This window comes from Pleurodeles waltl, chromosome 7 (assembly GCF_031143425.1).
Source record: "Pleurodeles waltl isolate 20211129_DDA chromosome 7, aPleWal1.hap1.20221129, whole genome shotgun sequence".
Lineage (NCBI taxonomy): Eukaryota > Metazoa > Chordata > Amphibia > Caudata > Salamandridae > Pleurodeles > Pleurodeles waltl.
Genome location: NC_090446.1, coordinates 455,781,014 through 456,041,692, shown reverse-complemented (window position 1 = coordinate 456,041,692; position 260,679 = coordinate 455,781,014). Strand labels below are relative to the sequence as shown.

Here is a 260,679-nt window from a genome sequence, read left to right as displayed (position 1 = left end):
CCTATTCATTTTTTAAACTCCAGACCTCCTACCATATGCTCTATCCTGTTCTCAGGAAACAGGTGAGCCAGACAGGTCAGGGTGAAGGCGAGCTAGTACAGAAGACCTAGGGAGAGCTCATCCATGTTAAATGCACCTTATGCTCCCCCCAAGGACTGGAAACCAATGTTGGCGCTCCATGTCACAAAGTGGACAGCCAACTACTGCAAGAAAAGTAAGTGTGATCATCGGGGAAGATTCTCCTTCCCTTACTCCATGGGGTGTGTACCGGTCGGGCTCTCTTAAACGCCTTCTAAATCAATGACAAGAGCAGTAGGTGTTCACAGAACTATTACATGCATACTTACATCATCAAGCATGTCTGTGATCTGGAGCTCCAGGTAAAGGGCATTGTTACTGCTTGGAAGTGTGGCATGGGGGGGGAGTGGCGAGCATTTCCAGCTAGGAATATTAATGCTCCATGAGTGTGAGTCTGACATCAACCTGAGCCACATTGGATGGTTCCATCCAGACAGTCCCAACTATTCCTTCCTGGCACCGACTCTGTGTGATTATCCCATTTCACCTTCCATAGGAGGTGTATCACTGTAGTCATTGCTTAAGTTGTAATAAAAAGTCCAGGGGCCATATTACGGGAGTGCCCTGGGGGTGTAACGGGCATTTGCTTCCGCTTTGCGCGTCCCCACAGCACTTTGGTATTACAGAAGGGGCCGCAAACGCTTGTTGCATCCTCTTCAGTAATACTGATAGCACTGGGTCATCTAAAGCACCAGCGCTATCATCAGAGGGCCTTCCATCATTTGCCTCTGTGCCTGCTCCATATCATACACGTGGGCGCAGAGGCAAAAATCTGTCAGGAGGCACAATGATATTGCACCACCTAAAAGATGGCGCATTGTCAGTGCGTCCCCTGATAACAGCCCTCTGGAGGAGGGACCCAGACATCCCCTTGCAGGTGAGTGCAGTCCCTCACTACACCCTTCCCCCACAAGGGATCTTTAATCGCCCCTAAAAGTACAGGTTCCACCTGCACTGTGGAACACGGAGCAGCTTCAAAGCAGCCATTCCGTTTTTCACATGAATGCGCTGACCCCAGGACAGGGCGAATTCGCAGCTAGCCTGGGGGCAGCACATTTATACAAATACAGTGCATTTTCCTTGTTTGCGCCGGGCGCACCTACTAAAAGGTGTGCCCGGCGCAAAAAAGGAAAATGAGCTGTATGTGTGATTAGGCCCCAGGTATCCAAAACTTTTGCTTTCTGCTTTTCTCTGTCTTGTTCTGGGTCAGTCTGATAAAGAAAGCAGAAGTCTCAAATAATAAGTGCTCTTGCCCACCACCTGCACCCACCAGCAAAAATTAAACCTTCAGGCCAGTGGCCATAATACACAAGTAGGCCCATGCTACAAAAAAGTTGGGATGAAAGGCGCAATCTGCCTCTCGGATCCCGACAGTGGAAGCTCCTTTTCAGGCTTCATGGCGTAGCTCTGACACCTGTGACCCACCACATAATTCACGGAACCCCTGCTAAATAGAATACTTATTATTATTTATTTGATTATTACACTTGTAATAATTACGTTTATCAGTATTAATGCAAATACGTTTTTCATGTTTACAAGAACTCTGCAGTGTGTAGGTCGGCCCTCTTTGCCTCTCCACCTGACTTCTGATGACAGGAGGAGGAGGAGGAGGAGGAGGGTTCTGAGGGGCTGAGATACAGTCCAGCTCCAGAGTGTTGCTTAAGAACACAGCACTCTGTATTGCTGTCTGGATTGCACATGTGAGGGGTGTAACAAAGGCACAATCTTTTTTTATTTAGCATATATACTGCTCATATCTCAGCACAGCATATCTGCTAAAACTGGGCTACGGGGGCGCACATCAGTGTATCCCTGAGGCCAATGAGGAGCCACACAGAGCAGCAGAGGCAAGATGCCCTGGACTACCCTCGTTTCTGATACGAATGTGCTTCATCAATAAGCTAGGATAGGGCTTGAGGTGGGTCTTCCTCATTAACCCCTCTTTGCTGCTCTGTCTGGCTCCTCGTTGGGAATCATGGATTGCTGATTCCAACTTCCTTTCAAGATTCCTGCTGTTATGCTGCTGTTTGCCTCTGTGTTGTCAGCAAAGTAGCGGAGTAAGTAATTAAAATAATTAATTGTTGTTTCAGTGTGCCTGTGCCAGTGAAAGTGTGTTCGTGAGTGATTGGAAGTGACTGAAACTGAGTGACAGTGTGTTAGTTTAATTCAGAGTGTCAATGAGAGTGAAGAGTGAGAATCAATGAGCGAGTGAGTATGAATAAGTGAAAGCGAACGAGTGAGGAAAGCAGTGTAAGTTGGAATGAGTAAGTGAGTGAGTGAGGGGGGAGATTGTGAGAGGGAGTATCATGGTACAGCAGGTGCAGCAGCCCCAGGGAGGGGAGGCTCTGGAGCAACTGCACCTGCCTCACTATTCAAGCAGAACGCCTGTACCGCAGGAGTTCAAATCGGAGCCGCTGTACACCAGTAGTTGTGAGTGAGAGTCAGTGACTGAAAGTGTCAAACTGTACAAGTGTGTTTCTGAGAAACAGAGAATGTGCGTGTATAGGTACATTTGTGTGAGGGCACCCTCGGCAGATTTTGCAATCCATAAGGTGAACCTGTGGCAAGTGTTAAACCCCAAACCTTTCAGGGATCACCAACCACCACTAGATCCCGATGCTTCGGCAAATCTTCACACCTTCATTTTAGTCAGGGATTTCAATACGCTGCATATACACACCCGTCCAAACTTATCCTAAATTGCTATAACTGGTAATGCTCGCTCCTAGAATGCAGGCTACAATTACTAATATTCAGTGGTCGAAGTGCGTTAAGAAAAGTATGGGAAATTTTGAACCAGAGAACTTTAACAAAATCTATTTATATAGAGCGGAATACCTTTGAAGCAAAACTACAACGGTAGTGAGGCCAATTTCCAAGTGTAGGTGCGGTTAGGCCCAGCTTTCAAGAAAGCCCAGCACAGTGTAGTGTCCTGCTGGACACGTTCTAGTGTTTGGCCAGCCTCTCTGCTGAGGGCTGGCCTCCCACGTGCACCCCACACCCACCCAACACAGGCGTCACCGGTCAGGTGACCCTGGCAAATAAAAGGGGCCTGGCGCACGTGCCCAGGGCCAGTTTTACCCACTAAGAAACCGAGTACGTGTGTCTCATTTTAGTAGCATGGGGGCCTAGGGCCCCAACACTACATTGGCGACGAGGGAGACTGCCCCATTCGTGCACCGGCTGCTGCTGTATACAGAAATGGGCATCAAGCTGCTAAAAAAAAAAAAAAAGGGAAGGAAAGGAAAGAGGTGAAAATGTAGACACCTGCTGCCATCGGGAGTGTGAGCTGCACAGACGACGCAGAAAAAGTGAGTGCCGGAAGGCAGGCGAGTCTGCACTTAAAAGCGCACATATGCCCCCCCCCCCCTCGTGTCGATTGAAGCGCGCCACAGCGTGTGGGAAGGCTGCTGGGGCCACGCTTGAAATGCGCTCACTGTGCTGTCGCACACCGTGAATAAAAAGTAAATGCTGCCGTGCGGAGGGGTGATCCTCTGCACCCAAAACCAAATGAAAAGGAACATGCCTAGGGCCGCCCCCCCTCGAATAAAATGCCAAGTTATGGCTGGGGCCAGTAGCCCCCAAGATAAGCATGCGGTCCGCAGCGTGTGCCAGGCTGCGGCCGCGAGTGAAGGACGCGGTGCAATCGGGCACCGAGAATAAAGCAAATGACCGGGCCGTTTTCCCCTTTTCTTTTCACTCATGGTGCTCTCGCGCACCGAAGCAAATATGCCCAGGGCCGCCCCCACCCCAAAAATGCCAGCAAGACGGCCCGCAGCACAAAGGAAGGCTGCTGCGGCCAAAAACGAAACCGAAAGTACACCGGTGCACACACGCACCGAAAACTTGAAATACATGGTGCAGACACGCACCGAAAGAAGTCTGAAACACAAGGTGCAAACACGCACCAAGAGCAAGGTAAATTGCCAACGGCCACACTCCCCCCAAAAGGAAAATGCGTGCATAATAATTCGGAGGTGCAGACATGCACCGAAAACAATTTGAAATATAGAGGTGCACACACGCACCAAAAACAATTTGAAATATGCAGGTGCAGACACGCACCGAAAACAATTTGAAATAAAGAGGTGCAGACACGCACCAAAGTACTAAAATGCCCAGGGCCGCGCCCCCCTTTATGAAACAAACCAACAAGAATTTCGAGTAGTGAAGGATTGAGGTGCTGACACGCACCTGAAAAAAAACAGTGCAGGGAGCCCCCACCCCCTCACTAAAATCCGTGCCCTCTGCATGCCTCTTCAAACGAGGCTGTACACTGCTGAAGAAAAGAGAAGAGAAAAAGTAGAAAAGAAAGAAAAGACACTTACCTGCAGCCCTCTCCAGCCTGGTTCCTCTCCGGTGTCTGTCTCCAACAAACAAACAAACAAGAGGAAGAAAGAATGTCTTTCAAGCAGGGCAAAGTGCACTAGTGGCATCCAGTGGCCAAAGTTGGTACTGCACCCTAATCCTGTGTTAAAAGGAAAACAAGATTGGATGAAGGCAAGTCTACAGCAGCACTTTCAGAAAGTGACTGCTCCAAATCAAGAGTGCGCCCCTGGACGGAAATAGCGCAGAAGATGGAAACGGCAAGGAAGAAGGACGCGACGCAGACGACGCTGCACAGGGAAGGAGAAGACTACAGCTGCTCCAAGCAAGCTGCACCCATGAGAAATGAACGTAAGTGCCACGTAAGGCACGAAGAGTGCGCACATGGACAGCGCAGCCCCTGGCGGCCATCCAACACCATCGCCGAAAGAACGCCACGTCTCAGCAGTGAGGAACATCACCGCAGGACAAGAAAGGGACATGCCAGGCAATAACACAGGACGCCCAGAAAAGAAAACAGACTATGTCACATGTGCAGGGAGCTGCACCAGAGAACGTGACGACATGGAAAAGCGCCCGCAAAATTGGAGAGAGCACCCGAGAGCGTGATGTAACGCACGGGACAAGAGGCCGTGCCAGCCGGCCCTTCTGCAACGCAATATGGCCACCGTTGGCCCATCACACAGAAGGTCATCCGAAGCGACCAACCCTGCAAAGCACACTAAGACTTCAAGCAAGACCCAGTGCCAAGAAAGCACTGCCTTGAGGCACAAGCACTGCGCCCTCAAGTGAACAGGAAGCGGAAAAGAAAGTGATCCCATGTCACTGCCCTGCAACGGGCCAGAGACTCAGCAAGGAGAGTCCTCCCCCACACTGCCTCAAGACGGAGTCGGCAGAGACTCGCAACAGGCAAGAGAGTCACACCAGGAGTGTCCTCCCCCACACTGCCTCAAGACTGAGTCGGCAGTGACTCACAACAGGCAAGAGGAGAGTTGCACACCCCAAATGGCACGATGCCACCCAGCAACACTGAGAAACACCTAGTCCTTGGAGAGGACAGGACCTTCTAAAGGTCCACACAACAAAGGAGAAGAAAGCGTGGCGCAGCACCACGCTATGAAGAAGGAAGAAAGGAGAGTGTGTGACATCACCTGTCACACTGCAGCACCTGACGACCACAGAAGAACAAGAACGGAAGATCAACAGGGTGGAGAGATGGAGGACTCAAACAAAGGAAGAGTGCACCCACAGACAAGACAGCCACCGGTGTGCGATGACGTCACTGGAGACAGCTCGGTGGGAGTGCCAAATGTAAGACGCCATGCGCGAACCGCGTACTTACCCCACACGTCAAAGGTGACCATCCAAGCCACCTGTCATCGGCTGCTTGAAGCAGATGGCACCACTGCTAGCTAGCATCTGCACATGAGCAAAAGAAAGACTGCACTCGCTGTGACAAAGTTACTCCAATCACCCTTACTCCAGCAACATCACTTGTCGTCCAGGTCTCCCAACGGCAAACATCATCATTGCCATGTGCATCACGGTATCCATCAAAGGAGCAGTTAAACAACCAGACTGGAGTCCTACACCTCTGCTTTAATGCTCTGAAGAACCAGTCAACCAATGACCAACTGCTCGCCCTGTCTGTATCCTGCTCTCGGTGACAAGAGCAAGTCGTGACCTAGACCCATCTACCCCTGCAATTGCACGAGCGACTAGGCAGTGGCTCCTAGGAGGTCTTGCAGCTGCCCTATGTGGCACACAAGCAGCCCCAGCGCAGACCACAAGCAGTCCCGTGACAACCCAGACAAGGGGCCTCTCAAGCTTGAGAGAGGACTGGACATTGCCCCACCGATGAAGTAAAAGAGACAAACCGGGCTGTGCAATGGAGACTCCAACAGGTCACAGCACACCAAGACTGTCTTCAGTGAATTAACATGACACCAACTAGACACCCTCCTGGCAACGTGATAGACAATTGCCCTGAGACCGTCTGAGAGCCCGCATGCATCTGATCCATGTCGGCAAGCGCCCTGAGCACGGAACATCCACCCTTGTGGTTGCACGAATGATTTGACCATGGCTCCTGTCGGAGAGCCTGCAGCGGCCGGCAGCTGGCCCACACGCAGCCCAGCACAGTCCATGCCAATCCCGTGGCAAACCCATCGAAAAGGCCTCAAGGAAGTTCCATAGTGAAGAATCCAAAACCGAGAGGTGGTCTGGAAGCAGCTCTGCCATCAGAGGGTCAGAACATACAAAGGCTTCAGAGGAGGACCTCACGCCATCACAGATGTTATCCGTCTTCAAGGGATTTGCCTTCGTGAAGCCAGGATGTCTCGGCAAGCAGATTTCACAGTGGACTCCACCAACGCTCGTGATGCACCCAATTCGGGTGATGCACCCAATTCGAATGACACACCCAATTCGAATGATACGCCCGATTTGAACAAATTGAAATGTAAACACCACCAGCCTCGCCACGAGTGCCCACAGGACTGAAGCACGGTGCATCAGTGGACACTTGTCCAACCATCTGACTGTCAGAGTCCGGATTTATTCTACACTGTGTTCGTGCCCGGCTGTGACTGTTTAAATCATGGACTCGTGCAGAAGAATTCGGGTGCTCCCAGCTGCGCCTGCCCACGGCAATCCTACGGCCTGCCTTCTCGAGGCCGAGAGACTGATGGTGGTGTTTTTGTTACTGTGTTTTTCTCTTTCAGGTTGGACTTTGTTTTTGTTCCTTAAAGTTTTGGAGGAATGTAGTGTCCTGCTGGACACGTTCTAGTGTTTGGCCAGCCTCTCTGCTGAGGGCTGGCCTCCCACGTGCACCCCACACCCACCCAACACAGGCGTCACCGGTCAGGTGACCCTGGCAATAAAAGGGGCCTGGCGCACGTGCCCAGGGCCAGTTTTACCCACTAAGAAACCGAGTACGTGTGTCTCATTTTAGTAGCATGGGGGCCTAGGGCCCCAACACTACACACAGAGACCCTACCTACATTTTAGCAACAAAGTTGCTACTTTCTGAAATGACCTACAAGAAAACTCAAAAGTTTAGGAGCCTATTGCGCAGAGAGCAATTTATTTTCGGGACCAATGGCACATAGTTCAAATTGTTTATGAGCTAATGACGCAAAGACATAAATCGACACTGGCCCAACTGTTGGAGGGAACTGGCCAATGGCCCAACATTTTACTAGCAAATTGGGTGACTGGGCATTAACTAGCTGGGTGCCCAAAGGCCCAACCGGCAGAAGCAAACACTGCACCGACCGTACTGAGAGAACAGTGAAGGTAACTAACGTTTTTGGAGTGTCTTGCATTATGCCAAAAATATAAATTTTTAGGAGCGAATGCAAAGAGGTTAAAATATTTCGATTAAAACTGCGCCAGCGCCCACCTTTCAGGAGTCAGTAATGCAGAGTCCCAAATTTTTTGCGAATAGATTGAACCTATTGCCCAACACTAAGGCACAAAGTCTTAACATCACTAAGGCACAAAGTCTTAACATCCAAGTCATTTTTCAGCAACAAGTTGCGCAAAGAAACGGGCCTGGCTTTTGACAAGAAGAGATAACACAGAAGACGCTTCGCAGCTTTTTATCTCTGAGTTTCGAAGGCATCCACACATTTGAAAAGTGCTCTGAGAGACCGCACTCTCCTTATTCTGCTCCACGAAAAGTTAAACAAGCATTTGTAATACAATGGGTCTCGCGTTTGCGTGAGCTCGAGCAATTAGCGTTGTAAACTCCTAACCAGACTTTTCTTGCCACATAAATTGAAAATGAAAATAAAACAGTTTCACATAACTAACTGAACTTTTCTTACATCTAATATTCAGGGATAGTGATGTGTGTTTTCAGTACCGTAACACAGCACAAGCTCACTGATATTACTGCAAATAATGTTTGTGACACCCATTCTTTTATTATATGTGAGGTTCTGTTGTGATCTAAAAGAAAAGTTTTTAATGGATGGTGCATACAACATATACACAACATTTCTGTGCCACAGGTGAGCAAAATAATCGTGCACATCACCCACATTGAAAATAAATTAAAGGAAAATGATCTTTAAAACATTCTGTTTAAGAATAATGAAAGGCCATCACAGCAAGACTCCCTTCAGAATTGATCTAGCCCTATCAGAGGGCCCCCTGAACGACTGGATCCCTGAGCCAGAGCCCTCCTTACATTGCTTTAAAACGTCTCTTTCAGGTGACCATAGTTCTAGGGAGTTTGGTTCCCCTCCACGTCAGCAAGATTTCGTCCACTATAGGCGTGCCGTGCATTTTTGTTGAAAAACGCAGAGGAACATCATTCTCTCCTATCTTGTAAACAAGAGTTCTGTTCTACCTCCTGTACAGAACCAACAAATTATTCTTAGAAGCGTTCAGCCGCCTTTGGGCTTACCTTCTATAGAATCAAATAAAAATAAACAAGGTAGGCCTGACTGGAATTTTGATGGGATTTGTAATCGATGGGGTAATGTATGCTGGGCAAATGCGAGTAGGCAACGGGTGGTGGAGAAACAGTAGCCCCGGCGGTGCAGCACCCCCTCCCCTCTCCCACGCAAGGCCCCCTTCAGCCTGGTGTCTATGAAGGACTAAGGGACCCTCACCCATTCTGCTTGGGAGCCCTATCATAATGCATTACTTTGCTGAGTAAGGAAAGGAATGAAAGACTTAGTCAATTTTCAAATTTTCTGTTTCCTGCCTGCACCAGGCTTCGACATGGACGGGGATGCTGAACGCTAACGCTCCTCTTTTTTCACGGCTACGCCTCAATATTGAGGTTTATTGGCTGCACATTATACTGAAACACTGCGCTCGCCTATTTTTGCCTGACCTCTGGTGGCATGTTTGAAATTCAGACTCCAGCTTGATCAGTCCCTCACCCTTGACCCATATTAAATTAATCAAAAAACCGTAAAGACATCCGTTAATTAAATCAGTGCCGATGCGTGCTCTGCCAGCAAAGGAACCTTGAAACACAGTCTAAAAAATAACGAAACAAGAGTATTGTCATGCTTTTTTTTTGTCCTCATTGCAGGGTGTTGGAAACGGCTTGTCTGGAGAGTTTTGTGCTGAGTGTACCGTTCAGTTCTTTCGTGCGCCGATAAAATCTAAGCCTGGAGTTGACAGGATGCAAGGCAAGCTTTCTGCTTGCAGTTTGCCATATTTTCAGGCGCAGAGCAGCCAAGCTCATCAGGAGAAAAAAAGGAAAGAGCAAGGGGGGCAAAATTAAAAATAATTGAAAAACAAGTAATGAAATAAAAAAATGGAGGTGGGCAAGGCGTGCCGAATGAAATAAAGGCGCAGCAGGCGTATGTAAACAAAGCGCAGTGTGCCACGCTGTAACAATCAAAACAAGAGCTTAAACGTGTGCACTATTTGTGTGTTCAGTAAAATTTAAGCGCTCACACGTTGATTTTATTTTGCTGTCTTTCTGCTCCGGCGCTCGGAATGACCTAGATAACATACCCAGCTGCATACCATCTTCTAAATAAACAATGAAGTAATGAAATAAAAAAATGGAGGTGGGTGAGGCGTGCCGAATGAAATAAAGGCGCAGCTGGCGTACGTAAACAAAGTGCGGTGTGCCGCGCTGTAACAATTAAAAGAAGCATTTGGAATACAATAGTCTTGTGTTTGCTCGAGTTAGAGCTGATAGCGTTGTAAATGACTGACTGGACTTTTATTGCCACACAGACTCAAAATAAGAGGAAGAGAGCGAGAGCGGGAGTGAGCTGTCCCTGGAAAACCCCCCTCTGATGTTGGTTTATGTTTACAAAGGGAGCTGGTGGGGAGGAGGAACTGAACACACACCCACAGTGCAGTGAAACAGGCCAATACTGAAAGAAAAAGTCCCCTTCAGAAAAGATAAACAGGACATAGTGTAATTACACAGTATTTTGTGCTGCTCCCAAAGTGAAAAAAGGCAGGACAAAGAGGCAGAACAGACCACTAGCAAGCAAGGATTTTTGAAGGACACTGCAACTAACCAATCAAAACGCTGGAATGCACTCTATTGTATACTTTAGCATACAGCAGGCCGAACGCTAACGCTCGACCTAAAAAGAAGAGCGGCGGTCAGTAAACACACATGGTAAATTAAATAGGGATGCAATACAAAGCATTGGAGAAGGGTGTGGAAGAGGCATCCTCCCCAGTGCCACCCCCTGGGTTAGAGTGACTAGATGTCCCGGATTTCAACGACTTTGCTGGCGTCCCAGCGCCTTTTCTAATTTTAAGTACATGTTCCGGTTTTTGGGACAAAATGACCACTGGTACTACAAAGCATAATTGAAAGGTGTGCTTGGTGGCTCTAAATTCTTAAATAACTCATGTAATTTATCTGTTTGTTTCAGGCAGAACAGGAGGAGGTCGGCTGCTTGCCTTTAGCAGAGGGAAAAAAAAGAGTGGGAAGGAGCGCAGGGGCACAGGGTGGAGGTCCTGCCATAGCTAATGTTATGTAAATGTAGTCTTGCAAAGTGTGCATTCACTACATTACCTTTAAATCTGATCTTAAAGAAAAAGTTAAAATAAATATATCATTTCCAGACAATTCTGTATATATATATATATATATATATATATATATATATATATATATATAAAAAATACCTAAAACACTTCATTTCACTCAATTGGGGCATGGGTTCATGCTCCTAATCATACACATGGCCACACTTTGGATCCCATATTTGCCAATTCTCTTTGTGTAAGCGTGGCTCCCCCCAGCCTGTAGTGTGGTCGGACTATTTTGCTTTACCTTTCCAGGTCTCCATGTCTGCCACATTGCCCACATCAGCAGACCGACAATACAAATCGTGGAAATGGTCTAAGGTTACTCCTGCTGCCTTTACAGCGCCCTGACTGCCAATCGTCCTATGCTTAGAGACTGTGTTCATTTAGCAAACTTCCAGTTAGAAACATGGATTATTGATGCACTGGACTGTAGAACACCTATGAAGACTTGCATTGCCGCCCATTCCAAGCCTCCAGCAAAATGGTTTAGTGATGAACTATTGCTAATAAAGAAATCTTCTAAATGCCTTGAACATCTCTGGCGCAGGAACTAGAGCACATAAGATAAAGGTAATTAACACAAGGCCCTGAAGAAATACCATAAACCGATCAGGTTCACACGGAACCAGTATTATGCTCAAAAGATTGGGTATGGTCAGCATTCTTCACAGGAGCTTTTTCTTATAGTGAAATCTTTATTCTCCCTCAAACATGTTTGTCACTCTACCACCCCTTCAGTAGATAATTGCAATCGGACTGCCCAGTTCTTCTCAGACAAAATTGCGAAGATTTATGCTACCTTTCCACAGAAAGCTGGAGAGATCTTGGGTCATACAACATTGTATTTGCCATCTAACTTTGTGGGCGGCCTTCTTAGCATAAACACCTTGTCCTTGATAGAGCTATGTGCTTTTCTAACTAAAGTGAAATCTGTCAGACAGGCTGGCCCAGCAACATGATGCTGGAGCGTGGGATGGAGGCCATTCTACCTGTGTTATGTGAGCTGCTTAACCTATCTATTACGACAGGCCAGATCCCCCCAAGTTGAAACACACTTCGGTTGTTCCACTTTTGAAAAAACCCACACTGGATCTTGCTGGAGGTCTGAGATGCTTGGCATGTTTTCTTCAGGGTCTCACCTTCCAGGTGATCCAACAGCTGTGTTCATCTGAGGTCTTTTCACTGCAGCAGGGGATGCCGCAGAGCTCAGCCTTGAGCCAAACATTATTTAATCTGTAGATGCACACCCCTTGCTGATGTGATTGAGCGTCATGGTGTTAAAGTTGTGTCATTCACTGATGGCACACAACTAATTATCACCTTGACGCAGGATGAAGGAACCTTTACGTCCAGCTTTGGATCGTGTCTGCTTGTATCAGCAGAGTTGATGGACCAGAGCTACCTCAAGCTGAATGTTGAGAAAATTGAGGTCCTGGTTCTGGGGAAACAGTCATCAATCTGGTCCACTGCATGGTGACCAGATGCTCTAGGGCCAGTCAACTTCTAAGCAGAAAGATAAGAACCTCAGCATCTGGTGTGATAATACTCTTACAATCGACAGCCAGATAGCTAGTCTTGCCGGGGTCTGCTGGTATTTTTAAAATACTACGCAAGATTTGGGGTTTTCTCCCAGAAGCTGCCAGAAAGTCAGTAGTTCAGGCCCCACTGATTTCTAGACTAGGCTACTGTAACATACTATATCTTGAGGCCTCCCAAGGCGTGTGCTGCTGAACATTCCGGTGGGATCAGCCCTCGTTCAACTTCATTGGCTCTCAATTAGTAAGAGTTATGCCTTTTTCATAAAATCTTGAATATGAAAGTCCCTTGATATCTTCATCCCTTGATCAAGCCCTATAGACCTAGTAGATGTCTTAGATCTGTAGAAGCAGCACTTTCTGTTGTTCCAAAGGTGGGAAGACCACACATGGGAGGCTTATTCAGATTTTTGGCCACCAAACTACTGAACATGCTCCCTGTTGATCTGAGACAGGAACGCTCAGAACTGGTTTTTCTAAAGAAGCTTAAGACCTGGGGCCAGATGTATCATAGGGTTTTACCCATTCTGTGCCTACAGGGAAATGTGTTGGTAAATAAGAGCCCTGGTTGTTTAGACAATCTCAAATTGGGCCTTTGTTATTTTTTGTTGGTTTTGTATTTCTAGTGCAGGAATACTCCAAATGGAGTTATAATTATAATAATAATATTATTACTATTAACCACTTCACTGCCCGGCCTTTTCCCCCTAAGGTACCCAGTGCTAAAAAATGAGCTGCACCTTGCAATGGGTTTTCATTGTATACCGGGTATACAGCAATTCATTTGGTGAATTATAAAAAGTGAAAAATAGGTATAGAGGAAACCTTTGTATTTCCAAAATGGGCACAAGATAAGGTGTTGAGAAGCAGCGGTAATTTGCACATCTCTGAATTCTGGGGTCCCTATACTAGCATGTGAATTACAGGGAATTTCTCAAATAGACTTCATTTTTTACACAGTCTTACATGTGTAAGGAAAAAATGTAGAGGAAGACATGGGACAATAACACTTGTTCTTCTATTCTGTGTTCCCGATAAAAATGGTACCTCACTTGCGTGGGTAGGCCTAGTGCCCCGCAATAAGAAACGCAACATGGACACATCACATTTTTACACTGAAATCTGATGTGTTGTTTGGAAAGTGCCTCTAGCTCAGCCCGCACCTAGGGAAATGCAGCAAACCTGTGCATTTTTCAAACCTAGACACCTAGGGGAATCCAGGATGGGGTAACTTGTGGGGCTCTCACCAGATTCTGTTACTTAGAAACCTTTGCAAACTTCAAAATGTGGCAAAAAAACACTTTTTCCTCCCATTTCGGTAATACAAAGTTCTGAAATCTGAGGTGAACCACAAACTTCCTTCCACCCAGAATTCCCCAAGTCTCCCAATAAAAATGGTACCTAACTTGTGTGGGTAGGCCTAGTGCCCACAACAGAAAATGCCCCAAAACACAAAATGGACACATCACATTTTCCCAAAGATAACTGACCTGTTTTTTGCAAAGTGCCTACCTGTGGATTTTGGCCTCAAGCTCAGCCGGCATCTAGGGACACCTAGCACACCGATACATTTTTTAAAACTGACACCTAGGGAAATCCAAGATGGGGTGACTTGTGGGGCTCTGACCAGGTTCTGTTACCCAGAATCCTTTGCAAACCTCAAAATGGGCCCCAAAAACCCTTTTTCCTCTCATTTTGGTTACAGAAAGTTCTGGAATCTGAGAGGAGCCACAAATGTCCTTGCACTCGGCGTTCCCCCCAAGTCTCCCAGTAAAAATTGTACTTTTGTGAGTAGGCCTACTGCCTGCAAAAGAAAATGCCCCAAAACACTATCTGGACACATCAAAATTATCAAATACAAAACTACCTGTTTTTGCGGGGGTGTGGTTGTGGGTGGTGGGGGCACCTACGTTTCTGGTCCTGGGCTCAGCAGCCATCTAGGGAAACCTACCAAATCCAGACATTTCTGAAAACTAGACACCCGAGGGAGTCTAGGGAGGTGTGACTTGCGTGGATCCCCCAATGTTTTCTTACCCAGAATCCTCAGCAAATCTCAAATTTAGCTAAAAAAATCAAATTTTCCCACATTTCTGTGTGGGATCACTGCACCGGGACAAATTTCATACTACGCAATATTCCCCAGTCTCCCGGTTTTTAGGCTGACAAGTGCAGCAGAATTTTTATCGGTATGGATGAGACAATGCTGGGTGATAGGAACTTTGTGGATTCCTGCAGATTCTGGAAGGTTCCACCACAAAATGTGGGAAAAATGTGTGATTTCCAGCAAAGTTGCCGGTTTGCAGGGCATTATGGGTAAGAAAATGGTACGGGTGCATGTAAAAACACACCACCCTGGAATCACCCAGATGTTTAGTTTTCAGATGTGTCTAGATCTTGTGGATTTTTCTACATGGCAGCGTCCCAAAGTCCATAAAGTGCAGCCCTCACCATTCCAAGTGGGACAATTTTGAGAGTTAGCCAAGCTCTCATGGCCCAAATGTAAAACCGAAACCCAAAATAATCAAATGTCCTCTTGCTTGCCGTGGGATGAGATGTTTTGTTGGGTGGGGGAGAGCTGAAAGGCTGTTACCCCCCTTCAGTTGGTGTAGGGGCATAACCAGTCCCATACTGGTTGGAGGCACCACCCCACTATTTTTTTTTTATTCCCTGGCCTCTAGTAGACTTTATGCCTCCGAGGTGTGGATCAGGGGTAATTGCCCCATCTGCCCTCTGGTGGGCAGAACAACTTTGGCCCCATTTATTTGGGGTGGGTGTATGGCCATACCCCCACCCTCTTATTTTGGAAACAAAAATCTTCCCTAGTCTCTGGTGGGCTTTCTGCTCCCCCTTGGGAGAAGATGGGCATTCAAAAAATAGGCCAATCTGCCCCTAAGAGGGCAGATATGGCCAACAGTAATGTGCCCCCATGGGGAGCGACCCTTACCCAAGGGGCTGCCCTCCTAAAGAAAAAACACACATACACATACACCAATCCCTGGTGCCTAAGTGGTTTCTGCCCCCCACCAGGGCAGATCGGCCTAATAGAAATACGCAGATCTGCCCCCAAGTGGCTGGAAATGGCCTAAGGGGCTGCTCCCCGTGTGTGAAATTGACCCCCCAAAAAAAATCCCCGGTGCCTAGTGGTTTCTGCCTCCTTGAGGGCAGAGCAGCCTAATAAAAATAGGCCGATCTGCCCCCAAGAGGGGGGCAGAAATGGCCTAAAATAAATCCCCCCCCCCCAGTGGAACGACCCTTGCCTAAGGTGTCACTCCCCTTGCGTGAAATTGACGCAAAAAAATAAAAGATCCCTGGTGTCTAGTGGTTTCTGCCCTCCTTGGGGCCAGATTGGCCTAACAAAAATTGGACAATCTGCCCCCAAAGGGGGAAAGATCAGCTCTAAATACAACTTGCCCTCCAGGGTAGTGTCCCTAGCCTAAGAGGTCACTCCCCACCTCTAAAAAACAACAACAACAAAAAAAAAAAATATCCCTGGCGCCTAGAGGTTTCTGCCTCCCTGGGGGCAGATCGGCCTAATAACAATAGGCCGATATGCCCCTGGGGGGCAGAAATGGTCTAAAATTAATTTGCCCCCCCAACCCCGGGGACCGACCCTTGCCTAAGTGGTCGATCCCCTTGCATTAATTCGCCTTAAAAAAAGAAAAATCCCTGGTGTCTAGTGGTTTCTGCCCCCCTTGGGGGCAGATTGGCCTCATAAAAATAGGCTGATCTGTCCCCAATGGGGCAGAAATGGCCTAAATATAATTTGCCCCCTAGGGGAGTGACCCTTGCCTAAAGGGTTGCCCCCCACCTCTATTAAAAAAAAAATAAAAAAAATCCTGGTGCCTAGAGGTTTCTACCCCACCTGGGGACAGATCAGCCTAATAACAATCGGCTGATCTGCTCCCTGGGGGGCAGAAAAGGTCTTGAAAAAAGGCCCCCCCTGGGAGCGGACCCTTGTCCAAGGGGTCGCTCTCCTTATGCCAATTTCTGTTGATAAATAAATCCCTGGTGTCTGGTGGGGAGTTCAGCAGCCGGATCGCTTCACGATCCGGCTTCTGAAATGCTCTGAGAAACTTCTGAAATGCTCTGACAGACTTCAGGCCCCCATCACATGATTGGAAGAGAAATGCTGTGCATTTCTCTTCCAATCATAGGGCGGTGGCCTCTGATGAGGTCAGCGTGTGATTGCACGCTGGCATCATCAGACGTCACTGGGGGGTGGGGGGTCGGGGTGGAAGGGGAAAGGCTTCCCCTTCCATCCCTGCCAGGAGCACTGTGCCGGTGGACGTAACCATTACGTCCCCGGCACAGAAGGGGTTAAAGCGAAGTTCATTGTAAAAGCAGCCGTGACAAAGGCATGCTTGTGATAGAAAAGTTAATTATAAAAACAGTCGTCGTAAAGACTGTTTCATTGTAAAAGCTTTTGTGATTCCGCAGTTGTTCTTAATGTCGTTTCCCCAATCGTTCTGGGTGTAAGGTTTGTAAAACTACACCAAATTGCCAACTCTACTAGGTTTAACACATACATTTATCACCACTTGCAGCCTTTGTGTTGGTAGTCCAAACGAAGGGCCAGATGTAGCAAAGGTTTTTACCCATTCTGTGTCTATGGGAAAAAGTGTTCGTACATATGGCCCTAAATTCTGTGAAAGGAAGAATTGTATCCTCCCCCGACAGAAAAAAAAAATAAATCTGCATAGAAACAGGGCAAACACTCATGCAATTTTTTCAGGTAGAATCACAGCCTGGTAAAACGGAGTCCTTGTACCAACATGCCAGAAAACTGGGGTGGACCAGAATTTCATTCCATAATACCTCTCAACCGGGCCTATATGGTTAGGGAAGATTATGTCGATGAGACTTGTATTTTTGAGGAAGCAACATTCTGTCACTTTAAAGTAGTGGTCTTCAAACTTTTTAATGCTGCGCCCCCCCACCACCTCCCTCACAGTGGAGAAAAAAATCATCGGTCCCCCTCTGAATTCTTCACATTTATTCTATTAAATTAACAACATTTAAATAGGTCTACATTTATTTAAACATTACGGTAAAGATATGTTACTCTTTTATAAATACAATCAAATACATGATGCCAAACATACTATTCTGGTAAAGGCAGGCTTTGTAAAAGTATCCACAATGTGATTATTAAAAGCAAGTGAGGGGTTTTGAAGTGTATTTGGAATCCCTTTCCTTTTAACACATATTCCTGTTAGCCTATCTGACCTTAATAAGTAAACTTACAAGGGGACAGAAATAGGTTGATGAACCTTTTGACTCGCAATTAAGATGTTCTTACCATAACTCCAGTACATGCAAATCAATAATCAATAACCAACACACAATACCATTAATCAGTAATAATCAATAACAGTAATAATCAATAGAGTCAGTAATTTTCACGCACCATGACCTTTCAGTCACGAAAAACCACACCTTCTAGTGAAAGTTAGAGTATTTAGGCCCTCATTATGACATTGACGGTAAATGCCACCTACCACCACGGCAGCGGCTGTCAAAAGACTGTCGCCGTGGCTACTTACCATCCCCCATATTATGACCGTAGCTGGAATTCCGCCAGAAGGCAGGCAGAATTCCGGCTACGGTCATGGCGGCATACGGCGGTAAGGTGGCATTGCTGGCAGCAGCAGCGCCACGCCAGTAGACCGCTGCCGACCGTATCATGACACATGATACGGCCTGGCGGTGTTACGCTGGCGGACGCTGCTGCTGGCAGCACCGCTGTGTCTAGTCTCCTGCCGGAGGACCCCATGCAAGCAGGTAAGTCTGGTGCTCTGACAGGGGAGGGGGCTGGGGGGTGTTGTGTGTGTATGGGGGTGTGTGGGTGCATGTTTTTGTGTGTGTGCATGCGGGTGTGAGACTTTTGGAATGTGTGTGTGCATGAATGGGTGTGTGTGTGTGTATGGTGCGTTGTGTGAATGCATGTGTGTTAGGATGTATGTCAGGTATGTCAGTGTGTGTTGATGTGTGTGTGAATGGATGTATGCATGCGTGGGTGAATGTGTGTATGAGTGTATGTATGCATGTGTATGTTGGTGCGTGAATGTACGTGTATGTCGGGGGGGTTGGGTGGGGGAGGGTGGGGGAAGACTCTGAGGAGGAGAGGGGGGCAGGGGAGACCCCTATCAGTGTCAGGAAAGGAATTCCCTGGCACTGATAGTGCCTACCGCCAGGGTTTTCATGGCGGTAACATTGCCACGAAAACCATGGCGGTAGGTGGGGTCATAATCCCGAGGGTGGGACTGTGATGGGCGCCTGGCTGAAGACCGAAGTCTCCAGCCCAGCGGCTGTTACCGCCCTGGCGGATGGAGTGGTACATTGGTGGTTTGGGAAAGGTACCGCCAGCCTGTTGGCAGTACCTTTCTTCAAAACACTGCCATGTGCCAGGGTTGTATTGAGGGCCTGATTTCCTTATATTAACAATACTAAAGTCATGTAGATTAATTTCAAAATCAAATGAAACACATATAGAAACAATACAGGCTGTCCAAAGCAGCGGAAGAAACATAATCTAATCAAAGCTTGAACTACGATACATTCTAAGGTTATGGTGCAAATTAATAAAGTCAGCTGCGTCAGAGTGATTACATATATTCGAGTTCAGCAGAGAAATTCATCAAGCATTATTTCCTATTAGCAGAATTTCATTAGTGAGGATACTTATCTAGCATCAGATTAGCATCAGCACGTTGGGCTTCATGCAAAACAATTTAGTAACACAAATTTGGAAAAACATCTAACTATGGCCCTATCAAAACAGTGCAGTTGGTACCTAGAAAGAAAGCACAAGTATGCGTAATAATCAACAGTCTAATTCATAATTAGTCCTCAGTATGGATCAGCAGGCAGTCAGTCTTCGTCCTCAGGACATCAGTCGATCAGCAAGGCATCAGGATTCAGCATCAAAGTTCAGAAAACGCAAATTCTTTAAGCATTAAAGTTAAGCACGTCTCTTGTCAAGACGCAAAATGGGCAAGAATGAGCTATGGGCAAATACGGAATGCTTAAGGCAAAATGCAAAAGGCAGAATACTAAAGGCTAAATGCAGCTTCCTTTTCAGTGTAGTCCTGTTAAATTAAAACTAGTAAACTATGTCCTAAATCCCTATTGGTCAATTAATCGCATGTTCACACCCTGTCCAATAAAACAAAAACTCCAAATCTGTGAATTCTACTATTACTCCGTTCACATGTTGCTGATTTGTTGACCTGCAATGTCCTTATCATCTGGCTTGTCAGGTAACAATATTGTTGCAGCTTCTACTCCAGTCAGTATCTCCATTGTTCTCCTCCTGAGAAAGTGAGTCTCACACATTACACACAAAATGTTACATTAGCAAGAACAGCATCTTCTAGCAGTCGGTTCTCATGGGAAAACATCTCATCTATGAGCACATTTAAACAATGCAAATGGAAAATCACAGTTTAACACTCTAGGACAGCCATTTATTAAACGTTAAGAAATACAGCTTTGACATGAGGCCTGGCAAGTAGGCCAAGACCTTCACTAAATTAGGGCCTACAATTAATAAAGCTAATACATAATGCATTACCCTTAATATGACATATTACTAAATTAGTCAAATATATATTCAACATTTCACAGTATTAGAATATTAATAGGTACACTTTGTGAACATTGGCGGCCACTCATCGTAATCACATTTTCAAATGTGTGCATTATTTTTCCTACCTTATTGTATTTTCTACACAAACCCATTATTCAGAATACATGAACACTCATTAATACTTTTTATTAAAACACCTGCACTAGCAAACCCTCCTCTGATGACTAAATGTGTCATCACACTAACTACCACCCACAAATATTTGCATCAGCTAAAATTCTGTCAATTCAGTCCCTTCATACTTTTGTTCCCTTTCTGAGTTTTCCCTGTACAATTTTTCCCTTTTCTTTTCCTCCCTCCTCTGATTACTCATCGATCTTTTGAATTTAATCCTTTTGCATAATTTACACAATCCCCATATTCCAATGAGGCAAAACACAATAATTAATATCCCCTGCAAGATTTTCAATAGAATTCTATTCCAAATGTTGCTGAGCCAATTTCCCACTGAAGCAAAACCTTTGCCAATCTTTTCTCAAACACCTGGTTCTTTCAATTCTTTCGAATCAGCACCTTTATTAGTCAGATTAGTAATTAAGCCTTTAATTTCTTTACTATTATTAGGAATATACGAACAAAAATGCCTAGCATTAATCATTCTACAGACTACGCCATCCTTCGCTAAAAGAATGTCTAAAGCAAGACGATTCTGAAGAGTCATAGCTTTATCAGCAGCTAACTCAATATCCATCAGGAGTATGGCTTCTCAAAAAAAATTCAGCATGCTATCCACAATAGTAGACAACTTTTGAATCTTTATCGAATTCAAAATAACTCCCACCGAAGGAATCATTGCTGCAAATATATCTTCCACTATACCAGAAGAGGACTACCTCCTCTGTCTCATAGGATGTAATTCAGTCACTTTCGGAAACTTCTTCAAATCATCCATTTGATAAATCTTTGGGAGAACTATCCCCAAATAACACGTCCCATACCATCCTCTTGGAAGACAGTAATAACCATTAAGACCACAGATATAATATATCCCAGGAATCACCTGGTCCTGTCCATTCAACATAAACGTCTATTTACTCTGAAACAAAAACACATGCTTACATTCACTCGTTCCCACAAATAAATTGTCAGTGCGTGATTTAGGCCTATATATACAAAGTTTCCCTACGTGTTGTGCATCTAAAGCTAATTCCCCTTGCGTTTTAATTGCACTAAAGCATAATTATTCCTGTTAGTCCTTTTCTCTAAGCATTTTTCTAACTTTCCCTTCAATGCCTTTCTCCTGTCATCTGTGTGATCTACGAAGCATTTCTCTAAAGGTGTAAGCAAGCATGTCAGATTATTCATGTGTGCATTAGCTGTGCCAAACGTCAATGTAGGTTCGAACAAATCTCTATTACTGTGTCATTATCCCTAGCTACTCTACTTCAATACCTAATTACAGGGTCAAACGAAAACACCATATCATAATTTGAATAAAAGTACTGGATGTACTCCTGGTTATAAAATCTTGTTAGTAGCAGACTGCAACTTATTCCATATGTTAAAGGCAAGCTATGGTACGTAACTCCTTCCTCAACTGACAAAGGAATCTGCGTACACACATAACAATTCCTCACATCCATCGTCTCAACATACTCATTCAATAAGCGATAAAAGACATTAGAAGAAAGTTCTCCTTGTGCATTAGTATTCCTATGCAAGTACTTCTCGTCTAACCTAAACCTCTTTATTGCCGCTAGTGCAGTAGTTGTCGCAAAAGCAGAAGTATGGTTGGCTTCAATCTTATCAAGAACAGATATACCCACAATCAACACCACAAACAATATCCCACACATAATCGCCAAACCAAAACTCCATATTTACAGCACCTAGTATTCCTACCCTGCGGGCTACTGTAACTTATGATCTGTAAAGAACCAGAAAGCAGAAGGAAAAAACTGCAGCAAAAATCAAAAACAAACAACTCTTCTTTCAACAGTTATTTACAGCTTTCAGTCTCACTTCCAGGATCCCTTGTCAAAATCGGTAAGCAGCTTGTCAAAATCAGATATCAATGTCTCTTCTGATTACTTTCAACAGTCTGTTTAAAAAATAAATAAATCTCAAATTGTTTTAACAGTTCAGTTCATCGGCTTCCCTCAAGTGCCAAAATACTGACCCCGAATGCCTCTATCAAAACCAAAGACAAAAATTATTTCTGCCATTCACTTGTAGTTGCATACGCCCATTCAGGACCTGTGTATCTTTGACTTGTTGTTCTCTTTCTTTTCAACTTTCGATCTCCATTCAATTCTCCTTCACTCAGATCTTCTTGCCTTGTTGTATCAAGTTCTTCCTCGATTGTTGCTTCAATAACCACTTTCTTTTCTCTTTCTACGGACCTTTTGTCAGTGTTCGCTTCAGGGTCGAACTTGAACCTTCTCCTTGTTCGGCGGTATTTTCTCTTGATTGACCTACTATCGGTTCAGTAGGAGTCAGATCACAATTATTTTGAGCCACCTCAACTTCTTTTCCCTCTGGGTATGGCAATTGCTCTGTTTGTCTCTTAAGATTGTCTGCTTCTGGGAAAGCCCTCCTCCGACTAGGCTCTCCTGCTGCCTCAATTGAGATAGGCTCTCCGTCACACTCCCGGAGGCTTTCTCCTTTGTCTCTCACAGGAGTGACTGAACCGTCCTCAACAGGCTCAGATCCACTCTCAGTTCCTCTTTGTTCTCTTTCCGGCCCTGAGACTTGTTTCGTTCTTCGTCCTCATGATCCAGTGGACATGCTACTTTCTTTGTGTGACTGGCATGGATCCAATTCGGAATTCCAATGCACTTAACAGCTGTGGTAGTTGTCAGAACTACGTCGAAAGGTCCTTCCCAACGAGCCTCCAAACACGTTTTCCTCACATGTTTACGGACCACAACCCAGTCTACGGCTCTCAGGTTGAGCCCTGGGTAATGGATCGGTGACAGTGTGGTAGCTTCTACCTGCTGAGAGAAAGAGTGAACCACATCAGCCAGACCTTTGCAGTAGTCCAACACCATATCATCTGTAATGTTGACAAGTGCATTTGTAGGCACCGCTAGCGACCTATTGGCTCGGCCTATAAGGATCTCATGTGGCGACAATCCTGTTTTCCTGTCGGGTGTGTTTCTCATTGACATCAAAACTAAAGGCAATGCATCAGGTCATTTCAAATTAGTGGACGCACACATCTTTGCAACTCTTGACTTCAAGGTACCATTCATCTGTTCCACTAGTCCTGATGCTTCAGGGTGGTAACTACAATGCAGCTTCTGCTCAATGTTCTGCTCAATGTTCAATGTTCAATGCTGCGCACTTAATTTAATTACTTCATTGTTGAAGTGACTTCCCCTATCTGACTCTAAAGAGATCGGAAACCCAAAACGCAGTATCAGTTCCCTAATCAGTAGTTTCGCTACTGTGAGACTATCATTTCTTCGTGTAGGGTAAGCTTCAATCCAGTGACTAAAAATGCAAAGAATCACTAACACATATCTCAGAACTCCACACACAGGCATCTAAATAAAATCCATCTGCATTCTGCTGAATGGACCTCCTTCTCTTTCAATGTGGATCAAATTAACCACTGTTCCTTTTCTTGCGTTTAGTTGTTGGCAAATGACATAACAATGGCAAACTGCTTCAGCGACCTGTCTAAACTTTGGATTGCACCATTTCTCACTGGTGAACCAGAAGAGGTCATGAAACCTCTCTGTGACCACAACTGGCCAAAATCATGGACTATTCCAAATCCATACTGACTATTCGTATTGATTTGTAACTTTCAGCTGAGTAGAAACATGGCACACTCTAGTAAGGGCTACCAGTTCCGCTACTTGGGCAGAATACACTCCTCGAAGCCAAGAAGCTTCCAAAATCCCAATAATTGTGCACACAGCATATCCTTCTCTTAGTGTCCCTGCACTGTCTCTCAGACAAAGAACTATCAACAAAGACAATTTGGTCATTTTCTTCCAATCGGAATGTCAGGTCTTGGTTTTGTGCACAAGTCAGTTACTTCAAGACAATCATGCTCAACATCTTCCACTTTCTCAATTTTGACATTTTCATTTGGGAGTAAGGTTGCCGGGTTCAGCACTGTACATCTTTTCAATGACACATTTGGTGACCCTAGAATACTCGTTTCATATCTGGTCAACCTCGCACCAGTCAAATATTGGGTTTTTGTCCTTGTAAGTAGAATCTCAATAGAGTGAGGGACCATTATAGTCAGGGGATGTCCCATCACAATTCCTTCACACTGTGTAAGGCTTTGCCCAACCACTGCAACTGCACGCAAACAACCTAGTAAGGCTTCTGCAACTGGGTCCAAAGTAGCTGAAACATATGCTACTGGGCAGTGTACACCTCCATGGACCTGTGTCAAGACAGACAAAGAACATGCATCATGCTCATGACAAAACAATGTGAAAGGTTTTGTGTAGTCAGGCATACCCAAAGCTGGAGCCCTGGAGAAAGTCTCTCTGAATTCAGTGAACGCTTTCATTCCAGCCTGATCTAACAGTATAGCATCAGTAACTTCCTTATGAGTCAGCTTCTGCAGTGGTTTCAAAATGACTGAAAAATTTGGAATCCATTGACGACATTAGCCTACCATCCCTAAAAACATCCTGACATCAGTCTGTGTGGTCGGAGGACTTATCTGCAATATGGCTGTAATCCTTTCTCTGGATATTTTTCTTGATCCCTTCTCAATCTGGTGACCCAATCATTCCAGTACTTTTTGACTATATTGCAATTTAAGCGGAGACACTTTGTGACCATTCTTTCCCAAATGGTTCAATAGGGCAACTGTATCATACTTGCACTCATCCCTTATTTTGGATGCAATCAGCAAGTCATCAACGTATTGCACCAAGGTCGACTGGAATGGCAACTCCAAATTCTTTTTCAAGATCTGGTTGAATATGGAAGGTGACTCTGAAATCCCTTGAGGAATTATGCACCAACAATAAACTCGATCCAGAAATGTAAAACAAAAGAGAAATTGTCTATCCTCAATAAGAGGCACAGAAAAGAATGCTTGTGACAAATCAATGACAGTGAACCACTCAGCATCACATGGAATCTGAAACATTATCACAGATGGATTTGGCACCACGGAACAACATTTGACCACAATCTCATTTATTTTCCTCAAATCCTGGACAATTCAAACTTTCCCACAGGGCTTTTGCAAACCCATAATCAGTGAATTATACAGGCTGCTCAATACTTCCTTTAAAACCCCTTGCTTTACAAAGTCTGCAATTATCTAGGCAACTTTCATAAGGACATCTTGCAGCATGTGGTACTGCAGAAGTTGAGGAAAAACTGCATTCGGCTTAACAGTAACTTTAACTGGCTCAACTCCCCTTATCATACCTACTTCTTTTCCTGTCAAATCCCACACTTTCTCCTTAACTATTCCCTGCAAATCAGTATGAAGCTCTTTCACAGTGAACATAAGGAAAAATGTAATTAGAGGGTACTCCTCATTTTTATTTTCCCTTTCTAACTCTGGGGCTTGGTCAGCTTCATCCTCACTATTCCTCTGAATCTCAATTCCATCATTTGAACAAGTAATCAAACATTTTGTTTTAGACAGCAAGTCTCTTCCTAGTAGGGATACTGTACTTGAATCGCAGACTACGAATGTGTGCAGTCACTGAAAGTTGCCAATTTTAACCTGAATCGGCTCTGTAATAGGGTTGGTTAGATATTGGTTCGCATACTCATACAATCAGAACTGTTCTACCTGAAAGGGGCAAGTTTGGAATTTCTGCACTTCTCACTGTAGAGCGTGTAGCTCCTGTGTCAACCAAGAATTAAACTTTGTGACCCATAACCTTTCCCTTCACATAGGGAACTCTTTGATCTACTTCTAAGTAAGTTGCAAGCACACATGGCTCCTCACCTGAACTGTCGCTCATCCAATCATCATTTATTCCATTCTCACTGTGTAACGGGAATTGGTGCTCTGTGTTATTACTTTGGTTAGGCCTCTGACCTGTTGAGAAAGCATCATCTGTTGCTGTTCCATTGGGGCTTGCGGTATTTGAATTTGCTGTATAGGTACCATGGGAACCTGCTGTTGCATTGGCTGCAACTGTGTCAGTTGTACATGTGGCATTTGCACCTGCTGCATGGGCTGAAAATTCTTCACTTGATTCACATTATTTTGAAAATTTGGATTAGAACCTCTTACTCCCGGCCCTCTCATGTTCTAGAATGTATTGATGTCATTACCTTGATGAACGACACCTTCCTGCACCATCATTGGACGCTCCTGTTTCCAATGTCCAACTACTTCGCAAATGTGACATGGCATTCATTTCTTCATTCCCTGCACATCATTCTGAAACCCTGAAGTACCTAAATCTAGACCGCGATTCACATTTCCTCCACGACCTCTACCTCTCATCTGGGGCTGAAACATCATAATTCCCTGCTGCTACTGTGGTAACTGTTGCAGAGAATTTCCTTTTATTCCCGTCTGAGCTGTTTTAATCTGCATCACCATCTCTTTCAACTTTTTCTGCTTCAACTCAATCTCATCACTACAGTATTTTGCATACTGCAACACCTCATCAATCGGCTTTGCTTGCTAGCAAATCAAATGACTCTTTATCATCTGGCTAATTTCAGGTCTCAATCCTTCCACAAATCTGAACACAAAATGAATCATGTCTCTCGCCTCAATTGTCTCTGTACCACTGTAAGGGTTGAACGCCTGAAACTATCTCTCATAATACGCATGTATCGACTACTTGGCTTCCTGAGCTGCCCTGTCAATCCTCTGCCAATGTATATTCTTGGGCAAAATTCTCGTTTTCAAAAATTCAATCACCTAATAGTAATATCTCATTACCTCAGGAAAGGGTGCACCTGTACTCTTGTCTCTCTCTGGCTCACTTATTGACCAATCTACACTCCTCTTGCACTCTATCCACAGATCAGCTGGAACCACTGTCTCTAGTAATGTGTTCAAGTCCTCCCACAGGCACTTTGCAAGTTTCACAAACCTGTCTGTCTTCTGATACCACTTTACTGGCTTCTCTCTCAATCTTGGATAATCATTTGTAAACGACAGAATATCACTCCTGCTCCATGGGACATGAACAAAATGTCCCCCTTGAATCTCTCTCATTGGTAAAATCTTCACTGGATCTTTATCCTGCTGCACATTTGCAGTGAGCTCCACAGAACCCCTTTTTCTCTTCTCTTTTCTTCACCCATCTGCCTTCCCATTTGTCTAAAGCTCCCCAGGTATGGGCACTTTGAAGCAATTCCTTAAGGTGTGCCTTCATTCCGGCAGATCTCATGTGTTCAAAATCTTTAGCCTCAAAATCTAATCCGTAACTCCTTTTCAAATGCTTTGTTTTCTCTATTTCTATGCCATACTTCCCTGCCAGGTCTGCTAGTTTCTGATGCACATTGCTCACTTCCTTCGTAATCTTCCGGCACAAATATCTCAATACTGCCTCTGTGTAGGATTCTAACCTGTTCACCCCCATAGTTCCCTCAATGAGTTCACCCACTTCTATGCTTAGCCTGGCATTGTTCAAACACTCCTCTCCCTTAGGAGCACTCTGTGGGTTATTCAGCTTGTCTAACGATTCAGTCAGCTGCTGAGCTGTCAAACCTTGCAACAAAATGCTACTTGCTTGGACTGGTGGCACCTGCTCTGCAACTGCATTCGGGGTCTGCGGTGTTAATAATTTCAAACTCTGGCTAACATTTGACCCTACCATAGTGTCTGGAAGTGCTACAAATGGACTAAGGTCTAACAATGATCTTGACCTGTCAAAAGTCTGTCCCACAGGAGAGACTACTCAAGCATTTTCATGATGACCTCCCCTCATTATACTCTGGGTCATTGCTCCTTGTTCACCTACAGCAGTTTTCATCGGTGCAAATAAGGGGATGGCTGGACCAACAGTAATAGGTAGCAATATAGCTTCTGGGGCTGTTCTGGCACTTAGGCTATTTGGGAGAGTAACTCCCATATTCTGATTCATCATTGGTGACATATCCGACTGTGTCCCTGTTACTGGAGTAAATCTTGACATTACCTGCGGCTGCACTTGGGGCAGTAAAAGTGGAGCTGGTTCAGTCTGAACCAAAATCTGTCTTGGGTAAACCTGTTCCGTAGGCACCATTAAGTTCAAAGTTGTTTCCATAATGGGCACATCAGGGTAAATTCTCTGAACTTGTGGCGGTTGCATCTGATTTTGTACTACAGGAGTAGAAGGCACATTAAGACTACTCTGCATCACATTCTGTGTCAGGCTAGCATTAACCTGCATCAGGCTCATTATCCCATTAACCTGCATCAGAGCGGTCAGATCAGCACTGGTGCTCGAACCACTCTTATGTGCTGTATATGGTGGTGGGCGATTTCTCAATAACTGTGTAATAAACTCATCATCATCCGATTCCTCCTCCACCGTTGAAGACTTTCTAGTCTCCCTACTTTCGGATGGACTTCTGTTAGTCTTCCTAGTAGCTTTCCTTTGTTCCTTCTCATTGTCCTGCGTAATTGCCGGAAACAACTTAATTCCGTGCAAAGTCTCCATCCTCTAATCTCTCTGATCACTGTCCCACCTAACCTCTGCTAAAGTCTTTTCTGCCTTTCTCATCCTCCTCTCGAATTTCTGTTGCTGTTTCTGTCTGGCTACTAGCTCCCAAATCGCTAATGCCTCAAACTGTGCTGGTCTCGGAAGGGGCTTTGATGATTTCAAATGACAAGTGGGAAATGCACATAATGTCTTTTTTATAAATCAGTAATTAATGTCTTACTCGAACCTTCAACAAATTTTGTTTCATATCCTGCCATCACTAAGGAAGACATAGCAAAATTAATAAAAAGTTCTCGCCCTTCCAAAGCTGCTGGCCAAAACAGTATACCCATAGACCTGGTTAATCTAGATGTCCCCTTCCGGAGTTCATTATTAGAAAAGGTATTTTCTTATGTCACCATGACCGGACACGTTCAGACCTCATGGAAAGGAGCAGTAGCTCATCCTATCTATAAAAGAGGTCCCAAAAAACATCCAGCCAGCTATTGGCTAATAATCCTTCTAGACTTTGAAGGGAAGCTATTCGCCAAGCACTTATTAAACAAATTGGCTAACTGGCCTACAAAACAACGCTTAATACCATTAACATAAACTGGATTACGCTCCGGCTGTTCAACTGTTAACAACATTATGGCCTTGACACTTCAGGCAAAAAAATCATTAAAAAATAAAACAACATTGTATGCCTGTTTTGTGGATTGTTCACTGTGTTTGATAAAGTGAACCAGCAAAGACTAGGGGCTAAGCTCAAGAAATGGAAAATCAACCCTTGTTTATTATATTTCCTGGTTGAATTACACACTGACACATGGTTCCAGGTAAGTTTATACACCAACAATGCTTTGTCATCCAAGTTACGGACTGAGAACAGCCTCAAACAAGGGTGTATTCCTGCCACCCTACTATTTTCCTTTCATATTCTTGATTTAACTGAGTCTCTGGATTCAGATCTTGGGATTCCACCTAAGCTGGGAGGCACAAGAAGATGCCATTTGTCCTATGTAGATGACTTAGTGATATTGTGGCAAATTCCAAAAGGTCTACCCCACCATTAAATCACCTAAAAATAATAACTGGGAGAATGGACTAATTGCTAATCTGTCATGAATAAAAATTATGATCTTTGGAAAGAAACCTGTAGCAGCTTTTCCTGAATATTACAAGACTCTCTGTGCACCACAGCAACCATAGGAGGTACAGTCTTTCAATCATAATGCTCTGAAAGCTACTGAATGGAGCCAATCTAGACTAGACCCCTTTGAATTAGATCTTCCCCTGTTCCCAGAGGAAGTACTTGCAGTAATACATAGGATGCAATCTGGAAATAAACTCCGACGACTCAAATGGCTTTTCTTTCTAATTTTCCATGAAGAGGGCATGGCCAAGATGGGAGAGAGGAGAGGAGCATCTCACTGTTAAAGGGATGACTTTTCTAGCCTCATCCATGCCTTTTTCAATCAATCAAACCATTCAGGGTTCTTGTAGTCACTCGGCTGATCACCCGTTTGGGTCTCAAGGTGCTGGGGGGTTGGAGGTTTTGTGGCTTAGTCAAAGCACTGGATGGCCAGTTCAGTCAGAGAGCCAGGTCTTGAGGTCCTTCCTGAATTGAGGCGGGGAGGGTGATTGCCTGAGATGAAGAGGAAGAGAGTTCCAGGTTATAGCGGCAAGGTAGGAAAAGGGTCTTCCTCCTGCTGTGGTCTTGCGGATCCCTGGGATGGTGGCCAAGGCCAGGTGAGCGGAGTTGTCTTGTGGGCGTGTGAAAGGCGAGGCGGTGGCTGAGGTATGCAGGTCAGAAGTTGTGGAGGGCCTTGTAGGCATGCGTGAGGAGTGTGAAGGTGATTCTTTTGGTGACCAGGAGCCTGTGTAGGTGTTTCAGCTGCTTTGAGACGTAGCTGCGGCAAGGGATGTCCAGGATAAGTCTAGCGAAGGTGTTCTGGATTCTTTGCATCTTCTTTTGGAGTTTCTGGGTGGTGCCTGCGTAGAGTGCGTTGCCATAGTCAAGCTTGTTGCTGACGAGCTCCTGCGTAACTGTTCTTCTGGATTTGATGGGGATCTACTTGAAGATCATTTGAAGCAGGCAGAGCATGAGGAAGCATGAGGCAGGAGGACGAGGTGGTGTGGACTTGGTGGTTTGTAGAAAGCAAGGAGCCGAGGATGATGCGTGGTCGGTTGGTGTGGGGCTCCGAGCTCTGCGGGCCACCAGAAGTTGTCCCAGTCGGAGGGGGTGTTGCTCAAGATGAGGACTTCTGTCTTGTAGGAGTTGAGCTTGAGGCGACTGCCTTCATCCCATTGTGGAAGTTGGTCTTGCCTCGGGGCATCGTAGCAACCCCCAGTCAACTATTTCTGGGCACTAAGCAGAGCTAGCAAAGTGCAGCCTAAGGAGTTGGTCGGCGCTGACCCGATGACTAGGCCCTAGCAGGCTGTGTGTGACTACTTGCAACAAACAGAGGAGCCTACATTGATGAAGTGCCAGCCTCGGACAGATATTGGGGAGGGCACTGCCCCAGGAGAGAACCGCTGATCGGCTGCGGGGACAGTTTGCCGGTACTCATGAGATGAGAGATGCCAAATTTCAGGAATACTTTTGCACAGTCTATCAGGATGTCCCAGCTTACTCTGCACCACAGTGCAGAGTTTTGATCAATTACAAAGAAACTCGAGAGGATGGCATTCAGTACAGATGGACATAACACTTTGGTCTCTCCTTTGAAATTGGGGACAAATATCATGTTGACATGGTGGTCCGGGGAGCAGCGGCCCTGCTGGGGCTGCCCGCAGGGGGCGCAGTCACTGGCTATCTACAAGAGGGCTTAGGGTTATGGTCCCTGCTGCAAGGGGGGAGGGGCGGAACTGGAGCCACCCATGGAGACAGAATGAAAACCGCCGGACTGTAGGGGATCAAGACCAGCTCTAGGCATGATGTGTGAGCTTACTGCACGGGGTCATTGGGCTCGCCAGGCCCATATCTGGGCCCTCACATTATCTAAAGGACAGAATCAGAGGGCTGGAGCTACCTGGGAGGTCTAGATTGCCTACTGATGTATGCTGCCTTGGGCAGTGTTTCCCAAACTGGTGGATCGTGAGTAGATGTTTGGTGAGTCAGGAAAGTCTGAGCAATAAATAAAGATGCTTTTAAATTATGTTTATCTTGTCACACTTTCAGTGCTTCAGTGACAGAAGTCAAATGTCAGGCTATGGCCCTCATTATGAACATGGCGGTCCGTTGCGCTATGCCAGCTGTGGCGGTAGAAACCGCCAACAGAGGAGCGGTCCGGACCGCCAAATAATGATTCAAAAGAAACACACGCATCCCGCGAACCACCCACCGCCAGGAAAGGAGTCCCGCCGACGACGTCAGAGTCCACCCACAGGTCGTCGGAAAGGCCCAACCCGCCCATCAAATTATGAACCACCATTCCGCCGCCAGTTCCGGGGCGGGAACCACCGCCACACAAAGCCAGGCGGAAATGAACCAAATATAAGGAAACACTCACCAGAGTTCCACAGAACGTGCAGCGGCAGCCATGGACAGAGAGCTGCTGATCATGCCAGCCCTGCTCCTTCCCATATACCAACACGACCGAGACCGCCGACGAAGACGGTAAGTACCGCAACCTACGACACAAGGGAGGAAAGGGCACAGTTACATACCCACCCATCCCACCCACTCTGCAACGCCCCCCCCCACCCTTCCCAGCAGCACAAGTCAGACACCCCCCACCAAGAGGTACATATCCGACTGAAGGCCACTGCAACTTGACCATAGTACATGCAATAGCCCCACACCCATACAAAATTAAAACAAAAACCAGGGTATAACTGCGTGCAGCCCAAACACAGGCCACACAGAAACTTAAATTATTCGCTTACTGAGCCAAATAGTGCTAACAGGGCCAATGGCCAGCCCATAAAATGTACATTGTCCTGGGCCACAACTGGCCACACCGGACTCCCACAAGTACTGGGTACTCCACAGAACGGGGCACCATATGGGGATCCAGGCACCTCACGGAAGGGGGGTGGGGGTGGCGATTTTCAACAGGGGTGGGACTTTGACTTTCTTGTGGAGGGTGGAGGGGGGGTGGGCTTCTCCTTTGAAGAGGGTGGGGGCTGTTTGGCTCGGGTGGAGCTGGATGGCCTAGGCTCTGACCGGGCCTTCTTCTTCATCGGGGAAGGTGCATGGGAATGGTAAGGCTGGACCAGGGTGGGCTGTGATGTGGAAGGAGCGGAAAGGGCAAGGAGGTTGGCAGGTTTGGGGACAAGATGTGGTGGGCCAGTGGGTTGGAAGAGGTCAGCACGGGAGAGGTAACGTTTTTTGGGAGCAATTGGGGTGGGCGTGGATGAGGGCCTGGAGGAGGGAGTTGATGTATGGGGTGTAGGGGTGCTTGTAGTGGGTGCAGGTGACTGCTCAGTATGCTGTTGTGTGGTGGATGTCTGATGGGTGGGTGTCTTGGTGCGTTTGTGTGTTTTGGGAGGTGGGAGGTGGACCGAATTGGAGAAGACAGACAGCTAGTGTGGATGTATGTTAGGTGGGTGTCTGCAAGTCTGGCGAGTGTGCTGCATGTGTCAACTACAGTAGAGGTGATGAGTGCAGGTGTGGTGTATGGGGTGCATGTATGGCTGTCTGCTATTGTGGTGAGTGCAGGAAGAGGAGCAGTAACAGTGAGTGAAGGTGCAGTGCATGAGGATGTGGATGTAGAGGGGACAGACAAGGAGGCAGAAGAGGTGGGCACACTGGGGGAAGTGGACGTTGTTGTGTGTGCAGGTGTCTGTTGGCTGTGTTAATGCTTGTGGTGGGAGGTGTGGTGCTTGCGTTTTGAAGTGTGCTTCTTGTGTGTTGATGTACCTGTAAGCGGGTCCAGGGAAACTGGCTGCCGCCCGAGAGGAGGCCAGAGCCTGAAAAGATCTCTGTAGGGCAGACACAGCACCGTGAATCCCATCCCGATACGCATTGGTCTGCTGCACTTCTGATGCCAGACCCTGGATGGTACTGACGATGGTTGTCTGCCCTACAGAGATGGTTCTCAGGAGGTCAATAGCATCCTCTGTGAGGGCAGCAGGGCTGACTAGGGCAGGGGAGGAGGTGCCTGGGGCGAAGGAGACGCCCACCTTTCTGGGTGGGCGGGCATGGGCAACTCAGTGTGGAGCAGAAGGGAGGCGGTGATGGTATGGGTGGTGGCGGAAGATCTCACGGTAGTGGTGTGCACTAGGGTCCCCCACCGCCGGAGGACCCCCATCAGAGGAGGTCTCAGAGTCACTAGCTCCTGTGGTAGTAGCGTCCCCCGTGTAAGTCCCCTCGCCCTTCCACCCACTGGTCCCCTGGGCGTCTGTTGTCTCTACCTCGGAGGATCTGTGGGCTGCTGCCTCCTTACTTGCCGATGTCTCAGCTCCCTCACCTGATGTTGATGCTGTACCAAACCAACACAAGAGAACAGGGATGAGGAGACAAAACAGAAGAGATACCTGAAAATAGCTGAATGCTGATAGACAATGGCCAGACATACACCCACCCAGTAAACACACACAACAGGCAGCACCGTGCACTATGCCCATGGCCATGCCCCTGACTACTGACCAGAATACTGATCTACACCCATCCCTTGAAATACTTTGGGAGCTGAGGTAGGTGAAACCTGACATGGACACCCCTACACCCTTTGGGGAACATACAGTAGATGGACACCAGTCGAAATTCCCTGCTCTAAGCAGCATGAGCCCTATCGCACACACAGTCATCCTTCCAGACTGAAGTATGGTCAGTGAATACTCACCCCCTTGTGACTGCTGTGCAGCCTTCAAGCGCTCATCCAGATCTGGTTACGCCACTGCCAGGATTCCATGTTGGGAGGACTTCCACAGCTGGGCCTCAGTGATCTTTTGCGCCCAGCGCCGCAGGTCCTCCCACCTCTTTCGACAGTGGGTGCTCTGCCGGTTGTAGACCCCCAGGGTCCGTACCTCCTTGGCGATGGCATGCCAATGTGCCCTCTTCTGGTGGGCGCTGACCTAGAAAGGAGACACAGAAATGGAACACAGAGGTCAAGCACGCGCACAATAGGAACAGCTGGCAGATTGTCCAACATAGGGCTGACAGCACTCTCAGACATAGAGGACAGTGGCACGCAGCATTCCATGCACCATGGCCCATCCAGGCTCAGAGGAGCACACATATGTGCAATCCACACCATCCATTACTCACACAGTGCCCCTCAAACCCAGACTCACCTGTACCTCTGGCCGTCCGTAGAGTCTGCCGTACAGGGGCAGGACCCCTTCCACTAGCTTCTCCAGTTCTTTCTGGGTGAAGGTTGGGGCCCTTTCCCCTGCACCACGTAGAACATCCATAGCCAGAGGCAGGCCACAGCAGTACACAGAGTGGAGTACCTGTCTGCACGAGATCAGGGAGTCAAGTGATCAAACAATGACGAATGCGCGTATATTCCACGGTGGTATGCACTGTCACAGCCGGCGGCGATCATGATACGTCAGGATTCCCCATTGGCATCCATGTTAGCCAATGAGGGTGCGAACAGCGGTCAACGCCACCGTACGCTGTGACATCAACCGCTAGCGGTATGAGGTCACTTCCACAACGAAGGGGCAGATCTACAGTGGGCAGACATTTTGCCATCACCTACGCATCTTGAAATTCCTACTACTCACAATCCAGTGCCTACTAGCCACATGAAGGACATAGGCCTCTATCCATTCAGTATTGTAGCACACATGAATTACTCTGTTCCCTACTAGTGATGTACATGTACATCTGTCAGGTAGCAGTTATTGTACAGACACTACTATGAATAATGCAGTGCATGTATTTTGCCTATGTATGTTTGCACAGCACTCATTTTTGTAACCCCTCGTAGGTACCGATCTTTGTGGCGAGGAAGGGCACCATCGGTGTACAGACCACTTGTAGAAATGGGGACCATGGTGGAGAGTCAGATCATTATCACTTACAGACTCACACGTGCAACTATTCAGGACCTAAGTGTATTACTGGATGCTGCACTAACTCCGGGAAATCGTAATCAGCATGCCATTCCAACTTAAGTGCAGGTGCTCTCCGCACTCCATTTCCTGGCCACAGGCTCTTTTCAAGTGACAGTGGGCATGGGTGCTGGTTTCTCACAGCCAATGTTCAGCCAGGTACTGACAAGATTTCTGAATGCATTTGTACAACATCTGCAATCCCTTTGCGATTTCCCCAAAGTACTGACCTCCCTGCCATCAAGTCTGACTTCTATGCCTTTGCAAACATTCCCCATGTCATAGGTGCCATCAATGGCACACACATACCCATCATCCCCCCAAGAGTGAGGGAACAGGTGCACAGAAACAGGAAGAACTTTCACTCCATGAACATCCAATTGGTATGTACTGCAGACCAGGACATTTCACATGTGAATGCCATGTTTCCGGGTTCAGTCCATGATTCATTTGTGTTGAGGAACAGTAGTGTGCCACAGAAGATGGAGCAACTACAAGAGGACAGAGGGTGGATCATAAGTAGGTTTGCCTGTCGCTAACTGACACATTGCAGAAAACCAGCCTGTCAGACTAAGGGACATTACAATGACGACTCTGTATTGAACCATTTTCTAGGTGATTCTGGATATCCAAACTTGTGTTGGCTCCTGACACCAGTGAGGAATCCCAGGACGGATGCAGAGAGGAAATACAATGAGGCCCATGGACGTATTAGGAGGGTGATAGGGCGTACTATAGGTCTCCTGAAGGCTAGATTCCGGTGTCTACATATCTCTGGGGGTTCCCTGGCCTATGGGCCTGATAAGGTGTGTAGAATAGTGGTGGCCTACTGCATGCTGTACAACGTGGCAGTGAGACATTCTATCCCTCTTTTGGAGGTGGAGGGTGCTATAGGTCCTGATAAACTACCTCAGAGAGGTGAGGAGAGTGATGGTGAGGATGAGGAAGGGGAAGATGTCCATTCCAGGAACCAACTGATGCAACTCTACTTCCAATAACTGTGTGTGACTTAAGCTTGTCATTGGGGTTAGTGACTAATACTGTCAGTGTGCTCTGTCATATAGGGGAGATTGGTCATGATAGGCGATACATGGACCACTTCTGCATGGTACTGACAGAAAATATATGCATTCCCTCCTTGCCTAATTTTAAACACACAGTCCCACCATCAAGCACAAATTGACAAAGTTGTTCTCTGCCAGTTGCATCCATACTCCACTTTGTTCAACATTGAAGATGGGGACAGTGTTACAGGTGTGAAATGTCTTTTATTGGCAGAATAGAGTGAATTGTGCTATATACAGTGATGGGAGTCTTCAGGGTTGGGTGTCCTCCAAACCTACTTGGTGGCAGCCCTGTTGGATGTCTTAAATGGGTCCATTGTGTAGAATAGTACTTCAATTTGCCCTCAGCTAAGTGTTGTTGGTGAATGGGTAGGATGGTTGCTTTGCATTAGTAGCAGTGTCAATTGTTGGAGGGGGGCTTGTTCTTAGCTGGGTTTCCAGTGCCATATCTTGGCCTGAGACTACGTTTGGGTGCCTGCTGTGGAGCTTTTGGGGTGGCATGGTTGGCCCTTGTGATTCCTGGGAGGGTATTTCCTGTGCTGTTTCTGCTGCTTGGGTCATCTGTTGCTGGTTGTCCAGGGCTGTTGTGGGGGCCTCTTGTCCGGTGTGGGTGTCAGACAGTTTTTTTTTACCAACTGCAGCAGTGCTCCAGCAATGGTGGTCATTGTGGCATTGTGCTCTTTCCACTGCTCCATGGCCTGTTGGTGTTGTTCCAGGTGCATCCTCTGACTTTGCTCCAGGGTGGACACAATCTGTGCCAACCTGTCTTGGGCATGTTGGTAGGCCCCCAATACCTCTGCAATAACGTCCTGGGCTGCTGCATCCATCCCGTGCCCTACCCCCTGACCCACTGGGACACTTGAACTTGCCATAGCCCCCTGTGCCTGTGTCCCCTGCACAGGTCTTGATGTGCCACTTGTACTGGGGCCCTCGCCTTCTTGCATGTTGGGAGTGGGAGACTGTGGCCTGTGTAGCTGTGTTCCACCAGTCTGGGTACACTGGTGTGGGTACGCCTCACCTGGCCTGCTGGTCTTGACTGGGTGTTAGGGGTGACAGTGGTTTCCTGGGTGGGGCTGCTGCATGGTGAGAATCCAGGACTGTGTAAGGGGCCTGCCTGCTCATCAGTGTCCAGGGATCCTTCGCCAAGGTCTTGTGATGTGCCTATGTCTCCCTGGAGGGCAGTGGCACTCCTTGTCCCCTCCATTAGGGTTACATGGGTGGTGGTGCCTGTCGGGGGACATAGACATGTCTGTTACATATGCCTGAAAATTTGAGGTGTACAGAACTGGGCTATTTTGGGCTGGTGTTACTTTCCGTGGCCTTTCAGGGTGCCTTTGTGAGGTGGACATTGCATTTAGTGGCAGTGGCGGGGTTGCATTGTGGTGGGGGTTATTATTCTATTGTGGGTACGTGCAGGGGTGGGTGGCTGTGCATAGCAGGAGTGATGTGGGCCTGTTAGTGGGTTGTAGGTGATGCCGGGTGGTGGATGTGGTGAGTAATGGCTGGGTGGGGTGTAGGTCCAGGTAGGTGTGGGGTGGTGCATGCATTGCAGATGTGTTGTATATGGGGTTATTATCGATGACTTACCCGAGTCCATTCCTCCAGTGAGTCCCTTGGGGTGCCGGATGGCGAGTAACTTCTCCTCCCAGTCGGTGTAGTCGGGTGGTGGTCCTCCCCCAGTCTTCTGCACTGCGATGTGGTGCCGAGATGCCATGGCCATGACCTTCCCACGTAGGTCGTTCCATCTCTTCCAGATGTCGTCCCTGGTGCGTGGATGGTGTCCCACTGCATTCACCCTGTTGACAGTGGTCTGCCATAGCTCCAATTTCCACGCGATGGGTGTGTGCTGCTCCTCGGACCTGAATAATTGCGACTCCACCTTCAGGATCTCGTCCACCATGGTCCTTAGCTCCCTTTCGGTGAAGCATGGATTTTTGGGGGGGCCATGGTGAGTGTGGTGGATGGCATCAGAAGTGGGGACGGGGTATGGGTGCTCCTGTGTGGGTTGATATGCGTGACCTGTATGCTGGCGTTCCCTGTCTGGCTCTGGTGCTCTCTGTCTTCTGGTCCTGGTTTCGTTGCAAGGGATTGTGGGGTGTGTCTGGGGGTGTTTTATGGGGTTCTGGATGTGTGTCAGGTGTGTGGGAGATACGCCTATCCAATGTGTGCACTTGTTGCTGTTATGTCCACTTGGTGCCTGTGGCGGTCGCAGCCGCCAATGATCGTCTGGCCTCCACTGTCCGCCGAGGTGATTTGTGCATCATTATTTGGAGGGTGGGATGTGGGTGTGCTTGGCGGTGGCGGGGTGGGCCGGGATTCCCGCTGACAGAGTCCTGGCAGGGAGTGGTGGTCTGGGAATTTTTGTCGGGGTTGGGTTTATCAATCATTATATGGCGGGTTTCGCTACCCCACAGCGTTTGTGTTTTGCTTTGGGTTTCCATTCGCCGCCAATGGCGGGATTCTGTTCACTGCTGACACGGCGGTCAGCGGTCTTTCCTGCCATGTTCATAATGACCGCCTATGTCTTCTGACAAGTTGCGGCTTATTCTTTTAACATGGGTTTGGTGCTTACTTTTCTTTCTCTGACTGCAAAGTGAGAGGATTTTTTAGATTGAATTATGTTACCATTTTAGGATGTTGCTTTTGCAACACACAACAAAATGTAAATACCTGTAAATTAAATGGATGCATTCAGCAGTCAAGTGCAGTTTTTGTATTTCTGAAGTGTGATGGAAACAGAGATTTTAATAAGATCAAAACAAGGACAATTTAATTGGTTATGCACAAATGATAAATATTCACAGAAACCCTATTTCTACACATTATCATTTGAATACTGCTTGCTTTATAATTTTATTAGTAAAATTGTGTGTCTGTGCAAACTTAGTGGTCATCTCAATTGAAAATGTGCGGTCTGTAAATTACATTGTGCTACCACACAAAGCTTTAGTTACATTAAAAACCATCCATCCTCAAGTCCACAAGGTAGTTGGGTCGTGGCAATTGTTTGAAAAAGTGTTGTGGTTCTAAAAGGTTTGGGAACCAGTAGCCCAAGGGATCAAGTACAGCTCCATCTGTGCCCTACCTGTATTCTCCAAATATGCCAGCATGGCTACCAGCTCCAGATGCAAAAGTGCACCCCTGATCTTCTGACATACGAGCCAAGGGACAGATAAGGATAATCACCACTTGGATACAGGTGCCTCCCTGCCAGGATGCCTGTAGAGAAATCTGAAGGTTGGTGCTTGTGGCACCGTGGTGGGGAATGTGCCTCCTTTGCGGTGCTGACGGCTGCCTCCTTTGTCCTTTCTTGCTCTAATTAGCACATACGCATGGATGTTACACAACAGACATATATGCCCGACCGAGCAGGAATGGGAGCTGGGGCTTTGGGGGGGGCGACCCAGATTCCCTCGCAAGTGGGTTGGCTGTACCTGGAAGGGATGCACCTACTCCGGGGGTTGCTGGACCTGCCAGGGACAAGAGCCTTCTTGCCAGGTGTGGACCCGCCCTAACACACCAACCGTTTGAGGGATGATTGGGGGGTAGCTGCCCCCTCACTACTCTGAGTAACTAATGGTTTGTTTTTATTTGTTGTTCTCCGTTCATGTTTCTGTTTATGGGTGGTGTGCGTTGCAGGACGGGTTCAGCGCGCTAAAACGTCCACTCCGGGCCCAGCGATGTTCCAGATAGCCACCCTTAATGCACAGGGTCTAAACTCACCCAGCAAACAGTGGTGTTATGGTGGACCCTTTGGGAGTACTGCCTTGACATCATAGCTTCCAGGAAACTCATCTTGTACAAAACAACCAAGAGAAACTCAAATATAATGCGTACCCAATAGCCTAGTACTTTACTTCCCATATCAAGTAATGGAGGTAGTAATCTTCCTGAAACGTAATCTCACTTTCTTTATCTCCCACACTAACGTGGACAGGGATGGCTCTACTCCTCATTCTGGTTGGGTCACTAGAGGGGTGCCCCAACACTTTTGCCACAGTTTACACCCCCATTTTGGCACAGGACCCTTACCTTCTGCAGATCTTAGAAGAATTATCTGAAATGGCCCAAGTAGAGATCAGTCTTATTGGAGATTTCAACTTGTGATCCACACAAGGACAGGGAAGGGGCAGAACACATACTGGAGTCCTTTCTAATCATCTGAAGAAAGCGCTAGCAGAAATGGGCTTAAGGGCTGCTTGGCAGGAAATCCATGCAGCAACCGCTAGATATACATTTTATTCCTATGTCTATAGGACACATTCTAGTATTGATTATTATTCTTTATGGAGCAATGCCCTAACAGTAATGATCCACTTAATGCAGACCTAGCACAAAGCACTTTCCGACCATGCTTCAGTATTGATCTGGTTTGACCTGGGGACACTGAGAAGGCCCCACACTTGATACATCATCCTTCCTTGTTGAGGGACTCGATAATTAGGAGTGAAATAAGTCAACAAATTGATGACTAGTTTGAACTTAATGGGGGAAGAAGTAGTCAGTTCAGCTTTATTTTGATACAAAATATCATAAAAGCACAATTTACAAAACGATTTGATAACTATAAGAATAACAAACATTTGCAATGCAACGGGTCTCGCGTTTGCTCATGTTAGTGCTGATCCCGTTGTAAACTCTTAACCCGACATAACCCAAAAAAGTTAAATTAACTATGTAAAGCGCTCGACTTCTGCCAAGCAAGATCGCGCTCGTAAATTAGAGAAAAAGAAGTCCACGAGCCCGATGGAAAACAGCGAGCCTCGCATGTTTTCTGTACTTGGTCGCTGCGCTCAAGGAGGGCTAGCCACCGGAAAAGGCATGACGTATGCATGCCTTCGACTAATGAAAGCAAGCAGATTTTATTAGTCAAGCCCACGAACCAATAAAAAACACTGACGTGAAGTTGACAGGGCTCCGAGCCCTTTTCTAAATACTAAAGCGTCTTGCTGCGATACGCATGCGCGAGCGCATGCAACGCAGGCTCGAAACTAAAAAGGAACAAGAATAAATCGACCAAATAATAATACCAAACATTCAAACTGACACTATATACCATGGTCAGAATCTAAGATAAGGATAAAAATAAACATAAAGTACAATATATAAAAGTACAATTTAAAACCAATTATTAAAAACATAGCCTCATAAAAGGACGAATGTCTTATCATCAATTTGACACTTAACATTCAGATGTTTATCTAAAAAAGGCTATACTAATGAGCTGCAACTGCACAGTCAGTTCTCAACATTAATACAATACATTAAGAATTACCCCTCATGGCTCTAATATGCCAGATTGCCTCTAGAAATGTTGCCAATGCACAAGCCACAGGCCTGTGAGGGTTCGTTTTGCAAATCCTAAGGGCCTGAAGCAGGTTCCTAAGACCAATGGCTCTGCAAAGTGGTATAATCCAGCGATCCCTCTGCTTAGAATAGGCGGGACAGTGAAATAAAACATGGGCAGTACACTCAGCAATTTCACATCCCATTGGGCATAAGTCTGTGTGTCCTTTATATTGGGTCCATCTAAAAGTGAAAGTGTGTGGTGGTAGGGATCCTAATGTAAATCTGATGTAAAGTGCATGTGCTAGGGGAGATGTAATCAAATCTATGTAATACTCAAATTTTAAATGGCACATTAGTGATATAAAACTATCAGTTATACTAAAAGAAGGCACCTCTGCTAACTTTTCAACCTGCAGATTTATCCAATACGCATCCTTTACAATCGGCATGGCATTCTTTGGAAGGTGAAAGGGGTCTGACCAATAGGCACCTAACCCAAGTTTGGTGAAAGTATTTTTGACATAATTACACCATATAATTGTTTTGGTTGATGAAGCACTCAGCAAGGCCCTCAACCATGTTCTGTACGGGATTAGGATATCCGTAGACTAAATCCTGATCCAATATAGAAGTGGTCTTAAAGCAACTATATGTGAGATGGGGTGTAGATTTAAATCCATCCGAACAGGCAGTGTGGGGGAGCTTACAGGTACTTTTAATAAGGCTTTTATGAAAGCATTCTCTGCTTTCTCTAGATCTTTCAAATTGCTGCGACCCCATAACTCCGCACCATATAAAACCCCTCTCTGGCTTGGCTTTTGTATATTTCCAATGCAGGAGTGATGGAAAATCTATGAGATCTGGCAGCAAATCTCAAAATAACCCCTGACTTTTGTTTCAAGCTTATAGAGGACTTCAATAATTGAGCCAGCCATTTGTGTGAATCCTCTAGTCTGACTCACAAATAGTCAAAATCTGACTGTTTCCTCACTTTAGGTTTTGTGTCACCAAAGACCATGTATTTCGTTATGGAGGTATTTATTTTTAAGCCGTGGGCCCTACAAAAACCCATAACCTTCTCTAGTAAATTAGCAAGTCCAGCAAACAACAAACACAGGGTTTTTACCCCTCCTAAATTGGGCGCGTTATTAACACAATCAAATAGATAAGGGATACAGGCATTAATGAACAATAGAAAGAGTGCGGGAGCCAGCACACAGCCCTGTCTCACCCCCCCCCCATGAATTGGAATCTCTCTCGTCAATTCCCCATTTGTTCCCCATCGAATTCTGGCATAGCTCCCATAATGCAAGTCTTTAATCAAGCTTAATAGAGGCCCTGGAACTCCTGCTCTATCCAGGACCTCCCACATTTTACAATGCGGGACCAGATCAAAAGCAGCCTTCAAGTCCACAAAAGCAACAAAGAGGTTCCCTGCGTCTAAGTTCACTGTCTTCCATTTGATCGTTAGGAAGCAGAAGACCTGGTCAACTGTGCTTATCTTCTCCCTAAAGCCCGCCTGAAAATGACTGAGGGCTTCACTTTCCTCTATCCATTCCTTGAGCCTATTCAGGATCTGGTAAAATATTTTTTGGAGGTTGTCTAACAGACTGATTGGTCTGTAGTTAACCGGGACCGCCCTATCCCCTTTTTTATGGATGGGGACAATAATTGTTCCCTTCCAAGACTGAAGGTAGTTGCCACTTGCCAAGACGGCGTTTGACACCCTTTTGAGATAGGAACCCCAATAATTAAGATCAGATTTAAACAGGTCAAAAGGTATATCATCCAAAGCAGGTGCCTTACCTGATTTTTTAGCCTTAATGGCTATCTCAGTTTCCCTAAGAGTGGAAGGTGAAAATCTATCTCCACAGAAAGAGACATAGGTTAGTTAATTCTCTGTCATTATCAGTGAGAGAGAGGAACTCTTGGCTGTACAATTCAGTAAAGTGTGCAGTCTAGGTTCAGGGGGAACATGGCAGTCGGGTCTGGGATTCTCATTTCGTCCATTTTTGGCCACCAAAGACCAAAAGCGTTTCGGATTACTATCCTTTGCTGCTAGTAGTAGTTCCTGCCATGTTGTCTCTTCCCAGTGGTTTTTGCTAATCTTCAATACAGATGCATACTCACGCCTTGCAGAAATGATCATAGATCTGTCTTGATTTTATTGCTTTTAAAAGGTTGTTCTTAGCTACTGTGCATGCCTTACGAAACAACCTATGGTGCACTCCTAATTTCGGTTGTTTAGTCCCCCTAAGAGTTCTAAAAAAATAGTTATTTCAAAGAAGAAAATAGGCTTGCATGTAGGTGCATGACCTCATTCGACGTATATAAACAATGACCATCAGATAGTTCATGGGTAGATACTAGGACTCGCATTTTTGCCACTAGTTCATTTGAGCTTGTAAAGGACTCCCATTTTAAGCCACGCTTATTGGATGACACCACTAGGGGAGGGGTGTCTCTGTAATCCTACTGTAAGTCCATTTAAAGAACAAGGGTTTTGCTGGAGTGTCCGATGGAAAGCGCCCATTTCCTGGGCGTAGACCATGAGTTATCATAAGATCTATGACCTGAAGTGCCCAAATGCTAGGTTTAGGCGGTTTTCTCTGGGACGGAAAAGGAGGAATATTCCATATTGAATCCTCTATCTGCGTCATTTCAGAGAGGACAGAATTCAGCTCAAGGGACACATTAAAATCACCAGATACAATGATAAAAGGAGATGAAAGAAACTCCAACGCAAGGGCATTCAACAGCCAAATGGTTTTAGACGTTTGGATCAAGAGCCTGGTCTATTGTAAACATTAACACACAAGAACAGGGGACCCTGCTGTAACTGTACTGATAAAGCCAATATGTCAACAGAGTCCACATAAATTTCCTTAATTTTGCCCACCTCGGAGATTTTTATCCATGAAATAAGACCCCCAGCTGCTCTTCCAGCAGGGGACGGGTTAGCCTCCTTTCAAAAGGAGCTATACCCTTGTCTATAGACATTTGAAGTAGCACAGGTTTCCTGAAATAAAAAGATGTTAAACTTGTCAATATACTCCCCCAATCAACATCATCTAACTTGTTTTGAATTCCGGCTACATTACAAGTCATAAATTCTGGAGTTGGAGTCACATAACCCCTGGAGTTCTTCTGGAAAAGCTCCAAAGCACAAGTTCTTGTAGGATTCTTAAGTATTACCATATTTGGATTGTGGGCTGAATCCATATTCCTAGGGGGGAGATAATTCCAAATCTAATTCACTAATCGGAAGCAAATTGTCCACTGAGGGGGGTACAATGTTAGTCCTGGGGGCAAGAGAAAAAAAGCAGTCAATCGATATGTGAGACAGCGTCTATTTGCGCTGTCTACCGTGGATCAACCCTCTCGATCAAGCTCACATGCTCCTTGGAGGCCACGGGCCACAATTTCTGGTAGAGCTAAGACCCCAGGTACCTCATTTTGAGATCTATAATTTGAAATAGTGGAAATTCCCTCCATCAAGGTGCTGATCACAGGCCAGCTGCTTTTAAGGCAAATATTCTAACCATTTTGCAAGAGATTAGGAGCCTCCAGGGATAGCAAGCCCTTTACCAACCTAGGACTGGCTAACACCAGCTTAATAGTGTCCCAATGTCCCACCTTCTCAGTAAAACGTTCAGCAGATAATATATCTGAATGGATAATTGAACCACATTGTCTAGTGTACCGTATCCAATAGATAGCCTTGTTTATTAATGATGATCTATCTTCACTGTATTGGGAGGTAATAGAGGTACCTTGCACATATAAATTGGGTAGCCACTATTAGGGAGTTTGCTGGGAGTTTGCACAATGGTAAAGTCCCAGGCCAATTTTGTACAGAAACTAGGAGCAGTTAAGACACAAGACTGACCATTGTTTCCGGGTGGAATAGTGGAGCTAGCCTGGGATCCTCTGTCACCATGGGCCAACCTAACAAGAGGGCTAGAACAGCCCTCTTTCCTCACGATTCCTTGTTTGGAAGAGGTGGGGGAAATAGAAGTGGACTCTTGCTTATACATAGGTGCAATATCCCTCATCAAACTGGTGGAACGAAGATAGTTTAATACTTCCACCATTACTTGTTTCAGCTACTCACTTCTTTTAAGCCAATAATAAGGGTTACCACTTCCTCTTGGGGAAGGGCCACAATGGACTGTTGGCTTGGAGGTAGTGGTAATGATTTGTGCAGGGAATATCGTGAACAATCACGCTACTTAACGGGACAGTCTCTGCAATTAGATGTGAAGAACTGGTTCCCATAGCTTTTGGTTTTGAACCTTCCGCCTGTTCCGCCGGTGTCAACAAAGCAACACGATTTGGAGCAATGGTTTCCTTGCTAGGAAGTCCAGCCTTAAGGAAGGGGGAAAGGGAGCCACTTTTCAGCCCTTTCTGAGGATGCTTCTCCTTTTTCTTCAGTAAGGATTCTACCTCTTTAATCAAAGTGTCTATTTCATTTGTTACACAACTTGAGAGAGTATGCGGCGTTTGTTGGAGCCTAGGAATTTAGTTTGTACTAGGCCCACTGTTGGACCTCCTTTTGCCTTGCGCTTCCCCATTCTCGCTCAACAAAATGATCTGCAGCACAACAGTACCAATGCCAAACAAAAAATATGTAACTCAGGAACAAACCCTACCTCAGGGCCAAGAGAGGTGGCCCAGCCCGGCCTCACTCGGTCTCTGACGGGCACGGTGCAGCAGGAAACAAAGTTGCTATTTAGCGTGTCCTGTGGCGTTGGTTGCGCCGCCCCCTATGACCCTGGGGGCAGCGAGCAGAGTTCTGGCATCCTGCGCCGCGCGAAACAAAAGCACTGTTTAGCGCGTCCTGTGGTGTTGGTGGTGCCACCCCCTATGACCCTGAGGACAGCGAGCAGAGTTCTGGCGTCCCGTGCCGTGGGAAACAAAAGCACAATTTAGCGTGTCCTGTGGCAACGCCCCCTATGACCATGGGGACAGCGAGCAGAGTTCGGCATCCCACGCCACGGAAAACAAAAGAGCTATTCAGCGCATCATGTGGTGTTTGTAGCGCCGCCCCTTATTAACCTGGGGGCAGCAAGCAGAGTTCCAGTGTCCCCAGAAGGAAGAAGTATCTATTGTTGGTATCAGAGATGCCAGTAAGGCAGTAGTTAAGGGCCATTTTGTGATGACTGCAGTGGAGCACTCCTGACTCTGCTGGCTGGAGGTACAACAGTTAGAGTGGGACAATCAGCAGTTGTAAAGCGATCTACTGTAGAACCCTCTCCCACTGTGTCACCTGCATCATGATTACAGCCAGAGGCCAGCTCTGTATGCATTACAGCAATAAGGTGGAACTCTCTCTAATACACATAAAAAAATGTTCTTTTGTCACAAGCAATAAGATGGGCACCCAGCTTGCTGCGGCTCTGAGAGGAAGACGGAAAATGACTACATTAGAGAGATCCTTGGTGACTCTGGGGACACCATAGTTGATGATGTGCTGAGTTCTGATACTTTTAAAGAAATCTCTATTTTGGGGTCTTCCCCTCCCCTGCATGCCAGGGCAACTTTCTGGAGTGGGCACAACTAGCCATGTTCATGGAAATGCTGTCGGAATCACTGGAGACCCAAATACAAACCGAGGAGCTCAAACAAACAATTAAAACCCTGAAACGTGATAGAACTCCCAGCCCTGATTACCTCATGGCCCAGTTCTATAAAATGTACCCATCTTATTTGGGCCTGAAACGTGCTGCCCTCTTTACCCATTGTGCCGACACAGGCACCATCACTTGAATAATGGGGGAAGTTATTGCACTACTACCGAAGGCCAATAAGAATGTGAGGCACTGTAAGTCCTATTGTCCAAAAGCTCTCAAATATTGACACACGGCTTATTTTCAAAATTATGGTTACTCACCTCAGTGAGGTTCTTCCGTCTCTAGTGAACCCCAACCAGAGTGGATTTATCCAGGGATGCCAGACGCACAATAATATCCAGACGGCTAACCCCTTCATTGAGAATGTCTACCTCAACAACATACCTGTGATCCTTCTATCCATAGATATGGAGAAGGGTTTCAACAGGGTGAACTGGGCTTTCCTGCATGTTACGCTTCAGACGATTGGTTTGGGACCTACTTTTTTGAGGATGATTTTTTTGCACCTACACAGCCCCAAAAGCCAGGGTTGTTCTGAACGGGCGCCTAAGAAGTAGAACTGCTGGTCAGCTTTATCAGTCAGTCTGCAGTCGTGACATATTTAGTCCACGGGAATTCAAAATCTCACTGTACATCAGTGATGTACTTCTGACGCTAGGCTCCATGGGCACCTCACTTCCAGCTGTCGTAGAGTTACTAACGATCCTCAAACCGGTCTTGTGCTATAAGATTAACTATGATAAGTCAGAGATGCTGAACTTGGAGTTGGGAGCTGGGGAGGGGGTTAGATTGACTGCCCTATTCCTTTTCCGGTAGGCCAAAACTTCTATTAAGTGCCTGGGAGTTTGACTTATGAGGACCATTGGGGAACTCTTTCAAACGTACTAACCGCCAATAGTAGCAGCTATCACAAATGATCTGAATTCTTGCTGGAACTTGATGGTTTCCTTGCTAGGCAGGATTAACGTAATAAAAGTGAACGTCCTCCAATATCTTTTTTTCCTATTTCAAGCACTCCCAATAGGATTCAACTCTGCTCAACCGAAACTAATTCAATGGCGAGTAGGGATGGCCTTCATTTCGAGAGGAAAGCCTCAAAGGGTCTCTCAGAAATTACTGATTCAACCATGAGTGTTGGGGGAGGTCTGTCTGCTCCCAATGTTCCCCACTATTATGCAGCAGCTCAACTTCGGATGGTAGTGGAGTGGTCCATAACAGTTCTGGAAAGAACTGGCAACAGCTGGGCTACGCCTCTGTTAGACAATCTCTCTGAGACTCGGTTTGGGTAGACAAGAGCTACAGACACCCCCAGCACAAACATTAGCACGCCATTGTCTACTACTCTCAAGATATGGGATCTTTATGTAGTGCTGCTGGGTCTGGTGTCATATCTGTCCCCTATCCCTATTCATTACAATGCAGCTGTTACCACTACCCAGGAGGGCCAATCATGGAGACTGTAGAATGATCTCTGATATGAAAGACAATGCCATCCCCAAGACATTCTTGCAATATCATAAATTATTTGAACTTCCAAAGCCTAAATGACTTTGCTAAGCTCAGATCCGGCATTGGATAACGCATCTCTTGATTCATCTCTGGGCTACAAGGGCTAAGTTCCCCTTTGAGACCTTGTTCCCTAAACTGGTAGACGCCAGAGGCACGACCTCCAGCCTCTATAAAATGTTATTGGTGCATGACACTCAAGCAACATGGCACCATAAAACAGAGTGGCAACGCATTTTGGGAGCACAGATTACAAATAATAGTGTGGCTCTCCACAAAGCTTCATGCTGCTACCGTGTTTGCATGGACCTCCGGGCATCAAATTAACTTCACGTTGTGGTTACTGCTGCTAAGGCTTGTTGGTCATCAGTCTTGCAAATGACCCCAACACACATCGCTGCATGTAGAGGGCACTCCACCCAACCTGCATCCAACATCAGCAGTGGCTCCGTTGTGTTTTTGCATTGTGTTTCCCACAGCACTGTGTAACTGCTAAAAGCAGCTCTCCCACAGCTCCTTTTCAACACCAAGGACAGCAAGAACAACTCTGCAACCGGGCTTCACAGGCCAGGGAAAATTGAACTGACTGTCGTGGCTTAGTCCTGGGACTCGCCTCACCACTACCCTCCAAGGATTCTAAATAACTCAACCTGCTAGTGACCAACTGTCACAATCACCCTTTCCCATTGATCCCAATGCAAAACGTCTGTAGTTTTGAATTGCTGTCATTTAAGTTTTCTTCTAAAATCAATAACTCCAACTAAATGTATCTGATCAAGTTTGTTTGGGTGCCTAAATTAATATAAAAAGCTGCTTAATTTTTATAAATTAGTGTCAGATTTCCTTCGAGTCACGTCAATTACTTATCGTCCATGTTGGTACTCTGAAATGTTTAACACGTTTCTATGGTAAAGCCTGACTGTTCTTCACCACTCTACCAAGACTGAGCTAAGGGTTTACTAGTGTGAATCCAAGGACCATCTTTAGGGTTTGTGACAGTATTGCATGGTGAAGCCTAACTAGCATCACCACATAATACTTCACCTTCTTACAAACCCTACCCAACATTACAAGACATACTTGTCACATCATATGACATTGTCAGATGGCTGGTCAGCATATAGCTGCTTTCAGATTGGTGTCCTTGTATCTGAGATTTCATGTCTTCATCATGATCTGTCCACTTGTAAGCCTTAGGGACCCACCAATTATGACTCCATGACAGTGTCCCATGCCTGCCTCCGTGCCTGCATTTGCATGACTTGGTACTTGGTACTAGTGTATTCCACCCCATCAATGTTAGGCATGTCTCTAGCAACCAGTACTTGTGTCTCTGTCCTGGTCTCAATGTTCTTTTGTGGCTCCTTTTTTCTTTGTCCAGCCACCTTCTGCTCGACGGTCATGAGCAAGTGACCAGAAAGACTCCTACTCTAGGAATACATTTTGTTTCTACTCTATGCTGAAATTTAAAAGGGAAGGAGCAAGTTGACCAAACAACACACAAGGCCCTTTTTTCCACTACTCAGGCACAAATTGACTTCTTACAGTGAGCTTGAGTAAAAGGATTTTAAGTAGAGGAAGGAATTCATCCACAATACTTAAACCCATCTGAAGCAAAGGATGCAGGAGATGAGTCATACAGATAATTTGACTCCCTGGTAATAATTATCCTAAGCCATCATTGTCCTCATCTAAATCATTACCTATGAGGTGTTCTCCACCTCTAGACAGAAAAGAAAGGCTTGAACTATGCTGACACCAATCGCCCTCTTGGGTGCTATAAAGGACTAGCATTCCTAGGATTCTTCCTGATTGTAGCAAGCCTAATCAAAGTACAGCAATGAGGGGTGGATGGTGTGTGGTTATGGATGTGGCAAAGATGATAAGGACTAGAGATAATGAAGATTACTGACAAGTAATTAAGTCATTATCCCAACATTCACTGGCCTTGGCCCAGTCAATATTTAAGAGGAGTACCAAAGCCATTAGCCTTTGATAACATGAAACAAACTCAACATACAAAAGGCAGAATACAGCAAAGAATTATTAGTGGTTGAACTGAACAAAATATATGACAGAATGAAGAGAGATTATGGCAGAATATAATTCAAGACACCATGCCCAAATAAGCAACCTAGCATTTTGAATATGATAATGGTTGACAAAGGTGTGTGGATGCTCTACAAATCTCAGAAACAGACACTCTTTCCACCCAAGACGCTTCCGCCCTATAGATCTATCCTGGACAGATTTTGCAATGAACGTTCCATAGCTGGCCAAAGAAATGGAAGATTTGACTCAGCAGCTAAAGGAAAAAGAAGAAACCTTATAACCTTGATTTAGAGTTCCAAAAGGGTTATTAGAGCTGTGAATGGGTTTAGATCTTTCCAAATGGATCAATACTGGTCTCGTGATATCCACTGCATGAAGAAAAACATATTTTTGGCATGAAGGAAAGTGAAAAAGGTAGGCAGTATAATATACTGAACGCTATGGGAAAAGAAGAGAATTTGGTTTCAAAATAACAGTATCATCCAATATGTTGAGAAAAGAGCTCTAAATTCACCAATTCTAACGGCAGAAGTAATTGCCACAACAAACATTGTCACCAAGGGCAAAAACTTCACATCAACACAACTGAAAGGTCCAAAAAGAAATTTCTTAAGAGACCTGTAGCAAATCCTCCATTTCTGCATGGTCACACCAGATTTTCCACCTTTTTCTGCACCCAATTTTAGCTGGTTTTTGGAGTCAGTGGACTTTACCTCTGCTAAACAGGGGTAAGGTGTCAGTGTTTGCCCTTTAAACGTAGTTACATCGGCTTACCCCTGATTGGCATTTAACGTGCCTGTATGTCCCTAGTATGTGGTGTCAGAAACACACTGGGGCTGGAACTTAAACATAACCAGTGGACTGACACTCCTATAATGCCATCCACCGTGTTGGCCTGTAAAACATGTCTTGGGTCTACCATGTGTAACCTAGCTTCAGCACCATCAATACCTGATGCCAACCCTGCCAAAATAACCCTTTTTGCAGGTGGGAAACCCTGTGTTTAAATATTAATTAGAAATCTCTACATACACCGTGTCTCCCATAAGATAGAGCGCTTGAAATTTAAAAGTGGCACATGTGTCAAATTAAAGTTGGCATGTTCCTCCAGTGACTAGACCCCAAAAGCAATTGTCCCTGGTATGGAAGTATCTGGATCTTAGAAAATTAACCTTAGATTATCAACGTTATTACATAACTTTTGACAGGAAACTGCTAAAATAGACTAGTTTTTAGATTTATTAAGTCCAATTCACTGGTGGAGTTAGATTTTAAATAGTTAGGAACAGTAACTTTCAGAAATCCACCTTTTACCTGCCTAAAGCTCCTTGAGGCTAATTTGCATTAGGCTGCTATCTGCTACCCAGCAGGTGCTTTCCCTTAATGAGGTGTTAAATCTGATCTCTAAGCAGAACAACGGCTTAGCCTGGTGACAGGATGGACTGAGGGTAGGGCATTTGATACCTATCAGCTCACTAAGGACAGCTGGGGTGGACCAAATAACTTCATTAACTTGAAAGGGAAAAAGGTGAAGCCTGCTCTTTCATACTTTAATGTAAGAGACATTAATTGAAGAGACATTAATTAAGAATTTAAATCCTTTGTCCCCAAGACACAAACTTACCAGGCTGCTTGGAAGCCAGTGGGAAGGAAGCTGCCCACTGAACTGGATTAAAGTTGATACAGGGCAGTGGACTGCTCATTTCCCTGGTCACACCTTTGGTTGGACACAAGAGCTCTGCACAAGGGAGAAAAGAAGTTTCCTCAACCTGGATTTTACAGTGATGAGAACTGTTGGAAATGGCCCCTTTTGCAGGGTTATCCCCAACCTTTTTGCCTTCTTCCTGCTATTTTTTTAGGTCTGTTTTTGCTGGTTGTGTCTCTGTGCACTTTACCACTGCTAATCAGTGCTAAAGTGTAAGTGCTCCCTATATACATTGTACTGTGGATTGGTTTATCTATAATTGGCATATTTGATTTACTAATAAGTCCCTAGTAATGTGCCCTAGAGGTGCCCAGGGCCTGTGAATCAAATGCTACTAGTGGGCCTGCAGTACTGGTTGTGCCACCCACATTAGTAGCCCTGTAAACATGACTCAGACCTGCCATTGCAGTGTCTGTGTGTGCAGTTTTAAACTGCCAATTCGACTTGGCAAGTGTACTCAACCTTCCCTTTTACTACAGGCACCCCCTAAGTTAGGCCCTAGGTAGCCCCAGGGGCAGGGCACAGTGTATGTTTAAGGTAGAACATATACTAGTGTGTTTTATATGTCCTAACAGTGAAATACTGACAAATTTGGTTTTCACTGTGCAAGGCCTATCTCTCTCATAGGTTAACATGGGTCTGGTTTTAAATATCCTTAAAGCGCAGATTCCCTTTGAGAGTAAATACAAATGTGGAGTTTAGGGTCTCTGAACTCACAATTTAAAAATACACCTTTTAGTGAAGTTTGTTTTTAAATGGTCAGTTTGAAAATACCACTTTTAGAAAGGCATTTTCTTGTTTATACCATTCTGTGACTCGGCCTGTTTGTGGATTGTCTGTCTGGGTCAGTTTAACAGTTGGGCTGTTTGCACCTCTCTAAACAGTGACACAAAAGGGGGTGGGGTGTAGCCTGCATATCCCGATGAGCCATCTGAGCTAGAGAGGAGGGAGAAGTGGTTGTTCACACCTGAAAGGACTGTGCCTGCCCTCACACAATGCAGTCTCTGACCCCCTGTGTGTGTCTGGGGCCTGGCCTAGACAAGGAAGGATCTTGCAAACACTTGAGACTTTGCTTTGAAGTTTGCCAACTTCAAAGGCAGAACTGGGTATAAGAAGACGACCCAAAACCCCATACTTTTAGAATCTTTCTGGAATCAGGAGGAACCTCTGCTCAGAAGAAGAGCTGAAGGAGGAGTACTGTCCCTCTGCTGTGTTGCTTTGCTGGACTGACCTGCAGTTGATGCTTCTGCCTGAAAAGAGTGCAAAGGGTGAACTTTGCTGTGTCTCCTGCTTGAGAAAATTCTCCAAGGGCTTGGAGTAGAGCTTGCCTACTGTTGGAAGTCTCAGGGACACCAAAGACTTCAGTTTCCTCGACCTGCAGCACTGGGAACTGAGTGTTTTGTGCTGTTCAAGAGGAGAAACCACCACAACGCCACTAACGACACCGCTGGCCTGCACTGTGACCTGCTGAAGCCACACGGAGTCGCATTGCTACCCTGGTCTCACCGACACAGGGATTGGACGACTTCAGCGAGCCGCTGCTTGCACCGCGACCTGTGGGCCCCGCATTCCGGCATCGCCTGCTCACACCGCAGCCTGGGAATCCCGACGATGCCGCTCCTGCTGACACCGGTGCCGCTGCCTGCACCGTGGCCTGTGGACACTGCTCGTGAGGTACACGAAGCACTGTCCCATCCCGCACTGCAGCCCCGGTCCACAGACGCCAGCACCATCGACTCCTGTGTCGTCACCAGGCATCCTGCCTGCACCGTGGCCTGTGGACACCGCTCGTGAGGGTCACGAAGCACCGTCCCATCCTGCACCGCTGGCTTTGGCCTACCAATTACAGCGATTCATCAACGACGACACTGCCTCACACTGCAGACCTGGTCTCACCAACGCCACTGGATGCCGTCACCGAGCCGCTACCTGCACCGTGACCGGTGAGCACCACACGTCGCATCGTCCCGCTTCGCACCGCAGCCACCCACTCCGGCGCACCTGACTTCATCAGCCTGGAGTTGGATCTGCAACGTGTGTGACCTCAAGGGCACGACGACTCCTGCAATGACTCCGGAACCGACACCACGACGTCAGTAACGCCGCTCTCTGGAGCTCACCGCAAGGATCACGACGCCCTGAAAATCCAAGGTACTGTTTGCGGGTCTTACGGACACCATAGCTGGCCTGCAACGCCGCGGCCAGCCTGAACTGTTGGTTTTGTTGATCTCGACGCCATGATAGCCCCAGGTGGAGCTATCGACTTCAAGAAACTGTAGTTTTGAGTAAATCTTGCAAAATTCTAATTTTTATTACTGTATGTTGGATTTTTATCGTATTTGGTCTTGTTTTATATAGATAAATACTGGTTATTTTTCTAAAACTGGTGTGGTGTCCTTTTGTAGTGTTTTCACTTATTACTGTGTGTTGTATGCAAATGCGTTACACATTGCTTCTGAGATAAGCCTGACTGCTCGTGCCAAGCTACCAAGGGGGTGAGCAGGGGTTATCTGAGCGGGTATCTCCCTTATCCTGGCTAGAGTGTGGGTCCCTACTCGGACAGGGTGGAAACTGACTGCCAACTAGAGACCCCATTTCTAACAAGAACTATGGAATTATTTGTGGTAGGGCAATGAGGAACGGCTGACAAGGTGTGTAGGATTTGTTCCTGGGATGATTTGCCCCATCGGTTAAGCAGGAGCCAGCAGTAAACCCCAAACGCTAGATAGTACCAGCCAAAAATGTGGTATCCCTAAGGCACTCTCCTCATAACACTTCTTGGACCTTCAGAAGAGCAGAAGTGATCTGGACCTGCTGTCTATGACCTGAAAAGAGCCCTGAAGGGTTGGATCTGACTCGTACACAGGAGACAAACAAGTAGACTTCAAGGGTTAGCTAGTTGACTGCCTGTGTAGCTACAGGTACACAACTTGCTGGAAGAGTCCTTTTCATGAAGTGACAAGTTTCAACTGAAGCAGTTGCCTGGACTTTGCTAGTGACCTCTGCTGTGTGTACTGGCCCCTAAATGCTGTCTCCGAGGCCCTGAGCACCTTAGCGCTGACTCAGAGGAGCTGCTCCAGAAACCCTGAAAAGAAGGGAAAATGTTGGGACTCCCAGAGCAGTCGGGGGCCTCATAGCAAAGATGTCTGAATTTGATGCACCTTCCACAGATACAGCTTCAGTAATGCACTGCAGGAGGAATTAAATCTCCATAAAAAGACTAAGGGGGTCATTACAACATCGGCGGTAAAAGCCGCTTACCGACGTGCAGAAGACCGCCAATACACCGCCACGGCCGTGGAATTCCGCCACAGCTATTATGACACACATCACAGAATCCGCCGAAATTGAGACACCCACACAAGTCCGCCACACCAGATAAACTGGCGAAAACAAATCCTCCACCATCACGCCAACAGAAACATGCCCATGCTATTACGACGCACGAATCCACGCGGCGGTCTTTCAACCGCGGTATTCCATTGGCGGTACACACCGCTGCGCTCAAAATACACACACATCTCCAAAACACCGCCACATTGGACAATTCAAAATACACACACCTGATACACATACAAACACCACTCCCACACACCCAACACAATATAAAACACACACCCACAAACCCCTATGACTAAAAAATAGAGAGGAAGGCAAAAGAGAGAGCACAGCAATAGACAACCCCACCACACAGAGGCACACAACACCATCACCCACACAACATCCACGCACAAAACACCACACACCACTACACATCACCACACTCATCACCACATACACCACCCCACACATCACCTACACCACCCAATGGCGCGCCAAAGACACCCCAGGTTTTCGGAAGAGGAGCTCAGGGTCATGGTGGAGGAAATCGTACGGGTAGAGCCACAGCTATTTGGATCACAGGTGCAGCACACCTCTATAGCTAGGAAGATGGAGCTATGGCGAAGAATCGTGGACAGGGTCAACGCAGTGGGACAGCACCCAAGAAATAGGGAGGACATCAGGAAGAGGTGGGAAGGTGCGTTCCGTGGTCTCCAGGCACATCGCGGTTCAGAGGACTGGCGGCGGACCCCCACCTCCTCCCCCACAACTAACAACATGGGAGGAGCAGGTCTTGACCATTATGCATCCTGAGGGCCTCGGAGGAGTCGGTGGAGGAATGGACACTGGTAAGTCAAATCTTAACTATCATATCCCCCACCCTACCTGCATGCTATCACACACCCCCCACCCTCACCCCCTCCCCTATCACTCCAACTCCTCACTGATGTACTAATAACACAAACCACACATCCCAACACCAAGTCCTGCATGCAGCAACAAAGCATGGACACCCATCACTAAAGCATGCCCACTGCACATACCCATAACAACCCCTAACCATCATCACACAAGCCCCCACACAGGAATGCTAGCACTGGGGTACACGGTCACCCATCCATTGCACACCATGACACACACAGATGCAATAATCATGGTTTTATAACCCTGCAGGACCACTACCTAACGTCACCAGACAGGAGGGTCCAGACATCTCTACCCCACCCACAGAAGAGGCCCACAGTGATGATAGCAGCTCTGGCCAACTGGATCCAGATGACCAGCCCGGACCATCGTGGGCCTCGGGACAGTCGGTTCCCCTCACACAGGCACAGCCCAACACTGACCTTCCACCCTCTGGAAACACCAGTACAGCACCCACCCAGCGGGCCCATACCTCCGTCCCCAGGACACGTCAATCAGCTGTGTGTCCACCACTACAGGGAACCCAGGATAACCCACCACCCCAACAACAACAAGGACCTGGGGTCAGTGGCAGTGGGCACACGGTCCAGGGGACGGAGGCCCAGGAACACAGGGGAACTGGGAGGGCTGCTGTGCGACAGGGGGCGGACAGGCCAAGGGAACCCACTCTCCACGAGGCCCTCTCCTCCATCATGGGAGCATACCACCAGGAGACCCACCGCATGCAGGAGGAACAGTATTTGGGGTTCAGGGAGGAACTCCGAACCATCAGCTCTGCCCTGGGCACCATCGTAGGGGTGCTGAAGGACATACAGAACACCATGCGGGACACCGTGGCACTACAAGGGTCCCCTGACACTAGCATGGACGATTAACTGCCCACCACCTCCGCCAGCACTAGTGGACAGGACGCCCCGCCACAGGACCACCACACCAGCACCCCACCCCCTGCAGACGGAGACCCACCCCGCAAGCGGTCCCTGAGATCCAGGAACAGGACAGAGCACGATGGCAAGACCCCTGCCAAAAAATGAGACCACCCTGATTGTCATCCCACTGTCCCACTTTGTAACCCTGTCCATATTGGAACTGCCCCAGCTCCACTTCCTATGCCCATATGGGCAGTGCACCTGTGAGACTAATAGACTGGACTCTGCCATGGACATTCTTCCACCATCAGCCATCACCATTTTACCACCACCTCCAATAATTAGCACTTCAATAAACACCCTTGAACCACAAAACAATCTGGAGTCAGTCTGTGATTTTGAAAAAGTGTATTAGCTATGACAATGACAAAATCCGTTCTCAATAGTAATGTCAACATACCCATGTCACACATCACAAGTCCATGAAGGATGCAAGCAGATGACACACGTTGGTAACCACGCCTGTGAAACCGTAATGGAAATGTACAACTCAGTTACCAAATACTGCTTGAAATTGATAGACAGGATAGAGGTAGAAGTATGAAAGTAAATGTATTAGTAAAGAAAGTGTTCTCACCTGTGTGTCACTGGAAATATTGCTGTATGACTGAGTCCCTGTTGTCAATGTCTTCTTCCTCTGCTTCCTCATCACTGTCCACAGGCTCCACAGCTGCCACAACACCGTCATCTGGACCATCCTCCTGCAGAAAAGGCACCTGGCGTCACAAAGCAAGATTGTGAAGCATACAGCAGGCGATGATGATCTGGCACACCTTCCTTGGTGAGTAGAATAGGGAACCACCTGTCATATGGAGGCACCTGAACCTGGCCTTCAGGAGGCCGAAGGTGCATTCGATCACCCTCCTAGTCCGCCCATGGGCCTCATTGTAGCGTTCCTCTGCCCTGGTCCTGGGATTCCTCACTGGGGTCAATAGCCATGACAGGTTGGGTTAACCAGAGTCCCCTAATAGCCACACCCGGTGCCTGAGGAGTTGACCCATCACATAAGGGATGCTGCTATTCCGCAGGATGTAGGCGTCATGCACTGAGCCAGGGAACATAGCATTTACCTGCGAGATGTACTGGTCTGCCAAACATACCATCTGTACATTCATCGAATGATAACTCTTCCGGTTCCTGTACACCTGTTCACTCCTGTGGGGGGGGGGGGGGGACCAGAGCTACATGGGTTCCATCAATGGCACCTATGATGTTAGGGATATGTCCCAGGGCATAGAAGTCACCTTTAACTGTAGCCAAATCCTCCACCTGAAGGAAAACGATGTAGCTCCTCATGTGTTTCAGCAGGGAAGACAACACTCTGGACAACACGTTGGAAAACATAGGCTGGGACATCCCTGATGCCATGGCCACTGTTGTTTGAAATAACCCACTTGCTAGGAAATGGAGCATTGATAGCACCTGCACTTGAGGGGGGATTCCTGTGTGATGGCGGATTGCTGACATCAGGTCTGGCTCCAACTGGGCACACAGTTCCTGGATTGTGGCACGGTCAAACCTGTAGGTGATGATTAAATGTCGCTCCTCCATTGTCAACAGGTCCACCAGCGGTCGGTACACCAGAGGATTTCGCCATCTCCTCACATATCCCAGTTGACGGTGCCTAGGAAGGACAACAGCGACCACAGAGTCGAGCAATTCAGAGGTATGTACCCACATCTACACAGAACACGAAACAAACTCCAAAAGTTGTCTGTATGTGTGTTGAGTCCAGGCCTAGGTATGTGTGACGCAGTTGAAAATGAAGCCATGTGGGCCCCTGAAATGGCAGCTGTCTGACCTCTAAAGTGGGACAATGGGATGTGAGGTAACTGCGATGGCGTTGTACACCATCGCAGTAGGCGGTCGTAGACCGCTGAGCAATGCTGCATTGGTTAACATTGAACCCTATGGGTCCCAGGAGCCAATGACGCAGTGCGCCGGCGGTGATGATACGCACTGCCGCGGACGTCACCGCTGCGGACGTGACCGCCATTTTCTATATGTTCAATCACTCGATACCTGATCTTCGACAGGAGAGGACCTATACTGAAAGTGCTGGTGTGACCTCGGTCTGGAAGAGACAATGGCTCATGCGTCTCGGGAAAGGGCCCCTGCCTTCACTGCACAGGAGATGGAGAAGCTCGTGGACGGGGTCCTCCCCCAGTACACGCTACTCTACGGTCCTCCAGACCAACAGGTGAGTACATAGGGTGCAAGTTGTATGGGCTATGCCTGTGTGGAGAGGGCTGGATGTAAGAAGGAAGGGGGCTGAGTTCTGCGAGCATAAAGGAGTGTGAATGCATGTGCCACATGGCAAGGGCAGGGATGTGGGCCACTCACTTCGACATTGCAGTTGTTAATGACTTCTCTTCTTCCCCTGTACATGTCATGTAGGTCAGCGCCCACCAGAAGAAGGATATTTGGCGTGCCATCGCCAAGGACGTCCGGAACCTGGGGGTCCACCAGAGACGGAGCACCCACTGCCATAAAAGATGGGAGGACATTTGCCGCTGGAGCAAGATGACGGCGGAGGCTCAGCTGGGGATGGCCTCCCAAACTGGGAGGGGTGCCCGTCGCACCATGACCCCCCTGATGTTCCGAATCCTGGCGGTGGCCTACCCTGAGTTGGATGGGCGCATGAGGGCATCACAGCAGCCACAAGGGGGTGAGTACACTCTCATTCTGCTGACTTTGCGCGCAGTGGAGGGGTCTGGGTTGGGGAGGAGGGCTGTGGGTTTCCCTAGGCTAGGGCGAGTTCCGTAGGCTAGGCACCTCCGTAATGCAGGCCATATGCCACTCCACCCCGTGTCTGTAGAGTGCCAAGTACAGGTATACATGCCCCTGTGTCATCTATGTGTGCAGATGTCCACCATAGCCATGTAGGCCATATCCCAGGAACTGCATCTGTAGAGCCCAAGAGCGCAGCATAGTGAAGGGGGCTGCTGTGTCTGTATTGTCCGCCAACGGTAGCGGTAAGCCAACCTGTCTTTCTTCTGTTTCCCAACCCCTTTTTGTGCTCTCCCCGTTCTTTTGTGCATCAGCATCATCAGGCGGAGGTACAGTGACACCGGAGCACGAGGGGGCTGCATCCCACATGGCCATGGAGGGCCACACCACAGACTCCGAATACACCAGTGGGACTGAGGGCGAGGGGAGCTTCACGGCGGTCACCCGATCAGCAACCAGCGACACGGACTCGTCCTCTGATGGGAGCTCCCTTGTGGTGGCGGCACCATCTGTGCCCCCCACTTCTACAGGTACAGCCGACACCCCCCCTACCAGCACTGCCCTCCCAGCAGCCCCTCAGCCTTCGCCCCGTGCCCGCTCACCCAGGAGGGTGGGCATCACCTTCGCCCCAGGCACCTCAGCCCCTGCCCCTGTCACCCCTGCTGCCCTCAGTGAGGAGGCCATTGACCTCCTCAGGTCATTCACTGTTGGGCAGTCTACCATTGTGAATGCCATCCAGGGTGTAGAAAGGGAGTTGCAACACACTAATGCATTCCTGGAGGGCATTCATTCTGGTCAGGCTGCCCATCATCGAACCCTGCAATCTCTGGCCTCAGCACTGATGGCAGCCATTGTCCCTGTCTCTAGCCTCCCCCCTCCAACTTCCTCCACCCAGACCCAATCCCCTCTACCTCAGCCTACCCCAAGCACACCTACAGACCAGCCTGCACACACCTCAACACACAAGGGCAGCTCAGGCAAACATAGACACCACACATCCCACAGGCACTCACACAAGCATCACCCACATACAGACACAGCAACATCCACTGCCTCCACTGTGTCCCCCTCCTCGTCGTCTCCCTCCTCCCTCCCAGTGTCATCTACACTCTCACCTGCATGCACTACCACTACAGCCACTAGGACTCGCACCAGAACACCCAGCACCACACCCCCCTCACCTGCACTCACCACCCCCCACTACCATTTACACATCCCCTGTGTCCTCTCCCAGTGTGTCTGTGACACCCCCTCCCAAAGTACACAAACGCAGGCACACAAACACCCATCATCCATCCACCTCACGACAGCCTCCAGAACATGCACCTGCACCCAAATCATCTAAAGTTACACCTCCTACAACCACCTCCTGTTCCTCCACTCCCAGACCCCCCCAGCTACCCGTCCCAGTATTCGTCAGAAACTTTTCCTGAGCAACGCTGACCTCTTTCCCCCCCCCCCCAATTCATAGGTCCCGTAGTAGCACCTCAGCCCAAAAATGTCCGGTACCAGTGGTGCCTGTTAGAGGTATGTGGAGTGCACCGGGCACCAGGGCAGCCAGTGTGACACGGAGCCAAAGCACAGCCAGTTTCCCCCCCCGTGAAGCACCAGAAGTTGGACGGTGCCCAACGGGAGAGGGTGAAGACTCCTACAGGCAAAGCCGCTCACAAGGGTTCCGGGGTGTTCTATCCAGGTGGCTGGTTCACTTGTTCGGTATAAGTCAATAAGGACGCTCAATGAAGGACCACACACAAATTATGAATAAAGTTGGCTTTACTACAATTTCAGATAAATGCAGGCATTTAGCACATTAACAATAGTGAAATAAGCATGACAATGAAAAGCACCTATTCATACATATGTACACTACAGATAGTATCTATGTATACGAATGAGCAAAGAGTTCATTGACAGAGTAAGAATAGTAAATAAAAAAGAATATCTATATAAATGTTTATATATATATAAGTACACTGCAAAGAGCATCTATGCATACGTCTGAGTAAAGAGTTCATTGACAGATATAAACTTGGAATAACTGTATACCAACATGTGATACACTACGATGTTCAGGGAGCAGAATATTAACGAGTTGAACACTTCAGATAAGCTTTGATTTACTGCACACTAAAATGCACATTTCAATTACTGTGGCAGATTTACACTACGCTGTTCAGTGAAGCAGGAAAAAACTATAAATGAGCCTGGGTGGAACTTAACTTAGTCACTTAGTCCACGAGTGCTGGGAAGCCCTCTACCGCCCGCTTGGACCTCTCTCCCCCTCGATCGTCACGGTCTTGGAACAGCAAAACAGGGAGGCAGCGCTGGGTCGGAAGATGACAGTTTCATAACTCCATCTGCGAGCTTCAAAATTCCCTCACCCACCTTTCAGTGTTTAAATAACCTGAAGCTTGGATTCTACCACCTTCCAGTATTTTCTAGCTATGTATGTTATCAGTACATGTCTCTTGGCTGCCTTGCCATTCCCTGGCCATTGTTTTCATTCCATCTTTTACTGTGGTCTCGTTCTCAAGGCTGAGACTGACTCTCCTTTACAGCCTGTTTCTCACACATGCAGCTGCGAATAAGTTTATCTACGGAATGTCAAAAGAAAACAAGCTTGAAAGCGAACATCGTGAATTTCTTTCACGTTGTTCTGGCTTCGGCAGGCATCACGCTCATCTACTGTTCAAGCTAATTAACCCTTCACGTTACAATGTCTTCCGCATCTTTCCCTACTGCTACACTGATCACGGGGGAGTGTCGATTCAGCTGTGACTCCTCCCAAGGTGGGGAAGGGGCAGAAGAAAGCGCCAAAGTATGGGAAGAGCAGCACGGCGGAGAAGGCCGCCATCATACCCGCTGCCCAGGACGCCACCGCCAGCCCCATCGTCACTGGTCAGGAGACCACAGCCAGAGTCATTGCCCAGGAGGCCAGCACAATCGTCACTGGTCAGGAGACCACCGCCAGTCAGTGCCCAGGAGGCCAGCACAATCGTCACTGGTCAGGAGACCACCGCCAGAGTCAGTGCCCAGGAGGGCCCCGGCAGCCACAGCCCTGCTGGGCAATGAGGGACCGCCATGGCACACACCGCTGCACAGGTCAGAGACAGCAAAGTCAAGCACCGCTGAACAGGGCAAAGACCGCCATGGCAAGCACCGCTGAACAGGTCAGAGACAGCAAAGTCAAGCAACGCTGAACAGGGCAAAGACCGCCATGGCAAGGACCGCTGAACAGGGCAAGCACCGCCATGGCAAGCACCGCTGAACAGGTCAGAGACAGCAAAGTCAAGCACCGCTGAACAGTGCAAAGACCGCTAACACAAGCACCGCTAGCCCATGTGCGGCTGGGGCAGTGACGGAACTGGGACCGTCACGGGGAGAGTGATGTACTCTGGGCACCAGTCCCCCTCCAGAACCAGTGGAGAACAGCATCCACTACCTGAGTCCTTAACAGGATGAACCACTCTGGGCAACAGTCCCCCTCCAGAACCAGTGGAGACCTGCATCCACTACCTGAGTCCTTAACAGGATGAAGCACTCTGGGCACCAGTCCCCCTCCAGAACCAGTGGAGACCTGCATCCACTACCTGAGTCCTTAACAGGATGAAGCACTCTGGGCACCAGTCCCCCTCCAGAACCAGTGGAGACCTGCATCCACTCCGTCTGTCCTGCACAGGATGAAGCACTCTGGGCACCAGCCCCCCTCCAGAACCAGTGGAGACTGTTATCCACTTGAGAGACTGTGGCTTTGCACTCCCCAGGATGGTACTGTGGGCAAACCACCCACTGTAGAGACTTGAGAGACTGTGGCTTTGCACTCCCCAGGATGGTACAGTGGGCAAACCACCCACTGGAGAGACTTGTGAGACTGTGGCTTTGCACTCCCCAGGATGGTACAGTGGGCAACCCACCCACTGTAGAGACTTGTGAGACTGTGGCTTTGCACTCCCCAGGATACATCAATGGGCATGGAGCCCTGTCGTGGATCTGGCGTGGTGCTGTCATCCGGCTGAGGTGCCCGCCCCTTCCCTTCCCCCTGAGGTGCCTGTTGTATTTCTATCTGATGCCCTGCAGTGTTCTCTCCGTTTCTGGACAGGTATCTTGTGTGGGCCTCGCCCATGCATTTTGTGCCCAGTGGTCCACGGACATTGAATGGTGCATACCTGCACTACTAATCATGATGTATATTTTTGGAATGTGTATATATTTCTGTATATATTAGCTTACTGTATTTTGATACATTACAATGGTTGCACTCATTTCCTTTTGTCTTTGCATTCTTCCGGGGGGGTTGGGGGTTGTTACTGTGATGTTTGGAAATGCATTGGGGTGTGTGTTGTAGTGTGCGAGGGTCGGGGTGGGGCGTTGCGTGTGTGTGTGTCCCTGACTTTTGCCTCCCCTATGTCGTAGGAGCAGTACTCACCGTTGTCTTCGGCGCCGCCGTTGCTGATGTTTGTAGAGGAGCAGGACCACTATCGCAGGGAGTATTTGGAGTTCTGGCTCCATGGTGCCCTCCTTCCTTGTGGAGTGTGTTAAGGTGAGCATTTTCCCATTGAAATGGCTGTTTCCGCTGTGTTTTTATCCACGGTGAATCCGCCCCGGAAAAGGTGGCGGATTGGCCTGTTGTAATACTGTGGCTGTTACTTTGTCTTCCGCCTGTCTGTTGGCGGTGACCGCCGCGCTGCTTGTCTGTACCGCCGTGGCGGTCGGAGTGTTAAAGTGGCTGTCTATGTTGGCTGTTTCCACCACGGTCATAATTCCCTTTTTTTTTCCGCCGGCCTGTTTGCGGTATTACCGCCGCTTTAACACTGTCCGCCAGGGTTGTAATGACCCTCTAAGTCAGAAGGGGAAATCTTTGACTCGGACGAATCCGCTTGGTGTATCCGACAATCTATCCAGATAATACTCTGTGCCCAGCACAGAAAGACGACCAAAGAAGGATTGGAGACCCAAACCTAGTTGGTATCTGATCCATCGAGGGACTTGCCTCAGACAAAGAGAGGAGAAAAATTAACTGTGGAACGTTGGATAGGCTTTCCATTGTTAGCACCCAAGTTGGTAGGAGTGGCCAGTTAGCAGCATACTTCCAGGTTATTTTCTTATGTCTAGAGGTGGAGAACAATTAACACTTATTTTACAAAGCTGTATACTATTACTCAATCTTGCACATACCCAAAGCACAAACCTTAAGGATTTTGGTTACATACACAAATTGTGATACTTTAAGAAAAAAATATATATTACACTCACAAATTAAGTCAGGGGTTAAAGAGTCACGTCCACGATGTGCACTGCTGCTTCCTAAACATAAAAAGGTTACCACCGCACCCGACAGTGGATTTGTATTTAAATAATGTTTTAGCTATCTGTTGCTGCATGCCTATTTTGGTCACTACTAAAGCTTGCTGTGGGGTTTTTGTAATTCCACTGGTTAGCTTTCTCATCAACCTCCTTTGCTCACGCCTTATTGAATGGTTTTCCTTCCTCTGATTCAGTTTGTCCCTCCCGTTGAGCATAGTTTATTCCGTATCCTTTTGACTGGATGACTTGCATCATTACACCTCTTACATTTCGGGGACTACCCTTTTATCTTTCTTCTACCGCACTCTGCGCAAGCACATACATTTTCTCCTTTATTGCAACTTCCCCACTAAAATCAGGCTGCCTTGTGCTCTCTCGGTTTTAATTTTATTTTTAAAGCTTTACAAGACGGAGCATCTCTCTTGTTTATCGCTGGTGCTTAGAAATAAACATCCCCCACCCACTCTACCACGGCTCTATTTTTTTGGAGGTCCCATCAGCTGCAATTTGTAACATATACATAAACACACAACGTAGACAGTACTCGACATCTTGAAAAGGTAAATGAAATCAAAAAGCACCATAGCCAGCACAGCACATCATGATGTATGAGGCCACATATGTGCTGACTAACAACGCGTAATTACAAATGCACACATATGCCTCATTGTGTTGTTTTTGTTCAGCAAATAAGCCTTTGTCCCATCCTGATAATACGCAAAAGCAAAAAGAATTAGAAAAAGAAAAAAGGTCAGACAACACTACTGAAAGGAAAGCCATTGGTTTTGCAAATGGTTGTTTTTATTTCCAAACATGTTGTGTAAGGAAACATGATGCGTCTGCGCTTCTGGAGACAGTGGACAATTTGTTTTGGGAATGTGCATGTTTCAGTGAGCACAAGCGATATGATCTTTGATCATGGAACTGCATGCGCTTGCCACTTTAGCAGAGAAGAGTACAGAAAGGAGGTGCTCACTAAAATGGACTTATGAAGCATCCTTAGGGTGGGAGAACTTTCAGCTCCCCCCATGCCATCTGATTCCAGCATCTCCACGACTGCTACTCACCTCTCTTTTACGCTGCTCAGACTGGCACGTCTGCAGCCATCTCACTGAAGCCTGCAAGACTTCACCTGCGGCTGATTCCTTGAGACTGCCACGATTCTCCAGGAGCCACGACCAGCAGGAAAGATGGGAATGGCATCTTGAATGTGAAAAGTGTGTTCCTATCACAAAACACCCCACCCAGAGGGACTCATCTTTTATTCTCTCCCACCAAAGTAACTTCACAAAGCAGTGAGAAAAGTTAACAGACTGATGGGGCCAAGGGCAAGCAATAATACTCTGATGGACATCGAAATAAAATCTCTTGCCCGCCGGTCAAACACCCACTGCCCACTCATATATCCAAACCATATCATCTACAAAGTATAATAATCCTATAGGTACTCCACAAAGGCCTACCTAAAGACAGTACAAATTCACCATATCCTTCCCAATATTAATTGTAATTGGCATTCATCTTTCCTTGAGCAGAATGTAAGATAAGGCTGTAAGCATTGCTAGTATGAGACTTTAATCACACAGTTGTAATATGTTTATATAGAACGTCCTATCACCTAATGTGCAGAAGAAAGCAAATTGATGATCTACAGACCTCGAAAAATCGCCAACTCGCTATGGAGAGTTAGATTTTGTCAAGTTAAATTTAGAACCCACTTGCCTGTTCTGGTGAGTTGACAAAGAACAGGTGTTCTGTGTTCAGCTCACTCTGAAAGTGAAGAAGCAATAAACTGCCTTTAAATCTTTTTGTATTATCACATTTGCGCTGTGCTCAGAGATCAGAAGTCTGTTCAGCAGGTCACACACTTCAGAGAAAAAAACTAAGTGTGTGAAATGAGAGGCTGCAGGGTGTCAGATTTTTCCTAACACCCAACACTTAAATAACTAAGTCAACTGAACAAATATTTCAAAATATGTCAGTAGTTGTGAAAGCCCATTTGTTGTACTCCTGTGGGGTAAAAAAATATTTTATTAGGATGAAAATAAATCAGAAAACTTTACTTGGTGCTGTGGAAATAAAAATGTTTTCTGAATGTTTTTACAGATTATTTTTAACACTATATAGTTTTATCAGTAAAGCTGCAAGTTTGTGGGAAATTGGCCATTTCAATGGGAAATTTACTGTTTGTGAATGACAGCATGCTACCACACCACATCATGCTTTCGTAATGTATGTATTAAAAGTGAGTGTATAAACATGAACTGACAAACACTCCTGCCCCTGCCCTTGCCCTGATGACAATGCTATTAGCAAACTATTAGGCAAGTCAGGGATTATGCATACCCTATATGTGGACTACATTCTTATTATACATGGAGCAAACTTTTAGTCTATTTAACAAAATAGTTTTTTGTACGGTAGAAATTCTAAACTCACATATTTTAAGATGCGCTCATATGTGAGAATAAAGAAAAAGGTGGCTCTGGAAAATAAAATATTTGCCTAGGAATACACAATTAGAGACCAGTTTACAGGTCGAGTACATTTTATTTGGGATGGGTAGTTTATTCAAGTTACTCAACCTGCATGGCTAGTGAAATTTTTATGATGTTTCAAGGCCTGCTCTACATGTGTTACAAACATCTATAGATTCTCTTTCACACAGGCAAATACACCTCAATTTGTTGAAATTACGTCTCACCTGTAGGCTCTAGCCATTACCTCGATGTATATATATAGCACACCTGTTAGTATGAAGTATACAAGAAAGGTTTCAAGCACACCTCAGTGACAAGTTAGCAAGGAGTCCATCTATTGCTTTTGACTGAATCCATAAAATGCATATGTATTATTCTTTAAAAAAATGTGATGAAGGCACAGGTGTTGATACAGTGTTATACAGGAAAAAGATAAGCAGTTGAGAAAGATGAACAGTCGTGTTCTGTCCTATCCAGACTTCTCCAAAGTTGGTAAAGCTTTGTCTGTTTTACGCCATGGAAAACCAAGCCTTTGTGTGAACAAGTGACATACCAATACAGTGAAACCCTTTATCCAAAATGGCGCACTTTGGAAATATCACAGTTCCTTTATTATTGACGGCTTGCTATGGTCCTCATAAGGTTTTGATTGATCCTTGTACCTTTACCGTATTACCTACAGGATGTCTGCCCTGTGCTTTCAGTAGCACTAATTTGGAAGTTCTATTATCTGACGTCATAGCCAACTCATTTGGCCATCTACGTATTTCAAGTACAAGCATCTGCTAATAAATACCATACTTTGCATTTCAAAAACAATAATTTAATCGCTATATCTGTACCCGTCGCCAGCTGACAACAGTGGTTTTCCACGGCGTAAAACAGCCACAGCTCTAGCTCCCTTGATAAAGTTCAGATAAGATTAACCGTGTTAGCTGTTCCTCTTTCTCAGCTGTTCATCCATTTCATGGGACATCAATGTGTAAGCCTGAAAGCCAAACTCCAGTGACACAGGTTAAAAGAAGACCTCTTCATTCCTACTGATTACCACTTAGTATGCTGCCACCACAGTGCTGGAGAAGTGTGGCTCAATGGTTAGAGCGGCAGATCCTGAAGCAGAGATCTGGCTCAAGACCAGGGTTCAAGTCCCGCTTCGGCAGGTCTTGGGCACAATTCCCCTTGACCAGATAATTCTCGCCTCAGTGCCTAATCTAATATATGGGCCCCACTCTGCAACTCTGGGCAATAGCTTGCTTAATCTCCACAACGGCCCCAACAGCGCTTGGATGCCTGGCTTCACCCTGGGGGTGCTCAGGAGTGGGCGCCTCACAGGGAAAAGCCAGGAGGGGTTCCATAGCGGTATGAGTACAGCGCCTTGAGACCCTAACGGGTGAGTAGTGCGCTATACAAGTGCTAATTTTACATTTACATGCTGCTTAACATTTTGTGAAGACAGTAGCCTGCTACCACTATAATGCTGGGCGTTCCTCCCAATCCAACACGACTGCAATCCATGAGACAGGCCAATGGCACAAGTCCAATACACCAAATAGATCCCAGTGCACTAAATTGGTCCCCTCCTCCGTAGGGCTACCATTGTGAACCTGGGATGCCTCAAGGTTCCATATTTGCCCTTACTATGTTGCCAACACTCAGCTATCACTCAAGATTACTACTCTAACAGTCTCAGGGCTTTGGCATTGTTCCTTAAGCCAATCATTCAATAATTGATAATGAATAAGTTCAACCTAAATCAACACAAAACACAATTCTTTCTACTTTCCCCTAGTGTAAGGAGTTGCCCAAAACGTCAGAGGAACTGAAAGCCATCGACACAACACCACAAATGGCCACCTCTGCTTTAAACTTGATAAACTATCTAACTTTGACCATCATGTCGAGGAGGTGGCCAAGAAAGCAAGGCTCCAACTGAAATTATTCTGAAAGATCAACTCCTTGCTCTGGAAAGGAAATGTTATTAATGTCATCCAAGCCCTAGTTATCTCACAGATCGACTATGAAAATGCCGGACATGCCTTCCCAAACCAATTAGCTCCACTTAAAGTGGTTCTTAACCCAAATGCCACAATGGTTACTCATAATTTTTTTTTTTTTAAATAAGATTTCACTACATGTCACCAGTCCTCACATTCCCTGGGTGACTTCACTTTGAGAGGCCCATTTTCCCCAGATCCTATATTGATGAGGGCAGGTCATAGGTCACTGGGAACCATGAGGTGTAATATAGGGGTAATTCTTGTGCTAGCCCACATGGGTCAACTTGCAATCTAGCACCTCACCACTATTACTGCCATGTCCTAAGACTCACAACTCCTTGGTCTAACTGGCTCTTCCTGATTAAATTCCCAGTTTAAAGAAGTACTGCTACCAGTGTCAAGCACCCTGCATTGCCTATCAGGCTAGCCACAGCACTGAACTGATTTTACACAAACTCAGCATCCATCACTCAAAAAGGAAACTCCATTTCAAACTAGCCCAGCTCCTTATTTCCAGGTTCAAAAAGAACTCCTATCTGATACGTTCACCCAAGCTCTGAAACTCTCTAGTAGTGAGAATAAGAAGACCTAAGCACAGAAAGAAAGTTTGCAAAACGACTTTAATGCATTGCATCTGACCACCCCTCCAAAATTAATCCTTAACATTAGCACACCCTACCATGGAGCCAAATAGAGATGCTCTGTACGATGAACTTCAGCTCTATTTACCTTACACCCTTTTTAGGTGCAACACCTAAGTTCAGCATCAAATCTGTTACTACGGGATTTGAACGCCCCTCCAGCACTCATGCACAACATCAAAGAATTTCAAACAGATGCCTTTTTGAATGTTCACTCTCTGAACCATACATAGTAAGTGGAGTAAGCTAGTTACTGAGCACATGTGGACAGAAGTTCAGGGCCACACTAGTGTTAAGAAGCGCTATACAAATGTCAGTTTAGTATACCATACAACTGAGACACAAAATTGAATCTGTTTACACAAACTACTACTGCTTCCCAAATCATTTATTCCACTTGCAACTTATATTAAACAATATTTATGATTCTTTAATGTCCTCTATTAACAGGCTGTGGTTCATGCAAGGCAATGTTCATATTTGGTAAGTCTTGCTGGCAACGGTTATAGCACATCCAATCAAATTCCTTCAGAAACAATGATTCCAGCATGTGTCTATTCGAATAACTTTGTGTACTGCTCCATCAAACCATCTTGTAAGTAGTACTACACTTATTCATATTTTTGGAAGCCAATCAATAGTCATGTTTTTCCACCAGTTGCATTCCTCTCATTGTAGGTGGCCCGACAAGAACATTGGAAAATAAGCAGCACAAAAGTTGAAACGATTCCATCGCACCTTGAGAACCCTCAAGCTGTCATTAAGGAATGCCATGCTTGCAGCCCGGTCTTCTTTCCACTAAAGCATGGACAAGACTGAAGACTGCAGACCTACAGCAGAGGGGAGGGGGAGGCAGCCATGATACTGAAAGGAGTAGAGCACTCTGTGTGCCACCACTGTGGTGTTAAAAGGGAGGGAAGACAGTGAGAAGAAGATATAAAGCCTCATTTCAACTTCTCTTTTTCCCACTGCTCTGGTGTCAGTGTTTTCTGCTCAAATGCGTGGATGTTCTTCATTTCTTCTGACAGACAACTGTTTACCAACCTGTGAGGAATTAGATAGGCAAGGAAATTATCAATGATGGGTACATATTATAATAGGTTACTGCTAAAAGATGACTGGGTCCATACTACCACTTTCAAATTGGCATCAATGCAGAACTGGAGTTATTGGCAATGTTAAAAAAATAAGATAGGGAGCTCTAAGCCCTTTAGGGCATAAGAGGCAACATCTCAGCAGCTATGGAGTGAATTACTTCAACCCAATGAAAACTTTACAAGAGATATTACTAGAGTATGAACAAGTTTTAAGCAATGCTAAAAGATAAAAACATATTCATTGAGGTCTGTGAGGTTTACTTGTTCCACTTAGTGGAGTTTGGGCCAGCATCTCCAGAAATACAACCCTCGTCAGTACACATACCCCACACTCTTCTATGACACAGTGGCTCTTCACCTCCTGGCACCATCATATCCGTAACACACTACATCGCATACCCCTACAGGAAGAAAGTTAATACACCACTCACCCATACTGCACCACACAACCTCCAAGCACACTTGTGTATCTACACAGCATATTATCTAGCACAAACAATATTTATTCCTTAACAAAAAGCCTCGCTTCTTACCTGTGCCTCTGCAACAGGGGCTTGCCCTCAAACTTGGACGACACAACCAGGACTTTGAAGCTAGTAGCACAACGGTTCGCAGATGTGTCTTCGACCTCCTGTAAATGGAAGACAGACATGGTTAGGCTTCAATCTCCACCACCCAAACTCTCAATGGTCCACATACCAGTCTACTACTGGATATTCCACCCAAATCCATAGACCTGCAAGTGATCCACATTCCATCCCTATCCTTCCTACCACCCTCTCCTCATTGCTTACAAACATCAAACCTTTACCTCGGTCAATTCCAGTGCTGCCTCATATTATTCATTTGTTATTAGTCAATCAAAGGAGACTAACACAACACATTGGGTTGGTGGCCCACAAATGCAAACGTTAAATTACAACACTGCAGTGCACCCATGTACAACACATGTTTGCCAATTAAGAGGCTGAAGAATCCAAGAGTTCTCATGGTTAGTAGCCATAAATCTTGTTCTGGAGACTGCTATATGTGTGATCAGTATCTCTAATCTTGCAATCAGAGGATATTTTGCAAAGTACATAAAGTGAAGCCTTAAGGTTTTCTGCGAATTGTCATGTAAACCTTTTTCCAAACTGTAACATAGATGCCCTTGCTATTCATGAAAGGAGAGTTTTGCAAAATGGAACAACTCTACAAAAGGGTGCTTTCAATAATTTGTTGTTTCAGATGAATGAGAACAAAGCTTTATAATTTTTTGTTTTCATGCTTTCCCTTCTCCTGGAACCTGCATGGTTTAGTGAATTGAAACGCAATTTTCAAACTCATAGTAGACTGGCTTTAGGTTCCTTACCAACATGGCCGTCAGCAGTGCTATCAAATAAATAAATAAATAAATGAATGAAAGTGACCTTGTGTAACTTAGCCCAATACACAAGTAGAAAGTGCCCCAATGCCCTTGTGCCAATTTTGTGCTATATTTAAAAATAAAAAAATTGTGAGGAAAAAGAGCGGAACAAGAGGAAACTGCTTCACAAAAGTAAGGTTTGGCAAAATAAATTAGAAAAACATTATAAAAGACTTACTTGAATAATTTTATATTGGCTGTCGCATTTCAGATGAGTTAGAATGAGGTAGTATTCTTGTTTAACTTACAAATAAATGAAAATGACCTTGTGCAATATAAAGAAATACTAATGTAAAGCACTCCGATGCCCAGCCCGATTTTGCACTATATGGAAAAAGAAAATGCAAGCAGGTGGTGTGTGTGCACGTGTCTGGGGAGGATATGGGGCAGCGGAATAGGTGGCGATAGCCTGCAAAGCAATTCTGTGTCAGGACCAGAGGCTCAGATTATGCTTCTCTTTCTTCATTTTTTATTTTCAGCAGCCAATCAAGTGAAAGTTTAAAACACTACATTTCCCATGAACACATCTCAGTCCTATGACCCACCATAGAGACACAGCCATATACAATCCTTATGCAGCAAAACAGCCTCCTCTTTCTTTGCTGCCTCGCCGCCAGTTAAGTACAGTGCAGTGCATGTTTTGTGCTGTCACGTTGTGTTACATTATTGCTATCACCATCATTACAGTTGTTTTTTTTGTTATAAACTTTCTTGAGTGTTTGCTTCACAAACTGCCTAAACACTCCTTGTGCAGTATCCACATTTTGTATACCTATTTAGATTGTGCTTTGTTGGTGTCCCACAGTGTCTCGCGGCGATTTCAGTGAAAGCATTCGTCCACTCACCAACGCGGCTAGCCGCCTTGTTCTTTCAGTTTCTGTTGAGCAGGTGAAAGGAGAGTGAAGCCCTGAGGTCCGCTTTCTTTTACTATTGTTTGGGGCTTGCGAGCATGCGTGTGTTGCCAGCTCCGATTCCGGCGTTCTGAACCTAGAGACCAACACGGGAGAGACCTGTGCAATTATCTCGAGCCCCAAAGAGCTTCACAACTCCCTGGTTGATGCTTATTCCAGGGTTGCAATAATTATTAAAGGCATTGCCTAGAGTATTGGCAGGCCTCCCATCACACTATTTTTTCAGTATCAGAGACATTAGTGGTTCTGTCTATCACCTGCCTTGGGGTTCCTTATTGAATTACTCCCCCATTATTGACTTATTGATTGGATTGGCTCTGCCTTCCTTGATTCTGGTCCTTACCTCCTGGAAAACTCACCTGTGCCATACACCATGTGGCCATGCCTGAATAGGAGGAGGAAAATATGGAAGGTTAGTATTGTGAACCTTTTGTGGCTTTTGTGCAGGACCTAGTTTATGCGCTGGATTCTGGAGTATGACACTCTGTAAACTTTGCCTTGGTTAAGGCCATTCAACCCATAAAACAGCACCTGTATGGGTTTGCAGAACAGCAAGGCTGGATCCCTCCCCCTCCGGCACACTGCGGCGACGACTCCTCTGCCTCTCAGGCCAAACCATGTGCCAGGGTCTTTAGGGGCTCCCATGTGACATATTCTGAGAAATTGGTGGATTGCTGGCAAAAGATCATTATCATAGCACCTTGTCTACAGCCATAAATGCGTCCCGTCAGGATGATTTTGGTTTACTCTCCTCTTCCCAGAGTTTGGATCAAGGGGGTCGATCCAGACCCTAGCAAGCGCAAAAAGAAGCCCCGCCACTGCCACATGGCCCAGTAACCTCTGAAGGTTATCTCCTTCGAGACAGAGGATATTATCCTCCCTAGGTCTACCGTATGGCTCCCACCTATTGAAGTGGCAGATAACGTACAAACTCACATAAGACAGGGGAGTTTGAAAAAGATGTCAGATCTCGGCTGAGAACCGAGTGGCCTAGTCTGGACCTTCCTAGCAAGGTTATGGAGACTCCGGAGATAGACCTCACCCTGGTGACATACATGAAAATAGAGTGCTGCACTAGAAAATAGAAAAGGTGTCCTCAAGAGTACGCACAGCCAGTGAAAGACCACTGGCCTCAAACAGGAAGCTATATTTGTTTGCGCCAGAGAACAGATGAAACCAGGAAGAGAAAGTGAAAAAGGGAGGCCCTGACCAATAAGAAGCAAGGAAATGAGATTGACGCTGAGGCCACTAATGATAAGTAACGGGCGGGATCTTTGCAGCTTTAAGTTTACCTGTTGTTTTTTTTTTAAAACACACACAAAAAACACACACAAAAAAAATACACAAGAGACTCGGTGCTGCCCCAGGCAAGACCTAAATAGGCAATTTGTATAACAATACACTTTACAGCTTGCCCAAAGTGTGATTTTCTTTTTCTTCAGAAAGTGAAGCCAGCTCCTTAAGGATCACATTAATCCTCCTGGTTTAAAGCAGGCTCTATTTACAGCCTTTGACAGTTTAATATTTTATGTCTCTGCTCAGAGAACACATCTAAGGCACATGAATAGGTGTTACACTTTCTTTGCACAAAACTCAATTATATAAAAACCTATCCTTCAGGGTTCCTTGTGAAATAAAGAAAATATTTCAAGGGACCCTGTGGAATGAGGGTTTACTCATCATATAGACAGCTCCAAATCACACAGCTTTACTGTTGCCCGCTGGTTAATCAACATTGTATGACAGGACCGGAGGCGAGGATTATGCATTTCTTTCTTCACTCTTTATTAATACAGCAGGTTCAAAGTTCAACAAAAAGCATAAGAACCACAAATCCCATGAGTCCATAGTCATGGCAACCATAGTTCAATGAACACCGATAATGCAACCAGTATAAATGCCCAAAGTAATGTCACTCTCCCTCTTTCGTCACTGATCCAATGACAGATAAGTGCCTTTCTGCCTCGGAGCCTTTTTTGCTGACACACACAATCAAGTATATTTGAGCGTTTCGCTTCTTTATGCCGTACCTGGTGACTTCATTGTTGTAGCAACGCTGTTGCTACACGCGCGGTAGGCATGACAGCCCAAGCGCTTTTTCATTCGGTGACGCATCGTGGCCGCGCGTCACAGAATATACCGCGAGCGAGTCGCTTTGCGCTCGGCGCTGCATTTTCTTAACACGCTAGGGGCGTTTTAGGAGCTTAGGCTCCAGTCCGCCTCTCCAACCCCCCACTAGACACTGCGTTGCGGTTGACTGCACCCAGAGCGGGAAGTGCGCTCTAACAAGTGTTGGGCACACGCGCATGTGCGTCTGCTCTTCTCTGTCAGGCTTGTGAGCCCAGATCGGCTCAATTGTAGACAGGAGTGTGGAAAGGACTACCCCTAGAGTTTTTGGGGCATTTTTTCTCCTGTCCTCACCCAGAGTCTCATGATGCAACCTACCCAGGAGCAAGACTCCTTTTCCCTCAAGTCCCCTGGTGAGGGCCCTTTGCACCATGTCCTCTCCCCTGGGGTGGATGTCCTCCTGTCGCAGGCCATCGCTCAGGCTCTCGCTCCTATTAAGGAGAGTGTGGCACAGCTTGCTGAACAGGTCTCTAAAGGGCCGGGCATGCTTGGGGTAATGGGGGTCGCCCCTGAGGCATCCCCCAAGAAATCACACAAGCATGCAGCCAGGCACCTTGGGGACGTCGAGCCTTTTGCCGCGCTCCCCAGCAAGAGTGCACGCGCGCAGCTGCACTTACCCTCCCGGGAGGGCTTTATACCTGGTGTTACTGGTGACAAGTTTCACCACAAATCGGACATAACTATGGGTTCATCTTTGGGCATGGTTGGAGATTCGGAGGGAGACTCCTCCTCAGTCGAGGAGGTGGAAACGGGTCGTCCTTGGAGTCCTGTCGCTTCCCTTCCGGATTCGCAGGACCCGGGTGAGTCGGATTCGGACATGTTCGAACCGGAGGGAATCTATCATCCCCGCTCGTCTGAATGGCGCCCGGATCAGAAGGTGGCGGCCTATGTGGCGAGTAAAATTCGCCAACCTCTTGACAAAGAGGTGCTGGCACGTCTGAGGGCCGAATGTCCTTGCCCTACTCTTCCCGACAAGGTGGCTGCCAACCCTGATATCGACCCAAAAATGTGTACTTTCGTCGCAAAGTACGCTAAGGACCCGAAGAAAGGGATAGACAGATCTTGGCAGGCGTCAGGATAAGCTTGTGGACGTTGTAGGGCCCTTAACCCAAATTATTCAATTGGCGGAACGTGCCAAACTGTCAAATACACCTCTCCAAATGTATGTCGTGGTGGGATGGGCCCAGAGGGCGTTATGTCTTCTCGGCAACGCCAACTGGGCCATATCATTAAGACAGACCCCAAGTTAGGGGAGTTATCTTCAGAGGAGGGGCGGTGGCACAGGGTAATTTGTTCGGAGACCCTTTTGTCAAGGAGTTCAGCAAAATCGTGGCCATTTTTTCGGCCCTTGATAAGGCCTAATCATCAATAAAAAATATTTTAACCGGAAAGGTTTTTGGTGGGGCTGGGGCGAGGAAAGGGTCGCTCTTCCGCCCGTCAATTCCAACAAGGCCCTGGCTCTTACCAACAAGCTGGATGGCGAGACGGTCGCCAAGGAACCTTCTTCCCCAACAAGGGCAAGGGAAAAGGCAGAGCGAGTAGAGGAGCCCGCGGAGCAGCCAATGCCCCAGGAGGCGTTTCAGGTAAGGATTACCCTTTCTTTCCCTCAAGAACTGGGGGGGGGGTGGAACTACGTTTACTCAGACGAAATTGGGAACTTCTATCCTCAGATGCATGGGTTTTCCAGACGGTGTCAGGCTTCCACATAGAGTTCTGGGGGACCCCGGTTCAGGAGGTTCTTCCCAGGCCTATAGTCTTCTTGGCATCGGACTCCATCCTCATAGACACAGAGGCCCAAGAGCTACTGCACAAAGGCGCTATATGTCCCGCATCTCTCCACCCAAGAGGCTTTGCCAGCAATCTTTTCCTGGTCAAAAAGAAAGACAAAGGATTTTGTCCGGTGATCAATCTTCGTTCCTTTTGAATTGGGTGGTTTATCAACACTTCAAAATGGAGGGCATAAATCTGCTGCGGGATATCCTACTCTGGAGAGACTGGATGGTCCGTCTGGATCTCAAGGACGCGTACCTCACGGTTCCCATCTTTCCCCCCTCTCTGCAGGTTCCTGCAATTTCTGTGGAAAGGTCAGGTGTTCGAGTTCACCTCTCTCCAGTTCGGACTATCATCAGCCCCTTGGTGCTTTACCAAGCTCCTCAAACCGGTGGTAGAATTCCTCCGTTCTATGGGGATTCGCCTCATCATTTACCTGGGCGATATCCTTTCGATGGACCAGTCCAAATTTCAACTCATAGCCAACGTGAACATGACTATTGCATTATTACAGGATCTGGGACTTGTGATCAACCACCAGAAGTCTGAGCTGCTTCCCTCACAGTACATGGTCTTTCTGGGTTTTCTCGAGATTCCAGGGCAGCCTCCCTGAGTCTTCCGCTCCATAAGATTGCGAAAATCAAGAAGGACCTGAGGATAGTTTTGAGACGGGACAGGATTTCACTTTGTCAACTCGCCAGAGTAGTGGGATTACTGTGCTCATCGATTCAGGCCATTTTTCCAGGCCCACTTCATTACAGGGCTCTCCAGCGCCTCAAGGCTCATCACCTCGCCGGGGTCTCTCCTACTCCGAAATGATCTCTCTCATGGAGGCATGGGATGGCAGGGACATCTTTGGTACCTCCCCCGACCTAGTCATAGAGTCGGATGCCAGTCTTCATGGCTGGGGAGCCCGCTGCGGGGATTTATCCTTCGGGGGACGGTGGATCCCCCAGGAACTCAGCATGCATATCAACTGCCTGGAACTCCTAGTGGGTTCATTTGCGATCAAGTAACTGACTCGGGACAAGGTCTCCTGTGTGGTGCTCCTGCGGATGGACGTGTCGGCTGTGCAGTACATCAACCGCCTGGGGGCACTCGGTCAAGGGCCCTGGCAGACTTGGCGAAGGATTTTTTGGGCACTTTTGCCTGGTGCACCAGATTTCCGTCACGGCGGAGTACCTCCCGGGCGCCAAGAATTCCACAGCGGACTGGAATTCCAGGTACCTGACGGATTCCAGCAACTGGCAGCTGGATCTGAGGATCTTTCAGGCGGTTATGGCTCGATGGGGTCCTTGTTCAATGGACCTCTTTGCATCCCGGTGGAACGCCCAGCTTCCTCGGTATTTCAGCTGGCGTCCCGATCCGGGGGCGGAAGCGGTGGATGCTTTCCTGCAGAACTGGGGCCCATTTCTGGGGTATGCTTTCCCCCCCTTTTCTGTTGATCCTGAGAATCTTGACACAGTTACGTCGCCATGAAGAGACGATCATCTTAGTGACTCCTCTGTGGCGCTCTCAGGCATGGTTTCCAACCCATCTGGAACTCTTGTGTGACTTCCCTCTTCGCCTCCCGCTCTATCCCTCAATCCTTCGGGATTCGATGGGTCAATTCCACCCTATGGTCCTTCAGGGTCACTTGCCTCTGGTGGCCTGGAAGATGTCAGGAGTCCATGGCAAGATTCCCGACTTTCGCAGGAAGCTCAAGGGTTCATTACCCAGGTCTGGGCTCCAGGGACTGGTAAGAGATACAGATCAGCATGGTCTTGCTGGTGTTTGGACAGGCATACAGATCCCGTGGGGGCCCACATTACCGACATTCTGAATTTCCTAGCAGAACAAGTGGCTGCGGGACTATCGTACTGCAGGGTAAATTCCTTTAGATCAGCTATATCGGCAGGGCATTCCCCTCTGGACGGTCAACCAGTGGGAGCTCACCCGTGGGTGTGTAAACTTCTCAAGGGTATCCGTCTTTCCCTACCTCCGCAACCCAGATACTCTGAACTATGGGAGGTCAACCTAGTTCTGCGTTTGTTATCCGCTTGGCAGAACAATCAATACCTTTCTAGGAAGGAGTTATCGGCTAAATTAGCCATGTTGCTGTGTCTCATATCCTGAAAAAGGGTGTCGGATGTCAGAGCCCTTGATGTTTCGTCCAAAGTCTTCTCTCCAGAGGGAGTAACCTTTACAATCGCCCGTTGGACCAAATGTAATACCAGATTGTTGTCTTACCCGGCATTTCCGTTTTCCCCCAAAGTGTGTAGTACGATGCTTAAGGACGTATTAGGAGATGACGGCTTACCTTCGCCCCAAGATGAACGTCAACTGCTCATTTCTCTGAAGAAGCCGTTTAAAGAGATTTCCTCACCTACCATCGCTAGGTGGATCAGATGGATCCTAGCGGAAGTTGGTGTTGACATTCAAGTCTTTGGAGCCCATTCGGCTAGGGGTGCTATAGCCAGGTTCAGGTGGGAGGTAGGCTGGAGGACATCATGAATGCGGCGGATTGGTCCTATGAGTCGTTTTTTTTTTTATTCTATTTTAAACCGATCCACGAGGCGTCCTCATTGGTGGTGAGTAAGCTTTGAACTTCCATAATCCTCGCCTCCGGTCCTGTCATAGAATGCGAAATTTCCTAGCGAACGAGAAGGAAAGTATCAATTCTATTAAGGACACGGAGGCGAGGATTATCCCACCCTTCATGTAATCCGCGTTCTGCCCACCCACAGAGGATGGTTTGGAACCTGTTCGAATGTGGTATTCTTCATTATATGGTGCTGTATATGTTAAGAGCTACGGATCTTGGTTTGTTCAACATATCTACGTTGAATTTTCTATATCTCAGGTTTATGGACCTTGAACTTGTTTTTTAATTGATGTATTGTATATGTCTACAGATTGTTTTCTGATGGCTACAACATGTTTCTTATATGAATTCAGATCTTAAGTCCTTAGGATTCCTGTTTTGTTGTGGTCTAACGTTTTATCATCTTTCATAGGACCGGAGACAGTGGCTATTTGATGTACCAATGTCCCTTCGCAGTGAAGTCGAGGGAGAGTGACGTTACTTTGGGCATTTATACCTTTGGCATTATCGGTGTTCATTGGACTATGGTTGCCATGACTACGGAGTCATGGGATTTGTGGTTCTTATGTTTTTTGTTGAACTTTGAACCTGCTGTATTAATAAAGAGTGAAGAAAGAACTGCATAATCCTCACCTCCATGTCCTTAATAGAACTGAAACTTTCCTTCACGTTAGCTAGGAAATTTTGCATTCTGCACAAGAATTACGGGAAATGTAGTTTATATTGAAATTTAATTTTGAATGGCTACAGGGATTGTTGTAACAAAGAGACGCATAATCCTCGCTTCCGAGTCCTTAATAAAACAGAAAATTCTAGACGCGTTAGCTAGAAAAAAATGCAGTGACGGTGGTGAGACAGACACTTGAACTCAAGAGTAACGAAGATGACAAATGAGCAGCCGGGGGACTGACATTTGCCATTTTTGAAAACTGAAACTGCCTACCCCTTTTACATCACAGAATGGTGTCAAACCAGATGTCTTTGTTGAATTGCTTTTCGTACGTTTGACTTGGTGTGCAAAACGTTAGAAACTTCGACGTACATAAAACAACAAAACGAATGGTATTGAGACACTTTGGATTTGTGTTCACGAATAACAAACTAGCTAGCGTTGGTCAAATTACCCCCACATCCTTACTGGCCCTTAATATCTAAGCCACACAGTCATACTAACTTCCTTACCACGTGTTCGGCTTCAAGCTCCCGCTGCAGTTTTTCTCTCAAGCTCCCCGCACTAAGACTCCCGGTAACCTCCATCTTTGTGCGGCAAAACTAAAAGACTTCACTGTTCTAACTACATACCAGCTCTCTGTGTGAGCGCATGCGTGTCTCACCTAGACCGCACAGCTGGGACGTACTTCGTTGCCCCTGTCCAGCATAGGAAAAGGAAAATAGCGGGAGCCATTTTACATTGGGATGATTTCACAACCTAAATGCAAAGATCACGGCCTTTCACTAGTTGGAACTTCATTAGCCCACAGAGATGAGGCTGTTGTGTTCCGGTGATTTAAGAAAAGGATTTTCACGTTATTTCACTGAAATGGATATCCCGGTATCGATAATCTTTCAAGCAAACTTATAGAAAAAAAAATCAGTTGCCATTTTAGAAGTACGGTACTGGCAAGTGTCAGACACTCACAGGATCATTTGTGTGTTTAATTTACGAAGAGTAAAGAGGGCGGCCATCGTACACCGTGAGTAAGGTTAAATTTGTTTTGTTTCTCGGCGATTCTTAACAGTGATATGAAAGGGGATAAATGGTCACTTAATTTCATCAACATATGTGCGAACATGCTCGATTTAGGCAGGAGATTCCCGATCCTTAAAATAAAAATGGCGTTGCTTTAGCTGTCTCCCGACTAAAATTGCCGTTATTCAATGTTAGTTAATGGGCAAAGAAAAAAACGCGTATTGTTGTTTAATTATCTCATTTTTTGCAGTTTTATACAGCGACCCAAATGCATTGGAGCGCTTTAGATGAGCAACAGTTAATTTACACAACAAAGGTTGGCAGATATGGGTCACTGTGCCACACTCAATAGCACCGCCTTTTTAATTTCGCAAGAATCGCTGCTCTATTTCAGTGGTTGGTGTCACCGCCTTCGATTCAAAGCCTTGTCTGCATGGATTGGCCCCAGCACGCCCCCCCCCCTTGACATGCCACTCACCTACAAATATCCGGGCTGGTTGTGTGATGTACTCGATGTTTCCGCTTTACTTACCTGACTGTTATGTTGTTTGCTTGACGTTCCAGTTCTTCCGTCTTCCGGGTTACCTGCAGAGTTTGTAGGCAGTCAGATGCGCTATGAGTGCCGTTCTTCTGTCAAATGTGTGCATTTCTCATAGCTGCCGGGCTTCAGATTGCTATGTGCGACATTTTCATACTTTCAGTGTAGTTAGTGACGTTTCAGTAACAATGACTGACACTTTCATGCGAGCAAAATCAAACAATAAAGAGGAGAGAAACATATAAAGGTCAGAAATTACACCAATTTGAGCAACGAGAAACTTTAAGATCTTAAAACTGCTGCAAAGCACCATAAATGGAAGTGTACTAACCTGGTGCCCTTGTCATCTCATGGTACTGTTAAACAAATGTGTAACCGTGATATTAAACAAGTCTTTCACACACAGTACTTTAATAAAATTCTGTGCAAATATGCAGGCACACATGCAGTTAAATACATAAAGAAATACTTAATGGACGCAACAGATTGTAATTTGTATTATAAAATAAACCATATACTTTTAAAGTTGATATGTACATAACGTCTAGACGAAGTACAACACCTGCCCAAACTAACAAAACAGCAAATAAGAAAACACATTAAGACTAGTGTTAACAGCCCAGTAAGATCATTCACAGCGTTGAGGTAAGAGTATCAGAGACTGACTGTGCCATGTTCCTTATGCTAACCTGTAAAATAGTTATGGGCATTTCGTATCTGAAACCAAACACACAGGCTAGCATTTTATTTTGTGCTTGCATGCAACTTGTACTCCCATGTCACAGTTTTGCTGCCTATTTGACATTTTCAGTTGGAGAATATTTAAAACATGTTTCATTTTGAGGTCTGTTCATTTAAAACATTAATATAGAAGACATTATTCTATCCAGTGATCAACAGGGGCAGAATTTAGTTTAATTCTTTGTTATTCCTGAGAACACCCTTTCTTCAGCATTGCTGTGAGGCAACGTAAAGATAAGTTTTACTACATTTGAAAGAAGAAAAAAACTTGCTTCTCTGACTGACAACAACAGTAAATTCTGTGCTAAGGGAATGCCAAATGACATTCATCCTGTAAGTGACAATCTCTCCAGTACCACAGTTTATTTTAATAGCAGTCCTTTCTCTTGCATTTCTGGATATGTCCTCAAAGTCAGTGACTTGGTATTTGGCAAATTCATGTTCTAAGCAAGCTAGGTCCTACTCTGTAAACTTGATGTATGTTACAAACCGTTCCACCAAGAACAGCACACTATCAAAACCATGTTTTTGTTTCTCAAAAAAGTTAAAGACCCGTGAATGCTCAAGCACATTGTCATGATCTGGAAGGAATTTCAAAGCATACATTACTCCACTCTTGTGAAAGCTGCGAACTGCTTCATAGAAAGCTTTCTGGGTTCTTGGATCAATGTCCCTTCTTTCTAGCACCTTTCTTAACTTGGACAGTGATGCCAACATACAGACTTGAATCTGGGACCCCGCATTCTTCTGCTGCAAAATAAGGTAAACGTGCATCTGGGCTCCTCTTGAATGGCTGTATGACATCTACATGAAACACTCTGCTCAAGAGCACAACAATTAGGTCAATCGTAGCATCGTATAGGAAGTGAATTACTGGGTCTTCCCTTTGCAGCAAAATGTTCAAATGAACAAAAGCAGGTAACACCACCTGAAAAAATAGACAGTATATCTCAGACACAGGGTTCTCAAAACTCCGAACAAGTCTCCTTAACCTGCCCTTGGTAGTTCTGTCACTGTCTGGTGTTGACAGGAAGTATGAACGCAGAGCATCAAACTGAAGACGTGGTCTATCCAAACATGTTGACATTCCTAACCACCTCACAGAAATTAATTTGAGCATATGGCGAAAATCAGAAACCACAAATTGACAGAATTCAGCATACATATTTTTACGTTTTAAAGAATAGCCAAACCAGAAGTAGACATCTAAAAGCAGTCCTTGTATATCAAAATCTTTCAGCTAGAACAGAAAGTAGAAGCTGCATGGGATGCTGCATTGTAAGCCACGTGGTATGGAAAAGCCATGAAATAGATATTAGCGTTCAGAGACAGTACTCTAGTTTTAACTGAGTTATGCCTTCCCACATTCACTGAGGCACTATCCACACCAAAGCCAATACAATTTTCCCAAGGAATGGAATGTTTTCCCATAACATTAATGTTAGAAATGGGATCTCTAGTTGGCAGAGGTGTACACCCTTGTCCAAGTAGGGAGCACAATCCTAGTCAGAGTAAGCCACAACAAATCCAAATTATCCTGTGCCCACCCTCTGGCAGCTTGGCACTAAGCAGTCAGACTTAACTTAGAAGGCAATGTGTAAAGCATTTGTGCAATAAATCATACAGTAACAGAATGAAAACACCACAAAAATACATTACACAGGTTTAGAAAAATAGATATTTATCTGAATAAAATAAGATTAAAATGACAAAGATCCAATAAGCACAAGTTGAAATATCACTTTTAAAAGAGTCTCAATCCTTAGAAATCAAAAGTTGTTTCTTTGTTACACACAGTACCTGGGAAAAATAACAACACACGGAGACCGCAGAGGAGGAGATGCATGGAAAAATCAGGTGTTGCGTTAGATTTTCTGGCGTGGCACAGATGATGTGTAGTTTTTTTCCATGCAGCGGGGAGTTGTCGTTTTTCAGGCGCACAGTCTTGGTTCCTCACTGCGACGTGGGGATATTTTGCCGCCCAGGGACGATGCATTGAAAATCCTTAACGCGCTGGAAGAAGGAGCAAGAGCTATGTCGATCTGGTAGGCGATGTGTTGAATTTTCTGTTGCAAGGCAGGCACTTTGTCGAATTTCCAGTCAGAAGTTGGTGCTGCGTCGTTTTGGTCAGCGGTGCGGCGATTTCTCAGCCACAATGCAGGCTTTCTGTCAATTTCTGCAGCCTTTATAAGTTTTCGATACACAAGGATTTTCTTGAAGAGGTGAAGTCTTTGTTGGCCCGAGACTTCAGAAACAGGAGGCAAGCTCAATCCAAGCGCTTCGAGAGCACTTCAGGAGGAAGGCAGAATCCTTCCAGCAGAGGCTAGCAGGCAACAAGCAGGACAGGAGTCCTTCTCAGCAAAGCAGTCCAGATGAGCCCTTTGGGCAGCCAGGCAGGTGTAGGTCCAGAGTGTCAGATTTGGTGGGGTCAGAGACCAAGTTTGTAAACCCCAAAATGCCTTTTAAGTGTGGGAAACTTCAAAGAGTGTTTTTTGAAGTGCACAAATTCCTCTGGTGGGGGCAGAGCCAGTCCTTTGTATGAGGGCAGGCCACTGACCTTTGAAATGAAAGTGTCTCTCCACCCTTCCTGCCCAGGAAGACCCATTCAGTATGCATATGAATGCAGATGTGACTGGATGTCCTGTGTTTATGGTTGTCTGGGTGGAATACACCAGGAGAGCTTTCAACCAGCATAGACCAGATGTGGATTGGAGACAGGCTGTAAAGCACAGATGACAGTAAGTGCAGATAAATGCCCACTTTCTAAAATAGGCATTTCTAAAATAGTAATATTAAATCCAACTTCACTAGTAAGCAGGATTTTCTGTTACCGTTCTGGCAATACCATTAAGACATGACCACTCCTTCCAGATCAGAATCTACCACTTAAGAATGTATAAGGGGAGTTCTAAAGTTAGTCTATGAAAGGAGCAGGTCTCACAGTAGTGGAAAAGTAATTTATGAGTCTTTCACTACCAGGATATGTAAAACACATAAGTACATGTCCTGCCTTTTACCTACATAGCACCTTGCCCTATGGGTTACCGGGACATACCTTAGGGGTGACGTATATGTAGAAAAGGGGAGTTTAAGGCTTGGCAAGTAGTTTCAAATGCCAAGTCAAAGTGGTAGTGAAACTGCACACACAGGCCTTGCAATGGCAGGCCTAAGACTTGGTTAAGGGGCTACTTATCTGGGTGGCACAATCAGCGCTGCATGCCCACTAGTAGCATTTAATTTACAGGCCTTGGGCACATCTAGTGCACCTTAATAGGGTCATACGAGTAAATTAAATATGCCAATTGGGTATGAGCCGATGTTACAAAGTTTTTAGGGAGAGAGCACATGCACTTTAGCACTGGTTAGCAATGGTAAAGTGTCCAGAGTCCTAAAGCCAGCACAAATGAGGTCAGAAAAAGAAGAAGAGGAAGGCAGAAAGTTTAGGTTGACCCTTCAGAGAGGCCATTTTCCAACATTTAGATGCTGCAGTGAATATACCTTCAGCTGTACTTTTCTTGCTTAAACACGTCAAGAAATTTGCAGCATACCAAACCCTGCTTCATATCAGAAATGCGTACAGTTATGGGATTAAACTTTTTCAATGTCTTGATAATTGCTACCATCAACACACAGACTGAAGGCTGAGTCTGTCATCTCAGCCACCAAGTCACTCAGCAACTCTGGTGCAATTGCATCATTTAATACACAGGTTGCATTTGTTCCAGCACAAGCATAAACTTGCACAATTTTAGATTCTTGAAAACATGCCCCTATGAGGCTGCCCAAATGATCAGCAGCAGCTAAGGGCACAATGTGCTGTGCCAAAAACCCTGTGCATTTTATTTCAGCTTCTTTGGGAAGGGAGTCTTCACTAGAAGATGTCTTTGTCAAGTAGATTCAGATGGTCTTCATTTTAATCTTTGAGTCTCAAGGGAAGTATGAACTTTACCAATTATATGGCGCTTCAGATCAAACTCTCCTTGATGCTCACAAGAGACATTCTCCTCACAAACCAAGCAGCAGGAGTCATATGGATCGGTCTGAACAGGAACAATGATCCCTCCAGTTAAAAATAGTGTCCAAAATTATGAAGGTCCCCTATGAGTTTAGCCTATGAAGATTTTGAATGAAAGCACTAATGCTACCGGGTAGCCTGTTCACAAGCACCTATTGACCACACCTAAAGCAGGCTGCTGTAGTACAATACACAGTCGATACAATGTATTATGTAACTTGTTGACGGCTGAATAGACACTGATTAGGAAAACACACTAAGCAATTAATTGAGCATTTCAGGACCTCCATCCCACTGACGTAAAATATGGAAGTCTAGTTCATCATAGTGTAGCTTTTCCATGTGATTGACTGAAAAGTAAGCTGTCCATAGAGAGAAACTGGAATGCCCAGGAACACACAGTGTGTGGAGCTTTTATTAAAATGTTAGTCTCCTAAATACCTGCTGTATATAGTAGAAAATATATGTATCTTCCTATAATGAAAGGGGCACTGACATCTGTGAAAACATTTCTCATTGTGCAATGACTCTTAAAACATATCAGCCAACTAAAAACTGATAACATAAACCTAGGTGGCAGCTATTGTCAACACACTTTAAAGTATATAACCTGATTTAACTACCTTTATATTGCTCTGCTTTCATCCAAGACCGGTCGAATTTACTGTGATAGTACCATGCCCGAACTTTCTTCTCACTAGATTTCCTTTGGCTGGCACCAGGGTTTCCCTTTTTGAAACTCATAGCTGAAGTGCAGGGCTCACTGTCATTAGTATCAGACATATTTCTGTCAAGACGAGGAAGTGAAGGAAACTAAAATATGTCAAACATTCTACATGTATGACCAACAGGGATAAAGCATGTTTTAGCCAATCCGTGAAGGTCATAGTGAAGCTCCGACACGCTGGTGTAGCCTTTCAACTGATAGGGCCTAGTACGTCTTGTCAACCTATTATGCTCCTGAGTTCCCTCTGTTTTTATTTTAAGTAAGAACGGTGTTTTGACTGTTCACAACTATCTGGCATTGAAAATATACCTCATTATTTAGAAGTCAGACTGGTTTTCAGTTCAAACCAGCGATATGTTTTACCCTCTGAAAATACTAAAGACTTTAGTACTCACAACCCACCTGGTAAGTCATTGACTCTGTTCTGCTGTGCAGTGTGCAGGGCCTCATCTTGTTCAGTGTAGGCCTACAAAGATTTACTGGGTCTCATATGCACTGTGAAGATGATGGATGACGAATGTCTATTAAAAAACCCCACACACGTTTGAATTTATGGGTCCAGAAATAATTAAGGTTTTAAGCATTTTTATAGGATTCATCATTGCACTTAAACAGTATTTATAATCCAGAACACACTTTATCAACACAAATTAACATTTCAATGTTGTGTCAGCAAATACATTTCAAGCACAAGATCATAGGAGTCATGGAAAAAAACGCTGACTTGAAGTTTGAGCTATATTAAGCATGTGCATTGTTCCCACACGCTGCTCCTCTACCTCTCAACTCCCACTGGGCCATAACTGGACTCAAAGGCAAAGAGTGACATGGTTAATTTGCAACACAACATGCTTTAAAAACTTGTTGCAGGATTGCTGCGTTTTTAAAGTGCTGAGCGTTGGGAAGGCAAGCTTACCATCATGGATGCCTTCCCCTAGCGCTGCTTTTGTTTAGCCAGCAACACATTGCATTCTGGGGCTTGTGGGTTTGGTCGCATATGCAAACAAGCAATATCAAACATTAACAAAATCAGCCAAGCTTAGAGGTGTAAGGCAGGTGCTCAAACTATTGAAACCTCATGATCTGAGTATCAGCAACATAGACTAAAATGTATTACTTGTGCAGGGACTCTCCTCACAAGAAAGCATTTTTGTAATGCACCTATATCAAACAACATATGTAAAAACCCATTTCAACATAAAAACACATATTCTGGAGAAGTTTAACAAGGGCAATTTATAATTTGCAATGGCAGGGTAGCGTCAGCCTGTAACATTGTTCACAGCCTTAGGACACAGTGGCTAGACCCCAATAGTTGCTTCTTCCGACTTGTTTGCAGCATAAATAGCCTGGGAACAATTATACAAACCATCATCCAACTCCTTAGCTCTGTTGGTATATGCTGAAACTCCAGAAGTAACAAAATAATTTTAGTGAGATAAACATTAACGCTAATAATCCTCATAAAATACCGTTTTGCAAATATGCATGGTTCACATTCTTTAGTGAAAACGCACTACACAAAACACTCATCTTGCTCCAGCACTAATATTCACCAGAGTTATCTTGACTTTGTTGCATGAAGAAAACTCCTGCACACACAGAGAATTCAGCTCCACTGCCAGCTGGTTTTAAACCCTTGCCATCTTATTAAAGCATCCTTCACACCTCAGGTGTTGGTGAGCACCAGGTGCAGTGGGGACTGAAGTTCCACAAGTAAACAAAACGGATCTCATCTGTGTGAGAAAAGCAGTAACTTAAAGCTAACTTCAAAATACGCAGTGCTGCGAAAATCTGTGTGGTTCATATTCTTTGCAGCAGGGATATTACCCTCTGCGTAGGCTCCTGAAAACTGCCCCTAACCAAAACACTGATCTTGCAAGGAACATTTATGTTTACTGAGCTATCCTGACATTTTAATTGTTGTGCCCACGGTGAACCAGATGCCCCCGCGCGACATAAGCTAGTTGTACAAGTGAACAAAAGCAGGGTGACAGAATTATTTGAAAGCAGTAACTCACAGCTATCTAACCTAAACAGTTTTGGGAATATGCATGTTCTTTCAATAGGGGATATATTAACCCTCTCTTCGGTAGAACAGAGTGAATTGCCAGTTATAGTAGCCTGTACATTGAAATGACTGCAGTGACAATTTTCATGACATACCTTGTCTCTAAGTTAGAGGCACAATACTACTGTGAACTGTTGTTTTTATTAATCATGAACTAGTTAATGAAAACTTTTACATGATAAAAAGCATGCATTCTAAAGCATAAAAAGAACCTAGCCAGTAAAATGGTGCAAGGCACATTTGAGTTGAAAGAACACAACAATGATTGTCCTTAAATTCTAAGCATGCAATGCTAGAAAATACCAATGCAAGGAAAATACAGATGAAATTGGGCTAACAGGCAGAAAACATAAAAGGAAAGTAAACACTGATTAGGTGCAAATGTTTGCAGCAGCTTGTAAGCAAGAGTGATTTTTTTGCTTTCAAAATTCAATGTTCTGAAAAAAATGCAAGCAGGAAAAAAATGTTTCGCTTCTATGAAAGATGCTATTTCTTTGGAGCGTCATGGAGTAAAATGTGTTGATGCATGCTAGTATTTCCAAAAATATTCCTAATGGAAAGTCACTGTAACCATTTTCAACAAGATTATAAGAAGCATAAAAGTAAACAAGTACTGGCAAAACCAACCAGTCTGAATTTTGTTTTGTGAGTCTTTTGGTTTTGTCAACGCGTGTCTTGTTTTGACATGGCTTTTGTAACACTTTATTGTTGTGGGAGCTGTCGGGCCCATAAAATAATAACAAAAACTGACTAAAAGAAAAAACGGTTTTTGGTCTCAAAAAGCACACATTGCCACTAGTGGCGTAACAAAGGCCCCGCAGCCCCTTTCCAGGGAGCCCCCTCAGCACAGCACCTGCCCTGAGTTAGCCTGGAGGGAGGTGCCCTCCATATTCCTTGCGGGCCCCCTCCAGTTTCATGACGACACTGATTGCCACAGTGGTTCCTGGCACTGCACAAAACTACTTTGTATGCCAATATGCTCCTTGTGGAACAGCAGAATGCAATCACTCACAGTAAAGCCAGCCAATAGATAGAGAAATAGATGTTTATTAAAAACAAAGGCCCAATTTTAAGAATGGCCTTGCGCCATCTAACGCCACATTAGCATAATTTTTCTGACGTAAATGTGCATTAGTTTGCCAAAAACGTTGCACCATATCTACAAAGTGGCACAAGGCATGCACTGTGCCACTTTGTGACCATTTGTGCCACGTTATGCATGCGCCATGCATAATGTATGTAAAGGGGTGTTCTGGCACAAGGAGGCCCGCAAAAATGGCTCAATAAAGTCTACAAGATTTCATTGTGCCATTTTTGGTGTCATTTTTAACGCCTGCGTAAAACCGGCGTTAAAAGGATACACCATTTGGATTCAGTAGGCCTACTTGCAATTTTCTCCACTAGCATCAGAATTTTTGACACTAATGGAGCAAAGCGCCACAGTAGCATAAAAAGTTTGCCACTATTGTACCTAATTCCGCCATGGTGCGCTGTATATTAAATAGTAGCATTAGGAGGGCGCAAGAAAAGTGGCGTTTATGATGTGAAGCACCACTTTTCTTGAATCTGGGACAAAATGTCTTTGTTAATGCCAGACCTAATTAGGGACCCAATTCTTAAAGAATGTCACTAAAGTAAATCCATGGTCTATGTCTTTGAATTAGTGGCTTTCATGAATTCACAAGAACTTACAGAAGTAGACCAGGAAATCGTACTCCTAGAAAATATTTGTGAACTGTATTTTAGCACAGGCAAATATGCATGTGCAGATTTGTTCACGTGAAAATCTATTGAGCGTTTACAAGTTCACTTTCCCTCCAACCTCTTTTTTTTTCCCCTCCAAACCTGAAAGAACTTCTACTTCTGCCCTTGTCAGGAGTAAATATCCAAACTTTCTCATTATGGGAAAAGATTAGAGAACAGCTGGTGAAAATCCTTAAACATGCAAGTTAATAGGTTTGCAGACTCAAAGGCATTCCAGCCCTGGAACTATTGCTTTCTCCTTCCTCCAACCCAGTATGTAGCTTTGCGGGAAGGTGGCTATTATCACAATGAGATTGCTGCCATAATTTGTCGTCGCACTACATGGCACCAAAGGGACAAGTAGATTATTTTACAGGACAAGTAGATTTAAGAAGTAACCTGCCCCATGTACAAGTAGATATTGTAATAAATTCCACACCCCTGAAGGCCACAAACCCATATCTTCCAGCTGTCAGCCTCATAAAATATTATAGTCCACTGACTTTGCAGGCTACCATAGATATAATTAAAAGCATTAGCATTGTAGGGTTGATGAGGGCAAGCTTGAAGTTGGGATGGCTGACTGGGGCTCACACATTAGCCTAGGGTCACAGTGCGGCTGCAGGTCCCGGCGGTTTCATTTCAATAATAAGTACACTACTGTTCAAATCAATAAGTGGCCTTGTGACCATCACAGAAGTGTTTTAACAATATATGTCAAGTTGTGGCGCGCATCCATGGCTCAGTAAAGTGTTTTTACTTTTAATTATGTGTGTCATAAGTTGTGGCGGCACACGCACATTGGTGGCTCAGTTATCATCACTGTCATGTGTCGCAGGCCGGAGAGTCTGTCACAGAATTTATTCAAGCAAAATTATTTAACAATTAACAGATTGTGGGAGCAGTGTACATAGGCAGTCAGTTGTGTTCATCATACATTGAGGTTTAAACACCGGCAGCAGAGCTCTCACTTACTGAGGATCAGATGACTGCCGACGCTGCGGCCTGGTGGGCTGGGTCCTGCTGCGGTGATGCACTGTCTGTGACTCTGACTAGTCCAAAGCAGCTGTGGTGGCCTGCTGCGGTCGTGTCTCTGTTGCATGAAGCTGCGGTGTGGCTCACCCTGGGTTTTTACTTGCTGCTGCACAGCTGGCCGGCCGGCAGCACAGCAGGGCGAGAGTCGGCCACGGGGGCTGTGGGAATGATTTCCCGCGAGTGGATCAATCCTACCTCATCCCCCATCGCCACTGGCCTCTGCCCTCAGGGCCTTCGGCGAACAAGGTTGGAGGACTCACTCAGAGGACTTAGCTGCCTCTGCACTGGGTGACGGCACTACACATTAAACTTGCCTCCAGACATAAATGACGCTCGCAACACGGGTGGCAGGTAGGCAGGATGCAAACCACGTGACTCAGCCACTCAACACCCTACTTTGTCAAACTGTGTACATTAGATTTTTACTAAAGTTATAGTCTCACCATTGGACAATGTCTGTTGTATGACGTCAGATAAGTTATGCGCGTATGCAGACGGCTGGGCCAGTAGGAGGGCGTCAGACCTAGATACATTTGTAGTACTGAACTGAGAGCTGATCTAGAGCTAGCAGCCCCGCCCTTCGCTTGCCGGGAGCTGGTAGCGCAGAGCCCCACTGCACTGCAGTTCTGTTGATCTGTGCATTATAGGGCTCCGTTTTACTGCTAAGGAGACGCTATGAATGGGTGATTTTCCATTTCAGTGGGGTGATGCGGCTCACCACACTGAGATGCGTTAGACTAATGCCTGATGCATGGTACTTGGCAGGACTGCTTTCTCATGAGTAAAGCAAGGCAACCAATAAGCAGTAGTTGAGTGACTGTTTGAAGTTTTGATTACTGTATCTAGACATATCACACACACAAATTAACATATGCTTAAAACTAGCCAGACCTATTGCAGCGCTGACGCTGTTGACAAGACTTTAACTGACTTCAGGCTCAACTCCACAGCTTTTAGTTATGCCAAGTCATACACACCCGCCCATAACCTGAATTTACTCAGACACCTAGAGGCAACTCAGTTCACAGTTAGGACACTATACAAGAATAACATGTTGCATGGAAATAAACTACAGAAACACAATTGGTAAATGTTAGACTTTTCATCCTTGGCGTGGTCTCCCTTAACTTTTTGCCTCTGTTCCCCAGGTTGTTGATGTGTGCTGGACTCTGATTTTATTGTTTTTGTTACTCTGGGCACTTTACCACTGCTAACCAGTGCTAAAGTGCAAGTGCTCCTGTTTAAAATGTGTACGTAATTGGTTCTCCATGATTGGCATATTTGTTTTACTGTTAAGTCCCTAGTAAAGTGCACTAGAGGTGCCCAGGGCCTGTAAATCAAATGCTACTAGTGGGCCTGCAGCACTGGTTGTGCCACCCACATAAGTAGCTCTGTAATCATGTCTCAGACCTGCCACTGCAGTGTCTGTGTGTGTATTTTTACACTGTAAATTCGACTTGGCAAGTGTACCCACTTGCCAGGCCTAAACCTTCCCTTTTCTTACATGTAAGGCACCCCTAAGGTAGGCCCTAGGTAGCCCCAAGGGCAGGGTGCAGTGTATGGATAAGGTAGGACATATAGTAATGTGGTTTATATGTCCTGACAGTGAAATACTGCCAATTTCGTTTTTCACTGTTGCAAAGCCTGTCTCTCTCATAGGATAATATGGGGGCTACCTTTAAATATGATTAAAGTGTAGATTCCCCTAGAGAGTAGATGGACATGTGGAGTTTGGAGTCCCTGAACTCACAATTTAAAAATACATCTTTTAGTAAAGTTGATTTGAAGATTGTGCGTTTGAAAATGCCACTTTTAGAAAGTGAGCATTTTCTTGCTTAAACCATTCTGTGACTCTGCCGTGTTTGTGGATTCCCTGTCTGGGTCAGTTTGACAGTTGGGTTGTTTTTCACCTCACACCAGACAGTGACACAAAGGGGGCTGGGGTGTAACCTGCATTTCCTGATTAGCCATCTCTGCTAGGAGGGAGGGGTGGAGTGGTCACTCTCATCTGAAAGGACTGTGCCTGCCTCTGACAATGCCGGCTCCAACCCCCTGCTGTGTGTCTGATGACTTGCCTGGGCAAGGCAGGATTTCACAAGTAGGTGTGAGTCCCCTTTGAAGAAAGGTGACTTCAAAGACTAAAATGGGTATAAGAAGGGCACCCAAATCTACAGACTTTAGAAACACTTCTGGAACCAAGAGGAACCTCTGCCTGGAGAAGAGCTGATAGCTGAGGAAGAAGTGCTGCCCTGCCTGTGACTGTGCTTTGTGGAGCTTTCCTGCAGTGCTGCTTCTGCCAGAGTAAGAGGGCAAAGACTGGACTTTGTGTGCCTTCCATCTTGTGAAGAAATCTCCAAGGGCTTGATTAGAGCTTGCCTCCTGTTGTTTGAAGTCTCAGGGACAGCAAAGACTTCTCTCTGCCAGCACCTGGAGTCTCTGGAGAGACTCCTGCTCTGACAAGTGGTGCCCTATCCAGTCCCTGGGCCCTTGAAAGGAAAGCTGGTGGAAATCGACTTCAGACGACTCCGGACCGACGCCGCTGCTGAATCCGGTAACGCCGCCTGCACCTGACGCCGTGACCTTCGCTGGAACGCGACGCTCTTCGCAGGCCCGACGCCGCAGCAGCCCCGCTGAAGTCCGCGACTCCGTGGAAGTCGCCGCACCTCGTCGTGACCGACGCCGCTTGAAGTGCACGGATTCAACGTTTCGCACAGACGCCGCGATTCCCGACTTTGCGCATCGGCTTGTTTTCACTCTTCACCAAAGGTACTGTACTTGGGGGTCTACACGACTCCGTGTCCGGCGCCGCTGGTGTCGGCTTGTTGGGAACGACTCCGTCACGACGCCATGTTAACATCTCATTGAAGCATTTTTTGTTTCTAAGTGCTATTTTTGAGTTTAATCTTTAAAAATTCATAACTTGACTTGTGTATGTCGGATTTTTGTTGTTTTGGTCTTGTTTTGTTTAGATAAATATTTCCTATTTTTCTAAACCGGTGTTGTGTCATTTTGTAGTGTTTTCATTAAGTTACTGTGTGTGTTGGTACAAATACTTTACACCTAGCACTCTGAGGTTAAGCCTACTGCTCTGCCAAGCTACCAAGGGGGTAAGCAGGGGTTAGCTGAGGGTGATTCTCTTTTACCCTGACTAGAGTGAGGGTCCTTGCTTGAACAGGGGGTAACCTGACTGTCAACCAAAGACCCCATTTCTAACAGTAAAAATATAAAGTCTTATGGACTGCAAATGAAGTAAAACTTGAAGTGTAAATAGGACTGCATTGCTCGCATGGATTACCTAGGTTAAGCATTGACAAATCTATCTGGGGCAACTGCACTGCTGGCTAACAATCCCAGCTGCAGTCTGGATTAGCTTGACTGCTGTTGCTTGAGTGCTCTGTTAGCCTCAAAATGTGAGACTGAGAAGACACAGTCGCATTCAACTTACTGGCCCTTGTGACGCAGAGTACTTGGCTGAACATTGGTCCTGGGAGCATCACACACCTTGAAATGTTGCTCTCAAGAGCTGCACGCTGCTTACAGTTTCTGTGTTTCTGGTGTGGCATTGTAATCTTTATTTCAGGACTCCCCAGAACATATAAAGTGTGACTAGCTTGGGCCAGAAGAGGTTTATGTGGCAACTACAGTCATCTCTTGATTGGGCCGGGCTCACACTGCATAAATTAGAGGGAAATGGGTTCTGGCTGTACCCAAGTCACGCTGAAAGAGAGTGTCTCAAGGAAAGTTCAGGGAAGCTAAATATGCATGACAAATGTTTAGTGTAGTAACATGCAGGCAAGTGCTAAAATGTGTTAAAATATCCGCTGGTGCATGGTACTTGGCAGGACTGACTTACCTGTACCACATTTTTAAACATTCTTTAAACAAGCATTTGCAATGAGATATGTCTCACATTTTCTTGAGTTAGAGCTATTGGCATTGTAAATTCATAACTGGACATTTCTTGCCACACAAATTAGTCAACCCAGACTCATAATTTCATCTTTTCCTGCCATATAATTCCAGTGCCTGAGCATTTAGCTAAAGCTCTTCCATTTACCGTCTTCCTCTATCTTAAAACATATACAATTATCATAGAAACATTTATCAGAAATAACCTTTTGCCATTAGAGTGTAATGCTTAAAGCACCATAACAAAAATATCATTTGGGAAGGATTGGAGGGTGAAAGGAAAGACGAAGTAGGGAGTAAAGATGGAGAGGACATGTGATGTTGTAACGGTGTTTTGGGCCCTGGAGTAAGAAAGGAAAATGGTTGACTGGAATTTCAGTTGGAAAATACAACAGTAATTAGAATTGAGTGAGGTCTTTAGGTCTCTGGGCCATGGTGCCCGTCACCTGTTGCTCCATTGATAACTAGGCCTCAGGAGAGAAGAAATAAAAGGAAGAAAGAGAAGGGGTTGCAAAGAAATAAAAGAAAGAAGGGAACGAAAGAATGAGGAAATTAAAACACAACTAATAGAAGAAATAAAGCAGACGTGTGAAACTAAAGAAAAAAAGGAAGGTAGGTAGCGAACGAAAGATAAAGAGGAAAAATTAATGAAGGAAGTGTGAAAAGAAAGAGAAAAATGAACATTAGAGTAAAAAGAGAGATGGTGAGAGAAACAAGCAGCAAAAGAACCTGGGCATGTATGTACTGACACATTTCCCACAGAATAGGAAAACCACTTTGACACATCGGGTCCCAATAAGTAACTTGTGGCTTCCACATACAGACAGGAAAAAGAGAAATTTACAGCAAAAAGCGAATTGACAGATAAAGATAAGAAAAACAGGAAAGGAAGGAAGAAGAATCTAATAAAAAAAAGTGAAAGGACGCATACTGAGTCAAAGGAAAGAGCAAATAAAAAAGACAAGGAATGAAGAGAAAAAATAGTGAAAGAATGAACGCCCGATGAAGGAAAAAGGGAGGAACGAAACAAGGAAAGAAATAACCAAGTTTTTACGAGTTTGAAAGAGGAGGTAGCAAGAGGTAAAGGGAAATTAAAAAAAAAAGGGAGAGGAGTAGAAATAAACATTTGAAAGTAAGAGTGAAACTGTTAGCATGTGGATTTTGAAAGCTGGAAAGAGAAAAGTGGGGGAGAAAGAAAACATTGAGAGTACACAGAGTAAAGGAAAGAACGGACTGAGATAGGTGAAATAGACCCTCCCAAATAAAGATGGCAGCTAAGACTAGATTTAATTGTCTCCCCTACGTCCTCAAACAGAAGTCCGAGTGTGGAACAGCAGGGGTCACTGCAGAACAGCAGGAGGTGCATTAGCAGAGTTGTATGTGAACCCCAAACACAAACAGAAAAAGGGGCAAAAGCTCAGCCGAGCTCAGCCAACATAATGACACAGTGTTTTTTTCTTTTTATTTGCTGATATGAGTTGGATGCAAATTAAAAATAAGTGAGAGGTTTTGTTTAACTGTAGGTGTTGGGGAACAACACACAGGTCCTGGGTGAGTGGGAGCAACATGGCGGACACAAGTGGGACAAAACGCAGGGCATGAGTGGAGGAAAGTAATGTAGGTGTGTACAGCCACTACCTACCCAGAACTTACTGTGCCAAATGAGATTCACAAATGAGTTAGTTTGCCAAAGAATATAGCCAACCAATGATAAACAATGGGTGGTCTCCAAGCCCACTGTTAGAAAACAACAGGTCTTGCAAGAGGCAGCGCATGTGCCGTCTTAGGCAACACCTAAAAAAAATCATTTTCAATGCAATGGGTCTTGCGTTTGTTCGAGTTAGAGCTATTAGCGTTGTAAATCCCTTACTGGACTTTTCTTGCCCCATAAATTGCAAATGAAAAGTAAAACAGTTGACAGAAGCAAGTCAAAGAGCCATAGCTGCCATGAGCGTGGGCACAAGAGTTATTGGCTTTCTGCGTCAATGCTAGAAAGGATCGTGGCTGGGATGAAAGACAAACCGAAACCGGAGGAGGGGGTCATCATATGCTGTAACAAGAGAAAGTGTGGCGTTTTGTGATGACCAACAAAAATGTTCACTTAGTGAAATCGTCTAGGAGCACACAAAAGGGGAACATTTCACAAAATACACCAATACAAATGAAGCATTTAAGACCAGCACAACAAGGAACGAATAACAAGAGTGGGTATGGGTAAAAGCCCACAGAGGGTTTATAACGAACCAGAACACTTGAGCGCTTAACCCTAAAGACATGCACTACTTGATGCATGCATCCGAACACAGCCCATACTGACAGGAGACTCCCAATTTTCTAAGCCAAAATCACCTTAATTTTGACTGTCTCCTGCCTATAAGTTGCCTCTACTTCAATGGAAATCAACTGGTAAAATAAATTACCACATTATTTTTCAAAGTCTCCCGCTTGGCTGTTTCCAAATCTTGGCATGTATGCTGATGTGACTGACCCTTTCATAACTCTCTGCCATTATAATAATCAGATGAGTTTATACCACCACAGGTCAGGGCATCACATTTCGAGTGCTAATTTTCAATTTAACAAATGAGTATAATCTGGGAAGTGCAAACTTCCCAGCTAAAGTTAACACACAATGCGAATTCAGATCACGTCCAAACTTTAAATTAAACATAAATTCTACCTAAAAGCAGAAAATGCAACATTTCTGTGAAATTATTAGAATGAACGTAGACCTCTCCAGAATAAATTAATCTGATCAGCATTATTATGGGCTAAATACATTTTCTAAAAAGATGTAACGTTTCCTCTATGGTATTTCTGCCATGTATGCCCTGACTTATGCTTCATAGTAAGATTCATCATGTGTATTTCAATTCTTTAAAAAAGAATCTTGCTGAAAACGTAAAATGCACCTTGAAATTGATTGACCAACTTTTAATCGCCACAATAGGTATATCTACTAACCTGAAGTGTGCGCTATATGAAAGTGTTTTCTGTTTCTGCATGCGCACTAAGGAAATGGGCTACGTAAGGGCAGGCATCCATACTAGACAAATCTAGAGGATTATGTTGTGTTCATCATCCCTAGCCACGAGGCAGGCATCCACTGAGTAATATACCTTTCCGTAGAGATGACACTAAGGAAAGAGCCCCACCTGCTGCACAAATAGAGGGTGACAGGATGGGTAAAATACAAAGAGCGGGTGGGGCAGTGTAATCACCCATATACTGTGCGCGCGAACCAGCCAATAAGGGCCAGAAGAGGGCTGAGCCTAGATGTAAAAGACGGACTTTCAAGTAGAAAAGAGAACAAGAAAGCGGCCACCCTGCTATAACATGAAAATAGCTAAAACGTAGCCACGCGGCTGCCATAAGCAGGAAATAAACAAAAAAAAGTCCCTTAAAGAACAGATAAACAGGACAATAAGTAATTAAACAGTAGTTAGTCCCTGTTCCCAAAGAGAAAAAGGAGGGACTAACAGGCATGACTGACCACTAGCAAGAAAGGATTTTTAAATGACACTGAAACGATCAAATGAAATTGTTTTAAGCCCACAGTAACTATACTTAAAAAGTATACAAGAGGCTGAACGCTTACGCTCGACCTAATAAATTCAAGTTAAACTAATCAGTGTCAGAACTACTTTCATTGGGCCATGGTGCATGCAGGGGCTCCTGGGTTCAACTGTGGGAGTTGGGGCCTTTTACTCCTAATGTCCTGGGACCCCACCCATTATGAATCCCACTCCACTAGGCCAGGTACTTTTTCTACATTTGTCTCTCAATGGTAGCTGGGCGATGTAGATACAAGTAAGTAAACACATCTCATAACTCAAAATGTTAGTAGTACAAACAATAAATTAATGTCCAGCCAAATACTGGTTTTCATATTTAAAAAAAAAATTAAGAATTTTATTTATAATTTTACACATGCAAAGAAATGCGACAAACAAATGCAAAAACACAATCTCTCCTTGACGCTGGGGCTCTAGTATTTGTAAGGTGAATCCCTGCCCCACCCTCCTTTGTTGTAATGTGTTCAGGGTTATTCCCCATTCACTGCTGGCTGCATCAGGGAATGCTAAATATTAGGTTGTACTCAAGAGTTCTCCTTTCTGACCTTTCAGGAACTTAGTCTAAAGTGTCTATGATGCTGCAGCGCTGTTAGCAGCATGTTCCCTAGGGGCCCGAAAGGCCTGGTTTCAGTCTTAACCGCTCTGGCTGTATGGCAGTGTTCAGCAGTGCAGCGAGTGCCCTAGCCTGAGGCGTTCCCAAGTCCGGATCCTGTACAACGAAGTTGGACCGCTTGCAATGGGTTGGGTAGCACCCAGCAGTGCAGGCTGTTCTCGTCAAATACCGCTGCTGACTGGTTTCCAGTGATCAGAGCTGCTCCCGCTTGGCGAACACAAAAGGTAAGTGCTCTTCTCCCCAGCAGAGGAGGAGTGGGGGGGTGCTAGTGTGATCTTCCAACTCCTGACTGAAGATCCAACGAGGGGTGACATCCTTGGCTGTAAATCAGTAAACCTCAGGGACTAGGTGCAGATTACGGCCAGCAGGTTTGACCCGCTGGTCTCAGCAGTTTGCTTTTGGTGCAGGGTGATGGCCAAACTATAGATCAAAGTGGTACCAGCAGCCCCTCCTAGCATACGTGTCGCAGTGGTACTTAATATCAGGATGAAGACTCTCCTTAGGCAATCAGTCTCACTATGGTGGCCCTACTGGCATATACATTTGTCGATCTCAGCAGTCACAGGTCCTGCGCACATGGCCCAAACTCAGTTCACCATTGAACCCTACGACATACAGGGTCGACACAGCTTGTTGCTTCCCACCTAATGCTTCCAGTATGGCTCAGAACTATGTGGCCATCTCCTGGCATATGAGGGTCGCAGAGCCAATACTGCACACAGGCAACGACCTGATCAGCGCACAGCCTCGTACTTCGCGCAGGTAATCCTTGTGTAGGGCTTTCCACCAATTCTCATTCCATCCAACATTCTCTTCTCCCTCACAGGGCACACTGGTCTTGGCAAGCAGGGAGGCGATGGCGTTCCAGGCTCCAAGGCAGGTGATCTTGGTGTCCTGGTTGTTGTCCCCTCACGCAGCAGGGAGATTAGCATGCCTTGTGCCCCCAGTCTGGCTCACAGACAGCAGTCTTGCAGAGCTTACCCTTCTCACACAGCCCTCCTGGCTGTTTGCAGATGCAAATATGATTTAGGCTCAGGGTCTTTGAAGTTTTATGTTGGGGTTCTGCTTTTCCTTTTCTTCTTCCTTCATGAAAGAAGTCTGCCCTACCACAGCAGGCACAACTCAGAAGCTGTTTGCCCACAACATAATTCATGGGAGTGACCAGAGTTTACACCTGGATGACAACACAGTGATATGCGCATCAAAGGGTCAAGTCCTACTCTTTGATTCTCTTATCAGCCCCATCTCCCTTCCTGAGATGTGTCCAGTTCCTTTCCATGTGATCTGTCAGTTAATCAAAGAGCAGTCTTTAAAAGTTAACGGTGGTACTTTCCCTTCGGTTTGTCCCCGCCCAGCTCACAGGAATACACAAATCTGTCTGGAGGGGGAGAGGGGTCCCCTCCTCCCCATGTCTTTACCAGGCCGGCCTGGGTTTCCCAAATGGAACTCGAGGTCCTCCATGTAATGTACCGTTGCAGGCACATTTACTCAGTTTACACTCTCCGCACACTAAGGGCCAGATGTAGGTAGCCTTTTGCACCTCGCAAACGGCGAAAAACGCCGTTTGCGAGGCGCAAAAGGCCTCATGCGATGCAGAAACACATTTTGCGAGTCGGAACCGACTTGCAAAATGTGTTACCGACTCGCAAATAGGAAGGGGTGTGCCCTTCCTATTTGCGACCGCATCGCGATGTAGAGTTGATTTGTGACCGCGAAAGCGGTCGCAAATCAACTCGCAGTTACCATCCACTTGAAGTGGATGGTAACTCACTCGCAAACGGGAAAGGGGTCCCCATGGGACCCCTTCCCCTTTGTGAATCCAAACAAAAATATTTTTTCAGAGCAGGCAGTGGTCCTATGGACCACTGCCTACTCTGAAAAAACCCGAAACAAAAAGGTTTCAGTATTTTTTTCTTTTTGCAGCTCGTTTTCCTTTAAAGAAAACGGGCTGCAAAGAGAAAAAAAAATTATTGAAAAGCAGTCACGGACATGGTGGTCTGCTGTCTCCAGCAGGCCACCATCCCCGTGAGTGCCTAGACTCGCTATGGGGTCGCAAACTGCGACCCACCTCATAAATATTTATGAGGTGGGTCTTTGCGACCCCATAGCGAGTCGCAGAAGGTGTCTGAGACACCTTTCTGCATTCCCTTTTGCGAGTTGCAAATTGCGAGTCGCTGGGACTCGCAATTTGCAACTCGCAAAAGGGAACCTTCCTACATCTGGCCCTAACTGTCTAACACTAATACCCTTATGCATTGTATATTTACATGTACATTCAGTACACACACTCAACCTTTTGCGCACTGTTCACTATTGAAGCTTCCTATATTCAACCAGGTTGTGCGTGTTTTTTAAACCCATGCACTGCCAGCATGCACACTCTTTGCGCTGCACAACTCTTCACCTTTCATGTATTTTACTTTATACCACACACATACACTCAGCACATGCTGTCTCTGGCACGCACTGCACCGCACTACATCTCTCACGCAGTGTATTTCTTTCAGGCATGGATACAACCAGTACATTTACCACAGATGCACTTTGCAGTGCTGGGCTATCCTTGTACTGTACCCTTCCCAGGCACACATACATCCAGCGTATGCCGGGCCACACATGTACCTGATGTAGGCCAAGGGTGAGTTAAGCACACAGCAGAAGAACTTTTAAGAAGGTGAGTGAGCCTGTAGTGCTCACTCCAGTGACACAGGGTAAAAATATCCTATTCACTGCTACTGATCACTACACGATACGCTGCCACCACTGCTTTTGTGCTCCTTAATTCCTGGAGAAGGCAATAGCCTTTCACAACTGTGAGGTTAACACTTCGGGTGCCCTTCCTAGACCAACAAGACCGCAATCTGCGAGACAGGCTTATGTCATGTTGCACACACATGACCCTTGTTCTTCTATGACAAAAAATCAGCATTAGGGATTCAGACAACAGTATAGTTAGCCACTCAGGGCAGGGGGTACACGTCTCTTACCATGCAAAAGATGTTTCCATCCCAGCAGTGAGAAACTCATTAATCTTTGCCGCCATGACTTTTTAAGTAATCTCATCAATTAAAGCCAATACTGGCTTTCAAGCAGCTTTTTTATTTGCAGATTAACAAGTTTCACACATTTACATTCCTTTCAGGAAGCAGGCATCCTGGTGAGAAGGCATGTTTCTTCTTTAGTTCTCTGCCCCAACTTTGGCTTCACCCCACACGAAATCCCCTCCAGTTCCAAGACGGCTATCTTTTAACGAAAAATACTAAAATTGTTTTTATTAAATGAAAGTATGGGCACGTTGTTCCTGACAGATCCCACCCACTTTGACCTCTGATTGTTGCACATGAGCTCTGTTGTTTTCTGCATGGCCCAATTACTACCTGAACGCAGAAGCCACCTTGAAAAGAAGGTAGACCTCATTTAACGCAACATAATGTGCATGATACGGAAATGCTTATGTGAAGTTATTCTATGTAGATGTGTTATTGTTAAAGAACGTTTTTGTTATTTGTTAATTATGCATGTCCCATTACCACTCTTGGCGGATCTCTCTTTTAGTATGTAGAACCCCATTAAGCGTCCCTGTCACTGCTACTGGCCCATATGTTTTGCATGCACAGTCTAGAACAGCCCTTCTCACGCCCCCACCCTCACCCTCAATCCTTTTATAACTCTATATTGTAATTTACAGTGCTTGGTCTGTTAAGCTACCAATGCCACCTTAACTCCTATTTCACACAATGTCAATGCTTCTCATCCAAGATCGCCTGCATAGTTTCCAGAGGCTATGGGACTGTGCTACAGTTGCGTACATGAGTTTCATCAAAGAACCAATATTATGTTTTGGGCTTTCTTATAGTGACACTTGTAACTATGGCTCGCTGTCGCAGCTGTTCATTCTAAACGCTCTCCACACTTGCTTTTTATTTGTGATTTTTCTTATTCTTACCAATTTATTACTTAATCCTATGTTGGTTCATTAACCAATGCAGCTAATATGTATGGCCGGTTCCCTCATCTAACATGGTGACCACACCTTAACCTTCATGCCCTCCCAGCTACTTTGTTAACTTTCCACGGTCCTGCATCTTTAGGTAGACTGCATCACACAGACAAAATGGCATCCAGGACTTCCCCTTGGCATCGCTTTCCTGGCAAAACACACTGAGTATTCGCAAATTTCAACCCCGGACCGAGGGAGTTGCTGTTACAAGTAAGTCTGTTATTTGATTATTTCAATTCTTTAAATGGCAGTGGTGAATTTGACCACCTGCGCTTCTTATTTTATTTTAAGTTACCATCAGTGCCTGACACATATTACTTCACCTTTATTCCATGCAGACCATTTTTTTTCGTTCTTATTCATTTAAACTGCAAAATGTCTGGTCCTCGTTCCTGTTTGATAACATTTTACCCATCCCTTCACTACAATCACATGTGCAGACTATAACAAAGTACTGGACAAGACCTATATTTGGTTTTTACTGAGATTGTCTTACTGGCTTCACTGCCAAGTCTATAGTACTGACTCCATAGTAGCACAGTGGTGGTATTTCTTTAAAATATTGTGGGGATTCCCCCACGTTGATGCACCGTTTGGTATAATTATTGCACAGGAATAAGGTTGGAAATTCTTGGTATTTGTTGTTAGCATTCTTACTATTGCTGGGTCCATCATCTCGTAAGATTAATATAATCTATCTACTTCCCCGTATGGCCCCATTCATGCAATTTCCAACCATATTTCTGCAGGTGTACTCATTCAACCTCCATCGTCGCATTCACTCACCCTTTACTTATTAATGCACTCAGTCATTGAGCCAACTGCAGCCCATGCTCGCTGTTTCCCAGTGGGATGAAAAAAGGTGAGGGAGGTTCTATAGAAGATGAGCGACTAAAGAAGCTTAACTGCAAATTCTTTATAAGAGAAGTGGGCCTATATATTTAATGATATGGCCTAAAACACTTGAAGTAGAACTCTGTGCCTGACACAGCATGCCAGCTGATCAATATTTGTATTTCTTAGCACATCCAAACCTATCACACAACAACATATGGGCATTCCAACAAGGAACACATACATACACCTAAAACAAGACTATCCTGATGGCTTTCCAGTGCTTATTTGTACTAATTATTTTCAATGTAGCATAAATAAGTAACCACAATGTTGTGGATAATTAAGATTGAAAATGATTCAGTTCTGAAAAAGTCTGAAATAGATTGTAAATTAAGCATTTCAAAGGTTTGTAGAAGGGGGCGTCATGAGTCAGTCACTTTGTTCTCACTTTCACACCATTCTCCCCTGTATTGGTCATTTCTGTCCTTTTCCCCCTCCCACACTTCTCTTTCTGAATCCACTCCATCTGCAATTCTCTTTCTGAATGTACTTTCTTTGGGCTTCATCGCTTCTCAGGTAATCACCTTTGTCCTTGGCAACTCCCTGAATTGCACTGAGTCCAGAAATATTGTCAAGAAAGAAAATTAGAGCAAGCATATCATACTTTACTTCCTCAAGACACAGTTTGCACATCGCCTTCTTGTGTGTCCTCAGTGTGTCTTTCTCACCATTTCCTCAAGCGACATCAGAGCACACTTTCTCAATTCTCCCAGAAACCCCAAAAAGTCATCTTAGCTGATGTCATACAAGATTTTTTATAATGTATTAACAATCCTAGTTTCACTACAATTCCTCCTGCCACCAACCCAGAAATTCGATATGGGTAAACTCTTATTGTAATGTATGGAACCGTTTAAAAGGTTATTGTTTGAATGTAGATCGAGTTGTTTCTCAATAGGATGTTTTACATATGAAGTTTGTATGACAAATGGCATCTAAGACTTGGGAGATCTCTCAATAGTCCACAGATCGTCGTCACATGATATGTCACATGCTGACCACTGAGTGCTCACCATCGACGCATGCTCTGTTGTGACCAGTGGTGCCGGAATAATGTGTAGAGTGGGGTGCAGTCCTCGTTGTTATGGCACTGAAGTTAAAGGGAATGTGTAAAATCCAAGCACTCCACAGAGGACAAGTGTAGCGAATGAGCCATGCCCGTTCAGAAGGCGACGTTACTTTACTCAGCAATAAAGAAACCATGAAAGTACAATAAAACATCAGTTTAAGACAGTTACAATAAAAAACAGCACTACAGGTGAACCAACGCAACATAATACATTGCAATAGCAAGATAATAAGTACAACACGCAGTCAGGGGGCTCACTCAACACATAACTTGTCAATTAAAACCTCAAATTGGTCCACTAAATTAACAGGGATGTTCGGGGTCACCAAGAAAATAATCTAAGTACACAACGTTGCACTGAAGTAAATAAATTGCGATCTAAAACATTAATGTTTGCCTGCGCCAAAGGCTATATTTAAGAAAAGTAACAACAGCTACACAGTCCTCAGTTGTAGGAATCATCTGAAAAATTAAAAGTGCCTGGATATGACTGGTCACCGAAGCACCTCTAAGAAGTGGGTCTAAAAAACGTCTGGTATAGCTACAGTAAAACCTATAGAAAAATGCAAAGTGTTCCCGGATTTGCAGGGAGTACTATTCAAAGGGGCAAACCAGGATAGTTTTATTGTCAAGCTGGCCCAAAGGAAAAGAGAGATGACTCTTACTCTGACCAAGCATAAATCTAGTCACTAATACCCTATCGCAGGCATTAGGCACCAACTCCAAATAGGATCCCATCCCCAGTGTGGTTTGGACCATCAGCTTGTCTCGATTGGCAGGCTTCCTCAGGTTGGACAACTCTCTTTTCCCTCTTCTATATTCCTTAAAGCTGGATTTAGCCCAACTTTTATCCCACATAGATAAGTTGGCACGCATAGGAAAAATATCAAGTCTTCTTAACTTGGCAAAGGTATCCTTAATATACTTTAAACAGAGCATATAGTAACCCTTATCACATAGGAGACAATCCATGATGACCTCTCTGTACAGAGAAGCTACAGGATTACACCAAATAGACCACCATAACATTAAGGGGGGCAAGTTGATGCAAACAGCCACATAAGATAGTTTGAGTTCCCCATGGACAGCATATATCGGTGACCTTGGCGATACACAAAGGAAGCACCAGCGTGCTCTGTTTTCCTCACCCTGCAAACATTTGCCCAAATTGTAACCCCACAAACCAGAACCAGAAGATAAAACAGGAATGCACTTTCTTTTATAAATTTCAATAAGGGGTGCTGTGGGCTTATTTCCAATGTCGGAGGCCAGGCTGAATAGGTAGCCAGTCGTGTTATAAAGCGTAAGCCTTCTATCTTTCGAACAGGAAACCCAAGTCCTCTGGGAGTCAGATGTGACGCCCAAATAGGGAAATTTGTGGTATCTTGCAATTGGAGTACCCCGGAGTGTGAAACATTGCGACTTCAGGTTTTTAGGACCACAAGCTTTTACAAAGGTTTTAGCTCAGTTCATAACCAGACCTAGACAATCCATAAAACTAACAAAGGTATATAAAAGTAACTGTTGACCATTAGGTGCTCTTGATATTAAAACAGCATGATCTGTGTATAAAAGGATAGGGACACTCCGGCCATTCATGGTCAGCATGTCTCTGCCCTTACCAAATAGGGTAGAATTCAGATTTTCCTAGCTTTAGTAAAGGAAAGTCTAGATTTTATTAAAGAAGCGGAGGCGAGTATTATGCTTCCTTTTCTTGCTTTATTTTAAACAGCAGCCAAGATAAAGCAGAACTACATATCCCATGAAACATAGCGAGTGATGTAAATGATGAGGTCATAAAGAATAACCAATGAAAAACATTCAACCACAATAATTATCTTAACTGCGAACAACAAGCCCTCTTTTCTTGCAGGAGCAGATCAAAGTGGACGGAATAAAGGAATAATAATCAAAATAATAGAAAAAGCCATTAATAGCGTGAAAAAGTCCTTGGCAAAGTCCAGGGAAGAAGGAGGAGACGACTTCAGGTGGATATCACAACATCCGGGAGGCACTGTCCGCTGATCGTGGGAGCAACCAGAAGAAAGATCTTTCAAAGGAAGGGTCTTTGACACAAAACCAGCATGTTCAAGTCGAAGCGGTTGGTGCAGGGGAAACCGGCACTGGAAAAGAAAAGGGTGGGTTAATAAGAGCGGTGGGATAATACTCGCCTCCGCTTCTTTAATAAAATCTAGACTTTCTTTTACTAAAGCTAGGAAAATCTGAATTTTATTACAAGAACGGAGGCTCCTATTATGCTTGTTTAAAGCATATTAACAACAGAATCAGCCATTGAAGAAATAGGTTTACAATAGAACGTCTTAAAAGTGGAAACATTAGACCAATCCGCCGATCTAAGAATGTCCTCCAATCGAGCTCCAGCTAAAAGAGCTTTAGAAGCCATAGCACCTCTGGTCGAATGTGCTCCAAAAGAAGTAGTGTCAATACCCGCAAGGGCCATGACCCACCTAACCCAGCGAGCAAGGGTAGGAGAGGAAACAGGTTTATGAGGTTTAGAAAAAGATATTAGCAACTGGGAGAAAGAGGACATTCTTAAATCAGCAGTTCTAGCAATGTAAACTTTTAAACATTTAGCAACACAGAGTTTAGGATGTGAAGGGAAGTAAGGATAATGAACCACAGAAATGTTAGTCTTAGTTCTTCTATAAATCCTGAAAGACACATTAGAAGGAGAAAACTGGACAGAGGAGACGTCCAAAGCTCTAACATCAGAAACACGTTTCAATGAAACTAAGCATAACAACATAGTTAGCTTTGCAGACAGATACTTCAAAGAAAGTAAATCATTATCAAGCCAAGAATTAAATAAATCCAAAACCAAATTCACATCCCATAAATATGTGTATTTAGACGTCGGAGGATGAGAAAATCTTACTCCCTTCAAAAGCCGGCACACCAAAGGATGTTCCCCAACAGGTTTTCCATCTATTCGGATATGTTCGGCAGAAATGGCAGATCTATTAGTATTTACCGTTCTGTATGCTTTCCCCTGGGAGGCTAGAGAAGCTAAAAAATTAACGATTAAAGTCACATCGGCTGAAAAGGGATCTGAATTCCTGTCCAAACACCAGCCACACCAGACCAACCAGGCAGACCTGTAAACCTTAGATGTTCCCGGGGCCCAAGAATGGCGGATATACTGGGCAGCTTCTTCCGAAATTCCGGGGGTTCTCCAGGCTGACCCGAAATCTTCCAAGCCACAAGAGTTAGAGTTTGATTGAGAACCATTTCGTGAGGACGACCCTCTGGATCGAGGAGGAGCTCTGGAAACGAAGGAATCAGAACCGGACAATCTATTGATAACTCCAGAACCGAAGGGAACCAAGGCTGTGTCTGCCAAAAGGGAGTCACTAATACCAGGAAAGCTCGTTGACGACGAACCTGGGCAAGGACTCTGGCTATCATCGCAAAAGGAGGAAAAGCATAATTCAGACTGGGAGACCAGTCCTGGAGAAAAGCGTCCGTAGCGAGAGCTTGAGGATCCGGTCTCCAGCTGTAAAACTTTGGGAGGTGAGAATTTAACCGTGAAGCGAACAGATCTATTGACATGATACCGAACATTGAAGAAAGATTGTTGAATACTGAAGGATGAAGATGCCAATCGCTGGAGTCTTTTAGATAGCGTGAACACCAATCTGCTATTGTGTTCATTTTTCCTGGAAGATATTGAGCCGTGACCGACAACTTCAGAGGGAGGCAAAACTCCCAAAAGCTTTTGGCTAGATCCGCAAGGGGCTTGGATCTCGTTCCTCCCAGATGATTGATATACTTTACTGTGGAAATGTTGTCCATCTTTAAAAGAATAGAGCAACTTACCTTGTCCTTTGCGAACGTCCTCAGAGCAAAGGAGCCTGCAAGCATCTCTAAACAATTTATGTGCAAGACAGACTCCCTCTCTGACCATACGCCTCCAGTCGAGACGTTGCCACATCTTGCGCCCCCAACCTGTCCGACTTGCATCGGATTCTAATACTAGATCTGGGGCCGAAGAGAAAATAGCTCTTCCGTTCCAGGCTTCCAAATGATCGAGCCACCACCGTATCTCTGCACGAGAGTCTTGATCCAACAGGACTATATCTGAATATTGAAGACCTTTTCGGAGATGGCGAATCATTAACCTTTGAAGAGCCCTGTAATGTAACGGACCTGGAAATATGGCCTGAATGGAAGAGGATAAAAGACCTACAATTCTCGCCAGAGACCGAAGAGAAACATGGGAGAGACTGAGGATCTGTTGTAATTCGTGTTTTATTCGCGTCACCTTTTGAAGCGGCAGTGAAAGAGATGTAGTTTGAGAGTCTATGAGGAAACCTAGAAACTCTACTTGAGTGGAGGGAACTAGAGAAGACTTCTCCATGTTTACCAGAAACCCAAGGGACTGTAACAGGTGAAGGGAGACATGTAAGTGTTGCAACAGGGTATCCTTGTTCTGAGCCATTATAAGAAAATCGTCTAGATAGATGATTAATCTTATGCCCTGGGCCCTTAAAAAGGCTACCACCGGCTTCATTACTTTTGTGAAGCACCAAGGAGCCGAAGCGAGCCCAAATGGGAGAGCTTTGAACTGGAAAATCGAACCTTCCCATTGAAACTGAAGGAATTTCCTGTAAAAGGGATGGATCGGGATCGCAAAATAAGCGTCTTGAAGATCCAGACGGACAAACCAGTCGCCCTCTAACAGAATGTCTCTGAGATGGAGGATTGTCTCCATTTTGAAATGGTTGTAAACTACGTAGTTGTTGAACAGTCTTAGGTTTATAACTGGCCGAAACGTTTTGTTTTTCTTTTGAACCAAAAATATGGTACTGAGAAAACCCGAGGGATGAAAACATGTCCGCTCTATCACATTTTTTGAAACCAAAGTCAAAATTTCCAAATTCATCAGATGGGATTGTTCCTGAGAAAATCTTAGAGGAGGAGGAGGGGAAGTTTGGGAGGGAATCTGATAGAGATCTATGCAATACCCCTGAATGGTTTGAAGAACCCAAGGGTCCGCGGTAATTCAAAACCAATTTGACAGAAAATGGGCTAACCGACCTCCCACCGGAAGATGGCCAAAATTCAAAACTCTTACCTGAGACTTGTCCCCCTCTGTGACGGTAACTTCTGGTCCTGAAACCTCTCCCCCTTTGAGGATAGAATTGAGGTCTGAACTCGGGGAAGTAGAAAGAGGAGCCTCTGAAGCTGCTACCACGGTAGGTGAAGCGGCTGGTAAAGCGGCTCCTTCCTTTACCGGCCCTGCCAAAAACCCTAGAGTTGAAAATCTTCTTCATCGAGGTTTGGGCTTTATCCAGTGTTGTAAACGTAGAAACATATCTACTAAGTTCTTTGATGAACGAGTCCCCAAAAAGAAGACCATTAGCTTGTAGTCCCTCCTCTCTAGACGCCAAACTGCCCAATTTAGGTTCTATTTTGAGCAACAGACTCTTTCGTCTCTCCTGGGACATGGCAGTGTTCGCATTTCCTAATAAACAAATCGCCCGTTGGACCCAGTTGGACAAAGCGTCAGGATCAATTTGGGTACCCTCCAGCCTGGCATCTTCAGCTAAATCGAGAATTCTGGTTAAAGGACCGACCAAATCTAAAAGCTTGTCCTGACACACGGACCATGCACGATCAACTCCTTTTTTCGGATCCTTTCCAAATTTAGAGAAGAATAAAAGCATATTAGGATCTATCGCAGGAGTGGAAGTTATGCTGTGCGGGAGGGAGGGCCGGGGACATTCTGATCGCAATTTGTTTCTTGTGGCTTTGTCCAAAGAATGTCTTAAATGACACAAAACGTAATCCGCCACATGATCAGAAGGAAACCATTCGGTGGAATTTGGGTGATGTATCAAAGTGGGATCAAACATTGGTTCTCCCAGAGCATCGAGAACAGTAAAATCATAAACACGAGAAGAATTCGAATCAAATGGAGAAATGTTTTGCCTTTTCTCCGAAGGCCCTTGCCAGAGATCATCAGGATCCTGAATATCATCAAAATCTCCACCATTATAATCCATATCATCATCAGTATCCCTCAACTGCGTTATTTCAAGAGGAGAGGGATCCGTTTCCACCGTATTAAGCTCCTTACGGGGGGAAGGACCAGCAACCTGGGGAGAGTCATCAGCGCTTGATTTCACCTGCGCTTTTGTAAAAGAGCGTTTTTTGCCCCTGACAGTTTCAGAAACGTCAGAGTTTCGAGCGGACAATTTTTTAAAAGATGATTCCAATTTTTGGGACATTTGTAACATAGATGTAGATACCGCCTGTTGGACCGTATCCTGAATAAAAGAATTTAAATCTGCACGTAAATTGTCCAGATCAACTTTACTGGAGCTATCCTCTCCTTTTTTAGCCATTATTAGCTAAGAAAATAAATAACGAACTAACAAATAAATGAAGATGCCAGGCAGAAAAATTCCACAAATTGATAAAGAATGCCAAATAAATTCCAAATGAAATGCGGTGAAGAAAGGGTTAAGCCAAATAACACCAAGCAAAGTGGGCGTGAAGAGGACAACACACTCTCAAGGGAAAGAGGCGTGTCCGGTCTTGCAAGCCGAGCCGGAACAGGACGTGTGAGGAAACCTCTTCAAAGGCGACCGGAGGGGAGAAACTCTCCGAGAAAGCAAGAGTCTCCCAGGACCGCCGCGCAGCTCCGAGGTAAGCTCTGAAGAGAAAGACGCTTACTTCAGGAGCGCGAGGCGGAAGAGCCGAACGTTCTCAGAACGTTCGGCTCGGCCGCGAAAGCGCGACGCGAGCGCTTAAAACGGCAATAAGAGTCGAAAAGAAGAAAGGAAATAATTCAAATATACATATGAAAAAACAAAGGTTTTTAAAATTAAACTAGTAATGATTATAAGGAAACCAAGTGATAGAAAATAAGACAATACATAACATGTAAACATAAGATGAGGTTAAAGAACTTATCTTGACTGCGAGCAGCAAGAAAAGAGGGCTTGTTGTTCGCAGTTAAGATAATTATTGTGGTTGAATGTTTTTCATTGGTTATTCTTTATGACCTCATCATTTACATCACTCGCTATGTTTCATGGGATATGTAGTTCTGCTTTATCTTGGCTGCTGTTTAAAATAAAGCAAGAAAAGGAAGCATAATAGGAGCCTCCTTTCTTGTAATAAAATCCAAGTCATTAGTATATAAAAGAAACAAAATGTGTGCCAGAACACATCTCTGCTGGACACCTCGGCCCAGGCCAACCACCTCTCAATACATTCACCAAATCTAATGGATGTGTTAAGGTCTAGGGTGGGGGCACGTAAAAAAGACAGCACACCATTATCTATCCCCATTGGTTGTAACGTTTCCCATAATTTGGATCTGACAAACGCTGTTAGAAGCACAGGCCAGATCCATAAAGGCTAGCTAGGCCGGGCCGCCTTTAGCTAATGTATACTTGTTGATTATTAGGTACAAATTGGGACACTATTCTTGTGTGCCCAGATCGGATCTAAAGCTGAACTGAACATCGGAGATAATTTGTTTGTCAGTAACCCACAACATAATTCTATTTGGGATAAACCCTACCGATGACTTTCACCCTGGACTACAATAGGGGGATGCTCTGTTCCCTTTTTTTTTTAAAATGGGGACAGTAATGGCTGAGTGCCATGACTGGGGCTAGCCGCTTTTGCTGTCTGAATTGGCATCATTTGTAATAATGGGTGCCCACAAAGCCACCTCCAACTTATGTAAATCCATAGGTACCCCATTGGACCCTGGGGGTTTGTGTATGAAGCTTTCAAGGATGGCTTCAGCTACTTCGTCCACAGTGAATTTGATCCCCAGGTGAAAGTTGGCATACAAATGTGAAATTTCCCACTGACTAAATCGATCATGTGGTACTCTTGTCTAAAGTGATCCACCCAAGCATCTGCACTTATATAAGCACATATCAGATTGTGGTCGGCTTTAAAGAGTTTATTGTCATTGACAGTGTGCCAAAACAAGCCAGTATTTCTAATCCCGCAGGAGCTGGCCAGGGTGGTCCAGACTTGCTCCTTAAGCTTCGCCTTCTTTATGCTAATAGACCGTTTATATAAGCTTCTGAAGGAGGTAACAGCCACCGAGTCCCTACGGTTGTAACCCTTAAGGAACTGTGCATGCATCTATTAGGTCTCTATATGCCTTATCAAACCAGGAATGATCGGCCGTCCTGGTGCTTACTTTTGGTTTCAAAAAGTAAGATTTAATAATATAACCCAGAACCAAGAAAGTGTGAACACTACAGGTGGAATCGTGGGTCTGCCTAAGACAGCCATAGAGCATATTCAAATGATCTGCACAGACATCACACAAATTAGCAGTCCTCTTACCAGCCTGCATCCGTCTCCCTTTGATGGACATTCATACCCCCCACTGAGGTGACCCAAGAGCGATGCTCCGGGCATAAAAAGAGGATTGTGATTGCTATAGATCCTACGGAGAACTGCCCCATCCACAGTATATTTGAGAAAATTCCTACTAGAAAATATATAATCAGTTATGGACATTCCTGCCCCTCCATTAAAAGTAGATATAGATGAGTACTGTGGTGCAACCCGTTCAAGCACATTACAAAAATCATACTTTTTTTTCTTACGTTTGTTTATTGATTTTCAAAAACTTTGAGTGATACAATACAAAATAATGTTCCGTTGTTCCAATTAACAGTGCGGCGGGAAATTACAAATTACATATTTTCAGAAAATATTCTGATGGAGCTTTCCTCATTTTTCTAAAGAGCATATTAGTGTACAAACAAATATTTTATATAACATTAAAGCTGTTAACCATGTGAGAAAAACAAAAACGATGCTTGCGTGTAGTTGTATACAACACTATGGGGTAGAATGGTTGCAGTGTATTGTAGTCTGTGGAGTATCCAAAGGGAAGAGGGGATTTGCAGTGTAAGCTTTCACCTTCGGCATCTGAGTGGGTATATAGGTGTGGAGTAGCAATGTGTGTTCCAATGATGATCAAATATCTCAGTATGGATGTAAATCATTTTTGGCCTCCACCTTCAGAACTAGGGGGTCCCAGCATTCCACTCCTTTCTAAAGAATGCCCGGGCTCAGAGACATCGGAGATGATAAGCTTCTGCTTTAGACCAAATCAATAAGCCTTTTAACCATTGCGATATGGATAGGGGAGTCGGAGATTTCCATGACATGGCTATCCTGCGTTTGAATAGCACAAATGCTAAGTCAATAAACCTGTGAAGGTATTTATCTCCTTTCTTTTTTGTGCGAATGCTTAGCAGGCAGGAGGTCGGTGTCACAGGTAGAAGATGAGCAGTAATTTCTGATATCATCTTGGTAATTTTGTGCCAAGTAGTCTGTAAGACTGGACAGTCACATACCATATGGTAAAAACCAGCTGAGGGGGAGGTACAATGTGGACAAACCGGCTCATGTGTAGGGTACATGCAATGGATGCTTTGAAGATCTAGATATGCGTGATGTATATAATTAAATTTGGTGACATACATATTAAGGTGTTTTATATTACGTGAAAAAACTCATTTAAGTGTTTACGAGTTTCTAAACTGAGATCTAATATTTAGAGTTTTATCAATGCATAAGTGGTTCCATGATTGATATTTAAGAGAGTGTCCATAGTCTAAAAACTCTAGTCTTCTCTGGACTCTGAGGTCTCAGTTCGTTTTGGTTTCGTGATTTACAGAAGGAGCTATTGCCCGATTCATAAAGAGTTTCAATCTGGTATTATGGAGATGCATGTACGCAAAGGTTCTAATGTTGAGTTCGATTGTCACGAATGGGTATATGCATATTTGCTCTAACTTTTTCCTTTCAGATCTCTCTCCCAGCTGTTCCCTACCCTAATTCCCTTCCCCCCCGCCTGGCTTCATCATAACTCTGTGCTATTAATGCTTTCTGAGTTGGTGACACTGGGAGGTTGGCCTTCTTCTTCGGCAGCGTGCAGATCCCGAGGAAACTACACCATTACACCGCGGTATCACTATGTGTAATGCCAATAAAAACTACAGCAGCCAGGGTAGGATTAACATCTTGGATATTGCCACCCTACCAATCGGTGATAACGGTAATGATTGCCAAAAAGTAAGAGATGAGCGTATATTTGCTATCGCCCTATGTAAGTTGCCATCAAGAAGGTCTTTTGACGTATGATAGATATTAACTCCCAGATACTTGAAAGTATCATGTTGCCATTGTAAGCAGGAATTGCTCCTAGTAGGTCTCTCAACAGGGGAACACAGTGCCAACGGGAACACACATGATTTAGGCCAATCAGTTTGGTTCAGCAGGTAGCATGCCAAGGGTTCCATGGCCAAGGCAAAGAGGAGGGGGAACAGAGGGCACCCTATTGTGTCCCTTGCTTTATTTTGAAACAGCTCGATATCACCCGGCCCGTCTTCACCCTAGCCAATGGCTCCCCAGACAGTGTTTTAACCCATCGCAAAAGATGAGGTCCGAATCCCATTCTTTCAAGACATGCAAAGAGGAAATCCCATCCCAGCGTGTCAAAGGCTTTCTCTATGTCTTGGGTGACTGCCACTTGATGTGTGTCCCCGGGTGACGTATTGTGGATTAAGTGTAAAAGGCGCCTGATATTGAGAAATGTGGTGCGGCCTGGTATAAAGCCTGATTGATCATGGTGTACTAATGTGTGCATTACAGGGAGTATTCGGTTAGCTAGTACCTTTCCCATTTTTTTACAGTCTAAGTTGAGTAAGGGCAATAGGACCGTACATCAGTTGCATCACGCCCTGGTTTAGGTAACACATCATTCAGGGCCTCGCATAAAGAGTGTGGCAGGGAGCCCTGCTCAAATGCCTCATGATAAACCTCCAATAATCTAGGGGTAATAATAGTGCTTTGATCTCCTCTAATTTTATTGGTTCCTCCATAATAGCACATTGTGGGGCCATGAGCCTAGGGAAGGATATTCCCAGCAAAAAATCCCGTATAGGGCCCACCTCCAGGTCAACCAGTTTCTCATATAACTGTCGGTAGTAATTATGAAAAGTGTTGTTGATAGCCAATTGTGAAGTGGCTACTGTGCCATCCTGCGTCCTAATTAATATAGCCAGCGTACCACGGTGCACCTTGCGGAGAAGCCAGGCAAGCACCTCACCCGAGCGAGCTCCTTGGGCATGTTGTAGAGCCATTCGTGTACGATAATTGTGGTGACTTAAGGTGAATTCCGCATCGCGGAGCTGACGGAGTTGTGATGGCGATACAGTTCACCCCACATCATGTATTTCCGCTTCACATAAGTCCCGTTCTACTTCAGAGAGGTCACGCAGTTATTGCCTCCTAACTCCCCAGGTAGAAGCCATGCAGTGACCACGGATCACCACTTTATGAGTTTCCTCTTCTATTGCCCGATAAGAGGTTGAGCCAGCGTTTGTTAGAAAGTATTGTTGGATGGTTTGCGATAACGACTCCCAGAATGGAGGATCCAATTGAGCCTCCATTTGTAGGTGCCAGGTAGGTATGGAGGGTCGCGGTAAACCCCAAGTCAGTATTGCTGTTAGTGGTCTGTGGTCTGAGTGTGTTTTTGCTAGGTACTCTGAGCGATCTAGCAGGGGTCCGTTGTTAGCGGTGCTAAATAGGATATCCATCCTAGTATGGAGGTCATGTACAGGGGACTAAAATGAGTATTCACGATCGTGCGCATGACCCATGTACCATATATCACCAAGTCCCATATGTGTACTCCAAGTCCGAAAGTAGTGGGCAATACGATTACTGGTGGCAGTTGATAATAGGGGGTGAGAGCGGTCCAGTTGAGGGTCCAGGATGCAACTAAAGTCTCCACCCCAGATTGCCGGAACAAATGGGTCTTGGAATAGTGCCGGTGTCAGAGAATGTAGGAATTGTATTTGGTTCGCATTAGGGGCATATACGGCCACCGGGTTAATGGGTGTGCCATCTAGCCTACCTTCCAAGATGACATATCTGCTATCTGGATCTATAGTTTGTGTCGTAAGGGCAAAGGGGATTCCAGGGGCCACCCATATGAGGACTCCCCTGGCGTATGCAGATGTAGTAGTGCTGTATGTTTGTCCTCGCCACCTAGATCGCACCTTGCTTAGCTCTGAGGATGTAAGATGTGTCTCCTGAAGCATAGCAATGTGCAGTCCATGGCGTTTGAGATGTGAATGTAGTCTATAGCGTTTGGTGTAGGATGCCATACTCCTTACATTCCAGGTCAAGAATCTATATTGTGGAGCATGGGTCCGTGAGGGTGTGTTAGACATCATTCCTAAAACAATGCATGAGAGATAATATAATAAGAGTGTTTTATCTTTTAGCACCGTCGATAGAAGACATTTTTCCAAGAACAGTTTGGTGCTGGGAAGTTCTGAGTGCTCAGGGAAACCAGTAAAACAGTTGTTGTTGCGCCGTGAACGTCTTGCCTGGACGTTATTTACGTTTGCATTGATTGGAAGGTCGGCGATACAGTTTGTGTGATTGCTTTGGTTTGGGTTACCATTTCTGCAAGTTTACGATGATCCACTCTCAACAAGTTCACCTCCAGAGATACTGAGTCAATCTTAGCTTCCAACGAGGTCTTAGGTGGTCATTACAACCCTGGCGGTCGGTGTTAAAGCGGCGGTAAGACCGCCAACAGGCCGGCGGTAAAATTTTAGCAATTACGACCGTGGCGGAAACCGCCAACAAAGACAGACACTTTAACACTCCGACCGCCACGGCGGTACAAACAAACAGCGCGGCGGTCACCGCCAACAGACAGGCAGAGGACAAAGTACCGCCCACAGTATCACAACCTACCAATCCGCCACCTTTTCCGGGGCGTATTCACCGCGTATAAAAACACAGCGGAAACAGGATTCCGAAGGGAAAACGCTCACCTCTACACACCCCACGAGGAACTAGGACGCCATGGAGCCGGAACTCCAAATTATCCCTGCAATAGTCTTCCTGCTCCTCTACCAGGAGCACGAACGCCAGCAGCGAAGACCACGGTGAGTACTGCACCTACGACACAGGGGAGGGGGGAGGGAAAAAACAGGGACACACACACGCAACACCCCCGCCCTCACCCACGACAACACACACACTAATAATACATCATGATACGTTATAGTTACACCCTCCAACCCCCCGGAAGAATGCAAAGACAAAAGAAAATGAGTGTAACCATTGTAATATATTAAAAGCAAGTAGGCAAAAATATATATATACACCAAGCATAGTAGTCCAGGTAGTGCTCCAATTAAGTCTGTGGAACACTGGGCCCACACAGTATGGGCAAGGCCCACACAAGATCCACGACCATGACGGAGAGAACACTACAGGGGCATCATAGAGCAAGAAAACAGGCACCTCAGGGGGAGGGAAAGGGGGGGCACCTCAGCCGGTTGAGTGCACAACGCCAAATCCACGAGAGGGCCACATGCCCACCGTTAAATCCTGGGGAGTGCAAAGCTACAGTCTCTCAAGAATATACAGTGGGTGGGTTGCCCACTGTTCAATCCTGGGGAGTGCAAAGCCACAGTCTCTCAAGTGGATAACAGTCTCCACTGGTTCTGGAGGGGGCATTGTGCCCAGAGTGCTTCATCCTGCTAAGGACAGAGGTAGTGGATGGATCTCTCCACTGGTTCTGGAAGGGGGCATTGTGCCCAGAGTGCTTCATCCAGCTAAGGACAGACGTAGTGGATGGATCTCTCCACTGGTTCTGGAGGGGGCATGGTGCCCAGAGTGCTTCATTCTGCCTTTGACGGACTCAGTAGCGTCAGTGCCCTTGGCGCTCATGGGCCAGCGTTGGTTGAGATGGCGGTGCCCTGTTCAGCGGTGCTTGAGACGGCAGTGCCCTGTTCAGCGGTGCTTGAGACGGCGGTGCCCTGTTCAGCGATGCTTGAGACGGTGGTGCCCTGTTCAGTGATGCTTGAGACTGCGTGCCCTGTTCAGCGGCGCTTGAGACGGCGGTGCCCTGTTCAGCGGCGCTTGAGACGGCGGTGCCCTGTTCAGCGGTGCATGAGACGGCGGTGCCCTGTTCAGCGGTGCATGAGACGGCGGTGCCCTGTTCAGCGGTGCATGAGACGGCGGTGCCCTGTTCAGCGGTGCTTGAGATGGTGGTGCCCTGTTCAGCAGTGCTTGGAGCGGCGGGCTCCTTTGCAGTGACTCAGCTGCTGCCGGACCTTCATGGCCCAGCGGGGCTTGTGCTGGCGGTCCTCTCTGTCCCAGCGGGGCTTGTGCTGGCAGTCCTCTCTAGCCCAGCGGGGCTTGTGCTGGCGGTCCTCACTAGCCCAGCGGGGCTTGTGCTGGCGGTCCTCTCTAGCCCAGCGGGGCTTGTGCTGGAGGTCCTCTCTATCCCAGCGGGGCTTGTGCTGGCGGTCCTCTCTGTCCCAGCGGGGCTTGTGCTGGTGGTCCTCTCTAGCCCAGCAGGTCTTGTGCTGGCGGTCCTCTCTAGCCCAGCCGGTCTTGTGCTGGCGGTCCTCTCTAGCCCAGCCGGTCTTGTGCTGGCGGTCCTCTCTAGCCCAGCCGGTCTTGTGCTGGCGGTCCTCTCTGTGTCAGCGGGGATGACGGCTGTGGCCTCCTGGTCAGCGGGGATGACGGCTGTGGCCTCCTGGGCAGCGGGGATGACGGCTGTGGCCTCCTGGGCAGCGGGGATGATGGCGGTCTCCTCCACCGTGCTGCTCCTCCTAGACTTTCCTGGTTTCTTGTGGCCCTTCCCCACCTTGGAAGGTGCCGCACCTGACTGCACACTCCCACCGGGACCCCTTGGAGCGGCTTTGGTGGCTGGAGTCTTCCCCCTCTCCCGCCAGCCACTGGCCAACTTCTGATTCTTCACAGGTGGGGGACTGTCTGTGCTGTGGCTCCGTGCCACACTGGCTGCCCTGGTGGCTAGTGCACTCCAGATTCCGGTGACTACAGGCACCACTGGTCCCGGAGATGTTGTGGCTGAGGTGCTAGTTCGGGACCTAGGAGGCGGACGGGGTGGGGGAGGTGTGGGAAAGACGTCAAGGTTGGACAGGAAAAGTTTTTTGAGACACTGGGACTGGTAGCTGGAGGGGGTTTGGGAGTGGAGGAAGAGGTTGTGGTTGTAGGAGGTGTTCGTTTGCTGACTTTGGGTGAAGGTGCATGCGCTGGAGGCTGTTGTGAGGTGGATGGCTGTTGGGTGGGTGTGTGCCTGCGTTTGTGTATCTTGGGAGGGGGCGTCACAGACACACTGGGAGAGCACACGGGACGTGTGAATGGTAGTGGGGGTGGTTACTGCACGTGAGTGGGGTGTGGTGGTGGGTGTGCTGGTGATGGTAGTAGTGGCTGTAGAGGTAGTGCATGCAGGTGTGAGTGTAGACTAGACTGGGAGGGAGGAGGGAGACGAGGAGGAGAGGGACACAGTGGAGGCAGTGGATGTTGGTGTGTCTGCATGTGTGTGATGCTTGCTTGAGTGCCTGTGGGATGTGTGGTGCTTATGTTTGCCTGAGCTTCCCTTGTGTGTTGACGTGTGTGCATGCTGGTCTAGAGGTGTGCGCATGCTGGTCTAGAGGTGTGCTTGGGAGAGGCTGGGGTACAGGGGATTAGGTCTGGGTGGAGGAAGTTGGAGGGGGGAGGCTAGACACAGGGACAATGGCTGCCATCAGTGCTGAGGCCAGAGTCTGAAAAGCTCGCTGAAGGGCCGCCTGACCAGAATGAATGCCATCTAGGAATGCATGTGTTTGTTACAACTGCCTTTCTACACCCTGGATGGCATTCAAAATGGTAGACTGCCCAACAGTGAGGGACCTGAGGAGGTCAGTGGCCTCCTCACTGAGGGCAGCGGGGTGACAGGGGCAGGGCCTGAGGTGCCTGGGGCAAAGGTGATGCCCACCCTCCCGGGTGAGCGGGCACAGGGCAACGGCTGAGGGGCTGCTGGGAGGGCGGTGCTGGAAGGGGGGGTGGCGGCTGTACCTGTAGATGGGGGGTGCACAGATGTTGCCGCTAGCACAAGGGAGCTCCCATCAGAGGACGAGTCCGTGTCGCTGGTCTCAGCTCCGGTCCCCACCGTGGAGCTCCCCTCGCCCTCAGTCCCACTGGTGAAGTCCGATTCCGTAGTGTGGCCCTCCATGGCCATGGGGGATGCAGCCCCCTCGTACTCCGGTGCCACTGCTCCTCCGCCTGATGATGCTAATGCACACAAGAACAGGGAGACCACAAAAAGGGGGGGGGGGAACGACAGAAGAAAGACATGTTGAGTGCATGCATTACCGCTACCGTTGGCGGACACGACAGACACACAAGCCCCTTGCACTACGCCGCGCTCTTGGGCTCCACTGTTTAATTCCTGGGAAATGGCGTACTAGGCTATGGACGACATCTGCACACATGGATGACACAGGGGCATGACTAGGTGTACTTGGCACTCTACAGAGGTGCGGTGGGGTGCCACATGGCCTGCCTTACGGAGGGACCTTGCCTACGGAACTCGCCCTGGCCTAGGGAAACCCACAGCCCACCTCCCCCACCCAGACACCTCCACTGTGCGCAGAATGCGAGTGTACTCACCCCCTTGTGGCTGCTGTGATGCCCTCAAGCACCCATCCAACTCCAGGTATGCCACCGCCAGGATCCTGAACATCAGTGGGGTCATGGTGCGACAGGCACCCCTCCCATGTTGGGAGGCCATCCCTAGCTGAGCCTCTGCCGTCTTCTTGCTCCAGCGGCGAATGTCCTCCCATCTTTTCCGGCAGTGGGTGCTCCGTCTGTGGTAGACCCCCAGGGTCCGGACGTCCTTGGCAATGGCACACCAAATATATTTTTTCTGGTCTACATGATTTGTACAGGGGGAAGAGAATATTACCAACTGCACCGTCACAGTCATTGGCCCCCCATCCCTACCCTTGCCATGTGGCACATGCACTCACCGTCGGTTCATGCACGCCACACTCTCCCCCCTTCCTTCTTCCATCCACACCTCTCCACACAGGCATAGCCCGTACAGCATGCTCCCAGTGTACCTACCTGTTTGTCTGGAGGACCGTAGAGTAGCGTGTACTGGGGGAGGACCCCAAACACGAGTTTCCCCAACTTCTCCGATGTGAAGGCAGGGGCCCTTTCCCCAGACACTCGAGCCATTGTCTCTTCCAGACCGAGGTCACAGCAGCACTTGCAGTGTAGGTCCTCTCCTGTCGAAGATCAGGTATCGAGTGATTGAACAGATAGAAAATGGCGGTCACGTCTGCGGCGGTGCGTACCGTCACCAGTGGCGTACATCGTCATTGGCTCCTGGGACCCATAGGGTCCAATGTTAACCAATGCAGTAGTGCGCCGCAGTCTTCGACTGCCTACCGCGACGGTGTACAACGCCAGCGCAGTTACCTCACATCCCATTGTCCCACTTTAGAGGTCAGGCAGCCGCCATTTCAGGGGCCCACATGGCTTAATTTTCAACTGCGTCACACATACCTAGGCCTAGACTCAACACACATACAGGCCACATTTTAGATTATGATTGGTGTTCTGTGGAAGCTGTGTTTACGTACCTCTGAGTTGTTTGACTCTGTGCTCGCTGTTTTCCTTCATAGGCACCGTCCACTGGGACATGTGAGGAGATGGCGGCATCCTCCGGTGTACCGACCGTTGGTGGACCTGTCGACAATGGAGGAAAGACATGTGATCATCACATACAGGCTTGACCGTGCCACAATCCAGGAACTGTGTACCCAGTTGGAACCAGACCTGATGTCAGCTATCCACCATCCCACAGGAATCCCCCCTCAAGTGCAGGTGCTGTCAGTGCTCCATTTTCTAGCAGGTGGGTCATTTCAAACAACAGTGGCCATAGCATCAGGGATGTCCCAGCCTATGTATTCCAACGTGTTGTCCAGAGTGTTGTCTGCCCTGCTGAAACACATGCGGAGCTACATCGTTTTCCCCCAGGTGGAGGATTTGCCTACAGTGAAAGGTGATTTCTGTGCCCTGGGACATATCCCCAACATCATAGGTGCCATTGATGGGACACATGTGGCTTTGGTACTCCCCCACAGGAGTGAACAGGTGTACAGAAAGAGTTATCATTCGATGAATGTACAGATGGTAAGTTTGGCAGACCAGTACATCTCCCATGTAAATGCCAAGTTACCTGGCTCAGTGCATGAAGCCTACATCCTGCAGAATAGCAGCATCCCTTATGTGATGGGTCAACTCCAGAGGCACTGTGTGTGGCTATTAGGTGAGCACCTGGAAGCAAGTCAGTGGGAATGGTTGTGTGGATCTGGGGATATCCCTACAGGTTAGTGTGTGTCTAACAGTTGTCCCTCGCCATTTGCAGGTGACTCTGGTTACCCCAACCTGTAATGGCTACTGACCCCAGCGAGGAATCCCAGGACAAGGGCAGAGGAACGCTACAATGAGGCACATGGGCGAACTAGGAGGGTGATCGAGCGGACCTTCGGCCTCCTGAAGGCCAGGTTCAGGTGCCTCCATATGACAGGTGGATCCCTATTCTACTCACCAAAGAAGGTGTGCCAGATCATCGTGACCTGCTGTAAGCTTCACAACTTGGCTTTGCGACGACAGGTGCCTTTTCTGCAGGAGGATGATCCAGATGGTGGTGTTGTTGCAGCTGTGGAGCCTGTGGACAGTGAAGACGAGGAAGCAGAAGAAGAAGACATGGACAACAGGGACTCAGTGATCCAGCAATATTTCCAGTGAAACACAGGTAAGAATACAAACCTGCCTACTACATGTACTTAAACACTACTACCTCTCTACTGTCTGTCGTTTTCACCCAGTGTATGGTCACTTTCCCTTACGATTTCACAGATGTGGGTCCCACAGTGTGACATCTGCTTTGATTCCTCATGGACTAGAGCTGTGTGACATAGGTATGTTGACATTACAAATGAAAGAGTTTTTTGCCACAGTGACTGCTAATACAGTATTCGGAAATCACAGACTGACTCCAGATTGTTTTGTGCTTTAAGGGTGTTTATTTAAGTGCTCAATATTGGAGGGGGTAGCAAAATGGTGAGGGTTGATGGTGGAGGAATGTCCATGGCAGAGTCCAGTCTATTAGTCACACAGGTGCATTGCCCTAATGTGCATAGGAAGTGGAGCTTGGGGCAGTTTAAGGATGGACAGGGTTACAAAGTGGGACATTAGGATGACAAATCAGGGTGGTCTCATTTCTTGGTGAGGTCTTGGCATCGTTCTCTGTCTTTGTCCTGGATCTCAGGGACCATTTGCGAGGTGGTTCTTCCTCTGCAGGGGGTGGGGTGCTGGTCTGGTGGTTCTGTGGCGGTGCCTCCTGTCCACTAGCGCCGGCGGAGGTGGTGGGCAGTTCATCGTCCATGCTAGTGTCAGGGGCCCCTTGTAGTGCCACAGTGTCCCTCCTGGTATTGAGTACTTTCTTCAGCACCCCTACGATGGTGCCCGGGGTGGAATTGATGGCTCTGAGTTCCTCCCTGAAGCCCGAATACTGTTCCTCCTGCAGGCGCTGGGTCTCCTGAAACTTGGCCAGTACCGTTGCCATCGTCTCCTGGGAGTGGTGGTAGGCTCCCATGATGGAGGAGAGGGCCTCGTGGAGAGTGGGTTCCCTGGGCCTGTCCGCCCCCTGTCGCACAGCAGCCCTCCCAGTTCCCCTGTGTTCCTGGGCCTCCGTCCCCTGGACCGTGTGCCCACTACCACTGCCCCCAGGTCCCTGTTGTTGTTGGGGTGGTGGGTTATCCTGGGTTCCCTGTAGTGGTGGACACACTGCTGATTGACGTGTCCTGGGGACGGAGGTATGGGCCCGCTGGGTGGGTGCGGTGCTGATGTTTCCAGAGGGGGGAAGGTCTGTGGTGGCCTGTAACTGGGTGAGGGGAACCAACTGTCCAGAGGTCCCCGATGGGCCGGGCTGGTCATCTAGATCCAGTTGGACAGAGGTGCTGTCATCACTGTGGGCCTCTTCTGTTGGTGGTGTGGACATGTGTGGACCCTCCTGTCCGGTGACGTTGGGTAGGAGTCCTGCAGGGGTATAAAAGGATGTTTATTACATCTGTGTGTGGCATGGTGTGCAGTGGGTGGGTGACCGTGTACCCCAGTGCTTGAATTCCTGTTTGGGACCTTGTGTGATGGTGGTTTAGGGGAGTGTATGGGTATGTGCAGTGGGCATGCTTTAGTGATGGGTGTCCATGCTTTGTTGTTGCATGCAGGGCTTGGTGTTAGGATGTGTGGTTTGTAATGTTGGGACATTTGTGAGGAGTTAGAGTGATGGGGTGAGGGTGGGGGTATGTGCTGGCATGCAGGTAGGGGGGGAATGTAATAGTTAAGATTTGACTTACCAGAGTCCATTCCTCCACCTACTCCTGCGAGGCCCTCAGGATGCAGAATCGCCAAGACCTGCTCCTCCCATGTTGTTAGTTGTGGGGGAGGAGATGGGGGTCCGCCGCCAGTCCGCTGAACCGCCAGGTGGTGTCTTGAGACCACAGAACGCACCTTCCCCCGTAGGTCGTTCCACCTCTTCCTGATGTCCTCCCAATTTCTTGGGTGCTGTCTCACTGCGTTGACCCTGTCCACTATTCTTCGCCATAGCTCCATCTTCCTAGCTATGGAGGTGTGCTGCACCTGTGCTCCGAATAGCTGTGGCACTACCCGGACAATTTCCTCCACCATGACCCTGAGCTCCTCCTCCCAGAACCTGGGGTGTCTTTGCCGTGCCATGGGGTGGTGTAGGTGATGTGTGGGGTGGTGTGTGGGGTGATAAGTGTGCTGATATGTAGTGGTGTGTAGTGTGAGGTGCGTAGAAATTATGTGGGTGATGGTGTTGTGTGCCTGTGGATGCTAGTATTGTTGATGGTGGTGTCTCTCTCTGGCCTTCTCTCAGTAATTGTTGTTGTAGGGGTTTTTGGATGTGTGTTTTATATTGTAATGGGTGTGTGGGAGTTGTGTGTGTATGTGTATCAGGTGTGTGTATTTCGAATTGTCCAATGTGGTAGTGTTTTGTATATGTGTGTGTATTTTGAGCGCGGCGGTGTGTACCGCCAATGGAATACCGCGGTTGAAAGACCGCCGCGTGGATTCGTGGGTCGTGATAGTGTGGGCGTATTTCTGTTGGCGTGACGGTGGAGGATTTTATTTTCGCCAGTTTATCACTGACCTTTGGTGTGGCGGACTTGTGTGGGTGTCTGAATGTTGGCGGATTCCGTGCTGTGGGTCATAATAGCTGTGGCGGATTTCCGCTGCTGCGGCGGTGTGTTGGCAGTCTTCTGCATGGCGGTAAGCGGCTTTTACCGCCAATGTTGTAATGACCGCCTTAGTGTCTAATATCGCATGTAGAATTTTTTCAAATTTCTCAGAGTAGCTATTAAGCGTGGATCCCAAGTGACAAAACTGATCGATTTGTGATGGAGATTCCACTGAATGAGTATCGGCTGTGTGCATGGTGTCTCCCGTCGTTTTGGTAGGCCGCGGTTTCCCCATACCTACTCGAGGGAAGGGTCTATGGCAGTGAGCGCCCTCTCATGTTGTTGGTTTGTTGTTAATGGTGGCACACAAACAGTACTGTTGCGCATAAGTTTTACCATTCGCAGGATAACAAGTCACACAAACAGAGATGCAGTAGAGCTACAAAAGCCGTAACGCTATGTGGATAGCGAATGAATATTAGGACATAGATCTGTATTCTGTGTGTGCTATTACACTGACTCTCGTGATTGAACAAGGGAGGGAGGGCGAACAAATAGGTCCCAGCGCATACTCCGTAGGTGGCGCGAACAGCAGGCTCGGTGTAGTCTCCCACACGCCAGTGCTTCTCCGAAGGAGCACGCGAGAGATATACAGTAGGATTGCAGGACCTCTTGTGGTTTTTTAGGTTGTGGCGTTTTGCAGCATGATCAGTAGTTCTGGCCCTCTCGTGCACAGATTCACATTGTCCCTGGGGTCCACTTCGCTAAAGATTAATCAAGATCGCAGCTAGTGTTGAGGTCATGCGCAATAGTGACAGCCGTAGCGTGTGCCCAGTAGCCCCTTCTGTGATAGCAAACCTACTGTTTTGCAGGATGACAATGGTCCCATATCCTCTGCGATGCTGCATCCACCTGTCGCCGGCTCATGATACGAAGAGGCCCGCAGTCATCTTGCCTTTAACATCCCAAACAGACATGCACACTTAGCATTTCTCTACCTGGCTATATTGCTCAGCCGGGTGGAGAACGTGCACAGGCTCCAACTCCCTGTCTGAGTGCTGAATCAGGCCTCTCAGACCAATCACGAGGCTGCTGTCATGCTAGACAACTGCCCACAAGCTGTTTTCGCACCAGGAGGTGCTCATTAGTGCCGGAGGAATCCCGCTGTGCGGCGAGCCAGAGGGCCAGGGCTACACAGCCCAGCAGCACCAGTGGCAGGAGGGCAGCCCACAAGCTGTTTTCCCACCAGGAGACGCTTTTTAGTGTCAGCTGGGTCCTCCTGCTTGTGACGCACCAGGGTGTGTTCCCGGGTCAAGAGTGGGCTTGTCTGTGCCTGGTTGATGCTGGGCTAGGCACATTCTCTTGCTGCAGGGTTGGAAGAAGAGGCGGGAAGTTGGGATCCTGGTTGCCCACTGTCTGAACTTCATCTGCTCTCCATGAAGGGTGAGCGATTTCGCTTTTAGCCTCTTTTTGCTGTTATTAATTTTGATATGGGTAAACGCAAGGTGCAAGTGTGCCCTTCAGCATCCACTCTAGCACCCACCACGACAACTATGGATGCCTTTCTAACTCATGCCATAGACATTATTGACAAGGAGGTTGCTCTGGCCGAACAACGCCTCTCCTTATCTTCTCCACCTGTCTTGCAGTATGTTCCCTTCTTCAAATGCCTAGGACTCAGCAGTAGGCCCCAGTGTTTCCCCCTTAAATAAGCTACAGGAGGTTTCAAGCCAGGGCGATGTTAATCCAGAGGACACCATTTGCCCTTGGTCTACATGTACGGTCATTCCTCTTTAACCAGATGTGGTGGTGGTTACCCCCTGCTCTCCTCCAGTTGAATCTGCGAGGAGGGGAAAGAAAGAGGGTGGAGGCCATAAATAAATCCAAACGATCAAGTGTGAGCACCTTAAAGCCCAAGTTGGGGTGTGAAAGTGCTATGTTAAGTGGGGGGGGCACAACACCAAGGCACCGTTTCTGACACCACAGTTGACCATATAATTGCCGCCTTAGACTCCAGGTTAAGACCAGTCCTATATCGATTGGATGTTACTGAGCAGGTGCTTAAAAAACTCTCAGGTATGGGGCAAAGGAACTGCACATGTGTAAAGAACCATACTGTAAGATTTCCTCCCTCTCCTTGTATTTTGAATCCAGCCACCAAATGCGGGGAGGCAAGTAGTATCCAAACCACTTCTCCATGTCCTCCAAGAGAGCATTTCCAGTATCCAGATCGCTGGGCTAACCCTGTAAACTCTGCAAATCCTGTAAACTCTCTGAATGGAAAGCCCTCCGTAAACCGGGATCCTTAGGCTCTTGCTCCACCTACTGTGTTTAATTGCTGGCAGGATGGCTCTACGTCACCCATGTTATCTAGGAGGTCATCAGTCCATGTGGAAAAGAGACTTAGAAGGGAGCATGGTCCAGTGGGGGGAGGTCACAGTGATAAGATTTTTCTCCAATGTCCTCATATTCCACCTGAATGCACACCAGATATAATTGTATTGGTCAACGTTCCCAAGGTTAACCATAGGTTTCCAGAGCAGCAAGCCACCTTGAGGAATAAAGTATTGCATTGGTTTGGCATGCACGTGCATTGGCCCTGTGATCTTTCAAAAACAATTGTTTCTACAGGGAGAGTTGCTTGGATTGGCCCATTGCCTAAATATATTGATGGGGACTGTGTGATAATCAGTTTTAGAAACCCTGGGGTTGTGCAGCGACTTTTGCAATCCTTGAGTTCCCTGTAGTATAAGCAAGACGGTATTACACCTTTTCCTTTGGACTTTTTTATCCCACACAGGTTCAGAGGCTTTTGGCTGAGCAGCATTATGATTCTCAGAGAGTAGTACCAGACAGACCGTAATGTTCATTTTCAGAACAGCCAACAGGTCTAGTCCCTTCATTTATGTAATAGGTATGATGCCCTTTCCTCCTTGGACCAAAACAATTGATTTTTTAATATGAGTTCTGCGTCAAGGGTCAGTGAGAGCTCTGTTTCTGTATCCCCCCTCCCCCACACTTGAGTGACCCCAAGAAGCCAGCGGGTATTTTGGGCTTAATATCGTGGAACGTGGCAGGCCTCCATTCTAAATTTGAGTCCCCAGACTGGTTAAGCTTAGTGGAGTGTTACCACATTATTTGCTGCCAAGAGACCTGGTTGGTGGATGTTCCCTCTGTTAACGGGGTTACTTCTTTACATGTTTCTGCTACTCCCTCTGCTTCAGGAAGGGCAAAGGGGGGGGGGAGGTTGGTGACTTTTGTCTCTGTTTGACTGGCGAACTCAAATGTCACTGTTAAAGTAGTATCTGCATACTATCATTGTTAGAAATGGGGTCTTTGGTTGGCAGCCATGTTACCCCCTGTCCAAGCAAAGACCCTCACTGTAGTCAGGGTAAAAGAGAATTACCCTCAGCTAACCCCCCCTCACCCCTTTGGTAGCTTGGCATGAACAGTAGGCTTAACTTCAGAGTGCTAGGTGTAAAGTATTTGTACCAAAGCACACAGTAGCTCAATGAAAACACTACAAAATGACACAAAACATGTATTGAAAAATAGAAAATATTTATCTAAACAAAACAAGACCAAAACGACAAAAATACACAAGTCAAGTTATCAATTAAAAACCAAAAAGAGCCTTCATGTAAATTCAAACACAACGCTAATGCTGTTAGCGTGAAAATATACCTGGGTGCGTCAAAAATAACCATGCACGGGTAAGTATGCGTCAGAAAGGGCTTGCGATGCGTCTATATCACTCATGAGCGAGACCCAGCGTAGTTTCTCCTTCAGTCTAGGCGCCGTGTGTTGTTTTTTCTCTCCGCAAGAAAGCGATACGTCGATTCGAACCGCACCCTCGGGTCCGGGCAGGCATTGCGTCGTTTTTGCACGCTCAGCGATGTTTGCGTCAGATATCCTGCCGCACGATGATTCGAAAACCATGCAGCACAGGTTGCGATCTCACCAGCCTCCGTCAGCAATGCTGCGCGTCATTTCTCCAGCTGCAGGTGTCGATCTTCCGGTCGTGTTGCAGACGAACATCGATCTTCAGCCGCAAAGCCGGCGGCTCGTCGATTTTTCAGCCGGAGATTGGAGTTGCGTCGATCTTTTCCCCGCACGGCGGTCGGTGCATGGATTTCTCACTCTTGGGCTGCCAGCTTCTCCTTTCAGGGTCTCAGGAACTGGATGGGCACCACTTGGCAGAGTAGGAGTCTCAGCAGAGGCTCCAGGTGCTGGCAGAGAGAAGTCTTTGCTGTCCTGAGACTTTAAACAACAGGAGGCAAGCTCTAAATTAAGCCCTTGGAGAGTTCTTCACAAGAAGGAAGGCAACACAAAGTCCAGTCTTTGTCCTCTAGCACAGGCAGAAGCAGCAACTACAGGAGGGCTCCACAAAGCACAGTCACAGGCAGGGCAGCTCTTCTCCCTCAGCTCTAAAGCTCTTCTCCAGGCAGAGGCTCCTCTTGGTTTCCAGAAGTGTTCTAATGTCTGTGGTTTTGGGTGCCCTTCTTATACCCATTTTGCCCTTTGAAGTAGGCCTACTTCAAAGGAAAGTCTCTCTTGTTTGTGAAATCCTGCCTTGCTTAGGCCAGCCCCCAGACACACACCAGGGGGTTGGAGACTGCATTGTGTAAGGGCAGGCAGAGCCCTTTAAGGTGTGAGTGACCACTCCTCCCCTCCCACCTAGCACAGATGGCTCATCAGGATATGCAGGCTACACCCCAGCTCCCTTTGTGTCAGTCTAGTGGGAGGTGCAACCAGCCCAACTGTCAAACTGACCCAGACAGAGAATCCACAAACTGGCAGAGTCACAGAAATGGTTTAAGCAAAAAAATGCTCACTTTCTAAAAGTGGCATTTTCAAACACACAATCTTAAAATCAACTTTACTAAAAGATGTATTTTCAGATTGTGAGCTCAGAGACTCCAAACTCCACATGCCTATCCGCTCCCAAAGGGAATCTACATTTTAATCATATTTAAAGGTAGCCCCCATGTTAACCTATGAGAGGGACAGGCCTTGCAACAGTGAAAAACAAATTTAGCAGTATTTCACTGTCAGGACATATAAAACACATTACTATTTGTCCTACCTTAACCATACACTGCACCCTGCCCTCGGGGCTACCAAGGGCCTACCATAGGGGTGTCTTACATGTAAGAAAAGGGAAGGTTTAGGCCTGGCAAGTGGGTACACTTGTCAAGTCGAATTTACAGTTTAAAACTGCACACACAGACGCTGCAGTGGCAGGTCTGAGACATGATTACAGGGCTACTTATGTGGGCGGCACAACCAGTGCTACAGGCCCACTAGTAGCATTTGATTTACAGGCCCTGGGCACCTCCAGTGTACTGTACTAGAGACTTACTAGTTAATAGAATATGCCAATCATGGATGAACCAATTGTACACATTTTGGATAGGAGCACTTGCACTTTAGCACTGGTTGGCAGTGGTAAAGTGCCCATAGTAACAAAAAACAGAAAAATCAGAGTCCAGCACACATCAACAACCTGAGAAACAGAGGCAAAAAGTTAAGGGAGACCACGCCAAGGATGAAAAGTCTAACAATCATGTGTTGTTGATTACACTTCATAGGCGTTTCGATATGCTGCTGGTGAACTTGTATTATAACATCTTTGATCATACAGAGACGACTGCTGTGAATGAGTTAGAATCATCCCTTTATAAAATTGTAAGTGGTCTTGCTAAGGAAGTGGTAATGATCTGGGAGGGGAATTTTAATATTGATTTATGTGCTTTTGGGGATGTCTAAATATATGGTATTTGTGATGGATTTAATTGTCCACTGGCTTATTTTAAACATACACCATATGGTAATTTTCTGAGCAAAGTGATGTATTCGCATAATTTGGTGTCACCTTTAGATCACTTGTGCTCGAGCTTGGTAGCGATCCCCAATTTTTATGAGACCAAAATCAAGTTCCTCAATTGACCATATTTTGGTCTCTAGGCCACTATTATTAGTTAGCTCTTGTGAAGTCAGGGTCTCAGGTTACAGTGATCACAATCCACTCACCCAGGAAATAAACTTTCTGTGTTTAACAAGTCATCGGCTACTTTTTTGCCTGTAGCTGGATTATAGTGCCAACAAAGGATTAATTAAGCAAACATTAATATCGTCTCACGTGAGATTCCAGTCCCCTAGAAGTTATTGAGGCATTCACGAGGCTAACCTACTATATGGCTGGCCTGCTGACTAAGGGAGCCCAGAAGGAGGTTGCTGACCCAAGGTGGTTTAATAGTTCTTGCTCCAAAGCACACAGGCTCCTGAAGCTCGCTCTAAAGAAGCGTCTGCGGGTCAAGGTAGAAATAGTTCAGGCACGAAAATGTTATAAGGAGGCTAACCAACTGCGAAAAGCTGAGTTGAGGGTAAAGGCATGGGAAGATTTGAGATTAGCAAGTGAGCAGAAAGACTCTTGGAGCTTTTGGAAGGTGGTGAACTCATATAATCCTATGGCAGAGACCACCCCAAACATGGAGTGCGTTACTAGTAATGAAGAATGTGTTAGCCTCTAAGGAGCAGGCTTCTGCCTGGTTCTTGATAAAGTGGTTACCTGTGATTTAGCCACCACCCACGCACTCTGTACTGCGATAACAGTTCCAGATATTATGTTAGCTGTCCAAGATAGCCTCTCAGGCAAGGCTCCTTGACCGTACAGAGTCCCTGCTGATGTTTTTAAATCATACCCGAATTTTTGGGCCCCATTATTATTAAAGGTCTTTAGAAGCACATTAGTAGGCCCTCAAATTAAATCTTGGAGAGGGGCCATTATTATACCTATATTTAAAAAAGGTGATAAGAGCTCCCCTCATTGGTACCGCCCTCTTTCACTTTGGACAGTACAGTAAAGATACTGGGTAGAGGTATACTGTCCAAATCGGAGATTTAGGCAGTAGAGATGCAGGGGCTTTCAGATTTACAGTTTGGTTTCCGTTCTGGCATAGGAACGGTGGAACAATCACTTAACCTTTCCCTTATTATTCAAAAGTACACTAAGGCCAAGAAAAACCCTGTCCATCTTGCGTTTATGGACCTTACAAGTGCTTTTCATACGGTTGATTGGGCTAAGCTAAGAAACTTCATGTTAAATTTGGGGACTGATAATGATATTGTCTCCCTTCTTAGCAGGCTCCATGACCAGACAACCGCCAGAGTCCGCTATAGTATGAAAGGGGATCTCACTGATGAGTTTCCATCTCTAATGGGAGTTAGGCAGGGCTGTGTTTTGGCCATCTTTTTGTTGTTAATTTATATTAATTCAGTTGGGAATCATTTGATTAGGCAGGGAAAAGATTTCCCCAGAATGGGCACAAGAGAAATCCCTGTCTTGCTCTATGCGGGCGATGCAGTTATCATCGTCTGAACATCTAACGCCCTTCAGCTCCTTTTAGATGTTTTTAACAATTTTATGGACTCCTTGGGCCCCTGGGTTAATCGTTCTAAATAGTATGTCATGAAATGTGGCCCTAAGCTTGCTAAAACTAAAAAGGTTTGTACTTAATGATGAAGAAATCTAAAACAATTCCACATTTTTCCTATCTGGGGATCCCATATGATGCAGGCCTTAATTGGAAGTTTTTACTTAATGTCAGAGTGATGCAGTTCCAACGAACCATAGATGCCCTTTTTAGATTTTCTAAGTGGCTGGGTCACAAGCCAATAAAAGAAACCATCAGTATGTTTAAAAGTAAATGTATCCCTGTGGTCACTTATGTTGCCATGTGGACAGTAGAACTCTTCAAATAGTTGAAACTACATTTTTAAGAAGGCTGCTTACTGTCCCACGGTCTACTCCCCCTGCTTTTTGTCATGAAGAGATTGGGATTTCCAGTTTGGGTGAATGTATTGACCTTCAGCCTTTGGTGTGACATAGAATTTGGACGAACCCTGAGGCACAGCTTTGTAGCATTATTATTAGGGACTGTATGGTCCTTGATCAGCATGAAGATATCCCTTGGCTAAATTATATTAAGACTAGGATAGGCATGCCAGCCCTTTTTAATAATCCTGAAAGTGTAGCTACCATTTCCTTTGGCCGTTTTAAAGAACTTTTCAAACCATGTTTCAGCAGTACCCCTCCTGCTCGGTCTTGGGTACCAGCAGCTTGTGGCCCTTATAATCTTTTATCGCACCCGGCACTTTATTTGCAGCTGATAGCGAAGGGAAATCATACTTTTCTTTTGCAATGGTTCTGACTTAGGACACTACATTTTACAGTGGCTCTTCCGAAGAAAGGAACCTGGGTCACCTCTCTACCTCGCTGTCATTATCAGCTCCCGGAGAACGGAGCACATTGCGCTTTGTATTGTTCTGCACTTTTTATGCGCCCAAAGACGGCGGTTTTTACGCCCAGTTCTCCGTGCTTTAGGAACCAAGCCTTACTGCAGTTAGATAACCAAAGGGTCATTTATGTTGTTTTAAACTCTGTATTAAGTGCTTTTAAGGAGTGCTATATATATATGGAGGCTTATTTTTCTTCTGGTATTTTGCTTAACACTTTTGATGGGCTAATTTGCTGATTTTATTCTGGTATTGTATTTTATTGATTCTTATTTTAAAGTTTATTGTGTTATTTCTAATTGTGTGCTTTTTATGGCTGAAAAATAGCCGAATAAAGTATTTGATGATGGTGGTGCTTATCTTTCTGCGCTTGCCTCTATTTGTGTAGACCTGCACTTACACCTTCATTTTAAAACCACAGCAGGAGGGGAGGAGGAGGGAACCATGGAGTGGCAGCAGAGGACACAGAGGGCCGAAGGGGGAAGTGCAAAGGTGCAACACCACGTAAACATGTTAACTGCAGAGAGACAGGCGCCATTGAAGACATGGATTCTGTGACAGCTATGACCTTGTTAATAAGGCATCAGAAATGCATCCTGGCGCAGTCCTGTGGTCTACAGCCTCAGACAGGCAGGTCTGTGTAGTCAGAAGATGGCTCTACGGTCTGAAGGCAGTGCTTATGAAGGCAGTGTAACCTGTGAGACAGCTCTGCTGCCTGTTTTCTGATTGCTCCGCTGGACAAGGCAATGCCTGTAAGAACCCTATAGCTATTTGATAGCTCTGCTGTTAAAAGCTAAAACAAGCTTTAAAGTGAGACTGTAACCCTGCTCCTGTAAAGCGGGAGCCTGCATGTTGGTGAAAACCAAAGACAAAGCCTGTGTAAAGCTATGTCTTTGTCACCCGACGGATAGTTCTGCTGTGTAAAGCCTGAGCCTTTATGTCCTGCGTGTCCCCGGGGATAGCTCTGCTGTCTTCGCTCAGAGCCTGTGGGTCTTTTGTAACCTGTCAGGCCCAGGCCTTTGAGTTGTGTGTTGCTATGTGGGGTGCGGCGGTGACTCCGTACTGTGGCTCCAGTGGCTGATTGTTCACTGGGACAAAGTGTATCATTGACTCCGTACTGTGTCTCCAGTGGCTGATTGTTCACTGGGACAAAGTGTATCATTGACTCCGTACTGTGGCTCCAGTGGCTGATTGTTCACTGGGACAAAGTGTATCATTGACTCCGTACTGTGTCTCCAGTGGCTGATTGTTCACTGGGACAAAGTGTATCATTGACTCCGTACTGTGTCTCCAGTGGCTGATTGTTCACTGGGACAAAGTGTATCATTGACTCCGTACTGTGTCTCCAGTGGCTGATTGTTCACTGGGACAAAGTGTGTCAGTGGCAGCCTGCAGAGGACCCTGCAGGGCCTTGAAGTCCAGTGGTGCGTCGGATGGGGCACAGAGAAGAGCCGGCGTGGCTTCTTGGGCGCGGGCAGGTGCTGCACTGGGATCTGAGCTGCGGTGAGGCCTCCACTACATTTAGCACTACGGGGTTTGCCGTAGTCACCGGGAGAGTCTACGAGCTTGTGCTCTGTGGTGTCCCTCCTGGCCATGCTGTTGTCTTTACTGGGACAAAGCCAGAGGGGCTGACGGTAGTTTGTGTCACTTTTTAAGCATGAGTGGCATCGTTAGCTGGAGGGGAGGGAGTAAATGCAGCAGCGCTGCCCTGCAACACGGTATTTTGTCCCTCGCAGTTCACAGCCTAACCCCAGAAGACACAGTGGCCCAGTAATTCATTCCTAGTGAGGGTCTCACCCACAAGGCAGCAGCCCTGATGGTGAAGGGAGCTACATTATTTCACTGAGACATTGATGTCCTTTTGAGAATATCTACAGACCATTAAAAATACACCCTAAGTAGTTGGCACATGTGGCCTGGGTTATTAGTAGCTAAGTTGTTTCACTAATTGTCCGTACTTGAAGGCAGGGTTGTAGTATCTCATGTAATTTCCTCTTGTTCCTCCGGAGGATGCACAGTGCTGTTTAGGATGGACCAGTAGCAGACAAGGAGTAGAGTCTCTTCCAGATGGGACAATGGAGCTAATTTAAATTATGTTGCTAATATTCGAATTATGTAGTGAAGCTAGCTGACTTGAAGCGGTTCTACAAAGCCTTAGCTGAAGAAGTTAAATGTTTTAGAACCGTACAAATCTAATCCGGAACTCGCGGAGGAAAGACTGCTACAATCATGTACGTTTTCTGAGGTGTAGTGCAATGGCATGTCCTGGCACCTGTAACAGACAGGCGTAAAACCAGCTACTCATGGTTTCAACATGTGCCGCTAAACTGCTGCGGATTGGGGGCATAGAGAGGTGCCATCACGAGGCCCAATGGGTCCTCTCCTGATCCCACGGCCACATGACTGCAGGACCCCAGTGCAACGTGGCCGCGAGCCCACTGAGTGTATGCATCATTGTAAATCAAGAAAGATCATTGGGCTGTATTTTAATCCGAATAATTCTCAGGACCCTATTTCAATTCTATCTTTTAACCAAATGCCTTTGGAAAAATATTGGGGGTGTTGAGTGTGTATTTTCCAAATGCCTTTTATTTTTATTTATGAACAAATCATTCCGTACAGTTAATCAACATTTCACAATAGTATATAGAGATCAGTCCACAACAATTCTACACATCGCATCAGAGTATACATGCACATCTTGCCGATTAGAAATGTATTGGGTGTCAGACATAAAGGATGTGGGTGCATACCTTCCCTAGGTAATAGATCCATGCTCTGATCTCCATGATGGATTCCGGCGAACAGTTAATCCATTAACATTACACTATCACATATGGACTAATCCAGATTCCCCATTTCATCCCATTTCCCCCAAACCCTATGAAATTTGAGCAGGCATCTCCTATTCTTGACTGTGACACATTCGGCTGCCCTGGGCTACTCCATGTAGGATAACTAGCCATTACAACAAAAGGCAATCACTGTCAACCCACATCCATGTGTGCATCATATTTCACTGCAGCTGATATAAGGCCCTTTTTTTATCTTGTTCTTGCAGGTCCTCAAAATGGTGGTGGAGGTCGAAAACTTCTTTGGCGTCTACATGCTGTTCTGCACGAACCCCAAGTTCAAAGGTCGCATTTACATTGGCTTCACGGTGAACCCCGAGCGCCGCATCAATCAGCACAACGCTGGCAAACATAAGGGGGGCGCCTGGAGGACCAGTGGTAGGGGGCCTTGGTGAGTATGTCCTCTTTCCAGAGGCCCCTAGGGAAACCTAGAGGTGCCCCAATATAATATTCATTGCCAAAAAATAGTAAACCTAACATGTTGCCCTAACGTACCTGCAGTTGAGACGCACTTCAGTGTTTATGCGTGTATGCATGTTCTCCCATCATGAACCACTGGTGTTGCTGATTCTTCACTTGTTATTTTTGGTCTAGAGACTTATTCTGCGGTTTCCTTTAGCTCCTTCAATAAAGAAAAATAAAATAAATCAGCATTTGTAATGTAATGGGTCTCGCGTTTGGTCGAGGTAGAGCTATTAGAGTTGTAAACTCCTAAACGGACTTTTCTTGCCACATAAACTGAGAATGAAAAATAATACAATTTCACATAAGGGAGCCGATTTAAAGTTCCCTGCCATGAGAGTGAAGGTGACTAACCAAAACAAAAAGACCAGTTCAGTTTCACCTTTGCACAGTAATGAAAAAAAAAACAAGCGTGATCGTGCTGTGTAAAATCTTGAATTCGCCATAGAGCAGTAGGATAAACAATAGAATTAAACTGGTTGTCATGAAATGTGCCCGATTACTCCCCACCGTGATTGCGCTGCCTAGGAAATAAAGAAGAAAAAGTAGTCCAGAAATCATATGGAAAACATGGAGTCTCGTATGTTTTCCGTAGTTGACCAGTGCTCTCGAGGAGGGCTAAACACAGGAAAAGGCATGACGTATCCATGCCTTTAAATAAATAAAGCAAATTTTAAAAAGCAAGCCCACGAACCAACGAAAGTGATGGGCATGGTTAAAAGCTCACAGAGAGATTACAACAGGGGCAGAGCGCTTGTGCGCTCGACCCCCAAAAAACAGAAGTTTTGGTCAGCCTGTTTCAATTGTGTGCTTAAACTGTCATTCACATTTTGGATCTGACTAAAGGATAGTGTTTGGTGACATGTCCGTCATCATGAGTGATGATATTTTGGCCAATTAAATTCAAATTAGCATCTGGAAGTGAGCACACAGAGACAAAGCAGTCCCCAAAATAGCCCAGGATGTTCATACATACAACTTTTTAGAACTGAAAATTGGGAGGTTCTGAAACAAGAGGCAGATCTGTTTTTTAGGGGCTCTGGGGCTCCGCCCTCACTATTTTCTGCCTTCGTTAATAAGCTAATTTGGTATTTTGTAGCACAGGAATTGATAACCGACACTGCTCAATTTAGCTTAAAGCTTACCCAAGCTAGCGTTAGGCATGTTGCATTCCACAGCACATGATCGAGCAGTCACCTTTTTTGCAGGGCTTCGTATTTTACAGCCATGATGTGCTTCAACAGAGAGCCTTCTCTGAAGACTCTCTGATGACGCAACAGCAGCGTCGTGGCTATAGACAGCCTCGAGCACTGTCAGAACAAGCCCACTTGGACATTGCATGCCAATCACTCAGAGCATATTCTCATTGGCCGCCCTTCAGAGTCAGAAAGAGTTATTCTGTGACGTCCTTTCACGTCCTGCAGACTGAAGCACAAAATAGACTACAGCTCTGAAGTACTTTTAACGCCCCCCTGTGCTTCCCTCTCTCATAGCTGCCAGGTTTCAGATTGCTATGTGTGACATTTTCATAATTTCAGTGTAATTATGAGTGACATTTCAAAATCTATGAGTGACACTTTCTCATGAGTATAATCAAGCATTGAAGACGAGGGAAACATGAAACATATAATATTGGGAACTTTGACTGGAATGAAGGGGCAGTTTAGTAGTGAGCGGAGGCAGGACGACTGTGGTTACTGGGAGAGTTGCAGACTAGGGGCCGGCCTGATTTAGAGTTTGTCGGATGGGTTACTCCATTACAAAGGAGATGGATATCCTGTTTGCAGTATTTAGATTTCCTTTGGAAACAATGGAATCGTAATATGGCGGCCGGGATATCTGTCACGTTTGTAATGGAGTAACCACCTCCACCAAACTGTATATCAGACCCCATGTTGTGATATTAATCAAAGTATTATTCCGTCAGACACCATCACACAGAACCAAGATATACTCAATAACCTAATCACCTCCTGCCCCCATGAGGCACATAATAAGGAAGGTGACGCATTATTTTCCGTAGGCCACAACCTTAACCAGGTACAAGCGGTCAGAATCCCAAAACCACTTCTCCATAAGCCAATAAGTCACTAAAATGTTTGCACTGCAAGAATTAGTGAAGGCAGAACTAATTATTCATGAAAATGTTATTGCAAATGTGACACATATGAATGCAAACGCCACGTATGCATATTGACACTACAGAAATGTCACACTCTGAAATGAAACTTGGCAGCAATTCTTTTGAAGGGCAGCAGTTTTGTTGTCAGGCAGTGCTCGGCTAGTACTACAAATGAATACATTTCTTATTCATACTACTGGTATCTTTGGTGTGCGTTGACTTCCAAGTTTTTGCTATAAAGTATTTTGTACATGTCAAAGAATAACACAGAACTGTTGGACCTGGCCCCTTTTTTCAGGTTGATCCCCAGTCTTTTTGCCTCCCTCCTCCTATTTTTCTTGACCTCTTGTTGGTGGCTCTAGGACTCTGAGCGCTTTATCACTGCTGATCAGTGCTAAAGTGCAGGTGCTCTCCCTTCTCAAAGTTGGTATGATTGGCTTATACCTAATTGGCTTATTTAATTTACCTGTAAGTCCCTTGTACAGTGGTATCCCTATACCCAGGGCCTGTAAAATAAATGCTACCTGTGGGCCTGCAGCGCTGCTCGCACCACCCACTGAAGTAGCCTTTCAAGCCTGTCTCAGGCCTGCTATCGCAGGATCTGCATGCGCAGTGTGCTGCCACAGGGACCTGGCATCTACATTTACTTGCCAGGCCCAGAACTCCCCTTTTACTACATGTAAGTCACCCCTAAGGTAGGCCCTAGCTAGCCCTATGGGCAGGGGGCTAAATATGTAGAAGGCAGGACATGTGCCTGGTTCTGTGGTCCATCCTGGTAGTGACAAACAGCCTGTTTTGTTTCTCACTGTTGTGAATGCTGCCTTCTCATAGGATTGCATTGGAAATGCCCTGCCTTATATCTAAGGGGTATTATCTGATTTATGAGGGGTAGCGTAGGCATGTTTAGTATGGTTGTAATGGTAGTGAGAAATGCTGCTTACTGGTGTAGGTGGATTTTTTAATTATCATTACAGAAATGCCACTTCTAGAAAGTGAGCATTTCTCTGTGCTTACGACTCTGGTGTTTTGCAGCGTGACTCCAATCCACGTCTGGGCAGAGTGACAGTTGAGCTCTGTGCCTACGTTTTAGACCATCTGTACACAGGGAGGGTAGAGGTGTCACAGAGGTGCATCTGCATTTTGAATGGTCTTTCTGGGCTGAGAAAAGGGAAGGCGGGCACACTTGCATCTGTAAAGGCTGTGCCCTGGCCTCATACAAAGGGCTTATTTACCCACAACTGATGTTTGGAGCCTGTGCAGGAGGAGAGAGGGGGCACTCCCAGAACCAGTTGTAAATGGTTCGAATCTCCTCTCCCCCTCTTCTTAAACCTTTGCAAAACTGAGTGAAAGTACAGGGGATTTTCCCCACAATTTGGGAACACTTTGGATACACTCTGAACTTTAAGATGCTTGCAACTGGACACAGAATGCTGCTGGAGGGACTCACCAGTAACTGCCTTGGACTGCTGTTGCTGGGCTGACCTGTGACCTGCTAAGTCAATTGGAGGAACCACCACTGTCTGCATCCCTTTTTGCTGGCCTGCTGCCGGGTCCTGCCGCCCTGTGCTCCCTCTTTTGTGTCCCACAGGGGCTGGGTGCTGTGGCCCCTGACCCCTGCAACTGTCTGCATAGCACCTACAAGAGCGCTGGATGTGCTCCTGTCAAAGTGCCTTCAGAGAGCTTTTATTTTGCCACTTCAGTGTGTTGGAAGCATTTTATTTTCCTGCCTGTGCGCTTTGTAAGCACTTGCCAACGTGCCTAGATCGCCGCCGCAGCCCAGGCGGGCTGTTTTGTTGGAGCGCGAATGAACCCCACTATGCGGTGTCCCCGGGGCATGACGAAAGTGAGATCAGAGCAAGGGAGCTCCTCTCGGTGCCCCTGGGGCACCAGATGTTTCTCATTTAGGACCGGAGACACTGCTGCGGCCCAGTAGGGCTGACAAAGGCTCGTGCACCACGTTGGGTGCAGGAGCACGCTTAAGAGCGGTTGGAGGCCTCATCGGAGGCCCTCCGCTCCACCAGGCCCCATTTTTGTTTGGTGTGCTGCGGGGGGCGAGGAAATCTCATCGGGGGCTCCCCGTCCCGCCAGGCCCCCAGCAAGCGTTGAAGGATGGGCAGGGGAGGAAGCTTCATCAGAGGCTCCCCCTGCCCCACTGGGCCCTTATTTTTTTTTGGAGGTTGCGGGCGGAGAAGGAGCCTCATCGGAGGCCCCCTGTGCTGCTTAGTCCCATGCTCTGTTGCTTTGCCCCCCCCCACCCCGGGAGGGCCAGTCGTTGCCAGGGGAGGGGGGTAGGTTGCAGAGGTAGTGGATGCCCTAGTTCTGGCGCAGTTACCCCAGGAGGGCCCTGTATGAAAACGGACAAGGTGCGTGCTGCCCTCCCTCCCCGAAACATAAAAAGGGCCCCCGTTTTAGCGCAGAGGAGCACAGGGGCCCCCCATTTTTCTGCATGGCACTGGAGGTACCTTCATCTTGACAACAGGTACTTTTGAATGGGCATATACTTTTCTACGGTTCCTTTTATGGGCATGCTGTGAATGTTATGCTAACCTCTTTGTTTTATAATGTGCCATATATTTGCTAATGTTCCTTTTATGGATATTTTATGCTAATACGTTTTCATGACATGCCATATTTTTTCTAATGTTCCTGGTATGGGCATTTATGATACTTTTAAGACAAGTGCATTTCTATAGTAATAATGTAGCAGAATAATACGTTTTTGAAACACAAAAAGAGAGTAACAGGAGTGGTTAAACCCCCACACTAACTCCCGATTAGGATGAGAAGTCAACAAAGCACTAAAGATGTGGGGGGGTGTGGTGTAGGACTGAAGGACACTGGACCGTTGGGCCCAGCTCAAGGAACGCTTGCTAAGCGTATTGTTTCCGCATTGGAATAAAGGAAGAGGGGAGGGGTAAGATGAATGTGGTTTAAGCTGTGTCACCGAGAGGGAGTTCCCTTTACGGACTAGGTGGTCTCACACACTTTATAGTGTCATGCTTCATCATTTGACCACCTAGCCCCATCCAGGTAAGATGGTACTACCTGGGCGGACTCAACCTTGTTGTTAAAAGAACTACTGAGGGAGTGCTGAAATTGAATTTTAACTGGATAGATACAGGGATCCAGATAGGGTGTAAATAGATCAAATACCTTGCAAGTCACCTATTACGGTTAGGAAACAATTTTAATGTAGGTGTATGCAGGTAAGGCTAAAAATTAGGCTAATGACTCAGTTGAGATTAATAACTCAAAGAGTCTAAGATCAGGGACCAACATGTTTCTGCCCTCACTATGAGCTGGAAGGTCTGGGGCATTCGTCAGGGTCAAGGATCCCCTAAAGGGAGAAGCATGGTAGCATGCTTACAGGTAAGTGAAGAAAATTGGGCCTACCTGAACAGTTAGTTCTCTGAGAGTAGGCCTGAATGGGGGAATAAAAAACAGTGGTGAAATTCAAAGTGCCACTGCAAACGTAACACAGCACACTATGTGAAAAAAATAGTGAAAATCACACAACCACACACATGTAATATGGAACTGGGCACAAGAGCCCAGTAATTGGGACTTACCCTAAGCCACAAGGCGATTTGCCTCTGGTCTGGGAGGTTGGTGTAAACCCAGTGCTGGGGGCCACAGGTGGGGTCCTACACTGCCCATGGCATGGGCAGTGCAGGGGCCCCCATGCCCAGGATCCTCGTAATGCACAATTCCCACCGGTCAGCCTGGTAGGAACATTGTAATATAGCGGGGGAGAGGCTGACGGGTTGAGAGCCACCTCATCCTTGCGCGTTTGGCAGTTGACTTGTTCGACCGCCAAACCCATGATGAGCCCCACAGTTTGTTCAGGTAGAAAGCTTGTAAAAGCCAGAACTGAGTGTGCGCATCAGTATATGTTAGTTGGGTGAGAGCACTGTTACCTCTGTTCTATTGGGTGTCCTTAATGATCACTTTGTACTAGTGATGCCACTGGCCTTCAAAATGTTTCTCTGAACAGTGACGTCCTCAAGCTGCACTTTCTGCTGTTGGCAGACCCTGATTGGTACTAGCCACAGGGTAGTGAGAGCTGCGGTGCCATAAGTCTGGGTGGTTGCGGTAGGGAAATACAAAACAATTCCTGGTGCTGCCGCTTACACCAATAATGCTGCTATGAGAGCCTGACCTTTCCTGGAAAACAGCACAAGGAACCAGGATCCATTGTGGTTGTGGATCTGGAACTTCCTGCTGTTTGTCCAATCGTCACCTATTCCACATGTGAGTCTGAGAGGCCCAGCCTGTGCCTGCCAACTTGTTTTTGCCGCACAGAGTCGGTGGATACAATGTATCCAAGTAGAAATCTAAAACTGGGATGGCCCTATTGACCACAGCAACAAGTGAATTCTCCCAGGTCTAGCCAGGAGACCATTAACATGTGAATTGCTGGGCAGGCAGAGTGCTGAACAATGCACAGCATGCAACGCATGGGCTGCTTTTATAACACCATAGCACCTCACTGATCCCCACAGTGTCAGAAGGAGCTTGTAAGTGTGACTATTGCATTTTAGTGCGGTGATGCGGCACCAGCACAAAAATGCGTTAGTCTAACACCAGATGCATGGTACTTGGCATGGCTGTTCTCTGGGTCCAGCATAGACTGAAGTCATGAGCACAGAGGTTGAGCGGAGGCTTACTTGGACTGCCTTTTCCAGACTACCTACCTCTTTTTCCCAACATGTGTTTTTTTAACAGGTAGTGTGGCATGGTAGCTAGCACCTCTCTTTCTCTCAATGTTGTTTAACGCCTCGCTAACACTGTGGCTCATCTTTCTCTTTCACGAGTCCATGCAGTTTATTGTCAAACACTAGAAAAAAAGCTGTGGCTGTAAATTAGGTTGGTACAGTGTAATAAACGGTATTTCTTTTTTACGTGAAAAGCAACATGAATATTACAGCATCAGTGTTTGGAATGTGTTCACATTTCCATTATTTTCTTTATTTCATATTACTTTGCTGACATTGTTTGGTTTCATTTTTAATGGCATATTGAGGCAGCAGGATTTTTGAGGACTAGCAAACTTTTCACCTTTATTCCAGGGTAGAGTGCCCCTAGCGTTTGTAAGCTGTTTATTTGCCTTGCCTTCTCTTAAAACTCAAGATGTTCCCATGTAGAATATTTCTCCATCCGGCGTACACTGTGCTTCTGATTTTGAAAGATATCTTCCTGCTTTCCCTGCCAAACATAAATAGTTTGCGATTGAACTGTTAACGCAACACTTTATGATAATTTATTACACATCAGGACTCGTTTTAGGCAAATGAATCTTTTGACCCAGATGAGAGACACCTTAGGACGAGATAGCTAATCAATATGTCAATCAACACGTCAATAATATCATCAATATTTATCATAACAATACATTTCAAAGTCATTAATCAATTCAAAACTCTACCATGACCTTGCAGCCATGAATAACCACACCAGTTTAGTAGAATTGTATACGTTTTATTCCCTATTAATTACAAATCTAAGAGCAGATGCGTTAATCTCAAAACCAAGAAACATAATAGCATAGTCACGATATGACAACTTTGGTAAGATTTCATTAAGGCGAGAATCACAAACATCAGAACATAACACAGCGTAAACATAGAACAATTTAGCAGAGTGTCAATAACGCGTCAGTTCAACAAAGCATAGATTCGGGCGTTTGTCTATTTACGTCAGTTTAGTGAACATCTGTCCTAACCACTGATTAGCATTGGCATGTTCGGCTTCATGCAAAACAATTTAGAACACCAATTTGGAAAACATCTAACTATGGTCTCTGTCAAAAGTAAGCAGTTGGTACCTAGAAAGGAAAAGCAAACAGACAAATCACAATTGCATTGTCATAATTACCCTCCAAAGTTTAGTTCAGCGCACAGGCTCAGTCTTCATCTTCAGGACATCAGTCAAATCGCCAGCAGTCAGAACTCAGCTCCGGGGCAAAAGGGCACTTCCCTCATAAGGAGGTAAAGTGTAAAATGGACAAATCTAAGGACGAGGATAGTTTTAAGTAAACCAACAAGTCACCAAACAGAGTGACAGAGTTTCTGGATAAAATCAATAGCATTCCCTAACCCACCTAAATGGCTCCCCATGTCATGGGTTTTTATCCCTTTTTCGTTGTACATTCCCCCAAAATTCTATTGGACATTTGTTATACCTCACTATCTTTAACCTATCAGAAAACACATTAGGTCACCTAACTCTTCACCCCATAATATTTTACAAGTCTTTGATTGGTTCCCTTATTCGATGTCTTCAGAGGTGGCACATCCGGTATGATTTCATCCTTCTGTAATTCTTTGCACATCTTTTGGTCAGTAGCTCCAGTGTCTTCACCGGTTTGAATGACCTTGTACAATACATTAATCTACACTGTTTCATTTTGTTTTTAACATCATTCTACAAGCAACGAAAAATTAATGGGAACGGATCTAGCATGGTTACATTCGTCTTCTAGTTTGAAGAAAAAACAAAGGTTGTGTCCTTTTGTGAGTCAGCATACTGCAAGATAGGAAAATACATTTAATATGAGAGCGAAGCAGCTAAACTTCTGCTCATGCTAACTTAAGGCCTATAAGGATTTCAGCACAAATTCAATAACACAATTATTAATAATTAGTATAAACTTATTCAATATAGTAGTAAGACATAAACATTTTAGTCATCATTATTAGTCCACGTATACATTGGCGGCCACTCCCCGTGGTCACATTTCAGGTGCACGTTTAAGCAAAATTACTATTACAGTTTCTATGCAGCATTATCACACATTAATTCATAAACATTTCATGTTAATATAGATTATATAAGCTACGCTCTCTCAGTCCCTCCTCTGATGACGTTCGTCATCACGCAAACCTTTCCCTTAATTTTTCACCTTGCGCATAATGCGCATTTCAACATCTTGTCCCTTTGTGTGAACTTTCCCAAATTTCATTAAACATTTTCTCCCTTTCACTTTCCTCATTCGTTTTATTTCTCTTTGTCCAATTTCTCTTAATTTTGTCATTGATTTTGCATGCTCTCCATAAACCTAATAAACAGGCCAGAACAATTAATAGACCCCCTAATATTTTTGCAAGAACCCCATTCCAAATATTGCTAAACCAGCTCCCTACTCTGGCAATTCCTTTTCCCACTTTCTCCCACACTCCAGGTTCCTTCAGATCTGCACTATCTTTAGTTAGGTTAGTAAGCATACCTCTAATCTTTTTACTATTGTCAGGTATATATGAGCAACAATGACGCTCATTGAGCATCTTGCAGACTCCGCCGCTCTTTGCTAAAAGAATGTCTAAAGCAAGCCGATTTTGAAGAGTCATAGCTCTTTCCGCAGCAAGTTCAGTATCCATCAGGAGTATAGCCCCTGTAAAATTTGTCAGCATGTTATCCACAATAGTAGACAACTTTCGAATCTTTATGGAGTTTAAGATTACCCCTACTGAAGGAATTATGACTCCAAATATGTCACCAACGACAGCAGCCGCTGTCTCTCGTTTTTGTCTAGCATGTTGTAATTCAGACGTTTTAGGTATTTGCTTTAAGTCCTCAATCTGGTAAATCTTTGGGAAAACTATTCCCAAATAACATGTCCCATAGCATCCCTTAGGGAGACGGTAATAAGCATTAAGTCCACAAATATAATAGATCCCAGGGATCGCTGGATCCTGTCCATTTAACATGAATGTCCATTTACTCTGAAACAAAAACACATGCCTGCATTCACTCGTTCCCACAAATAAAGTGTCATGTTCAGATTTCGGCCTATATATACAAAGTAATGCATCTATAGCTAGTTTGCCTTGCGTCTTTATTGCAGTGTAAGCATAATCATTTACATATGTGCGTTTCTCTAACCCCTTTTCTAACCTTTCCTTCAATGCTTTGCGTCTGTCATCAGTGTGATTTAAAAAACTTTTCTCTAGAGGTGTCAATAAGCAAGTTAGATTATTGCGGTGTGCATAAGCTGTCCCAAATGTAAGCGTCGGTTCAAAGAAACCTCTAACTAATTTTATACTATGCTCCTTAGCTAACTTGTTCAAAAACTCAATTACAGGCACAAAGAAAAACACTACATCCAAATTTGAATAAAAATATTGCACATGTTCTTGATTACAGAATCTTGTTAGTAGCAAACTACAACTCATCCCATATGTTAGTGGCAAGCTATGATAGGTGACCCCCTCTTGTACGGATGAAGGAATCTTTGTGCGCACATAACAATTTTTCGCGTCCATGGTCTCAACATACTCATTCAGCAAGCAATAGAAGACATTAGTGGAAAGTTCCCCTTTCGAGTTAGTTCCCTCATGCAAGTGTCTTGCATCCTGCTCAAACTTTTCCCATGGTGTTATTGTTGTGTCTCAGGTTTTGAAGCATTGTTAGTTGCTTTCTTATCCAACCACGGCATTCCCACAATCACACCTACAATTATTATTGCACACACAATACCTAGTATAAGACTTAACCAACCACACACTTTACCCTTTTTGTTACTACCTCTATTATAAGCTTGTCTGTAAAGAGTCAGATAGCAGAATAACAATCAACTTGAGGACGATATAAAAACTCTCTCCTTTTTTTTTTTCTTGATTCAAAAGTCTCTTTCTCTCTGCGTGTATTTACAGCGTTTCACTCACTCCAGGACCCCTTTTGTCAATCAGGTTAGCAGCTGGTCATAATCGGGTTTTCAAAGTCAATTCAGGTTATCAATGTCACATCCAGTAATTTATAAGTCTCTTTCTTAGTTTTTCAGCTTTCTGTTTTCCTTTTCAAATTTCAGTTTTAATACAGTCTCTTTTTCTAATTTATTTCAGGTACCATAAAATTGGCCTGGTACTTCTCGATCAAAACAGAACACTAAGAATTCTTGTTGCCATTCAGATGTTGCTGCATATGCCCATTCGGGGCCTGCGTACCTTCTATTTGCGGTTCTTTTCCTTTTCAATCTGAGTTCGCCTTGCAAGTCTCCTTCACTTAGAACCTTCTATTTGCGGTTCTTTTCCTTTTCAATCTGCGTTCGCCTTGCAAGTCTCCTTCACTTAGAACCTCTATTCGGGATGTATCAGTTTCTTCTGTTATTATTTCACCTGGTACGACCCTTTCTTTCGCAGACTGCTTCTCTGGCCATTTATCTCCCTTATGTGTCTTTTTCCTGCTTGTCCTTTCAGGACGCTGAACAGCACCCTCCTCTTGTGCTATGGTGTTTTCTCTTGATGGACCTGCAACTGGCTCAGGGGATGCCGGTGTGCTTTGATCTCTCTCTACTATTTCCCCTTCTTCCTCTTCTGGATCTGTAATGGGTTCAAGCTCTAACCCGTATCCGTCTGCTTCTGGGAGAACCTCTCCTTTATTCAGTTCTCCTGCTGCCTCTACTGAGATAGGCACATTGTCACCTCTCTCGAACTCGTTCACTGTTTGAGGGACTAGGCTGTTCTCAGTGGGCTCTCCTACAGTCTCAGTTCTCCTTTGGCTATTTTCAGGCCCTGAGACTTCCTTCTCTGTAACTGTTGAGTCGGAAACTTCAAGTTCCTCATCAGGTGGACACGTTACCGTCTTTGTGTGACTGGCATGTATCCAGTTTGGAACGCCTGCACATTTCACAGCAGTGGTTGTTGTCAGTATTACTTGATATGGCCCCTTCCAGCGCGGTTCCAAACATGACTTTCTTACATGCTTCTTGACAACCACCCAGTCACCGGCTTGCAGGTTGTAACCTGGATCACTGATCGGTGGCAATGTGTTGGCCTCCACCTGGTGGGAAAAAGAACAAACCACATCAGCCAAACCTTTGCAGTAGTCCAACACCATATCATCCGTGATATTCACAAGAGCGTTTGCGGGTACTGCGGGCAGCCTCATAGCTCTACCCATAAGGATCTCATGGGGTGATAATCCTGTCTTCTTATCAGGGGTGTTCCTCATTGACATCAGCACTAAAGGCAATGCATCTGGCCATTTCATATTGGTAGCTGCGCACATTTTTGCCATTCTCGACTTCAAGGTACCATTCATCTGTTCCACTAATCCTGATGCTTCAGGACCGTAGCTACAATGCAGCTTCTGTTCGATGTCTAACGCAGCACACAAGAGCTTACTCACCTCATTGTCGAAGTGTCTGCCCTTATCTGATTCTATAGAGACTGGAAAACCAAACCTTGGTATTAGTTTCCCTAAGCAGCAGTTTTGCGACTGTTAGACTGTCATTTCTACGTGTGGGGTAAGCTTCAATCCAGTGGCTGAAAACAAACACAATCACCAACACATATTTCAATCCTTCACAAACAGGCATCTCAATGAAATCCATTTGCATCTTGCTAAATAAACCGCCAGCTCTCCCTATGTAGCTCAGAGGTACCACAGTTCCTTTTCCGGCATTCATCTGTTGACAGATGATGCACCTGTGACAAGTAACCTCTGCTGCATGTCTTAATTTTGGGTTAAACCAGTCAATCTTGAATGACCTGATCATTGCATCTCTCCCAAGATGTGCTTGTCCATGATAAAGCCTTGCAAATTGCGACAGAAGACTATTCGGCAAAACCAATTTTCCCTCCTCTGAGACCCATAAATCATCAGCCCTTTCTACACATTGCATTCTCTGCCAGGAGCATTTCTTCTCTTTGCTAGCACGACCCTGTAATGTTTTAGCTCATCTAGTGTATCAACCACCCATAATGCAAGGTTCAAACATGTGTCGTTTTCAGTAACAATTCCCACTGATCCTTAAATGATATACAGTTCAAAGCACAAAACCTGGCGACTTGATCTGCATAGCCGTTTCCCATGGATACGAAGTCTTGTGATTTAACTTTAGCATTGCATTTCACCACGGCAATTTCAAGAGGTAACTGAATCGCATGTAACAAATCCTCAATTTGTTCACCATTTTTCACAGGAGAACCAGAAGAGGTCATGAAACCTCTCTGTGACCACAATTGGCCAAAATCATGTACAATTCCAAATCCGTATCTGCTGTCAGTATAGATAGTGACTTTCAGATTTTCAGCTGCGTGGCATGCCTTAGTAAGGGCAATTAACTCTGCCACTTGTGCGGAAAACACAGTGATACCAGCTATGGTACACACAGCATAACCAGCCCCCAGCATTCCGACTGAGTCTCTCAAACAGGATCCATCAACAAACATAATGCAGTCATTTTCCTTTAACTGTGTATCTTGAATATCAGGTCGGGGCTTGGTACATAGTTCTGTTACCTCAAGACAATCATGCTCCACTTCCTCTTCATTATTAATCTCGGTACTCTCAACAGGAAGTAGAGTTGCTGGGTTTAATACAGTACATCGCTTCAGTGAAACATTAGGCGACCCCAAAATAATTGTCTCACATCGGGTAAGTCGGGCATTTGTCATGTGCTGGGTTTTAGTTCAAGTCAACAAAATTTCAACTGAATGTGGAACCATTACGGTCAAGGGATGTCCCATCACTATGCCTTCACACTGCGTGAGGCTTTGACCAACTGCTGCAACTGCGCGCAAACAACCCGGTAAGGCTGCTGCGACGGGGTCCAAGGTAGCTGAAAAATATGCTACAGGGCGGTTTGCACCTCCATGGACCTGTGTCAAGACAGACAAAGAACAAGCATCACGTTCATGACAAAACAGTAGAAAAGGCTTCGTGTAATCAGGCATACCCAAAGCTGGTGCCCTGCACATGCACTCTCTCAATTCCATGAATGACTCAAGCTCTTCTTTGGATAGGGTTATTGTAGGAAAGTACCATCTTGCCTGGCATGTTACCCCCATTTTTCACTGTATATATGTTGTTTTAGTTGTATGTGTCACTGGGACCCTGGTAACCCAGGGCCCCAGTGCTCATAAGTGTGCCTGAATGTGTTACCTGTGTAGTGACTAACTGTCACACTGAGGCTCTGCTAACCAGAACCTCAGTGGTTATGCTCTCTCATTTCTTTCCAAATTGTCACTGACAGGCTAGTGACCATTTTTACCAATTTACATTGGCTTACTGGAACACCCTTATAATTCCCTAGTATATGGTACTGAGGTACCCAGGGTATTGGGGTTCCAGGAGATCCCTATGGGCTGCAGCATTTCTTTTGCCACCCATAGGGAGCTCTGACAATTCTTACACAGGCCTGCCACTGCAGCCTGAGTGAAATAACGTCCACGTTATTTCACAGCCATTTTACACTGCACTTAAGTAACTTATAAGTCACCAATATGTCTAACCTTTACCTGGTAAGGGTTAGGTGCAAAGTTACTTAGTGTGAGGGCACCCTGGCACTAGCCAAGGTGCCCCCACATTGTTCAGAGCCAATTCCCTGAACTTTGTGAGTGCGGGGACACCGTTACACGCGTGCACTACATATAGGTCACTACCTATATGTAGCTTCACAATGGTAACTCCGAATATGGCCATGTAACATGTCTATGATCATGGAATTGCCCCCTCTATGCCATCCTGGCATAGTTGGCACAATCCCATGATCCCAGTGGTCTGTAGCACAGACCCTGGTACTGCCAAACTGCCCTTCCTGGGGTTTCACTGCAGCTGCTGCTGCTGCCAACCCCTCAGACAGGCAGCTGCCCTCCTGGGGTCCAGCCAGGCCTGGCCCAGGATGGCAGAACAAAGAACTTCCTCTGAGAGAGGGTGTGATACCCTCTCCCTTTGGAAAATGGTGTGAAGGCAGGGGAGGAGTAGCCTCCCCCAGCCTCTGGAAATGCTTTGTTGGGCACAGATGTGCCCAATTCTGCATAAGCCAGTCTACACCGGTTCAGGGACCCCTTAGCCCCTGCTCTGGCGCGAAACTGGACAAAGGAAAGGGGAGTGACCACTCCCCTGACCTGCACCTCCCCTGGGAGGTGTCCAGAGCTCCTCCAGTGTGCTCCAGACCTCTGCCATCTTGGAAACAGAGGTGCTGCTGGCACACTGGACTGCTCTGAGTGGCCAGTGCCACCAGGTGACGTCAGAGACTCCTGCTGATAGGCTCCTTCAGGTGTTGGTAGCCTATCCTCTCTCCTAGGTAGCCAAACCCTCTTTTCTGGCTATTTAGGGTCTCTGTCTCTGGGGAAACTTTAGATAACGAATGCATGAGCTCAGCCGAGTTCCTCTGCATCTCTCTCTTCACCTTCTGATAAGGAATCGACCGCTGACCGCGCTGGAAGCCTGCAAACCTGCAACATAGTAGCAAAGACGACTACTGCAACTCTGTAACGCTGATCCTGCCGCCTTCTCGACTGTTTTCCTGCTTGTGCATGCTGTGGGGGTAGCCTGCCTCCTCTCTGCACCAGAAGCTCCGAAGAAATCTCCCGTGGGTCGACGGAATCTTCCCCCTGCAACCGCAGGCACCAAAAAGCTGCATTACCGGTCCCTTGGGTCTCCTCTCAGCACGACGAGCGAGGTCCCTCGAATCCAGCGACTCTGTCCAAGTGACCCCCACAGTCCAGTGACTCTTCAGCCCAAGTTTGGTGGAGGTAAGTCCTTGCCTCACCTCGCTGGGCTGCATTGCTGGGAACCGCGACTTTGCAGCTACTCCGGCCCCTGTGCAATTCCGGCGGAAATCCTTTGTGCACAGTCAAGCCTGGGTCCACGGCACTCTAACCTGCATTGCACGACTTTCTAAGTTGGTCTCCGGCGACGTGGGACTCCCTTGTGCAACTTCGGCGACCACCGTTTCACGCATCCTCGTAGTGCCTGTTTCTGGCACTTCTCTGGGTGCTACCTGCTTCAGTGAGGGCTCTTTGTCTTGCTCGACGTCCCCTCTCTCTTCAGGTCCAATTTGCGACCTCCTGGTCCCTCCTGGGCCCCAGCAGCGTCCAAAAACGCCAAACGCACGATTTGCGTCTAGAAAGGCTTGTTGGCGTCCTTTCGGCGGGAAAACACTTCTGCACGACTCTCCAAGGCGAGAGGGATCCGTCCACCAAAGGGGAAGTCTCTAGCCCTTTTCGTTCCTGCAGAAACCTCAGCTTCTTCTGTCCAGTCGAAGCTTCTTTGCACCCGCAGCTGGCATTTCCTGGGCATCTGCCCATCTCCGACTTGCTTGTGACTTTTGGACTTGGTCCCCTTGTTCCACAGGTACCCTAGATTGGAAATCCACAGTTGTTGCATTGCTGGTTTGTGTCTTTCCTGCATTATTCCTCTAACACGACTACTTTGTCCTTAGGGGAACTTTAGTGCACTTTGCACTCACTTTTCAGGGTCTTGGGGAGGGTTATTTTTCTAACTCTCACTATTTTCTAATAGTCCCAGCGACCCTCTAAAAGGTCACATAGGTTTGGGGTCCATTCGTGGTTCGCATTCCACTTTTGGAGTATATGGTTTGTGTTGCCCCTATCCCTATGTTTCCCCATTGCATCCTATTGTAACTATACATTGTTTGCACTGTTTTCTAAGACTATACTGCATATTTTTGCTATTGTGTATATATATCTTGTGTATATTTCCTATCCTCTCACTGAGGGTACACTCTAAGATACTTTGGCATATTGTCATAAAAATGAAGTACCTTTATTTTTAGTATAACTGTGTATTGTGTTTTCTTATGATATTGTGCATATGACACTAAGTGGTACTGTAGTAGCTTCACACGTCTCCTAGTTCAGCCTAAGCTGCTCTGCTAAGCTACCATTATCTATCAGCCTAAGCTGCTAGACACCCTATACACTAATAAGGGATAACTGGGCCTGGTGCAAGGTGCAAGTACCCCTTGGTGCTCACTACAAGCCAGTCCAGCCTCCTACAGTTATGGTATACGGTTCATCCTTAATCTCTTTGCCTGTCAGCTTTATCAATGGTATTGAGATAATTGAGAAGTTGGGTATCCACTGACGACAGTAACCCACCATTCCCAAAAACATCCTGACATCCCTCTTTGTTGTCGGGGGGTTTATTTGTAAAATAGCTGTCACCCTTTCCTTTGATATTCTCCTGGACCCTCTCTCAATCAAATGTCCTAAGTATTTCACCTCTTTCTGAAAGTACTGCAGCTTCTTTGGCGACACTTTGTCTGTTCTTTCCCAAATGATTCAGTAAGGCAATTGTGTCATACTTACAGTCATCTTTTGTCCTGGACGCAATCAGTAAGTCGTCAATGTACTGTACTAGAGTCGAATTGAAAGGCAGTATTAAGGATTCTAAGTCCTTTTTCAATATCTGATTGAAGATGGACGGTGACTCAGAAAACCTTTGAGGAATTCTGCACCAACTGCTCACCTTGTCCAGGAATTTGAAATTGAATAAAAACTGGCTGTCCTCATGAAGAGGCACCGAAAAGAAAGCTTGTGACAAGTCTACAACAGTGAACCATTCAGCATCACACGGAACTTGAAACATGGTCACTGCTGGATTTGGCACTATGGGGCAACATTTTACCACAATCTCGTTTATTTTCCTCAAGTCCTGCACAATTCGAACCTTCCCACAAGGCTTTTTCAGACCCATTATCGGTGAATTACATGGGCTGCTCAATACTTCCTTCAGGACTCCCTGATTTACAAAGTCTGCAATCATTTGCGACACCTGAATAAGGACATCTTGTGCCATGTGGTATTGCGGCACCTGGGGAAACACTGAATTTGGCGTTACTTGTACTTTAACTGGTTCCACTCCTTTTATCAGTCCCACTTCTTTTCCTGTCAAATCCCACACCTTCTCCGTCACCGTTCCCTGTAACTCAGCTGGTAAGTCAGTTACTGTAAGCATAGGGAATAAGGTTATCAAAGGGTAATCTTCATTTGCGGTTTCTGTTTCTAACTCTGAGAACTGACCATCATCCCCTTCATCATCACTGTTTGTCTGCACCTCAATTCCATCATTGGAACAGGTAATTGAGCATTTTGTTTTGCATAGTAAGTCTCTTCCCAGTAGGGACACAGGACTTGAATCACAGACTACAAACTTATGCAGTCCCTGGAAGTTGCCAATCTCAACTTGCACCAGATCTGTAATTGGATTTGTCAAGTACTGGTTTGCTACTCCGACCACTCCTATGGTACGCCCTGAAAGTGGTAATTTTGGAACCTCTGCACTTCTGACTGTAGAGCGTGTTGCTCCGGTATCAACTAAGAATTAAACCTTGTGTCCCATTACTTTTCCCTCTACATAGGGTCCCCTCTGATCTACTTCTAGGGACGCTGCAAGCCTGCACTCTTCACTGTCTGAACTGTCATCCGACCATTCCTCATTTATTCCATCTTCACCACGCAATGGGAATTGCTGCACTGTATTATTTTGGCTCATCACTCGACCTGTGACCTGCTGAGGAAGCATCACCTGTTGCTGTCCCATTGGAGTTAATGGTAGTTGCATTTGCTGTCTAGGTACCATGGGAACCTGCTGTTGTACTTGCTGCATTTGCGCTGGTTGAACACGCGGCATTTGCATTTGCTGCATGGGCTGTAGCCCTTGCATCTGAACCATGTTATTTTGGAAGTTCTGATTTTGACTTCTCAATTTTGGACCTCTCATATTTTGTAATGTACCGACATTAGTGCTTTGTTGAACGACACCATCCTGCACCACATTTGGGCATTCCCGCTTCCAATGCCCCACGCTCCCGCACGCCTGACATGGTGACATCTTTTTCATCCCTTGTATGTCATTTTGAACCACAACAGTATTCAAATCTGGACCGCGATTCACAAAACCTCGACCTCAGCCTCTCAGTTGTGCCTGAAACACACCATTCCCTTGCGGTTGCTGCTGTATCATTGCTGAATTCCATTTCCCTGCATACCTGCCTGTGCTGCCCTTGTCTGCATTACCATCACTTTTTCCTTCTGTTTTTTCTGCTTTAGCTCAATCTCGTCGCTACAGTATTTTGCATACTGCAATACCTTATCAATCGGCTTTGCTTGCCAACAGAGCAAATTATTCTTAATCATCTGGCTAACCTCTGGTCTCAGCCCTTCAACAAATCTGAACACGAGATGGTTCATGTCTTTCGGCTCAATAGTCTCAGTACCAATGTAATGTTTGAATGCCTTCAACAACCTCTCATAGTAAGCATGTATCGATTCTTTAACTTCCTGTGAGGTCCGGTCGATTTTCTGCCAATCAGTCACTTTCGGCGACACTTTCTGCTTCAAAAACTCAATTACTTTGTGATAATACTTCATCACCTCCTCAGAGGGTGCTCCGGTCACCTTATCCCTGGCCGTCTCCTGCGTTGGCCAGTCTACCCATCTCTTGCACTCAAGCCATAAGTCAGGCGGAACAATGATCTCAAACAAGGTATTCAGGTCTTCCCAGAGACACTTCGCAAGCTTCACAAACCTATCTGTTTGCTGATACCACTCTATTGGCTTCTCCATCAACCTGGGATAATCATTTTTTGAAAGATAGGATGTCTCCCCTGGACCACGGTACATGAATTAGAACCCCACCAGCTGTTTCTCTCATGGGTAGCATCTTTACTGATTCCGTATCTGCTGAAGTTTTAGCTTTACTCGATCCCGGACTGTCACTTTTCTCCTTGTCTCTTTTCTTTGCCCATCTGCCTTCCCACTTTTCTAAAGCGCCCCAGATTTGCACACTTTGCAATATTTCCTTTAGATGCGCTTTCATTCCGGCAGACCTCATATGCTCGAAGTCTTTTGAATCAAAGTCTAACCTGTAACTTCTTTTCAAATGTTTAGTATTCTCAATATCAATATTGTATTTGTCTGCTAGGTTCGCTAATTTCTGATATACCTTACCTACTTCTTTAATGATTTTAAGGCACAGATATCTCAATTCTGCTTCGGTGTATGACTCTAATCTGTTTACCCCCATTGTCCCTTCCACTAATTCAGCAGCTTCCACACCCAGTCTTACAAAGTTCAGGTACTCATCTTTCCCTAACCTTTCCGCTTCCACTGCAGTTACTGTGGTCTTTTGTGAAGCATAGGTCTTCTCTAACCACTCATTTAACTGTTGTACCGTAAAACCTTGCAGTGAAATGTTCCCTGCATGCATCTTTGGCGACTGTGAGGCATTCGTACTTATTGTCTGTGGTGTTAGCACTCCTAGCCCTGCCTGTCTCATTGCCTCCAACGGTGCTTCATCCGGGTTAAGGTCTAACAAAGACCTCGGTCTTTCGACTGCTTGCTCTCCTGGGGCCATTAACTGGGGAGTTCCTATGGACCCTCCTCTTATTACATCTTGTGTCATTAACCCCTGATCACACATGCCAGGCTTACCTTGTGCATACAATGGCACCAGTGGACCAACAGTAATTGGCAACGATATTGCAGCTGGTGTCTGACCTGGTCCCAAAGCTCGTGGAGCAGCGACTCCAAAGGTCTGATTCTCTGAAGCCGGGGCAGGTATTAATTGAGGTCCTGCTGCTGGGTTATATCCTGGTATCAGTTGTGGCTGCGGCTGGGGCAGCAATTGTGGAGTCGGCTCAATCTGCACTAACCTCGATTTTGTATATATCGGGTCTGGCGGCACTATCAGATTTGTAGTAGTCTCTAGTACTTGGACGTCTGGATAGATTCTCTGTATCTGCTGTGGAGGTTGCAACTGTATCTGCATGTCTGGAGCAGTGGGTACACTGACACCATTCTGTATCGAACCCGTATCACTAGTCTGTGCTGTATCAGAAACTCCCTTCTCCTGCGTCGGGTTCCCAGGATCCGCACTAGTGCCAGGACATTGTCGCTTACTGCATAAGGTGGCGGGCGATCATGCAATAACTGATTTAGGAATTCGTTATCTGAATCATCTTCTTCTTCCCAAGATCTCTTAGTTTCTTTAGGCTTACAAGAGTCTTTGTCTGTTTTACAGGTGGCTTTCTTCCCCTGCGTCTCATCTCCCTGTGATATTGCTGGGAATAATTTGAGTCCGTCAACTATTCCCCGTCTCCACATTTTACTCTCGTTATCCCACCTAGCTTCCGCGAAAGTTTTTTCTGCCCTTTTTATTCTTCTTTGGAATTTTTCTTGTCTCTGTTTATTAGCCATTAAATCCCAGATTGCTAAAGCCTCGTACTGAGCTGGCCTCGGAGGTGGCTTCTGTACACTTAACATCCACCTTAAATTCTCTAGAACTCTCGTATTGAACGTTCCGTGTTCCGGAAACGCTAAACATCCCTCCTTTTCTGTCAATTTGTGCCACTGTTTCATCCATAAACAAGGCGCAACACCTTTCTCTTCCATAACTATATAAACTGGAGTACCCTCAGGCAGTGTAGGCTCCCCTTCACTCGCCATAATGTATGCGTCTCCTTTCAGAGCGCTCTTAAAAGCTTTGATAAAGTTCATTTTTGCATCTTTTCTTTTGTTTGTACTTAATCAAGAAAGTGACTTTAATTCTCAGGACACTCTTCACCCACCTTTCTCTACCTATTGCTCTTCACGGACGGCAGCCAATCCGTGCGCGACCCCTTTCGACAACTCATCTATCTCAGCGCGGCACCACTGACGTCACACTCACACACTGCAGCTGACAAAGTCTTGCGGCTCGTCCGCCCCTCACTGGATTCACACCAAACGAATGCGAAAATTACTGCGAGCACCTTAACAACAACAACACAAATTTGCCGGTTTATTACAGGAAGGGTACACATTCACTTCAGAACTTTACAGACATTTCACTTGAAGCCTCAGCCGCTGCTCTCTCCTTCTCAGTTCCCGCATACACAAGCAGAATTCGACCCGCAAATCCTACTCTCGACTTGTCAAAGGTTCGTTCTAGTGCACTTTAGAACTTGCCAAATCTCCATTGAAGGTTTCACACATACAATTTTGAATCAAACTCGACTTGTCAACCATGCCCAATTGACCTAACTAAACCGCACAAATTATAACATAAACCCAAGTGTCTCCTACACTTGTCAATATACTCCGGAGTCTTAGACCACGACGGGTCCGAACATGAACAACCAACCACGTGGATAATTTTGAGCACAAAGCGCCACACTCATATGAAGTACGCCCACTCTTACTAAAACAACATTACCTGACCTAAATACACACAAACTTTACAAATCACCTGCAAAATGCATAAGCCGAGCAAGCGCAAATCCTACACCACACATGCTAAAACGCCGAGAACATCCCCAACTCACTTAGGCAGCCTCCGAGATCCCAGGAAAGTCATGGTGAATTTAGAAACACATCATACCTCCAATTTGCATTTTCTCAGAAAAACAAATTAAACAATAATTCTCCGTCCTAGGGCCCCAAAGGGCCAAACCGTCGCTCTGCTACCAGAACTGTTAACGCGTCCCTTTATGATAATTTATTACACATCAGGACTCGTTTTAGGCCAATGAATCTTTTGACCCAGTTGAGAGACACCTTAGGACAAGATAGCTAATCAATATGTCAATCAATACGTCAATAATATCATCAATATTTATCATAACAATACATTTCAAAGTCATTAATCAATTCAAAACTCTACCATGACCTTGCAGCCATGAATAACCAAACCAGTTTAGTAGAATTTTATAAGTTTTATTCCCTATTAATTACAAATCTAAGAGCAGATGTGTTAATCTCAAAACCAAGAAACATAATAGCATAGTCACAATATGACAACTTTGGTAAGATTTCATAAAGGCGAGAATCACAAACATCAGAACATAACACGGCGTAAACATAGAACAATTTAGCAGAGTGTCAATAACGCATCAGTTCAACAAAGCATAGATTCGGTCGTTTGTCTATTTACCTCGGTTTAGTGAACATCTGTCCTAACCACTGATTAGCATTGGAATGTTGGGCTTCATGCAAAGCAATTTAGAACACAAATTTGGAAAACATCTAACTATGGTCTCTGCCAAAAGTAAGTAGTTGGTACCTAGAAAGGAAAAGCAAACAGACAAATCACAATTGCATTGTCATAATTACCCTCCAAAGTTTAGTTCAGCGCACAGGCTCAGTCTTCATCTTCAGGACATCAGTCAAATCGCCAGCAGTCAGAACTCAGCTCAGGGGCAAAAGGGCACTTCCCTCATAAGGAGGTAAAGTGTAAAATGGACAAATCTAAGGGCGAGGATAGTTTTAAGTAAACCAACACGTCACCAAACAGAGTGACAGAGTTTCTGGATAAAATCAATAGCATTCCCTAACCCACCTAAATGGCTCCCCATGTCATGGGTTTTTATCCCTTTTTCGTTGTACATTCCCCCAAAATTCTATTGGACATTTGTTATACCCCACTATCTTTAACCTATCAGAAAACACATTAGGTCACCTAACTCTTCACCCCATAATATTTTACAAGTCTTTGATTGGTTCCCTTATTCGATGTCTTCAGAGGTGGCACATCCGGTATGATTTCATCCTTCTGTAATTCTTTGCACATCTTTTGGTCAGTAGCTCCATTGTCTTCACCGGTTTGAATGACCTTGTACAATACATTAATCTACACTGTTTCATTTTGTTTTTAACATCATTCTACAAGCAATGAAAAATTCATGGGAACGGATCTAGCATGGTTACATTCGTCTTCTAGTTTGAAGAAAAAACAAAGGTTGTGTCCTTTTGTGAGTCAGCATACTGCAAGATAGGAAAATACATTTAATATAAGAGCGAAGCAGCTAAACTTCGGCTCATGCTAACTTAAGACCTATAAGGATTTCAGCACAAATTCAATAACACAATTATTAATAATTAGTATAAACTTATTCAATATAGTAGTAATACATAAACATTTTAGTCATCATTATTAGTCCACGTATACATTGGCGGCCACTGCCCGTGGTCACATTTCAGGTGCACGTTTAAGCAAAATTACTATTACAGTTTCTGTGCAGCATTATCACACATTAATTCATAAACATTTCATGTTATTATAGATTATATAAGCTACGCTCTATCAAAACTACTATATCTATAGGACTTTGGTTGCAATTCTGTGAGAAAGTTCAGAAGGTTGTTATTCCAAGATGCAAAGATTTAGTGTTACCTGGTGGTTGCTGTTTAAAAACCCTGACAGAAAGCTCAGTGGGTAAATGCAACTACAGCAGGCGAAAGGTGTGTCTACAGAACAGGGCACATTGTTTTCCCAGCAGGCTAATGGGTCTGTAGCAGAGATCTGTGTGCAAGTTGCTGGCCGCTCTTTTCAATCATAGTTAGATAGTTCAGTGGATCAGTGCACCCACTGCAGACTTGTGTGGTCTCCTGGATGTCTCAACCTCCAACTGGGTTGTACTGACCTGTCAGGCACGTGGGCCTTGCAGGATAGCCCAGCTTGAAAGGGTCTGTGTGTGCTCAAAAACACACACACCTCAGCACGTTTGCACTCGCTTGCACAAGGAAATACATGATTTAGTCTCACGCTGTAGCACCTGCAGAGTTCACTAACCACCACTGTTTGAATCGGGGAATGCATTCCCCCCTTTGAGTTGTATTGAAACAGAGGCAGTTTTGGGCGGGAGACACACATTTCTGGCTTTAAGTATACCTTGAGTCTCCAGACTGAACTGGGTCTGTTTGCATGTATGTTTATTTCCCTAACTCTACTCCTCGATTGTTGGTAAAAATTCCTCCAGTATTGTATGAAGTGGTTAAAAGGTGGTAATTGTGTTTTGCCGTAAGTGCTGTCTTGTGGCTGTCACTCAAGGATAATCTAGGAATACCAAAGCGTTTGCCTCTAGGAATCACCATGGCACATTGAATCTCCCTTCGACATACTGGCAGCTGCTGTGTGTGGTGCCTGCGATCAGGTGAATGACAGCACTGTAGTTAACTCACACAAAGTGTGACTGGAGTAGTGAAAAAGCAAACCATATGCCTTCCATCTCCAAATTTATCTGGGAACTAAAGCCCAAGCCAAAATTACGTCCTTAAAGGTGCAACAACAAACATGGATGTAGGATGTGTGCGGGACGCAGGAATTTTGTCCCCTCCAGTTATTAGGGTGGCGAGGACACGGGGGACATGGGTGGGGAGAATGTTGGCACAAAATAATTTTCCCTCTCATTTCCATGATTCATAGGACTTTAGTGCAGGAAAGCGCTACCTATAATGGCCCTGCACTTGACCTGCTGACCTCCGTCCAGGTATCTAACCAATTGAAATTAAGGTGTTGTTGCTGCCCTCTGCCCTTTCTTTGTGCTGTAAGCCTCCAGCAATTATCTGACCTCGCTGCTACAAACAGTCCTGAGTACAGCTCCCTGGAGTTTGCACCTGTCAGGACAAAGGGAGAGAGGACAAGAGACCTGGCTTTGTGGATTACTATCTGTGTTCTGCCCCTCCTCAACCTTACCCTACCTGCCGCCTTAAAGATGCACCCTGATGGCAGTATGAAAGATCTGAAAGAGAAGGAACTGACAAGCCAGTCTTCAACTGCAAAATAAGGTAAAGGGAGGCTTGTTGAAATTCATTATTTGTTGAGGATCACACCGTTGGTTGAAATAGGGAAACCTAGATTGATACCAGATCTTACAGTTTCACGGTGCACAATTCAGCCACTGAAAGGGTATCTCATTGTGACATTTACGGTTATTGTTTTTAATTCTAATTGTTGAAGAATTAGATTGGAGTGTTCTGTTTAGGGCATTTTTACCTAGCATGATCCTTGCCCCCGAACATAACAATGCCTGGTAGGCAGACACAGACTACTTGACACTAAATTAATTTGGCCCACAAATCTAAGGACACGTAGATGCTTACACCAATACTGCACATTGTGTGCTTATTCTGTATTTAATGGAAGTTTGCACTAATGCTGAGCGTGATGCACTTGATCTGGCTTTAAAGTACGCTTGTATTGATGTTGCGCTCGTTTTGTGCAAAATGCATCCTGTCACAGAGTCGCCCACACTTTCTATGCTCTGTTAGTGAGGGAGCCTTCTACGGATGAGCCTGTGGAGGCATTCTTCCCTGTGTAATGAAGACTTAAACTGTTGTGGTCTCTGCTGAATTTCATGTCAAGTACATAAACACCTTTGTTTTCTACGGATCTCAATCTGGCCCATCTGGGCAGTTTTCAAACTCTAAATTTAAAACACAGAAAAGTGGAGGCATAAAACATAAAGCTGTCACAGCTGTTGAGGCATTGAAAGGTTTAGAAATGTGTCGAAAATGACCTTTCATTATAGCTTTCTCAGCTGTGGCCCATCACTCCCCTTTGTATTCAGAGAGGCCTTTTCTGTTTTTAAACAAAAATACAGTAAAGGTGATTTGTCTCACCCAGTTGAGCTCTACGTAGCCAGAATTTGTCAAAAGTGAGATAATTGCAGAATCCTGCTTCATCCCTTAGTGGCACTTTTTCCATCATCTTTCCTTTTTGTTTTTTTCCTCTGTTTTGCTCGGGAAATGTCTGATGAGGAAAATTAGTGCGGTCCCCAAAAAGGAGTGGTGGTGGCCCCTACCATCAACCACTGGCTTAAATTAAGTACTGCTTACAACCAAACCTTGCATCAGATTAAAAAAGATTACAATAATATATTCACGAATATATATTCTTGCCAGTCTTGAGCGTAGTGTAGAGGAATGGAAACCTAGTTACCCCCTTCCCTCCCTTGCTTTCATTCATATAAATATGAGGTTGGCTGACCTACTGCAACATAAAAAAACCTTTCCCCGCCACTTCTCCTGTTCGTTTTGTTTTTTAGAAATATCATGCATTAGCTGTTAGTGGTGCAACCGCTGTTTATTTGTTGTGTGTAGACTTTGTTGGTATTGCTGTGGGGAGCAGCCAGACAGTAATCCTCTCAGTGTACGACTGGCAGTGCGGGTGATTCCGGCTGTGAGGTGGTCAATGCCTGCAGCTGATGGCACAGCTGTGACGATTTTAGCCAGCTTATTGTGGCTGTATTTCGGAGTGAAAGGATAGCAGCAATGCGTCAGCTACAACACATTTTTTACGGGGAGAGCGGGGCTCTTCTTGTGTGGCCTATATAGTGAAAGATAAGTGACCCCTTAGGTCTCATGTTAGCCGCCGCGGCAGTCACAAATATCATGGGGAGGGGGGATGGGGGCAAAATAAATGAAAAAAAAAAGACTTACCGCTCGTCACCGCCGTCATCCTCTCCTGCCATCTCGCTTGTCCTCCTTTCCTGTTCTGGTCCCAACATTGGCCAGGGTACCAGAAGAGGCTCCCCAACAATCCTGGCACTGCTTTCATGCTCAATATAGCATGAATATCACAAAACACATAGCCATGTGAAACTCATTTTCAATCAATTTAAATATTTTAGCAGAAAAATCTTGCTACTCGTTAACTCATACAAAAAATTCTTAAATAAAGATGAAAATCATCTGTCTAGAATCTTTAAAAAAAACTCCACTGAATCCAGTACCAACACATATGTGAAAAACGTGTTTTCAATGCTGTGTACGTTGCATCAGCATATAATGGTGAATCATTTTTATAATCATACTTTAGGAAAATAAACAAAGAGTGATAGTTGAAAAAAGTGATCCCCCAGTGGGAAAAGGGACACAACACCATACAGCAATAAAGAAATCGCTTATAGTTCTGTGATCTTTGGTGTATCTCACAAAGACAGCCTCTTATTAAGTTATAAAGTATGCTTGTTAATACATTTATTGATAATTCAAAACATAATCAAAGAGATTGTGTCTGATTAACATGTCAACTGCGTTTCGACCCTCACGCAGGATACTAGGGTCTCATCAGTGCAAAAAATGATCTTGGGAATGGTGAAAGTTTGGAATCATTAAAGCCTCAGCTGGATATCGAATATTGGTGTCACTGTCTGACCCAGAATCGTGCTTTTGTCACCTTAATGTATGAGCTGGGTAGACTGGCAGCATCTTCCCACAGTGGGGAGCACTGTATTTTCTCAATTCTGAATTCTGGATACAAGGGAGCATGAAAGCAGCGCTAGGATTGGTCAGAGCGGCTTGGACTGCCACTCAGACACAACCCTGGGGCCTGCAAACCTAAGTGTGCACGTTTCTTTGAACGGCCATCTTAGGCTGTCCAAACACACATGCACACTCAGTGCACTCTCTCCTCATTTCTCCTTCCACCTCCGGAGCCTCAGCCCGCCCCTCTCTTTACATGCTGCTGCCTGAGCAAGCAGTAGAAAAATAAAACAATATTCAAGTATAGTTCTATTTTTCTGCTGCCGGCTCTTAGCCAATGGGGCGACACTCCTCCGCCATTGCAAAGGAGCCGCCCCTGCATGTTAGTAATATGTGGTATCCTGTAAACTCTTGGTATTCCCTTAACCAGTGACACAACTTATGTTATGAGGCTTCTTTGTCAAGGGATTTCAAGGATAACAGCTGAAGCTGTTGGGGTGTTTGGATGAGTTATTTCAATAAATCTCTTATAAAGCTTATGCGTGCAGTCTTGTTCCAAGGAGTTAACTGCAATTTTGGTGAGAATTAGGAAGGGATCTCCCTGTGCGTTTACTGCTGGAAACGCCTCAACACGCTATGCAGTTGTCCATGTTTGGATTACCGGGAGCGGAGGTCTTGATGGCAGCTGTGGTCGACTGCATTCACGGCGGCTGTTGGCGGCATGCGTGGCAGTTCCTGGGTCATCTTAAACAGTGACCATCTGCAGCTCTGTCCACAGAAGGGAAAAGAACCCCGTTTTAATGGTCACATGGTGAATTTACTGCCGACTGTACGGTAACTTTGTAATCTATGGAGTTGGGACGTGCAGGCTGACTGATGTTTTAGTGAAGGGGCTTATGTCTCATCCACAAGCTCCCGCCACGCATGTTCTTCGCTGTTGATTCCTGCTGCGCTTTCGGCGCTGGTGCAGTTGTGGGCTCGTCATAAGCCTGAGCGCAGCTTGCACAATTTGTAAAGTATTTGCCTGCCCTATCTGTGCTACATCTAGTCATTGGTGTACTCTTCCAGCTTCTTTTCCAGTCATTTGCTGCCAATGAGAAGTTACTGTGACAGAAGAGTACCAGTGTGCTCTATGAGTTGGGACATAGCACCATCTACTGCTGGTTTCCTGCACAGCGGTTTTTTGGTTAGTGTCCCCGGATTTTGTTACAGTGAATGTCAGGCTCTTGACTGTGTCAAAGTTTCGACAGCGATCAGCACACACTTTGTGTCTGAAAATAAGTGCTGATCGGTGTTTATGATATATCAAACAAGTTAAATAATAGAAACTGTACTGTAGTGGTATTGTAATTAAATTGTGCTGAATTGTTAAGTGGGACAGGCATTTAGAGGCACTAAAAAACTGTAGCAATTTTGTGATTCCAATTTTTAGATAGGTACTTTGGAAGCAGTGATGCAAAACAGAACACCTCCCCCATGTTTCCTCAGAAATCCAGATGAGCCCCCTCTCAGATGGGCAAAATAAAAGAACGTTTTTGAAAATTCTGCTAAATGATGCGTTACTAATATAGGGATAGAAAAGAAAGTAGCTTTGTTGTTTCATTGCTTAGAGGCAGAAGGTCATTAAATTTTAGTTAGTTTACCTGAGTTGGAGAAAGATTGGGATGGGGTTTTAATAAATATGAGGTGTGCGTGAAGAAACTAAATCTACATTTTCTGCCTCGGATATCTACTATTCTAGATTCCACATGGAGGCAAGAGGAAAACAATACAGTGGAAGAATATATTACTGCATTGCGTAAATTGGCTGCAACCTGCAAATTTAGGGCTTCCTCTGAAGAAAGAATTAGGGATAAATTTTTACTGTGTTGCAATTCTGACAAAATCAGTGAAGAGTTATGGCTTAAAGATGAACCAGATCTACATAAGGTGATAATTGTTGCAAAAAGGTAGAGCATATGGTGAAGTGTGTCTTTGAGCTAAAGAAAAGTGACATGAAGACAACGGAGAAAGAACCTTAATGATAGTAAAAAAACAAAAACGAAAAACAAGATAGAGCAGATGAAAAGGAAAGGATGTTTAGAGGACAGTGTTATTGATGTGGTCACATGGCTAATGGGAAAAATAGTCCTGTGGTAAATATCAGTTGTAACAAGTGTAATAGAAAAGGACACTTTGCAAAATATTGTAGAAGTGTAAATGTTGAAAAAAAAGGTTTAAGAAGTACAACGTGCATTCTGATGAGATTATATTGCAAATTAATGGGAAACAAGGAGGTAATCCTGAAGGGTAGGTCAACATTGGATAAAACAAAATTCGAAAAATGTTTGATTGATGTTCTAAGTTGACTATTAGTTCAACGCTTGTTTATTAAAATCTCTTTTAGAGAAAATAAGTTGTGGGGAAAATTGATGTAAAACTAGTTGGTTATGGAGGGAAGCCAATAGAGATGTCGTGTTGTTTTCTAGCCACTATATCTCTGTCAACCAAAAGTATAAAGTTTGAGTTGGCCACACTAAAAAGAGTTGGGAGTATTCCTAGATCCCAGTGCAATGCCTCAAGTTCAGATAAAGCAAGTCCCAATTGAACTTTGGAGATCGGTTTCATGAATTGTTTACTGAAAATTTAGGATGTCTTAAGAACTATGTACATCGTATTACATTGAAAATAGAAGCTACACCAGTGACTACTACAATCTGTAGATTACTATTATCTGTAAAACAAGAGGTGCAGAAAAAATTGGACAAGCTGATGGAGCCTGATGTAATTACTCCTTTGAAAACAACTGAGTGTTTTTTTCCAATTCTAGTGGCTAGGAGGAGTAATGGAGATATCAGATTACGTATTGATCTGCATGCCCTAAACAGGAGGTTCTGGAGGACAAATTTCACTTACCTAGTATTACAGAGATTTTAACATTAGAGGGGGCAAATTCATTCACAACATTAGACTTAGCTTCGGCTTACCACCAGGTCTGACTCCATCAAGAGTGTTCTGTGTTCATCACTCAAATGGGAGCATCAACATTTTTGAAAATGCCTTTTGGTTTGAAAACAATGGCATCTATATTCCAAAGGGTCATGTTATAGCTGCCTGGGGATGTTCCAGGACAATGTGCTAATTTATTGTTTAAATCAAAATGAGCATGATGAAGGAGTGAAAACAGTATTGGATATTTTAAACAATGGTTTGGCTTTAAGAAAAAAATAAATGTTTGTTCAAGCAATTACATTTTTTGGTCATCTTGTAGATAAGCGAGGGGTATTTCCTAGGAAAGACCTAGTAGAAACAGTCATTGCGTCTCGCTCTGCACTACACTCAACTAACTTCTCAGCTTATCATGGCATTTCTCTCTCAAACTTTGTGAATTATTTTTCCACACAGCAAAATATAGAATACTCTTTTCAGCACGAATTTTGATCTACATATGGACGCTTTTCCATTGATTTTACCATGAAAAAGTCTTGACGGCGAAATATGTGTCAGCTGTTGTTACTGGAGCTATCATATTGTGGGAAGAATAAATCACAACCAAAAACAAGTCGTGTCCAGAACACTTATTGACTTACTTCACACACTACAAACTCCGTGGACTATTTTGGTGTGCCTTGGTCTTTGGAAAAAAATCTGTTCGGTCTTAACTGGCTCTCCAGTTGAGACAGTCACACCCGTGGTGGTTGGGTGTGAATACCAGTATGGCACCCAGTGGACATTGTTTTAAGATTATGAGACACATCTTTCCCCATTACTTATTTTGTGTATTTAGGATCTGTGGACCTGTAAGCACAACCATCTTTCCCTTTTAGTTCAGATACAGTGGTAGGGTTGGAAAGGCTGAATGATAAACGAGTGCAGTTTTTTCTTGGAATGACTGAGTTTTATGCATGATTCATGAAGAAATTTGTGGAAAAAACTCAATGCATAAGACAGTTAACAAAAAAGAGAAGTGAGTTTTTTTGGACGGAAGAATGTGAGAGAGGGATTGTAATGATTAAAGAAACCCTGAGAGAAGCTCCTAGCTTGAAAGCGTTTGTACCAGGTAGAACATGTAGTATAACCACTGATGCAAGCCAAAAGGGTTTAGGAGGAGTGTTGAGCCAAGAAGTGGATGGAGAGGAAAGAATGATCGCATTTATACCCAGATGTTTGAAAGTAGCGGAATTAAATTATAATGTAATTGAAAAAGAAGCTTTGGCTTTCAAGTGGGCAAAAGAGAAATTCAGATTTTACCTCGGGTAATCAAGTCAAAGTAAAAAGTAATCAGAAGCCTTTGGTGGAGATTTGTAATAACAAAGGTCTTGACCTTGTTTCCTCTCGCTTACATAACTGGGTTATTTCTTTGCAAGAATTTAGTTTCAGTGTACCATATCTACCTGGGAGATGTAACAAGACAGCTGATTATCTTTTGCATTTAGTTTCCTTGAAGGCTAAAATACCTCAGGAGGTTTTAGATATGGATGAGTAGTGGATGGGAGTTTGTGTGATTGAAGAAGGTGCTATTGAAGAACAAGAGTGGAAAAATGAGGTTAAAAAATGATAGTGTCATATGTGGCCTGGTAGCTTGAATAAAGATAGAGAGACAGGGTTTAAATAAGTTTGCCGAGGAATGGAGATCACATAAGCTGATTAGAGATGAGTTGTCACTGAAACAGGATGTATTGTTTACAGGTTCCAGACTAGTTGCGCCCAACATGCTCAGGAAAAGAATAATGGAGTTAGCCCATCTTGGACATTTGAGTGTCAGACAAGATTTCTTGTGGCCAGGGCTTGATTTACAAGTAGAAAGAATTATAAGGGACTGCTCAGAATGTGCTGGTATTGACAAGCTTTTGAAAGCAAGAATGGCACAGATGGTCATTGACAAATGACATGGCAAGATGTAGCATTGGATATAGTGGGGTGGATAAGAGGGGTTCTGGATACTTCTTATTTCTTAGTCTTAGTAGACTTGCAGTACAATTGGCCACTGGTACATGTGGTGAATGACCTCAACACACAAAGTGTAATCAAATTTTTAAATAATGTGTTTGAGAGTGAAGGTTTGCCAGGATCAATTCTGACTGACAATGGTGTACAGTTTTGTTCACGTCAGATGCAGGAGTTTTAAAGAAGCTTGGGGATCATACACAAAAAGTGCTCATTATTTCATACTGAGACAAATGGTGTCATAGAAAAGTTCATGCGTACAATTAAGGAATCTTTGCAGTTGTCTAGAGCAGCTGGTTTGTGTTGGAAGACAGCACCATATGACCGGGTGATGGCATATCACTTACCATCACATCAGTCTACGGGAAAGACACTGATTCAAAAGGCCGGGGCACTCGTATGAAATAAGATAAGAGTCTGTACAGTTAGGATCTTGGTCTTCGGAAAATCAATATATAATCCAAACAGAGTTAAAGTTCAGTGTCTTTATTCTTGTGCGAGGTTTTCATACATGTTCATCACATCAGAAAGATTCTATATGTGGTCATCACAACAACATCCAACAGCCAACACGTGATTCGCCTCCGAGAAATTAATCTCATTGACTTCCTCAGGGCAAAATATAAGTAAGGTGTTAACATGAATAGATGGCTTATCCTAATCAAGTAAAACTCTTCAAGATAATGTACAATCAATAGAGAAAGAGTAGTGGGAATCACGTGACGGGGGCAAAACACTATTATCCCCAAGTCTTCGTGAGGGAGTACTCATAAGTCAGCACGTATGGATCCAAAATCTTTTACAGTGCGATCTATAAACAAAACAGTTCTTTTGGGTAAATTCTTGTGTTGGGGGCGCTGTGTCTTCCTCCCCGATAATTAAGCTGGCGTGTATGTAGAGAAAAAGGACGTGTAAGCCCTCATCTAGAGGTATAAGGTATAGAAGAGACACAGAGTAAGGTCTCAGGACTGTGTGTGAAACTCCTCGGCATGACGGGAAAGACACTGTTTGAGCTTTTCAGAGGTAGGATTCCAAATAGTCAATTGGTGCCTTCTTCGATGAGTTGGATTAAAGGATGGGGAAATATGTGTGATGAATCTTGGAAGGTAGTGAGCCAAGGAAAAAGACTTATGATGAAAGGAAGAGCGTGTGTGAAACTAAGCTGGAGATTGGTGATTGGGTCAAAATTCTTACACCAACACGAGCAATGCTGTTTTCAAAGTTCTGTACACCACTAAATGTGGTCAAGCTGTTTAAAAATGCAGTTAAAACTCAGGATGGACGTATTTGGAATTTGAATAGAGTTGCTTTTTTCCCTGTTAAAAAAGAGGTTCTGCATAAGGTGGAAAAAAGAAACAGCATATCAAGAAATAAAGGGAATGGAGAAAAAGAAAGGCAGTTTAGGAGGTCATGTCGGTTTCGTAATGCACCTAAATATTTAAGAGATTTAAGAGATTTAAGAGATTTTGTGTGGAGATTCTGGAATAATCATTTGTAACCTATGTTTTGAAAAAAAGATAATATTTTATTGCTTATTTAAATCGGACAATTTTATCATACTTTTTGTTATAGAAGTTTCTAGTGTAAATATGTATTTCTTTGTCATGTTTTTAGATTGTATATTTTGAAATTTAGCATACAAAGTATTTGTTGTGTGTGTTTAAATGGAAGATGTGTTTTATCCTGTAAGCTCTTGGTATTCCCTTGATCAGTGATGCAACTTAATGAATGTTATGATTTCTCCCATGTTCTTGGAGAATGAGGAGGAAGGAGTATTTCCTTAGTATTTAACCTTATACTCTGGCTATGCCCTTTAATGGAAAGATTAAATAACTAGTCATGAGGGAATGGAAAGAGATTGATTGTGCTAGTGTCCGTAAATTCTTCCTGAAACTGTATATGTGTAGATTCAGTTCTCGCCACTTTAATGTGTAGAACCTCGATCATTCTGGAAGGTTGTGCCTTAATTAATCAGATGGATAAGAAGGTAGACTCTGCATTGAAAAACGTGTTTACAACTAAGAATCTGTCTCTCTTTGCAGGCACCTATACTGGGTATGTGGCTCCGACAATGGTCAGAGACTTTGATAAACTGGCAGTTGTCATTCAAGAATATATAGTCTGTTATGATCTGCTGATTGTTATGGAGCAACTGGCCAAGCTCCTGCCTGGCATCTCATCAGATGTGATTTAGGCAACTGCTGTGGCCACAGGATCGGTGGTTACTTCATGAAGGAGTCTTTGGGTAACGGAGTGACAGCAGAAAAGGCAGCTCTGCTAACTACTGCCTTTGATGGTAAAAAGCCGTTTGGTAAACATTTGAAAACCATGATTATCAAGCCATTCAGAGATCGCAAATACAATTTGCCTTGCAAGGGCAAATCATCAGGCTTACGAAAATGTTAGGGTCACTCTTCAAGATCTTCTGCTAAGAAGGTTTTATAGCCTACTTACAGGAGTGAGAAATGTCAGCCAAGAAGTCTGGATCAAAGGGAAATGGTTCAAACCAATCCAGATCTTCCAAAAGATGATGGCACTTCCATTGCTAAATGGCTGATGGGGGAAGAATTCAGGAATTTCTTCAGGTTTGATAGGTCATTGGCCCTTAGTGTGGTCAGGAAAGGCTATGCTATAGACTTCTCAGAATGGCTGCCAGTGATGGGTGTTACCAATACACAAGTGCCCCAAAAATAGTCTTGATGTAGAGCTCTGCTTTCGGAGACTAGGCCATATTGAACAAAAGGGTCATTGTTCTGGTCCCCAGCTCAGAGCAAGTAACCGGGACTTACTCATTCTGATTCTGGTCCAGAAGACATCTGACACCTTCAGGCCAATTCTAAACTTAAAGTGGGTGAATTCCTAGGTCAGGACTGTACATTTCTATATGCTCATTCAGGCCATTTTTCCTGTGATGAACGTTCAGGATGTTCTCACCTCAGTAGATTTGCAAGACGCATATTTACATCTACCCATCAGGGGTTGTCATCAAACATTTTTGCAGTTTGGTGTGGAGGATCACCCTTTCCAATTCAGAGTACTACCGTTGGGCATAAAGCTTCTCCAAGAGTATTTATGAAGATGGTGACACCATTGATATCCCTACTCTATTAGCATTAGGAGAGGATATTTTACACCCTAACTTGGGCAACTGGATAGTTCAAGCATTCTCAAGAGAATTTGTGCTCAATCACACACACTGGGTGCTGGCACTCTGATATAAATCCCTCAACTGTGGATTGTACAGATTTTAGAGTTTGTTCAGAATGGGTAAATTTTTGGTCTTAGTGTATCCACATTACAGATCCAGTGAATGGGAGTCGAGGCGTTTAGTAGTTCCTTGAATAAACTTTTAGATGAGGATGAGCTAGTGTACATCTCTTTAAGGAGTTGAGTAAGAGCTGTGTGGTCTGCCCTACTCTGTTCCCCGCTTAGGATCTTTTACAAGGCTTTATAGGAACCCCCCTTCAGGCCTCTGGAATCAATAGATGTGAAGATTCTGTCACTTAAAACCTTGTTTTTGGTAGCTGTAATGTCTGCTGTGAGATTATATGAATTGGAAGTTGAATCATCCAGACATCATTTATGCAGGATTTTTCAGGATAGAGTTATCATTAGGCCAGCTCCATCTATTAACTCTTAAGATTGATGCAACCTTTCATAGGGAGCAGGGTTTAATCCTACCTAAGAGTTTTCCCATTGCCTGCTTCAGAGGAAGGATCCAGACTCCATAATCTAGATCTGAGAGGAGCTCTCCTAGTTTATCTGCAAAGGGTTGCCAAATAAGTTTTTGTTAATTTTGGTCCCGCTAGAATGGGAGGAAAAACAACTACTTCCTCTTCAAGTAGGAGGATCAAGGTTTTGATATAAAGCAGTAGGCAAACCATCCATTGAAGATATCTAATACCTGGGGAGTTTCCTCCTGTATGGTTAAGTTGCAGGGCCCTTCAGTTTCAGACATTTGAAGGACAGCTATGTGGGCATCTCCTTTCACCTTTGTTCATCAATATAGAAATGCCCTGGAGGTGAGTTTGAGTAGTGTATTAGGCTCTAGAGTCCTGTCCTCTGTGGTGTAATAGAGTACTTTACATGAGTAGATGTATTGTGTTTCAGTAAAGCTGTTATCGAGATTGAGCATTTAATTACAGTTGTCTTGATGGTGTTTGTGTTCTAACTCTCATATTTCTATGAATTGAAAGCGAGGGAGGGATGAGACAGTAATGCCTTAATTACATACCAGTAATTATATTAGACTGAGCCCTAAACCCTCACTTGAATTCCCTTCCCTCTTACACACCTGTTTCAATCCAGGACAACTGAGTTGTTTACGTCTGGACTTGTGAACAAACAGGAGGAGCGGAAAGGGGGCCTTTTTATGTTGCAGTTGCATGGTGACTGGTCTGACGAGGCTGGGTGTCCTCATTTCCTTGAATTAAAGTGAAGAAGTAGGAGCCAGAGTAATGAAGTTAACAGTAAGTAATTAGGGCACTGTTACGTTGTGCAGATTTGCAGAGTGCACTGTCACCCAGGAAATGATCATGGCGCTCAGCAGATTTGAGTCTAGGCACAGCTAGGGCCTAGTGGGACTACTTGAAAAGTCAGGTTTTTAGCTTCTAGCATAATTCAAGTGAGGAGGAGGCTTGTATGTATAGTGCTTTGGGAGCAATGTAGGAGAAGGCTTGACCGCCTGATCTGGTTTTCCATATGTGTGGGTTAGTGCAAGTAGGAGTACAGACAACCAGAGGTGTCTGAAAGCAGATACAATTGTTGGATTATGCTGGGCCAGTGTTATATAGTGCCTTGAAAGTATAGGTGAGGAGTTTGAATTGTGCTAGTTTGTGAATGGGGAGCCAGTGGAGCTCCTTCAGGTGTGGTGTGATGTGAGTGAAGCTTGGGAGGGTGAGAGTGAATCTGGTGGCCAATTTCTGAATTGTCTACAGCCTTAAGTTAAGTTTTTGTTGATCCAGACATAGAGGGTGTTCCTGTAGCCCAGCTTGCTTTTGATCAGGACTTGCGTGATGGTTTTCTGGGTGCTGATTGGGAGCCATTTGAAGGACTTGCTCAGCATCTTCAGGGTATGGAAGCATAAGGCAGTGATGGCATTGACTTGGGTGGTCATGTTGAGTTCACTTTTGATGATGATTCCTAGGCTCTTGGCGTCGGAGGTGGGTATCTGTCCCAGCTCTGTTGGCACCAGGTGGAGTCCCACAGTGATGTGGTCATCCCGAAGGTCACAATTTCATGACAGTTTTCTGCTTTATACAGTGGGTCTTCATCCAGTTGGCGAATTGAGTCATGCAGGCATTAAACTTGATCTCAGTACTGGGCGTTTTGTCTGTGAGGGAAAAAATGAATTGTGTGTCATCGGCGCAGGAGAGGATGTTAATATTGTGATTGCGGATGATGCTGTTTAGAGGTATCATATATGTGTTGAAGAGGATCAGGCAGAGGGAGGATCCTTGCTGAACTTAACAATTAGGGGCTGCAAAGCTTCTAGGTGCCAAAGGGTGACTGGCCTGATGTTCACCCTACTTACCAGATACTATACAAATAGAATCCTACCTAGTAGAAAAATTACATTACATCTTGATGATGTTTTCCCACTCTGTTGTGCAGCTGATATGTACAAAGTTCAGGGATCGAAAAATCATAGAAATGTTACTAGACCTGCAGGTAGAGTAACTTTATTAATCTACTTGACCTAACTGTAATGTACTTGACCCATAAACGGGTCTTAAATTGTGTGATTCTAGGAAAATAGTTTACAGAGTCACCTTTTTCTTCATTCTCACATATGATTGCACCTTCAAATATGTGAGCTCAGCATTTCTGCAGTACAAATAAAACCTCTTGTTTGATTAAGTAGACTAAAGTTTGCTGCATGCATCACAAGAATCTAGCCCACATACCCATGACGTCTAGCCCACATAACCTAGGACTTCTTTTAGTTTACTAACAACATTGCCATCATGGCAAGAGTGTTTCTCAGTTTGTTTAAACACTCAATTTTAATGAATATATTACTAAACCATGATGTGGTAACATATTGTCATCTACACACAGCAATTTTCCAAGAAATGTCTGAAAACCTCTCCACTAACTTGCAGCTTTACTGATAAAACTATATACTGTATTAATCTTTGAAAATTGGGTTTGAGAAACGTATCCTTTGCACATCAACACATAAAGTATTCTGATTTGTTTTCATCCAGTTAAAATATTTTTTCGGGCTTTCAAAACTACTGAAAAATAGTTTGAAATGTTTGCACAGCTGACTTAGGTTTTTCCTAACACAGAACATTAAAATGACTGACACCCCATATCCTTTTATTTTACATTCTAAGCAGCAGGTCACACAGTTCACCTTACAAAGTCCTGGAACTCTGCAGTCAGAAGGAAAATTAATTGTAAGAAAAACTGACTTCTGACTTCTGTCTGTGAACACAGAGCAAATGTGACATAAGAACAAGATTTAAAGGCATCTTTTATTGCTCCTCCACTTTTCAACTGAACAGAACACCTGTTGTGTCAACTGTCAGAAGGGTGGGCTAAATATAAAAAATAGCTCGACCTGATCATGACCCGATCAAATAAGACTCACCAATGCGAGTGGCTGAGTTTCGAGCCCTGATTTTGAGCACAACATTCCTACTGGAATTGTCAAGGTCCGATTAACACATTAACATCTACCACTTTTGGTGCTGTGGCAGTAATGTGTATGGTTTGCATATTTTATTTTTGGGCATGTTATGTTTACACCCATGGAATAATTACCTCTCAAGTTTGAAGCAAATAGTTTTGATGCTACCAGGCCAAGGGGCAGAGGCGAGAAGGGTGGGGTCCACAGACATACTGGATTTAAGTAACTCCCACATTTAGTGCAGCAGAATGCGTCATAAGGAGAGGAGACGCTGTGAAAATAATGTGAAAGGAGATAATAAGATTCAAAGTACAGTGCTGAGTTACAGAACAAATATAAACAGTAGCCTCCCCCACCATGCAGGCAGAATTGAATGCATAGCCTACAGTAATGTGTATTTAGGTTGGGGGGCTGTAGACATGCACTGGTAGAAATGTGTGCGTAGAAGAGTACACTAGTAGAGCCATATGCATTTGGTGGCCCTTGTCAATCATCAAACCCAGTTAGTTTAGCTTTGGAAGCCCTGAAATGTGTACCTCTGCTCTTTTGTTAAACACATTCCACCTGTGCACATCTGAGGTGGACGCACTTAAAGCTACCATCTCCTCCTGTGCACCTTGAACCAACAGGAAGTGCCGTCCTTCCGTTTCACAAACAACTCTGTGGTGCACCACTTTCTTATGCGCACTTTTTTGTGCCATCGATTAAACAAAGAATGTTGCATTTAGAGCTGTATAATGGAACCCATGGCATATCTCTGTTGTGACCACCAGGACCATTAGATCTGTGTTACCCGAGATACCTCTGTTGTCTAAAGCCTGACAAAGGACACTGATGTACTGTGTGGCTCAACAGTAGTTTCACAACCAGAAATGGGAACCTAGGGTTTCCCCAAATAGAATGGTGTGAAAATTATTCAGAAAGGTCTTCAGTTCACAATATATGTTCTCAGTATCCACTACCTTCAAAACACTGTAATAAGCATTTCTTTACAACCTAACTTTGAAACAATCAAAACAACTCTCTTGTTCATAAAATCCGGGGGTATTGTCAATCAGCCGCCTGTATACGGAGCACCAAGTTATTCGGAGGAATAAATCCAGAGCTTAATTTGAGCCGGAGGTTGTCAGGGGGGGCCACCAGCACTCATGTTTGAGGACCGGTACTTATTTTTCCTCATCAGACATTGACCATTAGAGCAAGAGAGAGAAAAACAAGGAAAGGAGGAGGAAGAGAAAAGACAGGGAAACCATCACAAAAGAGAAACCAGCAAACCTGCAAGAGTGAGATAACATGGCAGGGAGTGTCTTGTAGTGGATTAAATAGGCATGAGGTGGATTCCAGACGACGCATCCTTGGTTTAGGCAGTCGTCATGTAATACCCCGGCTTCTGAACAGAGCTTTGGGTACCAGCACTCATTCTTTTACAAATAAAGCACTCAGTAAATGTAACTAATTCAAGGACTGTAATGACGTGCCGGTCTGAATTACGAGAATGTCTGATTTGTAGAATAAATTTATTTCACGAAGTACCAAGCGGGGCATGTTTACTGCTTTGAAGCGGAATGACGTCAATTGGGGCCCACATGTGCTAACTCTCCTTATAATAGACACCATTTCCTTCTTCGGTGTGTCATAAAGGTACTGGCCCGAGTCTGAAAAGTGTTTGTTGTTCGTTTGATTTTGAGTTCAGGGATTCTCGTGAATATCGTCTCATTTTTGTCAGCACCTAAGATTAAGTGAGGATCTTCTTTTTGCTGGACATTTTGAAGAGTTTGTGTTACTCAACATGTCAGCTCTTCTCTCCAGGCAATGTGTTGGGAGTATTCCAAATGTAAAAACAAAAATCGACCATGGGACACCTATACGCACATGCAATACTGACTACGCTTCCAGGCTCTACTTCCAATGTGCTTTCTCCACCTGAGCATGCCACAATTTCTCCTCCCTTGAGGAAAAGAAGATGTAACCTTCTTTTGAAAGAAAAGCTCCTCCTTTCGGGAAATGCAAAAGGGTTTTAGCACATTTTTACTCCTATAAAGCTTTAGGGCAGACTTGCCAACGCGCAGGGATTGTGCTTCAGTTTCTACACAGCCCTACCCTGCTAAATACCCTAGGCTCCTGGAGCCCAGGGCCCATTTCTCACCAAGCAATGGACTGAAGATCTCGCTGTCTGTTACTGAACAGACACTAGAGGATGCGGTTTTGGAGCAAGAAGAAAATCCAACTCATTGTGATAAGAGACCCCTGTTGGCCCCAAATGTCATCAGAGATAGGCTTTCTCTGGTGTCATTGGTGGCGGATCTCCTGGACTAAGTGAACCTGAGACCAGAGAGAGCTCACTACACCTGCAATTAGAGAGGGCACGAGAGCCCTGATATATTCTCACCAGAAAGAACTTGGTAGACTCAGTTTGCAGATACAGCCTGGCGGACCCTGTCCCAGAGCGAGGTAAATAGACCCTATTACTCAGCAAGCCTTTCACTCACATAATAAAACCAATTGCTCATGCTATTCACTCAGCCTTTTATAACACACCTGTGGCATTCTGTATTTAGAACTTCCATGTAGAATGTATGTCACAGTAGGAATCTGTTGACAGTAACTAAGGGGATTTGGCAGTTGGAGTTGGGAGAGAGAAGATGTCTGTTGGATGGGGTATTTCATGTGATATTTATCTTGAATAAACCTATATGATTTGAACATAAAGAAGGCGTACCTTTACATCCTTTCATTGGCGACGAAGAGGTCGAGATTGCATGGATACCCCAACACTGCTTCTTTGCCGGCACGAATGAAGTCTGCTGCGTGTGCTGAGATTCAGTTTGGAGGACGCGCCTGTTTGGAGTTGTGAAGGCGCTCCACTAAAAACGGAGACATCGGACGGCGAGGATCGGCAGGTGGACGTGTTTAGTGAGAGTTATAAAACCGCACCACTAGACACGGAAACAGCAGATGGTGAAGTTCGCGCGTGCGGTAACGTATTTTATTTAACTTGCGCGTCTTTGTGCTTGCCGCACCACTAGACACGGAAACAGCATATGGGGGAGTTTGCGCCTGCCGCAACGTATTTTGTTTAACTTGCGCGACTTCGTGCTTCGCTCCCTGGAGTTGGAACCATAATTTCATGACTTTTGTGTGTATTTCTCTGTAAAAAAAAAAAAAAAACACGTTTTTTTTTATCTTTATGATTTTCCAATATATATATATATATATATATATGATCTTATCTAGGTTACACATAAGGTCCGATTTAGTGATTTAAAATATTTGGGATAAATTCTAGAAATGTGTTTTTTAAATTATCAGTACTTATAAAACTCTACAGAGGTATTAATATTTAATTACTACTTCTGTTTAACATGCAGAATGTAACCTGCCCTCCATTTTTTTTACCTACCCCTGGTGAACCACTAATTCCCTGGAAGAAATGGAAATGTGTATTTTCACATTATGCAAGGGTCTGTGGCACTTCATTGAGTGCCGAGTGCAAAATGTCTCTTTTGTTGCACTGCCTAGGGGCTGAAGGTCAAGAGGTTTTTGAGAACCTGCCTGAACTTTCTGTGGAAGATGCTAGTGAACTCAATGATTTTGAGGTTTGTATTAATAAACTTGATTTGCATTATTTACCTAAAGTGTCCACAGTATTAGAGAGGTATCACTTTGGGAAAAGAGTTCAGCACTCAGGTGAAACTGTAGAGGAGTACATCACAGTTCTAAGGAAATTGGCATCATCTTGTGGTTTTGGGAGCAATAAGGAGGAGAGGTTAAGAGACCAGTTTATGTTGGGCTGTAACATTGATAAGGCTAGAGAATCCTTTTGGAATAAAGATAATCCTTCTCTTAGTGAAGTAATTGTCATTGCTAAAATGCATGAACATACCTCAGCCTGTTTCGAGGAAATTAAGAAGACGAATTTTGCTGGGGGAGAATGTGATATACATTTTGTTGGTCAGAGGAAGATACCTCAGAGAATGGCGAAGGAAAATTTGAAAGTTAGTAAGGAGAAGGAACATTTTCAAGGGAAATGTTTTAGGTGTGGTGAGTTTGGTCATTATGCTAACTTTAAAGGCTGTGTTGGATGGAAGGTGACTTGTAAGAAATGTAATAAGAAAGGACACGTTACTTCCTGCTGCAGGAGTACAGATATAAGGAAAAAAAAGGTTCAAGAAATAACTTTAGAGGAGGAGAATTTACAGGAGGAATTTGTTTTGCAGGTTAAAAGTGGTATCAGTGGCCCTATAGAAATTGTACAAGTTGAGGGAGTACACATTCCCATGATGTTTGATTCTGGAGCTAAAGTTACACTTATTCCCAGGGTTTTGTTTGAAAAACATCTAAAAACTTCGGTAAAACTTTTCAAACCAGATATTTCACCCAAAGGGCATGGTGGAAAACCAATTAAGTTGTTGGGTTACTTTGTTGGCTCAATTCAATTCAAAAATAGGCTTACAGCTGGTAAAGTTTATGTTTCTATGAGAGGGGATTCTCTCATTAGCTGGTTCCACCAGAGAGATTTACGTGTGTATCTTGACCCTAATGAATCCATCTGTGAGATTGAAATATGATGAATGTATTAGTACTGTGAAAGAGGACGAGTCTAGTAACATCTATGTTAATGACCAGAGACCATCATTTGAGCGAGAATTTCCGGATCTTTTTCAAAACAAATTTGGATGTTTGAAAGGTTATCTTCGTAAAATTAAGATGAAGGAAAATGTCACACTTGTGGTTAGTAAAGTAAGAAGTGTACCTTTAATGGTCAAGGATAAAATGAAAGCAGAATTAGAGAAACTAAAACAAAATGACATTATTGAAGAAGTAGAAGCCACTGAATGGTTGGCCCCAGTAGTCATGGCGGTCAAGGCCAATGGTGATCCAAGACTTTGCATTGACTTGAGAGAACTAAATAAATGTATAGTAGTAGATCATTACCCTTTACCTAACATTAATGAAATACTTTCCTTGTTAGGAAATGCGAGTTGTTTCTCATCTATAGACTTAACGTCTGCCTACCACCAAATTACTCTACACACAGACTCTCAGAATTTAACAGCATTTATTACCCCTTTTGGTACCTACAAGTTTATCCGTATGCCCTTTGGTTTGGCTTCAGCTGCAGCTGTATTTTAACGTGCCATGGAAAGACTGCTAGAAGGATTGCAAGGAATCAAGGTTTATCAAGATGATATTCTTGTATATGGTAAGGATGGGAAAGAACATAACGAGAGAGTTTGCTGTGTCCTTCAGAAACTGGAAGAGAATGGTTTGACTTTAAGAGCAGAAAAATGCAAATTCAATCTTCATGAAATCGATTATCTTGGACATAAGATTTCATCAAAAGGCATTGAACCCAGGAAAGAATTAGTAGATACCATTATTAATTTCTCTAGTCCTTCTTCAAAAGATGAGGTGGTAAAATTTCTTGGCATGGCTGAGTTTTACAGTAAATTTGTAGATCATTTTGCTGACAGAACTATATGTATGAGGGAGTTAGTGAGGAAGGTGTTACCTTTAACTGGAGCAATGAGTGTGAAAAGGAGTTTTTCTTGATGAAACAAAGTTTGAAAGTTGCCTCGAGTTTAAGCAGTTTCCAACCTGGGCATGAAACAATAATAATGTCGGATGCTAGTGCCAAAGGTCTTGGGGCTGTATTGTTACAAACGCATAATGGAGTTGAAAAAACTATACTTTTTTTGTCAAGATCCTTGAAGGGGGCTGAGTTAAATTATTCTGTTATCGAAAAGGAAGCATTAGCTGTGTACTGGGCGGTGAATAAATTAAGGACGTTTGTTTGGGGTAGAAAATTTTTGATAAGAACAGACCATAAACCGTTAAAAGAGATTTTTGAAAGGAAGGGTTTGGAGGCTGTGTCGGGTAGAATCAGAAAGTGGGTAGTAGCGTTGCAGGAATTCACTTTTGGTGTTCAGTATATACCTGGAATTGAAAACAACCTTGCAGATTGTTGTTCAAGGTTAGTGTGTGACGTTTTTGAGACTGAAGATTCGTCCATTGATGATTTTGATGTTTGTATGATCAGGGATGGTATGATTAAGGAGAGTGAATGGGTATTGGAGTCGTTCAATGATGAAATTTTACAGAAAGTTCTAAAAAAAAATCAGAGGTGGATGGGATGGTACTGAAAAGAATGATCAACAGTTATGTGGATTTTGGAGAGTCAGAGATGAATTGTCAACTCATGGTGAATTCATATTGAGAGGAACTAGACTAGTTCCTCCAGAGAAGTTGAGAGATGAACTAATTTCCATAGCTCATGAGAGTCATCCTGGCATTTCAAAAACGAAAGAAAGGTTGAGGCTTATGTATTGGTGGCCAGGTATGGATGTGTTAATTGAAAGATGTGTTAGGGAGTGTGTGGAGTGTTCCAAAGCTGATAAGACTTTAACTTGTAGAGTTCAACCCATGAAAGTGAGGGAACTGCCAAAAGAACCTTGGCAAGAAATTTCATTAGACATTTTAGGTCCGATTCAATATTCTGGCTCTGATAAATACCTTATTGTGTTAATGGATATGTATTCAAGGTGGCCTGAATTCAAAATCACTACTTCCGTAGAAACACGTGATGTGATAGGCTTTCTAAATGATGTTTTTGATAGAGAAGGGTTTCCATCTTCTATACTCACTGATAATGGTGTGCAATTAGACTCGCAGGACATGGAAAGTTATTTGGGTGAAAGAGGCATTAAACATAAGAAGACTGAGCTTTATCATCCTGAGACCAATGGTATGGTGGAGAGGCTGAATAGAGTACTAAAGGAAACTATTCAAATGGCTTTGGCAAATAATAAATGCTGGAAGGAGGAAGTGTCTTGTAAGATCAAAGTCTATAGGTTGACTCCTCATTCTGTTACAGGTTTCTCACCTTTTGAGTTATTCAGAAGGAGAAAACCTAACATGTTGGTCTGTCCTTCATGGGTGAATGATAAGGTGGGCTCAAAATGTGATACTTCTTGTAATGACAAACAGAAATGTTTGAAAGAATGTAAGAAAGTTTTGGAAAGGAAAATCAGATTTGATAAGCAGAGAGCAGTGAAGAAAGTACTCATTCGAGTAGGTGATTTAGTCAGAGTAAAAAGTCCTCGCTTTGGTCTTTCAAAAGAACATTCAAAGTTCTCTACCCTTCTAAAGGTTAAGAAAGTTCTGGGAAATGCCATAAGAACTGAAGATCACAAAGTGTGGAATATTGGGAGAGTGGTTAAGGTGAAAAGTGATTGTGGAGAAAAATAATTTGTGAAAGATAGTGTAGAGAGAAAACATAGTAGTGTTGATAATCATTCTTTACCAAGGAGATCTTAAAGAATTATTAGACGTCCCAAGATTCTAAATGATTTTGTTTAAGATGTGTGGTTTTCTCATTTTGATTTGTTCTTGTATTATATGTTGTCACTTTTACTTAAAACTTTCTTCTTCTGTTGATAAAGGGAGGGAGATGTGTGGCATTCTGTATTTAGAACTTCCATGTAGAATGTATGTCACAGTAGGAATCTGTTGACAGTAACTAAGGGGATTTGGCAGTTGGAGTTGGGAGAGAGAAGATGTCTGTTGGATGGGGTATTTCATGTGATATTTATCTTGAATAAACCTAAGATGATTTGAACATAAAGAAGGCATACCTTTACATCCTTTCACCACCTTATTCACAACATAAGTGTATTAACTCACAATATAACTCACCCACTTACACACTGCACATTCACTTGCAGCTACCGGCCAGTATCTCAACTTCCTTTTTTCTCCCTAAGATTTTGGAATGGCTTTCCCTCTATCGCCTCCACATAAAGCACCTATTTGTGGATTTCGATTTGCTTACAATGATGCATAACCAATGAACAACATTCAATATATGTTTCACCTTCTGGCAAAAATCTTATTTTGCTGTATTCTTTTAGACCTGGCACGATTTGGCTGCTTTAGAAAACAAAAAAATACATATCCAGTGAATGTAAAGGAAACACTGTCATGTTTATTAGGTCCAGCACGCGAGCGCTCTGGCTTGTTGTAATCTATCTGTTGGCTTTTAACCACGCTCACCGCACGCCCATCACTAGCACTCGTTCATGGGCTTGCGCTTCAAAAATCCTTTGTTATCATTGGTAAATGCTTTACGTTTGTCCCTCCTTTAGGCACTTTTGTTACGGCCTTGGCCATCGACCCTGTTACAGGGATAATTGCACTTTTGCCAATACGTTTGACTGCGAGCAAACTTCTTTTTCCTTTTGTGTCTCTCCTTTGCATTAATGGTGGCCGTGGCACTTTGAATCGACTTTGTCAGCTGTTTTACTTTTCATTTTCAATTTATGGGGCAAGAAAAGTCTAGTTAGAAATTTACAACGCTAATAGCTCTAACTCGTTCCTCTTTGCCAATACTTGTTTTGTTACAGGAGCTGATGCAGCCTTATAGGCTTCAAGCACAATACAAACAGGCTCATTCATTGTCTCTGAAAGAATAGTAATGAGCCAGTGAGCATGCTTGGATGTAGGCATATAAAAATCCTCTGCTTGGGTGCCACCGGTCCTCACAAAAGCCCGTGTGAGGTACCATTCAAAATGTGCAAAATTAAAGGAGCCGACATTACGACATGAGCAGAGAAACTATTGTGATGCAGCCTTTCCTGACCTTTCACTAAATTTACATACCCATAATTCTGTGTCACTTTTGAGTCCTGTTGTTTTTGTGGCAACAAGTGTTTTATCAATGTACTGGTTACAACAATTATATAAATTGTTTTTTATTTTAAATGGTTTTCTAAGATGAATAAATCAACCTGACGGACTATGGAACAGAGTTTCCTGGCACCACTAATGGTGTCAATGAAACATATACTCTGGTTTCTCTTCAAACCAAACAAATCTTTTGCCTTTTATTAAAGATTTCCGTGGAGAGGAGCATTTAAGTGTTTAACTAAATGTTTGAAAGCCCTGCCAAGTGCAGGGTTACTCTTATTTAGTAAATAAAAGTATAACTATATAGTAGACAGATTGTTTTTTTTTTTTGCTAGTTCCTCCGGTGCAACAACATTCTTTTGTTATCCGTCAACACGCTTTTGGCGAGTAACTCTTACTGTGACGTGGTTAACCTATAGCTCTGTTACATGACAAAGGATTCACTATCATGTTGGAAGCAGCAATATATAACAACATGCAAGAAAGGATCAATTGGTAAATGAAACACGTAACTTTAGCGAATCTGGGCTTTACTTATGGATTGGCTCTTTCTCATTGATTATTGAGATTTTATTCAAATGCCCTCAGTGACTTAATTGTAAAGATAGGTCGTAATCATGCAAGATATTATTTCTTTATCTATGCTATTTCTTAGCCATGTACAGCAGCATGGCTGCTATGCAACATGGCTTAAAGTAAAAAAAAAAAAAACAATTGCAAAATTAAGTGCTATGTCGCGGTCAACGCTTGCTCCATCATAGCACTTTTAAAATTTTATTTTAAACCTTGCTGCACATCAGCCGTGGAGCTGTACAACATGACAGAAAGATTGAGAAAGCCAATAGGACTCGCATAGGTGAGACCTTTTGGCTTTATCAATGCTTTGGGGAAAAAAGCGATATTATGAGGCTAGCACTGGACATTTCTAAGTTATTCATTGTTGTAAGCTCTCTGTGGGCTTTTAACCACACCCACTTCACGCCCATCACTATCACTCGTTCCTGGGCTTGCCTTTCAAAAATCCTTTGTTTTCATTGGTAAATGCTTTGTTTGTCCCTTCTTGGGACGGTTTTGTTACAGCCTTGGACATGGGACCTGTTACATGGATAATTGCATGTTTGCCGTTATGTATGACTGCCAGCAAACTTCTTTTTCCTTTTGTGTCTCTCCTTCGTGCTCATGCTCATGACGGTGTGGCACTTTGAATCGGCTTGCTTATGTCAACTGTTTTGTTTTTCATTTTCAATTTATGTGGCAAGAAAAGTCCAGTTAGGAATTGATAATGCTAATAACTCCAGCTTGTGCAAACGTGAGATCCATTGCATTGCAAATGCTTGTTGCTAGAGTACCCAGGTTGCCTTGCAGCTGCCCCTTGTTCACTCGTCGCAGTCTTCACTGCATGAACTTTTTAAGATAATCTGACTCCTGCTATACTGCCTGACCTTTCTGACATATTCAGTACCATGGCCATTTTACCTTACCCACCTCCCACAATATCCTAATTATCACCAGTTTAGCTCTCAAATAGTTCTCTGTGTAATTCTCTAACTGTGGTGTCCTCCAAGCTGTCTTCACCCCGGCCCCTGAAGGATCAGTAAATGTCTGCCTTCTTTTGTCTATCTACACCGTTCCTCTCAGTGACATTCTCTCCCCGTTTGTTTTTTCGTATGATCTTTACACTGATCAGAACCAAGGCTCCTTCTCCTTTTCAACTTTCTCTCCCCTGCTCCAGAAATGCATATTCAGCCGTCTCACTGCTGTTTGCCACTGGTAGGCACAACTCTCCTTTGTGCTGAATTCCTAAAAAATGGAGGTTGTGTGTTTTTCTTCGTCATCTGTTCCGATGCACCTACCAGATGCTATCCATTTAATTCCTAACTGATCATGGCCTCTTCTGCCAGAAAACATGGCAGCCTCTTTAACCTGTCCAGGTGCCTAGACTATTTTAACACCATCATAGCCACTGCAGCACATTACCATTGTTTTTAATCTAGCAAAGAACTGCCACTACATGCTGTTCCACCCTGGGCAAAAGCAGAGATCAACTCGCTAACACTTTGTAAACTAAACCGCTGCAATACCCCACCAGTGGTCCTTCCCACTGTTCTTTCCTCCAACTGGAAAATGTTGGTACAGTGTTGTGAATGTGTAGTGCAGATATATTTAATGAATGCATGTCTTTGCATGCGCGCATGTAATAGGACATTATCGAGCTACTGGGAGGTGAAAAGGGTTTTTGAACTGTTGAGGGACTGAGGAAGGCAGACAGCACAGTAGCTTGATGTGTTCATTGCTGTGATGAATACAATAAGTCTCAGGGTTATAGGATCTCTGTCTCAATTTTATGAATGATCCGTGAATACATACCAAAAGACATGACAAATCGTCAAACACAACTCTGAGATTGGGTACGTGTGTGACAGCCTCAACTGGCAATATGAGATGCTCAGTTTCAGAGTGAACCTCTACACGTTACAGGAACTACCATTTATGCTGTACCTCAACTCAGAGCACGTCTTAAAAAATAACTGGGGGTGACCTCACAAAGTGAGACTGTATGCAAGTGACATCATGGCATGTGACATCACAGCGTGCGATATCATGAGGTGTGTCATTGCACATAGCATTGCAGGATGTGATATCACTGGAAGTGATATCACAACCCATGACCTAACAGGATGTGACATCAAAAGAAGTTAGATTAGAGCTTAAACCCCACAGTTATGGTTAGCAGCTCTATCATAAGTATATTTGAGTGCATTACAAGATTTACCAAATTAGATTTCGTCTCAAAGTTGTGCCAAACATTGACACAACCCTGTCGCAAAATCTGGACATCAGTTTATTTATGTTTTTATAAACAGTGCTACAAAGAAATTGGCAACAAGGAGAAATGTGGCAGTAAATTTCTTCTTAATTGGTTGCAGAATCTGCATTTAAAAATATCTTATTGGATTAAGGCACCTGTTGCAGAGAGCTTTGTGAGTCCAGTACATCCAACAAAAATAATAATAATAATAATGGTGAGATAACTCTGGTGGGTATCACATTTGCTGCAGAGATCTGTGTTTTTTGTAGTCCCAGTTTTGAATCAAAGGAGCACAGAGGGTTAATGGGTCTCCTGCAAACCACTTCATGTAACATGCAGACAACAGATTTTTATTTTATGAAGATAGGTAAGTGGGCTACTGCTTCCATTTTTTTTCTTGCAGTTCATAAATTGTAATCCTTCTAATGTAGCACAGTGAGCTATGAATGACATGTGGCTCCTACACCTTGTAACCCTCACGGCTTAACGTAACACTTCCTGTACATTGATTTACACGCATATAATTTATTGTCAGTGTACAATATGCCGAAGTGATATGAAGTGCTCTGACACACTGCATTGGGATGAGTAGTGCTATAAAATAAATTAAACAAAATAATGATATTTAAACTCTTATTTGTCTAAATACAGGGACAGGCCAACACATCTGACATTATCACAGAGGATGCATACCTCTTATATACAGGGACTGAACAAAGTCAAAACCATGCCTCTCTTAATTACTTGTGAAGTAATAACAAGCTATGTGCCTTTGCATCTAGGTGTGAAGCTTCAGTAAACTCCCAGCCAGTATACTCAAATGAAAAGAGCCTTAAAGGCCCCTTAACTTAGACCTCTGTTTTTGGCCCAGTTGGAACTTAACATAACAACCCCCCTTCCCCATACCTGCACCTGTTCTGCTCCGAACCAAAGTAGACAACATACAGGAGCTGCTGAATGTGTCCCGGTGTCTGAAAATGACACTGGGACGTGGTCAGCATATTTCAGTGGGACCGAACATATTGGCGGGATGGACTACTTCCACCCTGTAAAAATAGTGGGTGGGTGCCGTGTACCCATGACTTGTGCCCTGCCTCGACTCAAAAATCTAATTTAAATGCTTTTTATTTCAACATGACTTCAGAGCCCACAGTGAGTTCATGCACGTTTGACAAGAAATGGTAATGTTTTCAATGGCAAAAAGTGCAACAGCTTGCAACAAAGACACACAGGCCCTCATTATGACATTGGCGGCAAATGCCACCTACCGCCACGGCGACAGCCACCAACATACTGTCGCCGTGGCTACCAGCCGCCGACCCGCATTATGACCCTCGACGGAATTCCACCAGAAGCCTGGCGGGATACCGTTGACGGTCATGGTGGCGGACAGCGGTAAGGTCAGCAGCAGCGTCACGGCAACAAAACACTGCCGACCGTATCATGAGCCGTGATACGCCTAGCGGTGTTTTGCTGGAGGACGCTGCTGCTGACAGCAGCGCCATGTCCCATCTCCTTCTGGAGGACCCCCTGCAAGCAGGGAAGTCGAGGTCTCCGACAGGAGTGGGGGGTGGTGTGTGCGTGTGTGAGGGTGTTGTGTGTGGGGGGTGTCTGTTTTTGTATGCGTGCATGGGGGTGTAAGTCGCGTTGAATGCGTGCATGAATGGCTGAATGTACGTGTATGTTGTGTGTTGTGAATGCGTATGTGCGCCAATGTATTTTGGTGTGTGTTGCGGTGTGTGGGTGTGTATGAGTGCATGCGTGGGTGGATGTGGGTATATGTGTGTGTGTATGATTGTATATGTGTGTGGGTGCGTAAATGAGCAGGGGGCAGGAGAGGGTGGAGGCGTACTTTGGGGAGGGGGAGAGGGCGGGGGAGACCCCTATCAGTGCCAGGGAAGGAATTCCCCGGCACTTATAGTGCCTACCACCATGGTTTTCGTGGCAGTATGCTTGCCACGAAAACCATGGCGGTAGGCTGGGTCATAATCCAGAGGGTGGGTTTGTGACGGCTGTCCAGTGACGGACGCTGGGCTGAAGTCTCCAGCCCAGCGGCCGTTACCACCCTGGCAACCGGGGTGGTACATTAGTGTTTGACTTAAGCCAAACCGCCAATGTCATAACTTGGGAAAAGGTACCTTCCCCCAAATTACCGCCGACTGCCAGGGTCGTAATGAGGTTGTCCCAGCTCATACTTAAGATTACACAAGATAATTTCTTAGACCTAGACGGCGAGGAAATGAATATGTTTTTATTTTCTCCTGAATATTAACTGCTTCTCTTCATTTCTAGGTCTGGCTACAGACAGCGTCGTTTGGAATACCTTGTGTCATCCCTCCGCACTGCACTCTACACACGTTTCCACATAAATACATAATGGGCCTTTAGTCAGCCTCCTTCAGATGAAGGTTTGTTTTTTCATTTGCTCGTCAGTCATTGGCTTCCTGGGTTGGCATTCACGTTTTGGATCAGCCAATGGCACCTCTCGAATGTCAACAATGTCCCCATATGCATTTTATTTTGGTGAACACATTAAAAATTAGTTAGACGCATTCACCGAAGGAGGTACAACATCAGTCAGTATCCATCCAGAGGCCTGCTGTTTGTTGCGTAGGCAGTGGGAGTCGTCTGGTAAACTTATTATTTCCTCTCTCGCACACAGGAGGAGCTTACAGTAGCACTGATGGTGATGGAACTCAGTGCTAGAGTGGCATCTTGGGCACTCTGCAATCCGCAGCGCCACCCATGCTTTAGTTATGTGCTTGCGTCATCGGTGTAGAGTCTATTTTACTCCCCTGGGGCACTGATTATTTACTTCTGGGGGGCCAGAGGAAGTGCAGATTGCACCATAATTCTCCAGAGGGTTGCAGTGAGTTGGCATTGCCGGCCGCCCTTCTGCACAACATCCTCCTTGTTCCACAGCACAGTGCCTGTACCTGCCCTCTCTGCCTGACTCCACTGAATGCATAAAAGTGCACACAGAGGATGTTGTTTGGCGTCAGCAGTCTCTATGTCGCATTTCATTTGAGAGCAGGAATGTGTTGGGAGTGCAAGTATGGAGGATGCAATTGCACTACTCCCCTGGTGGATGCGTAACGTGGGAACTGCAAACAGTGAAGCCATAAGCTGAAGTAGTATCAGCACTTCCTGTGGCTGCTGGTCAATAGAGGCCAGAACCCAAGCTTGCTGCCACAGGGCAACACAAGGCAGGTGCTACATGTGAGTGTATGTGCAAGGTTTCAGGATTCTATTAGATGTGTTGATTCAGTTTAAATACTTTATTTCAGTCGTAGACTATAAAAGTAACAAAGCAATACTACAGTACAAATACATCACATCTTTACAGTTGGTAAAAACATTTCAGTAAAAGAATAATTTGAAACCCATGTAATAGCCGCATGGATGTGATTAAAAACGATAAAAGAGTACAATACATTATTAAAAAAAACATATTATTTAGATGATCCGTTGACGGCTAGGTAACCAACTAGGACTGGGAGGGCAAAAGGTAAAGAACTTTACACAGTATTGGCCAAATACTCTTCAGGTACTTTGCAATAGAAAAAACAATGGCCGGACACAAGTCAGCTCTACATATTCTCAGGGCTATTCTGTACTGGCGAATACCTGGAAGACGACATTGCAGGACAATCCAACGCTTCCGCTACTTTCGATTGGGCAAAAGAACAATGAATAATCATCTCTTTCATCTCCCCCTGCAAGCGGGACAGATCTTTCTACCTTCGCGGCTGTCTTTACATTTAGCTGTAAATGTAGCGAGTGGGAGTGAGCCCAACCTAAACTTTATATAAAGGACTTTTGTGAACGGGGATGAACATAGTCCATTTAAGAGGAGAGGAAGCGTCAAAAAAGAAATAAGTCAGCTTTTGATTGTGTAGCTTTTTCTGAGTGCTCAGAATACTTCCATACGCCCAATGGGACACGCGTGCCCACACTAGGGTCCCTTGCACACTGTGCCACAGGAACCAAACTCTACCTGACTGATGACCCCTAATAATGGCAAAACGGGTCTTGGATTGCTTGTGTTCCGGTTCAAAAAGGACCTAGCCTTGTAGTTTGGGCTGGACTGTTCCCACTGGAGCATTGTTAAGACTGATTTGTTTAAGCCTGGATCCAAATTGATGTGACATGGTGTGCAAAATGGATGCCGACCCTTAAATATTAGTGGTTGAGATTAAATCAGGCATTCCATCCATCGCTTTTTTGTATACTTGAGTTTGGTGCCCTAAGTGGGATGGGTATGCCCAGATGTGGGTGTCGTGCACACTGTGCCACTGAAACCAAGCTAAGCCCAACTGATGAGGCCTAATAAGAGAGAAACTGGTGTTGGGTTTCTTGATTTCTGATTCAAGGAAGACCTGGCCTAGCACTTCGGACTGGACTGTTCCCTCTGGAACAAGGTCAAGACTGATTTGCTTATAGCTAGGTCCAAACTGAGGTGGTACAGTCAACAAAATAAGGTGGACTGTAATGTGTCCCCAAGTAATTACCAGTGGCTTTTTTGTATACTTCAGAACTTAATCAGGGAACAGATTATTTTACCTTGTGCTGTTGCTCTCCTTTTCAGGGGTGAGTAGACCCTCAAGCTGCTTTGAAAAGTAAGTGTGTGTGAGTGTGTGTATATAAGGATATAGATGAAGTTATAAAAGAAGTATACAATAAAAATAAACAAGCATTGGCAAAGCCAATAGGTCTCGCATATGTGTGAGCTACTGGCTTTGCTAATGGAAGGCGCCATCTCTTTAGAATCTGTTTAACACCTAAATATAGCAATCAAAAACTGAAAGACCAGCTAACCTTTGCAAAGAGCCGTTTGCTGCGCAGCAAACACACAGCAGCATCTTAGGTAACTTTATATCCATCTGAGCTAGAAATATTTGTTTTGTAAAAAATCTGCAGGTGATGGATAATGTGGCATTTGAAGCTAATTCCATTTTTGATGCAGACAATGTTGGAGCAGCAGAATCACATAACTGCACTAGCCATGACCATAACTCAATTCTCCTAGTTGATAGTGGAGCACAGTAGTGCATAGGAAGTGGTTTTGTAGTAAATGTAGTAAAACCTCAGGTAATGCCAGCTCTTTGTGCCCCAACATGTCCCGAAGAAGCCTCACGAACTCCAGAGTTGTGATGAAAATTACACTAACTTTGTTTTGGCTCTGCCGAAAATTACACTACATTGTTTGTGCGCTGCAAGCCTTTTTCCCCTGTTCATTTCGACGAGACGCAAAGGAATGCAGAGTTTACATAACTAAAAAGTGACAAAGGGAATCTTCTCTATATGCACAGCGCAGAAGTACTATCAAACAGTAGGATGTTATATAATTCTACCAGTATTTGTATAGTGTTTGTAGAGTGGGTAGCATTTTTAGCAGACAAAATCTCCAGACAGAAGAATGGAAGGATTAATGCTTTTTATCTGAGCTAGTACATTTTCTCTTAAATTAATAATTACTCCTTGTTGACTGGTGGATCCCGCCCATTGACTGAGAGGACAAAGTTCCTGCCCACTACCAGACAGGGCAGGGGGAATTGAAGAGAGGAGGGAAAAAAGTACTTTAATCGTATCAGAGCAGTGGACGGGCACTAATTACATTGAATTCATCTGTGCTTGAGCACAGAGGCAAACTAGGGTGACCACCTGGCATTGAGGCAGATTCTGGACAAGACTGTAAAAAATTCAGGACAAAGGGTCAAAATTCAGGACACAAATTCAGGACAAAGGGTCAAAATTCAGGACAAAAATTCAAGAACAAACGTCAGTTGTACAGACACACGCAAGAGAGGCCATGCCTCACTATGTTGTCAGTGCATTTATTGAATCTTTTTTAACATAGCACTATTTATTCACTGTGGACCTTTTGTGATTGCCTCCTGGTATGCTACATTCAGGTGTCACATTACGTCCTTGTTCAGTAGTAAATTAATGCCCTTCAGTACTGCGGCAAGGCCATCACCCCTACCCAAATCTACCCGATCTTTCCTGAAGAGAAAGTAACAGCAACATTTTGATTATGTTTCTGAACATTTTAAAACCCCTGGCAAGCAGTTTGGGACACATTAAGGTAATTAACCTTATGCTAGTTTAAACAAATTGAACAAAAACATCTGGCTTACCCCAACCGCCCATGGACTTTCAACCGAATTTTTTTTTTAAGGAGGCAGGGAAGATGGTGTGGGCGACAGTCTCACACCTAATGTCAGGATGTGATGTACCCACAACTTGTCTGTAGTCTCACTGCACTAGAGTGTATGAATGGGACTCTAAATTTATCTCAGAAATGGGAGCCCGGACTACCAATCAAAGATAATAAAAGAGGAGGATGAAATTGAGATCAAATGGGAGATCCACGGCAAGTAATTCAAAGGATTGTGGCTAAAAACTGGATAAATAAAGAAGAGAAGAACAAGGTGGGACAATTCCTAAAATCAGACAAGATGGGTCCACCAAGACTATTCAAAGGTATTGGGTACCTGGGGAGTTGTCTCTGCACACAGGGGAGAAACAGAAGAGGCACTGTCAAGTGGTTGAACAAGCAGCACCCATCCACCTTGGCAAACTCTTCTGGTGCAATGGTCCACTGTCAGTGCTTTTGAGGGGTGAGCAGAGGCCAGACCCCTTGCAAGGTTGTGCAAGGCAATTGCCCGCTTTGTCCATGTCTTTAAATGGTTGTGAAATTGAGCAAAAGCCAACTAGAAATCTGGGTTATCCCTAAGTGTCAAGTACACATAAAATCTTCAAAATATTTGGGATGTAAATTGCACAAACAAAATTTACAAATTTTAATTAGTGTTTCTTTAACATATGACACTGTTTTCCCCTTTACATACAATTAGATCTGATCTCAGATTGAACTGGGAACCAGTTACCTTTTGATACCTAGTGATTAATATCTACCATTCTTACACTGATTTCCAGGATGAAAATCTCGGCAGAGCGAATGGTCCCTCCAAGCCCAGTTTGCTTTTTGGTCTTCTCTTCTGCTTTCTGTAAAGGCCACGTGGCACTAGTGAAGATGGTGTGCTACCCCACTAATAGTATTTTTTGCAATCCTTCCCCTGCTCGTCCTTCATTCCTTCTTCAGACAGGCCACACATCTGATTTGGTCACTGCAGCGCCATCGGGAGCTCTTTCCTCTCTAAAGCTGACTTCAAAGTGAGAGGATTTATGCGACAATCTTGCTGGATACTGGGGTTAGAAAGAGTTTTTTCTATCAAATGACAACATTTAAATAAACTTCAGAATACATCAGAATTAGAAGTACAAATCAAGCACATTTTTGTTAATTCTGAACTGTGCTGGAAACAAATACCTTTACATGATTAAAACAAATCATTGCATTAGGTGATTCAATTTCCACACATCATCGTCTGTGCACAGTATAGTTTGAATTGAAAAACTGTATATCTGTGCAAATGTAATGGTCATTTCAATCAAAAATGTGTTGTCTGTAATGGCAGTGTGTTAGCCTATCATCCATACTGCACTCCACTCTGCTCTGCACCACTACACGCCACTGCACCCTACTCTGTGTCACTCTACTTTACTCCACTCCATGCCACTGCACTCTTCTCCATTCGGAACCACTCCACATTATGCCACTGCACTCTATGCTACTTCACACTATGCCTCTCTACTCCCCTCTGTACCACTCTACTCTATGCCACTGCACTTTACGCCTCTCTACACCACTGCGCTCTGGTCGTCTGCACGCCATACCACTCCAGTCTAGGCAACACCAATTTAATCCGCACAACTCCACACTCTGCAACACTGCACTGTACGCCACTGCACTCTAAGCTAATACACTCTATGCAACTCCACTATAACCTGCACCTCTCCACTCTAAGCCACCTCACTCTACTGTGAAATAGTCTACTTTATGCCACTGCACTCTGTGCCACTGCATTCTATTCCACTGCACTCTACCCTGGACCTCTCCACTCTATGCAACTGCACTCTACTCTGAAACAATCTATTCTACGCCACTGTACTCTATACCACTCTGACCACTGCACTCTAGTTCAATGCACTCAACACCACTGCAAGCTGACACTCTGCAACACTGCACTGGTCGCCACTATACTCTACACCACTCTGCTCTGTACTACTGTATTCTGCACCAATATACTCTATTTAACTGCATTCTATGCCACTCTACTCTGCCCAATGCCACTCTATGCAACTGCACTCTACACCAGTGCACTCTAAACAACTGCACTGTATGCCACTGCCCTTTACTCTGCACCACTGTACTCCATGCCACTGTTCTCTGTACCACTTTACACCACTGCACTGACACTCTACTCTCCAACTCTGCACTCTACATCACTCTATTCTATGCCACTGCACTCTAGGCAATATACTCTACTCTACACCACTCTACAATACTCCACCACTCTACACCATTGCACTCTATGCCACATGAGTCGACTCTGCACTCTATGACACTTCACCACTCTGCATTACTGCACTCTCTGCTACTCTATTGTATGCCACTCTACTCCACTGCACTCTATGTAACTCTACCCCATGCCACTCTATGCCACAGCACTCTGTGCCAATGCACTCTACACAACTGCACTGTACGCCACTGCCCTCTACTCTGTACCAGTGTACTCTACGCCACTGCTCTCTGTGCCACTCTACTCCACTCAACATCCCTGCACTGACACTCTGCTCTGCAGCGTTGCACTCTCCACCACTGTACTATACACCAATGTACTATGTACTACTGCATTCTATGCCACTACACTCTATGCCACTTTACTCTGCATCACTCCACTCTACAGCACTTTGCTCTACTCTGCACCACTCTACACTACGCCACTGCACTCCCTGCAACGTGAGTCTACTCTGCAATCTATGCCACTGCATCACTCTACACTACTGCTCTCTGCCACTCTAATGTATGCCACTCTACTCCACTGCACTCTATGCCACTCTACTCTGTCCCACGCTACTCCATGCCACTGCACTCTAAACCACTGCACTCTACACTAACGCACTCTAAACAACTGCACTGTACCCCACTGCACTGTACTTTGCACCACTGGGCTCTACGCCACTGCTCCTATGCTACTCTACTCCACTCCACACCACTATGCCACTAACTTTAAGCCATGCTGAACAGCAGCTACTCTAGTGTATAAAATGGCTAATAGCTAAAACACATTAGCAAAGCCAATAACTCTTTCGTAGATGAGACCTATTGCTTTGCCAATGTTTGTTAGTACTATAAGGTACCGAAGTACCTAAAAGAACTGTGAAAAATACAATTACATCATAATAAAGGCTGCTACAAAATGCGCAAATACATTGCGGTTAAATAAAAAAAAAAAAGAGCTTCTCAAATACAGATTTGAATAATATACAGTTTATACCTAGTACTAAAAAAATGTATAACACTCCATTAAAACCACACACTCCACAGCTCACCTTGGAACACCATTACAATACCTCTCTAAAAGAAATATCTTTGCCACCAGAAAGCTTCAAGTGACTCCTTTTAGTAAAGTCAATGCAGGTTTTCAAGCCCTTTTGTATTTGCAGATTTACCAGTTGAGCACATTTGCTTGTCTTTAGGGAAGGAGACCCCCTGGCAAGAAGGTTTGATTCTTATCTGTCTGCCCCTCCCTCAGAGCACTGGAGACTCCCTGCCTTCCATTCCAGTTGGGGAAACTGATCTGCCCATTAATTTCGCCCTGCCTCCGTTGCCCTTTAGGTGAAAGGCTAAAATTACGGACAACGGACAGCAGGGCGAAATTACGGACAGTCCGTGAAATTTACGGACGGGTGGTCACCCTACATTGTGGCCAGCACTGGCGAATTATGAGACAGAAAAGAAGAGTGAAATTTAATCCAACTAATGGAAAGGAACAGGGGGCTTCAAACTCTTTCCCTAAAACAACAGTGCTCATAAGCGAGCACATGCGCTAGCGCATGATGTCGCATGCTCAACCCTGAAAATAACTACAGTTGCAATATTATAATTTAATTATAATTGATTTAATACTGGCCACTCGAGGGCAATATGGCTCCCTTCACGTCATGCTGTTGCCCCACTTCCTTCTACTTCTAGGACTCTGATTCATTGGCAATTTCTCCACCCTGTTGTTTATTCCTTAAGCTTGCAGTGCTGATGTTTTTATTAATAAGCATTCAGTGCTAATAATATGGAACATCACAGGCTTCAGGAATTAAAGGGCACAGGCATAGGCACAAATAGTCTATTTGCATGAATGCAGTCTTGTATGCTCGTTTTTCAGCACATACAAATACTTCATCCCTTTGCCAATGTCTCTTTTGCTAGTGTATCCTAAAAGTGTTTTTAGCCCAAGTGTCAGTCAGTCAGTCAATCAAAAATCTTAATTTGGATCTTTTATAAATATCTATAAAAGTGCATGCATACACAGTTGATCAGTAAGTTAAAGTAGTAAGTACATCAATAAATATCAGTAAAAACATACATACACAATTGATCAGTAATTAAAAAACAGTAAATACATAATTAGAGAATTACAGGCAGTTGAAACCATTGAAAGAATTGTATATCTGATAAAGTAGTCAGTAGGTCAAATTAATTTAAAATATATCTTAATAAACTGCAAATTAATAGCCAAAGTGCTAAGGGTTTAACAATTAGGTCCAAGTCTTTTCCTCTCTTTTATCGCCCAGCAAAAAAACTATAAATAACCATGCAGACCATATTGGACCGTAATAACTGCAGGTCGAAAATAGCTTCCTTGCACATCCTGATATTTAACGACCTAAGAGTTGGGATTAAAAAAAACCTTTCTCTGCTCTTTATACAACTTACGAAATAAAAACATGTGCATTTGTGATTGCTCTGAACGCATATCCCATGGACAAGGTATTAAATCCCTATTGCAATACACCTTAGGGGAATAAGCCACTAAAAAATGGGCCAACCGCAGACAAAACCTTATCAGATAAAATCTATGGTGCCATGGGACAGTTAAAAGGTAGGGTTCAATTTTAAATGTGGTATGTAGGGAGTACCTCTCTCTGTCAGCAACCATTTTCCCATGGAATTCATTTTTTACTACTATGATGTCCTGCTTGGCCATAGCTCTAGGAGAAACAGGTCTAGTCTATTGAGGCTGCCCAGAGACTCCTGAGTATGCATAGTCCATGTACATCTCTGTTCTCCATCCAGTCTCATACAATCCATAAGCAGTGACTGAGTAGGGGCTGCTTCCGGCCTAGTCCAAACAGACATGCAGAGAGCTAGGGGATCTAGCTTGAAATAGTCCTCCATAAAAGGAAGATCCAATTCTGCATGTAGATTTATAGCGGGAACACTTTGAGGGAGTGAAAGCAGACCTCTCAAAACTTTGTTTTCACTTATTTGCAGGGAAGATGCACTCGTATAACCCTGTACCCCAGCACCATATCTGGCAATTGATGTAGGCCTTGCCTTATAGATAGTAGTAATGGGCTTTAGTGGTGCACAACCCAGTTTTATAATACATTTGCGTAAAGCTGCCACTGCCTGATTATATTGTGTATTCTTGATTTCTCTAAGATGATTCTAGTTAGATCCATTATCAAAGGAGATCCCCAAATACGTGAAAGTATTCACACTGTTCAAGCGGATGCCTTTGATATAAAACTGAGGGACTATACTTCTTGGGCTGCCACAAATCATAGTATAAGAGTTTGCTTTATTAGTAGACAATCAGCAATCTTAGGGGTATCTGCCTTTTCATCAAGCAAAGCTTCCTCTAGACCATTTATATAAAGCGTAAACAGAAAGGGTGCTAGGACACAACCCTGTCTGACCCCTTTCCTAACCTTGAAGGAGCTAGTGCATTCCCCCTCTTGCCCAAATCTGACCTTAGCTTCCACATTATTGCCAACAGAGATACTGTCTTTGGATTTGCTCCTTTATTAATCAACATTGCCCATAATTTACTTCTTACCACGTTGTCAAATGCTGCCGTTAGATCCATAAATGCCTAATAAATAAAAAAGACACCTTTGCTTTGCCCCCACATATTTTTCTCTAATCAAGTGAAGGTTCAAACATTGGTCGACTGTCCCCACCTCCTTCCTGAAGCCATACTGCAACTCTGAAATGATGTTATTGCCAAAAACCCATGCTTCCAGATGGTCCAAAGGGATTCTCCAAAAATTATTTGCAGTGGTGTTGATCAGGGAAATTGAGCGATAAAAAGCAGGGTCATTCCGGTCTCCCTTTTAAAAAATTGGAACAATGATGGCCCTAGACCATGATGGAGGAAGGTCAGAGGTTGACGCAGCTATAAAAACGTTAACCAAAATTGACACCCAAAGATCAAGATTGTTCTTAAAGAGGTCAGCTGGGACACCATCTGGCCCAGGGGCCTTATTGGGCAATGAGCCATTAATCACCAGTATCACCTAATTCAGGTGTATATCTAGTTCCTCATTGCCTGGTTTAACGGAGCCTTTAACAGCAGTGCTTTCGCATTCATACATCTTTGTAAAATGAGTGATCCAACTCTGCTCTGGGATGTAGACCTCAACACCCTTGTTTTTGTCAGAGCTAAAAAAAAAAAAAAAGAGTGTTAACTACTTTCCAAAATTGAGCCCCATCGTTAGTGGCTGAGGCAGCTACTATTTCTCTCATGCTTCTTCTCTAATCACCTTCTTCCTTGCTGAGACTGCCTTCTTGTACTGAGCCCTACAACTTATAACTTCTATTTGATTTCTCTGAATGGTTTTTAACGCCCGTATAAGATTGGAATGGGAGTGTGTAGTTATTTTATCAAACCATTTTACAGGTTTGATTTTGACAGACTGAATTGGAAAATTAAATGAACCCTACCAGTCATGCAGGTATCTGCGAAAGCTCCCAGGACCTGGGCTGGGGGTGGCTCAGTATTTAAGCAGGCTTCAAAGTTGGTCAGGTTTTTACCCACTACAGTAGTTAAGACAGCTTCTTTATCCACTTTTTGCCATTTACATAGCACATCTTTATTCCTGTGATATTCAATAGGGCCTCCTATTTTTTGCAAGCTTCTCTTCTTAGAACCACATTGAATTGATATGACCAATGGGTTATGATCACTAAGGCCACTCGGAATGACCTGAAAAGTTCCCAGTTTAAACAACCAGGACCTTAAAATCATAATGTGATCAATAACGGACCCGGGTCCCCTCCCAGTGAAGGTCAAGCCTGGTGGAATATACTTCGATGAGATACCACTTGTCAATAATAAGTCATGAATCCTCATGAGATTATTTAACTTGTCCCCACAGGGATTATGAGTAAAATGAGGATAATTACAATCATGATCATAAAATATCCCACAGATCTTAGCATCCTCTACGGAATATAGGGAAACTTTAAAATCCCCACCACATACAATTATATAATCCTTATCCATACAACATACCATTTCCTCAATGGCCTTATCTAGGGCTTGTAAAATCTCAATGTTAGATCTCGAAAAATTATTATGATAAAAGTTAACCAGGACCATTATCGGGCTACCCTCCACCCATAGCAACACTAATTGATAATATGGAGAGTCACTTCTACATTTAATCACTTTTGTGCCTGCGGTGATGTTAATCAGAGTCATCAGCTCCCCACTGCTACACCCAACAGGCGTTGGCATTGCCAGGGTCGTAACTGATTGAAATCTGTTGATATAAATAGCTCTATTGGGGAACGTTTCCTGAAGGCAAACCGCCTGCTTGTTTTCTAATAGAGAAAGCCAATCATTGTTGAGGTGTTTCTCCCCAATACTGGCCACATTCCAGAATAGCATCTGCCAGTGCTGTGTGGAGGCCCCTTCATCCCCCAAAAGCTGCACAATGGAATTTGGCCCCTGTATGTCAGAGCTCTCACACTCTAATTTCTGGGGGAATGGAATAATCTTATTCATCCTGGTTTATTGCCCCTAACACCATCACTTATGACACCATTCTGTGGGAAATTACTTTTAAGCCTGTCTATTTCGACTTTCACCATTTGTGTCAGGTTAGCCAAATAGATCGGAGTCGAGAGACGGTTGACTACACTTGGCTTTGGAGGGCTAGTAGAAATAACACAACGGTACAGCCTGGATATTGACATTACTATCCTGCACAATCCACACTCGTTCAATATTCATTCTACCTGCTGGGGATTTCTAAAATGTACTACCACACAATCACCAGGGAGACTTTTCAAACTGTTAACCACCCACTTTACCCTCCTTACTCCAATGATACCATTCCAAAGACACTCACTATTAGTCCCCCAGTGACATATTTAGCCAATAGACCACTTTGTTTTTAAGTTGATAGTTTTGCAAGACAAAGGTGGAACGTTTTTTAACACAATTACATAGGGGGTGCATTGAGGTGGAAGTGCAGGACTTGTAGGTTCTTTCTCTTGGAGGAGCGTTCTAGTTTAGACCTCAGTTGCCCTTCACTCCCAGATGCCTGCGCTCTCCCATAATTCCCTGAAATTGCAGATCTAGGTTTAGCTGGAATTTCACCACTATTAGCGGGCGATCCATAGGGGTATTTATTCGTTTATTTGGATCTCCTGATCTAAATTGATGGACCTTTTGTCGTACCACCGCATGATGTTCTGCTACTGGGCTTAGGGAACAAGTCACTGTGTCCAGCTTTGTATTTCGGGTAAGAGGTGGATTGCACTTCATAGATTCTAAAAGATGTTTTAAGGAAGAGTCAATGCTATGCAATAAATCCACTAAAGGCTTAAGAGCTTTCACTAAAATAGCTTCCAAGGGAACCCTACCCCGGCAGTTGACCTCAAGATCTTGGGGTCCCATAAGATCCAACAAGTGTTTCTTCCCAGCTAGTTTTGACTTGCGTGTCAGGGAGCTACTCCACTCAGGCCCATTAAATTGCAGAGCCTTTCACCCTGGACGTACCCAAATTCCCAGGGGTGGGCTGCTTCCATTTGGTAAGAGAAGAAACAATATCTTCCAAATGTGCATTGATATCTTTATCATTAATGGTCAAATCATCTTCTCTACTGGGAGAGATATTTAATTCCCCCTGTAGGTCACACCCTTTTTGAATGCTTGGTATCATGCACCCATTCTTTTCCTTAATAACCTCCAAGGAAATCCCTCCCTCTGCCCGTACCAAAGCTGCGGTATTACTGGTCTTAAACACGGGTTGGGACGAGGGAGCAAATGATTTTCTTGCAACCCCTAATTTCTCTTCAACCGTTTCAATTTCAGTATTTAGTGCAGGCATGGCCATGGTGAGAAATTACGCTATGGAGACTGTGGGGTTAGTGTCTTTAGAGGTGGCAGTGGCATTCACCTTCCTTTTGTCCATTTTTGGCTTTTAAATACAGTAACAAACCCAGAGGAGAATACAAGAAAGAGAAGACATATAACCTGTAGATAACAAGTCCAAGAGACAGGGTCCAGTCCAGCCTCGTCCAGCCGCAGATGGGCGCAAATGGGCCTGCTCTTGGCCGAGGCATGCCCCGGGCGTGTCCCATGCTGCGGGAGCAGTTCGTGGCTTATATGCGCCTCCAGGCACGTTTACAACATACAGCAGACATCCTACCGCGAGTGGTGCTGGGGGTTGGAGGTCAAAGACCCCCCCTTCTGTGTTCTCGAGTCCTGCGCTGCAGGTGCAGTTCATGGCTTATATGCGCCTCCAGGCACGGTTACAACAGACGTCCCACCTCCTAGCGTGAGTGGTGCTGGGTGTTGGGGTTCAAAGACCCCCCTTCGATGTTCTCGAGTCCCGTGCTGCGGGAGCAGTTTGTGGCTTAAATGCGCCTCCAGGCATGGTTACAACAGGCGACCCACCTTCTAGTGTGAGTGGTGCTGGGGGTTGGAATTCAAAGACCCCCATTCCTGTTATACACACAAAAGAGCCATCCGAGATACTTTTTTCAAAAACAGTTTCTAACTATACTATTTTTAGTAGTTTCTGTGTTTCTATCCTGCTCCTAGGCAACACAAAAGTGTGATGGGATGTCCTCACATATCACCAGATGACATGCTTCATCAAAGGACATAATATGTAGGATACCTCTTGGTATTTGATACCAAGTGGTAGCCAACATAATATAAAAACCAGAGTGGTTTTAAATAGTTTTTTCAAATGTCCTTGGCAGGTGGTGTGGCTTAAAATTAACAGTAATAAACAGTAAAAATGCCACTGTCTAAAGGTGACATGCCTATGTTTGCAGAAAAAAGCAAAAAATAATAATTGCAAAATTAAATTAAAAAAATTATAGTAAAGCATATGTTAAATAACCCGCCCTTGAACTGAAATGTACCACTTTTAAAAGGATGTGCACAGGCAAGTTGCTGCCACTCACAGTGAAGAGGCCTACTGGCTAAAATGCCCCATGCTGTGGAGGGTGGACGCAAATGTGATTGGCCGTTGAAAAGACCAATGGATGAAGAGGGCTGACCAAAAGGCCTTGTATTATTTATTTATATGAAACAAGATTATGGAACTATATTGGCATCTTATTAAAGCAGACAAAGTGATAGGCCCTCTGATGAGTCCTTATCCAAGGATCACATATAGAAAAAGTAGTTCCTTACGTGATATATTAGTACATAGCCATATAAATAAGAAAGATAATTTGGGATTTGTCAAACAGAGAGGTTTTTTTATAGATGTGCGAATTGTAAGGCCTGTAAATACAGCACAAATTGTAAGACATATGAATTACCCACAGGGGAAGAGAGGAAGTTTATCAATTGTAATTCAGATTTATGTTATTATGTGTCCGTGCAATTTATGATATGTTGGCAGTACAATTTTCCAGTTAAAAAACGTATTTTGGAACACTGGCGGGCTATAAAAAATAATGATGTGAACTATCCGATAGCACGACATTGCAGACAGGAACATGATGGGAAAGTTGATGATATGTCATTTTTTGGAATTGACAAATTGGAGACAGGGAACTAACTCTTAGGAAGATGGAATCGATATATATTATTAGACTCAACAGTAGAACCCCGTGGGGTTTGAATTAGGTTGAAGAACTTTATGTACATGTGGGATAATGTTTATGAATTGTCTTCTAATTAGAGATGTTGTAATGTTAATCAATGAGAATGAGATTGACCGGGCTCTCAGTAATGTGGCCCATACAACCTAGCTGTCAAACACAGAAAAATAGTGAATAGTCAAAGGAAATGTGTTGACTTGGAATTAATTAATTAAATAAGAGTTTTTGTTTTCTGGAGAGGAATTTGTATACTTAGAATAGGATGGATATATTATTTAAATTTGGGTAATGAATATGTGTTATTGGGTAATAATCAAAAATAAAGATAAAAATCAAAATGACGAGAAAGGAATGAGAGAATGGATAAGAAATATATTAATGAATTTAAGAAGTGAGATCTAAGTTGCAAGTATATCATATTAGTGTGAATATTTAGTTTATGTTTATCAACAGACAGGATATAAGGTCGAGAGGTGGTAGGGCCTGTTTTTCAAACTAAGATAAATGTGGCATATGAATAAGACCGACACGGTTCAAACCCGTCAGCCCTAAAGCCTTCGAATAATTCAGCTGTGTACCATCGTGAAATAAATAAAGAGATGGATTTATAAGAGAGTCTGGGGTGCCGGCGTTTCCTTCATAATGGCGTTGAGAGGGAAGTCTTGTGGATATATATATATATATATATATTTCATATTTTCTCTGCTGATGATGGGATCTACCCAGAAACAGGTGTCCAGAGATGACTTTACTATTAAAGGCCAGAAAAATGAAAATGCTTCAAGGATTCACCGTGAGTTGCTGGCTTTGTTTGAAACCCGTTTATGTAACCAGTTGGGAGCGCGCTTTCATTGAGGACACTCTTGTTTTGCTGTTTATAACCGGCTTGTCCAGCTGGGAAAGCACCCACTGCACATGGGAGCAGGTCGTTGTGACTAGATTGGATGGTCACATTTGAACAACATGGTTGGGATATTTTTAGCAAATCCGACAATTTAACTGTGAACTTGCCTACATAGGGTTATGCACTTTGTTTTTCATTTTTTTGTGTTTGGCTCCAGCAACCCACTTGGGGAATACGATTTCGCAGGACTACTGTAACCAGCGTGCACTTGCAATTTTAGAGGCCCACAGGGGCAGGGCTGGTATTTTAATGGATTTATCAGGTGCCTTCAAATAATTAAGCTAGCTGAAGAGCCTCACACTCGGTGCTTTAAAAAGAGATGTCTGGATTACATCCAGCACTGGCTGCACCCACGAGGGTGAAATACTTTTCAAATTTTCTCTGCTGATGATGGGATCTACCCGGAAACACGTGTCCAGAGATGACTTTACTATTAAAGGCCAGAAAAATGAAAATGCTTCAAGGATTCACCGTGAGTTGCTGGCTTTGTTTGAAACCCGTTTATGTAACCAGTTGGGAGCGCGCTTTCATTTAGGACACTCTTGTTTTGCTGTTTATAACCGGCTTGTCCAGCCGGGAAAGCGCCCACCGCACATCGGAGCAGGTCGTTGTGACTAGATTGGATGGTCACATTTGAACAACATGGTTGGGATATTTTTAGCAAATCCAACAATTTAACTGTGAACTTGCCTACATAGGTTATGCACTTTGTTTTTCATTTTTTTGTGTTTGGCTCCAGCAACCCACTTGGGGGATACGATTTCGCAGGACTACTGTAACCAGCGTGCACTTGCAATTTCAGAGGGCCACAGGGGCAGGGCTTGTATTTTAATGGATTTATCAGGTGCCTGCAATTAATTAAGCTATCTGAAGAGCCTCGCACTCGGTGCTTTAAAAAGAGATGTCTGGATTACATCCAGCACTGGCTGCACCCACGAGGGTGAAATACTTTTCATATTTTCTCTGCTGATGATGGGATCTACCCGGAAACACGTGTCCAGAGATGACTTTACTATTAAAGGCCAGAAATGCTTCAAGGATTCACCGTGAGTTGCTGGCTTTGTTTGAAACCCGTTTATGTGCGCTTTCATTGAGGACACTCTTGTTTTGCTATATATATATATATATATATATATATTCTTTTTGAAGCTGGCAAGACAGCTAATGCTATCTCTAGGCCACAGCTAAAACTAACTAGTTTGCTATTTTGTTTCTTTATTGTCTAGAAGTATTTGGCAGCTGCTGTATTTAGTGGCTGCCACCGGCCCTGTACACTTCATTTGTGTTCTGTGGGTTGGTAGGGGTTTGTATTTTGGTTTCTCCACTCTTTTCCTCATTGGTTGCTCCGATTATTTCTGTTTTGGGGTGTAGTTCAGTGGTGTATTTTGTGGATTTCTTGCATGATAAGGGATTAATGTTGTTGACCGGCCTTGCTCTTTCTCCCCTTTTAAAAGGTGATTTAAGAAGTGTGTGTGTTTTTGAACTCCCATCATACAGCATAACCTTAGCCCATACTTAAGAGTGTATATTTTATTATTCCCCATCCATGGGGTTATACCACCACCCCTCAGTTCTCACTGCCTCTTCTTTTATTTTAGGGACATGGTTCTCATTGTCCATGGATTTCCCTCAGACATCGCTGCCCTACGGGTAAGGAGGTTATTTTTCATGTCTGCATTCACCACTTCCTACTGCTTTTGGGTGCTTTCTGTACATAAGATGAATTATTATTCTGAAGGATACGTTTAACCACAGATTCCTCACCTTTAGAGTTAGTGTTAGACTAAATTTGGAAAATCTTCAGCAGTACCTCTGTGCACCATTAGGTGGCATTGTGCGGCTCTGCAAGCACATTGTTCCACTCTGGAAGTGCAGTGCAGAGCCGCTTATAAGTGCCATCTATGCATGCTGACATCAGTTTTTTTTTCTCCGCACCACCAGACGCAAATCTGGAGCTGTCCCTTATCTCTTCACCAGTTTCCTTTCTGAAAATGTAACTTTAAATTACCAGCGTGCAAGGGAAAATGGCACCCCCCCACCCGCGAAACCTTGTAGGTACTGTTACAAGCAAATGGCTGTGACAGATCACCAACAGATTTGTTTTTGGTACTTAAGGTTGGACCACGATTCCAAGACCTGTAGCAACTGTGCATTGATGATTCCCAAGGACATCCTGGACTGTGAGGTAAATCTGTATGTCACCAAGCCCTGTAAGACTGCATACCATTACCAGTCAAGGATGAAGGCAACATCCTACTTTTGCTCCAAAAGTCCTTACCCATGGCAGATTTTCATCACAGTCGAAGTCCTTGGGTAAGTTAAAAAAGAAGCATAAGATGTCCACGTGATGCTTGACCCTCTCCTATCGCTCTCGAACTCCTGAGAAGGGACAAGAGTGTAAATGTGTCTCTTGGTCTCCTAACACTAACTCAGTCTTCTTTGGAGCTGATTCTTTCTTGTCCCAGAGCAACCTGAGTTTCCTTCCCAGTCTCTCAGCGACACTGTGGCAAATCCACGAGTTCCGGCTCCCTTTGATGCAGCTCTGGGCTCCAAGGAGCCACAAGGACCTTCAACTGGAACGGCACTGGTGGGTCTGCCCTCTGTACCAACTGGAACTTCTGGTCCTTTTACAGGCCACAACCTCAACAGACAACTAGTATTTCTCTGTGACTCCAATTTGACTCCACTTCAACGAGGCAGTGGCCTGATCTCACAGGGCCCACAGCTTTCTGGCAACCTATCAGACTCTGATATTCTGCTGTTGCCACAAGGAAGGGCCCAAATCATCCATATCTTTTCGGCACAGACTCCTATAACGACCATTATGATGAAGGTAATGAATTTGCTCAACTGCATATTGAAGACAACTGGTATGCAGAGCTACAAGATGTCAGTCAACTGAATATTTCTTCAGCCACTATCTAGTCCCTCCACCTGGGCTGGCTACTAAAGAAAGTGCCTCCTTCATAATGGTGATGTGAAGGGTGGCTGAGGTTCTTTACCTTTATTTGCCCACTAAGGAGGTGAAAAACTAATGTTCTTTCTGAAGTCTCCCAACCCAGACAGACTACTGCCTATTGGGCCTCTATACTCATGCCCTTTATGGTTCTGTGGCTTAGATACTATCTGTTGTACCGGAGGACTTACGCCACGCAATTACACAAGCCATTCATTACAGCTACAGTTTGGCAAAAGTCACAATATGCTTTGGGTTGGACACTGCCAGTTGCCTTAGATGGGCAATTGCCACCGGCATAACACTTTGGAGACATGCCTTGATATGGTCTACATCTTTTTCTGGGGATGTTCAAACTACCCATCCCCTTTGATGGCTCTCATCTCTTTGGTGAGAAAGTAGACTCAGCTCTCAATAGCGTAAAAGACAGTAGGGCTGCAGAGCGCTCCTTGAGCCTGTCTGCTCCAACACCTTAGTTTCACCAGCACTTTTGGTAGCTTCTGGCTATGGTAGGTGCTTTCAGTGCTGCCACCTCAGCAAACCGTACAGCCTTTTTGTACCCAAGGCAGCGGTACCCACAGACTATGTGGACAACAGGGGCAGCAAGCAGCTCAATCCTCTGTTACCCCCACTGCCACAGCAACAAAATCTCTTTACTGTGCCCTTCCAAGTGCCATCACTTTGGACAAGTAAACTTGCCAGCGGAGTTATGCCCTTTACTTACTTTTCCCCCCGCAGCATTTCCCACTACCCTCAAAGCAGCTGTTAGAGCCCTCTTGCAGCAGCTAGTGCAGGCCCTTTTAGCCAAGGAGAAGGTTTCGGCCTGGGAAGTAAGAAATGGGTGTTTACTCCTGCTACCTCTTTGTACCGATGAAAGATGGAGACCTTTGTCCAATTTTAGATTTTCTACCTCTCAGTGCCTTCATGCGGACGGACATTCAAGATGCTCGCTCTTGCCCATGTCCTCCCTCCCTCAACCTGGATGGTAGCATTGGAAGTGCAGAACACTTATTTCCATATCCCCATCTTGCATTCCCACAGGCACTATTTGCATTTCACAGTGTGGCAGGAGCACTTTTGGTTTACTGTGCTCCACTTTGCCCTCATCAGTGCCCTGCAGGTGTTCACATAAGTGATGGCAGTGGTTGGAGTATATCTTCAGAGGTCAGTGGTTCCAGTCTTCCCCGTAACTCCAGGAGTGGCTGGTGAAGATGGGCAGTTTTCTTCATTGGCATAATACCGGTGTGATGTGTGCACAAGCCTGCACTGTCATCTACTATACAAGACTTTCTTGACAGACAAATTAGTCATGAGGACACCTCTTTTCTCCTGAATGTTATGACTCCTTTCCATATCACGCGAAGCAGCACACTTCTGGCATTCTTCGATGTGCCTAATACCCCTAAGGAGGAGGAAAAACTCCACCAATTAAAACCTACAAGAGCTCACAGGTACCAAAGCCCATTGGGTGGATGTTCCACTCTGTAGGATTCACAGGAGCGAAAAAAGGCAAGGCAGTACAGAAGACAACCATCTCTCTTTGAATCATGTTCTGTATCAAAATCTGCTGCACATTGGCTAAGAAGCAGTCCCCAGAAAACTTTACAGGGTCGTTCCACCAGAGCCAAGACTGCTACCGCTTCTTTGACTCATGGAATGCCTGTTCTGGATACTTGCCAGGCTGCTATGTGGATGGCCTTCCATACGTTAACAAAGCACTACTGCCTGGATAGCCAGGTCCATTGAGAAAGGTACTTTTTCTGCTCAGTCTTGAAGGACCTTCTCGTCTGAGCCAGTTCACAGACCCACCACCTGAAGCGTACTGCCTTCATATCTATTCAGGTGAGAAATCTGTGGTTAGAAGTATCCATCAGAAGAATAAGTTACCTTCAGTAATGCTTTCTCTGGTGGCTACTCTGCAGATTCCTCTGACCTACCCATTTTCTAAACTGGGCTCCTTTTCCACATATAAAATTGTCTCAAGTCTCGAGATTTGCACACTGATCACAGCTAGTCTGCTGATTTCTCTGCATTTGGGGTCAAGGACAGCCTAGAAAGCAACTGACATTGGCACGCATGGGCATATGCATCTCCTCATGTCACTTCCTGAGTGGACCAATGTTGGCATGGAGCTGGATGGCACAATCTACTGACATGTAGGGGTACTGCTGGTGATTTCTGGATCCAGTTTGACGCCTAGGGAATATTCAAAAGGTGAGGAATCTGCAGTTAGAGAATCAACTAGAAAAAGCATTACTGAAGGTAAGTAACTTGAATGAATGAATCAGAAGTGATTTATAAAGTGTGACGGCTGCTTTCAACGAAGTGTCTTGGCTCTGTGTTGACAACAAACGCAGGACTGATTATATCTCACAAAACAAAGAAGTCTTCAGATGCACCTTGAAAATAGATTCCTTAGAGGTTGACCAGAGATGTTCCGGTAAACATTTCCAGAGGATAGGTACCAAGAAAGAAAATAACTGGCCACTACTCTAGCTTTGTGCACCCTATGTATGAATAACAAAATTTTGACTAGAAGAGCAGTGTCTTTGCTGGAAAGTATTTTATTTTTACTTTTTGCTGAATGTACTGAGGGCCTTAATTATGAAATGCCTTTTGAGTGATCATAAGTGCTTTGAATTTGATTCTCAATTTTACAGGTAACCAATACAGTTGTTTCAGACCTTGCCATATGGATTGCCTTTTAGAGATGTTTAATACAAGATGTGCAGCTGCATTCTGAACCAGCTGTAGCCTATTTACCAATGTTAAAGGGGCTCCTTAGGTAAAGTACATTGGCATAATCCAGTCTTGGTGTAATTAATACTTGCAAAGTGTCTTTCCAGGTAGCCATTGGGAGATATTGTTAGGTCTTTCTTTAAGATTTAAGAAGCAAAAAACAAGTGCTAGCAGTGACCTGCACTTGTGGTATAAAAGATAAGGCCATGTCCAGTTGAACCCTTAGATTTTTAGCACCTGATGTAGGGATGAGCACCTCACCCAGCTCAATATGCCAGTCTCCTGGTGCCTAGCAGGGAAGATGCACCAAAGACTAATATTTCCAATAGGTAATGCATCCAGCTAACTTAGCTATGCATTGTATGCATAAGATATAATATAATATTGAAACCCCAGTGTTGGATGATGGGGGCCAGTGGGACCATATAGATGTTGAACAACGTGATGAGACCCCACATCTCACCTCTCTAAACTGTGAGGTAAAATGTGCTAGAGAAACTGCTGGATGCCTGCCAAAGAGATAAACTCTAAGCAACTTCCAGGCCTTATCCACTATCCCAGCCTTCTCCAGTCTCTGCAGGAGTATTTCATGGAACACTGTATCATCGTTTTGCTTATAAATTCTCTTTCTGACAATATTATTGTCCCCTCTTTCCCAGTGTATCTTCTTTTCTCACTCTGATAGCGATGGACTGGAATGGTCGTTTCTGGCCACTGTTTAGGCAAAAATACATGCTCATGTGCCAAATGCCAGTGTTGCTGAATACCAAGGACGTCTAGTCTTAATCCAGTCTCTTCCCTTTCTTCCACAATATAAATAGCCACAGAACCGACATTGGGAATTTTCCCCAATCCAACATGGAGCCCGCACTGGACTCTGCGATCTTAGGATCAGTTTGAGAATTCCTCTACCGCAAACAAGATTGTCTACATTAAGCAATTAATTTTCTTTGATGTACAACGAACAATGCCTTGAAAAAGCCCCAGGTGAACACACCACAAGAGGGCGAAACACATGTCGGCTGTCTCGCTTTGTTTTTTTCTGACAAAATTTATTGTGTATGGAACTAATAAATGCACTGAAAACGAAAACGTGGATTCAAAACTTTATTGTCTGAACATAACCTGACATATGAATACACTCTTTGATTTTTCCATAGTGGGTTCTCGATCATTTTGGATTTCTCTTCCCTTTCTTCAACCTGCACGAACTGTCTGTTAAGCTCACTTTTTCCAGACTTTTTTCTTTGCTTTTTTCCATTGTCACTGTTTACCTTTTTTTATCATCCTCCTTCTTTGTCCCTTTTTTACATTTCTCTCTCTCTCTCTTGCTCAAAGTCTAATGATGGAAAATGAGTCCCGTCCCTTTAAAATAGATGTTGGTGCGTACCACCTGCAAACACCATGACATAGTGAGTACTGCTTCTTGTGTGTTAAGATTGGTTGAATTACACTTATTTCTCCACTGTTTCCTCCCTTGTTTCCTCTCCACATCCTTGGAGTTAGGTTTACAACACTGATGATTGTGTGTTTGTAATGCTTCGGTTTCCTTTGCATTCTTCAGTTTTCCAGGCCTCTCCTTTTGTGGGCTCCCCCTCGCCCATGCAATAAGGAAACTGACATTTTCCACCTGTCACTAATATTAATCTTTACCTTCTCATTGCAGTTTGAGTGGGCCTGGCAGCATCCACATGCCTCACGCCGACTCACACATGTCACCCACAAGTCCAAGAAGGAGTCTAGCTTTGAATTCCACCTGCGAGTGATGTCTCACATGCTGCGTGTCGCCCCTTGGTGCCGCTTGCCCCTAACAGTGCGGTGGCTGAAACAGGAGTACCGCCGCGACTTCCACCCTGCGCTTGAGCCCCCACTGCACATGCCTGTCTCCTTTGGGCAGGTACGTGCCAAGGCCCGAGCCAAGGGTTCCCAGCGCAAAGAGCGAGGAGCCCCAGAGCAAGGATCAGCACCTGAGTCGGCTGTTGGGGACATGGAACCCTTGCTGGGCTTTCAGAGGGACCTCACCAAGCAGAGGTGCAGAGTCTGCTGCCAGAGGATCGAGGTAAGACTCTATCATTAAAAGCACCGGCTGTCCCTCTGGTATTGGCCTGACTCTTACATCACGTATCTACCTCTACTGTCTGCCAGTCTCTGACCTCCATTAGTGCCTCCTTCTGTCCGACTTTGTGTGTATTCTGACACCCGCAGTATGCCTGACTCACTGCCAGCTCCTGTCTAGCTCCAATTATCCCATCCATGTACCCCTTCTCAACTTTACTGCTTCTAATTCCCACTTCAGGATAAAGGATGGCGTTTACACCGATGAACGCCTTTTCCCTTGCAATCTTTCTCTTGCACGCACCTACACCAACAGACCTGGTTGTTGTGTTTTTTCCTATATTCTGAGTGCGAGAAAGATTTCCATAAATGTTCTAGCAAGATTTCCAGAAGTTGTCTGTGGCAGGTTTCCTAATGTAACCATGAAAACTTCCTCTCTCTTTCCTGTCGCGGCCACAGTCCTCCTCACATACCACTGGAATATTTATCTTCCCCTTAAGGCATTCTTGTTGCTCAGTCTACAGCCGTCTTCCAAAAGTACTCCAACAGTGCCCAACTGTACAATGATCTAACAGGGCTACGAAGTGCACATCTATGGCTTTACCTAGGTGGTGTGCAGGATTGGCGGGCCACCAGCTCATTCTTTGTTAAGTAAGACAATACTGAACATTTATTTCTCGACCCCACTGATCACTGAAGTCACTTTCTCTTTCCTTTCAGCCACCCAGCTGCTGCACTCCGAGCACACCTGCTCACTCTCCTTCTGTCGTTTTGGAATTATAATACATACCAGTCCTTCTTTCCTCCTTCAAATTATATGCACCCCTAAAGGAATCTAGGGCCAGATGTAGCAAAGGGTTTTACCCATTCTGTGTCTATGGGAAAATGTGTTTGTACATATGGCCCCTAGTTCCAGCTCAGGCTTCTTGGATACACTTTCGTCATTCCTCTGCGCCACTATAGAGTCTCAAACTAGTGTATTATATAATTTAAGGCATGAATATCCCATATGTCATTGTACAGACCTTAGTGTTTTTTTACTCTACTCAGATCCCGCATAATACACAATATGTTCTGCTCCATGAAGAAACATTAAACCCGAATCGCAAAGCCATGTATGGTTGCAAACCCACATTTACAGCCATACCTGATTCTATTTACTCCTGGTAACAGTACATGAAAGGCTACCTGGAGCACATACATTGTTTAACTACACTGTGAGACAAAAATCTGTACATTTATGCTGTAGTAAACCTAACACTAGGGCTATGAAGAGGGCAGATCAAGGCATGATTTGCCTTATAAGTTATTGAATACAACCACAAACTTCTGTGTTTGTGGCAGTTCAGAAACTCTTACCAACCTCTACCCATCCTGCAGATGGTTGGAGGTTTGCTTCACGAAAAGGCTACGATAACTCACCTGCTCAGGTGAAAAAGTAATGTATCACCACAGCTTGGTGGGGATGTAGGTGAAAGGGTTCCTCCATGAAATTGGTAAGTTTGAGGAAAAAGCTTTTCCCAGTGAACGAAAAAAAAGTGCATTTGCACATCGGGCTGGTTATCAACCATGCATTTAATGTACAGGTATGCACTGAGCTGAGAAAAAAGCAGCCCTTTAAAACATCACATTATTTATTCAGTTCTACGTTTTAGCTTTCAAAGCACACTACTGCTAGAATTTGTGAACTGGATGAAAACATCAGTACCTTTGGGGAAATAGTAACTCCATAGGTACTGATTCAAGATTTAGGGCCTGATTACAACTTTGGAGGAGGTGTTAATCTGTCCCAAAAGTGACGGTAAAGTGACGGATATACCACCAGGAGTATTACGAGTTCCATAGGATATAATGGACTCGTAATACGGCTGGTGGTATATCCGTCACTTTACCGTCACTTTTGGGACAGATTAACACCTCCTCCAAAGTTGTAATCAGGCCCTTAGACCTTCATTACGAGGCTGCTGTTGTGGTCTTACTGCCGCGGAGCCAGTGGTAAAGACTGCTGCATTTCAAGTTGTGAGGTTTGGCAGAAGCCAAACCTCCACAATGCTGCCTGGCCCACTGGTGAGGTGGCACTGAAGCGGTCGGCGGCGAGCACCTCCAGCCCAGCGGCAGGCCTTAGCCTGCCTGCTGGATTACAAGGCTGCAGACAACCAGGCTTTCCGTGGCAGTCACCCCACCATGAAAACCCTTGCGGAAACGCACCTGGTGACAGGAATCCCCATTCCTGTCGCCGGCACACACACCCCCACACGTCCACACACATGCACCCACAAACGTCCACACTCTTACAAACACGCGCCTCACTCACGTACTCGCTAAATATACCCCCATTCACTCAGAGACACACACTCAAACACGCACACTGAAACACGCATTCATGCACTTACACGCACTCAGGCACACCCATGCAAATGTGCACACGAACACCCCCATTCACTCGCACACAAACATTCACATTCAATCACATACACACACGCATTCACAACCTCCCTCCCCCTACTGGCACTCATACTACACCCCCCTCCGCATACTTAAACTCACATTACACCCCCCTCCGCATGCTCGCACTTATGCACTCTCACACGCAGACACGCACACACAGACACCACCCTGCACCACATACACTCACCCACAAACATCCTCCCAACCGTACACATCCATTCACACACCCGCATTCAAATGTACGCACCCCCCCTCATCCACACACAGACACCCCCACTGACTCCCTCACAAACATGCACTCATACCCCCCCATTCGCACACACACCTGCACTGATACACCCCCATTCGCACACATACACGCACACACCACACACATGTACCCAACAATCCCACTGACCCCCCCCCCTCCCCTTTCGGGCGATCACCTAACCTTTTCCAGCGAGCTGGTCGTCTGGGAGGGGATGGGTCCTGGCAGTTTTGCCAGCACCACCACACCAACAAGACTCCACCAAGCCATATTATGAGTTGCAATACAGCAGGCGGAGTCTTGCTGCCATGGCAGTGCACCGGCCTCCTGGCCGATGAAGTCGGGCTATCGTCCATAAATGGGTGGAAGTCCAACCACAACTCCTAATATGGGGGTCAGCAAACCGCCAGCACTGGCGGTCTGCTGGCTGCAGCGGCTTCGGTGGTCTTTTTCAAAGACCACCGAAGTCGTAATGAGGGCCTTAATCTGTTAATCAGCCCATCATATCTTCTTCCTTTTGCTGTTTTCACCTGTGGCTGAAGTACTCTGCCAGAATGTCATTGAGGATCTGGGTCTTCTATACCTCGATTGTAGCTGAAAGCACAATCAAATCTTGTGTCTATATATGTATTTTTCCCCTTGCTACGCTCTGTGATAGTCTACACATTTTCTGTTTTTTCATCCCACCAACCAAGTGTACAATCTTTTGTGGTCGATTTTTCTTCCAACTCCCTATCCCCTTCATCGAGGATGAAAACAGTTGTTTCAACTCATCTAAAATGATTATAAGCACCATACTTTGGCCAACTAAATTATCCCTTTATCTTTGAGTGATAAAATGAAGAGCACCAAGCAATGGACAGGTTCACCATGTTTTATAACTGTTCAAACTGAACCAGACTCAATCAGTCATAGATGTGGGGATGAAAGAATGCATCCTACCTCGAGTACTGGATCACAACAAAATACACTTACTGCTAATCTAACTGAAAAATGACCTTGTTGGGAGCATGGAAATGTTGGCATGGGTGTAAATTGGTTTCAGCATTAACTCACTTATTCTAAGTACTGCGTGAAATCTAGAATCTATCACAAAGGGTGTTGCCGTGTTTCTGATATCGGATTCCATATTGCCTGAAATGTGCACTTAGAGGCATATTTTTCTGCATTCAAATCCCTCCAGAAATTACCACACGGAACCTCATGAACGGGTCAGAAATGGGGAAAACCTGCCCCTTTATTGTGAGATAAGCCTCAACTACAGGCTATTCCCCATTCTGGCCTTCTAAACTCTGAATGGTGGGGAAAAACTGCTACGGGTAAAACTAGAAAAGCCACTAAATAACTAACTTCCACAGGTGAATTATGCATCCGCAAAAAGTGGAATCTGAGTGAGCCTGAAATGTCTGAAGTTTCACACTATTGGTTTTGAAACTACAATGCACTGACTTCATGACAAGGGCATTTTAGATCTTGGTTTGACAACTCAACCGTCTAAATAGACGGATTGTTGCAGATACATATACTGTGTGCTGGGGGGTCACACCTTTTAAACACTCTTTTTTTAACCAGCATCTTTAAGGCACTCTCTATGAGACTGTGTCAATCACATCTTAGCTCAACCCAGAAGAGCAGAGCTCTCTCACCTATTGCTATTGAAGCTTTTAGTGTATCCTTCCATTTCCACTGGAGAGCATGCACTGCAATGCATGATGGACCATTTTACATCTGCCTGTCTCTTCCTCTTTTTGGTTCTTCTTTGTTAACACATGCACACATGAACTCTTGTGTATGCCTGTGTTTACATGATGTATTACACTAAACCCAAGCCTAATACCTTTGAATGTCCTTGTTCAGTACTGATTGTGAACCCGTTGAGCAGAGCATATTGCTATGAACTAAACATCAGTTTGCTGCAACTTTTATGGCATTCAATAGATTTGACTGGAAAATATTCAACAAAAGTGTGCTAAAATGTAACACACTTTTAATCCATTTTATGTTGGTATCGCACTTACATATTTACTTTTGTGTCTTAATTGAATGCGCGCCACAATTTTGAAATATGGTTCCACTTTAATTTAATATATCAATTTGCGGAGTCTGCATTCCGATTTCAAACTTCCACCATGGCCCTTAAACATTTACTCAGTCAAGGCTGATGAAAGTTAGAAAAACAGGCAAACCTTTGTTGATGGTTCATCTTGGGATACAGGGTTAGAGCGTAGTCTAATTGCATGCCATGTGCTGCACGTGGTAAAAGCAATATATACCTTTGTGTTGACGTTTTTGAGTTTTGTCCAGTGCTCCAATTACAGCAAAATAAGCGTTGCTACAAAAAAGTCCAGTGTCGTCCAATAGGGAATTTAATCTGTAGTAAGACTGTTCATTAGGTCTGACTATCTTTAGGTTGGGAAGTCAAACGGTTTTTAGCTACTTGGTGGGTGAAAGCCTATTATGGACTATACCAAAAATGTACCATGGGCTTTGTCTCAACCTTTTGCTTCCCATTGTTTGTCCTTGTTGTCACTCTTACTAGCTAACTTTTTTTATTCAATATTTTTCCTTGTCCCGGTTATGTTTTTCTGGCTTCCGACCTTTGTGAAATAATGGAAAATAATTATCGCTTGTGGTATTAACATAATGTGTAGTTTCAAAGCGCACGTTGATCCTGAAGGGAATCTTGGGGCACTGAAATAGCAGATATTCATTGTTGCCCGCCTCAATGGTACTCATTTTATCGACTTCTGAAAGATGAAAGGCTCAGTGGACAAACATAAATCCCTGGAGTTGACTTCATTATTTTACTTAGCCATTAGGACGATGCTACGAGGCGCCATATAGTGCAGTAAATTCAGAGCCATTTTCCTTTTACTCCTGTTGGTTGTTTTTAGTAGAGTCAGAGAGCATCTGAAGTCTATATGTTCTTGATACACATACTTATAATTAGACATGCTAATTAGAAAACTGCAGTAATGTCTGTGAGGCATGCATTTTAAAACACCAAGGGCTCAATTCCTGTATGAAAGTACCCTTTTTGGATGGTCACCCCCACACTTTTTGCTCTAGATGCTGTAAGTTATGCCTCTGAATGTGCACTGGAGCCTGCTTCCCAGGCTCCAGTGCCAGTGCTCTCTCCCAAAATTGGTATGTGTGAATTGGCACCCTCAATTGGCAAGTATTTTAACCCCATATAAGTCCCTAGTATATGGAACAAGGGGCACCCAGAGAACGGGTATTAAAGGAGTTACCAGGGCCTGAAGCACTCTTTGTGCCGCACTGAGTCACCTAAGTAAACTATGGACAGCAGGCCTGCCATTGCAGGCTGCAGGAGCAGTGCAAAGTGCTCGAATTTTACTTTGCCCACACCAAGTATGGTAGAGCCCGAGCACTATCTTTAGTATATGTTGGTCACTCCTAAGGAAGGCCGCCTGAGCCTAGGAGGGAGAGCGCATTATGTTAAAGGTGTTGACATATAGGTGGACTTCTCCATTAACCCCTTCGCTGCCAGGCCTTTTCCCCCTCCTGTGCCAGGCCTTTTTTTGCCTATTTGGGGCAGTTCGCGCTTAGGCCCTCATAACTTTTTGTCCACATAAGCTAACCAAGCCAAATTTGCGTCCTTTTTTTCCAACATCCTAGGGATTCTAGAGGTACCCAGACTTTGTGGGTTCCCTTGAAGGAGGCCAAGAAATTGGCCAAAATACAGTGAAAATTTCGTTTTTTTTAAAAAAAAATGGAAAAAGTGGCTGCAGAAGAAGGCTTGTGGATTTCCCCCTGAAAATGGCATCAACAAAGGGTTTGTAGTGCTAAACTCAGCAGCTTCCTAGCTTTCAGGAACAGGCAGACTTGAATCAGAAAACCCAATTTTTCAACACAATTTTGCCATTTTACTGGGGCATACCCCATTTTTGCAATGTTTTGTGCTTTCAGCCTCCTTCCAGTCAGTGACAGGAATGGGCATGAAACCAATGCTGGATCCCAGAAACCTAACCATTTCTGAAAAGTAGACAAAATTCTGAATTCAGCAAGGGGTCATTTGTGTAGATCCTACAAGGGTTTCCTACAGAAAATAACAGCTGAAAAAGAAAAATATTGAAATTGAGGTGAAAAAAACATCAATGTTTCTCTACGTTTTACTCTGTAACTTTTCCCTGCAATGTCAGATTATGGAAAGCAATATACCGTTACGTCTGCTGGACTCCTCTGGTTGCGGGGATATATAGGGCTTGTAGGTTCATCAAGAACCCGAGGAACCCAGAGCCAATAAATGAGCTGCACCCTGCAGTGCGTTTTCATTCTGTACCGGGTATACAGCAATTCATTTGCTGAAATATAAAGAGTAAAAAATTGCTATCAAGAAAACCTTTGCATTTCCAAAAAGGGCACAAGATAAGGTGCTGAGGAGCAGTGGTTATTTGCACATCTCTGAATTCCGGGGTGACCATACAAGCATGTGAATTATAGGGAATTTCTCAAATAGATGTCTTTTTTACACACTCTCCTACATTTGGAAGGAAAAAATGTAGAGAAAGACAAGGGGCAATAGCACTTGTTTTGCTAATCTATGTTCCCCCAAGTCTCCCGATAAAAATGATACCTCACTTGCGTGGGTAGGCCTAGCGCCCGCGACAGGAAACGCCCCAAAGCGCAACGTGGACACATCCAAAATTTTGGGAGAAAACAGAGGTGTTTTTTGCGAAGTGCCTACCTGTAGATTTTGGCCTCTAGCTCAGCCGGCACCTAGGGAAACCTACCGAACCTGTGCATTTCTGAAAACTAGAGACCTAGGGGAATCCAAGGAGGGGTGACTTGCGGGGCTCGGACCAGGTTCTGTTACCCAGAATCCTTTGCAAACCTCAAAATTTAGCTAAAAAAACACATGTCCCTCACATTTCTGTGGCAGAAAGTTCTGGAATCTGAGAGGAGCTACAAATTTCCTTCCACCCAGCGTTCCCCCAAGTCTCCCGATAAAAATGATACCTCACTTGCGTGGGTAGGCCTAGCGCCGGCGACAGGAAACACCCCAAAGCGCAACGTGGACACATCCTAAATTTTGGAAAAAAACAGAGGTGTTTTTTGCGAAGTGCCTACCTGTAGATTTTGGCCTCTAGCTCAGCCGGCACCTAGGGAAACCTACCAAACCTGTGCATTTCTGAAAACTAGAGACCTAGGGGAATCCAAGGAGGGGTGACTTGCGGGGCTCGGACCAGGTTCTGTTACCCAGAATCCTTTGCAAACCTCAAAATTTGGCTAAAAAAACACAGGTCCCTCACATTTCTGTGGCAGAAAGTTCTGGAATCTGAGAGGAGCTACAAATTTCCTTCCACCCAGCGTTCCCCCAAGTCTCCCGATAAAAATTATACCTCACTTGCGTGGGTAGGCCTAGCGCCGGCGACAGGAAACACCCCAAAGCGCAACGTGGACACATCCTAAATTTTGGAAAAAAACAGAGGTGTTTTTTGCGAAGTGCCTACCTGTAGATTTTGGCCTCTAGCTCAGCCGGCACCTAGGGAAACCTACCAAACCTGTGCATTTCTGAAAACTAGAGACCTAGGGGAATCCAAGGAGGGGTGACTTGCGGGGCTCGGACCAGGTTCTGTTACCCAGAATCCTTTGCAAACCTCAAAATTTGGCTAAAAAAACACATGTCCCTCACATTTCTGTGGCAGAAAGTTCTGGAATCTGAGAGGAGCTACAAATTTCCTTCCACCCAGCGTTCCCCCAAGTCTCCCGATAAAAATGATACCTCACTTGCGTGGGTAGGCCTAGCGCCGGCGACAGGAAACACCCCAAAGCGCAACGTGGACACATCCTAAATTTTGGGAAAAAACAGAGGTGTTTTTTGCGAAGTGCCTACCTGTAGATTTTGGACTCTAGCTCAGCCGGCACCTAGGGAAACCTACCAAACCTGTGCATTTATGAAAACTAGAGACCTAGGGGAATCCAAGGAGGGGTGACTTGCGGGGCTCGGACCAGGTTCTGTTACCCAGAATCCTTTGCAAACCTCAAAATTTGGCTAAAAAAACACATGTCCCTCATATTTCTGTGGCAGAAAGTTCTGGAATCTGAGAGGAGCTACAAATTTCCTTCCACCCAGCGTTCCCCCAAGTCTCCCGATAAAAATGATACCTCACTTGCGTGGGTAGGCCTAGCGCCGGCGACAGGAAACACCCCAAAGCGCAACGTGGACACATCCTAAATTTTGGAAAAAAACAGAGGTGTTTTTTGCGAAGTGCCTACCTGTAGATTTTGGCCTCTAGCTCAGCCGGTACCTAGGGAAACCTACCAAACCTGTGCATTTCTGAAAACTAGAGACCTAGGGGAATCCAAGGAGGGGTGACTTGCGGGGCTCGGACCAGGTTCTGTTACCCAGAATCCTTTGCAAACCTAAAAATTTGGCTAAAAATACACATGTTACTCACATTTCTGTGGCAGAAAGTTCTGGAATCTGAGAGGAGCCACAAATTTCCTTCTACCCAGCGTTCCCCCAAGTCTCCCGATAAAAATGATACCTCACTTGTGTGGGTAGGACTAGCGCCCACGAAAGGAAAGGGCCCAAAACACAATGTGGACACATCACATTTTTTTATAAAAAGCAGTGCCTACCTGTGGATTTTGGCCTGTAGCTCAGCGGACACCTGAGGAAACTTAGCAAACCAGTGCATTTTTGAAAACTAGAAACCCAGGGGAATCCAAGATGGGGTGACTTGCGGGGCTCTGACCAGGTTATGTTACCCAGAATCCTTTGCAAACATCAAAATTTGGCCCAAAAAACACTTTTTCCTCTCATTTCGGTGACAGAAAGTTGTGGAATCTGAGAGGAGCCACAAATTTCCTTCCACCCATCGTTCCCCTAAGTCTCTCGATAAAAATGGTACCTCACTTCTGTGGGTAGGCCTAGCGCCCACAAAAGGAAATGGCCCAAAACACAACGTGGACACAACATATTTTTTAACAGAAAACAGAGGTGTTTTTTGCAAGGTGCCTACCTGTGGTGTTTGGCCTGTAGCTCAGCCGGCCCCAGGGGGGGGGGCAGAAATGCCCTAAAATAAATTTGCCCCCCCAACCCCCCCCCCCCCCCGGGAGCGACCCTTGCCTACGGGGTCGCTCCCCCTGCGTGACATTGGCGCCAAAAAACAAATCCCCGGTGCCTAGTGGTTTCTGCCCCCTTGGGGGCAGATTGACCTAAACTCTGCCAATCTGTCCCCAGGGGGGCAGAAATGGTCTAAATACAATTTGCCCTCCTGGGGAGCAACCCTTGCCTGATGGGTCACTCCCCATCTCTAAAAAAACAAAAAAAACAAAAAAAAAAAACACAAAACAAAATTTGCCCTGGCGCCTAGAGGTTTCTGCCCCCCCCCCGGGGGCAGATCGGCCTAATAATAGGCCGATCTGTCCCCCGGGGGGGGCAGAAATGGCCTAAAATAAATTTGCCCCCCCAACCCCCCCCCCCCCCGGGAGCGACCCTTGCCTACGGGGTCGCTCCCCCTGCGTGACATTGGCGCCAAAAAACAAATCCCCGGTGCCTAGTGGTTTCTGCCCCCTTGGGGGCAGATTGACCTAAAATTGGCCAATCTGCCCACAGGGGGGCAGAAATGGTCTAAATACAATTTGCCCCCCCCCCCAGGGGAGCGACCCTTGCCTGATGGGTCGTTCCCCATCTCTAAAAAAAGAAACAACAAAAAAAAAAAACACAAAAAAAAAAATTGCCCTGGCGCCTAGAGGGTTCTGCCCCCCCCTGGGGGCAGTTCGGCCTAATAATAGGCCGATCTGTCCCCCGGGGGGGGCAGAAATGGCCTAAAATAAATTTGCCCCCCCCCCCCGGGAGCGACCCTTGCCTACGGGGTCGCTCCCCCTGCGTGACATTGGCGCCAAAAAACAAATCCCCGGTGCCTAGTGGTTTCTGCCCACTTGGGGGCAGATTGACCAAAAATTGGCCAATCTGCCCCCAGAGGGGCAGAAATGGTCTAAATACAATTTGCCCCCCCCAGGGGAGCGACCCTTGCCTGATGGGTCGCTCCCCATCTCTAAAAAAAAGAAACAACAAAAAAAAAAAACACAAAAAAAAAAAATTGCCCTGGCGCCTAGAGGGTTCTGCCCCCCCCTGGGGGCAGTTCGGCCTAATAATAGGCCGATCTGTCCCCCGGGGGGAGCAGAAATGGCCTAAAATAAATTTGACCCCCCAACACCCACCCCCCCCCCCCGGGAGCGACCCTTGCCTACGGGGTCGCTCCCCCTGCGTGACATTGGCGCCAAAAAACAAATCCCCGGTGCCTAGTGGTTTCTGCCCCCTTGGGGGCAGATTGACCTAAAATTGGCCAATCTGCCCCCAGGGGGGCAGAAATGGTCTAAATACAATTTGCCCCCCAGGGGAGCGACCCTTGCCTGATGGGTCGCTCCCCATCTCTAAAAAAGGAAACAACAAAAACAAAAAAAACACACAAAAAAAAATTGCCCTGGCACCTAGAGGTTTCTTCCCCCCCTGGGGCCAGATCGGCCTAATAATAGGCCGATCTGCCCCCAGGGGGGGCAGAAATGGCCTAAAATAAATTGCCCTCCCCCCAGGGAGCGACCCTTGCCTAAAAACTCCCTGGTGTCTAGTGGTTTCTACCCCCCTTGGGGGCAGATTGGCCTCATCAAAATAGGCCAATCTGCCCCCAAGGGGGGCAGAAATGGCCAAAATATAATTTTCCCCCAAGGGGAGCGACCCTTGCCTAAGGGGTCGCTCCCCACCAAAAAAAAAAATATATAACACAAAAAACAAAAAAAAAGGTCCCTGGTGCCTAGAGGTTTCTGCCCCCGGGGGGGCAGAAAAGGCCTTCCCGAAAATATGCCCCCCCTGGGAGCGACCCTTGCCCAAGGGGTCGCTCCCTTTTGTCAATAACAATAAAAAAAAAAAAAAAATCCCTGGTGTCTAGTGGTTTCTACCCCCTTTGGGGGCAGATTGGCCTCATCAAAATAGGCCAATCTGCCCCCAAGGGGGGCAGAAATGGCCAAAATATAATTTCCCCCAAGGGGAGCGACCCTTGCCTAAGGGGTCGCTCCCCACCAAAAAAAAAAAAAATGAAAAAAAAAAAAAAAAAAAATGGTCCCTGGTGCCTAGAGGTTTCTGCCCCCATGGGGGGCAGAAAAGGCCTTCTCAAAAAAATGCCCCCCCTGGGTGCGACCCTTGCCCAAGGGGTCGCTCCCTTTTGTCACTTTCAATAAAAAAAAAAAAAATCCCTGGTGTCTAGTGGGGTTTCAAAAGCCGGATTGCAAGCAATCCGGCTTTTGAAACCCTCGGAGGGACTTCAAAGGGAAGGAAATACTTTTCCTTCCCTTTGAAGCCCCTCCGGGCCTCCCAGTGATTGAAAAAGAAATGCTTTTGCATTTCTTTTTCAATCGCGGTGGAAGCAGAGCTTCCAGTGCGACTAGGGAGGCCCCTGTGACACATCAGCGCGCGCGCGCTGACGTCACAGGGGGGGAGTGGGGGGGGGGTCGGGGGTGTAAGGGGAAGGTCTTCCCCTTCCATCCCCGACTTGGGGGGGGGAGGGGGTGCACGGGGGGCGCGCTAGCGCGCCCCCAAGTTCCCCTGTGCCTAGGACGAGATGATCTCGTCCAAGGCACAGGGGAACTGTAGCCTTGGACGAGATCATCTCGTCCAAGGCACAGAAGGGGTTAAAGGCTACCATAAGTGAACGACGGTCCAAAGAATAATATGGGCTGGCACATGGGCAACCCCTAGGATGCCTGCTCCATTATGATACCGCAGAAGTGGGTCAAGTTTAGTATCAAACAATGTGCCTTCTCACCTCTGACATGAATCTCATGTCGAGGGTGATGTGTCATGGACCCAGAAAGCAACCTCAGAGGTTGCCCACCAAGTTACCCCAGTTTTCATGTGCTCTGGCTGCCAGCCCGCAGCTACTGCCGCCAAGACTGAGTCAGGTAGTGGCCTGGATGGGAAGGAGGTCACACCTCTCTCCTGCTCAGGAAGGCTAGAGAAATGGCAGATCAATGCGCTGATCTTGAAAGTCTCTGATATGCAAGTAGGCTGTCCCTCAGTGGAGGACAAAGCCGCCCCCAGGCACATTTGCACCTGGACAGGTGGGAAAATTAGTTAGTCAGGAGGCATATATCCTCAGACAGCTAGCCACACCTCTAGGGTGGGTAGCCTGGTCTCTACAGAGGAGGAAGAATTCTGCCAGCTTCAGAAATGTCAAAATGTTGGGTTCTGGGTAGAAAAGGTGCCACAACTCCCCGGATGTGTTCACCTTAGGGGCGGATTAGCTGCTGGGGCTAGTAGCCCATTGACCATTTTCACCCACTCCCTTAACGCTCCTAAATCTAGGATTTGAGGGGCTCCCCTGGCACCACAACCTCAGATCTGTAACAGCTTGCATATAAAGGACAAGAGAAGACCTGCATCGATGACAACAGGAACCTGCACTGACAAAAGGCGTGATTCTTGGAACTGCTTGACTGTGGCTTGTTCTGGACCATAGACTGCTTCCCCCAACAAGAGGGAACCTTTCGTGAGCCAAAGGCAAGACCAGATTCCCTTGGACTAGTGGCACTAGTCTCCTGCTCACCACAGGAACAAAGCACCTAACGGATCCCAAGAAATACTAGCCATTGGGCCCTCCGAGGGATTGCCTAAAGAAAGATGGTCCAGTGCACTGCGGGAAGTGTAGTCCAGCTCCCTGCCATTTTGCAGCTGGATTCCATTTTCCACTGGACCTCTAGAATGGGAGATAGCTTTTCCTCCACCTTACTACTGCCAAGGCATATTGGTGGCCAGTCTGATCATCATGACCTTTACTCGATGCTGCAACACTAGGTCACACTGCAGCATCTTCATCCGACATCACCTGTGGCCCCGTTGTAGAGTTTTTACATCCGCTTCCTCACCCCCACCGTCTCAGTGGTAAAACCAGCAACCACAGCTCCCATTCAGCACCGAGGATAAGCAAGTACACCTCTCCACCTGAGATTCCAAAGCTAGATGGAGTTGTTTTGTCTTGTGGATCCTGGTCCAGAGGCCCGCACTAGCTTAACCCCCAGTGGGTTCCCAGGAACTCGGCCTGCAAGTGATCGAGTGTCATAAGTACCGTTTTTCAGAACCCGCGCCTCCTGCGTTCAGCACCAAGGACAACCAGGACACCTCTGCACCTGGACCCCACAAGCCAGGTAATATTAGTCTGACTGTTGCAGATTGGTCCTGGGACCCGCAACCTTAACTACCAGTGGGTTCCCTCGAACTCACCCCGCAAGTGACCAAGTGTCATTAGTGATTTTTACCATTGACCACAATGATAAAGATTGACAGCTTGTAAATGTAAAGATTTTATTTTCACACTAAAGTCCATAACTTTGGTTATTTGTATCTGATTCACTTTGTTTTGGTGTCTTAAATTTATATAAAATCTGTTTTGTTTGTATAAATTGGTGTTTGATTTCTTTCAGTTACGTCAATTACTTATCATCCATGTTGCTACTCTGAAATGCTCAACAAATGTTCCTCCAGTAAAGCCTGACTGCTCTTTGCCACACTATCAGGACTAAGCTACGGATTTATTATAGTGAATTAAAAGGACCATTTTTGGGGTATTGTGAGAGCATTACATAGTGAAGCCTAACCAGCATCACTGCATAATACTCTACTTTTCTACAATTCCCAAACTGAATTTTGTAGTATCTAAAGTAGTACTATTTATGTACTACAAATTGCAATTCACAAACCTATGACTGGAAACGTCTGTCTCTCATACCTTTCCTGGGCTGAGATCTTTGGCATAGAGGTAGAGATCTTCACAAACTTAGGCATATGAATTAGTTAATGTGGGAGGTACCAGGAGAAGTAGTGGGAAAATGGGGAATAATTACTACTAAATGGGAGGTGGGTTTAGGGCTTAATGGAGGGGGAGGAGCGGCATACTAATGTAAAACACAAACCCACAAAAGAGCAAGACGGCTGCAATTCACAAAGTAACCTTATAAAGTTACAGGCCTAAAGATGCCAAAACATGCTCAAATGTACTCCATCCCAGGATTGAAGTAAGTCAGCATCATATATAGCCAACTACTGTTACTGCACCACATTCTAATACAAAACAAAGGAGGTAAAAAATTAAACGAACACCTCATTACTTATTCAAATATATGTGTATTGCAATCACTAGGGTAATCTTTAGTGTTTTGTAACATCTGCAATATTCCATGGGTGGTCCAAACATGATGGACAGCCTAGTTAGCCAATGTCTGAAGTAACCTTGTCTAAACAGCCAACAGCTGAAGTAGGCTGTCCAAATGCTCCTTTCTGTATGCCTATGTGTATGTCGTTGTTAGAAATGGGGTCTCTGGTTGGCAGTCAGCTTGCACTGTGTCCAAGCAGGGACCCTCACTCTAGTCAGGGTAAGGAAGATACACACCTAGCATAACTCCTGCTCACCCACTTGGTAGCTTATGTACGAACACACACAGTAACAGTGAAGACATCACAAAATCACTTAACGCCAGTTTAGAAAAATAGCCAATATTTATCTGAGTAAACCAAGACCAAAACAACAAAAATCCATCATACTCAAGCAAAGTTATCAATTTTCAAAGATTAAACTTCAATATAGTGCTTAGAAACACAAATGCTTCAATTTGATGTTATCACAGCATTGTGATGGAGTCGTTCCCAACAATTGGGTGCTAATGGCTCCAGTTACCTAATCACACAGACCCCCAGGTACAGTACCTTGTGAAAGTGGGGAAGGAAGCTGGTGCTCAGAGTCGGGGAAGTTAGTGGTTGCTGGAACTGGTTCAGTGTCAGTTCTGATGCTGTGGAGCAGTGGAGCAGAGGCGTCAGTGCAAAGCATTGGGTCTTTGCTGCAGAGCAGAGGAAATGAGGCAGCATCAGTGCTCAGCATTGGTTTGTTACGCTCCGGCAGGGTATATGTCCAGTGGGTCAAGAGGTAGTGGGGCCACCTCACGGGGTCATGCCATTGCAGTGGCATCAGACCTGCGATGTCAATTGGGGTTGTCGCACTCCGGCGGGGACCACAACTTCGGTTGCAGACGGGGTCAGGCAGCAGCGTCAGTTCGGGCATCTTCCGGCGTCAGTGCACTTGGTTTTTCTTGGTTTTCCACCAGCTTTCACTCCCAAGGGCCTAGAAACTGGAATAGGCACCACCTGGCGAGTTAGGATCCCCAGCAAGTGAACCCAGAGGCTGGTAGGTTACGTCTTTGCTGTCCCTGAGACTTCTTAACAGGAGGCAAGCTCAGTCCAAGCTCTTGGAGAAACTTCACAAGCATGATACACAGCAAAGTCGAGTCTTTGTCCTCTCTAAAGCAGAAGCAGCAACTGCAGGCCAACCCAGCAAAGCTCACACAGCAGAGGGGCAGTACTTCTCTTAGGCTCTTCTCTTTAGCAGAGGTTCCTCTTGATACAAAAGTGTTCTAAAAGTCTTGGGTTTTCGGTCCACTGCTTATACCCATTTTTGCCTTTGAAGTAGGAAAACTTCAAAGGAATGTTTCTGTTGTTTACAAGATCCTGCCTTGCCCAGGCCTGGCCCCAGAAACACACCAGTGGGGGGGAGACGGCATTGGTTGAGGAAAGGCACAGCCCGTTCAGGTGCAGGTGTCAGCTCCTCCCTCCCCACTCTTGCCCAGGAGACTCATTGGGATAGGCAGGACACACCCCAGCTCCCTTTGTGTCTCTGTATAGAGTGAATTCACAAACAGCCCAACCGTCAGTCTGACCCAGACGTGGGTTCCACAGGCAGGCAGAGACACAGAATGGTTAAGCAAGAAAATGCCCACTTTATAAAAGTGGCATTTTCAAACTGGCAATCTACAAATTAACTTTACTAAAAGATGTATTTTTAAATTGTGAGTTTAGAGACCCCAAACTTCATATCTCTATCTGCTCCCAATGGGAAACTGCACTTAAAAGATATTTAACGGCAGACCCTATTTTAACCTATGGGAGAGCTAGGCTTTGCAATAGTGAAAAACAAATTTGGCAGTATTTCACTATAAGAACATGTAAAACAGATAAGTACATGTCCGGCCTTTAAAATGCACTGCACCCTGCCCATGGGGCTACCTAGAGCCTACCTTAGAAGTGATTTATAGGTACAAAAAGGGAAGGTTTGGGCCTGGCAAGTGGGTACACTTGCCAGGTCGAATTGGCCGTTTAAAACTGCACACACAGACACTGCAGTGGCAGGTCTGAGACATGTTTACAGGGCTACTCATGTAGGTGGCACAATCAGTTCTGCTGGCCCACTAGTAGCATTTGGTTTACATGCCATGGGCACCTCTAACGCACTTTACTAGGGCCTTACTAGTAAACCAAATATGCCAATCATGGAAAAGCCAATCATCAATACAATTTACACAGAGAGCACTTGCACCTTAGCACTGGTCAGCTGTAGTAAAGTGCCCAGAGTACCAAAACCAGCAAAAACGAAGTCCAGCACCCAGTCAAAAATAAGGGAAGCAGAGGCAAAAGGATAGGGGAAACCACACCAAGGGTGCCAGGTCCAACAGTTGTGTCTTGCATCAGGTGTGTAGTGGTGACAACAGGTTTGTTGACGAACGGCTAATGTCACTCCATACCAACATACCATATTTATGGCAGCTGATTTACAATACAATAGTCATAACAAATCCTCCAAAATGAGAGCCAAAGTAAACTCTCTGTTGGAAGATTATTTGGGGAGAATTCCAGTGGAATTACTTTGTATCACTCTAGGGACAACATGGCAGATGTAATTCCGCTGAAGATTCACCACCAGCTGAGGGTTCTCTAGTGGAAGACTTACCACTTCCTCCTGAAATGTGAGAATCTTCTGTCACCAGCCAACACTAAATCAGGCCCTCCGCTAATCTTAGGAATTGTGATTGGCGTATTCCATCTACAGCCACACACTTGGCACAAGCTCATTCAGCTGAACGTACCCCAACTTTTGCCATACTCTTAATTTTAAATGTATCCAACATCGCAAAAATCCCAACATACTTTACATTTTATATTAAAAAAGAAAATAACAAGTATATTTTTTAACCCGTGGCATTCCTTGCATCGTCCTATCCATGGAAACAAATACTATTTAACGATATACCAGCATCTTGATTGATCTTCGATGCACAGCTGAGGCAATCTTCAGACAGGGCTTGCTGGGATAAAACTTAAAGCCACTATTTCAGAGATAGACCAAATATTCGTAAAAACATTTACAATAATGCACTGATTTGTTTTCTTTCTCATTTCTCTGCTTTTTATTCAGTGTCATTTCTCCCTCTTCTTTCTTTGTCCTGCCTCTGGAATATTTCTTCTTTTCTGTCTTCTGATTACATGAGTCGAGACATTTCAGTCCTTGCATTCCGGCTATCACTTTTTAGGGTTTGCCTGATACAGCACTTGTGCTGTTGGAGAAATCTTTTGTTAACAAAAAAAGCTTAAAACAGGCTTAGAGCCCGTCCACTTTTTACCATTATTTACCATTGGTTTGATTGCTTCTTATCGGTCAGTGCTTCCTTTTCGACTCCTGCTTCCTCTTTGGGCTTCAGTGTTAGTCCCTGCCATGCGCTCCTACAGTTATTCTTTATTTATTTTTTGCCATGTCTGTTGCTGCTGCTTCCTCCTCTCCCACACCTCCCACTTTTTGCTTCCCAAAGGCCCTCTTACCACTGTCTGTTGTTGCTACTCCCTCTCTCCTCCCCTGCACCTCTCTTGCGTTACTTTCCACCTCACCCTCCTCCTGCTGTCAGTTGCTGATGCTTCCTCCCCGCACCTCTACATGTTGCTTCCTCCTGCCCATCCTCTTCCCACTAACAATTGTTGGTACTTCCTCCCTTTCCTCCAACCTCCCTCGTGTTGCTTGCCCCCCCTGCCTGACATATTGCATAGCAGCACAAGCTGTTGTACGAAGTTCCTTTAAAAAGTGCTATGATGCGGTCAATGCTGACTGCGTCATAGTGCTTTTTTTCTTTACTTTAGCCCTGTTGCACAGCAGCCTGCTCAGCTGTGCATCATGTCTAAAAAAAAATTGACAAAGCTAATAGATCTTGCGTAGGCAAAACCTATTGACTTTGCCAATGCTTGCTACTTCTTGTATGCAGATAGCTTTAACTCTTGTAGGCCAGAGCTGTTGTTTACCATATAGAATGAGTGGACTTTGGGTCAACCCCATTAATGGCTGGCTTTGTCGTCTGTCTCAGTTGCCCTTTCTTGCTTCAATAGATTTTTTCCTGTTTAGGTTGCAGCCTACCAGACAGCACAGCTGTCTAGTTTGCTAAATACATCTTGGGGACATTCAGGAAGTTGATTTACGAATGCATTCTGCCTATTGCTTCCCATTGGCTTTGAGGTTTGTAACTCACATGTTGTTGCTTTCCCTTTGCTAGCTTTATTTGACTTAGGCTGCCCAGCTTGAATTCATACCTTCCCTTGCCAAAACCTTAATAGCGGCATCCTTCTGACTTCTCCCTTTCTCTAAACAAGCCTGTAAATCTTGTTCTTATCTCATCACATTTGCTGCGCAATCAAAGACCGAGGTCAAATGTCAAGCACTGTCTTCGGAGTGTGCTTGCTTACTTTTTTTCTCCGACTTCAAAGTGGGAAAATGGATGTAACAGTCTTGCTGGATACTTGGAGTATGAATGTTGTTTCCTAGCACACCACATTTAAATGGCCTGTGTAAGTATTTTGGGATATATCAGAATTTAGAAACAACAAACAAAGCTAATTGTTTGTTATTTCTGAAGTGAGACAAAACAAATACATCACCCTCCATCATATGATCAAAACAAAACATTACAGTAGGTGATGCAATGTACACACATTTTCATCTGTGCACTGTAAAGGTTTATTAGTAAAATTGTATGTATGTGCAAATGTATTGGTCATTTCAATTGAAAATGTGTTGTCTGTAATGGCAGTGTGTTACCACACCATGAACACTCTACTCCACTCCACTTTACTCTGCACCACTTAACTCTTCACCACTCCACTGCACTCTTCACCACTGCACTGTATGCTACTTCATCATACGCCTCTCTACTCTACCCTTTGCCACTGCACTTTTAGACACACAACTCTACACCACTGCACTCTACACCACTCTGTAATGCTGCACTCTGCGCCACTGCACTCTGTGGCAACACAGTCTACACCAATGCACTTTACTCTGTAACACTCAACTCTATGCCTTTGCACTCTACACCAGTTCACTGTACGCTAGTCTGTTCTTCTCTGCACCACTGCACTCTATGCCGCTGCACTCTGCAGCACTTTACGCCATTGCACTCTATGCCACTCTGTGCAACTGCACTCTACCTTGCACCACTCCACTCTACGCCACTTCAGCCTACTCTGAAACAATCTACTCTGTCACTCCACTCTTCTCTATGCCACTGCACACTACAGCACTCTACTCTTAACCACTGCACTCTACACAACTGCAGTCTGTCACTGCGCTCTACGCCAATGCACTGTACTCTGCATCACCATACTCTATGCCACTGCTCTCATGCCACTCTACTCTACACCACTGCTTTCTTACACTCTACTCTGCAACACTGCACCCTCAACCAATGAACATTACGCCACTCTACTCTGCGCTACTCCACTCTATGTCACTGCAGTGTACGCTACTATACTCTTCTCTGGACCACTCTAAGCTACTCTGTTGTATACCATTCTATGCCACTGTACTCTATGCCACTTGACTACTCTGCACTCTATGCCACTGCACTCTGTCACGCAACTCTACTCTGTGCCACTTCCCTCTGCATCAGTCAACTCTATGCCACTCCACTCTGCACCACTCTATGCCGTTCTGCTCTGCATCACTGCACTCTGCACAACTCTACTCCACTCTATTCTACGTCACTCTACTCTGCACCACTGCACTCTACTATGCACCACTCTAGTCTACGACGCTGCATTGCACACTGCTGAATTCAATGCCACTGCATTCTACGTCAGTGCACTCTACACCAGTCCACTCTACTCCATGCGAGTCCAGTTTATGCCACTCTACATGATTCCCCACTATTCCACTCCAATACACAACACTTTCTGCCACTCCACTCTACAACACTTTTCTCCACTCTTCGCCATTCCACTCTTTGACACTCCATGCCACTCTTCTCTACACCACTAACTTTTAGCTATGCTGAACAGTAGCCACGCTCATGTACAAAATGGCTAAAGCACATTGGCAAAGCCAATAGCTCTTGCATAGGTGAGGCCTATTGGCTTTGCCAGTGCTTGTTTCTTCAATTCGTCTCACACAGGAGCATTTTTAACTGTCTTTGGATTGGTTAACTAGTATCCTTCCACTGTTGATGTTGCTTGCATTTAGGCAACTACTTTTCCTTTGAGCACTCCTTGACAGTCTATGTGTTTTCTTGTTCTCCCATGTTTTTCTGCTCCTACTTTCACTTTGTCCCTGCCCCCTGCTGTTTTGCTTCCCTTAGCTTGGTGTTACCTCTGCACCCCTTCCCATTTGTTTAAAAAAAATATGCCCTCCTTCTCCTTCTCTACCTGCCGTATAGCTTGCTTCTCCCATCCCATTTCTTTTTTTTTTTCTTTTCACTTTTTTGCGCACATTTAAGAATGACTACCTACAAGTGTACATCGTCAGAAGGCTACATGCCGACCGGAGCTCCTATTACATGGCTCAAAGGCACGTCATTTCGTGCCTCTTTAGTAACCCAAGTCAAGTTGGTGTTTACTTGCACACCACTTTTGGGCATTCTTTACGGATTTCTTCACACAGAGCCAGATAAACTGCATATTGATTTTAAGCACCAGAGGGACTGCTTTGCCACTCATTTGCCTTGAATCTATGCACTATACCTTATTGAGCCCTGAGGAAGTCGCGGGGAGTACTATCTCCTATGACGAAACACGTGTTGGCTGGTTTTCTGTTCCATTAAAAGATGAACTTTTCATTCCAAAGATTCAATTAGAGTTTCTGTTAACCTGTATGATCTACTCGGATTGGAATATTGATTCCCTTAGCTTGGCGTTACCTCTGCACCCCTTCCCATTCGTTTAAAAAAAATATGCCATCCTTCTCTACCTGCTGTATAGATTGCTTCTCCCATCCCATTTCTTTTTTTTTTTTTTTTACTTTTTTGTGCAAATTTAAGAATGACTACCTACAAGTGTACATCGTCAGAAGGCACCAACAACTGAGTTTGAAATTGAACAAACCCACTCAAATATGCCTTGGTAGATGCAGGTGCATCCACTAAGGCCATTTTTAATATGTTTGCTCACATAGTGCAAATACTTTCAAAGATGGCTGCCATGGATGCATGGCCATCCACGACGACTGTCTATGAATGGGTTTGTTCAAATGTTGCATATACATCCATGGTTTCCATCATGGAATGAATTTTCCAATGTTTTTAAAATAATGATCTCGCAGATGTGCACGCATCCATGACCTTTATCTTAAACAAAAAAGCATTTGCAAAGCCAACGTATTTCAATGCCGAAACAGAAAAGCTGTGCCAATTCTTGTGTCTTTTTCTTTCAGCACTCAATGGGAGAGTGTGTGCTGCTCTCTTCTGAGTGTGCGGCTTCCCTCCTCAAACAGCCAACACTGTTACTATTGTCCTTGCGCCTTTCTTCATTCTCCAGCTATTCTGTTGCTTCCCCCACACCTCTCCGTCCAACTTTTTCTCGCTTTTTTCACCTCTCTCCCTGTCTCAAACATATCTATTGATGGATTCCCTATCTCACTGACGACTACCTGTTGCTGCCTGCCCCCTTAACTACCTATTGCTCCCCCACCCTACTATCTGTTGATCCCGTTCGCCACCCACGTTGCCTTGCTCCACAAGTTCTGTCTCGGTTTTCGCTTTCTTTTAAAACTGTGTTTTTTTTATGTGGATGGCCTGGGAGCTGCAATTTGCTGACAGACTCCCCTTTTTAGGTTGAGTGTGCAAGCGCTCTGGCCTGTTAAAATCTATCTGTGGGATTTTAACCACGCCCACTGCACGCCCATCACCATCACTCGTTCCTGGGCTTGCCTTTCAAAACTCCTTTGTTATCATGGTTAAATTCTTTACGTTTGTCCGTCCTTGGGGCAGTTTTGTTACTGCCTTGGCCATCCACCTTGTTACATTGATAATTGCACGACTGCGAGTGAACTTCTTTTTTCTTTTGTGTCTCTCCTTCAAGCTCATGGCGGCCATGGCGCTTTGAATCAGCTTGCTTATGTCAACTGTTTTACTTTTCATTTTCAATTTATGTGGCAAGAAAAGTCCAGTTAGGAACTTATTACACTAATAATTTTAACTCGTTCAAAAAGTGTTTTCACTCACTCTTATTTTTTTTTACTTTTTACTGCTCCCAGATTGGTGTCTGTCAACTTGTAAAAGCAAATGAGAGAAAAAAGGTGGCCATATAATGCTGTCTGCACACAAATGTGTGGCAACTCATGAGTCCAAATACGTTATTGCACTAGCAAATGCGTGGTACCACAAGTGTGTCCTTTTTTTTGCAGATTCTGTTCGTCATTGCAGCCAAAAAGCATGGCATTTTGGTTTTGATCACAACCTCATTGCTTTGCCTTATTTTTGTAGAACTAGTTTTTGCAGATTCTTATTTGTGCCTACAAAATGTATGCTTAAATATTCTGTTAGACTGAAGGTATTGCTGTGACCTTGATGTAGAGAGGTGAACTAATGCAAAGGACACTGTTGGGAAATCTGCTTAAGGTGTATGCATGTGTTTGGTCCAGCGTGGCTGGCTGTCGGTGTGTGCACTTCCACGTATAGTTGCTTATTTGCCATCACAGTGCCGGAATGCTAAGCAAAATGTGACAGAGTCAACTCTTTCTGAAGCAACTTAGACAGTGCCACCGGCACTCATTTTGCAAGATCGACACTTATTTTCCTTCTTGAGACATTTCCTGAGAACAAGCAAAAACAAAGCAGAAAGGGGAAAGATGGAGGAAGGGAAAGACTGAAAAAACGTCACAGCGAGAGAAAGCACAGGCCTACAGGAGTGAAATAAGAGGGGAAGAGGTGATTGGTAGTGGGTTAAAGAGTATGAGGGCGATTCAAGACTTCCAAGCAGCCTTCGTATTCGGTGCGCTGACATTTAATAGTGCGGCCCGAGGGCTTCTGGGCACTGCCGCATCCCCATTCACTGTGTATGAAACGATAATTGCCTTAAGTTTCCTCTGAGGAACGGTGCTTTCTGGTTTGGTTTTTCAACAGTACTTCATTCTCAAAGGAAATGATAATTTATTTATTTTATTTTATTAGTTTTGGTTTGCAGGAGTGCGGTGAACTCATCTCAACTAGTAATACAGCCTCATAATATGTTCTTCTGCTGCTGCATAATTCCAGTGGCCTTCGCTAAAAGCGACATGAGTTTGTGAGTGGAGCATAAACCGGAACTGATTACATACACTACATACCGCTTGGTGTGGTGGTTTCAAATCCACTGATCCATGTTTTGGGATGAAAAAGTTGGAGTTTATTAGAATTACATATTTCCCAATTGTGGGTCAGAGTGGCCATACCCTTTGTTCCGGGGAAAGAAGAGGTTCGAACAGGGGCCTTTCTTTTTTGGAGGTGGGGTGAGAGTAAGATCTCTGCTTCACTCAGGAGAGTATACTAGTCCAGGAGCAGTAGATCATGGGAGAATGCCTTGGAAGATACTTTCTGTATCTCAACCATAGATGAGTAGGTTTGTTTCACTGTAAGGGTCTCCCTTCAGCAGACGGAGGTGGACGGATTGGCCATTTGACCTGAAAATTTAAACTTTGCTCTCTTTCACCCCTAATTTTAAAGCACCAAATCCAAATGACTGGTATTCTCATTGGAATTTTCCTGTTTGACTTTTTCGTTTATATTTTTTTGGTTTGTTTTTATTTTTACTAAATTACTCTTTTCACCTATTTTGAAGCAGACCTGACTAAGGCTTGCTTTAGGATAAGTGAGGTGAGTCTGTGTTGCCTTATCGCATGAAACCCCTCTTGACTAGAGATGATTCTGATATTCACTGTGGTGAGAATGTATGCTGCCTTTCTGAGACACATGCCAACAGTTAGAGGTCTCTGAACCAGGGCTAGCTATCTAAATCGGAACACTGAAATGTGACCTGAGGTGGCCATTACATTGGAGAAATCAGGACAGCTAGAGACTGGTTCTTAGGTCTGACATGTCACAGCTTATATAGCATTTCAGTAAAGTGTCTTCCTCTCAGAGAGGCAGTTTATCAGGTTGTCAGAGAGGGCCTAAAACAATCTAGTACTTCAGATATAGTAGGAAGACTGAGCTGAGGCGGGTGCTACCTGCTACTTCCACTGTGTATGCTGGTTTGCTTACCTCACCTTCTTTTATTTCCTATGTGCAGGGAGATGACAGTGCCCTGCAGTGCTTCCATCCCAACTGTGCCATGCGGGCACATATCACATGCCTGGCTGAAGCATTCCTGAAGGATGAGCCCGACCACTTCATACCCGTGGAGGGACAGTGCCCAGGGTAGGTAACTGTTAGAAATGGGGTATTTGGTTGTCAGTCTGGTTACCCCCTGTCCAAGCAAGGACCCTCACTCTAGTCTGGGTAAAAGAGAATCACCCTCAGCTAACCCCTGCTTACCCCCTTGGTAGCTTGGCAGAGCAGTAGGCTTAACTTCAGAGCGCTAGGTGTAAAGTATTTGTACGAACACACACAGTAACTTAATGAAAACAATACATAATGATACAACACAGGTTTAGAAAAGTAGAAAATAATTATCTAAACAAAACATGACCAAAACGACAAAAATCCACAATACACAAGTCAACTTATCACAAAAAATGCAAAAAGAGACTTGATGTAATTTTAAACACACAATAACACTGTTAGCGTGAAAATGTACCTTGGGTGCGTCAAAAATAACCTAGCATGGGCAAGTGTGTGTCAAAAAGGGCTTGCAATGCGTTGATTTCACTCACGAGCAAGACCCTGCATCATTTCTCTTTTCGTCGGGTCGGGCGCACCGTTCCTTCTCTCCGCAGGAGAGCGATGCGTTGATTCGATCAGCACTCTCAGGTCCTGGCAGGCCTTGCATTGTTTTTACACGCCCCAGCGGTGTTTGCGTCGGAAATCCAGCCACACAATGATCCGAAAACCACGCATGCCGGGTTGCGATCTCACCAGCCTCCGTCAGTGATGCTGCGTGTCGTTTCTCTAACTCCATGCGTCAACTCTTCCTCTCAGGCTTCCAGCTTCTCCTTTCAGGGTCCCAGGAACTGGATGGGCACCACAGGGCAGAGTAGGAGTCTCTTGAGAGACTCCATGTGCTGGCAGAGAGAAGTCTTTGCTGTCCCTGAGACTTAAAACAACAGGAGGCAAGCTCTGAATCAAGCCCTTGGAGATCTTCACAAGCAGGAAGGCACACAAAGTCCAGTATTTGCCCTCTTACTCTGGCAGAAGCAACAACTGCAGGATAGCTCCACAAAGCACAGTCACAGGCAGGACAGCCCTTCTTCCTCAGCTCTTCAGCTCTTCTCCAGGCAGAGGCTCCTCTTGGTTTCCAGAAGTGTTCTAAAGTCTGTGGTTTTGGGTGCCCTTCTTATACCCATTTTCCCAGTTGAAGCTGGCCTACTTCAAAGCAAAGTCTCTCTTGATTGTGAAATCCTCCCTTGCCCAGGCCAGGCCCCAGACACTCACCAAGGGGTTGGAGACTGTATTGTGTGAGGGCAGGCACAGCTCTTTCAGGTGTGAGTGACCACTCCTCCCCTCCCTCCTAGCACAGATAGCTCATCAGGAAATGCAGACTACACCCCAGCTCCCTTTGCGTCACTGTCTAGTGTGAGGTGCAACCAGCCCAACTGTCAAACTGACCCAGACAGGGAATCCACACACAGGCAGAGACACAGAAATGGTATAAGCAAGAAAATGCTCACTTTCTAAAAGTGGCATTTTCAAACACACAATCTTAAAATCAACTTTACTAAAAGATTTATTTTTGAATTGTGAGCTCAGAGACCCCAAACTCCACATGTCCATCCGCTTCCAAAGGGAATACACACTTTAATCAGATTTAAAGGTAGCCCCCATGTTAACCTATGAGAGGGACAGGCCTTGCAACAGTTAAAAACGAATTTAGCAATATTTCACTGTCAGGACATATAAAACACATTACTATATGTCCTACCTTAACCATACACTGCACCCTGCCCTTGGGGCTACCTAGGGCCTACCTTAGGAGTGTCTTACATGTAAGAAAAGGGAAGGATTAGGCCTGGAAAGTGGGTACACTTGCCAAGTCGAATTTACAGTTAAAAACTGCGCACACAGACACTGCAGTGGCAGGCCTTAGACATGATTACAGAGCTACTTATGTGGGTGGCACAACCAGTGCTGCAGGCCCACTAGTAGCATTTGATTCACAGGCCCTGGACACCTCTAGTGCACTGTACTAGGGACTTACTAATAAATCAAATATGTCACTCATGGATAAGCCACTTACATACACATTTTGTAAAGGAGCACTTGCACTTTAGCACTGGTTAGCAGTGGTAAAGTGCCCAGAGTAACAAAAACAGCAAAATCAGAGTCCAGCACACATCAACAACCTGGGAAACAGAGGCAAAAAGTTAAGGGAGACCACGCCAAGGATAAAAAGTCTAACAGTAACCACAGAGAGCTTCCAGGAGAACCATGAGTCGGCAGTGTAGGTGGACGGTGGGTGGGCTAAAAATAGTAAATTGTCCACATCCCTAGGAAGGAGGGATGGATTTTTTTTTTACTCTGAAAGACTGGAGTCACTTCGGAGATAGCTCTGCTGTTTGTTCGAGCCCCTACTATGAAAGATCAGTGGGTGTACTCTAAGGGACAGCTCTGATGCCTGGGACTGGGGGGGTTGTGTATTCTGACAGATAGCTGAACTGTCTAAGCTCTGAGATTGTAGTACATACCTTCAGGAATAGTAGTTATGTCTAAGGCATGCGTGTAATCTGAGAGATAGCTCTACTCTCTGAGGCCTAAGTCTGTAAACTCGGCGTACCTACCCCCAGAGATAGTGGTGCTCTCTGGGACCTGAGTAACCTGACAGTTCTGCTGTATGGGGCCTGAGTCTGAAAGCTCTGCGTAACTGTGCTGTGTAGTTGTGTTACAATCTGTGTAAGATGATAAATATCCGTGCCATGTTTTCTTTACATATTTTGCAGCTGTAAGAACACTGTGCTCTGGGGTGACCTGGTTCGCCACAAAAAGGGCTGCTACGGTGACCTGGAAGAGGTATCTGCACTGTCTCAGGTAAGTAAATGGTCTCAGTGTCCACTGACTTGGGCCTGTGTATTCCAGCATCGCTGCCAATTATAAGTCTTGTCAGTGGCCTCCACTGAGGCCAAGTCTCAACCTTAACTGTCGACCAGAGCTACGCACAACCCATCTCTACAAAACGGAATAGAGTCCAAGCGTTCAGTCTTATTTTAGATCTCAATCCTGGGAGGCACCTTCCTTTTATGTGGCCCTGGTTCGGGGAGATCGGGGAGTTTAAGCAACGTGCACAGAATACAAACTTTAGCTAGGTGGGGAAGCTGGGACTGGAACCCCGGTCTATAATGGGTACAGAGCTGATAGTCTTGACCTCATAGCCGGGGGAAAGGGGCGGTGAGATGGCTTGATGCTGCGGAAAGTATTTGTCAGCCATCTTTAAGTACAGAGTCCTGTAAGATAAAGCCAGACGCAGCTCCAGTCAGGGTCGGGCAAGCTGGTAACGGGTGGTATTCCGTGAAATTATGTAAATGAACACCTACCCTAGGTCACATATGAAGCGTCTCAGCCTCCGCATAAACTGGAGGGCATGCAGAGACTTGCCACTTTTTGCATCTCAACCTTTTCACACTCACAGATGCAGGGGCTCTAGAACTGACTCTTGACTCAACCACTGCACTGACCTTAGGTTCTGCTCTCTTTTCAGAGTCACTGGGCCGACGAGCTTCAGACCTAAGAATGTGCAAGCTTCGCAGCCAGGAGATTCGTAGGCCGCTCTGAGAGCTTCGTACCTGTGGCTGGCAGGGGGCAGTGTGTGCTAAAGCCTCCTGCCTCTCTGTGCCCTTCATGGCCCTCTGTCGCGACCGATGGCTGACAGACACTGATCACGTGGACGTGAAATTATGAGAAATCTGAGGGGGCGGTGAGAATTTAACGCCGATGCAAGGAGACCCTGGCCTACACCTGCAATTTAAAGGGACTTGGAACTGCAGATTCTCTGTTTGACTCCCTGTTAAAGAGCTCCTAAATTTTAATTGACAAAAACACTGATGATGATCATTCAGCGCTGCCTCGTCCCCGCTTTGGATCACGTATCGGGACGGGTGCACTGTGGAGAGAACAAATCATGGATAAACCATGCACATGAAACTGGCGCGTCCTGTCAAGGGCGACGGTGTCTTAGGCCCGGCCAACGTGCAGTTCGTGCAAATTCCACAATTCTGCCCCACCCTCCACTGACGCCTCTCCTTTTGGGCTTTTACTGGAAATTTGCAATACTAAACAATTGCAGTGAAGGAAAATCACTGGATAATCTTTCATGACCACATCACTTTTTGTCAACAAGCCAGTTCTCTCAAAATTTCCACTATCACAGTCGCGCGCAGCCTTCGATACTCTTTTGATGGGGTTTCCCTGTTTTTTTAACACTCTTCCTAAGTTTGAGTTTGAATGACATTAGGCACAGTAATGACCTTAATCAAGTCCACAGTATGTCAGCTGTGTTACACTGATGATCGGTTTCCAAACATCAAACGGTGTAACAAATCATTGTTGCTCTGGTGAAGAATTGTCTCTTGGGGGTGTTTTCTTGGACCGGTTTATGTGTCTGATTATCGAACAGTCTGTCGCTCGTGTTTACGGTGACGCTGCATCCTTGCTATCGTGGCTTGAATCTCGGTGTAAACTGTCGATAAAAGCCTATTTAGTGACATCTACACCACGGACATCTTGAAATTATCGGTTGGGGTTACAAATATATCTCACCTGACATGTTAGGGTGCCCCAGGCCGGGCGTGGTCGCTGAGACTCCATGAATTTTTAAAACGTGTTATTGTGTTTTTAATTGTACGACGGTCTAGTGCAGCTGTTGCACGTGAGCCCTGGGCTTTTTAAGACATTCGATATAAATAAATGAAATGTGTTTCGTCTGACTAATGTATTGCTGTGTATTGTGTCTAGGCGCTGACATGTGTATGTTTTTTCCTCTGGAGACCCAGGTTTGGACTGGCCTGTATGCAGCTTTGGGGATTTGCCAGCATTCCTGTGTTCTTAAAGGCCTGAAGATCTCAGCAGGATCATTAAAATGCTAGGAGAAATCTCCTGGGTCCCATTTCTCGACTCTTAACGGTATTGCTTGAGCTCCTACACGCTGCAATGCGACCCCTTGCATCCTGTCTCTCCGCAAGTTAGCCTCGAGCGGTACTAAAAAAGCAATGGGCTGCAGGCAGGGTAGGATTGGGACCAAAGAAAGGCCCGGGCAACCCCCAAAAAGTGGTCCATATTTGAAGAGTGCGACCTTTCACAGAACATTGCTTGGTTAGTAACAGGATCTAATTTTAGGAGAAATGTGGGGTGAAAAAATTACGCATTTTAAATCTTGTAGGGTCAGGACTGGAGATAATGCAGATGTAAAAACTGACTACTTTTGCTCTCAACACCTTTTACATAGTTCACTATGAAACGGCTCACAGCTCATAGAAACGGCTCACAGCTCGTACTCAATCACCGGTCCATCGACCGGCGCCTGACTGTCCACTTTGCCAATCCAACCCGGGTTGCAGGGTGGAGGTGGTGAGATGGGCTGTTTCATGAGGAATAGTGTCTGTACTAATTTGCATTAGGTGAGCTATTGCCGATAGTGGCACAGTAGTTGAAAAACGATGGGTTGGAATGCCACCCGAGCGATTGCTACTGGTTAGACTGTTTGCAAGCTGCTTTGATTGCTTGCCCGTCCAACTTGGACATGCTGGTTCTCTCGAAGAGCTCATGACGACAGTCACAGAAAATCCAACTGTCTGGAGTCCCTTTCTGTTTTGATTTCACTAATGACGGAGCTGACAAAAATCTCTGGAATGCACTTCTTAGTTTAAAGAAGACATTTATTATTACATCACCACGAGGTTCCTGAAAGAGGAGATTAGTAGGTTGGAGGTATTAACGCGTCCCTTTATGATAATTCATCACACATCAGGACTCGTTTTAGGCCAATGAATCTTTTGACCCAGTTAGGACGAGATAGCTAATCAATATATCAATCAATACATCAATAATATCATCAATATTTATCACGACAATGCATTTCACTTTAGTCAAAGTCATTAATCAATTCAAAGACGCTACCATGACCTTTCAGCCATGAATAATCACAGCTTGTTTAGTAGAATTTTATGAGTTTTATTCCCTAATAATTACAGCCTAATAGCAAATGCGTTACTCTCAACACCAAGAAACATAATAGCATAGTCACGATATGGCAACTTTGGTAAGCTTTCATTAAAGCGAGAATCACAAACATCAGAACATAACACGGCGTGAACATAGATCAATTTAGCAGAGTGTCAATAACGCGTCAGTTCAACAAAGCATAATCTCGGTCGTTTGTCTATTTGCGTCAGTTTGGTGAACACCTGTCCTAACCACTGATTAGCATTCGCATGTTGGGCTTCATGCAAAACAATTTAGAACACCAATTTGGAAAACATCTAGCTGAGGTCTCTGTCAAAAACAAGCAGTTGGTACCTAGAAAGGAAAAGCAAACAGACAAATCACAATTGCATTGTCATAATTACCCTCCAAAGTTTCGGTCAGCGCACAGGTTTAGTCTTCGTCCTCAGGACTTCAGTCAAATCGCCATCAGTCAGAACTCAGCTCCGGGGCAAAAGGGCACTTTCCTCATAAGGAGGTAAAGTGTAAAATGGACAATTCTAAAGGCGAGGATAGTTTTAAGTAACCCACCAAGTCACCAAACTGAGTGACAGAGTTTCTGGATAAAATCAATAGCATTCCCTAACCCACCTAAATGACTCCCCGTGACATGGGTTTTTATCCCTTTTCCATTATACATTCCCCCAAAATTCTATTGGACATTTGCTATTCCCCACTATCTTTAACCTATCAGAAAGTACATTAGGTAATCCAATTCTTCACCCCATATTGTTTTACAAGTCTCTGATTGGTCTTCATAATTGACGTCTTTAGAGGTGGTACTTCCGGTATGATTTCATCCTTCAGTAATTCTTTGCACATTTGGTCCATTGTCTTCACCGGTTTGAATAACCTTGTACATTACATTAATCTACATTGTTTCAATTTACTTTAACATTTATTCTGTAAACGAGAGAAAGTGATGAGAACGGATCTAACATGGTTACATTCATCTTCCAAGTTTGAAGAAAAAGAACAAGCAGGGTCATGTCCCCTTGTGAGTCAGCACACTGAAAAATAGAAAAATGCATTTAATATGAGAGCCAGGGCAGCTAAGCTTCGGCTCATGCTAACTTAAGGCCTATGAGGATTTCAATACAAATTCAATAACGCGAATATTAGTATAAACGTATTTAAACATAATATAAACATTTTAGTCATTATTATTAGTCTATGTATACATTGGTGGCCACTCCTCGTGGTCACTATTCAAGTGCACGTCTAAGCAAAATTACTATTATTATAGTTTCTATGCGGCATCATCACACACTGATTCATAAACATTTCATGTTAATATAGATTATATAAGCTACGCTCTCTCAGTCCCTCTTCTGATGACGTTTGTCATCACAAACCTTTCCTTTAACCTTTCACTTTAATTTTTCACTTTACGCATAATGCACATTTCAACATCTTATCCCTTGTGTGAGCTCTCCCAAATTTCATTAAACATTTTCTCCCTTTCACTTTCCTCATTCCTTTTGTTTCTCTTTGTCCAATTTCTTTTGATTTTATCATTAATTTTGCATGCTCCCCATAATCCTAATAGACAGGCCAGAACAATTAATAGACCTCCTAATATTTTTGCAAGTACCCCATTCCAAATATTGCTAAACAAGCTCCCTACTCTTGCAATTCCCTTTCCAAATTTCTCCCACACTCCAGGCTCCTTCAAATCCTTCAGATCTGCACTATCCTTAGTTAAGTTAGTAAGAATACCTCTAATCTTTTTACTATTATCTGGTATATATGAGCAACAATGACGCTCGTTGAGCATCTTGCAGACCCCCTCACTCTTTGCTAAAAGAATGTGTAAAGCAAGCCGATTTTGAAGAGTCATAGCTCTTTCCACAGCAAGTTCAGTATCCATCAGGAGTATAGCCCCTGTAAAATTTGTCAGCATGTTATCCACAATAGTAGACAACTTTTGAATCTTTATGGAGTTTAAAATAACCCCATACTGAAGGAATTATGGCTCCAAATATGTCACCAACAACAGCAGCCGCTGTCTCTCGTTTTTGTCTAGTATGTTGTAATTCAGACGTTTTTGGTATTTGCTTTAAATCATCAATCTGATAAATCTTTAGGAAGACTATCCCCAAATAACATGTCCCATACCATCCCTTAGGGAGACAGTAATAAGCATTAAGTCCACAGATGTAATAGATCCCAGGGATCGCTGGATCCTGTCCGTTTAACATGAATGTCCATTTACTCTGAAACAAAAACACATGTCTGCATTCACTCGTTCCCACAAATAATGTGTCATGCTCAGATTTCGGCCTATATATACAAAGCCTTCCTACATGTAATGCATCTATAGCTAGTTTGCCTTGTGTCTTTATTGCAGTGTAAGCCTAATCTTTTGCATATGTGCGTTTCTCTAGCCCCTTTTCTAATCTTTCTTTTAATGCTTTGCGTCTATCATCAGTGTGATCTAAAAAGCTTTTCTCTACAGGTGTCAATAAGCAAGTCAGATTGTTGCGGTGTGCATAAGCTGTCCCAAATGTAAGCGTTGGTTCAAAGAAGCCTCTCACTAATTTTATACTATGCTCCTTAGCTAGCTTGTTCAGAAACTCAATCACAGGCACAAAAGAAAACACAACATCCAAATTTGAATAAAAATATTGCACATGCTCTTGATTATAGAATCTTGTTAATAGCAAGCTACAACTTATCCCGTAGGTTAGTGGAAGGCTATGGTAAGTGACCCCTTCTTGCACTGATGAAGGAATCTTTGTGCACACATAACAGTTTTTCGCATCCATGGTCTCAACATACTCATTCAGCAAGCGATAGAAGACATTAGTAGAAAGTTCCCCCTTTGAGTTAGTTCCCTCATGCAAGTGTTTTGCATCCTGCTCAAAATTTTCGCACGGTGTTAGTGTTGCAGTCTCAGGTTTTAAAGCATTGTTAATCGCTTTCTTATCCAACCACGGCATTCCCACAATCACTCCCACAATTATTATTGCACACACAATACCTAATATAAGACTCAACCAACCACACACTTTGCCCTTCTTGTTACTACCTCTAATATAAGCCATGTCGGTAAAGAATCAGATAGCAAAACAACAATCAACTTGAGGACAATATAAAACTCTTTTCTTCTTTTTTTTTTTCCTTGATACAAACGTCTCTTTCTCTCTGCGTGTATTTACAGCGTTTCACTCACTCCAGGACCCCTTTGTCAAATCAGGTTAGCAGCTTGTCATAATCAGGTTCTCAAAGTAAAATCAGGTTATCAGTGTCGCATCCAGTAATTTATGAGTCTCTTTTCTTTAGTTTTTCAGTTTCCGATTTTAACAGTCTTTTTCTTTGAGTTACTTCAGGTACCGTAGTATTGGCCCGGTACTTCTTGATCAAAACAGAACGCTAAGAATTCTTGTTGCCATTCAGATGTTGTTGCATATGCCCACTCAGGACCTGCGTACCTTCTATTTGCGATTCTTTTTCTTTTCAGTCTGCGTTCACCTTGCAATTCTCCTTCACTCAGATCCTCTATTCGGGATGTATCAGTTTCTTCTTTTATTGTTTCACCTGGTACGCTCCTTTCTTTTACAGTCTGTCTCTCTGGCCAGTTATCTCCTTTATGCGTCTTCTTCCTGTTTGTCCTTTCAGGACGCTGAACAGCACCCTCCTCTTGTAGTATGGTGTTTTCTCTTGATGGACCTGCAACGGGCTCAGGAGATGCTGGTGTACTTTGATCTCTCTCTACTATTTCGCCTTCTTCTTCTTCTTCTGGATCTGTAACGGGTTCAAGTTCTAACCCGTATCCGTCTGCTTCTGGGAGACCCTCTCCTTGATTTAGTTCTCCTGCTGCCTCTACTGAGATAGGCACACTGTCACCTCTCTTGAACTCGTTTACTGTTTGAGGGACAAGGCTGTCCTCAGTGGGCTCTCCTGCAGTCTCAGTTCTCTCTTGGCTATTTTCAGGCCCTGAGACTTCCCTTTCTGGAACTGTTGAGTCGGAAACTTCAAGTTCCTCATCAGTTGGACACGTTACCTCCTTTGTGTGGCTGGCATGTATCCAGTTTGGAACGCCTGCACATTTTACAGCAGTGGTTGTTGTCAATAGTACTTGATGTGGCCCCTTCCAGCGCGGCTCCAAACACGACTTTCTCACGTGCTTCTTGACAACCACCAAGTCACCGGCTTGCAGGGTGTGATCTGGATCACCGATCGGTGGCAATGTGTTAGCTTCCACCTGGTGAGAGAAAGAGCGAATCACATCAGCCAAACCCTTGCAGTAGTCCAACACCATATCATCTGTGAGGTTCACAAGAGCATTTGCAGGTACTGCAGGCAGCCTCATAGCTCTACCCATAAGGATCTCGTGTGGTGATTGTCCTGTCTTCTTATCAGGGGTGTTCCTCATTGACATCAGCACTAAGGTCAATGCATCTGGCCATTTCATATTGGTGGCTGCACACATCTTCGCCATTCTCGATTTTAAAGCACCATTCATTTGCTCTACTAGTCCTGATGCTTTGGGACGGTAGCTACAATGCAGCTTCTGTTCAATGTCTAACGCGGCACACAAGAGCTTAATCACCTCATTTTCGAAGTGTCTGCCCCATCTGATTCTATAGAGACCAGAAACCCGAACCTGGGTATTAGTTCCCTAAGCAGCAGCTTTGCAACTGTAAGACTGCTGTTTCTACGTGTGGGGTAAGCTTCAATCCAGTGGCTGAAAGCACACACAATCACCAACATGTACTTCAATCCTCCACAAACAGGCATTTCAATGAAATCCATTGGCATCTTGCTAAATGGACCACCAGCTCTCCCTATGTGGCTTAGAGTTACCACAGTCCCTTTTCCGGCATTCATCTGTTGACAGATGATGCACCTGTGACAGGTAACCTCTGCGGCATGTCTGAACTTTGGGTTAAACCAATCGATTTTGAATGACCTGATCATTGCATCTCTCCCAAGATGAGCCTGTCCATGGTAGAGCCTCGCAAATTGTGACAGAAGACTGTTTGGCAAAACTAATTTCCCCTCCTCTGAGACCCACAAGTCATCAGCCCTTTGTACACATTGCATTCTCTGCCAGGAGAGTTTTTCCTCTTTGCTAGCACATCCCTGTAGTGTTTTTAGCTCATCTAGTGTATCGACCACCCTTAATGCAAGGTTCAGACATGTGTCATTTTCAGTTTGCGGTAACAATTCCCACTGATCCGTGAACGATATACAGTTCAATGCGCAAAACCTCGCAACTTGATGTGCATAGCCGTTTCCCATGGACACAAAGTCTTGTGACTTAACGTGAGCATTGCATTTCACCACGGCAATTTCAAGAGGTAACTGAATCGCATGTAACAAATCCTTAATTTGTTCACCATTTTTCACAGGGGAACCAGAGGAGGTCATGAAACTTCTCTGCGACTACAATTGGCCAAAATCATGTACAATTCCAAATCCGTATCTGCTGTCAGTATAGATAGTGACCCTCAGATTTTCAGCTGTGTGGCATGGCTTAGTAAGGGCAATTAGCTCTGCCAATTGTGCAGAATAAACTTTCTCGAGCCAGGAAGCTTCGATGATACCAGCTATGGTACATACAGCGTAACCGGCTCTCAGCAGTCCAACAGAGTCTCTCAAACAGGATCCATCAACAAACATAATGCAGTCATTTTCCTTTAACTGCGTATCTTGAATATCAGGTCGGGGCTTGGTACATAGTTCCGTTACCTCAAGACAATCATGCTTAACCTCCTCTTCATTATTAATCTCGGTATTCTCAGCAGGCAGTAGAGTTACCGGGTTCAACACAGTACATTGTTTCAGCGAAACATTAGGTGACCCCAATATAATTGTCTCATATCGGGTAAGTCGGGCATTTGTCATGTGCTGAGTTTTGGTTCTAATCAACAAAATTTCAACTGAATGCGGAACCATTACTGTGAGGGGATATCCCATCACTATGCCTTCACACTGCGTGAGGCTCTGACCAACTTCTGCAACTGCGTGCAAACAACCCGGTAAGGCTGCTGCGACGGGGTCCAAGGTAGCTGAAAAATATGCTACAGGGCGATTTGTACCTCCATGGACCTGTGTTAAGACAGACAAAGAAGAAGGATCACGTTCATGACAAAACAGTAGAAACGGTTTCGTATAATGAGGCATACCCAAAGCTGGTGCTCTGCACATGCACTCTCTCAATTCCATGAATGACTCAAGCTCTTCCTTGGATAGAGCTATGGTATACGGCCCATCCTTAATCTCTTTGCCTGTCAGCTTTATCAATGGTTTTGAGATAATCGAGAAGTTGGGTATCCACTGCCGACAGTAGCCCATCGTTCCCAAAAACATCCTGACATCTCTCTTGGTTGTCGGAGGGTTCATTTGCAAAATAGCAGTCACCCTTTCCTTCGATATTTTCCTGGACCCTTTCTCAATCAAGTGTCCTAAGTATTTCACCTCTTTCTGACAGTACTGCAGCTTCTTTGGCAACACTTTGGGGGTTATTACAACTTTGGAGGAGGTGTTAATCCGTCCCAAATGTGACGGATATACCACCAGCCGTATTACGAGTTCCATAGGATATAATGGACTCGTAATACGGCTGGTGGTATATCCGTCACTTTACCGTCACTTTTGGGACAGATTAACACCTCCTCCAAAGTTGTAATAACCCCCTTTATGTCCGTTCTTTCCCAAATGATTCAGTAAGGCAATTGTGTCATATTTACAGTCATCTTTTGTCCTGAACGCAATCAGCAAATCGTCAATGTACTGTACTAGAGTTGAATTGAAAGGCAGTACTAGGGACCTTAAGTCTTTTTTCAGTATCTGATTGAAGATGGACGGTGATTCAGAAAACCCTTGAGGAATTCTGCACCAACTGTACACTTTGTCCAGGAATTTGAAACTGAATAAAAACTGGCTGTCCTCATGAAGAGGTATCGAAAAGAAAGCTTGTGACAGGTCTACAACGGTGAACCATTCGGCATCACACGGGACCAGAAGCATAATCACTGCTGGATTGGGCACTATGGGGCAACACTTCACCACAATCTTGTTTATTTTTCTTAAGTCCTGCACAATTCGAACCTTCCCACAAGGCTTTTTCAGACCCATTATCGGTGAACTGCATGGGCTGCTCAACACTTCCTTCAGGACTCCTTGCTTTACAATGTCCGCAATTATTTGTATCACATGGCACAAGATGTTCTTATCCAGGTGGTACAAATAATTGTACACCTTTTATCAGTCCCACTTCTTTTCCTGTCAAATCCCACACTTTCTCTGTCACCGTTCCCTGTAACTCAGCAGGTAAGTCAATCACTGTAAGCATCGGGAACAATGTAATCAAAGGGTAATCTTCATTTGTAGTTCCTGTCTCTAACTCTGCGAACTGACCATCATCTCCTTCATCATCACTGTTTGTCTGCACCTCAATTCCATAATTGGAACATGTAATCGAACATTTTGTCTTTCACAGTAAGTCTCTTCCCAGTAGGGATACTGGACTTGAATCGCAGACTACAAACTTATGCAGTCCCTGGAAGTTGCCAATCTCAACTTGCACTGGATCTGTAATTGGATTTGTCAATACTGGTTTGCTACTCCGGCCACTCGTATGGTACGCCCCAAAAGTGGCAATTTCGGAACTTCTGCACTCCTGACCGTGGAGCGTGGAGCTCCGGTATCAACCAAGAATGAAACCTTGTGACGCATCACCTTTCCCTCTACATAGGGTCCCATCTGATCTACCTCTAGGGACGCTGCAAGCCTGCACTCTTCACTGTCTGAACTGTCATCCGACCATTCCTCATTCATTCCATCTTCACCACGCAATGGGAATTGCTGTATTGTACTATTTTGACTCATCACCTGACCTGTGACCTGCTGAGGAAGCATCACCTGTTGCTGTCCCATCGGAGCCATTGGTAATTGCATTTGCTGTCTAGGTACCATGGGAATCTGATGTTGTACCTGCTGCATTTGCGCTGGTTGAACACGCAGCATTTGCATTTGCTGCATGGGCTGTAACCCCTGCATCTGTACCATGTTATTTTGAAAACTCAGGTTTTGATTTCTCAATTTTGGACCTCTCATATTTTGTAGTGTACCAACATTAGTGCTTTGTTGAACGACACCATCCTGCACCACATTTGGGCATTCCCGCTTCCAATGCCCCACACCCCCGCACGCGTGACATGGTGACATCTTTTTCATCCCTTGCGCATCATTTTGAACCACAACAGTATTTAAATCTGGACCGCGATGTACAAAACCTCGACTTCGGCCTCTTGGATGTGCCTGAAACACACCATTCCCTTGCGGTTGCTGCTGTATCATCTGTTGAACTCCATTTCCCTGCATTCCTGCCTGTGCAGCCCTTATCTGCATCACCATCACTTTCTCCTTCAACTTTTTCTGCTTCAGCTCAATCTCATCACTACAGTATTTTGCATACTGCAACACCTCATCAATCGGCTTCGCTTGCCAACAGATCAAATGATTCTTAATCATCTGGCTAACCTCTGGTCTCAGCCCTTCAACAAATCTGAACACGAGATGGTTCATGTCTTTCGGCTCAATGGTCTCAGTACCACTGTAATGTTTGGATGTCTTCAACAATCTCTCATAGTGTCGCGTGGGCTCTCATTATCCTAAATGAGACTTCTGGATTTCTAGGCAGCAGGATCGTTCACGGTGTGGGGGACTGAGTCTGACCCACTTGGAAGGACCTCTGTCACCCTAAATCCGGTTTTGCTCCGGCTAACTAGCAGTGCCTCATTTCTCCAAAAGGGAAGAGATGATTGGGCAGCCGAGCGCATGACATCTTTGGAACTTCTCAGGGAAGTCGTGGTCACTCAGATCCAAACCAACTCTCTCATTTACAGTATGATCTTATATACAAATGACAAAGGCAGTATAAGTTTTATATAATGTTTTAATAAAACGACTGCATTTTAGATATTAAGGCGTGAGCCGCAATAACCAGAACCATACAACACAGTAGGTTTGAAATAGTCACGAGGAGAGTGAAACATAAAAACAACACTATCATGGTGTTTAACAATTTCTACTCTCCCTCAGCTAGTTCTATTTCGAGCACCGCATGTTTAGCTTCTAACTTGCCTTTCTAAATCCCTCGGGAGACATCAGCCCTCATACCTGAGCAAAGGCCTGTGATCTGGTTCAGCATCTGCAACGAGGCAGTCAGCGTCTAGTTGTGGTTCCCTGGTCGGAATCTCCCTCTTGCATGTAATGGGACAAGGAAGTGTTTTTATAACGAACATGTCAGCGTGATCACAAAATGTCCCTACGCAGGAATGCCAAAGACTAAACTCCTACCACGTCTATCGGCAATGTCCCAGACAGTATCCTTGACTGGAGCCTGGAGTGAGCAAAAATGTGTTATTGAGAACTCCAGTGCTGAAGTAGGCTAAACAGTGTGATATAAAAAATAAAACAAGACCGTAGAACTGGTTATGTGAAAAATAACAGTACGAAGCCGAATAAAAGCATCTAGAGCAAAGGGCACACAGGCTCTAAGCTGTGAGCAAAGGAATAAAATACTTCCAGGGCAAAATGCACATAGGCCTAAAGCCTGAAGCTAATGCACAAAAGGATACGTAAAACTGACCACACTACACCCTCCCCTTGTCGGTAGTAAGTGGTTCTAATAAAATAAAAGCACGCCCCAGATATAAAATACATCAAAAGATATATATTTCGACAAGGTCAGAGGACAATAAAGCAAGACAAAGTCATAAATTTGGAAAGCATGTGACAATAAAGCCAAAATCAATAAAATGTCAATTTCTTCAACAACAAAAAAAATAATCCAATTGTCAGATAGAAGCAATAGAAAGCAGGAGTTCCTCCACTTCGATATATGTCAATATCGGAATATCCACGCCAAAAAGTATAATGGAGCAGGTGTGTTCCAAAGCCCCAGAACCATCCAGGGCGGCACCCCGTGCAGGGCCTATGAATGAGACAATACCATCTTCCTCCAGGAAGGGAATCTCATAAACTGCCTCACGAAGCAAACGCAACCGTAGTACACAAGTCTGGGAATGAGCCCTAATCGGGAACATCAACAGATCAGCATCGACCACTGGAGGGCGCTGCAGTGAGAGACAGAGAGCCAGTGCATGTTCAAACGAGCACCAGAGGCACCGAAACACGGGTTGCACACAATCCAAAACCGGCCGGAATGTCAGAGACCAGTCACACTCCAAATGTCCCAGGAGTGTCGCTCCAAAATACTGCATCATGCGTTCACGACACAGCTGCGCTGACGGGAGCCTCAACATGGGATCTTGTTGCAGCGGGACAGCCATTGCAGAAGAACAGCAGCAACAGCAAAACCCCAGCCAATAAAGCCAAAGTAATCGGGAAACCCCCAAAAATGCTTCCGAAAATAGAGTGAATAGCCGAAGGTATTAAACCAAATATAGAAGAGAAGGTGTGAACAAAACCAACACCAACGGCTTTAAAAAAACGTGCAATTCCAGAAGTGCTGGACGCATTAAATATACGTCCCACAAGTTCACCAAAGTGACTCGGAAAGTTAGTATTCAAAAGGGACTGTATTTCCGCCGATGACCTGGCCACCTGAAGCGCGTAGGTCTCGCTAGAAGATGTAAGGGCCACATGCTTTTGAAACAATAGAGCCTTTAGTCGACTCAACTTGTCGAAATTTACCGTGGAAGTAGCAATATGAGGCCAGATGTCCGCTACCTCCCTAATTTGAGTGGGGGGAACCAACACATTCCCGCAGCACGTAACGGCCTTGGTGACAACGACTTCGTAAACTATCCCGGCACGCAGGCCACAACAGGGTTCACTGTTAAGAATGATATAACTGCCGTTTGAAAGCACCTGGAAAGTGTTTTTAATTACTGGGACTGGAACTCCCTTCAGATAACAAGCTAAGTTAGCAATAGAGACATTACACGCCCCGTGCAAGGACAGCTGTTTACAAACCATGGAATGGCTGACAGAAGTTTCGCATTTGCTACTGCTAAGAAAAACCTCCCTAAAACCATTAATACATCTGTATCGAAAGGGTAGCTCCCACACCTCATGTATGTAACTGTCTCACAACCGTTCATATCTACCCACCGGAATGTGCTTTAAACAAGAAGTAAATTGCAGAGTGGAGATAGGCAGATTAATAACCCCATGAATCAACCACTCAGATGACGGAATCTCAGCAACCGTGAACAAGTCAAATTAAAGGAAATAAATATCTCCCTGTCACGAATGTGCTGCCACGGAACGCGACCTGCCTTCAAGGTCTGTAGAGTCCAACCTAGCTGCATGATGGACCGCGTCTGACTCTGCCCATGATATAAAGAAGACATATCTGATTTAATAATGTCTATAGCAGAGGAAACGATATTATCAATTGTGTAAACACGGTCCGAAAGGGTATGTATCCCATTATCCACAACAGACAAAGCCTGTATCAGATTCTCCTGATCAATTTGTCTCAACCGGGTCGCTGCCTCTTGTTGTGAAAGTTTCCAAATCTCATTATATACTTCATATAAAAAACGTTTTTTCCGTGGCATCTTTGGCCCTGACAGAAAATCTTGTCAGTATCATTAGACAGCAACGTGAGATGTGATTTAACTGCATCCAGCGTGGACGATTTTAACCATTGCTGACAAAGCTTTCCCATGCTGTATGTAGTTATGATATCAGCATGTTCTGGTGATATGTAGCGAGGGTCTGCCCTACTAGTCCTGAACCCCCCTGAAGAGGTGACAAAACGCTGATGACAACCATTAGTGTCTATGGGCCATAATAACCACCCGCCCGGATGTATCAATGAAGTGTTAAGCGTACCATTCTGGACCCAGTGTGTAAACTCACTAAATGTGGCATTAACATATCGCTGCCAATTTTTTAATTTGGAAGGGACAGGTATACCAGGCAAATTCAAATTCCCAATCGTTGCTAAGCCCAAACAGCTAGTCTGTTGCACAGTGTCATTGAGGAAAATCATTTGGACAGGAATAATACAAGCCCTAAATAAAGTGTCCCTGCCTCGCATTTGCCAATTTTTCGTTCCCCAGACACTTTTCAAGTCAACAGTCTTGGACCAATATTCATACCCCTCAACCGAAAGTTTAGATACAAACAAATTTGAATACAGTAATTTAGTATCGGTCAATAACATCTGCTTATTAGCATAAGGAGTAACTTTAAAATAGTAAGACTTAGCATTCTGTTGATTATGCCCAGAAAAATATGCAAATTTATCATAATACGTTTTAGAACTCCCCTGAGGAGGAGTCGGGCAATGTTCCCATTGCACATATTCAAATATCGACTTAGGGCTACTCGCCCTATGAATAAAGTGGTGTCCATAATAATTGTAGCAAAACATGTCACCATGATTATCTCTAAACAGGTAAGCATCTTCATCGTCATAGACAGTATAATATTGCAACTCTGTCAACATAGAATCAACCGTCTTCACATCCCAATCATCAGATACAATGCCTGGTATAACGATATCATTCATTGATAATTTGAGAACATACGGTATTTGAATCAATTCCGTGGGACCATATATATCAAACAT

At 45.0% G+C, this 260,679-nt stretch overlaps 2 protein-coding genes and 1 non-coding gene across 5 annotated transcripts; 2 read left to right on the top strand and 1 right to left on the bottom strand.

The window, feature by feature from the left end:
* Positions 1-71,608: 71,608 nt before the first annotated feature.
* Positions 71,609-82,468, bottom strand: LOC138304182 (bolA-like protein 2). Its single transcript, XM_069244024.1, has 3 exons — positions 82,315-82,468; positions 72,869-72,966; positions 71,609-72,282 (listed from the first exon to the last, which is right to left on the bottom strand). Exons 1-3 carry the CDS (start codon positions 82,387-82,389, stop codon positions 72,183-72,185), a joined length of 273 nt encoding a protein of 90 aa, XP_069100125.1. The 5' UTR covers positions 82,390-82,468; the 3' UTR covers positions 71,609-72,182.
* A 22-nt stretch (positions 82,469-82,490) lies between these two features.
* LOC138304181 (structure-specific endonuclease subunit slx1-like) lies at positions 82,491-246,844 on the top strand. 3 transcript variants are annotated; one of them, XM_069244021.1, is made up of 8 exons: positions 82,491-82,826; positions 105,881-105,999; positions 140,222-140,403; positions 210,855-210,906; positions 216,618-217,010; positions 242,062-242,189; positions 244,865-244,952; positions 245,620-246,844. In XM_069244021.1, exons 3-8 carry the CDS (start codon positions 140,231-140,233, stop codon positions 245,647-245,649), a joined length of 864 nt encoding a protein of 287 aa, XP_069100122.1. In that variant the 5' UTR covers positions 82,491-82,826; positions 105,881-105,999; positions 140,222-140,230; the 3' UTR covers positions 245,650-246,844. The 3 variants fall into 3 exon arrangements, with proteins under 3 accessions (XP_069100122.1, XP_069100123.1, XP_069100124.1); XM_069244022.1 differs by lacking the exon at positions 105,881-105,999; XM_069244023.1 differs by lacking the exon at positions 105,881-105,999 and having other exon boundaries at positions 82,491-82,830.
* On the top strand, positions 188,713-188,828 carry LOC138247483 (U5 spliceosomal RNA). Its single transcript, XR_011194522.1, has one exon. It is a non-coding gene; the product is annotated as a U5 spliceosomal RNA (small nuclear RNA).
* Positions 246,845-260,679: the final 13,835 nt, after the last annotated feature.

What these genes read in the sequence shown, in the direction of transcription:
- LOC138304181 (XM_069244022.1), top strand. Translation starts at nt 140,231, where the DNA reads ATGGTGGTGGAGGTCGAAAACTTCTTTGGCGTCTACATGCTGTTCTGC. An exon ending in ACCAGTGGTAGGGGGCCTTG is followed by an intron (nt 140,404 to 210,854) that starts GTGAGTATGTCC and finishes CTTTTATTTTAG; the next exon opens with GGACATGGTTCTCATTGTCC. An exon ending in GTGGAGGGACAGTGCCCAGG is followed by an intron (nt 242,190 to 244,864) that starts GTAGGTAACTGT and finishes CATATTTTGCAG; the next exon opens with CTGTAAGAACACTGTGCTCT.
- LOC138304182 (XM_069244024.1), bottom strand. Translation starts at nt 82,389, where the DNA reads ATGGAGGTTACCGGGAGTCTTAGTGCGGGGAGCTTGAGAGAAAAACTG. An exon ending in AGCTTGAAGCCGAACACGTG is followed by an intron (nt 72,967 to 82,314) that starts GTAAGGAAGTTA and finishes TTCCATTTACAG; the next exon opens with GAGGTCGAAGACACATCTGC. An exon ending in CCCCTGTTGCAGAGGCACAG is followed by an intron (nt 72,283 to 72,868) that starts GTAAGAAGCGAG and finishes AATTCCTCACAG; the next exon opens with GTTGGTAAACAGTTGTCTGT.